This window comes from Platalea leucorodia (assembly GCF_965183815.1).
Source record: "Platalea leucorodia genome assembly, chromosome: 4".
NCBI classification, from domain to species: domain Eukaryota; kingdom Metazoa; phylum Chordata; class Aves; order Pelecaniformes; family Threskiornithidae; genus Platalea; species Platalea leucorodia.
In genome coordinates this window covers 110,985,592-111,193,567 of record NC_138826.1, presented here as the reverse complement: position 1 = coordinate 111,193,567, position 207,976 = coordinate 110,985,592, and the positions used below count along the sequence as shown (strand labels likewise).

Sequence of the window (207,976 nt, the reverse complement as noted above, 5' to 3'; positions counted from 1 at the left end):
TCTGTGTGTAATTGTGTGATATAACCATATTTCTTTCTACAGATGGTAGTGGCAAGTAGTTATTCTGTGTAGAATGACGTATTTGTGACCTTCAAAGAACAGCGTAGCGCAGAGGAGCCTCGGCGTGGTGTGACAGCAGAGGCCTTGCAAGCGGGGACGCAGGATGCAGGGTGGAGGAGCAGGAGCAGAGGCTGAAAAGAGGGGGCTCGGGATGCCACTGAGGACCCCCGTGCTGCGAAGAGCTCACCAGTGGTTGGTAAAGCAGTGCAGGCTGGAAGCTGGGCAAAACCAAAAGAGAGGAAAGAGCAAGTCTCAAGCAGATGTAACACACACTATATGCAGTAAATGTGGATGTAAAATGGAGGTGCAGACCAATGAAGCAAGAGCAAGATGTAAGAGTATGTTGGAAAAATAGCCCAGGTGGGGGTCTTCAGAGTGGGAAGGAAGACGCCATCATCATCCTCCTCCTCCTTCCAGCAAAGAAGTGGAAGAAACTCCATCATGAACATCACACTTCTGGCAAAGGGCATGGGACGCTGATGGCTTGCTGCAACCCTCATCTTCTTTAGCAATACTGATGCTGTCAAATACAGGACCAAAAATGGAAGTCTAAGGGACAGCCCAACAGCAGAGGTAGATACTAGGAAGGTTTTGTACAACACTTTTAACACTATTATTAATGTCATTCTGTATTAATCAGATACTTTGTACTGTGGCAGGTAGTATTATTGTGACTAGACTAATCTTAATAACTGTCTGTTGCATCGTAATTAGTCTTAAGATTTTCATTAGACTAACAATAAATTCTTGGTTTCCCATATAAGGTTCATTTTCTTTCCTGCCCATAACAAGTTTTTGAGCGCAACACTGGTCTCAGAATTCACTTTCATGCAATAAACATGGTAAGGAGCAGTGGCAACATAAGCAATCACCACATCATAATTTAATTCTGTTAATTTTTAACTTTATTTTTATCTGAGCAAATAATTTTTAAAATATAGAGGTTTTTTTCTGTAGTCATAGTTCCACATATTTAGCTAAAGAACTTCTGCAATCCTAAACTCGGCAGTAAAAATTATTTGTATAAAATAGCTGTCCTTTTTTATTGCAATGCCTTTTTTACATATCTGATCTATTCCTCAATATGACAAACACATCATGAAAGTATTAGTTTCAGTGTGATTGTACATAAAGTATATGCATTCCATTGACATCAAGAAAGAAAAAGGATTAAAGAAATAGGACAGAATTAGTTAAAATCTGAACAATTCTGCAGCTCTAAAATGAGATATTTATGTTTCAAAGGTCTCTTTCCTCAAAGGGGAAGGGGTATTTAGAAATGTTTTAAACATCAAAAAATGACAGTTAAAGAAAGCTGTATATCTTCTATTTGTTTAGTAGAACTACTTTTACTATTTTGCATTTGCATTGCAGATGCAATTTCCCAGAAAGCATACTGGGAAAAAAAGCCTTTGATGGATATGCGATATGTGTTAGTATTTGCATTTCTCACCCTATCTGTCTTCCTTTGCTACAAAAGAAGAATCAATTTAATTAATTAGATTTAGATAGCAAATGTCTGCAAGAAGCTTATTTTGGAAAGCAACTATAAAAAGAATAGCATATTTTAAGAGAGCTTTTCAAAGATAAACTAAAAGGGTAATATTAGAAATTCAGTTTCAGACAATATAAAGAATAGCGTAAATGTAAAGCACAAAGATTCAATGTATAGTGAAATATATATCTAATTTTTGGAGAGTAGTTCAGATAGACTCTTGTGCTGTGTTTACTTTAGAGGAAATCTGAGGGCCACGGGGCAGACATAAGGCAGTGGTGCAGAGGGTGGTTATGGCTTGGCTTCTACAACCTGAGAGACTCTTTTAGTGTATTAAGTTCACAGACTGGTTGGGAAGTTGCACCAAGGCTGATATTAAGACCAATGCTACATTCTGCCTATGGTTTGGACTTCTTCTGAATGAAATAAAAATTAATGTTTTAGTTAAAAAGAACAAATTGAGGTAATTTTTGTATCGTGACTAATGGTTATTTCTTTACCGTACTATGTTGTGCTGTGAAAAGCTACTACTGGAAACAGAAAAATATGATCAGGTTTGAGAAAATACCCAATAAATACTTCTATCACATTGATTTGCTGTGTTGAGAGAGGCTCCTGTGCCACAGGTAGGGTTAGGGTTAGGGCCTCATCATCTACGGTGCTGATCTGTTCTGCAGCCTGGAGGACCAGGCCAACAGGACCCTCATGGGTTTCAACGCAGACAAATGCAAAGCCCTGCACTTGGGACGGATAAGCCCAGGCCTGGGTACAGGATGGGGTCTGAGTGGCTGGATAGCAGCTCTGCAGCAAAGGTCTTGGCAGACAAAAAGCTGAACACGAGTAAGCAGGGCACCCTGGCAGCCGTGAAGGTTAACAACGCTCTGGGTGCATGAGCAGTAGCACAGCCAGCGGGCAATGGCAGTGATTTCCTTCCCCCAGGTCACATCTGGGTACAGCATTGGGATGCCTGCTATAAGGCAGTCAAGCTGCAGAGACGTCACTGCAAGATCATTAAGATGATTAGGGAGCCAATGATTAGAACATAATAAGCAACAAGAGCAGAGGGAGCTCTCCTTGTGTAGCTGCTCCTAACTGCTGGCTTCCATTACCTGAGTGGAGCTATCTGATATTCTGAGAGTTGCCTCTGAGGTGCACAACTAAAAGGATGAGAGGCAACAGTCACAAGCTGCAGCAAGGGAAATCCTAACTGGATACAGGGCAAAATTTTTACAAGTCGTTAAACACTGGAAAGGGTCACCCCACGAAGCTGCACAATCCCTGCCTTGGAGCCTTTCAACACCCAGCTGGACAAAGCCCTCAGCAACTTGACCTAACTTTGAAGTTGGCCATGCTCAGAGCAGGAGGACTAGGTGAAACATGGAGGTCACTTCCAACCTCAATGATCCTACCATTCTTTGATAAAAACAGCAGGTTTCCACATTTTGGACAATGTAAAATAGTGCTTTCCTTGCTAAGTTAGCTACCATGCTGCGACGGCCTCATGATGCAAAGCTGTATTTAAGGTTTGTGTTAGATTTAGAGTTGGACAGACACCTACAACAATAAGTAAAATAAAGGTTACTGAGTTTAAAAGGTTGGATTAAATTAAGCTTTAGATAATAATGAAGAACAACTAATTTGCATCATTAAGATTCTCTACCTGGAAGGACTATTAAGACAAGGCTAAATATAGATGTTAGAATGTTAGAATCATAGAATAATTAGGTAAAAGATGTTTCTAATTTGAAAAGGGATGATAAAGTAAGTTTTGAAGCATGACTCCTAAAATTTCCTTGCCATACTGAGTTTCTGCGATGTGAGTGGCTTCTCAGCCAAAGCTATGCCAAGGCAAGGGTTAGTCTTGTAAAAGGTTAATTCAAGATTACTGACAGAGCTAAGAAAACAATGCTGAGTTACAGTTCAACAAAAGCTGAGAGTGACCCTTTCTGGTGCACAGTTCATGATCCGGTTCTTGGGATCCAGGTGGTACTGAGGAGAATGCTTGTGTTAGGAGTCTGCTTCTACAAGACACCAGGTAGCAGAGCAATTTAATTCCGTATTGAATTCCTGGGCTGGTTCTTGGAATTAGGTGTGCTGCAAAGCTAAAACTGGACTGAGGGTTAGGATTAGTTTATCTTCAGCAATTGTGTATAAGGAATTTATCCTTGTGTTAGGAGCCCAAGCGTGTTCCTCATAAAGATTAATACTGAAGCACGTATAATATTCTTCCAAAAGGCTTTTAAAAAGTAGAAACTTCTTAAAAGTACAAACTTTTAAGTGCCTTGCCCTTTTGAAGGGTTATTTATGTGTCTTGGGAAACACATAAGCTGGACTAAAAATATATTTTGTAATCAAACTTCTTCTAAATTCACTATATAACTCTACATAGCTATGCTAATTATATTACTATGAAAAGATACACCAAAACTGTAAATGACTACGGACCTGAAGTTAATATTTAAAGTGTAATATTAATTTGTACTGAGTTATCTGTTAAACTCAAGAGGGTTAATTAGTTCATTGTTCATTTCTGTTCTGTTAAGCTCTTATAAGGATGAATTTGGCCTAGGTTGTTTAATTTTCTGCAATGATTTAGATATCCAATATGTTTAAGTCATTCTTATTCTAATTTTTGTCTTAGTCATGCAAAGAAAGATTAATTCACCATTTTTAAAGCTACTGAATTAGCAAATTTAATTTTTTGGTGTTTATAGTTAAATTCTAAATCAAATATGTAAATATGAAATGGGGAACCACTATTCAAATAAATGATCTTTTTCTTTTTATTTCAGGGAGCTTTGTGTTTACCTCTGAGGAAAATTCAGAATGCAATCCATGTGACTGTTTTAAAACCTGTCATTTACTTTTGCTTTACATTTGTTTCAGCATTTTTTGGTGGGTTTGTTTTGCTGGGTTTTTTTGGTTTTTTTTTTTTGTCACAAAAAAATTTGAAGTGTTCATGCAGTTACTTTCTCAGCTTTGACAAATGCTAGTTGCGCGGGCAGCTAGCCAGCATCTTTTTGCAGAATAACTTTAACACAACTGTGCTATGGTTACCTCAATAGTAGGATAATTTTCATAGAATTCTTGCTACTGTGACTCTGGAATGTATGCTGCTGGTATCTGGCAATTGCCACAAACTAATTAGTAATTTATTTTTGAGGATGAATGTTTATTCCACAGTTGGATAAATAATGTGTATGAAGTCACTTTAGGGAAAAAAAAAAAATATTTTTATAAGGATGCAAGACCTTTCTGAAAAGAAGAGAAACAAACGGTTCTCATTTATTGCAGATACAGAATTAGAAGTCCTGACAGCCATCAGCACAGTTCAGATGATGGTACTGATACAGTTTAATCTCTCATATTCTGTTAAGTAACAGACTCTAATTTACCTCCCATTTGAGAAATATTGTGCAATTCTAAGTGGTATTTTAAAACTGAAAATAAGTAATGGATCAGGTCTCATTTGAATAATTTGTGGATATGAATAAGTATATTGAGACAGCAGAATGTGACATGTGAGAAAACAGAAATATCGTACTTGTACTTTTCCCACAGGCAAAGAAATAGTACAATAAATCCTCCAAACTCAGCAAATGTTAAGTGGGGACTTACACCGCACTTAAGTCAGGAAGAGTGCTGCTGCCCAACAACACAGTTATGAATTCAAGCATTCCTGCATTAGTGCCACAGTTTTTCTGGAAGATAGTCAGACTCATTACATTATTTGGGCTACAAATTTTCAGCCTCATTAAAACCCTAATTGCTTGAATGTTGCCATGAAATGAGGGAAATCTGATGGACAGTGTTCCCGAAAGACAACCCACATGCTGTCAACTGTTTGTTTAAGGTATTTTAATGTCATGGAAAATAATATAAAATTAAAATTCATCAATGATGGAATAAATGATGAGGAAAAAGAAGTATTTTTAAAATTCACTTTGCCCATCTGAGGTCCTTTTCTGTTTCTACAAAAGAAAGAGAAACAACTCTCTGAAGTTCTCACTTATTTCTTCTCTAGATATTTTAGTGAGTTGCTAAATGCCATTACTGTAAGTCACACTGCCTTTTTGATAGTTCATTAATAATGCAAAATCAACCTATATCATAAATTAATGTTTGGTAACTGGGACTGTAACTGTCATTATAAAATGCAATCAAAATAAATGCTGTAAAGTAGGAAAATTTAGTTCATAGATATAAATGAGTCACGAGTGATTAACAGCAGCTTCTCAGAGAGCTAGTGTATTCACTTTGGAGCTTGCTTCTGGTAAATGGGCAGAAAAAGACAACTTTGCCCCGTGGTAACTGTAATTCTTCAAAACATCTTGTGTACAAGGACCTCACTTTTGCTGCAGACGCCTCCCAGCTGTGTATGCAACAGCCAGGGTTCCACCGATACCGAGGGGCAGAGCAACCCAGACCATGGCACAGCTCCTTCCCTGCCCAGAAACCTGCTGCCCGCATGCTGGGAGAAACCTATGGGCTCTGTAGAACCCAACTGTACCGAGTGGCTCAGAAAATTGCATTTACTCTAAAATAATAAACTTTCTTTAAGTATCTGAACAAAAAGACCTTACTGCTGGAGGCCTTTTCTGGAGGTGAAAGCCAGAGTGATTTAACGGATTAAAGTGCTTTGCCAGACCGAGCATCTGACCTTAAAGCTCCTATCAAGGAATAACGATTGATAATTGTGGGAGTAGAGGTTTTTAATAGTATTCCTGGTATTTCAGTTACTGTTGCTTGAGCCTTTGTAGGTTGAGACATAAAATCAACTGCAGAAGCCAAATCAACATCATAGATGGTACTGATAGGGTCTGTGATCCACTCAGAAAGTCTTTCATCTGGAAAACAGGGGATGTTTTATATCCTCTCATGATTTCACAAATCCTTCCAGACACAATTCCTTCTCTTCCCAGAATCCAGATGATAGGACTCCATCGTGTGGGAGAGGTTTGCACTTTCTGGTTCCACATCTAACTCTGGCTTATTGGATAACACAGAGAGCCTTAAGGAGCTGTGAAGCTTTTCCTCAATGAAAGTACAGTCACGGTCTCTTTATGCCCAAAGGGCATTTGTTGGTTTCTTCCACAAAGCAAGTGTAATCTGGGAGGAAAAAGAACCAAGAAGTGAATGAAGTAATTAACATAAAAATCAAACGCAGCTTTCAAAATTAATTTGGGACAGAGCTTCATTGTAAGCCTGACTGCATGAAAAATAGTACATGGGAGGGGACCTGGCAACATGCTGGGAAGGAGTGCAAATTCTTTGAAGGAATACAGGAACACCCACCACTTTTTTTTCAAAATGATGAAGCAACAGACATGGTATGGGCACATATGGTGACAGGTTTTTTTAAAATTCCACTATCTTGGCTTACACTGAGAAATTTGTGAAAGAAACTGTTAAAAAGCAATTGACAGAAAAGTTTGGGTTTGCTTCTTGCTGGCTGTTTAGAATAGACAGTGTTACCCTGACTCCACTGGGATCCTTCTGGGAAGCTGAAATGATACGTGAACCTGAGATATCATCCAGAGTATATTTATCTGAGTTCGAGTGTGTGACTATTGACAGGCAGTGGGGTCCAACACTTACCCGGATTAGTCCAGGTTAACACCCTCACCTGATGTGTATCACCACATACACATTTGTCTGAATATTTACAGGTAGGTGATAGATCAGCAATCTGTGATCCCTAATGAAATCTGTGGTGGAGTCTACCCTCAAAGATTAAATCTGTGACTATTTTGGCAGAGACAGGCATTTCTTCCATGGTCTAAAAAATGTGAGCTGAAGTCTCCTCTATGGTATTAGGAAATGAAGTCATGTGCATAAGTAATGAAAGGCACAACCTGACTGATGGAGAAGGATGGTTCAAACACAGCAGTTTGGGTATTGCTGCTCTTGGGTTCAGAATTGCTGTAATGAAATTTTTTCCTGAAAGAACTGAGTTTGACTTCAGTCGCAATGAAGAAAATAACTGGAAAACATACCTATTTGCTGTAGAGGCTGAGCGTGCTAATTTCTTCTGAATTAGGTAATTCACAAAGCAAGTTTTACATATGAAGACTTTGCCTCCAAAGATGTGTTGTTAATGGTGGCAGTGATTTTATGAACACCCTGGAAGCAGGCTGAGGGAAAAGATGTGGGTAGAGATTACGCAGAGAAAGAAACTGTGAAGTATATTATTCCTGAAAGATTTGTAATGCTCACATATTTTCTGCAAATCAGCTGATATTTCTTAGAAAAATGAAAGGCCTAGAGGTGAGTGGGCATGGCAGGGAAGGATAGAAAAAAAATAATTCCAATCTTCAAGGGTAGTTCAAGAACATGGGAATTGGCTGAAGAGGAAGAAGTAGATTTCCTCTTCTGAAACTAAGATACTTTCCTCAAGTGCTCAACTGATCTTGTGATGAACATGTTGAGGTTTCATTTTGGGGCTGTCTGATGTTATATTCATTAAAAGCATACCCCTTGATTGTTATTTAGACTTCTCAAAATAAACTGTATGCAGACAATCATTTTGTCACCATCCTTGCTGCCATACTAAACATTCTTATTTTAGCAGCACCTGAAATTGCTGCCATGAGTTGGTGTTAAGTCCCGGTCTGATTGTCAGGCTCGGAGAAGGTTTGTAATGATCCCAAGGGCGAAATTAAGACACAAACGAGGTCATATGCTGCCAATCAGACGTTTTATTGGGTAAATATAAAAGAGTAAAGCAAAAGGAAAGGCAGGAAATATTAGGAGGAAATTAAGCAAGCATCCAGAGAGAGAGAAGCAAAGGATAGTCACCACCATGGATCCAGCGGCGTCCCGTTGGTCCTGTCTTCAGTTTTTCGGTGGTGGATGGCCACACTCAGGTTTCGTTGTGCCGTCTTTTATCTGGTGTTGGAGAGGGAGTATGCCCTCTCGTTTCTGTTTGGTTACCCAGGGCAACATCACACACCCAACACATGCACATCTACTGGTGGGGCAAGCGGCCTGACCAGATACCAGTTGGTGTCCTATTCTTGGTGGTGCCCGATGAGCCAAAGAATGGCCTGCTGCTTCAGCAAGTTTGCACAGGTTTCCTTGCAAGACGGTGCTACCTGATAAGCCAAAGAATGGCCTGCTGCTTCAGCAAGTTTGCAAAAGTTTCCTTGCCAGATGGTGGTACTTGATAAGCCAAAGAGTGGTCTGCCCTCGGGTCTTGTCAGACAGAAGAGTGGTCTACTGTCCGGTCTTGTCAGATAAACACACAAGCAAGCTTTGAGACAATTGTTCTTAACACTTCAGTCTCTTACAGTTGGGTTTCTAGAAAAATGGCTTTAAATGCATCCTTACATTTTTCTGGCAAGCTGTCCAGAAATGAAATCAGTCTGGCCTATGGCACAGTTGCAGGCATATGAATAATATTTCTTCATTCAAAAAGCCCTAATCATTTTGATTCCTTGTTCTTTAAAATGAAATCTGAACTGTAATCTGACTTTGTTGACTGCTAAAAACTAGTGCTAAAAATACACCCAAATCACATGCTTAGAACTTGAGAGCCAGAAAAAGTGCTCAGTAAATCTAAAATTCCTCTGTCCATAGATGTAGAGACCTTAGTGTGCAGTACTAAGTGTAAGATGTGAGATGGATTCCATGACACCTCCTGGATGACTCTGAGAGTGCTTCGGGGGTCTTTGCCATTTTGAGGAGCTCTTGAACAAACTGAAAACTGTGACAGGAGCTGATGCTACCACTCCTTAACCTGGAATGGCTGTGCTGATCCTATGAAAGAATGCTTTCCTTTGGATGTGGAAGGAAGGAGCCTTATGGTTGCGCTGCTGCTGCTCTGTCTCTTCTGGCCTGGATCAAACTGGAAAAAAGCTTGAAATAATCCAGGAAACTTTATCTAGTGCAACAGGTGCTTTGATAGATAATATAGCCAGTTCTGCTGTAGATAATACAGTGAGATGTGAGTATTTGTTGGATAGCTATCCTTTGCATCTTTGGAGAGGGGAAGTGGTATTTATACTTTGTGATTTTATTCTGCATGGAATCAGTAGAGAGGTATACAAACAAATGCATTACTAACTTTGTCATGGTAGAGAAATGGTGAAATCATTAGCTGTCTCTGCACTGATGACTCACTAACTTCCTCATGCTTATGCCATGGTGACAAGGTGATCTTTTCTCCTGCAGACAGCACAAATACGTTTCAAAGACTTTGAAACATAGGCCTAGCTACTTTTTCCTGAAGAATGTACTCTCCTTGACACCTGTGAGACTGCAGACATAAGCCCTTGAAAAACTAGTGTTTAAAGTGAAAACCTTGAAGGAGTGGAGATTTCTTCTTTATGTCTAACCCCCGAGTCAGACACCTCCTTTAGACTTTACTGTAACAAAAAGAGCGCTTCATCAGTATTTGTGTGTTTTGAAAGTGGATTACAAAATCATGGAGTTATAGGAAATAATTCATACTAGAAGAATAAAGGCACTAAGCATATCCATCAGCATGTTGTATCACGGATGGTTTTTAAAGCCTGTGGTCTGGATTCAGCCACGGTGCTTGCTGATGGTTCCAGTAACGATGATGGTGCTGATGGTTCCACCTGCCCTAGCGAATGCTAAGTGCCTTGTCTTTGGTCAATGGATTAAAACAAGCAGCAATAGCAAATAAAGAGGAAGCTAAGTACAGTAATCAAAGGCAGGAAAGAAGGATAAAACAATTCTCAAACTGCAGTGTGTATGATGATATTGGCATTGTTTCGGTGTTATGTCCAGCTATCAGAAAGGACCAAGTTGTGGCTGAGTTCATTCTTTAGGCTCTTGAAAGAAACAGTTTGACAGCAGCCAGGATAAAAGGACGGTATTTACTGGATGCTAATTAAGATAATTACTGAACAAATACTTGAAATATGGTATGTTCATCACAAATCCAGACTTAGTAAGCAGTATTTTGGTTGTCATGAAAATGGTATTGTATTATAATCACAGTTGTTTTGTTCCAATAACGCTGAAGCTCACTTCTAAACTCACTCCCATATCCATCCATATACTCTTTCACAGAAGAATAGATGCCATTTCCAGTTCCTTAACTTTCTATTAATAATTTGTGTTGGTTTTGCATGGGGTTTTTTTTAGGAGCTCAAAGATTGAATCATAAAACTTCTTTTCTTGAGATGTCTAATTAATGATCTACAAGGCAGAGAGCTGACGAGGTGGAGGGGAGTAATCAATGTTTGCATCCTGTGGCATTTGGGTTCAATTATACTGCTGAAACCTGGAAGAAGTGATGTTTTAAAGCAATCATTCAGTGTTACACATTACAGCTATTCTGGAATCTGTAGTTTATGCTGCAATTACTGCAAGTATATCCCTCATTCCTTAAATTAGGTTGCACATATTGAAAGAAGTTATGTAGATATCTGATAATTAGCAACAGCTGACAATAATAAAGTAACAATCACAAAAGAAAGTGAGGAAAATATGTCCTGCTTTCCACTGCAGAATTTTCAGAGTCAGTGATCACATTCAAATGTCAGCATAGCATGTACAACACACAGCCCTGATGTTTCTTCCGCACTATAATTTGATAGCTATTTTGTACGTAAATTCCAGACACTGTCCTAATACTTAGGCATTGTTCCAGTCCCCACACCTCAGTGCCATTTAAGAATGAGCAAATACAAGGTGCCTCTGTGGAATGATAATAATATATATTTAGCCACATTGGTGCATATCTTTTAACTATCCCTCGTTTTAGTTTTTAGTTTCTCTCTTTCCCATATAAATCACTCTCAGTGCTTGACAACTATGTACTTACTCTAAGCCGAAACATTAGAAGACAAAATAGCTGTGCCTTTATAAACATGATGAGAGAAGATGGATATCTCCCCAGCAACACTGAAGACTTGAATTTCCTTAACTCCTCCATTATTTTCATAGGATACTCTATTTATAGAAATGCCAATAACCAACTATTTCCATTTTTCGAAGCAAAATAAAACATTAAGATCAGATGATATAAAAATTATCAAATCAAATCCCCACCTAACCCAAAGCAGTGATCTGAAGTGGATTAGTAGGGAAAAATATAAGATCATATCACACTTACATGATATACTTTTAAGTTACCCATGCCTATAGTTACTATAGTAGTTATATAACATATAGTAATATATTATAGTTATTATAAGAACTATTCATGCCTTTTAAGTTATTCATGCCATATCCTGTGGGATCCACTGATTATGTTTAGATTTTTACAGTAGATTACAAAAGAGGGAGGAACAGTATTATAATACTGAAAAAGAGTTTTAATTTTTTTTAAAAACTGTTCTTTATTTTTTAGTCATCTAGTACCCTGTTTGTACTCGGCATTAGCCTCTCAAGACACCAGTGATCCTTCACCCATCCCTTCTGTCCTGGTTTCAGCTGGGATAGAGTTAATTTTCTTCCTAGTAGCTGGTATAGTGCTGTGTTTTGGATTTAGTATGAGAATAATGTTGATAACACACTGATGTACCTTTGCGGTTTTTTTTTTTAGCAATTTCAGCTGTAGGCTTACTGGTTTGGCTGCCTGCAGACACACCTAGAATACTTGTGAAGGTACGTGGTTTCTTGGCTGTACCAAAAACTTCAAACAGGCTGGTTTAAGAGGATGGCATGTTTTAACCCCAGCTGGCAACTAAGCTCCACCCAGCCGCTTGCTCACTCCCCCCTGGTGGGATGGGGGACAGAACTGGAAGAGTAAAAGTGAGAAAACTCGTGGGTTGAGATAAAGACAGTTTAATAGGGAAAGCAAAAGCCATGCACACAAGCAGACCAAAACAAGGAATTCATTCACTACTTCCCATGGGCGGGCAGGCAAGTGTTCAGCCATCTCCAAGAAAGGAGGGCTCCATCACACGTAGCAGTTAGGAAGACAAATGCCATCACTCCAAACATCCCCCCTTCCTTCTTCTTCCCCCAGCTTTATACGCTGAGCATGACGTCATATGGTGTGGGATATCCCTTTGGTCAGTTGGGGTCAGCTGTCCCGGCTGTGTCCCCTCCCAACTCCTTGTGCACCCCCAGCCTCCTCGCTGGTGGGGTGGGGTGAGAAGCAGAAAAGGCCGTGACCCTGTGTAAGCACTGCTCAGTGGCAGCAAAAACATCCCTGTGTTATCAACACTGTTTTCAGCACAAATCCAAGACATCATAGCCACATATGAGCCACAAATTAATTCTATCCCAGCGAAAACCAGGACAGAGGAAATACTTTGGTGATACCTGATGAGAAATTGCTTTGTGTTCAATAACTGGACTAGAGAAGGAAACGAAAGAAAAGAAAATTCACGTGATACCTTCCTGAAAACAGAGGCAAAGACTGGAATTAGGGTGTGAAGTTAGAAGGTTATGAATAAAAATATCAGTGATATCTTCTTTGAGTTTCTGCCACCGAAGTTATGTTTCAGACATGTCCTGTGCACAGGGAGTATTTGTGCCGTAAATTGACCATGTTACTGTCTTCTGTATTCCCACTGCTTAATCCAGTGGCTAGAGCTAACCAGGTGTCTACATTCAAGTTCTCTGACCATCATTATTTTGGGGTACTACCTGAGATCATGCACTGAACTTGAACTACACCAACAAGAATTTAGAAATTAAATTAAAAAATGAATGTATTCTGACAAGGTTTTTGGCTTTAGAGTTACATTTGTCTTTTATAAACAAACACATCAAACTGCACTGTTTCTACGTGTAGAACCACACACAGAGTAGCAGAGGATTTTCGTGCATATCCTACGATGTTTGACTTGCCCTACATATTGTGCAACTACGGACATGGCATTTAATTTATCTGCACCTTACCTTCCCATCTGTGGCATGGGGATGGTAGCACTTCACATGTCATCAGACTACGATGAGAAATGAATACTGGGGGCTATGATGAGAAAGGAGTACTGGGGGCTCCAGAGATGCCATGATAATGGATACAAATTAAATACATGAGAAAGAAGATGATGAAACTGTTATGATTATTGTGGATTATTATGAACAGATTCAGCAGGACTGAATTAGTGGCCTTTAAAAAATATAAGGGCCTGCACAAGTACACGAGAGGGTGAAATGCACATTTTTCAATGTGTTACTGAATGCATGTAATAACCGAGGTGAAACCACGTCTTTCCCTCAAGTCCCGTGTAATAACAATTACTGTTCTCTTTCCGAAGGCAATTAACACGAACGCCTCATTTTCTAGGCTTGTTTTTCCTTTTTCCCGCTCACGACCCCCCGGCAGCGCAGCCCGCCACCCCGCCGCGGCCCCTCTGGCGCGGCCCCTCCGGCGCGCCCCCTGGCGGCGCGGAGCCGCCGCGCCCCGCCGCGCCCCGTCCCGTCCCTGCCGCACCGGGCGGCGGCCGCCGCGCCCCGAAACGTCCCTGCTGTTGGCTGCCGGGGCGCGTTTTCCTTCGTGGCCCGGGAGAATAAGGCCTGCCTCACGGCGGGGCCCGCCCGCAGGGCCTTCAAGTTTGGGACGTTACCGGACGGGGCGCGGCCCGCCCGCGCTCTCCCCCGCCGGCGGCTCCCGCGGAGGCCGGGAGCTGCTCGGGGCGTGGGGACTCGCTCACTCACGAACGGGGAAGGAGGGGTTTCCCCGGCTTGCCTGCCGGACGGGACGCGAGTTTCCGTGCGGGGGCCGAGGGGGAAGAGACCAGGGAGGCGCGGGAGCGAAAACGCCGGGGTCCGCCGCCACCGCGGCCCTTCCCCTCCCCACAGCCTTCGGGGTCGCGCCGGCCCCGCTGCCGCTGCCTCCCGGGGGCTCCGCCGCGGCCCGCCCCCCGCAGCGGCCGTCGGGCAGCCCGCGCGGCTCCCGCTCGCGGTGACGTCACCGCCCCGCTCCCTCGCCGCCTCAGCCGGCGGCGGCCCGCGGGCGGCGGTGCGGGCCGGCGCTCCGGGGCTCCGCGCCGCGGGCGGCGGCCGGCGGCGTCGCGCTGTGGAGGGCCGCCTGGCGCCGCCTCCTCCCCTCCCTCCCTCCTTCCCTGCCTCCCTCCCTGCGCTGCCCCATGTTCGGGCTGGAGCAGCCGGCGGGGCAGCAGAAGCCGGGCAGAAGTGGTGGGTTTCCGAACATGGCGTCCGTGGGGGATTTTAACGTGCTCAGCTCCAGCATCCCGGCCACCAAGGTGGAGCTCTCCGTGTCCTGCAGGTACGGCGCCGGCTCAGGGCTGCCCTGCCCGCTCGCCCCGGGGCGTCGAGGGGGGCAAACAAGCGAGCGGGGCAGGGCTCCCCTCGCCCCGGGCTTGTCGGCGGAGCGGGGCGCAGGGGGGCAGCGGCCGGGCGCGGGGTTGCCCTCCACACGCCGGGCGCTGTGCGAGGCGCCTTCCCTCTGCCCGCGGGGAGCGCGGCCAGCGCGGGAGGCTGCCAGCCCTCCGCCGGGGGCAGAGCCGGGGAGCAGCCGGAGCCCGGCCGCCCGCCCGCCGCGCACTAGGCGAGCCCGCGGCGGGGGAGCTGCCGGCCGGCCCCGGGGGAGCCGCGCCGGCTCTCGCAGCGGCCGCGGGCAGCTGCCGGCGGTGCCGAAACGGGCGGCGGCGGCGGCCGCTGCTGGTGCGGCCCCGGCCGCTGGCCGCTGGCCGGAGGGGAGCGGGCGCCCGCGCCGCGTGGCTGTGAGCGCAGAGCGCTTCTCCAGCAGGTATTTAACTTCTGGAGCTGTCCCAAGTGCCGCGGGTGGGGACGGAGAAGGCTCCCACCCGAATAATCCTTTCGTAGATTGTTTAAAAGCTGTTGTGAAACCGGGCGTGTTACCTCGTCACGTTTTATCGTAACGCTGCTGCCGATAAATTAAAAAAATGCCAACCCGTAACACAAAACCTAGTGTATGCAGTTTTGTTTGTCGATATTTATTTGGCCGTGGTTTGTTTATCGGTATTTCAAACATTCTGCCTTCTCCCTTGAAGCACAGGGAATTTCCCATTAGAGGTCTAAAAATATTTTTATTTGTGGGCTTTTATATTCGGATCTCCATTCACGTTTCGCAGCTTCTTTAAGTATTCCCTAAGTAGTTGCAGAGCAGTGGTTCCTTTCACCAGCAGAGTTGGCAGCTTCTAGCGGATAATTTGAACTGTTAGTGTTGTTTCCTGATGGGAAATGAGACAAAGTTTGTGCTACAGTATGTTGTTCCATTTTCTAACGTAGCTGCCCGGGAGTTGCTGCTGTGAACAGTACTTCTCCAAGGACAGAACAGCAGTGCTCTAAACTTAAGTTGTCAGACCACTCCCTCTCTTCCCTTAGTAAATGAAGTATGATTTCATGATTTATCACGGCTGTGTTTCAACAGAAGGCTGAGACGATGAGAAATATAGTAAGATTGAATCTGGAATACTGAGATAGTCACTAGGCTGACATGAACACACTTAATGCCTGTCTTTGCAAAGTTCACTGGCAGCAGCCACAGAAAACCTTGGTCCCATGAGGGGCGTGCTGTTATGTGTAAAAGCAACCCAGGACCTTTAGGATTACTTTTAGGTTCTTCAAATAACCTGTCACAATTACAGATGTCAGAACATTTATGCTGGATTTGACCCAGTTCACTTACAATGGGAGTTTCTTTCATTCCAGGTGTTATTTGTGTATACCTGCAATGTTTTCTTCGAACCTTAGTTTTATAGTGAGTTGAGAATCCATCAGATAGTTATGAAGAAATGTAGGTATATAACATAGTCAGTCATTCTCACTTTAGTTACCTTACTTGTAATTAATTCCAGTATATAGTTTACAATGTTAATTTCGCTGTAGGTGTCTTCAAAAGCCATGGTTGTTCTGTTAAAACGGCCTTTTTTTTTTTCTTGTTTAAAAAAATGGTCTCCCATCCTGATTATGTCTCAATGTCAAGGAAGGGATGGGAATTTCCATGCTGATTCCTTTTTTCTTTATGTGCTGGAATGACAGCTTTTGATTACAAAATCATGCTTCAAAATTGAGTGTAAAATGAATGACATTGGGGCAGAGATTAATGATTAACACATTTGTGATTCATCTGTAAACACATTCGTTGGCTAAAGCTTTCAAAAAGTAGTGTTAAATGAAATTGTGAAATACAGCAAGAGCAAACTGCAAAGTTCAGAGAATGCTGAAAATTCTTTAATAATCAGCAGTTGTGTATTCCTTAGCACCTGGAGAGAAATGGTTTTAAAACATTTTGGGTCATGACATTAGTTTTCCCTTGACACCTGAAGAGTTGTAGAACCAATTTGGTCACTAGTTTACATCAACAATTATCAGCTGATAACTATTCTTTCTTCCTAGTTTTTTTTTTTGCTTGTTTTCATTATAGGGGATATGGGAGCTTCTTCCAGTTTGTACAGGTGGTGTAACTTGGTGGTCAGTGAAGCAGTGCAAGCTGTTTGTGCTACAAAATAAATTTGTGACTCTAGACAATATTCTTTTGCCTCTTTTTTTTTTTTTCTTTCTTTCTTATTCAGTAAGAATACAGCTTCTGTTCACTTACCGCTTAATTCTGTATGGTTCGTCTGTCAGCACTTCCTGAGTTAATTTGCCCTGCATGCCCAAACTGTCAATGTTACCGAATTAGCCAGGTTCCAGTAATATGCAGATGGCATTGCACTACTTCGTATTCTGCAAGCCAGCCTGTTTTAGCTTCAGGGGCACATCAGGTAGCCTTCAGGAATAGCGCATCTCATAGGATGAGAAATTGTCTGTGAAACTTATAAAATCCAGAAATGTTTTGGGTATCAGGTGATGTTCTTTCTAGGGTTTCTTTATGACTAAAAACTTTTCATATGATTCCTATGGCTTATTGAATGTCAGCATTGGCTATAGTTTTACAAATGCTAGAAAAGCAAGAAATGAATTGAATTCTTTCTAGCTATTAGTACTCAGTGCCTATCAAACAAAAAGTTTATGATTCTTTTTTGACTCTTGTAAGATGTAGATTTCAAAACCTCTGAGTTTTGTTATCAGGAATCTGTATTCTTTGCCTCAAGACCCAGATCTAATGTGGTAGAACAACTTAAATGTGTCATCCCAGAGGATCCTCTGGTGTTGGTAAGAGTCCACTATTGTTTAGATCAATTGTATTAGTAGCCATCTCCCTCTGCACCCTGTAGCTCCCTTCATCACGTGCTCTGACGGGCATCCATGGTCTGATGAAAATGTCACTGTTGCCTGCTATGCGATCTTTATTTGTCACAGCCTGGCATAATTTTGCACGATAGTCATATGGTGAAGGATCAGGACCTTGGCCCTCCAGTTGGTGTGAAAGAGAGAATATAGGCTGCTCTTTGTCTTTTATTCCACTACTGTTTTCCAGCCCCAAGGCTTCTCTTCCTCTAAAGGGGTATTTGCACTGCATACTGATTATAGGCTTGTGCCTAGACTTGAATCTTCACTTACCAGCTGTGTGTGTAAACTTGTGGTCCCACGTGAGCTTGACGTGAGCTTCAGGCTGTGTGTCTGTCGTCCTGTATTTCCCTCTCTGGTGATGTTCTTTGCTGATTCCGATCTACTTAAATTCTGGAAAAACTTCATATTCTGTTCTCATCTTCCCTACTAGAAGTGCAGTTACTATGTTGTTGACTGAAGTAGCGTATTTAATGCTAAGAAGACAAGTAGATGATGGTTATCACATATCTTGAAGTTTGTGCTGTGTGTGAACATACAAAGTTCGACGTAGTTCGACGGGCTCTCAAGTTTTTCACTTTTTGTTGTGACCTGTATAATGGTGATTTATGTTCCTCATGGTTACTGTGTGGACTGACCTAGTTTTTTGCCTGTAGTCTCCTGATTGAGCCACAGCCTTTATGAAACCTTATCTTACAAGAAAGGCCAAGAGTTTCGTTATGCCTCATGTTAATGTTTATTTACTTACTGAATGAGGAGTTATCAATCAGAATTATCTTCCTGAGAGTAATTTTTTAATATCTATAGGAAAGTGAAGCTGTAGTTTGATCACTTTATGACTTCTAGTAGTGTATCAAAGATGACATGGATATCTGAAAGATGGTAAAAGTGTTGTAAAATATTGACGCAGCATCTGAAAGATGGTAAAAGTGTTGTAAAATATTGACACAGCAAACACAAACTTTGCTAATTCAGAAAGTTTGTTAGGATAGTATTGCTCTACTAGGCTTTATGCTCAATCAGGCAGTCTGTCCTCATCGTTCTGGGTTTATGCTGGATAGGCTCTACGCTGGCTGTGTTCCAACACCAGGCATAATGTGCATAAAGGAAGCATAAACTCCTTATCATGGTTAATTCAACAGAAATACAATTGGTTGCCCATGCCTGGTTTGGATCAGTTCTGTGTTGCTTCACAATTTGTACAGAAATCCAATATTAATGAATGGGCTGAATGGAATTAAGCAACTCTTATTCTCCGTAATGAAGATAATTTAATTTCAGGTTTCTTGCACAGAGGAACAAAACATACTGCTTCAGAATTTTTGCCTTTCCTTTTGTTTGGCAGTCTGGAAGTCTTAACCAGCCACTTTCTAGTGGTTGCGGTACCCAAAAGTATGTTTAATTATGTCTTTGATTGTCCTAGGCATTGATTTCTGGCAAGATCGCTTCTCTCCAGCCAGTGTACTTACCTCCTGCTTGTTTTAAAATATTAATCATTTGTTAGAAATCCCTGTCGCAGAAAGATGCCATGGTAAAAGAGATATCTGTAACAAATTATTTGAGCTTGTAACTCTGTATGGTAAAAATACGGAATATAAAATTCATCCTGATTGTAAGTCTGGTTTTCATTTTCCTGCTTTCTTTGTGTATGCGTGTCCAGGTTGGATTAAAAGTCTGTGGAGCGGTTATGTGTGACCGATGACAGAAAGTTGATCTTACATGTTTTTTCTTTGAAATGAAACTGCCTAGACAACCAGCTGAGACAAATGAGTGTATTGGGAGAAAAAATGTAAACGGGTGTCAGTGTCCATCAAAATAGTCATGGAGATGCATTGCTGATAGCCTACACGGTTTGGTTTTCATCTATGTGTCTATATTGTTTGAACTTCAAGCGTGCAGCCATGTGACTTCTAGAATTAAAGGCAGATCTGTTGCGCTGTAATTTCAGTCTTGTGATTGCTAGGAACAGGCCCCAGGTTTCACACTAACCGTGCAAGGGCTCAGGACTCGTCAGGTTTTGTCTAAACTTGTCTTTGCCTACATGGAGCTTTGGTTGGGTTTGCTTCACTGCAAACCCAAACCCAGTGTTTCTTCTCATGACCAGGTGGCTACTGCTTAGTTAGTTTCACTTTGGCTTGTCTGTGTGTAATTGTGTGATATAACCATATTTCTTTCTACAGATGGTAGTGGCAAGTAGTTATTCTGTGTAGAATGACGTATTTGTGACCCTCAAAGAACAGCGTAGCGCAGAGGAGCCTCGGCGTGGTGTGACAGCAGAGGCCTTGCAAGCGGGGACGCAGGATGCAGGGTGGAGGAGCAGGAGCAGAGGCTGAAAAGAGGGGGCTCGGGATGCCACTGAGGACCCCCGTGCTGCGAAGAGCTCACCAGTGGTTGGTAAAGCAGTGCAGGCTGGGAGCTGGGCAAAACCAAAAGAGAGGAAAGAGCAAGTCTCAAGCAGATGTAACACACACTATATGCAGTAAATGTGGATGTAAAATGGAGGTGCAGACCAATGAAGCAAGAGCAAGATGTAAGAGTATGTTGGAAAAATAGCCCAGGTGGGGGTCTTCAGAGTGGGAAGGAAGACGCCATCATCATCCTCCTCCCTCTGAGACCACCTCCTCCACCCCTGCCACCACTGTGAACTCCATGATTCTCTGCAGACAGGACGTGGGACACTGATGGATGGCTCCCTGTAACACCTTCCCACAGCTGAAGCCAACAATCTTAGGCCTCAGAAGGGTGGTGTAAAGGAAAGCCTGATAGCAGGAAAAGGGCTAGGTACTAAGACGTGTGTAACAACTTTAAATATATTATTATGAAGGCTTTCTGTAGTAGTAGTATTTTCCTCATTTTCTTTCTTTCTCTGCCCATCTAAGCAGTGCCTCACCCACCAACACCCCTGCAACAGCTGAGAACGGATGAGGAGTATTACACTGATGGTATACGTTTGCTTTCTAAATGACTTCTTTGATGTATACCTTTCAAAGTGTTGTTTCAGAAAAAATGTGCAAAACCAATCTGTATGTTTTATATATTGTTATACATTAATGAAACACTGTATTAACTATACATTCCTAAAGAAATCAGATCTAAAATAGGACAGCATATCCATGGATTTGGGTGGGCTGGGTGAAAGTAGCTGGAGGAAAGGACTGGTGAGTTGACACTAGATTGAATAGGTCTTTCAACCACCAGCAATCCTTAGTGCCGTCCCCCAGGATATGTCACTAGTAGCTCAGAGGCAGAGACTGTTTACCTGCCCAGCCTTAGAAACATAAACGTAGATGGTTCATTGTGTTGGTTTCAAATAATAATTGGGTTGGTATTGAAGCAGAGTTCAACTCGTTTGTGATATTCCTGAATGGGCCTTTTTTATTTAAAATGGAACAGTCCAAGGTTGTGTTCAGGTCTGCTTCAGCTGCAAGAGTATCTTTTTGTAATTCAGTACTTCCTGCCTGTTTCCACAGAACTGCTGCAAAACTATTGCGATGTGTAAGTAAATAAACTTGGCAATTCCTTTGGATTTTTTTAACCCCCCGGAGTAATCAGCAGTTTTAATAGAGTTTTCATCCTAAAACTGTTTGCGTACATCTAGCCAGAGAAGACTTTCTGTGGGTTGTCATAAAACTCATGGAAGCACTGCTGGTCTAACCCTTCTCGTTGCTTCTCTTTTTCTTTTTCCCTTAAGAGAATGGCTTCTGAACCAGTATATGTTTAAATTGACAATGAAAGTTACTGGGAGGCTGAAAATTATTTCTTCATCATCTTGTGAACAAGAAGAGTCAATTACTTCTCCAAAGGTTATGAAGAGGTATTGTGGAGGTTTTCTTAAGCTTGCATAGCAGAGATATGTTTGCTTTCTTCCCAGTCCTTCTAGTGCCCCAAAGAGTGGAGACAATCTGAAGAGAAAGAAAGAGGTCGTCCTAATTGCCTTTTAGTCAGGAAAGCCACCATTTTCTCACCTGTGAACCTTTCCTAAAAGAACCAGTTATTTTGACAAGAAGATAAAATTCTGAGAAATTGTCTAATTTGCTTTTAGGTCCAGGGCATTTGAATCTAGAGATCTGGAGGCTAATAGCTTGCTTTTTATTGTGTTCTGACGGAATACAGAAGGAGAGAGAAGCTAGCACTACAACTGAAAAGTTGTTTGTGAAATTACTCTGCAAGAAGTCAAGTGGACTCTTCACTCAAGTAGGCTTTTTAGATCATACGTCATCTTACCTAGGACTGACCGTTGCAAGTCCAGTAATACCAGTTAAGGCTGAGGGACAGTGACTACTAAGATGTAATACAGTTACGTTACAACTAATAGTAGAATGGATACTATTCTGCACAGTAAAAAGTGAGGAGATGCTTCTTTTTTCATGATCTTCCTTGAAAAAGGCACATGGGCCCAGCATTAAGTGAGGGAAACAGAAATGCATTTGTTTAATGAACTGTTTAATGAAGTAGGGACAATTCCTCTTCGCATGGAGTGATACAAGTGTACCGTGAGAGAAGTAGTGTATGCTTATATGAGAATATAACATATTGAAAATGTATGTTTTCTAAAAATTAAAAATAATTTTGCGTGGGTAACTAACTTTTGTGTTTGCAAACTGCTGAGTGCTTTATTTCACAACCAAGGAATCTCTGCATGCACTTAAGTGTAATCTAAAGATGAAGAGAAACATAAAACCTTAGCACCCAGAGAGATTCTGATAAATTAATCTGAACTAAACCACATTTTTATCATTAAGAATTTCAGCGCTGTTGAAAGCAATGTATAAATAAGTCTTTTTCCAGTCATATGAACACAGTTGTTGGTTGGTTTCTTTTTTTTTTTTTTTTGAAACTAGAGAAATCGATTTTAAACTATTCAGTTCTATAGTTACTGTGGTCTGTTCTTCAGTGCAGAATTCTGTCATTTCTGAAGGGGGAACTGGATTTACTTCTGCTGAGCAGTTGGGCTTAACAAAGGGTTAAATTTAAACTAAAAAATTACAGAGCAGGAAGTTCATTAAAATAAAATCAAATTTGAAGCAAAGTATATGTGAACAAGGTGAGTAAATGTTACTTTTTAATGTAGGTCTGTCTTTGCCAACATACATGTAATGCATAGAATACATGAGATTGTACAAAGCAACATAGACTGTAATGATTTCTGTTTAGCTACCACTGCTAACTAGATCAGTGAATCTTAAAGTATCTGATTTATACATCTGAGATGTTTTTACATTAAACATAGTACAAAAGACCTGACATTAGGAAACATTTCTTTACCGAGAGGGTGATCAAACACTGGAACAGGCTTCCTAGAGAGGTGGTCGATGCCCCAAGCCTGTCAGTCTTTAAGAGGCATTTGGACAATGCCCTTCATAACATGCTTTAACTTTTGGTCAGCCCTGAAGTGGTCAAGCAGTTGGACTAGAAGGTGGTTGTAGGTCTCTTGCAACTGAAATATTCTGTTCTATTCTAAAACAATTTTTGAAGCAAAGCACTGGGCAGAAGCTGTTATTTTGACAAATCTTTATTGAGTTCATGAAACTGTGTGAACCAAGTGATTCTGCAAGGCATAGCTAAATATCTTTTAACTTTTCTTATTTACTGATTACTTCCTCCCCCCCACCCCGGGGAAACTGCTCTCATTATACAGAAAAATAAATCTTTGTCCCAGCATTTCTGATCTGTCTTGTGCTTTCCAATTTAGACTAAGTAGGTGTTATTGCCGTGGCTCCTATTTGTTTTTTTCCCTTAGTCATCTATGCTATTGCAACCATTTTGGAAGGTCCACTCCAGAACAGGCAGGTGCAGAATGAATTCCTTCAGGATCTGTGATGGTACAATAATGCTTTCTGCACTGACGTTCCTAGACTTCTTTGCTGTAGGTATTTGATGTGCATGTTTCTCCAGGTAAAAGCATATGTCTCCTTTATTTTTTTTTTTTTTTTCCCTTCCTCATAATTGATAGCAATTCCTTCTCTTTTCTTGTTGCATTCTTTATCTGAAAAGCTTAATATGCATAGAAAAAATATACTCACCGTGTTCAGTCAAAATAGGAATCTGTTTCTCTTGATACTTTGATTAGGAGGAAGAAACAGAAGTTTCAGATATTTCTGGTTTCTGAGTTTGTGAGCTTTCCTAAGAGTGTTTCCTGAGACAAAATAGCGTACTACCAAAGAGAATGCGTTTCTCAGCAAAAAGGGAAAGAAATACACTCTGTATCACCCAGCTGTACAGAAAGTGCCATGGACTATTAAGGGGATAAAGACTACATAAAGTTCCAGAAATACATCCAGTCTTCTTTCTGCTTTCACATTTAGCATTTCTTTTGGTTGTAGATTGTCCTATGCTTATGTGCCATGCGGTTTTAATATATTTAATGGAGCATTTTGATTGTTTTTCCCCTAAAATGAAAATGCACAAATGAAAGTGAGCAGCTTCTTGAGCTGTTAGGTGATTTAGTGGGCATATCAGACTTTTTTTTGTGTGTGTGTTATTTGCACTAGTCTTTAAGTTCCTTCTGAAACTGCCTGCATTGCTTGAACAGCTTGCTAAGTTCTTATGTTATTATTTTGTGGCTTATTAATGATTTGGAAGATCAGGCATGTCTGCAAACTTTGCTGAAGACATTGTTTATTTATGGTAAAATGTATGAAGGGGCGAATTGAGGATATTACAAGCTGTATCAGTTCAAAACTGTGTGAATTAATGACATTTACTGACCTGAATTACAATGTTAAACTTTGGTATCTCAACCCTTACAATCCTTTCAGGGATACTGTCTGTGTAGAAATGTTCTTAATTCAAGAAGTCCCTGAGCAGCAAATGGTTGGCGACCAGGAACATTCTCAGGAAGTATTACTGATCATAGGTGTTATAATAGTATAATTATAAGTATTCTTGCCTTGTTCTTACGCTTTTCCCATGGTAGCTACCTTTTGCCACTGCTGGAATAATTGGGATAGACTGAGCTTTACAGTACCTGTTATGGCCAGTCTTTATGTTCTTATGTATATGGGAAAATAGAGGAAGAAAAACTGAAACTTAAAAAGGAACAAAATAAGAGTAGAAAATACTTTAAAAACTCAAAGCATCTTAGCTCAGTGTAAGAGTCATTAAAATGGTTTAATCTTAATCTGCAGTCACAAACACTAACATGCCAATTATAAGGTCATTCTATAGTATTTATGCAGAAAAATTAAAATTGCTTGGAATCCTAATGGTGAGCATGAGAAGCCTATCCCAAAACATAATGTACTATTTCTTTGATATAACCCTAATTCTAGGTTTTTATAGCAATTCATTTGGGGATAATAAAACCAATTCTAGTTACCATGAATTATTGGCATATCTATGTATGTATAATTAAAGAGGAATAGGGGGCAATTTTCATTTTGGATTGGCAATTCTGATATTGCAGAACTTACTGTACTGTCTTTTAAAGCAGTTTGCAGTGGTCATCGTCAAATACAGACTTGGAATCGCTGATTTTCCTGGGTTTGTTAGTATTTCAATTTATATTTGCACATTTTTGGTTAAGATGGAATGCAGTCTCTTTGAGTATAATTAAATGCATATATAAAAATCCCACTTCTGAATGGATTAGAGAAGTTTTGAAGAAGTAGCATGTGCAGACTTCAGGTTCATTCACAAATACTAATTTTAATCCTAGTGCCTACTTTGGATGAAGTAAATAAAACAGATGCGCCCAACATTCTTTTAAAGCCATCTTCTGTTCTTATTGCTTGTTCTGAAACGTGGACTTGGCAGTACCTAAGATGGGAATACAGTATGTTTTCCTTGTTGAAGTCTGAGTCGACCGCTTAGAACACCTGTATTGAACAACATATTAATACACTTTTCAGCACTCCTCCGTAGCACAAAAATAATGTGATTTAGATCTGAATGAAAGTAATAAATGGTGACCTTTTGAAGAGGCTGTACTAATTATTAAAAATAATAAGCTGTAAGGGATGTAAACTGGTTATTTAATCCTTCCTCTTGCTCCAGGGTAGGATCAAAGAACTCATTAGGACTTGCAGCTACCTAATGTTCTTAAAGACCTTCAGTGGTGGAGATTTCACATCATGTCTGGACACCTTTAACAATGAAAGATGGTAAAACAATGGAATAAAGTTCAACTTCTGTGCCTGCAGTGCAGAAGATTCAACTTAGGGTTAAACCTGTTCCTACTTGCTCTGTTTACATGGAGATCAGCTTCAATTTGCAGCAGTGTTTTCCTCATAGATTATATAGACTTCTGATTATTTCTGCTTGCACTGGACTCTGGTGGCTCTGTGTCTGCCTTAGATTGCAAGAAATTGGAGTGCCCAAAACGTTATTGCTTGAATTGAGTGTTTACCAGTATTATGAAGACCAGACAATTACTCTAAAGTGGCGTTTTTGTTTATGTATTACAGTATGCCTTTTTCCCAGAGGCAAAAGATTCCTGACTTGCATTCAATTTGTGGTCTACTGTGATGTCCAGAACCATTTTTAACATAACTGCTGTATATCCAGCTTATATGAAGCTATGCTGCATTTTTGCTGTTGATTAAGTTTAATACCTAACTTTACCTGCTTAAGTTTAATAGCTCTTTCTTGTCCCTGTTCAATGGCATCCTGTTTTCAGACCATTTTTCTAGTTTGTCAAGATAATTTAATTTTTTTTTTTTAATTTCTGAATGACGAAATGTTGGTAACTATTCTGAGTGGTTTTCTGGTCAGTCCTGCTTCTCTAGACTTAGTGTTAATTTGAGTCTCCTCATCTGTGTATGATTCTCCATGGCTGAAGTGTGGCTACGATACTGGGACTGCATTGTGTAACAAAGAAATTAGTTCTTCCTACTTTTTCCTAGGTATTTTGTAGATAATTAGAAAATTCCTATTTTTGGTGTATGTCCTGTGTGTGCTTTAGTTCTCTTTACCTTACTCATTCATGACAGATTCTTACAGATATTTGCTGATGGCTCGAGATCTCATAGCCATTCTTTTAAGTAAAGTCTAAAGTTTTTGGGTTCAACTAGCATGTTAATCTCTGGTAGAAGTTTGTGATTTAAAGGTATTTCTGTTCCTGATGTCCAATATATATATTTAATGTGCTTGTTGTGGATTGCTTTTCACTTCATGGTGTTGGAGTATATGAGCCACCGTTTGCTCAAATCCAAAATGTATAATAAAATGAAATATAAGAAGGCTCAAGTGTTAGTGCTGACTGACTTCAAGTAAATCTTACATATTAGGAGGACAGAAAACTAAGCTGACCCTCGATCAAAATTGTTAAAAACATTTGTGCATTTATATCTGATTTGTATCTTTCACCATTTTTTATAAATAAGATTATTTTTATCTCTTTTTTTTTTTTAACAGAAATCTTTTGGACAGAGATACATTTTCTAAATCTGATCCGAGTAAGTATATAGTGTTTTATTGTTTCTTCTCATCATGTACTCCAAATGTGTAAACACTGGATTAAAAATTAGGTGGGTCATTTTCTTCAGTGTCAGTTAGGTTTACATTGTCTTTGTGAAAATTATTTGAAGTAATTGTTACACTTAAATAAGTTACACTCATAGTTTCTGTTATATGAACTGGAATTTTAAAGACCCTGTATTCGATATTGCTTTCCTGAGCTACATGGTCCCTTATTTAGCAGTCAACTTACTTTTTCCTAAAATTAATAAATGCAGAAAAGCATTTCTTCTTTTTTTTTTTTTTTTTAGTATCTGTTGTTCTAGATCTCTTTCAACGCTAGTAAGCAAACTTATAAATAAACTAGAAGCACTTGTTGCTGCTAGTACATAGTGTCCACTAATCTTAGAGTCAAACGCTGAAAAATAAAATTAAGTTAATTCGTCTCTGGGAAACACAACCTTTCCTGATCAAAAAATAGTATGATGGTTTATGAATTAATGTTTTCAGATATGTAGGATAGTGACACCCATTTTCCCCTTAAGTTTTATTAATGCATGACTGGATCCCAAAAAACTCTCATGTCTATGAATTTATATACTATGGGACTTTTGATTTAAGATCATGACTATCTTCCTGTATCACACACTTTATAAAAACTTTATTAAAGAACTGAGGCCACAAAAGATTTCCTTTTTTTCTGACAATGTTTAATCACAGTACTTCTATAGTGTTAATTGACTAGTCCTTAGATTATGGTGTCTTGGGTCATGTTGTCTCCCCTACAACTCTCTATATCTTCTTATCTGTAAGTTTGTTTTCTTTTTTTAAGCCTGGGCTTTTCTTCCTTAGAATACCATGTATTGTGCTTACTGACATTGGAAATCACCCGAGACGCGTGTACTTCTGTCAAGTGTCTGGACATGTAACCGTGTCCTGATGGGATACACGGAGTCATGTGACAGTATGAAACATTTGAGTACTTCCGTGAGAGTATGTTTGTCTGTTCTCAAAAGTTTCTTGAGAGAGATTTCACAATAGACTTTTGATGGGAAAAGCTTCTGCTTCTGGGGAAAAGCTGCATTAAGTTAGGAGTACCTTTGACATTCCTGACTTGGAAAACTTTTTTTTTTTTTTTTAAAAAAGGCAACATAGACAATACCATGCCTCTGGTGTAGGGAGATCATGCAGAAACAGAATTGAGTGTCTTGCATATTAATAACTGTTTTTAAGTTGGTTAATGAAACCTCAGTTGTCTAGGTTAAGCAATTTTGAAGAGTGGTCAGTGACCTATTGCCCCTGATAGATTGAATTCAGAGATCTCTATTGAATCAAGGTGCCTTTTAACAAAAGTGATGATGTGTCTAGTTTTTAAGCTCAAATATTATTAGGGACAAGTGCTTCAAGTTTTTATCAGACAGGGAACTGTATTAGGCATAAATTGCAGGGTTTGAGTAGCAGGGGACTGCAGTGTGACCTGTGTGGGAGGAGGCCATGGACCACCCTGTGACTGTCACAGCTGGTTCCAGTCAGCTCCGAAAGCCATGTGAGTAACCATTGCCTGCCAGAACTTCTGCCTGTCAGGGGAGCACGCAGTGCCCCTACCCAAACGTATTTTAGAAAAAAAGCGGCAGCAACTAGGAGCTAGAGACACAGCTGCTGAAGATAACTACTGGAGCCACACTGCTGAAGATATGCTGCTGGAGATGCATTCTTGAAAGGAGACACTCCATGCAAAAGACGGGGCATCTCTAAAGGGTCTGTGGGCAACCCAAGCTGGGGCAGGTGGGCAAACCCAAGTGATTCTGGCTGGTGAGTGACCCATGCTGGGTAAGGGGCACAAGGAAACAGAGTGGCAGGAAAACCTGAAGAAATCTTAATATCTATCTTTAAAATATTTCTGAGAAGTAAACTGGTGGTATTTTTTATAGATTCAAAGTATATGGAAATATTTTTTAAAGTGTCATCACCTTGTCTATCAATTCAAAACATACTGCTTTCTTGTTTCTGGTAAATAGCTTATTTAAAGCACTCAAATTGGTGGTGTGCTTTAGAGGTCTGGTCTGAAGTTGTGAGTACTCAGTTACACCGCCAATCAGGCCTATCTGTCACAGGTTAGCAGTACAAAAACATGGAATACAGTAATACTGTCCTTGGTGAAGAGAGAAGGGGGAAACTGTTGGCTCTGGAAGTGCTCATCCTGTATTTGCACTCAAGAAATTACTTGGCAAAGCAGCTTTGATTGTGGGTACTCTCCAAACAATGTACATTTAGTTTTATTATTCTGCAGGTGTTTTTATTAGCCAATTTAATTTGTTTGCTCCTAGTGTCCTTTAGTTGAGTACAGAGATATGGCTCTGCTGTAAAAGTGAAAGGGGTAAGGGTGTAGTATAAAAAGTTCTATTCTTTTCTGTAGTTGGAAGTACAGCAGGATAACTTTCCTCAGTGTCTGTTTGCTTGGACAAAGGCCATTCTTAGGCTGGTCTGTGTACAGTAATTTTACCCTGTTAGCTAAAAAATGTGTCAAAACCAGCATAATACCACTTTCACAAGATCCACTTTTAGACCCATTGGATTTGCAACCATTAGATCTCATACAAGGTAGAACCACGTAGAGTCACTCTGTATGTTGAGGTGTCATTGGATTTGACTAGGCTAATTCTAATATGCTTTTCAAACTCCAGTGCAGTTATCTAGGGATCATACTGATAGTGAAAATCTGATTTTAGCCTCTTGGTCTTTTTCTCAGAGAGGGACACACATGAATATAGTTGACTCCCATGTCCACATAAATGGCCTTCTCCTGAAATTAAAAAGGAACTTGTGATTTCTCCAGTTCTCTTACAAGATTTTCTTAGCCTTTTTTTGATACTGTAATTGCTATTCAGTATTTATTCCAATTCCAACCACTTCCCTGCAATCTAGAATATTTGTGCCAAGAGGAAGCTGGCACTTTGCCTCCCTTGAGGCAAGTTACAGAAATAATTTAGAGATACTAGATATAGATGGGACAGACTTGGATAGCCCTTGTTCATGAAGTATTGTAAACAATATTGAAGTCTCTTACTGACAGTGCTTTCTCCTCAGTGGTGTCAAAGGAAGTCATATATATTGATTTACTGTAGCATTTGAACCATTCTGTTCTTCCAGTTTGGAGATCATTTTTTCTAGGAATACTTTTGAGAAAACTTTTTTTTTTTTTAATTTTCTTGGAGAGAATGAGCTAAAGCAGTGCTTCCCTGATGAGGCAGGGATAAGACCTGCAAAAGAGATACAGATTAACGAATTTGGCATGTTTCTTCTAATGACAGGTGCAATCTTTTTCTTCCCATGCACTGGCTAGCCAAACTGAGCCACTGTGCAGCTGTGGTAGCAGCACAATGGTCAGGATGGAATGTCCTCTTCTCGTGGCGCCCTGTGACTCCTGAGTATGATAATAGAAAGAGGGAAGAGGTAAAAACTCTTCCCCTAGAGGATCTCCCCTTGGAAGATAGTAACAACGAGAAGAATCTCATGACAGTTGGGACAGAAAGACCTTCAGGAAGCTCTGCCTAGAAGGTATAGAATCTGGTCAGTGAAGAGTAATGAGGAGCCCCTACTAGAACTGGGTGCAGGATCGTGGAAAGATTTAGGTAGCATGGGGAAAAGGCTGACTTTATTGTGGCCAAGACTTTCTTGAAAGGGAATAGATGTGTTATGTTTGGGAAAACTGAGGTGCGCAGGTTGGATGTAACAGTAGTTGCCAGGCTAAAGGATGAGCATATATGCACTGAATAGGAAAGGACCAAATTAGGGTAAGGGAGGCCCAAACTATCTGGGGAAAAAAGAAAGTGCAGACTACAATATTTTGGGAACTGAATCTACAACTGAGTGAAAACTGTTGACACTTCCACTTCGTTGCAAGCTTTCATTAAATTTACCTTGAATTTGACACTGTGGTATCAGTGTCCAGAGTTAAAAATTACTAAATGTTAATATTTCTGACTATAGGTATGGATGTATCTTCCCTTGGAAGAGCTCATATGGCAAAGCCTTCCAAAAGGGTTTCTCAGGCAACTTCCTTGTGAGAGTATGTTACTCTTCATCAATGGACTGCTCTGAACTTCTTCATTGCTCCCTCAATTTTCCAGATTACAAGAGAACTGGTTGTTCAGCTCCATCTTAGGATGTGGCTGCATGATATGTTGGCTTTTGAAACTTAAGGATTTCCTGTTTATCCCACTTTGTTCTTTCCCCTCCCACATGATAATGCTATTAACTATTTTCTGCTCAAAAAAAAAAAAAAAAAATTGGTTGCTTCATGAAGCCTTAGCCTGGTTTGGGTGGTTCAAGTGCTTTAGATCAACTTCGACATATTTATCTGCATTTCTCCAGTTGGATATGACTTTGAAGAAGTTTTTGAAGGATTATTGTAATTAGTATGATATTAGGGTCTTTATAAAACCGTGTCTCTGAGAGCCTTTAAGGGTAGTGAATCTTAGCACTGATGGAGACCAGCATCATGGATGGTTTCCTGAAAATTTCTGGGGTGAGTTTTAGAGGAAAGATAGAAGAAGTTTTTAAATTATTCTAAATTTGCAAAGTATTTATCAGAAAGTCTGGAATGTATGTCTTTTCTATAGCTTTCATTAGGACTGACTTTTTGTTTTAAATATCAGTTTGAGATGCACATGTATGTATCACTGTCAAGCTTGCACCTTGCACTAAATAAAATAAATATTACGTGAGATGATTATTAGTTTATATCTTCATTATATTTAAATTATCTTCAATATATTTAAAGTACCTGCCACATCTGCAACCTCGATAAATAGCAGAAAATTGGTAGTCATACTACAAATACTTAGCTCTTTTCTCCTCATTTAAGGTTTTATATAAATGATTCTTAAACTAGAGAGGTTGTCTCACTCCTGGGATATACACTGGGGAGCCACTGGGAGTGGAGGGGAATAGAAGTCTACTAATGCCTCAGCAATGAAAAGGTGAGAATGATAGCATTGCTTGCTGTAAGTCCTCCAAAGATAAAAATCCCAAATGATAGTAAACTTGACTACAAACAAACTGAATTTGGAAACTGGGATTCTAAGAGACAGACAGGTGTGAGCAGCCTTCCAAAAACTAGGAATAAAGTAAGAGACTGAATCAGTTTTAAGGTGGAGCTTTACACCTGTTTTTTAACCCTTCTATGTTGTGTGACTCCCATCTCATCAACCATAGTAGGAGACTAAAATTATCCTACGGTAATCTTTTCTTAGTGTTTTTGTTCATAGCCGTTCTTTTATTTGGCTTCATAAACTAGGGAGATAAGGTAGTACCAGAACGTTTCTTTTCTGAAAATTTGATGGTAGTGGATGTTTTATGGTTGTATTGTTGCTTTCTTCTCCTCAATATTAAATCTCTCATTTTTTAATATTCTTTTTGTTCCACAGCTGCGATGCACAATTGATACTTGATTTACTGTATTAACACTAATACACAAGGCAGGATGTAGTACAAAAAATAAAGCAGCAAATCAGTGGTGAAAATGATTATGTTTAAGAAAAATCTGGACAATACAAATATCTGAATAGCAAAAGTGCGCATTATCTGTAAAGAGTGTCTTTTCCTCTAAATGAATTTCAGTTCTATTCTCAACTGGGGTTACAGGTATGAGAAATTTTTAATTGAAAACTTAGATGTAAGCTCTTGGCAAAATGGACAAAATCCACAGTTGTATCTATCTGCTTTTGAAATTAGTAAGACATTTGCATTCTTGGAAACCACTACTGAAAATTGGAAAATATTCATTATTGCAGAACTGGTAACATTAGTTTAAAAAAGAGTTTCCAATGGGGAAAGTGAAAGGAATGTTTGTGAGAGCCTACCTGATTTAATGTTAGCAGGAGGGGTATTTCCAGAGAATATTTTTTTGCTTGTTTTTATCTATGGAAACTTCCTTTGACAACATTTCCTTCTTCTCCCAGGGTTACCTTGGCACAGATCTTACTAGATGCAAAGGTTAGTCAGAAGTTCAGTAACCTTCAGACACTGCTGTAGCTGATTTCATAGCTTCAATTTCACTCTGTTTTCTCACATTTTCCCATTTAACTTCATTCTTCATGTAATATAGCTCAGCAATCTACTCCAAAGAGTGCTGTAAAAATAGGCTTGTTGGTTTGGATTCATTCTACTGTAAGCAGGAACCACAGCTAGGCGCATGATTGCCCAAGTTTTCATTTAGAATAAATGGAGAAAGACAGACAACTCCGGAGAATGATTTTGAAATTTTTTGTAAAAGCTTTTTTTCTTCTACAAGACATCTTATTTGGAAAAAAAAAAAAAAAAAAAAAAAAGTTGAATTGTGTTAACTTCTGTGTCAAGCTAAAATATTGAACTTGCTTTTTTCTGTTCTTCCTCTTATTTGTTACTGCCTAATGTTTGGGGTTTTTGTGTGTGTGTGTGTGTGTGTCTAGCAAATACCTTTCAAGTAAGAAGAAAATGTAGTTTGAAGCTTGACTTCATTTCTGCTTTGGTCAGTTGAGGATTCTGACTTCATTGAGAACAAAACCAGGCTTCCAGCTTTATTGTTAAAGGCTGCAACCCAAAACAATATTATTTTTAACCTTCTGCTGAAAAATAATGATTGGCACAGGAGAAGAATTTGTCAGGAAAAAAGTGTTCAAATATCTGTATTTCTATTGTTTAGAAAAGGGTTGTAGTGGAGTTTCAGGTAAAAATTGCTTTATGGTTGTTAGCTGCAACTAGTTCAACACTGTAGAAAATAATATAGCGCTCCTTCAGTGCAAATGATTTGTACTTATAAGAGTGTTTAAAAGACCTGATTGTAATCACTGTACTTCTGTCAGCAGTCCCTGTGACAGAAGCTGCAGATTAATGTGTAATGGGTTCTGTGCTGGAAAAACAGATCTGTAAGGAGAGTGACACCTGTGGGATTACACTGCTTGGTCTCTCAAAAACAGCTTAGGTTGACAAACTTCATTGAATCCACTTATTATTAGGTTTTAGTTAAAAAAAAAAAAAAAAAAAGGATGCATATGCAAGATGCATATATATATATATGCATATATATAATGCATATGTATAAAAAATTTGAAGCAAAATTAAGGAAGAAAACCTGAGAAGTTGTTTTTTTCCTTTTCCCACTTCTGTTTATTTATATTCCCCTGTCTCTTTTTCCAGTAGAGTCCTCATTTGTTTTTATTTTAGTTCTCTCATCTCTTGAAGGAAGCATGATTTAGGGTAATTATGCATTAGATTAACTAGGATAGCCAGACCATCCACATTTAATGAAGACCTGCTTTTATCCAATTTTACTGCTGAGGGTTGTCAAGTGATTTGCTGGAGGTCAGGCATAAGTGTTGCCTCCCATTAGAACCACCCTATTTATTAACTCATTGCTGCAACAGCTAGACCATATTGTGGCTGATCTGGTTAGGGATACTGAAAACCGAGGGGAAACATTTTACTATTTGATTGTCCTAGTTACTAATCTCAACAGCACAACAGACTACAAAATTGGTTCACTTAAGTTAAGAATATGTTAAGTTCTGAAAATGACCAAACATTTTTTTCTTTTCACAGTCTGTGTTTTGTACACACAAGCCATTGGAAACAAAGAATGGAGAGAGGTAAGATACATTTTCATAGATATGTAAACTTTTTGAGTATACTTAAAGCTGGTCATTTGCCCTAGCAGTAAAGGGCATGTCATAGCCTCTTGAATGCTATGCTAAACGATGGGAGTCCTATGTTCCAGTAAACACTTAAAAGCTAGTCACGTTAATCTCAATTTCGATATCTGTATTGCGTATTTCCATTAAAAGTGAAAACAAAATTAGAGAAAATACATGAGTTTCTTGTTTTACAGTCTCCCTGAGATAAATGAAATCAAACTTAGCTATCAATCTGGACAAGGTTTGTGGATGTCAAGAGAGGAAGACAAACAGTACAAGATCTGTGGAAGGATTCAACTGTGGTGATGGTCAGTGTCAGCAAAACTAGCCTGTAGTTATGGTAGAGATCTACTTTTCCTGTGTAGTGTTTGGGAGAAGTTAGGTGCTGCTGAATAGAGTATACACCAGGCAACAACGGAGGGAGCGTATTATGCATAGGTTGGACCATGTCTTCTTAACCTATCAGCGTAAACAGTGGAGAGATATGTCTTAAGAAACTAAATCAAGTATCTCTAAATTGGGTATCTACAGCAGATCAACATTTATAGCCTGGAACTGTCTCCCTGTACTTAATCATCTAATTTTTCTCCTTTTATGTTATTCTTTGATAGAGTTGACAGTGTCGGGGGAAGGGTGGTCATCTTTCCTTTCTACTGATACAATGCGCTCTTTAGCTGCCTTACAGAGAGGATTGATGGAACTGTTTTTCACTGTAGGTGGGCCGCGGTGTGGCCATGCATTCTAAGAACAGAGCCAAGAGAAGAATGAACTATCGTACTGTTTTTCCCTGTAAAAGAGAGGAAGTCTGATGTTCTTGTTTTGAGAACTGATATTTTATGTGATTATTACTATGTAAAAATTCCAGTGGAGGGGCCAGGGGCACAGAAACCAGACCTCTTCCCTTATATTTGGTGTCCCTGCCAGTTGTCTGGAGAAACGTATTTTCTGCTTTGCTGAAACGTGGTGGATGTGAGTTTCAGTCTTGTCAGGGTGAGAGAATTGAATTTGTCTCCTGCTTGGAGAACTGAATTTGTCTCCTGCTCATATAACTGGGCAATACATGAAACATTGTACCTATTTCATTTGTAGTTTTTAGTTCAATTGCTCCTCTCTGTTCTGAACTGTGTGCTAGACATCCTCGCAGAACATCTACTGGATCACATTCCTCTGATTTGTGTGAAGAAATGTCAGTTTGAGGACCCTAATGGGAAAGCATTCAGGTGACTAGGTGGCTTGGCGCATTTTGGTAGTCAAGCCTAGATCATCACCAAAGCATTTGGGTCCTTTTCTGGTCTGGGGTTAAGAGGATTTTGTCAGAAATTCTAGCTTATTGTTTTCTAAGGTTCATATGTAATTTTGTGCATTTTTCATACTTCTGTGGTGTAACTGTTAAAATAACTATTAACCATTTTTAATATCATAATTGTCCTGATAGTAAAATTATAACATTATCAGCTTACTTAGAAAAGTTCCATGTGCTCGTTTTGAGGTGATTTAGGAGATTGTTGATGGAAAGATTCCATCCGCTGTCTATTTTAACAGATCCAAGTTTGTAGTGGTCGAAGTGTGTCACCACCTTATCGCTTTGTATTGTCTTGTGCCATTTTATCTCCTTGACCAAAGCAAAAACAGCTGAACAGGGCAGTGTGCAACGTTATTGCTTGTATTGCATCTTCACACTGATTAAAGAGTATCTTGGCTAGGTGATGCAGTTTGGCATGTGGTTATGGTATCATATGCCAGTTTAGTAACTACAGGGGTTAAAACAGACTTTTGACATGGCAGTTGCTAGAAAATCTTACGTGTTTTTTTTTCTTTTAAGACATAATTATCTCTATCTTGTCTATCAGGAGAAGGTCTAGGTATAGGTATTTACAACTCAGTTGACTGTTTAAACTATTTATAGTTAATGGGAAAAGATAACATCCTGAGGGCAGTTCATCAGACCTAATTTAGATGTCCGCATTAGATCAGATGAATCATTCTTTAGAAATGCCTCCAAGTGATGATCAAAGGCCTACCCTTTTGACTATGTCAGATGTAGAGTTCGGTGAGTAGAATCCCATTCCTCGTAGCTGTTATGACAGTCAAAATTCAGAGGTTGGCATGATAGAGGGGCTGAGTCAGGATTGCATTTTATATGTTGTGGTGTATTATATTTATACCAGTGGTAAAAAATAAGGTGGCAGGTAGAAGATTAGTTGATACGTACACTAGATGGGTGATCTCATATCTTTATTTTTGTGCTTTTTCTTCATACAGTGGTGAATGCACTGATACTGTGTTTTTCAGTAAAATTCTGTATATGTGTCCATTTTGTTGCATTTAAACACTTTTTTAATATTTTACTAGCTTGTAGAGGTGGAAGTCACCTGGAACTGTTTGGAGAAGACAAAACTGAGGCAAATAATAAGCCCCTGATGATATGCGTAAACATTAAAGAATGGTGTTCAGTCATGACAACATACTTTACCTTGTTTCTGTTCCATATCCTTTTATGCATAGTTCTCTTCCTTCTTTTGCCTAATTACTTTCTTTTCAACACTACAGAAAATGCTTGGGGATCATAAACACAGTAAATCATTTCATAATCTCCATAATTTCCCTGCAATCTATTCTAGCAGTGTGCTTTTTTCCCTCTTCAGCTAAGCTATTCAGATGGATTCAATACAATAGTTAAATCAAACCCTGCATTTAATGAAGGGTAGATGTTTTCTGGGCACAAATTCCTGGTTGCCTGTGGTAGAGATTCCAGTGTTTTTACCCAGTGGTATTCTTGCACACCAAATCCTCGGCAAAGAATTAAAATGTTTTGTTCTCAATTTAATAGGGTGTTGTTTTTCAAAACAGTTTCCCTGTTTTCACTTACAGTGTGATCATCAGGTATTTCAATTAATGTAATCAGCAACACATGCATCATCAGAATCTGAGCTTTGGTTTTAAAATAGTTACGTCCCCTTACTTTGTGAGGACACATTTGAAATACGGCTAAGTATAACTTACTGTTATCTACAGAAGCCTTAAATAATATATTGAAAGAATCTGAATTGCTTCATTTCAAAGAGGGTGTTAATTCTGAAAACAAGAGGGAGCACTTCAAAGGTGAATGTTAAATAAATAATAGACATTGTAAAATACCCAACCAACTGCGGTTTTACTGGTAATATCCACCAATGGTAAGTGTTAAGAAACTGCCTATGGAGTGAGGCTCTGAGCCTCTGGTCCATCTACTGTAATGATGCATTGGATGCAAATTAAATTTGTATACCTGTCTGGAAGTCTATTCTCTCACTGGTCCTCATCATGCTGATTTCCAGCTTCATGAGCAGCCAAATGTTACTTTATATCCTCAGTAAATTTCCATTGTGTCTTCTAAAATTGTTCATCGTTTCCCATTCTTCAGGCCTTCCTGTTAATTAATTCTGCTCACCTTTTTTTTTAATCTGGAGTAGATATGCTGGAGACAAGAAAAGGCATCTTTTTTGATTGAGTCATCAAATTGAGAGAGAAGGCAGTTAGGCAAGGTTGTAGTGGAATCCCAGGATAGCAAATGTGACCAGTTTGTAAGGAAATTAAAAAATGCTGTCATGAGCTGTACCTAGTCCCTATACTGTACAGTTTATCAACAGAAATACTTCTCCCTTTATGTGCTCACATTGCTTATTCAGCCATCCTAACTTCTGTATTAAGTTAGCTGTTACTTTTTTTCCACATGTGGATATAGTGTTTCATTCATCCATATCGAATTTCATCTGCCATTTTATTGTCCGACCACTCAGTATTGAATAATGTTGTTCTGCCAAGTCTTCATAGTTGCCTTGTGTGTGTATATATATATATATATATATATATATCTCTCCTGTTCAATTCTGTAAAAATCTATTTGTTTTGTAACTTTATCTTTTTAGTCCCTGCTCCAGATTGTTCAGGCGTGTATGGTACTGCATGAGTCTATCCATGGACATCCATGTCTATGGGAACTTGTTGAGATCTTGCAGGGAGTTTTCATCCAGCAAATTGACTGCTTATTCTTATGTTTTCTTTTCTATCTACTAATAAATCAGTAAATTATTGTAATAATAAAAATAATGAATTAGTAAATAATAATTAATAATAATTAACTTATGACATTAATTGACCTCCGAGAGGTGGATATCCTCCCCTTCTATCATGACATATTAGATAATGGTGTTCCCCAGGGCTCAGTATTGGGGCCAGTTCTGTTTAATATCTTTATCAACGATCTGGGCGAGGGGATTGAGTGCACCCTCAGTAAGTTTGCAGACGGCACCAAGTTGGGCGGGAGTGTTGATCTGCTGGAGGGTAGGAAGGGTCTACAGAGGGACCTGGCCAGGCTGGATCAACGGGCCGAGGCCAACTGTGTGAGGTTCACCAAGGCTCAGTGCTGGGTCCTGCAGTTGGGTCACAACAACCCCATGCAACACTACAGGCTGGGGGAGGAGTGGCTGGAGAGCTGTCTGGCAGAAAAGGACCTGGGGGTGTTGGTTGACAGCCAGCTGAATATGAGCTGTCAGTTTGCCCAGGTGGCCAAGAAGGCCAATAGCATCCCGGCTTGTATCAGGAGTAGTGTGGCCAGCAGGACCAGGGGAGTGATCTTCCCTTGTACTCAGCACTGGTGAGGCTGCACCTCGAACACTGTGTTTAGTTTTGGGCCCCTCACTACAAGAAGGACATTGAGGTGGTGGAGCGTGTCCAGAGAAGGGCAATGAAGCTGGTGAAGGGTCTAGAGCACAAGTGCTGTTGAGGAGAGGCTGAGGGAGCTGGGGTTGTTTAGCCTGGAGAAGAGGAGGCTGAGGGGAGACCTTATTGCTCTCTACAACTACCTGAAAGGAGGTTGTAGCAAGGTGGGGGTCGGTCTCTTCTCCCAAGTAACAAGTGAGAGAAGGAGAGGAAATGGCCTCAAGTAGCACCAGGGGAGGTTTAGGTTGGATATTAGGAAAAATTTCTTCAGTGAAAGGGCAGTCAGGCAGTGGAACAGGCTGCCCAGGGAAGTGGTTAAATACCTCCTCCCTGGAGGTATTTAAAAGACAGGTAGATGTGGTGCTTAGGGCCATGGTTTAGTGGTGGACTTGGCAGTGCTAGGTTAACGGTTAGACTCAATGATCTTAAAGTTCTTTTCCAACCTATATGATTCTATGATAATCTGGCTGATTTTGTTCAAAGTGGACACTTACTCATGTGTCTAGTAGTTAAGCATTTCACTGCAGCATCTACCAATTTGATTACCATTTGGAACATAATAAGACATGCTTTTGAGTCTCCTTTGTAGACTTCAAAGGCTGTCTTAATGACGATTACAAAGGCTAGGCGTTTTATAATTTCATTTATTGGGATTAAGATTTTGGGTTTTTTAGAGCACTGGTGAAGTTTCTTTGGAAAAATAGCTTGTATCTTCTTTAGCAGTGGGACATGGCATAAATAGGAATGTAATTTGTATCAGACTGGTAGAAAAAGTTTCAGTAGAAGGAAGCAAAGGATGGAGAGTATGGAAGAAGCGTATACTCTGCCTGTTGTGAAGAAAGAATAAATTTTGATGTTGCATGATATTTGGTTCACTGAAAAGCTTTCTCTGGCAGATTTCTCGAAAGAATCAACCTGTTTGAGGGAATTAAGACAGTTGGAATAAAAAAAACATCATCTTTTCAAGGAAGTCATGTTTCCTTTTAAAGGAAACAGTTAATGGAAAAAAGCCAAAGCACAGAAAAATGAGGGATCATTTCTGGTTTTTATATACTTATGATTGTATGACCATCAGTTAAAAAGGGTTACGTAGAAATCACCATTGTGTACACACAGTATACAGATTTCATATGAGTGCCTCTATGCATGTTAGAGGAATGTTGTAGGTGTTTTGATAATTAGTATGAGTTTATATATTAAAAATATTATTCTTCCTTTGGGACAAACACACTGCTTAACATTTTATGACTATGTTTTTTCTAGAGTGGGGTTGGCAGTTTAGAATATTTTGTTTGTTTCCTTGTAGTCTCTCTAATTCTGATTATTTGAGCCTATTAATCATTATTACAACAGGCTCATTTTATTGGTACTGCATTTCTTTCTCCACAGTTCAAATTTCTCATTTGTTCTGTTCACATGCAGTGAAGCTAGATTACAGACTCTGAGAAGATGATTATCTTTTGTTGTGTGTTCATGTACCATTTCGTGCAGTGAGCTTCCAATGGAGAATGTTACCTGAAGCTTCCTAAAGAATTTTCAAAAGCCGTTTAGATCAGAGCCAAGACCTAGTGATAGTTTAAACCATTTTTAGTTCTTTAGTTTCCTAGAATTGTAACAGAATACTAAGTTCTGACTGTTCACATTTCAAGAAAGATGTTTAAAAGACAAAAGTCTAGAGGTAAAAGTAATGAATTATTAAAACATTAACTAACATATGCTACACTGAAAAACTTAAGCTCAAATTATTTTCTTAATGAAAGAGTGAGTTAAGGATAATTGTAATCAGCTATAAATGTCAACACTAAGAACATAAATTTCATAATGGAAAACGTTTCTGCCTAACAAAGGTATAGAAAGGTCCAAAAGATGGAAAAGGAAGTGAAATAAAAATCAGGCAAGAGACAACAACTTATTTTTCAGAATGGAGGTGATTAATTATTGGAACAACTTAATTGCAATTGTGGTAATAACTGCAAATTTTCAAAAACAAGAAAAGAGGGCTTACTAGATATTATTCTTAAGTTAGTAGAAGTAGAAGCAAGAATTAATTCAGAGAATTCATATAGAAGGTGGTTAGCAGAGGGTTGGGTTAGACCCTCATAGTTACAATAGTTGCTTTGTATCTCTGATATTGGACTTACCCAACTTGCTAGTCTTTTATAACTCTGATGTTAAAATGAAGGTTATGATTTTCCATGAACCTCATAGCCCCTTAGGCTGGATCACTAAATTGAAATGCTATAAAATGACTAAATAAACCTTAAAAATTCCCTTCTACTAGGAGAGCTTATGCTCATGCATTATGAGGTGACAAAGACTGTTCATCTCAGGAAATCCAGAAAAGGGACTCTGTTCTTGATTTTCTTTGAACATTTATTTTCCTTTAAATAGTTAAATTGATTCTATTACTCTCCTGAATGACACTTCTAAAGGTATTTGCTTGTTGGCCATGTTAAGATTTTAGCTTTACACAACTGTTAGTGGGGAAACTAGGCCATGTGGAGAACTAATTAATTAGCAGCTATGTTATTAGTTGTGACTGGATTATAGAAATAACCTGTTCTGCTTAAAAAAGGCTATAGGTAACTGGGAAAACAGATTTAAAAAGATGATGCTTCATTTAGCTGAAAAGTGTAGACCGGTGATTTTTAGAGGCCAGCATTTTGATGTCATCTATGAGATAAATTTTAATAGTAATTTGTCAGTTAGGTAATTAGTTATATTAGTTTAATGTGAAGGAATCATTTGTGTAGACCTTGGAAAAAAGTAAACAGACCAAAAAACTGAAGCTTCAATTAAAAAAAAGTAATTTAAAATAACTTAAAGAAAAGTTAGCAGTGCCACTGAATTCAGTCTCTTGAGTTTTGTAACAATTTCAGTGTCACTGACGAGAGAGAGAGGTAGCAGTGTGATGGGCATTCTGTTAGGCCTTCTCTGGTCTCAGTGTGATTTAATCGTCGGCATATTGCATATTCATCATCATTTACTGATACACTTCTGTCATGCATTTTAAATCAAGTCTGAAAGATTTCCAAAGTGTAACATGATTATAGTGTAAAGTGAAATTTTTTTTTTTTACTGAACAAATGCAGATTTGAAGAGACGAAAAGTACTTAAAAACTTACAATATTTTCCTGTTCTAAGAAATTAAAACTGACATTTAGCTGCCATTTTGTAACTATTTTTTTTCCTTTTGAAGTAACTTTTCCTTTGAATTCATAGATAGTTCTATTTCTAATGGAACTATAAAACTTAAAACCACAAGGTATGAAATATGACATAATCATGGAATAACTTAAGTGAAAGCAACCTTTGTGTTATCCAGCCTTGTACTCATCTGCTGTGGCTGGTTCATCCTCCTGATCCATGCAGAGCCATCTTCAAAGTTATGCCAGGTTGCTTAGGGACTTTCCCAGCTAAGATTTGAAATTCTCTAATGGCAAAGACTGCACAACTCTCTGGTTGTGCGTAATCACTCATTCTGGAAGAGTGTTTCCCTATATCCCTTCATAATTTCCTTTGCTGCAACTTTTCACTATTGCATCTTGTCCTTTTTTTGCGCTTTCTGTGAATGGTCTGGCTCTGTCTTCTATAATGCTCTTTAGGTGGTGGAGGATGGTAGTGGAAATAGATCTTCTCTAAACCTTCTCTTCTCCAAGCTGAACAGAGCTCCATCGCCTTTTCCTCAACTTGTGTGCTCCAGCCTGCTGACTGTTGGGGTTTTTTTTTAGGGTCCATTTAACTGAACTGCCTCCAGTCTGTTGATTCAGCTGTATTTAGAGCCCCAAACTGTACCCAGTTTTGCAGGTGGGGGCCAACATGTGTTGAGTAGAGGGGGAATAATTGTTGCCTTTGATCTGCAGGCTGTGCTGACCCTAATACAACCCAATGTGTTGTTAAACCCTCATGGCTGCACTAGGACCTTTTCTGCACAGCTCATACCCCACCACTCAGTCCCCGATAGCAGTATAGGACTTCAAATTTGTCTTTGTTGAACTTCATGAGAGAGTCCACAAGGCTGTATAAATAAGCTGGGTTTTTTGTCTGAGGTGAGCATCTGTGTCCCCCTCCAGTCACAATCATTTTAGGGTATGTAGGAACAAAGGTAAACAGTGCTTTCCTTTACCTAGCTATGTGCCTCTATCTTGCTTTTTCATGCACTTGTAGAAGTTGTCACACCCCCAGTCCCTTAGTACCTTCCCTCTGAGTGAAATGGAGAGGTTTTTTGAGTGTGCAAGCCCAACGTCCTGTGCTGCATTAGGGACAGCATTGCCAACAGGTCAAGGGGGGTGATCCTTGCCCTCAGCACCAGTGAGACCATAGCTGGAGTGCTGTGTCTGGTGCTGAGCTCCCCTGCATGAGAAAGCTAGGGACATACTAGAGTGGGTCTGGCAAAGGGCCACTAAGATATTAAAGGAACGGGGAGCATCTCTCATATGAGGAGAGACTGAGTGAGTTGGGATTGTTCAGCCTGGAGAAGAGAAGGCTTAAATTTTATCCATGTTTATAAATACCCAATGTGAGGCAGTGAAGAAGGCAGAGACTGACCATTCTCAGCTGTATCCAGTGGAAGGAAAAAAGTCAATGGGTACAAATTGAAATACAGAAAATTCTATTTAAACATAAGAAAAAAAACCTTTTTACTGTGAAGGTGGTCTTATACTGGAATAGGTTGCCCAGAGGGGTTGCGGAGTCTCTATCCTTGGACATACTCAAAACCTGACTGGACAACCTACTCTAGCTGATCCTGCTTTGAGCAGGAAGGTAGAACTGAACAATATCCCAAGGTCCCTTCCAACCTCAGGTATTCTATGGTTGTTGTCTGTTTAACTTGGCCATTAATTTTCATTTCCTCTGAATGGCTTTTCCAAAGTCAAGTATATCCTCCTGAAGTGTAAACTGCCTTTACTATTTCAAGAAGGATCATACTGTCAGAAAATGATCTGTTTATGAAGGTGTCAAGGCACAGGTTTGTCAGGAGAGGTATTAGTGCCCCAAATGGACTCTTTTGACAAGTTATCCTGTAAGCTCACTTAGTTATTTTGGGTTTGTGCCTTTCAATTTAGATTATGACTTTGGCAGTGGAAAGTAAACTTTCTTAGGCTACAGCCCCCTGTGTTCTTTGTTTCTCTGTGTCTTCCATGTATATAGAACTGTAGGTCCCACACGATTGAAGCTCCTCTTATGCTCCTTCAAGCTTGTCCTAATCTAATTTAAAGAACTTCAGTAACGTTTCTTTTCCTGCCTCGTGATTAAGGAGTCTCCCAGGACAGTCTGCTACTTGAATCTGCACAGGCTGGGAGATATTTTCATGGATATGTTTGTATATGTGTGTCTGATTCTGTTGGACATAGCATGAGATACTACTACAACTTAATACGTGTTCTTTACTTACGTGCTGTGTCTCTGGTAGCTTTGCTAGTTGCAACGCAGTCATCCTTGGATCTTCTTTTTGAAGACCCAGAGTCCTTTGCTTCTGGAGTAAGTCAGTGTTTATCAGATTTCTGATAAATCTCCTTATGCAGCTGATTCCAGTCTTTGAGAGAATTTGGACAGTTTGAGTGCAAATGGAAGAAATAGGACACTTGAGGGGAAACAAATACACCGATGAGATGTATTCCTGTTCAGATATATTCCTGTTCAGAACTGCAAAATGGATGGTCCTTATGACGCCGTTGTTTTCATTTCTCATCCCTGGTCTGATGAACTGCTGTTTACTGGCTTGTGTCAGAGAGTGGCTTCTCATTTTCAGTGCATACCTTCAAACAGTGCTAAATGCTTAGCTATTGCTGCATATTTCATTTTATCAGCCATTCCAGCTTTCAGTTTTTCCTGGCTCCAGTATTGTTGAATGTTATAAAGCATGTAGCTGACAGGGGAAGATTTTATTTATAAACATTGAGATTTACTTGACCTGGAAACTGATTGGAGACTTTGAATGTACATAAAATTTGTATGCTACTATTCAGAGGGGAAAGGCAGGCCCTTTAGCCCAGGCAAGTATTCCAGCCATACTAATTCCCATCGAAATGCCACCTTTCTACCGCTGCTGTTGTTTCTCATTGATTAATGCTTGACCACAGTAGTCACTAGTGTTGGTTCAAGAGAGTGTTTTTTACAGCACTCTGACTGTCAACTTTATCCCAACGTTTCAGAGAATACCTTGAATCATTTCTCAAGAGACTGACTTTTTTCATCCAAAACAAGCAGTACGGGTCAAACTATTTGTTCATGTTCTGATCTGTTGCCAGGATCATGTGCATCCTGTACTAGTCCTCTCTTAAGAGACTCAGGAGTTTTATTTTGAATATCCAGTATCTTCATCATTCTGGAGAGCTTCTGGAAATTTCTCCTACCCATGCCTGTATAATGCTTCCCCCCTTCATAGCTGTTGCTTTGGCTTAGGAGAGCTGAAGAAATACAGTGATTGCTAATGAGTAAACTTGCTCTCTAAACAATTTGTGCCTTAGGACATATTCAGAAGCCTTCTTGCAGGGGATATCAAGGTTCCAGTGAGACCAGGGAATCATTCCACCTAGGTTTTAAGAAATTATGTAAAGTCTTGGCAAAGGAGTATGCTAATTGACACTACATGTTAAATAGTCTTTCCCTTTTTATTTGGAGATGGTATAATTCATTGGGAAGATAGTTTTGCTTCTCTGTCTTTTATAGGAAGTGCCAGAATATGGAGATCTCTGAATAAGACTGTCCCAATTGAACATGTCACAGCATAGCAAAAGTGAAGGTACCAAACAGGATTCAAACACACTTTGCAAAGACGCAAATCACCACTGTGTCACTTCTGAGGATTGTTCCTTTTCCTGAGACTTTATAGAGCTGTGTCTTGAAGATGCGTTAACTTTTGTTGAACGTTTTATTGTACCTGAGACCTTTGGGAGGATAGTTGCTTTTCACAAAGCAGTCGTCCTCTTAGATACAGGCCCACTTCTCCAGATACCTGCGTGAATGAATGATGCTTGGAGTCAGTCCCCTGCAGTCTGAATGCGTGCATGCACAGTCATTCAAAGGAGAAAAAATGAGTTGCTGACAGTAATGGAGTCTCTTTAAAGCACACAAATAACGTGGCTGGAGTTCTTCACCATTTTATTTTAATAAGAATCAAACAATGAAAGGAAATTCCTTAGTTTTGAGAGGAAGCGGCAGTGGTGCATGCCCTGTCCTTTCATATCACATACATGTTAAGTATGCAGGGGCCACGACAGGGAGGCTCCTGCGGGAAGCTGAGGGGCTCTGTGCGGGTTATAGTGGTTAGATTCACATCCGTGATGTTAAAACATTTTTAGGAAATACATCTCAAAAACCTTCAGTTACAAGAAGGTTTATTCTTTCTTTATCCATGTTTATTGATTTAGTTAAGTCCTGTCAATGAAGAGGTTGGCAGTCTTTGAGTCATTCAAAAGTCTTCTAGTCCCAAATTGCAGTTTTGAGGAGTCCTTAATGATGATCTTTCAGCAGACTGTCAAAAAGCTTTTCAGCAGGCTATATTCAAATATGTCTTGATATGTTCAATGTGTAGGACAAAATGAAATGCTCATTTCAATAATAACTCCTTCTTTTTTGCTTTGTTTTCTGAGTATCTTGAAAGAACAGCTAAAATAAGAACAAAATTATCACATTGATATTTTATGATCAATCATTTATATCTGTGATGTATATGAACTGAAGTCAAGCAAAAGTGTTGGGTTGGTTTGTTTTTTTGTTTTGTTTTTTTTTTTTTTTTTTTTTTTTTTATTTAAAACATTTTCAGCTTGACGAGAGCTGAGGCTCCTCCTGTAAACACCAAGAAAGAAAAGGCATTTTGCAGAAAGCTCAGAGAGAGGAGAGATGAAGAGAGCTGAACTGAAGTGAAACAGGAGCTGGATAATGCAAAAATGATACACTTCTAATGGAAGGACTATGCTCCCTAATATTTAAAGCTATCTGAAATAAGCAATATATGCAAGCTTTTGCTTGCTATTGTAATTTTTTTTTTGAGGAAACAGTGGATTTTTATGTTACTGAATTTCTTCCCCAAATTTTTGTGGATTCTGATTGACTTTGGGAAGTGATGTTTATAAAGTTTAGGTCATATGATACCAGGCGTGCACCACTCTTTATATTGAAATAGGAGGTCTTCTGCCAGTCTCTCTTCATCCACAGATAACTGATCTATTCATGTGAACACAGTCATTTTCTTTCATGCCATCTTTTTAAGAGACTTTTTTACAGGCTCTCTCATACCTCTCATGTTGCTGGTATTGGCAGTCTACTTAATTATACCTCATTATAGCATGTGGCTTAAACTTATACTTTTCTTTTACAGTTTGGAAGAACAGAAGTAATTGATAATACTTTAAATCCAGATTTTGTAAGAAAATTTATAATGGACTACTTCTTTGAAGAAAGAGAGAATCTGCGATTTGATTTGTAAGTTAACAACCTTTGACTCTAATATTACAGCCTCTGTAAACATATTAAGTTTTGTCCAGCATAAAATTAACTTGAAAAGAGATAGTATCTACTGACATGGAATACGTTAATAAATGTGATTGATTTAGCATTGCTTCCTCAGAAATAAATGTGTAACATAATAATGACCGAGTTTTAAGAAATTGGCAGGTGTTAACTAGTCAAAGTACAATCATACTCACAAATATTACTTTTAGAAAATAGTTAGAAAGCTAAGGATGTAAAAATGTTAAAATATTCTTGCAGCATAGCCAATAAAACAGGCATGGACATACTGTCCAGAAAGAAAACATTGTACAAGTAGTACAGAGTCAAAATTTTCTTTACTAAAATAAGTGCCAGTATGCATCTAAGCATACTAAATTTTAAGATTTAAAAATGAAAGCAGTTGTTCTAGAAGTAGATGGCTTTTGACTTTATTCCAGATGTACTAATTTCATTCCACTGGTGGAATTGGTTTGATTTTCACTTTATTCTTTGGAAAACAGAATTGAGAGTCCAGCCACCAGGACACCTTGCATGTCATCTGTTACTTCTCACCCCATTCTTATTATTTCAGTCTTTGTGATAATCAGGCTTGTCTTGTTTTTTTAATTCTCATCCTTGTTTTTTATTAGCAATTCTTCCTAACCTTGCCCTATGAGAGAGCACTTGAATAACCTTCATAGATAATTAAGGGAAAGTAATTCACTTAGTTTTGCAGTATAGTATGCATAGTAGCCACAATTTTTCTTTACATGTCCTTTTTAGTTGAAGAACCCTTTTCCTGTTTCTTTTCATTTCCTTTGCAATATGTACTTTAGATTGAGTTTTGTCCATTCTTATTTTGTGTTCCTAAGATTTCTGCCTTCATGTGTATTTCTTTTAGTTTATTTGTTCTTGAGAAAGATTTAGGAGAATCATCTATTAAGTTACTTACCGAATAAATATATCAAGAAAGATTCAGTGTTGTCTGCCTTCCTATACTTTCTAATCCTAAAGATTGAGGTCTCCTGTTATACTTTATGGAATTGCAACAAATCCTACTCAGGTGTTTATTATAGTAGTTTTAAGTTATAATATTACCGCTTCCCAATTTAAAGTTACATTGCAAGTTTGCCTTGATATAGAAACTGCATTTATTGCGTTTCTGTCTTGTAGACAGCAAAACAGATGAAGAAAGACTTAATAATTTGCCTAAAATCTCCTAGCAAGTTCATGGTAAAGCCATTTTAAAATCTTCTAGGCTTTAGTCTCAATGTGCCATTTACTAATCCAAGTAGCCGCTTCGAAGCGACTCTGACAGTCTCTTGATTTTTTTTTTTTTTTTTTTTGCCTGCCCCCCTCCCCCCACCCCGAGTTTCTAGAATGCAAATCAATCTGTACATTAAGCAGGGCATAAAATAAATAGGGCAGTTATCACATTAGTGATGATTTTTCCAATAGCAGTGGAAGAAAAAGTATGATGCCTGATAGATGTATGTTAGCGATGTTAATAAAGTTACCAGTAGTTTTGCTGATTTTATTTTAAGTTGCCAGCACGGTGTACTGAAATGCTCTTGAAAGGCAGCATTTTCTGTATCGTGGAAACAAAAAAAACCCCCATGTCTAATTTTTCTTTAGCTGTAAATGTCTTTTTATAGCATGTCAGAATGCTTCCTAAGTTAACAAGAAGTGTTGGAGGGATGAGTGAGGAAAAAAGTTCCATTGTGTTCAATACACAAATAGCAGCTGGCTGTTTCCATCTAGACTTCAACTATTTCAAGGAGTGAAAGGAAATACTCAATGCCAAGATAGGTTACAGGGTGCTTCTAGATGGCTAGGTACCAATTATTTCATCTTCAGCATGGAAGCCTGGCACAGACTTTATTGTTTTATTTTAGAAGTTGGGTTTAATGTCATTAAATCTGCTGAGTATAACTGTTGCCTGCTATTTAAAATAACTTTAAGTAAGAGCTAGTCACTTTGTGAAATAAAAGATTCTCCTCCAAGTGTAGGTAAAGCATTGCTGAAATAAAGACGCAGCTGGGGCTGTGTAGGAATCTTGATTTGGTTGCCCCTTGCTCCTCGCAGGATGCATGTATGTTACGGGGCGGAGGCAGTGCAATAGAAGAGGAGAGGAAAAGAGATGAACCAAGAAAGAGAAAGCTAGGCTCAGTCTAGGCCAAGAAAGGAAAGTCCGTAAAGAACTTCTGGATAAGTGCTATCTGAAAAGGACTCGAACCTGGAAGGGAAACTACAGTCTCCTGTTTTGTTCTTCATGTACTCAGAGAAATGGACTCCTGTTTGTTTATTTACAAAAAACTGTAAATATCAAACATACTCTGTACTTATCAGAAAGACCTGACTGCTTTCTGCTGCTGTTCTGGATTACCTGGACAGAAGTCTGTTCTGAACTCAAAGCTGAGTAGCTGTTTTTAATGTTTGCCTGCAAGTGACCATATAACCATAGTCTGTGAATTTACTTTAGAGCCCTATGACAATGACAGATGGGAAATGAAATATTGTAGAACTCGGCGTTAAAAATGTGAATCTCATATAGCTACTCATGGATTAAAACTCCAATTTAGATGAGGAAAGAACCACCTTTGGAAAGCTTCCTTTTTTGAATTTCTCAGGAAAATTGTGTGCTATTGTTGGCCAAAGTGTTATTTTTCAAAGAAAGAAACTCCTCATATGATTCATGTTTTCTGCAACAAAAGAAAGTGGCAAGTATATCTCTGATTTTTGGTGTTCTGATAAATGAGCATGAGCCCCCTCCTAAACTGCGCAGCCACCAATGTCTCAGGCTCCTTTCTGTTCATATTTGATGATTTGCTACTGATTTTGCCAGTGAAGTAGTTCTTTGTTTTGGTTGTGTAGCTAGCCCTCAGGTCAAATTACCAGTTGTGTTTTTCTGTTCAATTTCACCAGAGGGTATGCAATTACTTTGTTTTTTTTTTTTTTAAAAAAACCCCTCATGTTAGTGATTTTTGTAGTCATTCCTTTGTTTACAAATATGTTTCTAAAACTTTGACTGTGCTGCACCGCATCCAGCTACGTATGGTATTCTTGTCCTCCTGACTTGTGATCTGGTCCATAATGCATCCCAACAAGCAGGTGCGGCAGCACCACCAGAGGGATAGCGTACCACGCGGTGGGAATGGAAACGTGCAGGGGAGGCTGAGATGGGCATAGAGGATACTTTTTCAATTTAGTAACTGGTATTTGAATGTAGGATTTGATAAAAATATTACTGTGGATTATCTGATGAAGATGGAAGACTATGAAAGTATAGAGATTAGTAATCCCCCAAGAACGTCTTATATTCTTTTTTTTTTTTTTTTTAATCTATCTTGAATTCACAGAGTAATTTTTCTTTGAAATCTGACTTGATAGTGAAAGGGAAACAATGGCATTTTCTAGCTGGAGGAAGAACAAGATTATGATAAGCTGAACAGAACAAGTCAAACTCTTGCTAAAAGCAATATAGTTTATTGCCAGTTATTTCTATTTAATTAGTCAAATGACTGAAAAATTACCTAAGAAAATAATTCACAAGTTTGTTTTCCAAGATTAATTTTTAATTTTTGTTCTGGTTTTTGGCAGCTTTCATTGTTCAAACAGGAATATCAGAATAATTTCTCTTAGTAGCCTGCACTGCGTTGAAAACAATTTCATTTCAAATAGCTAGTGAACCATAATCCTGTAATCTGTGATGATTTAATTTGCCTTCTTTACTGGTGTGACTTCCATTCGCATATCTGTTTGTGTAAATTTCACACATCGAAATAGGCAAAAGAATTGTTTGATTTTTTTTTTTTTTTTATTTTTTTATTTCTTTACATTGTCCTCAGATCTGTCATTTGGCAACTCTGATGTAACTTTCTTTTTTTTTTTTTTTTTTTTAAGCTACGATGTTGACTCAAAGAGTCCTAACCTATCAAAACATGTAAGTTTTTCCTCACTATTATACTTTCTTGTGCTGAAATGCTTACGCTTTCCTAAATGTGTTAGTTTTCTTTAGACTGTAAGTAATACCAGATACATAGAGACAAATACAGTGATTGTGCTGTAGCTAATAACATATATAATGCTCGTCAGTATAATTTTAATGGGACATTGCTCCTGTAAAGGGCAAATTTAAGCACATGTGTATACCTTTTCAGATATGCGATATGCTGCATTTTATTGATACTTCTCTGGGTCCTAAAACCTGTAAACATCTTTTGATTGTGTCCCAGTTAATATTAGTAGAAACCTTTTATGCTCATGTCATCTTGAAGTGGAAGGGATTAAACAGTAACTTTAAAACTTAGAGATGTGAGAGCAGAATTCAGAGGCTTCTGAGTGAATTAAAAAAAAAAAAAATACAGGAAGGCTTTAGTAAGAGAACCTTTCAGAATCTGGAGCAAAGGAAAAGAGAATAATGGAGGGAATGTTGTGTGTGTGTGCTTCAGTGAAAAGATAAGGCTTTTAGCCATTGATCTCCAGTTAGTTCCTCCCTGTAAAGACTTAAAGCCCCTGGCAAACTGTTTTCCATCTCTGTCATCATGGAAAGGTGGTCTGAATAACTGCAATGCTAGCTAGGAGGATACAGAAAATAGAAGTCTTCCCTATACTGCCTTCAACAAGAATAAAGCCTCATCCTGGGCTTCTGCCCAAGATTGTTTGCACTTCTGTAGTAACTAGTTTATCTGAATTATCTTCTTTTTTCCATGAAACATGCTTCTTTGTACAAAAACCTCATAGTTAAGTTTTAAGAAAAAAGATAGTATACTAACATAAGTTAGTCGCTATGGAAGTGCAAAGGTATATGCAAATATATAGCCTAGATTTCATTGTTTGATTACTGGAACGGGAATTGAAGGTTTGAGTATCTTGCTGAGCCCATGGGAAAAAAAAAGGACAAAACAATGAGAAAACAAACCAATGTTCTTCTAAAGACTATTCAAGTAGAACTTGAATTACATATGGGCCTGTTACATTCTAATTAGTACAGGCTAAGTATACTCGGAGGCATTAGGTCCTGTTTTTTAAACAGTGCCAACTACCTGGAATCTTCAGTTGTGGAGGGAAACTTTATTCTTTAGACATTAACATTAATATCAGAAATATCTATTTCCCTCCATTGTCTTTAAGAGAAAATCTGTACAAGTTGGTGTAGACTTGGTGTCTGTGCTGAAGACATCCAAACTATGCCATATAATATTACGCACATGAAGAAGAAGATGGCTCTGAGAACCCTATGAAAGATAGTAACTAGAAATGCGTTTCTTAACACAGCGATTCATTTCCATGATTTCCCAAGTGCTCAGGGTTGGTTTGGGTTGATCCTTTTGCTGCCAGCTTCCTGTAGCTCTTAAGAATTTGGGCAGTGAGTAGGTAGGAAGTGAGCAGAGCTTTGCTCATATCTGTGCTCTGGGAGCTTGGTGTTTCTGAAAAATGTCAAGTCAGTACTATTTGTGTAGCTAGACTGCTCATGTGTTGTAGTCACCTTGTGTGGAATAAGATCTTCCCTGTTCCTAAAAATAGCTGTTGACCCGTTCCTTTGGAAATACTGGGCAGTGTCATTTAATAGTTGAACAGTTTGGGGGATGAAAAAAGAGTCAACCTGAAGAATTTCAATTTCAGTGACTCAATTTTGGCAAAACGAGATGCAAATGAAGCAGATTTTGTAATGAATGTATGAAGTAACCAGACTAGACAGTGCTGCCATTGTAGCTGTCTGTAATAATGTTTATAAAACTGACTACCTGAAATTAGACTTTTATGTTCATGGTAACTTCCTGCTTTAAGAAAACAACAACAGAGTAATGAACAATTGTCATTAATAACAGGCCGTGGAACTAATAGGAATTAATCAAGAAACTCCACGCCCCAAAAAAAAGGAAGAAAAATGTGGAATACATGGTTTCAGTGTAGAAAATGGTGTTAGAATATGTCATGCCCGATGTTTTTAAAAATGAATGAAAAGCTGAGTATTTTCAGGTTAATTTCAGCCATTTTAAAAGACTTAATCTTTATGGAAACAGTGTCAGATCAGTTAAAACACATTGTTCAAAAATTTATTTTTTGCAGGATTATTTCCCTCTTCAGAGGGATTAGTTCTCAGATCCAGTTTGCTATATGGACTTGTAACTAACACGGCTCAGAGATAGGAATGGGTGGCCTGGGCTGAGAGAAGAGTCAGAACTACCTGTACAGATATTCGCTGCTATACACAGCAGTTATGCTTTGCTCTATAAGAATTACAGTGTCTTGATTCTCATTACTGTTTGTGAACAAATCTCACAAGCTACTGTTGCCACTACTGCCAGTGATGCTGGGAAGAACAGAGCTAGCAAGCTCTTTTCACTTGCAAGATAAGGAGCATAAAATTTTTTTCAATCTACATACAACGGTTTGAAAATCCATTCATATTTTATACTACTTATGTTACAGGGAGATATAATATGAAAATTAGCTGATTTTTAGTGATATAGTTAAATTATAAAACACGAAAATAAAGTCTGTCATTAAAGCAGTGCTTATGTATAGTTGTCAGTCCAGGATAGTCATACAGATCCTGCACAGACCTGAATTTCTGCCAACATAATTAACTTCCAAGAAATTCATAGAATCAGTGTAGAATCTCTTTATAAAAGAGAAGTTTATTAAAATGCTCCAGTTCAAGAAGGTAAAGAAACAGTCATGTTTCTAATGCTTTTAAATTTTTTTCCATCTCAGTTTCATTTTTGTTGATGAAAAAGGCAATATAAAAACAGTAAGTGGAGTGCATTAGAATTACTTCTGTAAACGTAACCCAGTGTTATGTAAAATATGTAATAGTGAGTCTGTTTTATGATTCATTATTACATAATTATTATTAAGATGCAATGTTCACCAGAATGTGTTTGACAATAGTGAACAGCCCAGATAAATGGGAAACCAAATTTGTTTCAATGTGAAATATGAACTCTGATGTTTTATGTTACTGTTTTTCAGGATTTTTTGGGACAAATGTTTTGTACACTGGGAGAAATAGTTGGATCACAGGGGAGCAGACTGGAAAAATCAATTGTGTAAGTATGTCATTCTTGAATGGTGGATGAATACGTACTGCTTCATGAGATGAGAGTTGTGGGTTTTTTCACTGTGAGGTATCTCGATATATGGAATTGACAGAAATGGCTTCTAAGAGGGAATAAATTGTTAGGTACAAGAGAAGTCTTTCTTTATAGACTATGATAATTTAGGCTTCAATTTGGACAATTAGCAAAGGAATCGACTCATCCAAAATTTTTGTCAACTTCATTACATCTTGCATTAGAAATAGTTTGAGTATACTAATCTTAAAAATGTTTTTCTTTCTAGTTCGCAAATGAACGCATCGTAAATCTTTATTGCCTTTTGTTCAAGCATCAAGGAAGAAAACCCTCACTGTTTCAAATCTAAATATTCCTACTTGTATTTCTATTGTTACCAATAATACAATTCCCAAACAATGAGGCAATCCGCAGTAGCAAATATTTTCTATTTTTCCTACTAAATTTATCAAAAACTTTCTTATGATCAATGGATTTTTCTCCCACTGAGAGGATTTTGATGTTTGCAAACCATTGTTCATAGGGATGTACAGGTATTTAAAATATGAATTATTTGAACAATATTCATTTTCTATTCCTAAGTAATGTTTGAATAATTGAAAATATTTTACAATTTTTGTCTAAATGTATGCTACAAATTCACATATGACATTAAAAGCAAACATTTAAAGGTGTAGGTGGACATTTCATGTGATGGTAATATCTTTTGATTTGGAATTTTTGTGGGTTTTTTTTTTTCTTTTAATAGTAATGGCACTGCAGTGAATGATCATGAATTTGGTTACTCTTGTCTGATGGAGCGTTCTTGTCCCATTTTACTCGGTTCATGATGAGTAATACATGAGAGTTACTTCATTTACTTTTCTTCATCACTGGTTTCCTTATAAGGGCGGATGAAGTTTTCAGGCTTAGCAAGCCTTATATTATTCTGGGCCAAACTGGTGGAAACACCACACGGGGCACATATTCTGACTTTGTATCCAAATAACAAGAACCAGGATCAAGATGAACTGCAATTTGAAAAATTCAGAATGTACTTAGATATTATTTTAGTATAATTGCAAATACAAGAAGACTCCCTAATCAAGGTATATTAATGATGCATTATTAATCTGGTGTAAAATTCTTAAGGAATATGTTCCTAGCCGTACATTTTCTTCTATGTATATATTTGATGTAATTAACCATTTCTGTTACTCAGGTGACCCTTTTATATCTATCTTTAGTGGTTTATACGGTTTATACACTACTTATCTTTTCGTGTACGTGTCTTGTATCCTGTACCTGTCAACTTCAAACTTAAACATTAGTTTAAGCAGTAGCTTTGAAATCCTGTGAAAAATCTCAGAAGTCAGTATTTTGTTATCAGTGTCCAAAATATACCAATGGTAGCCTTTTTCCATAGATTTTATTAGAGACTTTTTTCTTGTTTATGTAAAGAACTTAAGGATAATTAAAAAAAAAAATGCGTTTCTCTGGTTTGTATCAAATAGCATGGTGATGTTCTGTGGAGGTCATCCTAAACTTTTAATCTTGTTGAAAACAGTGGCCAGCTTCAAGGAGACCCACATATGACAGCTATCATTTTCTCTTTCAAGAACTTTGAAGTGTTGAGCTGTCATGCTAAAAACTCTTCTCAGTACTTGAATCCAATTAAATTCTTAAATTTTTACAATTCCAACGCAAGCATAAGCTTGGAAAAGTATCTGCAGTTTCTTATTTCCATGCCAAAAAATAATTTCAAGTTGTCTCTAGAACTCTGGGTGAAATAACAGTTCAGAACAGACCATTTAAATTGGTAAACCAAAAGAGAATTTACATAGTTTTCCTTTAATTTAATCTAAGGGTCCTTATGAAATCATAAAAGCTTTATTTTAAAGTGAAAGAAATATTTCCATTACAAAAACTATGGTAAACTTTAATTATATTTTGTTTAGAAAATATTTTAATGGTATTTAATCTACTTGAATTTCTGAGACTTATGCATACCTGAAACAAATGCTTTTGTATCATAAATGTCAGGGGTTGGCTAGCACTGCTTTGTGGGGAGGCATTCCTGTAATTATGCCCTTCCAGTCCATTAGCCTTGACTAAATTCTGTCTGTAAATGTCTTATTTCCAATCATTTGGTTTTTGTACAAAGGCAAATTTCAGCTATTCAGCAGGACTTGTTTATCATACAGTTCATGCTGAAAAATTGAGTAATGTGAAAAAACTTGAAAAGTCTTTGCAAAACACTTCCACTTAGTGTTTTATCAAAATAAGCCTTTGATTTAGTTTCCCCAATTTACACCCAACTGGAGATGATTCAAATTGATTTGTAACAAATGTAAGCTGTTAGTTCTCTTGCTGAATTCCATGAGTGCTGCGATCATTACTGCTGCAACATCCTTTAGCAATATGATTCATATTCTCTGTAATATTCAGAATTGAGGTCGGTAATAAATGCATTTTTCCTGAATTTTGAGGGGTTCCAAATATAGTTCAGTCACCTGATCACTGTATTTACAGACTCAGTCTTTATGACAAGTCCCTAGTAATCCTCCCTGCCCCCGCTCCCCCCCCACCTCTCCTGCCCTCCTCACCCTCTCTCCTCAAGGACTACTTTTTACACTATTTATTTTTAAATCAAGGGCTTAATTGTCCTATACATTGACAGTTCTATTAATGTTACTACATGTTCCTTATTATTTCCCGGTATTGGTGAGACTGTGCACACTGGGAAATACTTCATTTTAACGGTAAATAAATTCTTCAACTCCGCAGGTGAGGAAGGTTTCAGTATCTGCAGCATAACTCAGGAAAACTCTTACAAACACACTATTTAAACTTAAAACCACACCTGTGCACACAGTAACATAATGTTCGAAGCAATACTGCTTCACTGTATCACTTCCTTAAATAATTTGGAAACCTACCCAGAAAAAGGTACCTTAAAACTGTGTCACTTTCTGTTGTTATCAAGGTTTGCAGATGAACCTTAACTTTTAAGATGTCCTTCAATTTCAGTAGCTCATCACAAGTTGTCTGCAATAAAATAAATACTGTATAAAAATTCACTAAAAAAAGAGTAAAAAAAAAAAAAGGCAAAAGAGAAACAAGCAAACAAAAAAAAAACCAAACCAAAAAAAGCCAACCCCAAAAAACTAAAATTGACTGCATCAGTATTATGAGTGTTAAATTACTGTTTAATAGATTATGGCTACTGTGGAACAGTAGGAAACTGCTAATTGTAATCTAGCTCCTGCAAGAAACCCCCGCACAAACAAACAATGAAGAATCAGCTGATCAGATTATCAGATTTCTAATACAATCATACAAAATGATTAACTTCAGCAAATATTGGGGTTATTAGACAGCAGTGTTTTGCAATTCTCCTCTTAATCCCATTCTGGATATTAAACTTTTAAAAACCTGTGCAGGAAATAGCCTTCAGGACAAGTATAATAAGTGGTATAATAGAAGAGGTGTGTTAGGTTATGTGATTAAAAAGCTTGTCTGCAGACAAAGGAGAAGAGCGGCACAATGGCAGGTGGAGGAGCCCAAATAGTACCTTGCCCTGGCTACTCCCAGGCCCATCCCAGGATACCCAGCAGCCCACTGAAGTCCCATCTCCACACCCACAAAGGACCACAGAGGTACAAGGCAGGTGGGAGAACTCCAGTAACCCAATTAGAGAAACAGCCCCTGCCCGGCTCCTGCCAGGGCTGTCCCAGGAGACCCTCAGCACCACGGGATGGGGACACACACCCTCTACTTGTTCTGGACATGTTTTTAGTTTTTGATGGTGAGCAGGTTGGTTGCATACTTTGGCTGTCTACTTGAGCACACAAACACTATCCTGTCTATCGGGAGAAGAGGTTGGCCCTATTTTGTTTACTTCTGCTAAAAAAAAAAAAGTTCACTAACTTTTCACTACCTAGGCCTAACTTATGCCAGCTGCCACAGTGAATTGCGCTGTTGCAACTTCATGGACTGTTTTGACTAGTTGTCAGTTGACTCTACTGGAAGCCTGTGGTGACTTGATCAGAGAAAGGTGCTGACTTTGAAGAACCGAAATTTAGTAAGACAAATCTTGCTGACTTCTTGAAGGTCTTTATAGTTCTTTCTGTCTTCAAAGTGGTAAATTATTCAGCACACTACGCATTTATTTTCTGAGAAAATTCCTGAAATTTATTCTAAACATGTAGATTAAAAATCATCCATTCACCAGTTTGCCATCACTTGGTACAGGTTAAGTGAAGTCTGAAGTGAGTAACAGATGAAGTTTAAAGTTTGAAATTAGCTATGAGAAAGGAAAAGATATCAGAGAAGATTCTATGGAAAAAAGGTCTTCTAATTATTTCACCGTTGTGTGGGCCTGTGTAATACATTTTCTCTTGGGTATACAAGCATTATTCAGGTCTGGCTTCTGATACTCTGTTGTATGGCAGTTACTAAGTGGACTCAAATCAGTTATCCCCCCTGAAGATTTTTGAAATACACCTTCCTTTTTGTATATGTGGTGTGGGTAGATACTTGTTAATGTTAATGAGAAAGTGTTCCTGACTTTTTATCAGCTCTTCCCAGTGTTGAGGTTTTATTTTGTCATTGGTGCTTTTGACAGTGCTGTGGCTAGACAACTGTGCCTCATTGATTGTGCACTCTGGACTCTCTGAAGTCTGGATACCTTGGTGTCTAGGAGATATTTGTTGTCTTATATTATTCATTAAACCATTGCATTACATTTCAGGATTGTTTGCTTATAGACGTGTGTTTAATGTCTCTTGATACACAAATAGCAATAATTCAATTGACAATATTGCATGTCTTCTGTTCCTAAGGATATTTACTGCTTTGAATTTACCGTTCTCTTTACAAAGTCAAGTCCACATTCACGTAACTTGAATGTTCTTTATGATGTATCACTTGAGATCAGAGAGCTTCTTCTCTTCACAGTATTTCTGAAGTTCATTAACATTTTGCCTTTTCTGTTCTGTGCCAATGGATGTACAAAGAAGAGAATGCCCAGTGCTGTTTTAGTCCCAATCAGCTACCCTACTGAAGTAGCACTTTTTGTACTTAAGCAGCTTGAGAAGCTTGAATTCCGCTCTCTGATTGGCATTCAAGTAAGCTCTGACATTTTTTTCAAAATCAGAATTAGAAACACTTGAAGGTTAAACTTCAGATCTATCTACTTTGGACATTTACAAAAGCCTCATGAGATTCCGGACTCTATGGCTGCCACGAGCTGGCCAACTCCAAGTCAGATTGTATATCACCATGGAAAGTTCCCTTAGAAAGTCTACCATGAAAGGATGCTCTTGTCCTTCATCAAAATGAAGGTAAAACATCTCAAGCCTAGAGGGTCACCATTGCAGTGGTCTGTCAGGCAGGCTGAAACATACCTTGCCACTAACCTTCACGGTGAGTGCGAAAGTGAAGATATACACGCACATTTTTCTTCTTCACCTTCACAACAGGCATGACTTGCAGTTTCATTGGTCTTACTAGCACCAGCTGATTACACCTCTGAGGCATGAACCTAATAGTATTTGGTCTTGGCAGGCATGAGGATGTCTCCTGAACCTCCCTCTCTGTCTCTGACACCATTAAGGGCTTTGATGCAGACTCTGTCGCAGAAGGCTCTTGCTCCCAGTATAGCAGTGCACTAGCCTGTTATCACTGTGACTATGAATGTGTTTGTTCAAGAACATACTTTGTGTTGCACTTTATTTTACAGACTGACCAGGTACAGAGGTGAACACTTGCTCTGGATAACTTCTCTTGGAATATAAATCTAGTCATACAAAGCAGGTGAAATGGAGAATTTGATATTTTAACAGTAATGTTTACTCTCTTTACCTATTGGGTTACTAGATCCATTAAATACCTTCTCAAGACAAGCTCTATGTGTAATATTTACTCAGACTGGCCTTGCATGTGCCAGTTGTATTAGCATGAAAGGATGAGGTGCAGATGTATCTACTTCCAGAAATGACACAGCTTTATTTTTCTCTCAAGGCAGCATCACCTTCTCAGACATTATTCAGAATTAGATATTTGCATGTTCTGTCTTCCTAGAGAGAAGATGCTAGCCACATTTATAACTCTGAGCAATGCTTCTTTCAGGATTACTAAGTGCATTCCTGTAGGGATTCCCTTTAATGAGGAGGCAGAGCCATTGCAAAGCTTAATGAGCATTCTATGCTAGTTATTCACATCTGAGTGCCATTGCCTGCTAATGAGGCTGTACTGGAGCCTGCTGGCCTATTTTGGGAAGTTCTTTCTTCTGTCATCTTGCTGTGAACATAATTGATAGAAAAACATCTGAACCCTGGAATTGGGACTTCCTATGTATTTGTCCTATCCTCTTGTCTGTGGTTGTGACTGCCAGAGGGCTAGGTTCTGTAAATTCAGGGATAAGACTGTAAATTTTTGAATGATCTGAAAAACGTTCCATCCTCTGCCTCATTGCAGTTTCAGCTTGCAAAATTGGAGGCTCTGTTTAACCTCTCAGGTTTGAATTCCCAGATAAATTGTCATCTTTCTCCGATTTTTTCACCAACTCTGGAAAGGTCCTCATTTCAGTCCTTGTTAAAGCCCAAGTGGTCTTCAGAGTGTCCTTTCAAACTTCTCTAGGTGCTGGAGATGTGGTGTCTCAATCGTGGAATCATTTGTTCTAAGGAGACAATAATTACCCCTCAAGACTGTATCTTGTCTAGAGACATGCAGGTTTTGTTGAGGACCTTTCATTTGATGATGGTTTTCTGTTCGGTTCCTCTAACAGTCAAATTATTTGCTCCCTCAAATACTGCCCAATTATTATTCCCTCAAATACTGTCCAGAAAGAGGTGATCACTGCAGAACGCCTGCAGGTTGTGGGCTCTCAAACCAGTAGGAGCCACTGAAACGTAGATCTTCCTCGCATTTTACCTTCCTTTATTCACCCTATTCACACTTAGACTGGCACATTTTCTATATATGAGTGTCAGATAACTAGCACTGAGTGTTGGAGTTGACAGTGGTTACGCAATACAAACTGCCTCATTATTACCCCACAAACAGTGATCTGTAACCCTTTCCAGAGAAACTTATCCTGAGAAATTGGTTGCCTGAACATAAATTCTGTATTGTCACTTCAGTGCTATAGAACCAATTCCAGGGCAGCTCAATACTAGCTATTCCTTAAAGCTAAAGAAGATGGGCAGTGGCACTGCATTCTGGATTTAAACAGGTGGAACTCTTACACGCTCGTCTTCAAGGTAGTATTAGTCAGTGTTTCCCTGGCAATTAGAAGGACTGGTCTGTCATGCTGAATCTCCAAGGATTGTGTTTTCATACAGTGATAAGACCAGCTTGAAATTATTTTGTTATTTTCTCACAAGGCATAATTGCTAGTTAAAGGTCTTTCCATTTGGCTGATCTGTGACCACTGAAGTTTTTGTCAGGGTGCTGACTTTACATTTAAAAGTTTGGTTTTTTTGTTTTTTGTTTTTTTGTTTTTTGTTTTTTTTTAATGAATGGTTTGTAAGGGAATTTGTAAGAGAACAAATTCTTTAATGTCTGCAAATGCTCCAATACTTTTTTCATGCTTGTAGTCTCAACACAAGCATACAAAGTTCATACTTAATAGCATCACAAACTGTAGAGGTCACTTGGTAGAGTTTTTAGTTCCTGAATAATGAGAACTTTTTGTTCTATAGAGAAATTCTGTGCTAATCTTGATTAAGCATTTCACCTCTTTGCCAGCCATCATGGTAATATTATCCTTCTTTTATAAGGCATGTGTCCTCAAGAACCTTGGTGATACGTCAAGCCAAACCTTAACCCCAAGTGCTTTCAGATGTGACTATACTGCATGTACTTTTCATGTCTACTCAACAATCAAGAATTCCTTTTTTTTTCCTGACATACCCACCCAGATGTCTTCAGGGGATTGCCTCTCCAGTTTCCCCCGTCCTTCAGAGTGATAATTCCAGACACATGTATCTCTTGGGGTTGGGCCTCCCTTGGCCTTCATGTTCATAAGATGACATGAAGCATGTCTTTGCATAAATGTCTTCATGTGCAAATCTCAGTGTGAGACAGGCAGGTGTTGACTGCCATGTGTTATAACTGCAGGCAGGGTGGCACAAGATTCTCTATCAAATGGCAACTGTTTGGTGACTCGTTTGTCAGAAATGGGGCTTGCTTATCAACAGTTTACTTCAGGCCTCCAGCTCTTCAGGAGGTGACGGGAGTTGTACTTTTCACAATCTAGCTTCTGACACAATAGTCTTTTGGAAGTGTGATAAATCTATTTGCCTTTTCATACCAAAGGAAATGTTTGATGCTTTTTCTTCAAAGTACTATCACTGCCCAGACTGAGTCTCAAATGTGTCCCTAATGGCACAGTTAACTTGTCTTAAATACTTCAGTAGGAAGAATTTTGGTTCAGGTAATGGTATTTCTGATACCGATGCCTTCTATTTGAGTTGGTATAACCTACAGAATTGTGGTGCTGGGAACTTCTGTTTTCTTTAATTTCTATTTCTTTCTTACCTGTCAAAGCCAGGGTCACGGTTGTTTGTTCTTGAAACATTTTACCATGTAAGGTCAATATCACCCTGATAACAAAATCATTTCTACTACTGCTCTTACTATCAAATTTCAAAAGTTTTTGAAGCTTCAAGAAGTACTGTTCAAAAGAAAAAATGCAGCTTTTTCATCTTTTGAAAATCTGAGATTTCAATTTCAATATCCCATTGCTACAGAGGCTAAAATGGGTAATTTTCAGTCGTGAGCTGTTGAAGGGTGACAGCTTTAAAACCAGATGATTTGAAGATGCTGATAAAACTATGAATCATGCTGTGTAACATTTGGAACGATGAGATTTTTTTTTTCTGTTATTTGAAGAAAATTCTCGTGTTTGGTCTTAAAGTATTGTACTTTAAAAGTTACACCATAATAAATGGAAGAGTGCCATAAGTTTTGTATGTATTTAAATCGTCATTTAAAATTTCACAGCAAGAATAGTTTCCCTATCCACTGTTTTCCTAGTGAAATACAGACTTGCCATGTAGCACTGAGGAGGTCCAGGAGAGTAGTCATATATCTTTCTGATTACTGGCAAATGACTGCAGCAGTATAGGAGCAGCATTCTCTGATGTATTCCTTACAGACTTAAACATCAACTTCTAAACAAGAGTTTCAGTGAGCTTGCATAAATTGCATCAGTATTTGCTCCTCTATTCATAATTTCTAAACTTTTAGCTGCTTTTAAGAACTATTTTCCCACCAGTTCTTCGTTACACCACAGTCTTGCTAAACTTATTTAAAGTTGTAGAGCATTGTAAAAAAATTCAAAATGATTAAGGAAACTAATAAGTGAAATAAGAACAACAGTAAATTTTTACATTAATGTTTTCTCATAACAGAAGAACAGGAGTGCCCTCTAGTTCTCTTAGAAAAGCCTAAAAAATACTATCAATTTGAAAATACAATTTTACCTTAATGTCTCCTTGGAAAGTAATTTTATTCAAATGATTAATTATTTTCAAGAAAGACGTAAAGAAATAAAGAACTAGAAATGAAATGAGCATAAGCAATAGCATTTGTTTTGAAAAAAATCTAGAAGTAATTGCCAAGGGGTGTGCTAAGGACATACTAATAGACATTAGGGTATTGCAGAACTTCTCGTTTATAGTATAGCATCATACAAAAAGTTGCATCTAAATATTTGTACTTCCCCCTCCAGCGCCACCCTCCCACTCCCCAAAAGGCTGCTGCCACTGAATACTATCAGACTATGTGTGCCTTTTCTGTTCCTATATTGGCCTTTATGCTAAGGATCCGTTTTGTGCTTTCTGGTGTTGCAGCAGCATGTTTTTAATTGCTGTCTGGGTGAATTATAATTTATTTTGCAAATACTGTATCTGATATGATGGTGACATTATTATGTGTTTTCATAAACATTTCAGAATAAATACTGTAAAATAAGGCTGGTGTATATTTTTAAATATATTTTAGGTATTTTGTTTAAGGAAAACTTGCAAAAGGATGCTTTTCACAAATCAGTAAGTTGTTGAGTCATCTCTAAACAAAACATCAATGGGAGGGTGGAAAATAGAATTCTGATATTGTCATTTCGCTCCATTTAAACTTCTTATGCTATTTCCTTTAAAATTGAAACTGATTTGTTTCTTGCTAGTTAGAGTAAATATGCAACTCATTTACCGATTCACTTAGGATAAACCAAGTTTTTTTACATAGGACAAGTGACAGAAAAGGGCAACTGTTGGTTTTGTGACTTGAAAGCTTACGTTGTGCTTATCTGTGTCAGTTGTAACTTTCATAAATGATATTAAAGAAATGAGGTGATGTAGTTGTATTTTCTTGCAGAGGAATTCCTGGGAAGAAATGTGGAACAGTCATAGTAACAGCTGAGGAACTGGGCTGTTGCCGAGTAAGTGTGTGTTCATTGCTTTTTGAAAAATAAAATGAAAATTATTTTGTGATTTACACTGCAACAGGTTATCAAAGGTACAATGTATAAATTTGCATTTTGTGATATATGTAAGAAGTTGGGATACTTTTTTCCTGTCAGTTACTCTTAGTTTTAGATAGCAGAAGCAGAAGGAAGCAGAAAACAATACAAAGTTTAAAGTTTTAGCTTCTTACATGAGTTTTAAATCTAGTCTTTGTTTCCTCAAGTAATTAATCACATTTTAATCTCTTAATGTCCAATTTTTAACAAAGATCCATTTGTTTCAGCCATGGAATTATGTTTCCATTATGGAATATTGACGTTACATGAGCATCAAAGTAAAATTTTTGATTTTTAACCTTATAATTAAAAGTATGCTAATAGTGAGTCATATTATTTAAAAAAACGTGAAATTGATGTTTATTGGAAAAAGTAGTAAAGTATTTCAAAGAATCGCCATAAAAGAAGAGTTTAAACAGTTTTCTTTAAAGAAAGTGAAGACAGATGCGTACTTATTAAACAGAAATACGTATTAATGACAGATGCGTACTTATTAAATAGAAAACAGAAGAATATCGGGGCGAGGGGACAGTGGGGAACTTGGCTCGTTACGGGGAGAAACGTGGTTTGGTCGTGACCTTCTCCAAGAGTGTCACCGCTCCTCCCCCTTCCAGGGTTCATGGAGAAGTGGACTGGACGGAGCGATTTCATAGGGAAACAGAGACTGGAAGGAAGAATAAGGAAGGATTATAGATATGGGGTGATAAAGACCAGTTGGAATCTGAGGAAGGGGGCAGTTTGTCAAAGCATGGTGTATATTGGATGGGGCTGTAGGGTGTATCTTTGAAGAGTTTGCAATGACAAGGTAGCAAATCTTAAATGAAGAAAGCAATAGTATCAGACATTTGATGACAATGTACAGGGGATCTGGAGAGTACAAGATTAGATACATAAACTTACAAGAATACCTTGAAGCTTGAAGAGATTTGTTTCTGGGGTTTAGGTTTTGTAATTTGGTGGTGTTGAGGGGGTATGCTTCACCTTTTGTGTAACTTCTAACTTTTGTACCACGTCGTCAGGGGTTAATTTTTTTCTGTTTATGCAATAGTCATGTTTCTCTTTTTACTAATATATCCAACAGCTAATCTGTTTAGGCCTTATTTTCTTAATTTCATTAGATATTTAAAGTAAAAGGAAATCCTTAATTTTGTGGCCTATTTCCAGCTTACTCAAGTTTGTATTATTTCTCTGCAGAAGTGGTATAGTGGTATATTTGAATAGCACATGGGCTCAAATCTTATTTGCTTTTTCCAGTGTCCTGGTTTCAGCTGGGATAGAGTTAGTTTTCTTCTTAGCAGCTGGTAGAGCGCTGTGTTTTGGATTTAGGATGAGAATAATGTTGATAACGCACTGATGTTTTGGTTCTTGCTGAGCAGAGTTTACACTGGTCAAGGACTTTTCAGCTTCTTGTGCTCTGCCAGGTGCATAAGAAGCTGGGAAGGAGCATAGCTAGGACAGCTGACCCAGGCTGGCCCAAGGGCTATGCCATACCATATGACGTCATGCTCAGTATATAAGCTGGGGGAAGAAGAAGGAAGGGGGGGACATTGGGCATGATGGCGTTTGTCTCCCCAAGTAACTGTTAGGCGTGATGGAGCCCTGCTTTCCTGAGGATGGCTGAACACCTGCCTGCCGATGGGAAGCAGCGAATGAATTCCTTGCTTTGCTTTGCTTGTGCACGCAGCTTTTGCTTTACCTATTAAACTGTCTTTATCTCAACCCACGAGTTTTCTCACTTTTACTCTTCCGATTCTCTCCCCCATCCCACCGGGGGGGAGTGAGCGAGCGGCTGCGTGGTGCTGAGTTGCTGGCTGGGGTTAAACCACGACATCCAGGCAGCCTGCCAGTTCTGCACAGATATGTTAAAAGGGTGCAGCAACTCAGTCTCATTTAACTCCCATTTAGCAGTAGGAAATTCCTGTGTTACTAGTATGAATGAATAAGTATGGTCATGGAAAATGCCTGTCATTCCCCTCTGTTTTACGTTGGCTCAAACTTTTGTATGTAGTACATGATCAAAATGTTCACACTTTTATCAGATGACAAAATGTGTACATCATTTAATTGCTTTCTTGCAGAAATTGTGCTTCTATATTTCTTAAGTTAAGCTTCTACCATTCTTGAGACACGTGCCATCACCCCAAGCATTTATTAGTAACCTTAAAAGAGACTAAAGGCAATTTTTTTCCTGATATACTGTGTTTATCCTCCAAGACCAGCATTTGTATCCCAGTTATAACAAACTATTTAAAAGTCATAAATACGTCATTAAGTCCATAATCAGGAATCTTTTTTTTTCTTTCCCTTTTAATGAAGACAAATACTAGGTGCCTTCCAAAGCCTTCACGTTCTTCCAGATTCGCCCCACTCAAATTTTACATATATTTGTTTTTACAAATTTTACATACTAGTTCAAAATCACCGAAGGGAGCTTGCAAAGAATTTGGGACTCGGTGTCTCTCTGTTGCACTCTCTTTTGCATTCTCTGTCATGCTCTTTCATGTGCACACTCTCACACAATTTCTTGCGCTGTCTTACTAGCTGTCACATACTTTCTCTGTGATATTTTCCTACCTAAGAATTAATCCAAATACTGAAAAACCTTATCTGATCTTCTGAGATTTTTTTGCCAAACTTTTATAGCTCATATTCAGAATAGGAAAGATTTTTAGAATCACTGAATTGCTGAGGTTGGGAGAGACCTTGGGAGATCATCTAGTCCAACCCTTCTGCTCTTCTTAGAGCAGGTTACTCAGGGCTCCGTGCAGTCAGGTTTTGAGTGTGTCCAAGGAGACTCCACAGTCCCTCTGTTTCAGTGTTTCACCACACTCACAGTAAAAGGTGTTTTCTTGTATTTAAATGGAATTTCCTGTATTTCAACTTGTACCTATTATCACTTGTTCTTCTACCGGATACGACTAAGCTGAGTCTGTTTACTCCCTCCCATCAGGTATTTATACAAATTGATAAAATCCCCCTGAGCCTTCTCTTCCCTGGGCTAAATAATTCCAGCTCTCTCAGCCTCTCCTCATATGAGAGATGGTCCAATCCCTTATCATTTTAGTGACCCTTTTACTGGAATCACTCCAGTATGTCCATGTCTTTCTTGTACTGGGGAGCCCAGAACTGAACACAGGACTCCAGGAGTGGCCTTACCAGTGCTGAGTCACTTCCTTCACCTTTCTGTCAGCACTCTTCCTAATGCAGCCCAGGAGGCTATTGGCCGCCTTGGTGTCCACCAAGGCCCCCCAGTCCTTTTCTGCAAAGCTGCTTTCCAGCTGTTCGGCCTACAGCCTGTACTGGTGCGTGGGGTTATTCTACTCCAAGTGCAGTACTTGGAATTTCCCTCTGTTGAACTCCATGAGGTTCATGTCGATTTGTTTTTGCAGCCTGTACAGGTGCCTCTGAATGGCAGCACAACCATCTGGTGTATAAGCTGCTACTTCTAGTTTTGTATTGTTTACAAACTTGCTGAGGGTCTACTCTGTCCCGTCATCCAGGTCATTAATGAAGATGTTAAATATTATTGGCCCCATTTTTGACACCTGGGGTACACCACTAGTGGCTGGTCTCCAGCTGGACTTTGTGCTGCTGATCATGACTCTTTGAAGCCCAACAGTTCAGCCAGTTTTCAGTCCACCTCACTGCCCAGTTATCTAGTCTGTAATTCATCAGTTTGTGAACAAGGATATTGTGGGAGACAGTGTCTAAGGCCATACTAAGGTCAAGATAAACAACCTCCACTAGTCTTCAATTCATGAGGGAAAGCTTCAGGTTGATCAGGCATGAATTTCCCCTTTGTAAATCCATGCTGACGACTCTCAGCAACCTTCTTGTTGTTCATGTGTTTGGAAATATTTTCCAGGATTATTTGCTCTATCATCTTTTCAGGGATTGAGGAAAGACTGGCCTGGATCCTCTTCCTTGCACTTTCTCGAAGATAGGAGTGACATTTGCTTTCTCCCAGTCCTCAAGAACTTCTTCTGAACATCATGATTTTCCAAAGATAATCAAAAGTGGCCTCACAGTGACATTAGCCAACTCCATCAGCACTCGCAGGTGCATCCTACCAGGTCCCATGGAATTATGTATGTCTAGTCTGTTTAAATGTTCCCTTACCTGGTCCTCCTCTACCAAGGGCAAGTCAGGCACCCAGGATTCTTGAAGGCAGATCTTACCAGTAAAGACCAAGGCATAGAAGGCTATGAGAAACGCGGACTTTTCCATGTCCTTTGTCACCTGGTCCCCTGCCCCACTCAGTGGTGAGCCCACATTTTCCCTAGTCTTCCTCTTGCTGCAGTTATACCTGTAGACCTGTTCATGGAACACAGTCTTCCAGCAGGCCTTGCCCCAGTTGGCTGGTGAGTCTGCAGGTTTATCTTTGCATTTATCATCCTTCTCGCATTCTTGACTCTGCCCAAAGAGGTGACCATGTGTGACTACCAGTTTGCCTGACCACAGCAACAAACCTTTTCTCCTTATTTGTCATCAGAATGGGTGTATTTGGTATCTTCCACTCTCATTTTCTGGAAGCTTCTAGACTCTTAATAGCAAGCTGCTAAGCCGTTTGCTTTACAGACAGCAGGAGCAGACAACTGCAGGTTTAAGTCACTGAAGGAATGAGGCTTAGTTGTGTCTCACTGGAGTTTTTAAAATTAATTCTAATATGCATTCCTTGCCTGTGAATCTACTTCCTTCAGAATGCAACTTTGGATGTCAGAAAATACTGGAAAAATCCCAAGGCATTTAGTGTAGAAATTTACCCTTCCTCTGCACCCCCTTATGAAGGAATTATTGGTTCCAGCAGTTCAAACTGCCCTATAAGGACATTAGAGGAATGCGAATATGTAGAGGGCATCTAGAAAGCAGATACCCTCATTTATTTTGTTTTCTATTTGTATGGTTATTAGTCAATGATTTTTTGTTTAGTTTAGTGTAGTAAACTGCATGTTGTATGTAATTTTCCTGTATTACCCATTTCAGGATTCAGTTTTAATGCAATTTTGTGCGAACAAACTAGACAAGAAGGACTTCTTTGGGAAATCTGATCCTTTCCTTGTATTTCATCGAAGCAATGAAGATGGCAGGTAGATGCTTGTTAAGTATTTCTGCTGCTAAAGAGTAGGCAACTTACTTATTTGCAGATGGTAATATAGTTTCATTTTTTTATATTTGTCAAATTAAGTTGTGTTTCTTTTATAATGTTTGTTGGATTCATTTGTTGGAAGTATATCATGTTATGCAGTATAGGAATAAAACTGTTGTAACAAATAGATCAAATATTGCAACTCAGGGTTTTAAGAGTTGAATGTATGATAAATATAGAGCACTATGAAAATTAATTGTAATAAAAAATAGTTAAATAGAATTTTAAATTAAATAGAATTCTCAAAGAAAATTATAGCTGCAGAATATGCTAATGCTTAGGAATTGTTTTAGGTAAAAACATTTTATACTGCAAATTTGGAAATATCTTTTATCTTTTTGACAGAGTTCTAGGAAATAGAATTCAAAAATACCTTAAATAGAATTTTTTTTTTTTTTTTTTTTTTTTTTTTACAAGTGGGTGTTTGCTACATTCATGCTTTAATTTGTTAAAGGAGGTTAATCTCTCCTGTTCTGCTGCTAAGACTTGACATGCTAACTTCTGGTCAACATACTGCTTACATGGGGGTCTACTGGCAGGTTAAGTTTTGGAAACTGACAGTCCTCACATATAACATATCAAACCAAAGGCTAGACATGTATGTTATTACTTGTTTCAGTAGCTTAACTGGAGCAGTTGTTAACATAAACCCATGTGTGGGTATATGTGTGTCTGTTCCCTGCTCTTTCCCTCTTGGAGGCAGATTATAGGAACAGCTTCCTGAATAAATGCTGAATATCTTAAATTGCAAGCCTGGAGGAGTTATGGCTCCTTTGTGAGTGGCATTAAGGTCATTAGTGGAATTTCTCTGGGCATTACTGGGAATGCTGGTATATGCAGTTTCTCTTGGCCTTGAGTGCAATGCTTCTCCTCTTCCTTCCAAGAGGTGAGTGGTGAGCCACTGATTCTTTATTGCTCTCCTGAATCCAACAGGAGTTCGGGGCAGAATTTCTGCACCCATGGGCAGAAGGATGCTCTCTTTTCTGTCTCTTAGCTTCAGGCATGCCTTCTGAATCATAGCCAGGATAAAAACATAGGCCTTTGGAATGTAAGGAAGATACTCCCTCAAAGGATGCCTTTAGTTACATCTGTATGGAGAATTTCAGTAGCAATTTCACCAGTGACCTGGCCTCCTATTTTCTTTTGAACAATTCAGTCTCAAAGATGAGGATTCAAAAGAAATATTTTAATTTTGCATCATTTAGAGAAAGCAGAACACATTAAAACAACTCATTGTATTTCCCCTGAGACAAGGTGATTGTGGGATCTCACAGAAGCTTATATGTTTTACCTGACACAGCCGTGGTTAAAAAAGTCATAGACATAAAATGGGCAACAAGCATCAGAAAGCCATGACTCCCTTGGCTCAGTTTCTTAATCGCTAAGCAAGACCGTTTTCTTTCTGGATCTGTGACTGATTCCTGGCTGTACAAGGCCTGTTTAAACAAGTGGGATGGAGACTGCTCTTGACTGAAATAACTCACTGAATGGTTGTAATTCTTGTCAAAGTTTTGGGTAAAAACATTTTGGGTTTAGAGTTGTTTAGCACCTTAGTCTGTAATCTCTCTCAAACAGGTCTGTCCTCTTCAGTCCTCTCTTCTCTCTGATTTTACTGCATTTCTTTTTTTCTTATCCTAAATTTTATGTGGATATTGTATGAGTGAGTACAGATTACAGCTCTTTTGATTCCATGTTTGATGACACAAAAGTACATAAATACAAAATGTATCTTTTTTTATTACAGTTTTACTATCTGCCACAAAACAGAAGTAATAAAAAATACATTAAATCCAGTGTGGCAGGCATTCAAGATTTCTGTCCGAGCACTGTGTAATGGAGACTATGACCGGTAAGCTATAGGTTAAGCTTTCTCAGCATATATGGTATTTTTCCCCCTAACTCATGTATTCTTTTATATGTAAGTTTTTCTATGCAATTCCATTCCTGATGTTATTTAGGTTATTTAATCAGCATTTTGAAAGGATAATATGTGTTCAAAGCCATTCATCACATTAAAGAATTTAGAAAAATAAAGCCAATATGCTAAATCTGTAGGAAATGTTAGTGGTGATTTCTGGAAAAAAATTCTTCGCTCTCTATGGTGTGATTAAGAAACAGTTAGAAAGAAAAGACTAGTTTGAAGAATGGACACTGTTACTAGCATGCACAAGTATTTTCTAATAACGTTTCGATGAAAAACAATTATGATCTGTCTTCCTTGGGTGACATTGTAATGTGAGAGGATGCTGATAAATGAAAGCCTTTAAAATATATAGGTAAGTACATGAGAAACGCAGAAGGTAATCATCTTGTGCAGGTTTGAAGTTTTCAGTGAGCCCATGCAAAAGGATCCATCTTTGAAAAACATGGTGGTAATACCATGTTTTTAACCAATGTTTTACCAATAATAACAAGCAAATTTAGTTAAGTTGAGGAACAATGGATATTTTAGACTCCTTAAAAAATGGACATGTTACCTTCTAACAATATCAACAAGAACAATGTTTAACTCGCTGTTGATGACTTCTTGTTCTGATGTCACCATTCATATTTTTGAAATGCATTTAGATATCCGTGTTTTTATTAAGTACCCAGTTAAATGTTTGGTAGTTTTATCTGTTTCTGCTACCTGAAATCTGGAGTACTGGAATTATTTTAGTAAGACTGTGAGGAAGTATAGACTTATCAATTAGTCATAATACTTTTGGCAGTGTATAATGTAATATTTAGTTTAAAATCATGAAGGAAATATATCAAGACTAGAATAAAAATATGCATAATACGTAAGCTGAATGTAGTAGATAGATGGATAGATGTGCTACGGTTCAATTCAGCTTTACATAGACTGTGTAAAAAATACAAGAGACACAAAGTGTACTTGTCTGGGTATTTCAAAGGTTAAAGGTCAAAAATCTGGTTTGAATGCCTTGTAACCCCTAAACATCTGTTTTATTTTATTAAGTTGAGATTGGTATGATCATATCTTATTATCATATATAAGTTAAGGTATTTTATCTTATTGATGAAAATAAAAAGAGGTTTAGTATTGCGTTCTTTTAACCATGAACTAATGTTTCCATCAGCAGAAGCCAAATCCTTTGTTGAAACATATTGCTGCATGTAGAGAAATTAAATCAGACTTTGCTCAACTTGGTAATTTTCCTATGAGTGTGTCTTTGAAACAATCTTTAATTTGGAATTTAAATAGTTACTTTTCTTTTCTACCTCAATTTTTATTTTCAGCTTCCACATATGTGATTACCATCCATTCATATACATTTTATGTTACTATAGTACATGATTTTGCCATGTCATAACTCTGTTGCATTACTTTATCAAGCTAATTATTCAGTGAAATGTGTGTACTAAACTTATTTTAATCTGTTACCATGAAAGCCTAGTCTTCCAGGGAGGCATTCCTTGAACTTGTAATTTACTAGCTAATGCCAGGGGATAAACAAACCAAGTCTTGAATCAACTAACTGAATCTCAGTAGTCGATATGAAGAAACAGGAGAGTAAGAAGTGCTTGTATTCACTAAGCTAAGCAGAACACTTTCACAGTAATAAACTTAAAGGTCTGTCTTTATAAGCTGCTTATTAAAAAGTCGAATCTTATTGACTTGTGGGGTTTTTTTTTCCTAGGAAAGTGGTATTTTTTTATCATTTGTTGGGGAAATGGCCATTTTTAGTCTTTCCTACCAGATCTTAGCTGCTTTTTGATCTGTGATATGCTCTTCCGGTACTTGATGTCATGTTCCTTCAAACTGAAGGAAAAAGCGTTCTACGTTGCTAACACTCTCCTTGTGAAGTATTTGATACAGTCATTGTCAGCCATGTTGGTTGCCTCTTTCAATTAGATGCAATAAAAATGCAGCAATTTCATAATAAGTACATTCTAATCAAATAGAAAAAAGACTTTTTAACTTCTATGTGGGTTCATGTGCATAATGCGTAAGCAAAACTGTGCACATGAAGCTAGTCTCTGGATGCTGCACTGTTTATCATATTAAAGAAAAAAAGGTTTTCATAATAATTTAAAAAGATATTGTGGTAGAAGCATATTGAGATAACTCCAACATTCCAAAAGAGAATTAAAAAGTATAATAGCATGCCTCAAATTATTGTGTAACTACTGTTTTCTCATGTTGATTCTACTTTGAATGCTTTCAACATAATGTGCTCAGTGAATGCCTTATGAATAAAAGGCTCCATGGAACTTCATAATCCTGCCTGCAACAATCGTGTTTCAAATCAAGAAACACTTGTTAGCTGTCAGATTAATTCAAATTAATGTCTGCTGATAGCTCAGAAAAAGCATCCAAAGTTTGAGGTTTTTTTTTTTTTTATTTGAAAACTTTCTTTCTAAAGGTAAGGATTAGACTCCTAGGCTCAGCATGGTAATACATAAAACCACAAACCCCCAAAGTCTCATTCAGATAATGATAATTTCACAGATCAAATTTTGGTGCTCTAGGTTCTGTGATAGGTGTGACAGGTGGGAATAATGTCATTAGTAAGAATATATCACAGTAAACATTAATTCTAGTTTTGGGGGGAGTAAATCTTCCGTTAACGTATGTTTCTGAGTGAGTTCTGTCCACTTTTTCATTGTGAAAAGACCAGGATTTGCTTAATTTTTCTCAAACTATGTAGTCATACAATATGTTTTCAGCCATCACAGGGATGGATTTCAGTACTACAGTAGTACTTAGCATCCCCAATATTTTTGTTCTCTTCTTTCTTTCTCTTAATATAAGCTCTCAAATAGCACTTACACAGTCATTTTCTGCATAAAAGTTTTCAGACAGAGATATATGTTTAAATACAAACCCCAACATTCTTCAACCTTGATTTTTTTTTTAAATTAAAGATTTTTTTAAAATTAAAGTAGAGAACCCAACCTCTAAACTGTGTCCTTTAAGATAAAATAGCAGTGTAGAGAGGATAAAATGTCAGTATTTGAAGATTTGAGAGGCCTTTTATTATCTTGCATGTCATGCAAAATAGGTAAACTCAAGATCTGTGATCAATCCTTTCAATATGAAATAAATTTCAGGAGGGAGGAGCTTTATTCAAGGAAGAATTGCTCTTATTAAATTTGCATGTCTGAAGATCCTTCTCCAAAATTTATCTTAATTCAGGTTTTCTCTCCGAGATGATTTGGCTATTTGAACACAGATTTGTAAGACAATTCAAAACTTAAGTCCCACTAAACCTTCTGTAAATCTTAACTTACTAGTGTGTCCTGTCTATCTTAACAGTAACAGTTTTTGAAACCTGGAAGTAAAATAATGGTTCTCTAGGGAAAAAACTCTCTGATATTGCCTTTCTTACTAAATTAAATATGATTTCCTTTCAAGGGTCAAATACTTGGTGGGATAAAGTAGGTTTGGAGCTGTTCTTGATTTCATTCCACTGAACAACTTTCACTTTCATCAGTTTTCATTCTAAGGTAACTTAATCCCAAACTGAAATTCCACAGGAGGGATAAAATGTAACAAATGGTGCAGTCAGAGCCATTAAATTTGAGTGGAAAAGAAGAACATCCAGACAAAGTAACTCCTCCTTTGCCTGTTTTGGAATATCATAAAAAATGTGAAGCACATCCAGGCATGAATTTGTTGGTGTACCTAATATCAGCTGTTGATCAGCCTTATCCCCAAAGAGTCCCTTCCTAGTAAAGAAAATTATTCAACATGTATTCAACTGTATCTCACAGGAAGAATGCGGAGCAGCTTCCGTGGAAGCAAATTATAAAGTAATTGCTTGGATTCCTGTCCCCTCTATTAATACCACAGACCTGATGACTTCACTTCATGTGAAACTGTTCTGAAGAATAAAAGTAAGCACATTGTTGCTTAAAATATAGGAAGTCTGGAGGTGTTATTTTTCTATCCCATGTTCAGTTCATTTTAGGCCGGATAGGATTCAGTATTACTGATCATTGAATTTACTTATATATAGACTCTTTCTGTAGTAAAAGGATATATAAAACTATATACTATCTCCATCCTGATATGTTTCCTGTTTCATTCATGAAGCTGATGATAATATGCTCTACAGTGTTTGCATTTTAAGAAATCCAGTCTTCTAGTAATTATGTAAAATAAGATTAATCCTTTACATGGGAAATTTTTGTTTTCTACATTTTGTCTGTTTCCCAGTCATCCCTGAAGCGAGAATAGTTAGAGCTGTCCTCAGAGGTTCACTTTACTCATAAGGAAACAGTTCGTCTCCACATTCATCTTCCATTTGCAGCTTTTACATGTGTATAGAGTCATAGAATGGTTTGGGTTGGAAGGGACCTTTAAAGATCATCTAGTTCAACCCCCCTGCCACGGGCAGGGACATCTTTCACTAGAGCAGGTTGCTCAGAGCCCTGTCCAACTTGGCCTTGAACACTTCCAGGGATGAGGCATCCACAGCTTCTCTGGGCAACCTGTGCCAGTGCCTCACCACCCTCATAGTGAAGAATTTCTTCCTTGTGTCCAGCCTAAATCTACCCTCCTTTGGTTTAAAACCATTTCCCCTTGTCCTGTCACTACCAGCCCTACTCAAAAATCTGTCCCCATCTTTCTTGTAGGCCCCCTTTAAGTATTGAAAGGCCACAATAAGGTCTCCCCGGAGCCTTCTCTTCTTCAGGCTGAACAACCCCAACTCTCTCAGCCTTTCTTCATAAGAGACGTATAATCTCGTAAATATGAAGTAATGCATAGGAGGTACATGAGCTTGCTTATTGGATCATACTTTTAGTTAAACTGTTCCAATATCCTGTCTCAGTATCCTGATTCATGCAGTAGCCAGTTGCAGATTCATCAGAGGGATGCTCAAGAAACTATGAAACCATTACATACCTAACATTTTTCATGAGGCGTTTCTCTGAAAATTTGCCAATTAGTCACTCTTTTATACTGTGAAAAAATATTTTAGATCGATGTATTATTTTGTGTGTATAATAATCTACTAGTTTGGCTTTCAATTCTGATTTAAATGAAATAAATTCTAATTAGTTCTCCTATTGAAAAAGTGTTTGCACCGAGTGTGTTGGCAGACTTTAACACTTTATTACTCAACTTGCCCACCAGCTCCTGACTCACTAAGAGGAGGGTGAGTATTCCCACAGTGTCCAGGACAATCTGTCAGTTTGGGAAAAACTGGTACCCAGAGTCTGCTGCTGTCGTGTTCCCCTCCATACCCCCAAATCTGCTCGTCCCATTCCGTTCTAGGAAGCCAGAGTCATGGTTATGCTGTATAATCTGATAGTTATCTGGTGTAGTCTGATGAAAGAACTAAACAACTGTCCTGTTGGCTTTATAGGAATTAACAAAAAATTATGTTGCACTTTTCTGTCCTCTTTGGTCAGATAGCCAAGTAGCCTCCCTCTCTATTAAGAGGTAGGGGGCAGTTTAAGAGGGGAAAAGTGCCGTCCTTAAGGAACTACAAATTTCTTTCATCTACAGCCACAGACAGGGCCTTCACAAAATCTTGGGTCGATCTCGCAGAGTTTTCATTTTTCACCACTGCACAATATTTAGAAGAGGTTAATACTGTCTACCAGATTGAAGTTTTATTGTAATCTGGAGTAGTTATTTTCATTTAAGAACAAAAATGCATGGACTAGAATTCCTTATTGCTTTAAATGTGCTTTACTTTATATTGTGAACACTGCTTTTAATCTGTGCTTTGCTGCTTAATAATTTTATTTCATAAGGGCCCTCTCAATCTCTGCACACTTCTTCTCAAATATGGATATATTACTTTTTTCTGTAAGATGTTATTACCCCACAATAGATACCCGTTTTCCAAATAATAGCATATACCAAAGAAACCTTCACTGTAAGTTCCAGTTTGTTAATGTTTTTAAAAATGTTGGTAATACTTTAAGATTTAAAGAATAATTTATAAAAAAAGCACAGAAAATTCAGAGCAACAGCAAGTAAAAGTAACTCAGTTAAACTTCCAATATGTTTAATTGTTTCCTCAGCTTCTGCTATATTTTAATATTAATTTATGAAGATATATTGGGTAACCTGAGGGACTTGCTATTTTCTGCCCCATGAGAATTGACTGGAAAATTCTGTCTTCTGGATTTGGCACAATTGATGCACCCATATGCTATTAAAATACAAGTATTAAAGGCAATCCTGGTACATTTTAATATATATTTTAACAGGGTTGTGTTTTTTATTTTTTTAGGACAATTAAAGTAGAAGTGTATGATTGGGATAGAGATGGAAGGTAAGACATTAATACTACTGTTAAACTTTAGGGTTATCCATGCATATTTATACACGTCTTAAAATGTATAAATATATAGTGGCCAGAACAGGACTAGAGAATGGTATTTATCAATATTTAGAGGTACAGGAAAACGAGTTTTGCTGTGCCACAGTTCTGTTTTGTTTTGCAATTGTGGTAAATGCTGATGTATTAGCCCAATTCAGACGTGATGTGTATATATTCGTACAAGGAACAAGCAAGATGGAATGCTTTGTGATCTGTAAAATCAGTTTTGTGAATCTCATTATATTATCAGAAGAAAGGGATAATCCGTTTTATAATCTGCTTTCTTTTGCTTAAAACACTGCTTCGTAAACTGTTGCTTTTCAAGTATGATAAAATGCCTGAGCCTGCAATTGCTACTGCTTGTTTGCCTAGGTATTGCAATGTAGAAACTACCTATTAATTATCATTATTTCAGATTGGGTTTGAACATTCGTTTCCATGCCTGTCTTCATCAAAACATTGTTGTCAGCTCTAGAGTTGGAAGACCTGCGTTTTAAATAGCTCCATTGCTAGAAAGTGGATGGCAGAATATATGTGGAATTCCTGTTGCTAAATTTAAGAGGGGCAATCTGTTATTATTCAAGCTTGCTGTCTGTACCGAGTGTACCTTTTTTCTGAAGAAATTAGCCTTTCAAATCGCTTTTTATTTTGACAAAATAGAAAGAATTTTTTTATCAGACTGGATTGATACCTCTTGTTCTTTCAAAAATGTTTGAGCTTGTATCTTAATAGTTTGATTAGAAACTGTATTCATAAATCATGGTACTAGAATTTGTATGTTATACAAGAATATGTTGATTTCTATTTATCTTTAATTTGGTCTGTCTTAATTATTTCGTATTAATCTTAATTTATATTTTTAAATATATGGGTATGCACTTACATTTGGATTTTTGAGTATATTATTTATTATACAGTAATGTCTTTAATATTGCTAATGCAGTTTGCTTTTAGGATTATAGCTAATGATATTGTGCTTCTGTGCCCCAATAGATCTTGTAATCATTATAGGCAAATTTATCCTGTGCTGCCATTTATTTCCTTGCTGACAAGGTCCAAAACTAGTTTCAGCTTTCTCATCTTATGCTTTCTCATCTTATACTTTTGTCTTTTTGGTTCCATCATGAAGCCTGTTGATTTATAAGCATTCTTATCACATGTTTACCCTCTATAAATACCTGCTCGTGCAAATTCATCCTTCTTGATTAGATATTCCCTGAAGTGACGAAGTAACATAGTCTGGCAATTAAAAATACAAGGATTTAAATTAACAAAGCCATATTAGCAAAAAATCACTGCATCACTGTAATGATGAATTTCTATTAACATCCTCTGTTCCTCACTTAGATGTGCCAAATCCTTAAAAACATGATATATTTACACTTTTGTGTATAAACTACAATATTTTTTGAAAATAATCTAACAATGAAAAATTAACTTATATTGCCAAGTTAATAAAAAATAAAGATTATATTTTATTAAGGTATCAAACCCCGTGTGCTGTCCCATTTCACCCGAAATCTGAAACTGAGGTATGATTAAAAAGAAGAAGAAATTTGATAAATAATATTGTGTAGCTGCAATTCTGAGTGAAATCTTCAACACGCTGTGGAATTCAGGCAATCGTTACCCTCTACATTCTCCAAACAGTTTGAAAGATTATCTGCTTTTGCTCACATCCCACTCTGAATACCTATAAAATTAATATAAAATAAATATAAAATTAATATAAAATATAAAAAACAAAAAGTGAAGGATACTATTTACATGTGTTCCTTTTTATTCTAATTGTATGATTATTTTTTTTTGGCCTTTTGCTTTCTACCTTTTTTGAATTTAGAAGCAGGCAGAACACGTCTTACACGTTAAATTCCTCAGAAAGATGAGACGGCACTCGTCTCATGTAACTTCAGACAATGTAAAAATCAGTCAACTAGATTGAACTAATCATTTAAGCTACTTCAGTAACTTACAGGGGAAAATGGTCTGATTGAATCCTAACTGGAATAAATTGCCATTTGGTGGTGCCTATGAATTACTAGTGATCATAGCAAGAACCTAAGTGTCTAATTTAACTTTGACATTGCCAAATGTATCTGAAGTGAATCCCACTTGAGAATTAGTCTATCAATTTTTATGTACAATGCTGCTGTTACTCAGATTATATTAATTTCCATTTTTGATGGACTCTCTTTATGAGCAGTTGTTACACCAGCTGATGACCTCACTAGGCTGAATCTGTTTGCTCCAGAGATGTGCAGGCTGGGCAGGAACAACCTCTGAAAGATCATCAGAGAGCCTGCTAGATAGCAAAGCAAGTTACACTGAATATTGCAGGTTATTCTGCAATCAGTAAGGTGACATTACTGTGCATATACTTGATTTCTGAATCTTGACTTAACTCTGATTTCTTGAGTCTTGACTTAGAGGTTTTTTTTCTTTTTCCCCATTCTTTGTTATCTGTGCTTCGGGAAAACGGCACCGGGGTGCTTTGGGTTGAGCTTCTTACTGTCACTTTCATGAATTACATTGTTAAGATTAATTGTATTTTTTTAGCTCTCATTTATTTTCAAACATCACTTAAAATTTCTTGACTAAAAGGTAACTTAGGACCTTTGTAATATTAACACTATTAATTATTAAACATTTCTTTGTCTCAAACCAGGTTTTGCACAAAAATTGTCAAAATGTGAACCACTTGTTATAACTGATACCTTTTATTGCTTCTAAGAGCAATGACAAACTCCAAAATATTTGGTGCTATAAGAAGTCACAAAAGTTGGTTTAGTTACTTTGGACAAGCCCACTTGTGTGAAGCAAAGTGACTTTTCTTTTTGTTCAGTGTCCATATCAATTAAGTACTTGCAGAGAGGTCTTACAGAAGGAAAAAATAAGATGATATGCACCTTCATGTCAGCACATCAGCAATAGTCTGGTTTTTTTATTTCTCTCTGAAGGCTTTTTCACTAATTTCAGAGAAAATGTTACTTAGCGTACATGGTGCAAAAGCCTTGACATTTATGATCTGTTATGCAGAAGAAATGTTTTCTTGAATTTTAAAACTGTAAATATTACCATGCTAACCTAGGGCCACCTAAACATTCATCTGAGAATCTAAATGCTGCAGGAGAGTTTGTAAATCTCAGATTCTAGGCTCTCTCACCTTATTTCTTGTCCTCCATCTTCATCCTCCTTCTCCAGTTAGATAGTTGATTTTTAGATTATGGCACTTTTCCCCTTACTCATTGACATATTTCTGGTGATGATTGTCCTTTCCTCCTTTGTTTTTTTTCCGTTAGATTATTTAAAAAAATCAAAGTTAATACACTTCTGAAAGTGATTTTCAGCACTTCAAAGCATAGTACCAAAAGTGGCAGATTTAGGGAGATGTGGTTCAAGTGATGCATTTTATGGGCTAAGAGTCTCTGATTCAGAGTTCTGATATGCCACTCATGGACAAAAGTCTTTAAGTCTAGGAATATTGGGTGTTCAGAAGGCAAAGAGAATAACTTCTTTGGATTCTCAATCCAGAGACTAATATGAAGACCCATTTGGTGAAGTGTGATCATGAATATTGGGAGGGGATTGGTACCTTGTTTTTCTTAACGAGTTATACTTCCGGGAAAGGCAAATGTTGTCCGACAGGCACTCATCTTTCGGAGCCAACTTAGTGGAGGGAGCGTACATCCATCTGAATGCTGAGCGTTAAGATCCAGGTTGATGAACTGCAGAGAACTCTGAGACTGGTTACATATGCTCATACCTTTTTAACATGATTAGTCAGAGGAATTATATCATTCTAGCTCAGTTCTTATTAGTCTCTGTGTATTGCCACAAGGAAAGGAGGCTTTCCAATGTCTCTTAGAATTAAGAAAACAATTAACTTTTGAGCAGTACGGATATTTTTTTTCCCCAGAGACAACCCTGTCTGGAATTGCTTACGTTTCCTCTGTTTGCTACAGCATGTTTGTATGTAGTCATTGAGCTATTGTTTGAATTTCTGCCTTTGAAATATACAAGCTAACTTGAAAATTTAAGGTAAGAACTGTTATGAAAGGGAAAGATTCCTCTTCAACCAAGGTGCGTTTTTCTCCAGTGCCGTGGTTACCTAAGGTTTAATACACCTTATGTGCTACAGCCCATATAGAACTCAAGTTCCATAGCCTGTATGGATGGCTTCCTCTCCTCCCCTGGTTAAATAGTCATTGCAATCTGGAGAGCATTTAATCAAAGGAGATGATGCCTCCAAAATGTGTTTTTTAAGAAAACTCTTTGTCTGCCTCAGAAGCAATTTCCTGATCTCCTAACTGGGAGTGTTTCATGAGACGTGTCCTCTTCTGAATCTGAGTAATCAGGAATATCTTCACCATATAGTATTTCTCAAGCTTTCTTACAGGATGCTTTGCTTATTTCATGTGCATTAGCATGATGACTGGACCTTTTAATGGTTTGTTTTACATATTTTGTGAATTCATGCTGGTTTCAGAAAGTGAGATGTATATTTGGGAGTTGTTTTTTTCAGTTCATTTCATTATGAATAACTCAAGAAAGAAATTTCATGTCGCTATAGATTGTTTCCATTTTTCCCCTTCTTGCAACATTCAGATTTATTTAAATTTGCTTTTAATATTTATAGCTTAATTAGAAGTGTGCTGTATTTCTTAAAAACAAATTTTACAAGTACCAAAGTCATAAAACTTTGACTTTCTGTTCTAGTTTACCATTGGAGGGAAGGCAAAAAAGTTAATTTCTTAGCTCAGGAGATGTGGAGGCAGAGTGTAGAGGAGTTACAACACCTTGTTAGGGAACAGTTGTGAAAACAGAGGGAGACGGGGGCAGGGGGGAGTGGGAGTTGGAGCAGCAGTGAGGGAAGTTCAGCTGGGAAGAGTGGAGAATGGGAACAGGTCTTGGGACTGCTGGGAGTTGTGTAGCCAGCTGTTGGGCACACACCCCTGCGGTCGCTTCCATTCCAGGCACCTGTCTGAGATACGAACCTGCAGTTCAGTCACTGCTGGCAGCCCTGTGGTTTCTGTGCCCCGGCTTCCTGACCCCAGATGCCGTTCTCAGCGATGCTTCATCCGCTGCACTCCCTCTGGCCACCCTGCTCACAGTGGCTCCTCGGCAGCATGCCATCCCCTGGTTAAGAGCTGACAAAGCAGTTTTCAAAGCGTGGGTGACAGCACAGGAGTGTTGAATGTATTCTTGGAGCAGGAATGGAATTTAGAAAGGAGAAGCTTGATAACCACTGCTTTAGTTTTAGGTTAAGATATACTTTGCAATGGTGTCTAATACCATACGCTGAGTAGCCTCAGTGGATTGCTTTTCTCTTCCCAGGTGGGAAGACATAGCAGCTGAAATAAGCTTTACGTCTTCCCCTTAAAAGTGCCATTCAGTGTCACATTACACAAATTGGTAGGGCTGGTCTTTTCTGGTTTAAGTTACTCCTTTCACACTCTTAATACCTCCCTTTCTCTCACATAGTCTTGCACACAGTTCAGAGTCTGCAATGCCAGTGGTCACCCAGTGAGAAAATGATGATAGTCTTTGATAACCCACTGTTTTTTCAGATTCTGTAAGCTTACATTGAGGTCAGATCACTACTTTGCAACCTAGTCCTCATTGTGCAGCTAAGTTAAGCAGACGCCATCAGAAAGATTTACGCTAGTACTTTTAATCTCTAAATTTTTTTACTAATGGAGTGAACACACAACACACACAGATTTTTAAGCAAATTATATCTTCTGCCATTGCTCCTTTCTTGGGTGTCAGTTCATATTGTCTGTGCTTCTCTTTTTCATAAATAGATGTAATACATGTTTGAATTAGTAAATGCTGTACATTTGATCTAAAAACTTTTTTATTATACAGCCATGATTTCATCGGAGAATTCACAACAAGTTACAGAGAGTTGTCGAGAGGGCAATCTCAGTTCAACGTGTATGAGGTAAGTATTGTATTTACTCACTTTCAGGAAATAAATGAGAACACTTCCAATGTTTTCATGGCAAACTGATCAAATCTGCACAGTTCTTGTCAAAATCAAACTTTGGAATTATTTCACATTTCTCCTTTTATAAAGAACAGAGAATCTTAAAGTGTTGCTTCATAAGAGCACAAGTCTAAGGGGAGACCTTATTGCTCTCTACAGCCACCTGAAAGGAGATTGTAGCAAGGTGGGGGTCGGTCTCTTCTCCCTAGTAACGAGTGATAGGATGAGAGGAAATGGCCTCAAGTTGCGCCAGGGGAAGTTTAGGTTGGATATTAGGAAAAAACTTCTTCACCGAAAGGGTAGTCAGGCATTGGAACAAGCTGCCCAGGGAAGTGGTTGAGTCTCCATCCCTGGAGGTATTTAAAAGACAGGTAGACGTGGTACTTGAGGACATGGTTTAGTGGTGGACTTGACAGTGATAGGTTAACGGTTGGACTCGATGATCTTAAAGGTTTTTTCCAACCTAAATGATTCTATGAATCTATAAAAAGATTCAAAGACAAGTTGGTATGTGTGCATGCGTATGCATGCTGGGCTGTGATAGGGCAAGAAGAGCATTTCTAGCAGCTGGGTTGGTATGACATAACTTGGAGCAAATACTGGGTTACCTCCATTCGTGTATGAACAGCTTATTTATTTCTCCTTTTGCCAACTGTTACATGTGTTGTATGCTATTTTCTCCTATCCAAAGAATATCTGGTGATTCCTACATCAGATACAGTCACATGCCTTTGATCTTAAGTGCAGACTTTAGAATCTTCAGAATTTTGATGAAGGGCTTACAAGTGACAGAGAATTTAGCTTATTGGTAGGGTTTTTCATGTGGCCAGTTACCATCTTTGCTTAAAAATTTGCATCTCATTTCTGGTTTAAATGTCATACATCTACTAGCTACTGGGATTGACAGGCAGTTGTCAATTCAATTATAGAGTTTTGTATTGTTAGATGCCTTCTAAATGTGGTAAGACTTTATTGTATATTGTAGGTGAATGCATCCACACTCCCTCTTAGTCTAGTCTTGTCGTGCCTTCTCTTCTCAGGGCCCTGTGGCCAAGATTGTGCAGGCTTGTTTATTTCAGATCTAATAAATCCCTAGTTTAAGACTTCTTTCTTAATTTAGTCTGAGATTATTGGGATTTGCAAAAAAGTAAACTTTCTTTTTCCAAGATCAGACTTTACTGAATCTACGAAATCATAGAATCGTTTAGGTTGGAAAAGAGCTTTAAGATCATCGAGTCCAACCATTAAATATGCTGTAAGTTATTCTCAGAAGCAATCAATGAGTTTATGCAAACAAAAATTGAGATGCACAAACTTGAATTGTCATAAAGGCACTAATTTTTGGCATTTTTTTCTTTTTTTTGAAAGGTCCCTTTAAAAATTATCCCAGATTTGGGCACAAAAAATTGACTGCAAAAAAAAAAGTCTAAGCATTAAGACTCCTGCATTAAAACTTCATTTTTAAATTAATATCCCAGAAGAATCTTAGTCTGGAATGAGAAACGTATCATGAAATCTCAAAATGTGTTAAATAAGGAGAGGCAATAGGAAGAAAAGATTTAAAATGTATTTTGTCACTCAGGAGAGGTGTCAACTTACAGACTCTTCCTACGGAAATACGTTACATTTTGCAGTGTTAAACTCCAGCTTATGTTTTTATAGATCCAAGAAATTTCATTTTCAATTTTGAGTCCCCATTATTTTTATGCATAATTTAGTTCACTTCAGCTTTATCTTCAGTAGGTAACAGTGTGTAGTACTGTAACTTTGCATACTGTGAATGTGCTCCCCAGCTAGAAGCAGTACAGGTGAGTTAGAGTTACGCTGCATCTGATCGAGTAAGTTCTGCCTAGATTGCCTTAGTCTAATGACCAGTTCTGGTGCTGATATAATATGGTTATCCTACTTTTAGGACCAGAGGTAGGAAGTCCACCTACACTATGCTGTGTACATGTACTGGCTTGTCTAGGTCTGTGTCAAGTGTCTGCACGGTGTTTCATCATGTAATTGGGGTTGTCTTCCAGAATTCCTGTAAAAGGAATTGGTTTCTTTCCCATGGTAAAACAATGTGGAGTGTTTCAAGTTCCACCTCCTTTTTGTGTGTGTGTGTGTGTGTGTGTGCGCGTATGTGCACGCACACGCCAGGAAGTATTATCCCCTAATTTAGGCGATACGGCTAATAGGCCACTTAGCCTAGTTGCCTGATTGCCCTGTGTTTCCTTTTACCATTCCTTTTTCACCCAGCAGTAGCCTAGTGCTTAGGTACACAACAGTCCCTAAGCATCTAATTAACCATTCTGATGACAGGCATTCTTGATGCATTTCCCCAAAACCCCACAGCTGTCTCGTGATACCGATGTGGTGGTGGTGTTTGGGAACAGGCAGTCTGCTTAATTAGAGCAGTGTTACCATAAAGAGATACTCCCTGCAAGGGCTCAAGAGTAGCAATTTTCATATGGAACTAATGCATGTATTCCAGGCACCTGCATATTCCCCTGTGTGAAAATACATGCTATTGCATTTTCACATATATATGCATATGTCCAGCCAGTTGTGTTAAAGCTTTTTAGCACCCTCCATCTCACACATGCTCATAGACAGTGTATGGATTGTGCGAGAGACTTTCAGTTTCTCTAAGGTGAAGTGCTGAATCTGTAGGTTTTACTCTGTAGGTCTTTCATAGCCTCACCTAGTGAGATTTGCCAAGAGCCGCCTTTGTTTTATTTTTAACTTCACTATTTTGTCTTTCTCGGTCAATTCTGTTCTCATTTTTGCTGTCTTTCATTTCTGGATACGAGCATTCATACATCACAAGAAAACGACTGTTTAGGCAAGGTACAGTCTGTGCTGTATTTATTGTCCTAGAGATGTTTATATACTGGGAACAGAGGAACCTTAGAAGAGTCTGAGTATGAAGTTCATATTCAGTGCTTCAGATCAGAGAGTCATGAACCCAAAGAACTGTGTGTTATGGGTAGACTTTTTTTGTGTGCATTTTTTTTTACCATTTCTAGGCGGTATATCTGTCTGATAACTGTTCGCCAGATCCTTTATAAAAATAAATCGCTTATAAAATATGAGATCTTTTGTCCCTTTCAGAGTTTATAAATAGTATTAAATACAGGGGCGGACCAGTTTTGATTTTAGTTGTGTTTTCCTTTCTTTCACATTGAAGAGGCTATAGCCTCCTCTCTAATGAACTTAAAAGATGTTTGTATCAGTTGAGCAATGAACGTAACCCAGGAAAATACCGCATCTGCCAAAGTGCCTAAAGGAAAGATAAGAAAGGTGACAGTGCATCCTACTAGAAGTTGCCTTCATTTTGCCTTGGTTCTTGGAGCCTTGCTCTTTTGGGTTAGACCTTGACTCTTATCTTCATGCAACAGATTGCTGTCATCGCACCACAGTACAAATGCCCAGTCCTAGGTCTGATTACTGGCAGGATTATTGCAGTTAAAAGCAGCCCTCTCTTGGAAAATGTCATCATGTATGATGTATGTACACAGCTCTCTGTGTACAGAGCTCTCATGCTCTCTGGAAGTTCTGGTAGCATAAAATGGGTGCTCTTACTGCATCAGCAGTTTCAACTCCTGTCTTATGTAATGCAGACCAAGTATAGGAACTGAACAAAAAATAAGGCACTTAGCATTTCCCCCCCCCACCCCTGTTGTTTTGGAAGTCCCTGAAAGTATTTCTTCTTTCTTGTGTTCTGGAGCTCCTTCCCAGCTTCTGCCTGGGACATCGTGTGTGATGTTTTTCCTGGTATTTCTTTAGTGGCTCTATCCCTGATCTCCAGTGTTACCAGAAGTCAAGATTTTGATCTTAATCCCTCCCTCCCCACCTTCCCCAGGGGAAAGTGATATCTAAGGCTCCCCAACATCAACAATGGTCATACATGCCATCCGAAAAAAACAGGAATAGCTTTTGCCACCAAATCTCCCTTTAATGTAGTCTTGTTAGTATGAGCATCTCCTCTTTCAAATTAGTAGCTAATTTGCCTTCAAATGATACTGCAGGTAATACAGGCACTTCTGCTATGTGATGCCACCTGGTGACTGGTGGATTCATATGGGCTGCAGTTGCTTCTGGGACGGTTCCATGACTAGCTGTCTTGAGGACTGGGGTTTGATCCCCTCTTGGTCCATTTTGGTAGGAGAAGCCTATTCCTCAATTTAGATTTGTGTATGTGTCCAGATTGGTGAAACTCGTGACCAGCCTGTCTGCAAGATCTTCATTGATGCAATCTTAATCCCATGATGGGAACTTCTTTCAGTTCTGCTTCTCCCAAGGGTGGTTCAGATGTAAGACAAATCCAGCTAATTAGTCGCAGTTTTCCGGGTAGACAGTTTAATTTCAAGACCTCTTATGTCCCTCAGAATAAATACTTCAGACCTTCTTCTGGGTTTTAGGTATGCTTTTGGAAGGACTTAGGTCAGCTTCTGTATCTGCACCATGAGTTCCAGCATCGTGCAGTTTGCATGCACGGTGTGTCTCAGAACTGAAATGTGTTTTTTCTTTCTCGTGGAAGGATATTCTTGCTAATAATGAGAAGACAAGCCTGTGTGGCTATAGCCTGTTTGGTTTTTTTTTGTTTGTTTGTTTGTTTTCTTTTTTTTTTTTTTCTTTTCTGTATGGTGTGCAGATCTTTGTTATTCTTTAAGCTATCCTTTAACTGGTCTCAGACTGCTGCCATTAAACTTCAGTATTTTGTAAAATTTCATATTCCTAATATAGGTGATCACAAATATGATGGTTTAGGCAAGCACTAATACCAGGTAGGGAAGGAGACTGCCCCAATTACATGCTGCACTTTTATTTTGAAGATGAGCAAAGGTGCTGCTGTGCAAAGCAGGACAAAGATAACTGAAACCCATGGGGTTTTTTCTTCTTTAGATCCAAGATCAACCACAGAGTTACTGTAATTTACAGCAGTGTCCTATGGATAGTGTCACAGCACAGATTACTGTGTGCAGTGAAAACGTCCTCTCCTGTTGTGTCACTGACATGACTCCTACCCTACCAGGAATATTCTGTCATAACATCTTCAGTCATTTTGCAGTTTCTTAAATATAGTATCGATACCTTACTCCCAGCAATAGCATACATTTCCTGAGCATCTCATGTTTGCCTCCCCACATTGCAATCCTTCATACTTTGGTATTGCTTCTACTTGATCAGTCTGTGCAATATCAGAACAAAAGAAACTGGAGAAATTCTTTTTTAATTGTTTTGCATTTACAAACTGACCCAAGGCAGGTAGAGAAATTTGTGTTTGAGTGAGTGTCACGTATTTTCAGGTTAGAAACATTGCTGTAACAAGCTCTTTTCAATTGACCTTTTTTTAGTAGGTAAGAGTTCATGTAGCTTCCTAGGTTACTGCAAGGGTGTAAGACTTGCAGAGGCTAAAAAATGTTGTTTTATTTATAAAGTTATCTGAAATTTAAGAAAAAAAACACATAAATATTATAATAATTATAGTACCTGGAATTATAGGGGAGAGAGAGAGAAGCTGTGATTTAATTAATCTTTAATCCCAAGTAGATGCCTTGTTTCCCATGATATTTCACTCCAAGCTCTACTGCATTTCCTAGCAATTCCTAAGAAGCCAATTGTCAAGTTACCTGAAGCAGAAGGTTCAGATGAATCTCCTTTTTGGCATTTAATGACTTCTGGCAAGAAATATGTTGCTAACTCAGGCCTGACCACTGGATTCTGGAGAGTTGTGAATGAAGGGCCACAAGTCAGGCAGGCAGTCTGTTACCTTCATCTTCCTCTTCTGGGCAATTGTCAGCAGGAGTCACTTTCTGGCTAAGATTCTGTTTCAGCAAGAATTACTGCATTGCTTATAAACCACCACTACACAGATTTAATCCATTGCTCACCAGGCAAGACAAAGTTAATAGGAGGGAGAGGGGTTATTTGGGGGTTTTTTAAGTGTTAAAGGGCTTATGTATGTGTAAGGCAGTAAAAGCTTTGAAGAATACTTACTGGATATCTGTGTGGCATACTGGAGGGAAAGAAAGAGTCACTCTCATTTACCCTGTTTGGGAAAACCTCAAATGATAGTTATCTCTTTCTGCCTTACATTTCATAGCTGTTCTATGTTGTGCAAGGAATATGATCTTTAAATGTAATTTCATTTTACTTGTGGGGAGAGAATTTTTGGAAGACGTGTATTACTATTTTTCCAATTTTCAGGCAAAATTGTTTAAATATTTTATAGCAGTTAAGTGACTAAGATTTCAATTGGGAATGTTTTCATTCCTTGTCATTCACAGAACATCTGTGAGTAGTTTGCAGTAAAACTTGGCAGTAAGCCACAAAGATTTGAGTTTCCTAGTCATATAGGAGATAGTTGATTGACCTAATTAACAAAATAATGTTTTGCTTCCAATTCCATGTGCAATTTTGAAAAAAGCAGGACTACATTTTAATGTCTATGTAATGAAACTGACTGAGACTTGCCTTTGAATGGGTAGGTATTCAGAAGGGAAACAATTTGTATTGGTGGCTACAGTGAGAAATTTTATAAGAGTGGGTTCAAGACATTCAAGAAAACTGTTTATTGCTTTGTAGTCCAATTCTGTGAAGATTCTTGTGTATGAGGAGTGCATTGAGGCCCCACAACTCCTGTACGCCAGTCAGGTGGTGGTCTGTGCCATTTTCATGAAATTACTGACTAGTTTATGTTCTGGCAGAGTGTGATCTGTCCCCCAATTTCTCTTCCTCTCAGCCAGATCCTGTCATTGCACCAAATACAGAAACTAGGAGTAGAACAAATCTCATGTTTCTCAGATGATACTGAGGAGAAATGGAAACAGATTAGCTGGCATGTGAAGAGGTGCATTGTGAGATGAAGAAGTGGTGACACAGTACACTGAAACGCTGGAATCAGGAATGCAGAAAAATGCAGAATCTTGCGTCTTGCAATCTCAGAAAATTCAAAGTAGTGTTTCACTGAGCACTCAGATTTAATGAACACTCTCACCTCTATTGCCCCAGTCCCCTACTTGTCAAATGCGAGTAACGGCACTGGCTTACCTAGCAGGTACCATGAAGATAAATTCACTGTTTTCAAATATGCATATATCTCAGCATTGAGGTGCATAAATAAACAATATGCTGAATAAATTTAGAATCCACTGAAAACAGACTACTTTCTGCATTGAAAGTATCTTAACACTTATCTTTATGTTAAAGCCTAAATCATACTGCTTTAATATTTGTATCTGTGTTTCTAGGTAATAAATCCAAAGAAAAAAGGAAAAAAGAAAAAGTATGTTAATTCTGGAACAGTAAGTAAATATATTTTATGTTACTGGATGCTTTTCTCTTGAAACAGAGTGTAGTTGACTTGTAATTTAACAGAATTAGAATAGGCCCTTCTGTGAAGGCCACAACAATAAACTATTTACTGTTATACAGCATTTATATTCAGATTTTTTTAATTTGAAGAGTCTGCTGAAAGCTGTGTTCAAGTATGCTGTTAAGGTGCCAATAATTTCCAAAATGAGTTATACCAAAATTTCAGTCAAATTCTTGAAATTATTGGACTGAACACTTAATTTTTATCTGAAGCATATCTGAACTTTTAAAAGTCAATTTTGTTTTTAAAGTTAACTGCTGAGCTAGCATCAGTAAAAGCTAGCATGCTTATCATGGCTAAACCAAAAAGAGTCAACATTTTTTATTACCAGCAGGTTTTTGTAACTTTGTGTCAAAGGATCTGTTGCTATGGTTTGGGATGAGAGTTTAATGTCCTTTTGTTCATATTCTATATTCTGTTTTATGAACCATTTGCTAGCAATGCAAATAATTCCCTTCAGCACTTTCTCAGCTTCCGTGTTCTGGCATCCGTGATGTTCAAAACATCATTTACAAAAAAATTAAGATAAATGTTGAAGAATTGTATATTGGAAAACCTAATCAGATATAAGACATGTTTTTTGAAAACACATCCAGCATGTGGGTTTTTTTTCCACGTGAACAGTTCCACTGAAGTCAGTAGGGCTACTTTCACTCTGAACTGTAGCCTTGAAGGAATGTTTTGTCATTCTCACATTCTTGTATAAGTCTGTTCATCAGTAGGAGAATAAACACTTACTTTGTACCTCTGCTTTAAATTGTAAAAAATGGGCAGAAGCAGCTTGTCCATGAAAATTTACCATACAAGATCTGATTAGTTAGATACTTTATTTTTTGCTAACATATTCCTTTTACTACAATTTAGCATGTTAAAATAAAGTTTGTTATGCTAAATTAGCAAGTCAGAAACTTAGGAAAAGTGATTATTTTAAATCAATACTAAAAGTAAGTGTACTCAAAATTGTAGGTATGAAATCTGGCTTAGGGTACAGAAGAGCAAAAAATGCATTTACATGTTCAATCTTCCCGTTGATTTTGGTTTTAAATATTTTAACACCTTCACATGTATCTGTCTGCATTTGAAAGAACATATTTTACTCATGTTTGGACAGACAAAATCAGCTGTGTCTTCCTATCCTTTGTCTCAACTTACATGGAAATTTCCAAAAACCAATTGTTAGTAATTGTCTGTCTTCTTTCCTTCTCTACCAGTGTTCTCTACTGTTGGTTTTGTAATTTCTTTATCAAGTTATCTTTGCTCCCATTTGCCCTTACTTCTATTAGTCCTTCAGGCTTCCCTTACGCTTCTCCAACTTGTCATTCCTATGTGTTTGCCTGCAGATTTGTTTTTCTTCTCCCTGTTATTCGCCCAAGATATTCTTTATCCCACAGTTTTCTACATTTTCAAACGAGGCACCAAGACCATCATTCTCACTGATAGGAAGTTGGCTTCTGGAAGACTTTAAGTGAAGTGGATATAGATCATTGACTGCTATCTCACTGCTGCTTTTAAGGATTATGTACATACAGTAGCCATCTCAATTCATTATTACTTAAGGGGTCATTTTAAGTTCAGACAGACAAACTACATACTAAGCAGAAATGTTACAGAATACATGGTTAGTTTCAAAGAAAGCAAAGCAGTGAAATCTAAAATTCACTGTATAAAACTTGGAACACTGGTAATCATTGTCTGTAAGGAAGTAAACACTTTGGCCACTTTGGAAGTCTTCTCTGTTTCCGCTTTTTACCTTTTTAAATCAGATTCACTGAAAACATTTGCTTAAACTAATTAGGAACAAGATGACCAGCTGTAATAACAGATGAACCATTAAAATGACTGTGTCCAGTGGAAAAATGCATAGAAATTTCAGCCTTATATGCAAGACTATGATACTGATAGTCTGGTAGAACTTTGTTATGGTCTTCTTTTCTCAGCTAGAAAGGTAATTTGATGGTTTTGAACTTTGCAAGTCACTAAGAATCACAGAGAACCTGTGACAAAGGAAGTAGGACAGAAGACAGAATTACTACCTGTAATCTCATTCTGAGTCCAAGTTTACAACATAAGAATATTTTCAGTTTTTATATTTTGCTGCAGTTGGAGGCAAATCAAATTTTGTGACAAACTTCCATCCCCTTTTTATTCCTCGTATCATCATCAGTGAATTTGCTTTGAGTAGTTATTTAAGCAGTTTTCACTGACTGCCTGATGCACTTGTGGGAGAGTTGCGTGTCACTTTGTAAATAAAATGAAAATAATTTGGATTGAATTCTTTGCTTCATAATGTTGTGCAGTATATGAATATCTTAAATGCTGGATCTTTTCCACGTGAGTTTATACTTCTGTGACTCAAGTGCTGGAAATGCCAGTAACACCTTTAGACCACTGTCTGTGTTTTGGACCTATATAATTTCTGAATGATAAAAGCTAGGACTGAAGAAATTTCTTATCTTTGCATTTTTTATATATTCCACTTTATATTTTTTTATATAGTTCAGATATACGTATAATTTACTAGATTTTTGCATTCTTGGCTTGCATCAATACTCAATACCACTTTTAATGTGAGATGAGAAATGACTTATAATTGAGTTCTTTAAATGGTGTTGAAGTACTCATAAAATAGATGCATTATCATCTAGCCTCTAATATTCATGTGTAGATGTAATGCACAGTGATCAGAAGACATGCATGTGGTAACCTGCCCTGGAATACAATCTTCCATCCCTTTTTTTTTTTTTTTTTTTTTTTTAAAAAAGCACAGTTGTAGTAGACTTCCAAATTTGTCTCTTCCCTTTCAAGAACTGCCTATTGAAATGGTTTCTTTTTTTTTTTTTTTTTAATCTTCTTTTGTGCTAGGTTAATGGTTGGACTTGATGATCTTCAAGGTCTTTCCCAACCTAAACGATTCTATGGTTCTTTTTTCCCTAATCCTGTAGGAAATTACGTCTTAAGGATAGAGCTCCAAAAACATTGTGCTTATGTCTCTACTTGTTCAACTGGGAAATGACAATTCATGTCTGACTCTCTTTTATTTGCTTTCAGGTAACATTGCTTTCCTTCCTAATTGAAACAGAAGTTTCATTCCTTGACTATATTAAAGGCGGGTATGTGATTGGCAACAAACCTTTCTTGTTTTCACAATCTCATTGTAATTCACTAATAATTTGTATGTGTACTTTGCATATGATGAGTCTAAGTAGTATCTGTAAAGATCTGTATTGTTTCCTCATTTTAGAGGCTGTACTTTACTACATAAAACCTGCAGATAGTTCTTGACATAAGTTAAGTTATGGAACTTCGTTGATAATGTTGGGATCGGTGTTGGTACTAAAACACTGAGATTGAGTAATGACCTCTGATCAGCTGGTGAAAATTGGATTAACTGAAAGGGAATTATCTATGTACTATAAAATTAGTAAAATGCTGTTTTATTTCTTCTGATTACACTGACCTTTGGTGTATTTAATATTGGCATTTATTTAGAGCCTTTCCCCTTCAAAGGTATTTTTTCAATACTAATTCTGTAAAATTTATAACACATTCAATTTCTCATTTATTGTCATTTTCTCAAAAGGGAAGTAGAGACAGAAGCATCAAATGGCTTACCCTAGAACATGTCTGGAAATGGGACTGAATCTCAGAAATTCCTGGCTCTTAACCTCTGTGCCAGAATACAATTCTTCTCTAAGATAAATGGAAATAATTTGTTATACATTCCTAGGCACTTAATATGGATTTTTGAGGCATACAGTCTGAACATACATTCCACATTTATTTTAGAGCATTGATTACCTGTGAAGAAACAAGTTACTTTTTTTGTGCCAGTCTTCAACCAGGCTTCAGCTGAAATAAAGAAGTCTGTGTGTGTTTTGGCAGTAGCAGTATAGGGCTTTGCGTTTGTTCCCTACAGTGGTAATCCTACAGATGAGAATGTGCTTAATGTTTATTCTGAATGCATTCATCACTGAAGTTCATTAAGTTAAAGTGACGCCCCCAATCATAATTGTTATCTACAGAGAAACTGTCAGTAAGCTATATCAACTGCCATTGCGTTCAAGGTTGTACTCCATACTGAACTGATAACTTGTAGAGGGAATGGATCATTGTTAAGATGTACTCCAAACTGTTGACCCTAACCCATGGGCTGCTGCAGACTGTAATTTTTTTTTTCTCTCAAGCACTAACAGCCTCTTTGATGTTTCAGTTCTCCCAGACAGTTAAATTTTAAAGTTAGAAAATCCAAATTCACTGCTGTTCGATGTCCATCCAAGAAAATAAATATTTTCACTAAGGATGAATTCAGTCTGTTACGTATCTCAAAACACTGTGTATTTTGGCTCATTAAGATTAAACCTGACAAGAGTATTTTATGCATAGTACTTAAAAATGGGAACGCTTAATTAGGGTTTTTAACATGGATGTGGACATATTCTCTTTAAAATTCAATATCTTTGGAGAAATTTGTGGATTGACTTGCTCATTTGCTCTCTCTTTGGTGGCTGAACATATTTTCTCATTTGGATAGGATGCAGAGCCTCTGCAACATTTCAGATTTGATTGTTTAATATTACGGTGTTGTACGGTATACATAACAGGTTATGTATGGGTGACCTTCAGAGGGAGATGTATAGGCTCATCATTGAGGCATGTAAGTAGTGGGACACATTAGTGGAAGGAAGGGGCTGTGTTGGGGAGCAGCCGTCCCTCCCCAGAACAGCTGGGGAGCTGGGAGCAGAGCTGGGTAGCATGGCTGGCAGGGCAGGGTCTCATCAGGGCCCAGTTGTACAGTACATGGGCAAGGCAAGCAGGGCAGGCCCAGAGATGGTGGCCAGGCTCAATTAATAACCCAGATGATCGGTTTGTGGTGATGAGGCAGACGGAGGTCAGGCTGGGAAGACAAACCACAGATCCGGTGATTGGCAGGCAGGCCTATGGTGGACAAGGCAGGGAGGTCAAGCCGGGAAGTCAGTCCATGGGTCAGGATCTGGATTAATGGAGTCCATGGCCAGGCATGGGCTTGGCTGAGCTGGAGACTCATACTCCTCTGATGTAGCTCAGGCAGGGACTGAAGGCTGAGCTGAAATGGGGCTTCTGAGCCACCCCCCGATGGGGGGGAATGTGCTGGCAGGCCGAGGTGAGTCTGTTTAGGGCCATTAAAAGGCTTTTTAGTACACTCAGGACCCCTACACTTTGTTCCAGGATGCTTCTGGACTGCAAACTATCAAGCTCTTCTAGAATTGCTATCCTTACCTCCAGTTCAGTTCAGTTAACTAGAAACACTGCTGCTGGAATACTTCTTATGTATATTTGCACTCTTTGGATCCTACAGTTTCTTCTCAGAGAGGATTTAATTCAGTTGTTGACTGCATTAGAATCTGTTACAGTTTAGCAAAGGTAAAACTTTCTAATATAGGTCAGGCATGCTGTCAAGGTACTACTGCATCTTTAACATTTGAAGAATATGTTGACTTTATATGCTATAAAGAATTCTATCAGCACATTTGCTTGACAAGCTGTTCCTGAGTCACCTTGATTGCCATGGTTAGGAAACCAGTTATTTCTATGTTTCTGAGTCCATTTCCAGTGATCAATATGGCTGGCTTGTTGTGCCTGCTTTGAATCACTGTGAGTAACAGATAGACAGCTACTTGAGATAACAGAAGAGTACCTGGAGCATCAAGGTTCTGGATGTGATTTTTGTATGAACAGTCATGGTTAATCTGTTGTGGAGCCTTTCTGATTTGTGCGTGTTCTTTTTTTAGCAGAGAATCCTAGAGTTTGAGAGAAACAGGTTACTTTTAGTAGGACTGCTGTTGCCTTTCTCAGGAACGTTCCTGTTGTGGACTTTAACAGAAGTAGAAAATGGCCATCCATCCATGTTTACCAAAAGTTTGTATTGAATGAAGTATATGTATACACAAATGCATGAAGAAACAGTTTTACCTCTAGTGTAGCTGTTTGTTCTTTGAAGTGTGTTGCACATATATGCTACAACCATCTTATTCCCCGTTCATTCAAAATTCATCTCTACAAGAAGAGTGTGTATAAGGAACTCAGGAATTAAGTGTTATATCTAAATTTGCAAAGGAAAGAATATAGTGGGTGCATATGTAATCTTTTTAGGGTGGTTTATCACATTTCTTGCAGAGATGTTACAATACAACTTAATAAACCTAATTATCTACATTCTATACACAAATAATAGAAATTTTGAATACAAATAATACTTTGTTGTTCTTATTGATATTTTGTATACATCTCTGTAACTGCGAGTCAAAGACGACTTGTGGTATTAATAGTTACCACTTAAGCTTTTTTTCTCTCTTATATGTAAAAAGAGTATAATTCAGTAGAATGCTCTCTGCTTAAAAGTATGAGCAGTAATACTTATCGTTTAATGATTTTAGATAGAATCTTGTTTAGTGATTCATACAGTTATTTCTATGTACATGCCCGTGAGAACTGTAAAAGTACTTGTATAAAATCTTACCTTTCTTTCTGCAACCTGTACAGTTTTGTAAACATGACTAGGAAGCTGAGACTCAGAGTCATTTTCTTGGCTCCTCTCTTCCTTAGTTCGTCTCATTTAATACTACTATGTATCAGTTGCAGTCCAGTTGACAGATTTTGAAGGAAGGAGAAAAAGAAGATTTTGTCATTAATCAGTCTGTTTTCCCGTCAAGTATGTCCTCCAAAATTGGGGTTTTTTTTTTTAGTTCCCTGTTTTTCTTCCGTTTAGTTAGGCAAAGGGAAGAGAATACCGATTCTGCAATAGGCACAATATTGGCTTATCCATAAATGGATGCTTATGAAATACTTCATGTTCAGAACTTTCATTGTAATTGATTTGAGGTGTCTAGAACTAATACTGATTTAATGGAAATCTTGACAGCTTTAACTGCGACAAATTGGGATTACAGTATTGATTTCATTTATGTTTTGAGTCTGCATCTGTTTAATTGGGATATTCCGTTATAAGTATCATCAATATGACTTGTTTTTTTAAAGAGCTTTGAAGAATGACATAGAAGTTTGTCCGTAAATTCTAATTTCATTTTACTACATAGCATTGCATTTTATAGCAGTATGGCAGGAAAGAGGTGGATGTTTCTTTTGCATCTGAATATTACATCACGTGATGCCATCTTAGTAGCTGGCTTTTCCTTGCATCTTGATACTTAATCACATACTGTGCCACACTGACCTTCCTGCATTTAAAATAGGTACATTGTGCTAAAAATTGACGTATATTTCAAAATCGGATTTCTCCTGCCACTTACCAATTAATAACATATTCTTATCAAAACATCTCCAAATATATGAATAAGCTCAGGAATGTAAGGGATACAGCCTTGAAGAGGAATGCAGTTGAAATTATCCTGGTTTATAGGAATTACTGTCAAACAGTTAGTTTATAGGCTGCTCTGTTTTTGTCTGGAAGAGAGACCAGGAGCCGAAAAGCTGCAAGACTTAGTGGTCTTAGAAAGGATATTTCTGTGCAGAAGTTTCTAGCTTGTTTGACTTATTAGAGTAAGGAGTGAGCTAACAAGTTACTCCAGGCATTTGTAAATCAATAAAATTAATGAGCTGAATTCTTTTGCAACTCAGAAATATTAAGTCATCTCTTCTTTCCCAGATTAGTGGAAGATAAGAGGAAATGTTTTCCTCCCATCATGTTAAAAGCCTTGCTTTCATCCAGGTTTTTGGAAATGAACACCCACACGTTGATTGGATTCTAAGGGCTTTGGACATACATTTTTAACTGAACTGTATTGAATCATTGATGGTCAAAATGGAAATTTAGAACTCCTTTCATCACAGCTATTTTCATCCAACCAGTACACCATATAATGTAATGGCATGCATATTTGATGTTTGGAGGAGACCTAGTGTGAAATACAGTTATGAAGCAAGGACTGCCATAGCTACATATTTTGGAGGCTTTACCATGTATTTCTTGTATCCTTGGAGAATAATAATGAGTAATAAGACTATATAGAGGAAGATCTTATAGAGCCTTTATCAGAAAAATCTTCTTTATGTTGGTACAGCATTTGGCCAAACAAGCATCTGCAAAGGGGAAATTACAAAATAACTGTCACTGGGGACTTAAATGCCATGGAGAGCATACAGCCTCTTGGTAGCTTATTCCATTAGCTCCATTGTAGTTCTGCACAGTAAGTGGTCCTCAAACCTTCAACAGCTCCCCCCCACTAACAGACCAGCTGGTTGTCACTCCAAAGCACGGGAGGAATATCATGTTTCCTTCCAATGTACTGTTTAAAAAAACCTAATAATTACAAATGTTATCAAGCCTAGTCAAATGCTACATCCAGGCTTAGTTTGTTCCCTTATGTATATCAGTGCTCAACTCTTATTAAAAGACGATAGGTTTCACCGTGCTCTCCCAAAGAAACAAACAAAATGGCTGCTCTGGGGTCGTGAGGTGAAGATTACTGTTCCTTTTAAGATATTTTCTTCATTTCTCGTGGTAGTACAGGGTAAAATCACCTGTCCAGGTATCAAATAGATCATGTCTTTCTATACCAACTAAATTCTGGCAGAGCAGTAGTGATTTATCCAGCTCTGAATCCGTAAGGCACATTGCTGTGCTTGGATATTCTACCTGAGTTCTCCCGTGGGACAGGACATTCAGCAGCTTGGCCTGCCTAGCCAGGTGTCAATGTTTTAGCGGCTTTTGTGCAAATCCTTCTGACCTCGCAACATCACTGATGCAGCAGGTGTCATGAGCTTTTAATGTAGCTCCTTGGAGAACTATACAGCTGGAAAAGCAGGGGGACAGCCTTAGCCAAAGAATTTTCTTATCAGAACCAATGTCGTCTTGTCTTGATGTGTTTAAAATTTGCATCATTTAATTAGGCACCTAAATTTGTCTCAAAGACTTCAATTTTATATGCTTTTTTAAATTTTGAGCATCCTTATTTTGAATTAATGATTTTTCAGGTAATGTCCCTTACACAAAATACAGTAATCAATAATCTTATTAAAAAAATACGTTATTGTTGATGAAGGTTAATATGTTAATAATAACAGTAACCTAATAACGTGTACTTGATAGAACCTAAGAATTAGTCTATTAAAAAGAAATAAAACGTAGTAGAAATAAAAACAGGACAGTGGACTTTCAGATATATTCATTACATTTAATTTGGTTCTAGAATAACATGTGTTACTATGAAAACGCTTCTTACAATGTCATCCAGATAAATTTCCCAGTCATCCCATGTGGCTTCCAAAGTAGTTGTATCTGATGTTTCCATGACACACAGCTTTTAAATTAGCCTTCCTGGATTAATTTTTTAGTTATGCCTGGTTAATTTTTTTTAAGTCCTGGTGAAACAGCAGAGAAATTAATACCTTTTCTTAATAATCTTTTACACAAAATACACATGTTCACAATATTAACAGCTGCTTTTGAAAATATTTTCTCCAGTGGTACTAATTTGAAGTTGAATTGTTTGTTTGAAAGACCCACTTTTGTGTTCAAAAAAGGTTTAATTACATTTTGATAATTTTGACTACAAGGGTTGACCTTTATTTTGTACCTTTTTGCAATTTATTATTCCTTTCCTCAGAGGACACTGGTGCTTTGTGTAACTTAGGCTTCTATGTCTCTTTTCCATGAGCTCATATTCAGAGGGATGTTTCAGATATAGAATCATAGAATCATTTAGGTTGGAAAAGACCTTTAAGATCATCAAGTCCAACCGTTAACCTAGCACTGCCAAGTCCACCACTAAACCACTAAACCATGGCCACATCTACCCATCTTTTAAATACCTCCAGGGATGGGGACTCCACCACTTCCCTGGGCAGCCTGTTCCAGTGCCTGACTGCCCTTTCGGTGAAGAAATTTTTCCTAATATCCAACCTAAACCTCCCCTGGCGCAGCTTGAGGCCGTTTCCTCTCGTCCTGTCACTTGTTACTTGGGAGAAGGGACTGACACCTGCCTTGCTATCTGCCTTTCAGATGGTTGTAGAGAGCAATATGGTCTCCCCTGAGTCTCCTTTTCTCCATGCATGTGTTGTATGATATATGAAACAAAATGGTCATTGAAAACACAGGGCGATCACAGTGCAGGTTTGCCCTAACAGAGTTTGTTTCAGCTTTCCTGGCTCTCTGTAAGACATAAATGACATTCTCTGTGGTCATGAGTCCATAATGCAAAGTGACAGTTACATTAACAGTAGGATCCAGTTTCCTGAACTATATAGGCACTTAATGCCATTTTAAACTCTCCTAGATTTCTATGGTGTAGTAAGTACGCTGGGGGCTCTAAAATAACATTGGGCACCTATATTTAGGAAACTGAAATCTAATCTATGTACAGTCATCTGTAAATTGTTAAAATCAAGTAATTGGTTTAAGTTCTTGCATGTTTTTCTATAGTGGTATCATCAAAATGTACACACAGATGGAAACAAATTCTAGAGATGTAGACATCTGTTTTGATCTTATTTTATATCATGATTTTTCTAGTTGTCAAATTGACAGATACTGTAATATGCATACTCTTCTGCTTGGACAAAAATCATAGTCCAGATTACAGTGGATTGTAAATGGGAGAGGGAGTTTTTCTAGTTTACCAGATGGGCTTCTGCTGTCTGGAGCAGTATATATTTAATGCAGATACATCGCTTCGAGGCATACTCCAGAAACTGATGCTGTCAGTCATTACTTGTGGTCACATGCAAATTGACTTTGTTCTTTTTGCTGTTAGATACGGTTTTAATGTTTTTTGTTTTACTTTTGTTAGCCGTTTTCCTTTTTAGTCTTCTTTTACTGTGCTTTCTCTTGTTTGTCTTGAATTCAGAATCTGTGAAACTGTATTTTTTGTTACCAGTTGGGTCAGAATAGCTGATCCAGGAAATGAGTTTACAAATAAGTTTTGTTGTTCTTATGCAGAGGAAAAGCTGTTTGAGGTTTTGTTTTGTTTGTTTTTTTTTTTTTTTTCCTCAGTGACACATTCTTCACGCTGAAGGATTTCTGTACTTGATGTACCTGACATGTAATGCTTGGAGGAGTGTTGTTTTACTCTTCAAATATTGCACCACACCAAAGCCCTTAAAATTTAAGTACAGGGATACTATAGCGCAAAAGAAGTTTTGCTTAGCAGTGCCAATAAGGACTCTAAGCGTAAATCTAGAAATGGTACTGTATTAGACTTTGTTGTTGTTATTTTTCCTAATCTGTTCTTATCTGAGGAAGACAATTTATCTGCACACTATAGTGGTAACTATTAATAGTTGACATGCACCTCTTAGGATCTTTATTCTTAGAACTAACTGGCACTGCAGAAGGACGCTGTGATTAAGAAGCCAAGGGCTTGACATTTGAGTACAGATCTGACTTGTCATACCATTAAAAATTTTTTGGTGAAACTGCATAAAGCAGAATGGGGAAGTATTAGCAGAAAACTTCTCTCATAAAGCTTAGGTCTCTCAACTTTTCAGAGATTGAAGCAGCTTTCACTATGGTGTTTGATTTTTTTTGTTGTTGTTGTTGTTTTTGAAGTCCACATTGAGGCCACAGCACTTTTAGATGTATTCTGGGCTGACCATGTTCCAAGGACTCTTCTTGATACTGTGGGCATTGGTAGGCTTTTACCACTTTTTGGAGGCAGAGTCCACCCATAATCTGGCTTAGTTTGTGGTAGCCATGATCAGTATGATAAAATGATTCCATGTGAATTTTTTTCATACCCAGCTTTTTATGAAATAAGTAGTATTTTCTCTGGGCATATCAGGTTATTTGAGTGGTAAAACCACTACTGCAAGGCCAGGTGTCAGATTGTTGATATTTAATCTAAATGTGCATGAGTTAAGTCTGTTCAGTAACTTTCAAAGAGCTTTAATCTTTGCTAATTTGGTTGTTAAATTTCTAGTTACACACAGAGAGGCAGAAATTTGAAGGAAGATGTAAAACACTCAATCTGAGCAAAAAGTCAATTTTCAAATTCAAACTCTTTTTCGTGATAGAGTCTTACTAGCTAAGAGATTATCTCCAGAACGACAGTATTTTGTCCTGAAGGAAGCTGCGGAACAGAACTGCGTTTAATTGGATTGTCACTCTGTAAAAGTCTATTAATGATTAATTTTTCTGACAGTAAGTCTATGCTAACAACTGATCCATGCACGATAATGGCGTTATTTAGCTACTGCTCCAAATACCAATCTTTATATTTCTGCTTCCAAATTTTACTTTTGTCTTCCAAGAATTACCTCAATATGCTCACTCAAAGTATTGACTATGTTCACATGAAAGAAATCCACTGCCAAAAACTATGATATCCTGTCCAAAGATTTTATGCATGTTATGATTTCAAACATGTTCTGATTGAAGACACGGTTTTAGTGTTAAGAAAAGGAGCAGATTAGTAAAAACCTACTTCCCTTGTCAAAGTCTTCCATGACTAGGGCTAAAATATGTCCAAGGAAAAATCAGTATTACTGTTGAAAATGAATTAATAATGTTTATGGATGTTAATAGCCTTATTAATGATTTAGGTTTTTTCATGGATGGAGTAAAGTAACTGTTTTCAGTGTGTTAATGAAATAGTGTTGTGTAACTCTTGTCCGGAACCTTATAAAAGAGTATTTTCAGTGTTTATTTCCTGTATTAGAAAGTCAGTGTTCTACAGTTTGTTCACAAACAATATTATCATCTCTTGTTTATTTTTCCATATAACAGTACAACTATTAATAAGATTTGTATTTGCTTTTTCTACAGAACCCAAATCAATTTCACAGTAGCTATTGATTTCACAGCCTCAAATGGTAAGAACAAAAATAAGCATCTTGTGTATGTATGGTGCTGTGTTTGGTTTTAAGTGTACATATATGTGTGTGTGTTTGTATCTATATCAGTATTCTGCTTAACTTCATTGTATTATTGATTATCTGTGTGCCTGGCACCACCTGGAATCAGGATTCCATTTTGCTGAATAACAGACTAGAGGCCAATTCCTGTCCAGAAAAGCAGAGCAAATAGAACAGATAAAAATTGAAAAAGCTACATATAAAATCGAATTGGTAGGAGCAGTTTGCAAATATTTGTGTACTTTCTGATGGTGGTTTTTTGTTTCTTTATTATTGCTGGGAGAAAACTGGCTAACTTAGAAGACCCCATTGAGAGGGGCAAAAGAAAGGAGTTTCAGGTGGAGTGAGGCTGAAGTGGGGTGAAGCAGAGATAAGTTGTGATCCCTCCTTCAAAGCTGCTTTCAGAATGTCATAATACTTTTGCAAATTTCATCTTAAAAGTGTATATCATATTATAAAATGACACAAATTTACAATTCTAATCACAGTTTCTTGCTGCCCTTTCAGTGCTGAAAAAGTCTACAGCTACTACTGTTAACCTATTAAAAATGTATTCAGAACATTGTATTTTTACCTGATACATCCACAGTTATGTATATAGGAAATAAGTTCATTTTCTTTTCATGATCTTTTCTTTTCAATTTCTGCTTTTTTAGATTTCTATAATTTTTAAGAGAGAAAATTTTGAAGTGATTCAGTTTTAAAGGAAATCTGATCCTTGCTTCAACAGGTAACCCTTCACAGCCTACTTCACTGCACTACATGAATCCCTATCAGCTGAATGCTTATGGCATGGCACTGAAAGCAGTAGGTGAAATAATTCAGGACTATGATAGTGATAAAATGTTCCCAGCTCTAGGTTTTGGAGCTAGACTGCCTCCAGATGGAAGAGTATCACATGAATTTGCACTGGTAAGTAAACAAATATTTATATGTTGTTTGGATTTCTTTACTACAACAAAATTTTGGGAGTTAAGGTTGCAGTCTTAAGAAATTACTGGACAAGAACAGAGAATGTGCTAATTCTTCTGTCTAAAAGACTGTTTCAAAATTTCATAGTGAAGTTACTGAGAGAAATCCAGAGTCAAGAAGTCCCTGTAGGCCAAAAATGAAGAAAAGTAATCATCTTTAACCTCAGCTGTAGCAGCATGAGAAACAGATGTTTGAAAGACTTCAGATTGAAGCTAATCTATCTTAAGAAGCAAGTGAATCATGATCCAAGATAATCTTTCATTATTATTGTTATTGTTCTCTCTCATTTTCTGGGATGGCTTTATCTTTTATAGGCAGCTAGTTTAGAGACATAGAGATAACTAAGTGAACTATAAGCTGAGGTGACAAGAACAAATCTGAGACTGGTACATATGCCAGTTAAATTACAAACCTAAAATCTAACAGGATTTGCCGGAAAGGTTGATGTGTTATAACTGATGCTTGTGATTACTGTTGATGTTTACCTACTTGCTTATTTTGAGTTTTTTGTTCTTCTCTGAGTAGAATAAAGTTGTTAGAATTACAACAAGTGTAGGTAGATCAGGTGAGTTTTAATTAGATAGCAGCAAAGACATGGCAGAAGACTGGTAATTGTAGATGTGTATTTCTTCTGTCAGCCTGCGCTAGAAAACAATGCCACATGTCTTATCTCAAGGAAAGGTTTTCCATATGGATAGTAATTTAAAACAGGTGCAATTACAGATACTCATTTGAATCACAGACTTTCTTTGGACTTTTGTGTAGCGAGTTCAAATATATTGACACATATAATCTTAAGGCTATTAAAACTGCAGACTTATTCCTGGCTACTTTCAGTTTTAAAAATTGTTTCTAAAATTAATTCAGTTAATTCATGCAGCATTGTGATGCTTTTACAGAGGAAAAACCAGTCTTTTTTCCTTCTTCCATATATAAACATATATAGATGTCTCCCATTTAATGCTAAGCAGTGTTTTCAGCACTCTCTTTTAATGTTCTAGATCAATTCCCTGAAAAATCCCTTTTGCTGCTCTAGATTATCAGGGAGGTATACTCTATCTCAGAATGAGATTAAGCACATTAAGCCAATGAGGTGTTGGCACATGAAGGAGAGTAAGGTGATTTGGAAGGTTTTGAAGCCTTACATGGATCATTTGTATGGCCTGACATGGATCATTAATCTAGGATTTAGTTTATATGTTTGTATTGCCATCTGTATAATAGGTATCCTCATTATAGAGTCATTATGGAGATAGGTAGTAAAATGCCTGCCCAAAGAATTTGCGGTCTCAGCCTTTTCAGCGAGTTCCCAAAGAATAAGTTCCTTTCTTCATCTGTGTATACCAGGTCAAAAATCAGTTTTCCAATGCAGAAACATTGTACCAAAACAATGAAGAGTTTATAGTTTAACTTATACTCACATAGCGTATGAACATCAGAATCTGGCTACCATTTCTTTTTTTAACATTTTTAAAAGAAGAGATAATTGAGCCAGAACTATGTTCCTAAACATGATTCCAGTTTTACATCTGCCCTGTAATTCACACCTTAAATCCACACAGGGAAATGCCTGTTCCTGTTGCATGTAAGAAAGACTGTTTAATTCCACTTAAGATGGTATGTATGTCTAGGCACCAGTTCCAGTAATTCAGACTGCATATAACATGAGGCTTGCTAGAACCTCCTTCCCTAGGCAGTTAACGCTCACAACGAGCCATGGCACTTACATTGGGCATTTGTAGTAAACTCTTTGAGTAGATCCTAGAATGCTTAGGTCTTTGCCATTTAAAAATGTACTCCGGGTAGTGTTCAGTAACCTGCAGCATTTTTGCTTCATAATTACTTTTAGTGATTAATCATCTCTTATTTTCATTAGAATGGAAACCCTCAAAATCCATACTGCCATGGAATTGATGGTGTAATGGAGGCATATTACAGGAGTCTAAAATCTGTACAGCTTTATGGACCAACAAACTTTGCCCCTGTAATTAATCATGTAGCCAGGTAAGCATCACAACAGGTACTTTGCAGAAACTTCTTATTGTCAGTACAACTATCACATATAAAAGGCTAACAGTTACATGATGGTAAACATTGAAGAAGGTTGTTTTGGTTATTCAGTCTAACATGATTAACTTGTACTTTTGAGTAGATTTGAAGACAATGTGCTAGTATTATGCAGAATTTCATCGCTGATTAAAAATAAATACAAGTGATCCAGTTGATCCACCCTGCGTTAAAATCTTAGGAGAAATCATAATGAAGGAAAACTTCTGTGAGATCACTCTGCCATGTTCCTTTTTTGTCCTTTGGAGCACAGAATTTTTGCTTCACAGAAAAGACATAAATCTCTCAAAAGATTTATAAAATGCAATTTTTTTAGGCACATATACTTCCTCTAATCTCAAAATGTCCAAAACGTCAACAAAATTTTCCAGGGCTCTCTGTGGCAACAGTTCCCAGCTGGTATAGTACAGCAGCCACCGTTGGGGAGCCATGGTGCTGTGTTATGCAACACCTCATCTAACTTCTCAAAGTAAAACCATTCTTGTGTTTGTAGAAGTTTCTTAAGAACGATAAAGTTGCCTTATTTTGGCAGACAAGATCTTGACTTACAGTATACCTCCATGTGTTGGTATAGGAAAAGTGATATGGCTCAGATAATTTAGCTGAGTAACTACCTGAACAGATTTTATTTTATTTATAGATGCAGAGAAAGAACTAATGTTTATAAAATAAAGCAGTAGGGATGTGTAAATCATTGTACTGTTAATGTTTTATTTATGAGCTTGCAAAATAGTTAATTGTTGTAGCAAGAAATATTTATTTACTATCTGTTCTTGCTGTTGTTAATTCTACAGTCCAATGAAAAATAATTTGCAAATTCTATGGTGCAAAGAATTTTCTGTGCACCCCAGCATGGCTAGATAGCTGATTTTAGTTATTTATCATTAGGATTAGTTGTTCCATCTTCAAATCATAGCATTCAAATTATGTACGTGTATATTTCATTGCTTGTCTTTAGCAACTAGCTGTCTCCTTTTAATCTTTCCTTTGACAGGATCTCTCCAGTAGCAGTTTTCAGACTGTGAGGAAATATGCCAATCCTTATGACAGCTGAATTCCATATCTGTGGCATTGAGTGTCTGCATGAGCCATGTTAACTGGAAATCTAACCCATTGACTTGTCTGGCTCTTTCTTCTTCTTTGGAACCGGTCGTATCAGCTGAGCTGGCTGGTTCAGAATTTGGCAATTAACCTCAAGCCTCCTGTTCATTGCGAAAATTGAAATTCTTGATCTAGTACAATCAAAACATTGGCATAAATTGAGTTCCTTTTCTCACCAGTTGTTTCTCAGGAGTATTTGTCAACTTTTGCAGAATTATAGAAGCCTGTCACCAGCTTTTGTAGTTCTTCCACTGAACTTTTGTCTAGATATCAAGTTGTTGCAAACTTTGGGAATTCCTTCTGGTAGCAAATCACGCTACATTATAGTGGAAAAGCTAAGTATCTTCATGAGGATTTCTACAGCATGATCATCCTTAATACAATCCATATACCAGTCCAGCTCTCAGTAGCATCATTTTCCTTCAAGGTTCAGTTTCTTGGCTATTCTGTTGGCTCTCATAGACGTGATACTAGAAATTATGATCTAGCCTGCAGTTACTCTTTGAACCTACCTTCAGTCTGAAAGAAATTTCTTCTTCCCACATCCCTCCTACTTAAAAATATGTCTCTGATGAGATCTCTGGAAACAATGTCAGATATTACAATTCTGTTGTGATCTTGGAACTCTTTGGAAGCTCTTTAAGCAGATAATGAGTTTATTATCCTTCCCCCAGCTAGGGAGTTATCTAAACAGCATCAGATTCAACATAGTGTCTTCTGTCATCTCCCCTCCTCATATAAGATCTTTCTTGCAAAAGACTTCAGAATGTTTTATTGCATGGAAAATTTGCAATAACCAAATTTCTGTTCCATTTCTTCAGTGTAGGTATGTAGACAGTATTAAGTGCTCAGAAAGGATAATGAATTTTTATTTTACTCTCTCACCATCCCTTGTCACTGCAGTCATCCTTGAAAATATTATAAGCCTTGTGGAAAAATGAGATGAAAGAAGTGTCCGTGTGGTAGTGAAAATGTATTCCACAGTAGGTCTTGCTATCTAGATATTTAACTATCAGTCCCTCCTGCCAGCATGCAAATAGATGATGTTCAACAGGTTCACTCTGTGTGGCTTTTCTACCCATCTGTATCTTGGGGAGGGAGAGGGAGGAATGTGATGGCTTTCTGTGAGTTATAGATTCCATTTCACACACATTCCTCCAAACTCTTGTAAATGTTGTGGTTACAGCATCTTATTTATTGGCAGTACTCACTTGCAAAAGCACTGTGTAACATCAGAGTTAGAATTTTCTAAGTGCACGCAATCATCATGAGCATCATTAGAACATACCCTGTTCAGTGACCCAAGGCCTTTCATGTTCAGTGACCAACAAGACAGTGAGTTCTTTGACAGTCATATTCTGTACTTGGCCGTATATTGCACCGTATTTATATGGAGACTGATTTTTTTTTTTTTTAAGTACTTTCCATACTACTCATTGCTATTTTTATTACAAGATTCTGCTGTCTAACTCCTTCACAGCATCAAGAGCCTTTATGAAAATAGGAACTATACTGGCTGCTGTCAAGTGAAACAGCAAGCAGGCTGCTCCACACAAAAAAAGGCCTTCACTAACTATATAGGACACTTTGACCCTTGGGAATTGAAAATAAATGAACTGAAGTCTTAATTTCTGGTATGCAGGCCATAGAGTTCAGTGGGGCTGCTACAGAGTCACTATCTTTCAGGACTTTCCAAATCTTCAAAAGCTGCTCATTTTCAAAGAGCAGTTGCTTCTTGGCTCCTTTGGCTGAGGTGGGACTGGAATGGCACTGGATGAGTTTTGTCTTGTATTCACGTACAGCACAGGGAGAGGTTTGAGTCTTGAAAGGACATCTATGTGTGGTGCAAAGAGATGAATATCTAAGCCAGGGTTGCAGGGTGCATGTTCAGCCATTTTACAAATGTGCACTATAAACTATAAATCTGCAAGCATGGTGTTAATGGTTGGGCTTGATGATCTTAAAGGTCTTTTCCAACCTAAACGATTCTATGATTCTAACCCGGTTTTGTAAGACAAAAAAAAAAAAAAAAAAAAAATTATGCAATGTGGTCATTCCTGATAAATTTTAGTTGTGCTATAAAACCAACCATTCAATATTAATGTATGCCCTTCATGCCAAAATATGTTCCCCAGATGTAATAACTATTAAATTAAATAGTTAAATACAGTTGGCAGCCGGGGCTCAGTACTGGGGCCAGTTCTGTTCAATATCTTTATCAACGATCTGGGCGAGGGGATCGAGTGCACCCTCAGTAAGTTTGCAGACGACACCAAGTTGGGCAGGAGTGTTGATCTGCTGGAGGGTAGGAAGGGTCTACAGAGGGACCTGGCCAGGCTGGATCAACGGGCCGAGGCCAACTGTGTGAGGTTCACCAAGGCTCAGTGCTGGGTTCTGCACTTGGGTCACAACGATCCCATGCAACGCTACAGGCTGGGGGAGGAGTGGCTGGAGAGCTGCCTTGCGGAAAAGGACCTGGGGGTGTTGGTTGACAGCCAGCTGACTATGAGCTGTCAGTTTGCCCAGGTGGCCAAGAAGGCCAATAGCATCCCGGCTTGTATCAGGAATAGTGTGGCCAGCAGGACCAGGGAAGTGATCGTCCCCTTGTACTCAGCACTGGTGAGGCTGCACCTCGAACACTGTGTTTAGTTTTGGGCCCCTCACTACAAGAAGGACATTGAGGTGGTGGAGCGTGTCCAGAGAAGGGCAATGAAGCTGGTGAAGGGTCTAGAGCACAAGTGCTGTTGAGGAGAGGCTGAGGGAGCTGGGGTTGTTTAGCCTGGAGAAGAGGAGGCTGAGGGGAGACCTTATTGCTCTCTACAACTACCTGAAAGGAGGTTGTAGCGAGGTGGGGGTTGGTCTCTTCTCCCAAGTAACAAGTGAGAGAAGGAGAGGAAATGGCCTCAAGTAGCACCAGGGGAGGTTTAGGTTGGATATTAGGAAAAATTTCTTCAGTGAAAGGGCAGTCAGGCAGTGGAACAGGCTGCCCAGGGAAGTGGGGTCCCCATCCCTGGAAGTATTTAAAAGACAGGTAGATGTGGTGCTTAGGGCCATGGTTTAGTGGTGGACTTGGCAGTGCTGGGTTTACAGTTGGAGTTGATGATCTTAAAGGTCTTTTCCAACATAAATGATTCTATGATTCTAAATAACTTAGACTTTCTAATGATTCATGATTCTGTAAGGAACATTTTGTCCATGCCCTTCTTGGTAGTGATACAGTTCCCGGTTTTCACTGATTCAACACATGCAGATTATCAATATCAGTATTGTATTAGTTATGTTTTTCTAATGTTCTCGTTTAAAAGTAGAATGTCCATCTTAATGATGAATGTCTTTACTTTCAAAATTCACTGCATCATCGGTTTTTATTTTTATTAGTCCTTAGTAGTCAAATTTTTTAAGTACAGCTTCTTTTCATATTAATTCCTTTGTATAAAGGGTTTTTTTACTATTATAATGTTGTTTTTTCTTCCCTTAGATATGCTGCTTCAGTAAAAGATGGCTCCCAGTATTTTGTTCTTCTCATTATTACAGATGGAGTTATTTCCGATATGGCTCAGACAAAAGAATCCATAGTGAATGTAAGTTTTGCTGAAAGTGTTGAAATTTAAAAGAATTATGTTTCTAGCAACTAATATTTTAGGCAATAAACTAAATCAGTTATATTTCAGGCACTAAATTTTTTCCATAAATTAACCATTTTTTCCAAACAGCAAAAGTTTGTTACGCGTAAAGACAGAAAGAAAGCAAAAGTTGAATCTAGCTTAATTAGCTAGTGTTTTGTGAGAAATTATGCTCTTCTCTCTAACACTGTATGTTCATATGATTTTCCTCATCTGTTTCTTGCCTTCTCCTTCCTCATGCACATCCCACCATGCAGTTTTCCATAGTGAACTGTTCTTTATCTTTCTAATAAACAGCTTTAATCCCCCCACCTCCTTTTGAAAAACTGTCCCAAACTTTCTGATCCCAAATGGCAAGCATACCAGTCATCTTAATTGTTTCTCAGTTTCTGCATTATTTTCAATGTTTTTCTCTTCAAAACTGCTATGCATATAAGTAATATTCTGTATTATGAACAAGTTCCATTTTGCTTTTGCCCCTGGGAAATGTCAGATGAAAGTACACACAGAAACAACTTCCAGACAGGGTTTGAAAAGATCTACACCAATAGTTTTGAACATACCACAGTGGACCTAGTTAATAGCGAAGCGGTGGGTGAAAAGCCTACATTAAAATAATTAAGCATCATGTCAAAATGAGTAGTGTAGAATTAGGTGGCATATTTTTGAAGGCCCACTTTCACTACCTCCTGTAGAGATTCAATACTGTTCCAGTTTGTAGGGTGCATGTGAAAATATTACTGAAATGTTCTGTATTTCACTGGAGAGCAAGATGCCCTCAAGTTCTAGCCAGCAGCATGTAGGCACAGTCTGTGTGTTAATAAGGACTTATTAAGTCCAGTTGGCTGATATCTTGTAAGAGAAAGTAATTTGCCACTAAGACATACAGAAAAAACATGTTTCCAGTAATAGTTCATTTCCAGGAATAATAGCTGTTAGTCTGCAACTGTCCGGAAATACAGCAGGTATGTTGTTAGCTTGGAATGAGTGGAAGTTTGGGAATATTTGCTGTCTTTTCTTTTTATGACGATGCATTCATTTTTGTGTATGCTTCTTGAAGCGTGAGCACAGTATAGCATGACAGAACTAATTAAATGCTATTCAATAGCAGTTTTTTTCAGTCTTAATAATATCAAAATAATAAAAAGGGCAGTGATGTTCAATGAAACTTGATATGTATAACACTCAGGAAGAGTATATTTCATTTTTTAACACCAATTGTGCTTTTAGGCATCTTTCTCATTACAGCATATATGTCAGACACATTCTGTTTTACCAAACTGTTTAAAGGTTATGCTGTCATTAAGGAAATGCCAACACTTAAGTTTTATGCGAAAGTTCAACTCTGCATCCTTATGCTGTCCTTGCCACTTACTTTTTCACATACATTGTATCACATTATACTGTGTCTGTGTGAGTAGGAATCTCTTTAAAGGATATTTTCTTTACAATCAAGCAATAAGATTCTAGAAAACACCTGAAAAACAGATGTTCTATTCTAAGAAATACTTTCATGTCTCGAAAATATTCTGTACTCACTATTGACTTAAGCAGTGCACTGTAATTCAGTTACAGTTACACTGTATTTATGGCCCTTAATCACAGAATCACATTGTGGTCAATGTTGGAAGGGACCTCTGGATGTCATCTTGTCCAACCCCGCCGCTCAAGCAGGGCCACCTAGAGCTGTTTACCCAGGACCATGGCCAGAAAGCTTTTACTGTTATCTTCAGTAGCATATTAGTATTTAACTAACAAGCAATTATTAATTTTTTTTTTTTACTCTGCTACGAAATTTTAGCTGGAAGATTGACTATGTAGTAACACTTTGTGATTAATTTGTATAATATATAATGTATAATATATAGTGTCTATCTTGTATATATCAATGTATAATATATAGTGTATAATGTACAGTGATGTAGAACATTAAATAGTGATTTATAGAATGGTGTATTTTTATTGTTTTAAATAGCATGTTTACAGTAATTAACTGTAAATCTTCTGCTTAAAGAAAGTTGGTTTTATATGTAGTATTATGACAGATGAAGAATGGGAAATGGTGATGATGTCTCTAAAATGAGAATATCTTGTAAATGAGGGAGAAAAACACTTTTTATATTCCAAAAGAAAAATATAACGGTATGTTCTAAAACCACTTGACTTCAGACTTCAGTGAAGCAGAGTTTAATTTAGCAGAAAGCGTACATCTATGATTTTTGGCCAGTGTATACTGTTTAGAAGGACTGTAGACATTTTGCAGTTCATCAGAATATCTCAAGGAGGAACAGTTGTCAACCTTGACATTTGGTAGATGGTTTTTTTAGTTGTTACCCTCCTCAACAGGGGCAGTTTCAGATTATTTCTGTAAACTAGCAGATAGCTGGTGCTACTATCAGGGCAGGAGAATCCAATACTTAGGATACTGTCTTCATAATTTTAAAGGGTTTACAGAGAGTTTATTCAGGGAAAGCCAGATATCGTCTTTGCCTTGTTTCATTGAATGAAAAAGATTAAGTAAAATTAAAAATCTTACCATAAGCCAGTTTAATATCTTGTTTACTTTGACTGACTTGAATAAAATTTCATTCATGGAAGAAATATAAGATATATATTGCTCAAATAGGTGATTTATTCTCTTGAGAAAAATTGACATAAGATCTATGTAAAAAATAGTGTCACATAGTTCCAAGCAACTATGTAATATCAAGAAACAGCAAAGTACGTTTAAATAAATGTCAAACTGTCATTAGATACGTGTTTGCAATTATTGTCCATTTACAAAAGTTTCTAAGAGAAATTTGTCATCTTAGTTGTCATATTAGTATTAAATCCTAACATGGTTTGTTGTGTTTAATTACGATCCTATGTGATTCAAAGACTTTATAAGGAAAAAATAAATTAAAATAATCATCTGCCTTTCTGTCTTCATCCAAGATGTTTTGTACCACTTAAGCAGACAGTTTACACCACTCAACATTTTAGGTGGAAAAAAAAATTGTTCTTTAAAACATAACTTCTGCGTGTTTCTTATTCAGATTGTCCTCAGATCTCATGTATTATTGGCAGAGGTTATTTAATGCATCAAACCTCTTTTTTCTTCTTCTTTTGAAGGCTTCAAAGCTTCCAATGTCAATAATTATAGTGGGGGTAGGACCAGCAGAGTTTGATGGTAAGTGTTCTACTGTTCTTCCTGAATTTTTTATATTTGTTTACATTTTAGTAATATGTGGCTTTTCAAACAAATACTGTTCTTTGAAAGAGCATAATATGGAACAAGCAGTAAGCACTGTTGACATTTCCAGCTGAATTGATTGATAACTCAGTATGATTACAAGCTACCATGTGGAGCTGTGTAGCCCCTCTGGCTCTCTGTTCAAGTCACAGAACCATATGGGGACTCAGCATTTACAGAGCTCCAGAATATGAATGGGGGAAAAAAATGCCACAGTAAAGTAAGTATACTCAAGTAATGTTGAATTTCTTCAACACAGATATTTAGTTGCCTTGTGAAGTATCAGTTGAGTGGAAATATTGATCATCTGTTCTTACTGCAGTAATAAAATAGTGAGAAAAATAAATACATTTGAGGAGGTGAAATGGGCTAAACTGGGTTTCACTAGATAACAGGAGTGAGCCTTACTGTGTAGCAGCATTGAGAGTATATTACAGCAGGAGAGAAATTACCAGGATTATTTACATATTATTTCATGTGATGTTCTGGAACATCATTCTCTATTGCAATAACTAAGCTGCTTCTGCTATTTGGACTAATTTATTAAGTGCCTTCGTGTGTGTCACTGCACTATGAAGTGTAGACATTCGCTCTATATCTATTCCTCAAAGTCCTACGTCCTTTCTTTTTAATGCTAGTACTTATGGTTAGACAGTATGCCTTCTTTTGTACATGAAATATACTTAGTACTACCACAGATGTATAATGTAAATAGTCACTAATGACTGTACATGTTAATTCTTGTACAAATATTGTAAGAGTATGAAAACAAGAGGAAAAAATAATGCAAAAAAATAATTATTGGGCATTGACTTTCTTATGCTTTTTGGCAAGTGGTATATTTGCGATAATTTTAAGTATCTTATTCCTTGAAGAGATTGTCCAGATGGACGCTTACAGTTCAGATGATTGTATGCCACAAGCAATGAGAAAAGTCAGTTTATCTTCATAAATGCATATGAGGGGAATTTGCAAACCTCATTTTTACCCCTGAGAATTCCAACTTTAATCGTACGCTACTTACTTTTCTCTCACCCCTCTTTTGCCTTTTCCCTTTCTCCCTGTTTGTCCAGTCCTTGGGTTGGCCCAGGCTCCCCTTAACTCAGTCAGGACATGCAGATTCTCTCTTCTTTTTACTTCTGGAGGTTGTCTTTGCAGAGTTCTTGGGGCATCATCCCTATCACTTTTCCTAAGGCAGGATTCTGTTTGTACTGCAGGATACCGTTTCCATCTTTGGACCCACAGTCCTTGAGCATACTGCCTCAGTGAAATTCACCGATTACATGTGTGCCAGATCTGTAGTCCCTCAATGCCCAAGAAGGCAGAGAGATTACTTTTCCATCTGAAGAAATTCCTTCTGGGAAAAACAAGTGTCCATGTCTGACATGGACACTGAAGAAGTGTGTGTGTAGGAGGGTGTATGTTCCAGGCACACTGTCTTACAATTCAAATGCCAGTCAAGCCTCAGTTCTGCTGTAGAGTGACTAAGTTCCTCCTCTCCAGATATCACTGCCCCCTAGATCTCCCAGCCCCTGGGGGTTACCAGAGGGGTTCTTAAAAGTCTGGAGCTCAAATAGATGGCACATACATTTAGCAGAGCTTTACCTAAGGATGTGAGGATGACTATAACAGATCAGATCAGGGGTCTGTTTTGCCCAGCATTCTGTATCTGACATGGTCATGGGTAGTTATCTAGAGAACACTAAGAACAGAATAAGCAAATATGATACTTGCCTGAATACTGGTTTTAGATTTTAATTTCCTGAGCAGGATGTGCTTTATGTCTATTTTGGAAATTTTCAGTAGATCTCTCCTTCAAATACTTGTTCAGTCTCCTGGTTTGAACACATGTACGTTTTTTGCATCAACAGCATCATCTGGCAACATGTTCTACAGACCTACTGATTTTTTCTTTGAACAAACATGCTCTTTTGTTTGGGTTGAACTTGGCTCCTGATAGCATAATTTATGCTTTCTGGTTCTTGCATTGGAAGAACTAGGTTTTGAAATGCTGGTTTCAGTGAGCTCAGCCCAGTTTGTAAACCCCTGAGAAGCTCAGTGATGCAGGGCTTTGCTTTTCATAGTGTATGCTGAAAGAAGGATCGGAGGATTGCAGATACAATGGCTGAGTAATAATCTGTGACCCCAAGTCCATCCATTTCAACACTGACCAGAGAGCAGGTATGCCTTTCTACCTAGAATGGCTTCTGGGTATCTGGACAATTTTAGAGTTTTCCTGGATCCTGCTCAGAAAGATACAAGAAGAGTTACCCAATAAATTTAATAATTTTTTTAAGAACTCCTCATTCCTATGCATTAACAGTCATTACTTTTTCAGTATGAATGTGAGTTAGTACCTCTTTGTGCTGTATCCTATGATATCTTTTGTAAGAATAATTGCTGAAGATGAATTCTTCTCCACTTATGAAAGTATAAATGTAGCCTTACCAAAACAGATATACTTGCTGGTTTGAGAGCTGGAAGGATAAGGACCTTATCATTGTCTGTTTTGTTCTGAAGATGGCAATAAAAGCAAAAAGTGTGTATTGTCAACATGAAAAAGTGCAAAATAACTACAAAGCATGATGTATTTTATGGTGCAAATGATCTTAAAGAGTTACCTGAATAACAATTGTTGGTTTTGTTGCCCTAAAGTGTAAATTGACTAAAGTTTTTCTCACTAAGATTTTTTTCATCGTGTAGCCAAACTCATAGATGGATTCATTTTCCTTTTTTTTTTTTTTTTTTTTTTTTTTTTTTTTTTTTTAAGCTATGGAAGAACTGGATGGTGATGTAGTGAGGATTTCTTCAAGAGGAAAGTTTGCAGAAAGAGACATTGTGCAGGTGGGAGAGAAAATTTACTCTAATAGTTAGATTTTACTGATCCTATTTGTTTTGAATTCTTGTTTCAATCTATATTATTGCCTTTCATTTTACCTTAGCACTAACATACTTTATCTTGGGGCGTTCATAACAAGCTCAGAAACCCTCTGTGATACCTATACGCCTTTATATAACATGCAGTAGTGGATCTGCATACATTAGGAAATGACCCCTAACTGGCAACACACTGATATAAGGTCTGAGGGTTATACAGCCATGGGATGAGAGTTAGTTGCCTCTGTACTGCAATCTCACTATGACTCCTTAAAGAAAAACTCAGCTTTTGTGGAAGTTGGCAATACCTAGATTTCTAACAAGTACATTTGAGATGCCTAGGGTATCTTTCCTTGGCTCTAACTGCCAGTCCAGAAGACCGTGAGTGTCTCCCAGTTCCTATATTGCGTCTGCCACATACGACCATGCAGATGTCTCATGCTTTAAGGAACTTCAGATGATAGCTGGAACAGGGTGCCCAGAGAGGTGGTTGATGTCCCATCCCTGGAAACATTCAAGGTCAGGTTGGACGGGGCTCTGAGCAACCTGATCTGATTGAAGATGTCCCTGCTTACTGCAGGGGTGTTGGACTAGGTGACCTTTAAAGGTCCCTTCCAACCCAAACCATTCTATGATTCTATGATCTGTGTTTATGTGACTGAATCAAGCCCTAAGAGTGCTACTCTCATCTGCATTCCCCGGACGCCTCCATTTCTCTGCCAAAGTCCTCTGGTTCTGTTCCTGCTCTCTACAGTCGTTCAGTCAGCCCAGTAGTTGTCCTTCAAACCTATGCAACCACTGGCAGGGTGGTATAGCAGTTTTGAATGCACATACACACCCACCACAAATCCCCCTTCCCCTCAGACCTGCAGATTTCTAGAACTCCACATGTTGTCCAAACTGTGCTTTATCCATGCTCCAGGCACCCCATCTTGCCTCCTGATTACCTGCCCCCCCTGGACAGACTTTATTTCATAATTACTTTCTCGATCAAATAAAATTAACTACTTATGCATTTTTATTTTCATGGGATACTAAAGTGGAACCAAACAAAGAGAAAGACATTTGATGGCTCAACACACTAATCCCTGCTTGCTAAAGTAAAATATTAAAGAAGTTGACATTTGAAAAGCAGCAAAATACTGAAAAATTGGATCAACCTGATGACTGTAGAAAGAATGATATCTGTGTAAAACTAAATCTTTTATGGAAGGCATATTTTCCTGGAAGCGTCTGAATACATTTATGAAATAGAATATTTCAGTTGGAAGGGACCTACAACAGGCATCTAGTCCAACTGCCTGACCACTTCAGGGCTGACCAAAAGTTAAAGCATGTTATTAAGGGCATTGTCCGAATGCCTCTTAAACATTTCTCCCTGTATTCCTCCGATTTGACAAAATTCATACTCTTCACTTATTTTTCCTCTTGCTTGTTTTCACTTATTTCTCTCCAAGCCAGGTTGGATTTTTATATTATTGTTGGTTAGTAGAATATATATATATAGAGAGAGAATAACTGAGCTATATTAATAGCTCATATTGCAGGTGATAATGTTCTAATCATAATTGAGGACAGACTGCAGCTGATGAACTTTGGAATGTGTATTTTTGTTTTCATTTATATATGCAAGAACTGAAACTTTTCAAAATGTTTAATGTTGCAAATACTGGTATGTGAATGTTTAAGGATTTGATAACTGCTGGTGGATACAATATCTCAATCCAAGGAAGTGTTCAAAACGTGTATAACATCTGATTTTATAGTTCTTTTTGTTTGGAATACAAAATAAACAAGTCTACATAAATATATGGAAATAAACATAATCAGATTTTTTTTCTGGTCTTAAGGCTTCTCAGTGCAATAAATATTACATTAAAATTCCCTCTATTTTTTTCCTAAATGGGGATCAGAAATAAGATTTAACAGCAGTTAAATTACCCTCATAATCTGTATGGATATACATTAAAGTAAGTCATAGATTCCTGAATTACTTTTTCTAATAGTTGAAAAAGAGACTTTTTTCATTTCTGCAACATACAGAGAAAAGAACTGATGGCAGAGTGTACATATCAAAACTCTTAGAAGAGTAAGACATGCTGGCTGCTTTAGTCAGTGTTGTCAAAAAGTTAATTATAAAAGTAGGGATGAGGAGAAGCTGGACAGCTGAACAGGAGGCAAGAAATAATGTTTCGCATTTTGTCAAAGCCTTTATAATGTTCCTTGGTAGTCCGTATTGGACTAGAGAGGGGCTGTCTGTAATCTCTTATGCTGTATATGTCAGTGCTGTTCAACAGAGCAATATGTAGAGATCCACCTCCAGAGCTGAAGTGTTTCTGGACCCCAGACTAGTATTTCTGCAAAGCCTTGTGCCATGTCAGATTTTTTAAAGCTTATTCAGATATCTCTAGCATGCGTTGCACTGCAAAAGTTGCTGGTTTTACATTCAAAGAGCATAAATGGATAGAGTTCTTCAAATGTTATAAATAAGATTTGTGAAAATGCTTTGCATCAGAAATATTCTAATTTCTGCAGAGAAATAAAAAATAATATGCAACGAATACCCTTTTGTATTTCTTTAGAATTCATTGCATATCAGAAACGTAATAAAACATTTATTTACTATTAACATATTTCAATCAGAACTTTGCCCCAAGCCATATTGAATTACCTGAAGGCAGTATTATTTTGTGCTCTTTTTCTGTCTAAATACTAACAAATACATTATGGGCTAGCTAAATAAATAAAGAGGGATAATGTCAAACCCTTTAGGTTTGGTATGACCTTTATTTTATATCTGGCAGGATAAAACTGATTTGCTTTTATAAAATTAACTACTCAAATACAAAAAGTTTATCTTTTTTATGTATTAGGTTAGTTCAAATTAGCTAGTGAAATTAACTGTTAATTTTAACAGTCAGTATTGTGAAATATTTTAATTAAATTAGTAAAGGAGAAATTTGCCTGCTAACAGTGAGTCACTGTATCTATTATATGTACTACTGACTGCAATTCATGTAAAGGCATGACCTTCATTATTCCCTCCTTGATAGTATTCATACTTATTGTAGGGACTCTTTATCACATGTGTACCAATTTTTCCTCAGTGTATTTCACTTCTGCTCCTTTGTTATCCTTTTTCTATTTAAGAAGTTTTAGGAAAGTGCTTACTCGTAGTAATGTACCTATTGTTTCTCTTGAAAATTTCGTGTATTAGCCTTTTATATTAAACTCTCAAGCTACAGAAAAAGCACTTTACATTCCATCAGTTTCCATTTGGTTTCCCTTACATCTTTCATCCTATTCCTCTGCCACCTCTGCTTCTTCTACATGTTAGCTCTAGGCCTTGCTGTCATTGCCAGCTGTCCTTGTGTACCCATATGTATGCTTATCTGTCCATAATTACTCCAGCTCCTCCAACATCTATATACTGTAAGGAGAGGGGAGGGAGAACTAATTCAGGCCATCTATATTGTATAATTGCATTTCAACAATTACACTCTTGAAATAGCCTCCCTTTGCTGCAGAACAGTGGTCTGAGTTTTCATGTCTGCAGACTGATGGGTAAGGTGATCTCCCGGGATGGGACACATTTTGTTCTTTAACTCAGACTGCATGTGCTTTTTACATAAGACTGACATTGCATTAGAAAATGAATAACCACATGAGGGGGAAATGAACACTAAGCTTATCCCTTCCCAGCTGAATGTGTAAACCAGCAGGCTGCAGAGATGCTTGTTTTGTTTTGTTATTCTTCTGACTTCATGCTTCTGGGGTCAGTCAGATGTATTCTTACAGAAAAGTTGATGGAGTTTAAGAAGGAAGAACCACTTGAAACAGGGCTGTGCTGGGCTGGCTGCTGAAAACTGCTAGAGCTTTTGTTATGAAATGGAGGAGTCAGTACTAGTAAATGTCACAGTATGTGCTTGTCTCTTGCATTGAAGAGTTACTGAATAAACATGGAAATAGTTAAGACAGCTGATTATGGAACTGCAGATACCTTGCTTCCTGGCTTAATACCCTAAAATCAGGTTCCTTTTTGCCTGTTGTTCTCCTGCCATTATGCCTGATACGTTCTTGGACACAACACAATGAAGAGGAAAGGGATGCTCCTATCTGGAAGAAAGGCTACTCTCACTGAATAGTCTTGCTGACTACTCTTGTAGTCTTGTTGACTATGGCAACCTGCGCTAGCTGGCTCTGCTTGAGCAGCAAGGTTGGACTAAAGGATCTCTAGAGATCACTTCTAGCTTCAACAGTTCTGTGATTAAGTCATCATCTTCTAAGAAACTGCAGATCTACTGCTTCCTGGGGAAATGCCCGAATCAGTAGCTGTTTACGCTTGATTTGGTGACAGGTTTCAGTTTAATTCAACATAGTTCGAATACCTAGGCCTGAAGCCTTTTTTCTGGCAATTTGAGATCCTTTTCAGCAGTTATGCCAAGAGTCATCTCTTACTTGAATTCTAAAAACCTTTTAGTAGGAGACGGATGCCTGGTTATGTTTTGTAAGTCCAGGGTGATAAATGCTTTCCAAAGTTGTTGTAAAAATGATTTAATTAATTTCAATTTCTTTCTTGCTGAACTGTTGTCTTTGGTTTTGGTTGGGTTTTGGTTTTGTTCCCCCCCCCGAGTTTTTTTATTTGTTTAATATATTTACTAGATTTATTTTGTTTATCTCTGTCTTTTCTGGAAAACTCTAAGGATCTCAGAAATACAGTGTAGGCTAAACTCTCACTGTAATTCAGTGTTCCCCTAAATCCTGAAAACTTCAATGCTTTTTAAAAAAATGGAACTTAATCTGTAGCCTTGGTTGCTGTGCATCCAAGAAAGCAAAATTTGTCTGGTTGGTAATAATGGGCAAAAGAGTCTTCAGATTTTAGAGTTCAGCCAGGAGATGAGAGATCTGTAGGTCTGACTTCTCAGTCAGTTCTAGTTTTATCCCGGAGTACAACAGTTAACAGTTAAATCTTGCCTGTTTTGTGAGGGGGGGAAAAAGGCACCATTAGGCTTTGAATTCCAGCATAGCGTAGCCTAGCATCAGTACCAGAAGTAGCTTTGGACGTTGAATCCCAATTTTGAAAAGTCACCCGTCTGTTGCCCTGAGATAGGCTCCAAAATCTGAGCAAGAAGCAAAATTTCAAATCAGCTTTCCCTTTGGCATAACCTATTAGCTAGCTTAACCCACTACATCGTTGCATGCTGTCTGTTGTGAATAAAAATCAAGGATTTTAGATTGTTTCTTTTTTTTCTATACCAGTAGCATAAGCATCTCATTAATTATTATGAAAATCAAGCCAGAGCTGGGCAGATAACTTTTTAGGTGTTGCAAATCTGTGTATCACATAACAAGTTCTTTTTTGAATCCAATCCTTTTTGCTTAGATTCTTTATGCATTTGTTAGTATCATATAAAACGTGTTCAGGTGGTTCATAGTTCTACTAGGTATAATGCAAAATGGTCAAGGATATAAAGTCATCCTTTCTGTTTTGTTCACTTCAGATGGCAAAAATTCTATTCCCAAACTGCCAGAGCAGAGGCAGTCTGGTAGGAGAGCCCGACGAACAGGAAACGTAAGCTAGGAAGAGCTTTCTGAGGCAGAATTACCTTCTTGTGTGAAAAGGTTGAGATATAAACCAAATATATCAATGAAATATGTAATTAGCAATCTGCACTAGCCATGGCTTATGTGAAGAACTTCACCCAAGTGAAAGCATGGCACTGTTTCTATTAGAAGATGGAATTTTAAAAATTGAGATACAACGTGACTATATAAAATATCTAATATATAATATAAAATACAAAATATATATATTTAAAGTGTGTGAGGTAGCATATTCATGTACTCTAACTCCCTAGGTAAAACTTTCTTATTTTTATGTTGTAAGATGTACTCTGTGTCTGCATAATGACCTGTGTGAATGTCTCTTTTGTTTTGCAGTTTGTTCCATTCCGAGATTACATTGACAGAAGTGGAAACCACGTGTTAAGCATGGCAAGACTTGCTAAAGATGTTTTAGCTGAGATCCCAGAGCAGTTTCTGTCCTACATGAGAGTCAGAGGAATAAAGCCATCCCCTGCACCACCACCCTATACACCCCCGATTCATGTGTTGCAGACTCAGATATGACTGCTCCAAAGTGCTTAGCATTTATCACAAGTCAAGAGTCTCTGGATGCAGCAGCAGTAGCTTCTGATAACTTTTTGGAGCTAGAAAAATTCTCTTCACATACCAAAATTCTCCTATGGTTGCATGAGCAACTGGAAAGCTTTTAAATGCTAGGAGCAAAATGTGGATGTTCTCTCTGAGTCTTTTTTTTTTTTTTTTTTTTTTTGACAAAAAACCCTACTTTTTTGATGTATTTATTGGAGGGGAAAGCACAAGTCAGGATTTCAACTCAGAAGATATTGTCCTCTCTGAATACTGTGTGTATATAAATGTATAGGAATGCTATTACTCTGTATCAATGTTTACATGTTACTATTTTTAAATTTCAGTACTTTTATAACTATTCTTAAGAATAAAAGTTTGGAATATTGACTCACATGTCTTCTAGCTTGCAATAGTTTGTCACAAGATAATAAGAGAAGCAATATCTCTTTGAATGTTTGTCCAGACAAACACAAATGAAAGCTAAGAAAAGGACAAATACCTATGTGTTTTCCAATACCTGAATTGCTTCAATCAGTGCTCAGTAATCCATTCATCTCACAGTTTGAGAATAAACTCCTAAAATGTAAATAACATAATTGCATATGACTTATGACTAACTCCAAACTTTGAGGGGGAGGTATGTGTATTTTTTCAGAGACTCTCCAATTTCTAAGTTTATCTAAGTTTACAGCTTTTTAAACTAGTTACTGAAGCAAATTAGAAGAGTTACTTGCTATAAGTAATTAAAGGAAATTACCTCAAATCAGAACTATCAGAGTATTATAGTTGACTCACTGAGCTCATTAAATCTTATCATGCATTCCTTAAAGCACTGGAAATTTTGCATCAGAAAAGTCTTTTGAAGTGATTACAGCAGATGTTTTATAATGGACCATTTTAGACTTAATTTAAAATTTTAACTTTTTTTGTCTAGATTGCCCATTCAAAGGGATGCTGGCTCTTAATATTTGGGTTTTAATATTGTCGTTAAATCACATTTCCATTCAGGGTGCATGAATGATAATGTTAATTAACTGGTTTAAAACTTGCACAACCATGTTGCTTTGTGCACAATTTTGTGTACGGAACTACCCAAAAATTTTATTATATGCCTGTTCATATATTATTATAAAATGGTTTTGCATGTACAGTTTTTACAAAATACACGGTTTTGTGAGTTTGTGTCAGATACATTTTATTTAGAACTAATGGCCTTAAATTTCACAAAACTCCTGAAACGATTGTGAATTGCCTTCAGATACTGTTAAAACGGAACATTTTATTTTTTTGTGTCACAGTTGTAACTGTCTTGTAATGTAACTTTTTTCTTTGCATATAACCTGTTTACTACTTCTATTTCTTACTACTATATGTTGTAATGTACAGTATAAAACTGCGGTGCGTTTTTTAAGCATGAGAAGTTTTTTGCTAGAAAGCATATCTTCAATATTAATGGCATATAACTATGTAAATGCAGAATCTTCCATTTTTAAATATATTTAACTTCCTTTAACTATCTCATGTGGGAAATTACTTTTTCCAGATAATTATTCTGTTAGTAAAAAAAAAAATTTTTTTTGTAAAAATAAATCTTGTTTTATTTTTATTTCAAAACAGTTTTTACATAAATATGGACTTTAATTTTGTCACCAAAATATGTATTTCTTAGTGGATTGATGTTGCATGAATGAAATTTGATACCTGGCAACTACAAATTTTGATGAAAGTGCATCATAAAGAATACGTTTAAATCGACTGAATGGTGGTGGTGTTCTTCTCCTTCCAGCTTCTGCATTCATTTTTCGTACTTACAGTGTTGGCACTTTAGAAATAACTGAATTAATATTATATTTCTGTTGTTTCATTTGGTTAGACAAGTCTTTATGCTGACATTTGTATTGGTTCCCAGTGGCCCATTTATTTAACAGGTTTTCATTCTAAGGCCAAAACAACAAACTTCTTTTATTCAGCTTAGAGTAATTTATTAGCTCTGATTTAACCAGCACCTTTTATTAATCCAAAGATTAGTCTCAAAACTGATTTAAGAACTCATTTAACAAGTGAAGGAACTTTTAAAGATAGGTATTACTTAATCAAAACTATTTTTTCTATCCAGCCTAAGTATGAGCTTATTCTCTTCGGCCCTGCTCTTTTTCCTTCTGTTTGGTATTGGACTCTAAATCTAACATATTTAATGGAAAGAAATAGATGTGATCAGTGGACTAAGTGTTCTAGTGGGAAAAGGAGACTTCTTCCAGACTTGCGACATTCCCTGTGTGTTTGACATCTTGGTTCTGTAATGCGTATGAGAATCATTATGTAGACTCACACAGGAGCCTCAGTCATTCCAGTGTTAGAGATGAGAGTTAATGGTCAGAACTTGAATTTCTCCAAAATATCATATGCAGCCATTTTTACTTCTGGCTTTATTCTTACGAATGATGGAGCACAAAACTTGTATTCCTTCCCGAGAAATGCTAGCTGCTACCAAAACCTGATAATTTTCTATGACTGAAGAGTAGCAGAGAGTGTTTATGTTTAAGAAAGTAAACCGTGACACATCAGGTGACAGATCAGTTGCCCTGAAAGGGAAACTGTTGGCCTTGACGAAAGCTCTCTTCCTTTGGTATCCATCTTGGAACAGATGTTTTCTTTGTCATAGGTGCAGAAAATGCCGTGGCAGGGTGCAAACTGTACAAATGTTCCTACAAATGAGGAAGGATGCAATTTGAGAGTGACTATTTTAGGTTTGATTCTGACTAGTGAGGAATTGTTTGCTGATCTGGAGGAAGAAACCAGTTTGATCATAGTTACAAAATAGAATTTTGTAATTTTAGGCAAAGATGGCAACCTATACAATAGAATTTACTGCAAATCAGCTCACTTCTATAGACGAGAAGCTTTAAGTGTGGTCCCCCAGGGAGGTGTCTGAAGGAGAGGAACAGAGTTCGGGAGAGCAGGTATTCTCTGAAAAGACACATTTTGAAAAGCTGGAAATTCTCACCTAAGTAGGGACAGATGAAATTCACTCCAGAATACTTTAGAAGATGGCTGAAACAATCAGAATGATAAATGATTATCATCTTTGAGAACTAATAAAAGGACACATAATGACAAATTATGCCAATGCAGTGGGAAACCAGGGAGCGGAGTAAGAGGCTATTATGACTGTATCAGGAGTTCTTTAAACAGAAAAATCAAGAAGAACAGAAAGGGAGAATATGTTGCTATGGATAAATGTAAAAGCACAGGTATGTGTGAAAAAGGACAGAAAAACACAAAATAAATTATCACTGCTAAAGCCTAGTAAAACCCATATTAGAAGGGGAAGGAAAGCTGAGTCCATTCTTTAACAAAAGAATGAGCAAATAGTAAATCTAGGGAAAACTGAAATGCTCAATGCCTTTTTCCTCCAGGCTTCACAGAAGAGGGATAATCATTGAATCATTAAATAGTCAATTAAAAAAAGTCTAGACCTAGGTTTACATCTACCAATAAAAATTTGTTTATAATACACACTTTTGAAACAATTTTCTTGAAAAGCAGTGCAATGAGCTTCAGAATAAAAGAGAGAAATGGCTGCTTTAACGTGACATTTCAAAAGCGAAGCAGGAGATAACGGCCTCATTTGAGGTGTTACGAAATACTACAAAACTGGTTAGACTGTTGAGAAAAATGCTGTCACTCTTTCATCACCAAGCTGGAAAAATACGGCAATTGATGTTCCTATGTATATATAGGACCCATCTTGCTTTTGGTATTATTCAGTCATTTCCATTGATGATGCAATATATAAAAGATGATTATTAAATTAGCAGATTATATCAACTGGAGATAGTTTAATTGCTTCCAAAGATGGGATTAAAACTTGAAATTATTTTTATGAATTAGAAAAAATACCTGAAAGAGGAGCAAATTCAATCAGGGCAAGTAGGTAAGAGTGCTTAAGTAACAAAATCCTACTACACAGTTGCAGTAGTTTCTGGCTGTGCAGCAATTCTGCAAAACGGTGCCTGAGGTTATAGACCATAAAATGGACGTTGAGGGGAAGGTGTCTAAGTAGAAGTTTGGAATATCGGCCACCTGAGAGAATCCTTTCATTGCTCTCAAAATAATAAGGCCTCAGCTAGTGTACCAGGTCCAGTTTTGAGACTTCAGATAACACGTGGGTCAACTGGAGAAAGTGGCAGAGGGCTGTTAGGTCACCGAGGACTGTTGGGACAAATGGGCAAATGGTCAGGGAAGGTTTCCGTGGGGGTGGCCCCCCTGCCAGAGGTTGTCTCTGCCTCTTTTTGATGACCACGGTGAACTACCACAGCACAGGTCGCTGCATGAGATTCACGCATGTGAACGCGTGTGCGGGAGCAGGTTGATGCCATCACGGCAGAAATATTTTCAGAAGGACTGACCGTGTCCGTTCACATTGTTAGGTTGTTGTTTCGTACTGCTCGTGTTTTTCGTATGAAATGTGTTCTTTTACTTTCTTTCAGAATGCTTTATGGCAATAGTACAAATTTTCTTCAGCACTCCATGACAGATTATTGCTTCTTTGACACTGAATGGATGTGGTATGATTTCAGGTTTTATTTCAAGACAGCATTATGCATTTATGTTCATTGCCATTGAAGTGCGAGTGACTGTAGATCATCATTGGTATTTTCAAGTTGGCCACCTAAACAAAGGGTATAGAGTACTACATTTCTGAGCGTGTGCCTACAGCCACACATTTGACAATAATAAATTTCATCATTGGGATTCTTATTTGATGATTTTATTTTGCAAACAATCGAAGGCATTGAAGCGGCTGAGCGTTCTTGTAGATATTCCGTGCTACAGAAGGCGTACGACTCCTGTGAGGTACCTGCCCCGCAAGCATGCAGCGTGGTTCCTAGTGCTGCGTGGGCCGCGGGTGGTGGGGCAGCCTTCCCAAGCCACGGTGGGCTGTGCACTGAGCAATTCCATCACTTCTGCGTCGGTCTGTTCCCCAGGGAGCCAAAATTCTGCCCAGCCTCAGGAGGAACATGATTGTCACAATAACAGCGTGGCCTGCGCATCCCCGTGCTGCAGGCTGATATGTAGTTTGGTTTGCTTCAGGCTGATCATGAAATCAAAGCAATTATTGACTGCATGTGCAAAGTGATTAGCACTGAACGCTGCCTCTTCAACTGAGTGGGCCATCAGGGCGCAATCACCAGCCAAAGGGAATGCAGGGGGAAGCGAACTGGCCAGTTTCCCTGAGCGCGGGAGTACTGCAGACTGGGGAACTTTGCTGTGGAGAAGGGGGAAGGGAATAATCCCCTCACAATGTCATTAAATACTTCCAATGGCACTGGCAGAAAGCCCCCAAAAGTACAGGAGCGAGCACACAGCCTTGATTGATTGCTTTCTGTGAGCAGGAGAACACAGAAAATATCAAACCTGGAGGAAAGGAGGGGAGCCCAGCAGGAGTCTCTCATGGCTGTCTCTGGCAAATATTGTCATTAATGCAATTAACAAAGGGATTAAGGGCTACGTGTATACAACCAGTGAATGTATTGGCTTGCCAGGGTTGCAGGCTGGGAGGCCTGATTAGAATTCAAAAATGGTTTTGATTAATTGGAGGGAAGGTCAGGAATCAGTGAGATAAACTGCTGTGAAAAAAAAGTGGAAAATACTGCATTCAGGAGGGAAATAAATAAGCACAAATGAAATGAAAATGAAAAATACCTGGATAAGCAGCAGTTCTGGACTTAATAATCCACAGATTACAGCTGGGCTCCAAACACAATATGAATCAAATTGTGATATTGCTGCATAAAAAGCGAAGATCACTCTGGAAGATGTTAACAGCGGTCCTGTTCGTATGGGGAGGGAGATAACCATTGCTCCAGGCTAAGCCGTGCAGAAGCCTTAGCTTGGCACTGTGTCTGGACCACGGGGCCACACTTTAAGGACAATGCAGACAATTTTGAAAGAGTCCAGGAGAGAAAAAAAGCAGATGGTTTTTAACTTGTGAGGAAAAAATTAAAGCACTTGGGTATGTTTCATACGCAAAAGACCAGAGGGAGCGTGCTAACTGTGTGGCTGTGCAAAGGGGTGCTATAATGAGCTGTTCTCAAAGGTCAGCAATGACGGGTGATGTTATCATCTTTGGCAGCAAGGAAGGCTTATACGGGCTGATAGACAAACCTCCCTAACTAACTGGAGGCCCCTTCTAGTGCATCTCGGGGAAATTACGTCATCTTTGTCTCAGAAATTGTTCAGAACAGGCCGGACCGCTGCTAGGGATGGCCTAGTTGCGTGGCCTCCCTCCAAGCAGGGAAGTAATACATTAAATAGTTAAATATCCTCCCAAAGCCCTGTTTGTCAGTCCTGCAAATGTAGGTGGCCTAATTAAGATAGAGGCAAGGATAATACATTGGGAGAGGAGGACTGGAGTGTGTGGGTGGGTAGGAAGGCACCGTGAGGGCTGAGGAGGGCTCTGGTGAGATCTCGTCTGAAATACGTGTATGCTTCCAGTCACCCGTTTTCAAAATGATGGACTCAATGTGCTTGTGAAGAGAGACGCTCTTAGGAGGTTTCCATCTGGTGGACGGGTGAGATGGCAGCCCCCGTGTGTGACCAAAGGCTGTGAGGATGGAAAAGTCTCATGGTGATCGCACCAGGATGGTGAACGTCAGGTGAGGAGCAAGACATGCCAAGCAAGCCGGTACCTGAGGACAGCAAGACGGGAGTCCCTGTCTGCACATCTGAGGTTTCTAAGCATAACTGCAATGAGGTGTTGGAACAGCAGTAAATCTGGTTTGTTTCCAACAGAAAATGAGTTTATGAAAGAGCTGACATCACGTTATTGCCTGCAATATCTGGGAATTTAATTCCCCAATGCTCCATTTTTCTCACTCACCTGCGGCATGAGACATCTGCCCTCCACCAGACTGCTTACGGGCGCTCACGGAGCATGGGCACTGGTGAAGGCGAGCAGCATGGCCAGCTCGCTGCTGCCGTCAGTGCTTCCAGCTGGATGCGAAAGCACGTGTTCAGGGAAGACCAGACAGTTCAAGGAGTCTCAGAAATTAGCTTGAAGCAATGGAGCCAGAAGGATCTCTGTGTCCAGTGTGGCCTGCAACAGGGTGCTGGGTGCTCGGGGAAGCCAGGTCACTGGGGTTGCAAACTGGGCACCAAAATCTCTGCGTACTTTAGCTCTTGATGTCACTGGCCCTCAGTTCCCTTTGATGATTAAGTACAGTCAACTCTACAGGCATGACACCTTGGCTCAATGTGCTCAGTCAGCTATCGTTACCTGTCATTTAATAAATTAACATCACATGTGTTACTATGACTGATGCATAATAGCTTAAGAGCTAGAACTCACATTTTAAGCATGTGGGATGGTAAACAAACAAAAAAAATCAACAGAAATATTGCCTACAATTCCTTTACAGGGAGGGACACAGAATGTGCTGTTGGATCCTTGGGATTCATAGCACCGGGCTATACTGAAACACTCAGTTTCTTCAGTAACAAGAACTGGTATTTTCCTCATATCTCTGATTCACTCACTCATAATAGAGAATTAAGTCTCCTGATAAAAGAACTGAAGAAGCATTTAAGGGATGTTGGACTAGAACTATAATTGGATTAACATTATCAGATGCCCTTAAATCTGTGCTTTGCGTGTTCATCATGTAAAAATTCAGAGATAAATGCCTCCTTGGTGTGGAGGGAAAATCATTTTACAATGCAAGCTGCCGGTTAATAATGCTCTCCACCACTGACCTTCTGTTGCGCTAATGGTTTGCTCCTCCAGTTGCAGTTGCAGACACTCTTTTGTTGCAACCATGGCAAGTATTTGATAAAAGAAACCCCACTGGTTTTAAACCTCATTTTCTCCTATCTAGACCTCCTCAAAACTTGCCACCTTTCTCTAACTCAGACCTATACAAATCTCCTCTGCAAATGCCACTTTGGTAGCCCTTCAAAAAGCTTAGAATAAAACTCCTTTTTAGCATTTTACTCTGTGATTCAGTCAGTAGAACTCACACTATGGAGAAATTACATCTGCTAATGCAATTAGCTATTTACCCCTCGCTAAATTCTCTCTAACATAAGAAGAGGTGTTACAGCAGATAAAGCCTTTAAAAAAAGCCCCAAACCCACAAGTCAATTGCAGACACGCTGCAATTGCTTCTGAAGTAGCTTTTCTCATCTTGCTAAGCCTCTTGGAGGAATACAAATGGGAAGAAGGTGATGCCATTGTGAGTGTGGAAAACCATTGAATCGCAGCATTTCATTACTTGAGAGATGCTGTCAGCTGCACTGCAACATTTCCCACTGCCCTGGAAGAATTAGCAAGAAAAGAAATACACGTTTTAGCACACACCCACAGTATTAGAGAGGGTTTTTTCTGGCACTGTTAGGTATTTCATAGTACAGAGAGATTTTAAATACTCGTTCATGCATGCACTGTGTCATTATCAATAGATCTATTACCTGTCATTGCAAGGAAGCACCAGACTTCCGAAAACTCTTTTTAACAATGGCAAAACCATGAAACGTTGCTTTATTTAAAACCTGTTAGACTGAAATAGGAGAAAGAAGGTATTTAAAGTATTGCTGTACTTTGTGGGCAGGTGCTCCCTTCCTCTCCCTCCCTTTCCTCCCTTCTCTCCCATCCCCAAGCCCGTTCCGCCGAGGCGAGCTCCTTCCCCCAGCTCTGCGTGGGCATTTACCCTCACCCACGCCAGGCCGGGGGTCCCACGCAGACACCCCCTCGCACCAGCTGTCTGGGACTGATAGAAAGAAACCGCATGAAATGAATGTTGAACTCTTGGTGCCGCAGAGGGGCTGTACGGGATCAAGGGCACGGGGCGGGAGCCGCTCTCCCGCGCTCGCCCAGCGGCTCCCCGCAGCGATGGCAGTGTTTGCAGAGCCGGACGCAGCCCAGGCAGGGATGGTCAACGAGGTGCTAAATGAGCTCGGACACCCAGCCAGCACAACGCTGTGTCCGGCAGAGCCCCCAGGCCGTGTCCCAGAAGCTGGATGGCAATTTAAGAACAGCATTTCCCTCCCAGTACACGCACCCTGGGCACCCCACGCCAGCGGGCCTCTGCGGCCAGTGCCCTGGGTAGCACACATGCCCCTAGCTCTGCTTTGGGGAGGGCAGGACAGCGCTCAGGTCTGAGGATACTCACATGAGCATCACAGCAAATAAGGTAAAAGCCAACTATTTAGGACCATTTTCTCATGGAAAAGTGCCCTGTAAGGCCATCCTGGAGCAGCGGTGACATCAGTGAATCAAGAAAGCTTTGGGAAGCAAGGGGAAAGTATCCACCATCACCAGTGAGCACACCCTGGTGCCAAATACGGCACTTAGGGCTTGCTTTTGTATTGTGGGTGGAAGCTACATGAGAGTGACTAGCTGTGATTACTGGAGAATGAGGTAGTAGTCTAGGTTTGTAAAGGGAGAAAATGGAGTGATGGAAAATGTAATGGGAAGTTTACTCTTCCAGGAGTGCGGGGGGATAAGGGCTGGAAACCCAGCGCTTCGCAGTGGCTGGCGGCGGGTGGCCCTGCCGCTGCCCCGGCCTGAGCAGGGCTGGTGAGGGCTGCTGAGGGGCCGTACCCCACCCGCCTCGCCGAGAGGGGCAGCCCTGGTTTTAAGTCCAGTTTTACAATGAAGAATCATAGCAGCAGGTCTAATTAGTATAAGACTACAGGTGTAATACATATTTTTTAAAATAAATTCATTAGTAACCACCGTGGACACAGGAAAGGACCCCAGTACAAGGTGTTAACTTGCAATCCTCCGCCGCGGTGACATGCAAAACCCGTGCCATCTTCATTGCATCCAAGACATCAGAGCTGGGGCCCTGTGGCACCATTTGCCCCAGGCCTAGGGAGAGCAATGGGGACCACAGGCCATGAGCCTGGCCCTCCTCCGTGGCAGCGCTGGGCTATGGGCAGTGCAGGAGGGATTGAGGGATGGAAAGAGATGGCTGCCAGGAGCCTGGCAGGCAGCTTAAATATGTCTGGCAGCTGAGAGACAGTGGAGAGATGATGGGATGATATGGCAGAGGGATATGAATAATTGAAAAAGCTGCTGAAGAAAACAGTAAAAAACAATTTGTGATTTTTGTATCACCAGAGAGCAGATTATCTCTTTGCAATGCCGCTGGCGGAGCTGACACGCCAGCCAAGAGCCCCACAGCCGCCTGCCACAGAGCTATTGGGGCCATGGCCACTCCTGCCCGGGCTGGGGCCTCTTCACCTGCCGTCCTCCCCCCAGGAGATCTCCTAGCACGGGATGTCCTCCTCGATGGACACGCTTCTTCCTTCACGCATGCACACTGATAGATCTAAGCAGCCTGGCTCCTGCTGTGCTTCACAGCTGGCTGAGGTTCCCAGACAATGCCACAAAATGATAAACCGGATTTTTAGGAGATGGCTGAGACCGGCAGGGTGGGATGATATGAGAGGCACAGGCTTCATTGGGAAGGAGGCAGAGCTGCTCCTCAGCCCTGCACAGCTCCTGAGCAGCTCATGTGGTGATGGATGCTGCTGAATTTACACTGAGGACACTTGGAGCCCCCGGAGACAGCAGGTGGTCGCGGGTGTGAATTTAGGATATCCTTGGAGACGGTCCTTTAGTTTTCCGTCATCTACTGAAATAGAAGTTACTGCTGGAGAAACCAAAGGCAGAAGCAAATGGTACTGAACCCACATTTTTGATGAAGCTGTAAATGTGTGAGGGTTAGGGGAAGGTGAAACCAGTTGAATGCCAGTCCTGGCCAGGAGCAGTTGGCAGCGGTGTTGGTGCTGGAGCTCATTTACTTCTTGCGAGGCTGGAGGCAACAAGCCCCAGAGCCCATGCGCATCCCCGGAGCAGCCAGTGCTCTGTGCGGGGGAGAGGGGCGGTGGACACCAAGCCTCCCCGCGCTGGTGGCCCCTGAGAGCCTGCACGTGGCCTTCAGCCGCCCTCCCCGAGCCCTGCTCCTCCCTGCAAAGCCCCGGGAAACCACCTGGCGAGAGGCGGCGGTGGGTTGCTGGTTTCTCCTCACTTCTCTTGCTGTTTTTTCCTGCAGGTTCAGGAAACTGTTGTCCTGTGCTAGCAGTGCCAGAAGCTGCTGAGGGAGAGGAAGGGCCAGGCCCTTTTCTGCCCTTTTAATCAGTAAAAGGGACTCTTTGCTTTTCAGAGCAGGAGTAGGTAGGGATGCAGCTTGGCTGAGCTCTGCGCTGCACGTTATACACGTTAGCTGGAGCTCCTGCCCAGATGACCAACATCAGCCCTCCCAGATGTAAAGGGAGCCGAATGAGTGCTCACAGGTCGGCACAGCACGGGAGGGGGTTTATTTGTTTCGCAGAGATAGCGGCAGGTAAGTCTGCATATAAGGTATATAAGCAGCTGTACCAAGCTTATATGGTTTGTAGGTAAAATATCCCAGCTCGAAGGCAGCACTCTGCAATGCAAGCTGGGACTTTCCAAGGGCAGACATGCCTCTGCACTCTGGCTTCACTGCTGCGGGATGCTCCAGCCATGCTGGGCACACACTCAGGTGACCATGGGCCCCCGGAGAGGCCTGGCTGAGTTGGTAGGAGCTGAAATATGTGCTTTTGCCTCTGGCAGCTGCTGGTTCCGCTGTGTGCTGGCCTGCCCTGTGCCATGAGAGGTGCTGCAGGGCGGCTGGGGCACCAAGGTGTGCGGGGCGGTTGTGCCTCCGGCTGGCGTGCTCAGCCGGTGCGGACAGCAACAGACAGTTTCATTGCAAGGTAGGACTGCAAAGCAGTATTCCCGACATGGCAGGACAGGGCCTGCCTGGCTGCTGTGTTGCAGGTCATCAGGCCTGACAAGCCGGCGAGCTGTTCCAGTTGCCGTTCCCTTCTTCCTCTTATTATATTATGGCGCATCTAAATTGTGATTACTGTATAGAAAACTAAATGATCCTGTCCTCCCGGCGCCTCATTACCGCTTCCATTAGAAATAAGCTGGGGACAGGTGGAGGAAGCTCCAGACATCTCAATCGCTTTCTAAAGTTTACATGAATTTCATTAGGAGCTGGAGTGCAGGGGCTGGGGAAATGCGCTGCTTTGCCTTCCCCGCCAGCTCATGCCCATGCCCGCTCTCCCCAGGCAGGTGTCACAGTAGTGGAGGAGGAGGGAAAAGTCCCTGCATGCTTTGAAAACTCCCCCACCTGCTTGTTTTAAGTTTGTGTGCTGTGTTTAACCTCAAATCAGAGCTTCAGTGGAGACTCAGAGCAGTGGCACCTTCCTCTGCTCCCTTTCCTCCTTCTGCCATGGTTTCCATCCCTCCACCCTCACGGCTTGTCCAGCAGCTTCTCCCGTGCCCAGGGCTGGAGCATGGGGACATCACTGTGACGGCCACCCCTCGGTGCATTGCAGTCACTGCCCGAGGGAGCGAGCCCCAGCCGAGGCTGGGCGGGCTCCAGGCGAGGGGAACAGAGCATCTGGCTGGTGCAGTCTCATGCTACCGCTGCCCTGACCCGGCAAGTTGGTTCAATAGCTCCTCTCCTAGTTTTGTTTTTTTTTATAGAGATTGAGTCATTATGTACAAAGTCTGTCCATCATATGGACAATCTGTTCTGGGAAGAAGTAATAGCCCTCCTTAGCCGGAGCAGCCAGCTGTACCTAAAGCCAGACTCAGCAGGAGCGTGGGTGACACACGGCTGTTCAAAGCCACAAAGGGAGGCACTATTTTTGGGAAAACATTTGTTTCCTCCATTATTTCCATCTGGCAGAGTTCAGGAAAGCTGACATCTGAAGACCTGTGGGCCAGGCAGCTGGGAGAGCCCCGCCATCCAGGGGGATGGGCAGGTCTTGCTCAATCAATGGGTGCAGACAGCCCAGGAAATGGGGGGACACGAGCAGGGACCTCCCAGATTTTGGTTTTAAAGCCCCTTCGGAGAGCAGTGTCTGACGTCCCAGCCCTCCTGGTCCCCAATTCTGCTTCCCAGGAGCAGGGTCTGTGCCGAAGCAGCCGAACGGGAGCTCTCACCAGATGGGATGAGATGCGGTGGAGTATTCAACGAGTCAGGCATGAAGCTATTTCAGATTTACACCTGCGTAGCTGCTGACAAACCTTCAGTTAAACCCAAGCAAAACCTGAATAAAATGAAGGCAGAATCAGAGCCTCAATGGTCATTGGAAACCCACTTTTTTTCGCAAGGAAATCACCATTTTCCTAGTTTCTGGTGGGAGGCGACAAGAAAAGCAAGAATAACCCACCATCCTGCCATGTCAAAGGGTGGAAGGCAAATTTCACAAGGATAAAAGAGGAAAGAGAGGTGAGAAAGGTGAGATTCGACAAGGTAAGTCTTACCTGCTGTCAGAAACCACCGGGGCTGGCATTTGCCCTCACAGAGAAACTGAGACAAAAACCAAACCAACACAAAACGAAGGGATTAGCCAAATAGGTGCTTCCAATTAGGAGGCTTCATATAGTAACGATAACTGTGGGAAACTGTCTTGTGCTGAGCCACCTTCGGTGAGATCGCGCCTGGAAGTCTCTCCTCGGTACAGGCTGTCCTAGGACACGGCTCTCTGCAGAGTTGGGTTTTGGTGGCTCTGAGGGCAGGAGCATCCGCAGTGGCCCCAGGCAGGCAGGGACAGGGCTGACTTGCATTTCTGCCTTTAAAAGGGGTTGGAGCAGAAGGCCCCAACGTCAGTGCCACCACCGCTGTGCAGCTAATTGACAGCCCCAGCGCCACTTGTCAATGCTCCTGGGAGAAGACCAAATCCTAGATTAAAAAAAAATACCATAACATTTTCTCTTCTCCTCTCCACCATTAATTTTCACATTGCTGTAGGATCACTGCTTTAATATTTGCTCTTTTCTTATTAAAATAGGTGGGCTCGGCCAACTTTGTAACAAAGGTCTGTGCAAAAAGGCAGTGAGTTCAAGGTGTTACATGTACGTTTGAGGAAACCTTTCCTTCTGGCTTGTACCCTCATGGAGCTGCTCCGTGCCCGGACTCCTCCAGGTATGTGGTGAGGCCTTTGGGATCCTGACATTCAGCCAAAGCTGCCTCTGCCCTGATCCCATCCACACGGGCATGCTCTCTGAGGTAATGAGACAAATATACATGGGTGACTCAGGTTCCCCACGAACCTCAGCTCATGCCTGAGTGCCACCTAGCACAGCATCCCTGAGTGACACCTAGCATAGCCTCATTTAAATGCCTGGTATTAAATATTTAACAGCGGACCCTCTGAGCAGAGGAGTCCCACCAGTGTGCTTTGCCCCGGTGGTGTATCATCTCCCTGCATGATGTCCAGGACAAGCAAGGCTCAGCACAGGCTGTCTTCCTGGAGGACTGAAGCTGAGAGCTTCTGGACATGCCTGAGGTAGGCAGACAATATCAATTTTACTAGTAGCCATTTACAGGGAGGAAGATAAACTGGTTTGCATCTGTCTGGATGGGATTTATGGTGCTCTGGACCTGCACTGCACTGTGCCGTGGGAAACACTGGCAAGCTCTGGGGCTGCCAGAGCAGGGTGTGGGGCCAGTGATGGCACCGAGGCAGGTCAAACCCATCTCTTGAGAGGACTTTTGGCCAGTGGGATTTTTCTCAGTTCTTCTCCAAAGCGTGACAGCCATGCTAGGCTGAAGGGATACCGATGCTCAGTCTGGTCTATGCAGCATTTTGGGGGGGACCAGCAGGCTCTCTGGATCATTCATAGACCCAGGGGCAGCCCTGGGCTTGAACAGTGCAGGAATGTTGAGTCATGGTGCCCCAAATCTCTGCCCCAAAGCTGAACCAATTGGACATGTCAAACTGCCATTGAAGGCTGCATCTGCACCAGCATCTTCAGGAAGGCTCTCAGAGGGCACTGCTGTGTGTTGTCCCATGAAAAATGAGAGCCAACAGTGTACGTTGTAGACTGGCTTTTCCACATGAAAGAGAAACTGCACCCATTCACCTGGAAGTGGGTGCAGGTACGGAGTCACACTGCCACCTCCAGTGACACCAAGGGTTGGCTGCCACCAGTGTTGTATTTATATTGTCTCCGCCACCCAAGGGCCTTTTTGCATCCATGCCAGAATGGTGCCAAACCTCTCCTTTCCTTCAGTCTTCCAGTTTCATTCCTCCTCCCTCCCTGCCCGTGCTCCCTGGGAGCACATAGCACACAGAAACCCTCACCCCCGCCTCACCACGATAAGGGCAGGTGTTCCCTGTTAGCATTTTACTGGCCCAGCTTCACCCCCCTTGAGCACTGGGACGAGGAGCCCCATGCCCACTGAAGCTGCTCCCCCCCTTAACCAGACCCCGCCTATCTCCCCTGGCTAAGAAGGGAGCCAGAAGATGCTATGAGCTGAGGAACCTGTCCAGGCAGGGCTGGCAGCCAGGAGCCCCGCCGGTCCTCCTCCTGCAGAGGACCTCAGCAGAGCCGGGAGAGCCTCAGGTCCATCTGCAGCAGCACCACTTGCATTCTCAATGAGCAGCTGGATGCTCAAACGCCTTGTAGTGAAGAGCGGTGGCTCTTCCTGCAAGGCATGAATAGTGATTCCTGTGATCCTGGAGCAAGAGATGGGGTGGGAAGAGTGAAGGTAGCCTACGCCAAGTGACAGGACCTCAAAGCTGCACACCCCAGGTGAGGTGCTCCGAGGCATTTCAGAAGCAGCAGCAGTGTTGTTCACTGCCTGTGATGGGAGTCTCTGCCTGGAGCCTTGACTGACATCTGATTGTCACTGGAGGATCTGGGAGTGATTGCACAGAGGGCCCTGGCCTGCAAGGAGCCTCTCCAAAGAAGTCTCCAGGGTTTAAATTCAATAGAAACACTTGGCACTTGAAGTAATGGTGTCATAGTCCTCTGTGAAGCTGATGAAAATCCCTTCTCAAGTCAAGTGTTGGCTCTGATGCAAGAAAAGGTTGTCTCGGAAGGTTTCAGCTGTTGTCATGGGCTCTGGTGGAAGAAGAGGGACAGAGAAGAGGTGCTAGCGTTTCTGTGCACATGAGCATTCATCCTGGGCTTAGAGGAGGGCAAGGGGACTTGCAAACACAGTCACACCTCCAAAAGGACCCAAATACTCCCGTCACTTCTTTCCCAGATCTGTAGGCAACCCCGTAACCAGCGGACAGGCGTTGGGTGGGACCGGCTGCCAGAGGAGCGGTGGGCTGGCAGCTGGGTGGGTGTGTGGTCAGAGGGTGGTGGTGGTGGGCACTGCGGCAGGGACGTGCGAGATAGACAGATAGAGGAACAAGCATAGCACAAGGAGAGTGGTGCAGCCCCGCCACTCTGGTCGCCGGTGGGCACTATGGTGCTGGTGACGCTGGATGAGGCAGGGGTCAACGCTGGCGATGCCATCGCCCAGCGACCCCAGCCTGCAGGAGAGCAAGTGGCTACGGGGGGCTCCCTTAGGGGAGAGGGGGAACCTGTGGAGGTATTAGCGTCTAATTCTTTGTAACGACAGGGAAAGGAATTGAGCACAGCTCCAGTTCCCAAAAGGAATAGCAATGCCATGGAAAGCTGTGAAGAGAGTATTAAAGGGAGAAAACTGATGAATTGTTGCTGACCTAAAACCAGTGGTGGGGAAGCTGCTGTAAAATTGGGTCCTTCTCCTGGCGCCTGGTGTCCGGCCAGGGCAGTGTTCCTGCTGCAAGGGCAGGAGGCACCCAGCTGAGAAGTAGATGGCTTGGGAAGAGCAGAGAACTGTTCAAGGGGATTTTAAATTTCAATTAACCATATACTTTATATTTTGTTTTTTTCTCTCTTTCAGCATATTCATGCTTTGCTGAAATCAATACTAGACTCAAAGTAAAGAAGCCTCCATGTATTAATTGCATGTATTAGTTTATATATTTGTCTATAAAAATAAATGCAGATAAGCTGTTCTAATAAGTGCATTTTCAGTTGTCCAAGGTTGGTGGAGGGTTCAGTAAGTCAGCAGCTGGCGTTTATCACACCGATCATGTCAGTGCCACTTATCTTTTATAACCAGATCTGAAAGGAAGATTGCGTACAAGACATTTCCTCTGGCAGCATTGCTTGCTCCTGCCTAGGAGGTACAAGGCTGCGCTCCTCTTGTGCAACATGTCTAGGCATTTTCTTAATTAAGAATAAATAAAAAAAAAAAAAGAGAAAAGAGCCTTCTTTCGTCTGATTAAGTAGATAATAAAAATACAGACTACCCTTAAGCACAATCACTGATTAAACACTTGGACACCGAACAAACAGGCTGAAGAAAATTTTAATATATAAACAAAGGACTCATCTACTAAGTTGCCAAAAAACTGTCATTAATTGGGAAGACTCTGCACAAGGAAAAACAGAGACCAAAGGGGAAAGCACATCGTTTCTGTAAACAGCAGTTTGCATGAGGGTGAGGGGGCTGGGGGCAGGTGGCGCGGGCTGAGGAAGGGTCTCCAGCGCCGCAGAGCAGGAGCAACCCCACGCACCCAGGAGGGAGCCTGGAGGAGCCACGCGCTGCCAGGGCAGCTGGTGCTGGCAGGGGTCTGGGGGCTCCCCGGGCCGGTAGCCCAGCGGTTTGGGCAGCAGGAGAGGGGAAAGGAGCACTCAGCATCTTCGTAGCCCTGTGGTGGGACTGCCGGCAGCAACATCCTTCTGCTCCTTACCCATAGGGATGATTTGCCAGGGCCGAGTCTGGTTTTGCAATATTTGGAGGAGTTCAGGTGGCAGCATTAAAACTCATTTGGATTTCAGTCAGAAAAGAGACCTCCACCTCTAATTTGTCCCTTAGTGTAGCGTTTGTTTGTGGCAAGTGCGGTGAGATTTCCAGCAAGCTGGAGAGAAGCACTAAACCTTATGAAGCGAAGATCTCTGTAGTATTTATCTGCTCGCAGCACACTGCATTGCCGTTCACCCAGAAGTGTTAAATAGGCTTGGATGCAGCAGCAAGATCTTTGCCCTGTTCCTGATAGTGCTGTTTCGTTTCTGAGCTCTGGTTCCCATCCCTGCCCCGCTTTCGGGTACTGCTGTTCCATTTTTAAGAAGCACAAGCGGCGGCAGAGGTTGCTGGCACCAGCAGTTGCCGTCCTGATACAGCTGTCAGCAATTGCAACACCAAGAGGCTCGGGACTGAGGGGCTGAATCCCGGTCTGTGCCAGCGATGCCATGAATCGCGTTGGACAGTGATGAATTTGAAGGCAGCCACGGCAGCCTCCTGGCCAGAGGGGTGCAGAACAAAACCTCCTACAACTACAGTTACACAACAAGGCTTAGCTTTCGCCTAGCTGAATGCAAGACAGCATCCCATGTCTCCAAGTGCTGGGAAAACAGCATTAGTTTTCCTTTCAATTACTAAGTGTATTTTTTGTTCGTTCTTCTAATGACTGAGCTTAAATAGGAAAAGCCTTGGAGGGTGTGGGATAACTGAGCAGATACAAACCCAAGCCAATGACTTTGCTTAATTTATTCCAAAGCATATCTGCAAGGACATTAGCCACGACAAATCAGTTGGGAAAACTTTATTTTTCACCTGGGCAACAGCTAATGTCCCCCAAAGAAAATACTGTCTTGTTCTTCTCAGGATATTGCATCTCTTAATTAATGTAATCTATTTAGTCTGCTCTGTTTGATTTTTCACTCATAGAGGCTGCAAAGCATCTGCCCTTAAACTTGGACTTGCAATTGTCGGCCCCTGTGCCACACGGGCTCCTCTTCAGAGGAGATGGGAGCAGTAAGGGGAGCACCGTAGCTCCCTGCCTGCCTCCTGCTGCCCTCCCTGTTTGGGAGTAAAGGGCAACTTTACTCCCAAACTTTTAAAAGCATACTCCCATACTTTTAAAAGCAATCCCTGCTGTGAGCAGGTCGATGCTAAGGCAGAGCAGGGCTCAGACATGCGACACGGCTGTGAAGACATTACTGATAACAACTACGTCCCTTACATATCTGTGGCTGCTCTTTGTGTCTTGAAGATTCCACTTCTCCCTCAGTGAAGCACTGGAGGAAGCACCGCTGCCATTTCCACTTGGGTCTACGCCTTCGTGGCATGTCTCCCCCTGATGCAGGGAGGCAGAGCCCTTTCCCTTTGGAGGACAAAGGACTGGTTCAGGTGACTCTGCTAGAGGTTTCTCTATGGAAGAAGCCTGTCTTGTCCATATGACTCCCATCACTACTAAAATAATTGTTAAAAGAAAATACATGTCCTTTGAGTGTCCTCTTACTTCACTGTTTGTGTTGCCTTCACTTCTTGTACATGTCCCTCTTGTGCTTCATCTTGCTGTCATGTCCTATTTCAGCTCACAGCTCTGCCATCTCTTGATTCCTCCCTCCTTTATCTGTTCATCCACAGTAAAAAAACCTTGTTGTGAGGGAGGATCTCCCTTTCTAGGGCTGGTCAGGTGGGTTAAAAGTATTTCAACCAGAGGAAACAACCTGGATGGCTTCAGAGGCTCCCAGGCTGTGTGTGGAAGTGAGTTGGCAGTTCAGGGCAGTACAGGTACTGCTGACATGACTCAGAGCTCAGCTCTTGATCAGCGCTACCCTGACCACAAACATCTAAATCAGCGTTCATCCTCCAGACCAACTCAGACCCTACAGGTTTTGCCTAGAGAAGAGAAGATCTTCTCCTTTGAACAGTGAACCTATCTCTTGGAAACATTCACAAATCAACTGGTTATGACCCTGAGAAACCTGATGTAACTTGAGCAGGAGACTGGACCAGCTGTCATCCAGGGGACCCTTCCAACATAAAGCCCTCTGTGAAAACATGATCTTGAGGCAATGGAGCCGGTGAAAGTGAGTACCAGGATAGGAGTGGCCTGATGTACATCCTCAGAAGGAATCTCCTGGTGCATTCAACTCTCTTCCCTGCTGGATACACAGGGCCATGCTGTTTTAGAAAAAGCAGAGCAAGTATGGCAGGAGAGTATTTGCTTCAGCACAATGATGTAGTCCCACTGAGAGCGGCCCCTGGATTGCCATCCAAGAAATAACTGGGATGTTTCACAGCTTCAGTGCCTCCTTCTTCCCAGCAGTCATCAATGCTTGTGGAGATGGATATCTATATGGGCACCATGGCTGCTCACACACGTTTGTCCCCTGTGTGGCCTGCGTGACAGCCAGAGCAACTGAGGTCCCGTCTCTGCCACAGCACTTCTGGTGCCTTGCCCTCCTGCTGCAGGAGGCAGGTTTTGGGTGGAGCAGTGGGGTCTGGTTCAACACAACCACATCCCCTGCACATGCCATAGCAGCAGCATCCCCCTTTTCCAGACTGGGGAATGGATCTGCTCCCAGACTCTCTTCTGTGCTCTTGAGAAAATCTGTTTGCTCAACAGTGACCGAGGAAGCACGGAGGAGCATTGAACAGGGTAATACATGCAGATTGCTCTATGTATATCAGCCAAATATAAGAAACCTTAATGGGGTACGTTCATGGGAGCTCCCTCCCTTAGCCAGCACTTCAGGGGGGAGCTGAGCCCACCGAATGCAGCTCTGACACCACCGTGTTATGCACAAGGCCTGGGCTGGGGATGGCTTTGAGATAACGTCATGGCTTTCCAGAGCAAGCTCCAGTGGTGAGCGCCCCTTTTCCTGCAGCTGGGAAAGCCGAGTGGTTTCAGTGTGCCCTGTATCTGTATGTCACACCTGGAGATCGTGGACCTCTGGTGACTCTCAGGTTCTTGCTGTCCCTGTCATAGGGCATACGCTAAGCACTGGGTAGCTAGTGGGACCAGCTTGCTGGCTTCAAAGACCAAGTTCAAATCTCATGCCTGTCTTCTCTGCTATGCTAAACCCGTGCATTTCATCCAGTGAATGCCAGAGTTAGCAATTTGGGATTACTTTTTCCATCATGTATGGCAAAATTCACATATGGTACCATGTATGCTTTGGCTTTTTAATTGGGATGAAAAACATGCTGAGACAGCAAGTCTGGGGTGCACAGATGTTGAAAAGTGTAAGTCCTTGTACACCCAGGCGATGGAGATGAGATGCAGCAGATATGTTGGGGCCAGTTGCACCTTACGGCCTTGTTCATCGAGTTTCACTGGGAATCCTGAATACCTAGAGTGAGCTAGGTTATTTTTAACTGTTTTGAGACTGAATTTCAGATACACTGCTCCTCTTTTCTTGTAAATCCTGAATACTTGAAAACAAGCAGCCAAGTGTTTTTGATATGGTTACAGAGGTGATAGTTGCATTCGTTATTTAGAAAGTGACTTTGGAAAAAAACTAAGAGAGGGAACTGCTCTAGCAGCAGCACTTCAAATATTTCAGCTGCTGTACTTCAGCTTTGTTGTTTCTTTTTTTTTACAATGTTATAGAAATGGCCTTTTGTTCTTTTGCCTTTCTGTTCCCTCCTTGTCAGGTTTATTCAGATTACAAGTCAAAATAAGCTATTTCTTCTGTTCTGTGGCATAGATTTACTGTCAGAGAAGAATAGGCCTTCCCCTTGGTTATAAATACCGTAATAGAAAACAGACGGATGGTAATAAACCATGTTGAATTTCCAATGACTTGCTAGAGGTGCGAGAGCTCACGGCTCTGTCTGGAAAGACAGGAGTTGGCCAGAAGTGGAAAGGTTTCAGGTGAGACACTGCACTTCGTTGCGCTGGTTTTGGCCATCACCATATATTTTGGGTGACAGTTGGTTCTTGGCTCATTTGCTGAGCCTTGTGGGCCGAGCCAGGTTTAATCTCACTGACAGCTAGGAAGGACTTGGAAGTTATCTTTTCTTCACCGGTGATATTAGACACTGAAAGGACACATTTCTCTGCTTGGCTGCCTTGGGGAGCGGTGTCTGTGCGGCAGCGTGAGCCCTTCCCCAGCTCCCAGCTGCAGAGATGACCGTACCGACGGTGGCTCCTGGCAGATGTTTACCAGCGCCCCAGCTGGAGCAGGGTGCCTTTTCTTGTCATATTTCCACCCTTAGAATCGTCTGCCAGGAGCTGCTGTAAGAGATGTTAATGCAGTTTTTAAAAGAAAAAGATACTTTATGATCTGCATTTCTCTTTAACATAGGTCAGCAAACTTCTCATAACGGTGCCTAAGACAACCTCAACAGGTGAAGGCTGATGTGTGCGCTGTATTTTTCAGAGGACTGATTAAAAATCTTTGCATGATGAAGAGGTGCTCCATCACTCTTCCCAAGTACAGCCATGACCTCCTGAAATCCTGACACCCGATGTTACACCTGTTTTCAGCTCAGGGCCAGAGCTTTCCAAACGCTCATTCAGCTCCCTCTGACAGTGAGTGGAGCCGTCCGCTGTTCCGCTTTCCTGTCTGTGCCTTGCACAGAGCAGGTTCTTTGGCTTGAGGAGTCCTTTGGTGGAGCACATGAGAAACATCCATTGGCCGGACCTGCTACAGGTTCACGTCTTCTCCTCCAAACACCTTCCCTGCCAGAGACACTGCCAAGAAAACAGAGCACAGAAGAGAGTTTGGAAGCAGATCCTTTCCCCAATTTCGAAAAGGGCAATGCTGCTGCTCTGGCACATGCAGGCGTTGTGGTAGAGTGCGGTACCAGACCCCACTGTTCCACCCTAAATCTGCCTTCTGCAGACATGGGGTCTGTCAGCAGCTTGTCCCTGCTTGCAGGGGTACGGTGGTGGCAGCCTGTGCCTGTGCCAGAGTGGGACCAGTGGGACCAGGAGCTGACAGCAAATCTAAGCTCACCTGCATTGGTTTGTGGCTGAACTGGGGTGCTTGCAGTCAGGAGGGTAAAAATCTGCACAAACTGGGGAGCAGGACAGAGGGATGCTGGCAATGTGAGCTTGATCCAGTCCCTGTATGAGCAGCCCAGGTCTTGGTCTGGGGAACTTGAGAATGGGGGAGGGAAACCTGTGCAACTGCAGCCAGAGAGAGGAGTGAGAATATGTGAGAGGCACAACCCTGCAGACACCAAGGCCAGGGAAGAAGGAGGGGGAGGAGGTGCTCCAGGCGCCAGAGCAGAGATTCCCCTGCAGCCCGTGGTGAAGACCCTGGTGAGGCAGGCTGTGCCCCTGCAGCCCATGGAGGTTAACGCTGGAGCAGACATCCACCTGCAGCCCAGGGAGGACCCCACGCCGGAGCAGGTGGATGCCCAAAGGAGGCTGTGACCCCGTTGGGGACCCACGCTGGAGCAGTCTGTTCCTGAAGGACTGCACCCCGTGGAAGGGACCCAGGCTGGAGCAGTTGGTCAAGAACTGCAGCCTGTGGGAAGGACCCACGTTGGAGCAGTTCATGGAGGACTGTCTTCTGTGTGAAGGACCCCAGGCTGGAGCAGGGCAAGAGTGTGAGGAGTCCTCCCCCTGCAGAGGAAGGAGCCCAGGTGTGATGAACTGACCGCAGCCCCCATTCCCTTCCCCCTGTGCTGCCTGGGGGGAGGAGGTAGAGAAATCGGGAGTGAAGTTAAGCTTGGGAAGAAGGGAGGGGTGGGGGGAAGGTGTTTTAAGATTTAGTTTTTATTTTCTCATTACCTTACTCTGCTTTGATTTGTAATCAATTAAGCTAATGTCCCAAAGTCAAGTCTGTTTTGCCTATGATGGTAATCGGTGAGTGATCTCTCCCTGTCCTTATCTCGCCCCATGAGCCTTTCATTATATTTTCTCTCCCCCATCCAGCTGAGGAAGGGGAGTGATAGAGTGGCTTTGGTGGGCACCTGGCATCCAGACAGGGTCAACCCACCACAAGACACCACACACTCCCTAAAGCCCTTGCTATTGCTGAAATGCAAGGTAGCAGCTCTAGCTTACCCAGGCCATAAAGCAGTGATGTTACTTAGGACACTCGGAGGTTAAAATGCAAACAGAGCAGTAGGGTGGTTGCAGAAAAGAGCATAGACTCAAAATCAGGCCTACAAGTCTGGGAGGGAGATAGCAACCATCTGGTCTTCCCCTTAGCATGGCCCACATCATAGTACTTCCCTGTGGACTTCCCTGTGCTAATTGCTGTTTCAAGTAGAAGAAATCATTTCCAAAGTATGCAAACCTGAAAAAAAAAAAAATGCCAGTAAACGAGAATTCCTGCGTAGACTTAAAGACCAGAAAAGAAATTCAAGCATTTCACCCCTCCAGAAGGGGACACCTGATCTTCAATAGACACAGAATATTCCATCATCCCAACCCAGCCATTTTACTGATGAATTACTCTGCTGAAAGTCCTTATTTTCCTGCTAGCTTAAATTTATCCAGGATCAGCTTCCAGTCACGAGAGCCCCATTTTAATGTCATTGCACAAATTGATAGTACACATCTTCTAGATTATTGTACCTTAGGCCTTCCCCTAGATCTCAAAAACTTCAACGCCAAAATAGAATTTGTTCTCATTGGCAATATCTTGGGACTGCTGTGTGAAGGGACCGAGAAGGTTGGACCTATTAGGCTTTAGCTAAGACAAAGAAGGGGATGCAGCAGCAGGCACAAAGCAGTAAGTGCTAGAGGGAAGATAAATCAGGTGCTTCTGTGAGCCTTCTCCCCAAAGAACAGGACGATACAGTAAAAAAGCGCAATGCAACCCCTGTCCAAATTAAAACTGATAACAGAAAGTAGGCCTTACAGGCTAGGTAATAAATCTTGGCAGCTCACTGTTCCCAAAGTGCTATCGAGACTTTGCCTGCAGGCCAGGAGCCCCGCTGTCCTCAGCAGGGTGATGCCTGCTTGACTCCTCCCCATGGCACATGGCCCCACTGCCAGAGGAGGCAATGGTCCCTTGAGCCCCACCAGCTGCCACTGGCACCAAGCACGGGGTCTTTTGGTGAGAGGACTCCGTTAACCTCCGGCTTTTTTTCAGGCTGTAATTTTTGGCTCTGGATCCTGCCAGGCTCCAAGTATTGCGCTAAATGATCTATTCCCATCCTACCTTTGTGCCACCAGTCAACTGTGAACACAATTTTCACGCTTGTGGTCAGCCACGGACAGCATGGCTTTTCCTTCATCTCTCAAGCCTGTCTTTAAATTACTGATTGAATCTGTTTTGATTCTCTCTTCTGTGATCCCAAAGCCCTCTTAAGTTTCCTTCTGACTGTAATGGACCAAGAAGCACAGACTCCTCTCAGTAATAACTGCTAAGCTGTTTTCTAAAGAGCTTGGATCACATACTGCGTATTTTGTTCTCTCTCTCAGCTTCCAGTCCCATTGCGTCAAACTAGTCTCACCAACAGCCCAGCATCTGGGGAGAAAAGAGCTCAGATCTGCTGGAGAACACCAGAGCCCTTAACCAACGTCCTTCTGGGCAAAGACAAAAGCCAACAAACAGTGGAGGAAAGTTAAAATGTAAAAGGGCATTTGTATGAATAGAATATTCTGCTGTATTGGGTTACTGCCTCTTTAAATAGAAGTTGTTGACTGGGATATTCAGAGCATGAATACTTTTAAAAGATCATTAATACCAGCCTGAGTGTTTATTGGGCTCAAACCTCCAGAGGAATGGAGCTGCCAGGAGAGCTCTGAACACCATGACTGGGAGCCTGCTTCAACTCTGACTTGAGCGGCCTCAGTTTTCAGGGCAGTTGTCCTGGTTGCAGCTGGGATAGAGTTAATTTTCTTCCTAGCAGCTGGTATAGTGCTGTGTTTTGGATTTAGGATGAGAATAATGTTGATAACACACTGATGTTTTAGTTGTTGCTGAGTAGTGCTTACACCCGTCAAGGACTTTTCAGCTTCCCCTGCTCTGCCCGGTGCACAAGAAGCTGGGAGGGGGCACAGCCAGGATGGCTGATCCAGGCTGGCCAAAGGGCTATGCCATACCGTATGGCGTCATGCTCAGTATAGAAACTGGGAGCAGTTGGCCAGGGGGGCAGCGATTGCTCCTCAGGGCGGGACTGGGCATCGTTTGGTGGGTGGTGAGCTGATGCATCACTTGTTTTTTTCCTGGGTTTTGTTCCTCTTTTTTTGTTGTTGTTGTTTTCATTTTCACTATAATTTTCTATTATTAGTAGTATCATCATCATCATCATCATTATTTATTTTATTTTATTTTATTTCAATTGTTAAACTGTTCTTATTTCAACCCACGAGTTTTCTTACTTTTGCCCTTCTGATTCTCTCCCTCATCCTACTGGGGGTAGAGGTGAGTGAACAGCTGTATGGTGCTTCTTTGCCGGCTGCGGTTAAACCATGACAGCAGTCAACAAGTTTTCTGGACCCTGCACCCCTCCAAAGATCAATTTCTTTGATTGCAAAGCAATTTGCATGTCTGCAGCATGGTAGCAATCAATGGCTGTTAATAACAGGAGCAAGAGGCCACTTCTGGACTCTACAGCAGCAGACAGGCTGCAAATTAGCACAACTGTGCCAAAATTATCCATTTACAAGGCCTTTAAATATTGTCAGTTTTCATCTCACCTCATTTCATCTGAGTCTATTTACTATATCAAGAGGGTATGGATCATTTTTGTTCAATTTTATTTGTTCTTTTCCCGAGGAAGCCTATCTTATAAGTCATACAATACTTCTGAAGACAGGAAAAAATACACATAGAGGTGGGAGGTGTTGGAACTGAAGCCAGCTATGGAGGAATCAAAGGATTCATCTGCCTTAATGTTAGATGTCTGTGGTGCAAATATCTATAGATGAGCCCATCACCCTGAGCTCCCTTTCTAGTGAAGAGCGAGAAATGGGCTTACAGGGTGCGACTTAGCTGGACTATTTCAGGCAGCTTCATTGGGATGAAGTGAGTTTTCACACAGGCTGTGCCTGTTTCTCTCCGGTGACTATAGGAAGACTAGCTCAGATGTGGGTATTTACACATGCAGGCTGCAGCTGCCCTCTGACATCTCCGTGTCTTTCATCCCTGTTTTCACTCTCTTTCATCCCCAACTTTAGTTTAGAAATAGCGACTCCTAAACTCGCCATCCCGATAATGCAGGACGTAGGAGGCTCGAACCTTCCCTGCGGGGGTATGAGGATGTGGGCTGCATTGCAGGGTGAAGGGCCCAGGACGAAGCAAGACGCTGCCTTTGCCTGCAATGCTGGACCTTATAATAGTGCAACTCACTGGGCTCTACCTCTGCCTGCAGGCAGCCGTATTCCCAGAGCACTGTGGGAAGCTGGAGGTAGTAAGCACTGAAAACAAAGTTAAACCTTTTTAAATAGTTTAACTAAAAACTTCTGCCTCTCCCAGTTGTTCAAATGTCATTCTCTTTGTATTACCAACCCATTTGCTCTCCAGTCTTGCAGAAAAATTACTTGCATGATCTGATTATACATGCATACACCTAACAGTACACAAACGCCTTGTGAAAATCAATTTGCAATCTCCAAAGGACAATGAAGAACTAAAAATAACAAAACCAACGGGAAGTCTTATACCCTTGTGTGTGATGTTGAAAAAAGATGCTTACTTGGTAATGAGGCAGAAGTGGTATGGCTTCTTTCCCTTTCAGGCCATCTTTAAAGATGTCCTAAATTGATTTAGTTGTGTTTAATCAATTGAAATTGAATGAGATCACAAATTTAAGCAAGAAAATATGCTGTGTTGAAGATCTTAATGGGAGATAATTGTTTAATACAGGAGGCAGAAGTTTGCAATATTCCTCCAATATATTTCCTTTTAGTCCTCGCTGCCTGAGAATGCATCTAGAATGTTTCCTCTTTTTCTTACAAGCTCTGTTTTCCTCATATGATACTTTAACTTACCCATTCTTTCATGCAACTTCCTTGCATCTATACTTTCCTATTTTTCTATATTTTGGTGTTATTTTTCAGCCCCCAAAAGCTCTGCTTTTTGATTGGCACATCTCTGTAGAAAATACCACGTCTTCCTCTGCAGCGGATGGGCCCTAGGGATTTAGCGTTGCTCGGGGGCATTCACATTTCTGGGGCAGGAGAATGTTACTCCTCCTTTCTCTTCTATATCCACCAAGCAAAAACACTGATCTCCAGCCCTGATCATGTAAGCACAGGACTCATGTCATTACAAAATACAAAGCCCCAAATCTGTAGTTCGACTACAATATAGCTGTAAGAAAGGGGCCTATGAAAATGTTAATAGACTTGAAAGCATTGGGAGGCAATTTGACATACTTCCAGTAGAAAATAGCAACGTTACCACATAAGCATCAGAGAAGGTAAGGCAAGATATTTTGCCATGGTTACAAATACAAGGACAATAAATATGTCTGATCCTTTTCCAAGAAAACAGGAGAAAAATAACTGGCAAGGTGCCTGCTTGTAAAACCAATTTCAATGTATAAAGGAGCCTGCAAAAAGGATTCTGACTACTACACTGCCAGGCAGAGAGAAGGAAAAAACATTTCTGGACACAAGAGGCATTGAAAGTGTAACCAGAAATAAAATAATAGTTCCTTTTCAGCTTTTCAGGAGTGAGACCAACCCAATGAAACTGATAATGCTCTCTCCGGCTCTGGCATCCAGCATGCCAGGCAGCCTCTGTCCTTCTTGCTGATAGCCAGAAGAGGCACCGAGGATAAAAGAAATGGATTAAGTAGATGAAGCAAGTGAGGGAATTTTTTATTCTGATCTCAAATCTGCATTTCATATCACTGGCAAACTCCCTTGACACCATCCAGGAGTGGCTTCACTGCCAATGTGACCCAGGAACTGTAACTTTTGTCACCTCATTCCCTCCTGCCCGGGAGCAGGAGATTCACCCGGAGGCAGCGTGGGCATTGCTGGGAGTTCGTTTCTCCCGCTGAGGAGGAGCCAGCAGGAGTTTTCCTCTGAAGAGGCTAGACAATTCCTGTCAAGAGATGCTTACAACAAGGTTATCTGTGGAGGCAGATCATCTCCTTTGCAGTTTCTCTTGGCTACATGGAGAGGAGATTGCTGTAACTGTGTCTTTTCAAGCTAACATGCTTACTAGCATAGAGCTACTCGCAGGTAGCTGTCGTACCTGTAGATAAACCCTGTCGCGCGTGCTGTTTTCAATCATCTGCTGTCAGTTTAAGTCAAAAATAGAGACCAAGAGTGCCTCTTTCCCTGCCTGTTCCCTGATTTCTCATGCGTGATGGGCTGTAATTCTCCCCAGGATGTTCAGTCTTGTCTGTCCCAGCACATTAGGAACAGTTTAATACTCTTACTTCCAAGAAAGGATCAGGACAACCTCTCCAGCCCTCTCAGCTCAGCTCTTTGCCACACGGTCAGACCTAACACTTAGTGTCCCATCCAGGTGAATGTGGTAGACACCACCCCAGGCTGCTGGACACCCCCCTGGGCTGATGGACACTGCCCAGGCTGGTGCTTCTGGCTGTCTGTAGACTCAAGGGGACAATGGTATGTTTTTCAGAGTACTCCATATTTGTCCTGAAGACAAAAAGGTCTAGAAACACCATTTGTCTTATGCAAAAGATGTGGGAAGAAATTCATCAAGCCACTTATGGCAGCTGAGTGCCTGACACCCATTTTTATCATGGGAAAAAAAAATGGCTTTTCATCCCCAGAATCTCCAGTTGAGCACCATGGGACAGGTACAGCTAACATGTACTTTAGGGCCTCTTGTTGAATTAGTTGCAATGGTTAAAGTTATTAAAAATAGCAGCTGTGATGGGGATAGCTCATGGTAACCTCTAGGTCTGAGCATCTGAGCAGCCACATCCTTCCAACAGCCACGTGGTTCTGGACTCTCCTCATCTACTGCCAGCCCCTTGACACTCGTGTCAGGCATGACAGTGCTGCTGCTGCCATGACAGCTCCAGCTGAGTGGGCCAAACCAGAGCCACGTCTGCCTTGACACACTCAGGGGTGCACAAGCACCGGCTCTACCCCACCTTGCTGCAGCTGGCAGGCGGCAGGCAGGCAGCCAGCAACGCTGCGGACAGGGTGACCAAGCATCCGTGAGAGCCATCCTGCCAGAGGGCTTGAAATAAAATAAATGTGGTGATAATTCCCCAATTTCCAGTGCAAAGGCAGAGAAAGAATAGGTTTCTAAGAAGTCCTGATAGTGGCCTTCATTTTAACTCAACCGGCTGATTTCCATCAGGGGTACTGGGGATCCCTTCCACAACAGCACAGGGCAGTTTAAAGAATGAATCCTGAATCCTAATTCAGCAGCCAATTACCACAACTATTAATCTAGTCATACTTAAAAGGTGGGATGAAACTTTTTTTTTAATATGTCTCTTATTGAAAATCTGCAGCTTGCACAACAAATCTGGGATAAGGTTCATCATCTGTCTCGTGACACGAAGGCCGTTGCCAGGATTTTTTGACTAAGCGCCAGGTGCCGTCGTAGGTGGGAACGTGAGCCTCGGTTGCTTGTGTGCACTCATTTGCAGTTGTAAATAATGCAGTGTTTGGAAGCAGTTCAGAATACTGCTGCAATCAGATAGCCTCAATATTGGCTGTTCAGTGCCAGAGACACGGTGATTGTGCGAGAGTGCTTAGAGCAGCAGGGGTGAGAAATGCTGCGAGCTCAGCCTCCGCACAATTCCTCTGAGAGGAAAAACGCACGTTGTCTCTGATCGCTCTACTTTCCTGTTATCCACTGATCTTAAATGTCTCACATATTTGACCCCATTTACATAGGCATCTATCCCAGGAATAATTCTGTAACGGTGAGTGCAGGATTGTGTTTTCTGAGGTCAAGAGAAGCAAGATAGTAATTACAGAGATAATTGCTTTTAATGCATTTTTCACCTACAGAGTCCCATTAAAATGTACTTTGCAGAAGAACAGAAAGGAACAATGTTTTAATGTTAGGCAAAGAAAGGTTTACAAGAAACACTTTCTTCCTCCTTTATTATATCCAAGTTCCTTGACAGTGATCATGAATTAATTTTCACATTGCGCAGTCTGATTTTTTGTGGAGCAGGCTTTGCTAGCTGCATCTGAGTAATGAAACTTGGAAAACACTGACAGTACTTATGATAATTAAAATCAATTGAAGGACACTGTTCAGTACTCCCTAGCTAGGGTTAAAATTACTCATGTGTCTCTTGAAAATCAGCCAGAAAGAAAAAGCCAAAATGTTAAGACCTGATAAAGCAGCATGCATGTAAACCATTTTTTCCTCCATCATTTTATCCATGGTGTTTGACGATTATCTGAATTAATTCCTATATGTCCTGCAACAGCTTTTGACTCAGTGTCACCTACTTCCACACTGAACTGCTCGTATTTCGCTTGTCTAATTTTTTAGTGTCTCCAGGAACAAAACTGCTCAGGTCACTTGCAACCATGATCCCGCTCATCCCCGCACCAGAGAGGGGAAGCGGCTCCTCCCGTGCCCGCTGGAGCAGGGGGTGGGAGAGCTGGTGGGTGCCTGCCGCGGCCGAGACCGGTGCAGGGGGATCCCCCCGGGGCACCCGTGGGTGCACATGCAGAGGGAGTACAGGCGGGGAACCAGCCCTGACCCCTTTGAAGTCGCTCCCGCATCAGCTGGCGAAGAGATCAAAGAGCTGCCACCAGCCCTTGCTGATACCTTGGTAATACCCACTCCGCAGGGCAGGAGAGGTGCCTGGAGCTGAATTCGGGTTATCACAGGCTCACTAGCAGGGAAGCACTCTGGCAGGGCCCAAGCCCTTTCCCACGCTCACTTGGGGCAGGCTGAGGCATGCAGCAGGGCGGGATGTTCGTCCGACCCATTCCCACTGCCCTCCTCTCCTGGCAGTGGCCCCACTTCGCCACAGCCTTCCCGGGCAGCACGCTATGGCTGGCCCCTGCTCCACTTGGTGCTCTGAAACCCTACAGCCTGTTCTGCAGGACTGCCACACACCCGGGATCATGCCCTGTCGATTTGTGCAGTTGACTGCACCTGGATATAGGACTTCCCTTTTGTTGAACTGAATTCAAAATTTCAGGTCCTTTTCACAATCTGCCCAGATAACACTAAGTCCAGCTCCCTTCCTTCAGTAGCTGCTCCACCTCTGTGAAATTTTGAAAACCTAACACACAAACCCTTTGTTCATCCAAGTTGTAGGTGAAAATGCTGAGGGGTCCCCGATCCCAGCAAGACTCCTCTGAAACTGCAACTGATCCATACGCTCCTTTGGGCAGTGACTCACTGTCAGCTGCTGATCTCCACACCAGACCTGTGCTCACCCTCAGCTTTTTCTAAGTATTTTCCACCCAGCTTACTAATGAAAATGTCATGTAAGATGGTATTAAAACACATTATTAGTGTATGACAAATCTACAGTGGCTATTGTATATTTGTTATCTTTGAAGCATTTACAAATAGGACGTTTGTTTGTTCCAGTACTTCTTCTAGGAATCAGAATTAAGCTGAATGATGTGCATTTACCAGAGCCTCCTTCTGCCTCTCAGCAAGAGATACAATTTTCTTTTATGGAGTTACTTGGTTCCTCTCTTCTACTATGAAATTGCACAGTCAGTTCTCGAAGTATCCTTGGAGAGCACCCAACTTTCAAATTTCATCAGGCTCCAACAATTCCAAAGTATTTTATGTATTGCTGTACTTTCTAACATCTTTCACTTTCCTGTTCTTTCCTCTTAGCCTGAATTTGTACCATTTCCCCTCTGTTACGTTAGCTGTTTGGTCACTACTGATGCCTCCAGTGAAAATTGAGTCAAAAAAGGCATTCTGCAGTTCAGCCTCCTCAGTATTGCTTGCCATTAGCTTTCCTTCTGCAGTGAGTAGTGGACCAATGTGTCCTCTGATATTTCTCTTTCCACTAATGTCTCCATAGACTGTGGGTTTTGCTATTCTTTATTTCTTTTTCACTTGAATTTGATTTTCTCCCCTCCAGCACATGCTGTCCTTCGATATTCATCCTTACTCACTTGACCTCATGCCCATTTTCTCTGTACTTCTTTCTTGTATGAGTTCACCGAAGACCTGGCATTTATCCAAACTGGTCTCCTGCTGCAATTTCCAGCCTGCCAACATGCTGGTAGAGTTTCCAGTTGTACCATAATATCATTCTCTGCAAGAAACTGACAATTCTCCTGAACTATTTCTTCTTTTAAACTATGTTTCCACAAACTATTATGTATTATCTTTCTTTGGTTACTGAAATCTGTTTCTTGAAGCCAATTGACTTAATTCTGTTTTGCTTGGTTCTCCCACTTTCTTTGTCTAAGAGCTGTTACACTTAATAATCTGTCCCTTAGTAGTTCACATCAGCCTACGAGCTGCACACTGACGATCCTTTAAGAGCTCTAGGAGGAAAGCAACAATATAATAAAAGCAGCCATGAAAACATCCATGTTAATTTGAATTATGAAAAGGAAACCTAAAAGATTTCAAAAGTACCTGAACTATTAACTGACCTCCCACATCTACCTTGGCTTTATGTGGTGCTTCATAAAGCACTTTCTCTTCTTGACATTTCACTGACACAGCAGGAGGTAAATTAAAACTTAACCTACCTGCACAACAGATATAGCCAGGTAATTAATAGTAACAACCGCAGCTTTAGCTTCTGCTGACATTAAGGGAAAAACAGGCAGTATCTCTAGACCATCTCCAAGAGCTGTGCCTCCCAACAGCGGTGCAGAACGGCTTTAGCAATCAAACCCAACTGTGGTTCGCTATTCAAAGCAGTGGAGCGCAATCCCCCTGTGGAGTAATTCCCCCCTCCACCCTGGCAGCGGCGCAAGCTGCTTGCGGGTGGCAGAGGACACACTAACCCCCGCTGCCCGGCACGGCACCTCTGGTAAGGCTGCGCTCTCTTCATCAGAACAGTGATGGAGAGGCTGCCCAGAGAGGCTGTGGGAGCACCGTCCATGGAGGTCCTCAAGATTGATGTAGACATGAATCGCCTGACTGTGTATTGTCCCACTTGTTCTTGAGGCTGGGCTGGATGCCTCCAGAAGTCCTTTCCAACCAGCATGGCTGCGAAGCTCCTAAGCCAGTTTCCCACCCTCCCTGAGCCAGCACAAGACTGGGATTCAAGCAGAGAGAGGGGCTAGTGGCTGCCTCCCTCCAGAAATACTAGCAGCTACCAGTGATATGTTTGCCCTTGGGGATAATTCATGCTTCCAAAATTGGTGTGAGGCTGTAGTTCTTTCTCCTCCTCCCTGCACAGTCTTGCTTGTTTAAACCCCTCTTTGAAATTTATTGTTCACCAATTTGGTGCGATTTTGTGGCTGAGGTTTCTAGAGGTCAAGTCAGCACTGAAGGGAGCTTTTTTGAGAAGCTGCCCCAGAAATGGGGCATGGTTCGAGCTGCCGTAGATATGGACTTAGCAGAAAGGTGATATATGCAGGTAAGGTGTTCCCAGAAGGTGCAGGATTGCACCTGGTCACTGAGAAACATCTTTGGGAGGTCACATACAGCTAAAGCAAAGACAAGCTCTGGGCTCCTCCCTTGCTGTTGCAGGGCTGGATTATTACAGGGCAAGCTTGAGCCCCCGAGACAACCTCACAGGCTGGCATAGCACTCTCAGCCCCTTCCTTCTTCACGTCTTTCCTCTCCTGCCACTGTCCCTCTCCCCTGGAGATGCTCTGTCTCTGGCAGGCTGCAAGGGTGAGTGCGTGTCCCAGGCTCTCTGAAAGCAAGGCAAAGCCTGGCGCTTCTCCTTTCCTTACCTTTATAATCACTGTCCAAAGACATTCCTCAACTACCGCGGACAGCCCTTTCCCAGCGAAACCAATTCCTATTTCAAATGGCATCACAACAATGCAGACACAGAAATGCTGCTAGGAAGAGCTCTGTCATTAACTCACCAAATATTAAATGGCATCAAAGCACCGCAGATAAAATTATTTCAAGGACTAATTACTATACCAGCCCTTCTGGCTTTAATTCTAGACCTGAAATATTGCAGCATTAATAAAATAGGATTCATAGTACATGAGACACGTGAGAGAAGATTCAATTTGTAATGATAATTTGAAACATTTTAATAGGATTTCACCAGCAATATGAAGATTGGCAGTTTAATAATTTGTGGAAATGAAGAAGTAAAGCTCGGGCAACATATACAAAGCCTTCCTAAAATACCCAGAAGACAGTGCAGGATAAGCTAAATATCTGGCAAATTCCTGATCTCCCTTTTCAGAGCAAGACCTACTCCAACTCCAGCACTGTGGCACTCACTGCAAGAACTCAGTGCCTGAAGTTGACAGGGGAGAGGAATTTTAGGCTTAAACTCTCCAAAGGCTGCCTACCAAAACACTCGGTGTTCTGCCATCTTTGAGGCAGACATTTTAAGCTCGTGTTTGAAGGAGCTGCTTGGTTGCTGGACCGAAAGCCTTACAGGAGATGGGAAGTAATTCTCCATCGGGACATCCTCAGTTCAACAGAAGAGCAGCAGAAATTATCACATCAACAACCTGAACTTGCACGAGCAGTGTCTCGAAAAGACTTTAGTTTAGGGAGAAACTTAAAAATTGCATGCGAGGAATAAGCTGGGCCTGGCCATTATTTCCTATCCTCTACAAGAGTCCTGCGTGCCACCGAGCTTGTGCTGGTCCTGCAGTCTGCTCGCAGGGTGCCCTTCCTCTCAAGAGGGATCCATCTCTGCCCCCTGCCACTTTGTAGACGCAAAGAGGGACGAGGATTTCTCCTTCTCCTTTTAGCCAAGTCAGGACACCTGACTGCTGCCTAGCAAAGAGGTGCGAGTGCCAGCTTTGCCCTGGCAAGCCAGTTGCTCGGGCTAGGCAGCTGGGGACAGCGGTACCCCAGGGATCAACAGCGGTGGGAACAACATAAACACGGTCGTAGACACTGGCAGTCACTCAGTTCTACGTAAATTGTATTTTCTGATCTCAACCTACACAACTGTTCATGGACTAATGAGAGGCAGCAAGAAAGAGCGCAACCTTATTTTGTGTCATACTTACCAATAAAAGAGCATTGTAGCTTTTTGTCTGTATTGTATTAAAAGATGCCAATGAAAAAGACAGGCTAGATCTATCACAGGTGCTGCAAAAGTACATGGCATGTCTTTGCTGCTGTAAAAGGACAATATTTTGTCAGAGTGTGCTGGTTTTGGCTGGGGTAGAGTTAACTTTCTTCATAGTAGCTGGTATGGGGCTACGTTTGGGATTTGTACTGAAAAAAGTGTTGATAACGCACAAGAAGTTGGGAGGAGACGCAGCCAAGACAGCTGACCCCAGCTGACCAGAGGGATATCCCACACCATATGATGTTGTGATCAGCAATAAAAGCTGGGGGAAGAAAAAGGAAGGGGGGATGTTCAGGGTGATGGCATTTTTCTTCCCAAGTAACAGTTATGCGTGATGGAGCCCTGCTTTCCTGGAGATGGCTGAACACCTGCCTGCCCATGGGAAGGAGTGAACGAATTCCTTGTTATGCCTTGCTTGCGTGTGTGGCTTTTGCTTTACCTATTAAACTGTCTTTATCTCAACCCATGAGTTTTCTCACCTTTACTCTTCTGATTCTCTCCCCCATCCCACCAGGGGGGAGTGAGCAAGTGGCTGTGGGGGGCTTAGTTGCCAGCTGCAGTTAAACCATGACACAGAGGAAAACCAGGCATTTGAAGAAATCCCCTGACTCGATGTACTTTGCCAACCTACGGGAAAACTATTGTGTGAGAGAGACTCTAGTTCAGTTGGTGATATGTTACAGGCTTTTAGGAAAGAAAAGGAAAGAAACCTCTGAAAATACAATTGTTAAGAAGTTCCGCAAGAAGGGTGATAAGCTATGCTACGTGCCGCGCATCTGGTACCAGCGGGTTTGGTAAATTTGCTGGGGGGGGAGAAGGTTTCATATCTCTGTTTTGACGTATTCTAAAAGTGACTGTAACAAAATTATAGCCTTGCTGAAATGCATCCACCACCTTTCAGATCTGGCTTTTCAAACTACACAACATGAGAGACACCCAGCTTAATTTATGCAAAACGCCCTATGTGAAGCTATGTTTTGGTTCACAGAAGTTAGAAAATAACCTGACCTAAGAAACCATATTTTCTGACTAGTTTTTCAGATATTGTTGACACTAATGAAGAGCCTATTCCATGCAGCTGGAAGACAAGGAACACCAAAAAGCCTGCTCCATTTGTGAGAAGCAGGAGGAAAGAGGGGATCAGGCTGAGCTGGGGTTTGCTGGGGTTGCTCATGCTCAGTACACATTTGCAGCCCATCAGCTATGCGATCACATTAGGAGCTTTGTGTCTCGCAGCCAGCAATAGCTCGGCAGTGGTGCATGACAGGCCACCACCTCCCACAGATGCCCAAACACATCCCTTGTGCTGGAGAATGGATGGGAAGCCCACAGGTACCCCACAGCGGGCTGCTGGGACTTGGCATTCATACCAAAGCTCTTGCGAAGGATGGGACTGTGATTTCATTTGTAAGCCTAATCAGATAGTAAAATAAAACCAGAGAATCAGCATAATTAATTCAAATCTATGTCTGGCATACAGGTTCTCTGTATGAGCCATCTTTCAAGTCAGCATAAATTGAAGGTTAAGCTGGCCTGCCTTGTTGTAATCAAAGCAACCCATGGGCGGCTTAATTTTAATTACGGCTCCTGGGGACCATTTAGGTGCTACTCTGGATGCCGCCTAGGCTTCATAAAGAAGATTATTAAAGTTGTCAGTCACAGATCATGAAAGTTCATAAGCGCAGAAAGAATTGATTGATACCGGTTTGTCCCCAACCAGAGCATAAGGAAGATTAAATAAAAAGCAATGTAAATAGCCATCTTGGATCTGTAAAGCATTTTAGACTTCTTCTGCCTGAAAGTTGCTACATAAATGCAAGTGATTATTCCTGATTTGGCTGAATGAAGACGAAGAATGCTTGAAAATGAGGCACTAAAAATATTGCGTTTCAGATGTGGAGGTTAAATGACAAGAGCAATCTTCCTTCCCTCGCCTTGCCCTGATTTTCAGGCTCAGGGACAGCAAGTGGCCTTCTGCGTAACTGCAGAGGCTACCCTGGAGGTATGAGGACCACCCTCCTCCTCACAGCCTAGGCTTCATGCTGGATCACTTAGACACCTAAAAAAAAGTTAGACATCTCTCATGAGCTAGTCAGTGAAATTCTCCCTGTTACCACTGAGAGAGAAAGAGCAGCTCAGCCCATCTATTTATTTATTGACTGTTCAGCCACCTCTGTGGGGGCAGCCGGCACCCAAGTGAGACGAAGGAGGGACCTAGGCAATCAGATTAAGATGCTTAAACTCTAGGTGTCTAAACTTGCTGACATGAGCCCTGCCCTATGTCCCAAGCTACCCACAAGCCAGCACAGAAGTCCTGTGTTGGGGATGAGAGTGGGCCTGGCCCCGCAGCAGTGGGGCAAGGGAGCCATTGCAGCCCTTCCCCATCCCCATGCCCAGCCGCGTGTAGCTGAATAGGGACTTTTTTTTTTCCCCAGACCCCTCAAAGCCTCTTCAAACAAAAACCCAAGACTGCTGTATTGTTGCTGGAGGGAAATATTTCCATAGGAGCAAGGGCTGTAACACACAATGTAGGGCTGCAGGATCTCCCCCTCTGTGCAGTCTAAAATCAATTATTAATGGCAAACAGGATCCGATAATATACATGATATGCAATATACATTAAGAGCTGTACACACATGAGATGGGAAAAGGATAGTGTTTGTGATTCTTTAAAAAGACAATTGCCTGGCGCTCTCGTTTGACATTTCCGTGGTTTTGCACAGCCCTCCAAAGGGAGGAGGTTGTTTATTCTCTGTGCTTCAAGGGAAGGAGGGGAACATTTTTCTGATACTTTCTGCTCACTGGGTTTCCTCACGAATTTCAGACACTCAATAATTTCAGGTTAATAGGAAGCGATAACTCAGAGCCCAAGTCATTCCTCTTGCAAATGCTAATGTTAATCTATAAATAAAACATACATTGTAAAGAAACAACTCCTGCGTGGTGGGGGGTAGCAGCCTGCCTGCTCTTAAATCTTCAAAGCTGGAATTTGGTGCAGCATGAAACCCTTTGGGGTGATCAGCATGGGAAGCGTGCCACATCCCAGCTGTCCCCATGTCAGCATGGGGAGAGGGCTCCACTGCCCCATGTCCACGTGCCATCGAGGGACAGGGAGAAATGCCATCCTTCCTCGCTGGCTTTCTGGGTGTCCACCACCCCCATGGTACCTGGAAGCAGACGGTTAACCATAGGGGGTGGAGGAGGGTGGCTGAGGGGCTTCTTGTGGCTAGGGATCAGCCAGGCTTTTGCAGACCATCCCAGGCTCCGAGCCCAGAGCCAGAAGAGCAGATGGCAGTGTTTGCTGAATGGCCTGATGCCCTGTCCAGGCAGGAGGTACCACTGCTGCAGTTGTTCGCCACAGCCCTGCAGCTGGGCACTGGCTGGCTCCAGCCCCCATGGGCACAACCGTGTGCCCTCAGCCAATTCTGCCCACTGCCTGGCTGCCAAGGTGGGCAGAGGAGGCAGAGGGAGAAACCCAAAGCTGTTTTCCTTCACCTCCCTGGGGTCTTATTTCAGTGCCTGGTCTGTGGCTGGCTGTCCTGGTGGAGAGGGAGGGTGCTGGCAGTGGGCGAAGACAGGGATGCTGCCATCAGAAGAGAGGAATTGGGGCTCTCAGACACATTTTTCCCAGTGCTGAACAGCAGAGGCGTTCAGACACCCAGACACCAACTTGCAAAGTGTCTCGCAGTTGGTATTTTACCTTTTCAGGTTGCCTTTAAAAGATTTACCAAAAGTAAGAAAATGTAGGTGGCAAAATGTAAGGCACATGATAAATTGATGAGAACTAGTTCTGAGAAAGAGCAAAGTGATAAATGTTTAAACAATACATGGGCATTACTAAACAAAGCTTTCTTCTTTTTTTACCACAAAACAGAAATTTGCATTAGTGCCTTTTCCCTACTGGCCACAGAAATGCTAGGGGATGAAATAAGCATTTTCAGCTTCAAAACTAGACCCTAGCTTACATGTACTGCTATCGAGGAGAAAATAGCATCCAAGAGCTTTAACTACTCAGGGCATGAGTCACCCTTATATAAGCGTTGTCACTGGTACAGAGAGGCTAAGAGCTGGCTTTGGACCTGAGCATTACACTGCAGGTGGGCATTGTCCCATTAATAAAGTATTTGGAGCAATTCTGACACACGGCCTTGCAGAAACCATGGGAAAGTTATTTTCGTTGAGTATTGAAACAGCCCCTTGGGAGCAGTTTCCCTGCGGGAGGTGGATGAGGTTGCAGAGTACGTGCAGGGTTGAAGAGGTGTGTTGTGGAGGTTTCCCACTCAAAAGGTTTTCTTGTCCCAAGGCTTTCCCACGTTGGCTTCAAGAAATTGCTCACAGAGAGGAATGGCTGCCAGTCAGGGGGATGGAGAGGGACATGGAAAACTTCCTGGTGAAGCAGCAATCAAGCATCCAAAGGGAAATTATTGTCTTCATGCAAGACTGCTTTCCTCCGTGCTCGTTTTATTGCTTTATGGAAACATCTGTCATGCAATAATCTTTGAATTTCATGTTTTCACTGTTGCAGAAGGAAAGTAGAGCTTTATGACACTGAGACCTAGTCTCTGCTCTCGTAATCTTTTTGCTTAATGTTTAAGCTGCTTGGGGCAGGGATTGCCTTTCCGTTGTGTCTGCACAGTGCCTTCCCCAGCGGGGACCCGTTCTGTGCCTCAGCTGCTAGGAGCTATCATAATGAAAATAATTAATAATAATAATAAAATGACATTTCTTTCCCTCCATGGTTTGCTCTGTAGGTTCACTATTAACCTGTCTGAAAGTGCAGCAAGAGAACAGCAGCCAGAGACAAGGTAAGCCAAACAGGGTGGACACCTGACAGCTGTCGTGCTCCCACTTCAAGCAGTGATTGAGGGGGTTTCTCTTAGGAGTCCTATCGTATCCTTTGTGGGACATTATTAAGATTTCACTTTGAAAAGAGAATCATCACCTCTTGCCTCAGCGGCTAGCAAGAGGGACCTTCAGTACTAAGACCCGTTACTTAAATGAACAGAATTTAATAAAAACGCAAGTGCAATCTTAGCCCCTAATGTGGATTAATTAAGGTGGGACACATTTGGACACCTTAATTCCAAAATCATTTGGGCAACACCTCTATGACACAAGCATCACATGTGGGCCAAGCTCTAGAGCTTAGGGCCAGCAATGATGTTTCTAAAGCAATTTATACTGCTTGTCTGCTCATGCTGTGGAAATGTTTCCCTTCATGACACAGCTCCTCCTTGCCCACCGGTGCCCCAGCGGTGCTGTCAGTCACCTGTGGTAAGTCACAGGAGGGCATCAGAGAACCAGCAATAAAGCAAATGGCTCTCTGGTGCCCACAGAGTCTGGGAATGGGGATGAACGTCTGGAGGAACCATAGCGAGGTACATCTAAATTAAGAAACATGCTCTGACACAGGACGCTGACTCATTTGTGTGACTCTGAAGCAGCCTCCAGCCCATATCCCCAGCTGGGGATACGTGTCGTGCGGTGATTTCATCACCTCTTGCTGAGGTCTGGAGGGATTGGCCAGGTGAGCGCTGGGGTCAGAAAGCCCCAGGCAGAAGCAGAGAGTTGCCGGCGGTGTCAGAGCTGGCAACCACCCAGGGTCTTGGTGCACACTTGGCTGAGCCACGTTACTGGTCAATCCCATACTGAATTTTACAGCAAGGAAAGGGCTACCCAGGCCAATCTCTGCTATAGGGCACTTTCACAGTCACCTGTACATTTTGCTCTATAATTTGAAGAGCCCATTTTTCTTTCAATTTCTTTCATTTCTTTCAGCTTTGCAATGTTGGAGCGTGCATGTCCTGCAACAGCTGCTGTTCTCCACCAAGGCAGCAGCATCCTTCTGAAATGGGCACAGCAACTTTCCCAGCATAAAGAGAGATGTGCAAGTGTAAGGACAGCACCTGGCCTGTCACTAATTCTCACTTGCTAATCTAAACATAAACCTGACCATAGAGACCCTCAAAACGCACCAGGTCCTCTCCACAGCCTGGGAGATGTGCACTCACAACAGCTTCGACCACACGTGTCTCGTGGACTCCCACAAGAATCCTGCCTATGCTAGCGCTATTCAATATCTTTATCAATAACCTGGAAAACGGAAAAAAATACCCAAACATTAGATGTGTTCATGGGAAAGTCTTTAGTTAGCCCCAGTCTGGTGAGCAGACATGAGCTGTACAGAGCTCACTACACCTTCTGACAGCCCAAATTCACTTGGTAGACTACCACCATTTATGTTTAGCTGAATCCTGGGTTCAGTGCTTTTAAAAAGCTACCGGAAAATAACAAACATGTTTCCAAGAATAGCTAAAAAAATGGTGTATTAATGAGAGCTTAAAGAAGTTCAGTTTTAAAAATTATGTGATGTAAGGTTAAGGGAGAACATACTCTTCATCTACATAGACTTGAAGACTTTTCCTCCTTGGCTCCTTTATATTTCCCTTAAGCAAAACCTATCAGAGCAGCTGCTGAAAGTGATGGGAGGAAAAACACAGAGCCCCTGCCCGTGGTTGTCATCTCCAGAGTGGGGTAAGATTGGATTTGGTCAAATTCCTGGAGGAACCAAGGTCCCTCTGAGGCAATGGCATGGGCATCTGCTCCCAGGGGGAAGCCTTCAAACAGAGGGTGCTGGGACACAAGAGGAATTTTCCCCAGCTCAACAAAAACAAAGCACAGAGTGAAAGGGACAAGGACCAGTGACATCCCTGGAGCAAAGCGATCAGTTGCCTCTCTGTCAGTACCTTGTTCTTGGCCTCAGCATCAGAAATTTCCTCTGAAAGCATTGCCATGGCCTCAGGCAAGACACCACGTGTAAATCTTTAGGCGAAAATAATTAGCCACTGGAAACACGTTCCTAGGAATACAGCAACATCCCTGTCAGCAAAGATCTTTAAATCAAAAGTGAGAATCTGTCTAGATGATATTTTCTAGTACAATGAAGGACACAGAGCGGGTGCAGGAACACTGGTGAAACCCTGTGGCCGTGTGTGAAGAGCATTGTATATGATAAAGATGGTCCCTTGTGGTCTTGAAGGATGTGATTTCCCCAGACCAAGTGCTAAAAATGGAGCAGAGCAACATGGATAGTGCTTGAGGGAAGGAACGGACTTCGGTCGTTGTGTGTCACTTTTCCTATGTGTTACTCCAGAGTCAGGTCAGCCTTCGGATAAAAAGGGAGCAATGAGGACCTCTGAACTGCTCAGTCCAAAGCCACAGGTGACAGAGCAGCTGAGAAGATGACTGGGAGATTTCAAGGCTTCCAATAGGCACAGGAGAGAAACTTCACAGATTAAAATCCTTGTGTGTGCAATAACTGCGTTCTAAAAACCATTTCAATGAGAAGAACTAATGTCAGAGGACAGATTTCAAAAGCTATTTAATCATCTGAAGGGGCAGTGAGGCTCTTCATGTTACTCTTTCAAAAAACCGTTTAGGTCCCTGAACTCCCACAGGTTCCCCAGTACACCTGCTCACGGAGAGCCAAAGCAAGCAAGCCACCAGACGTGGCCAAGCCTGATGCTAAGGGACACACGCAGTTTGAGCCATGTTACCATATGGACTAACTAGAACTGAAAGCATTTTGGATATTACTAATCAGCGGGACATAGCAAGGTACTGTCAGAAAGGGACTTGACTTGAATCATTGCAGAAGTAAAGCTAGAATGTGATTCCAAACACAAGGGATAGCAGGTAGCGGCAGCGCTGGTGTGCATCTAAGGAAAAACAAAGACAGAACCCAGGGTGAACACACAGCCAGGTCCAGAAGCCGTAAACAAGACAGCAGTCACAGTAAGACCCAAATGTATTCAGCACAAGGGGCAAATTCTTCTATTTGCAATCAAAGCAATTCACTTTATGAAAGGGTGACACTTCTACCATTAAAAAAAAAAAAGCACAAAGATAACTGCAGGACAAAGCTCTCATGAGAAACATCATCTCAATAAACTTGCAAAGCAATGTTCACCATGAGATTGCTTTGTGACACAGGAAATAAATAAACTAATATTGTGTTTCAAAACAGATATTGGAAATGAGGACAATGTAATCATAGCAAACACATATAAAAACAATTAGTGACAGCCTGATGCTAAGGCAGAGAATTCAGCTTGCTTTGTACAGTGGGTACCTCATAAGCTGATCTAGCAGAAAGATATTAGCATGTAGGTATAAGAGCCATTACTTTTGAGTGGGATTTTAAAGAGCAGGAGAATTCTTCTGTGCTCTGGAGTCGAGAACAGCCTACAAATGATGATACACAAATGGGTACATTTTCTGAGTAGAAGGCAAAAGACATTCTTACAAAATGAATTAAGGTACTTAATGAGCTGAGATACATTAGGGATATGGTACATCACATTGATATTAATCCCATGAAAATACACATCATGTGAAATCCCATAGCATAGCGAAATAGAATAAAAAGCATAGCTGGATGGGAAAGTTAGTTGCTACTGAACAACTTTTGCTAAACAATATGCTCACCAAAATAAAACCAAATACATTCCTAAGTGGGAGGTTTAAGTGGGAGCAGTGCCCCAGAAGGACAACAACATCTGGCTTCAAAAGAAAAAAAAAAAAAAGGAATTTTGACCCTAAGGCAAAGGTTATGCAAAGTGGAGCATCTTCTATTCCCTGCTCATAAGGCAGATGTCTGGGATTGCCCCAGCACTCAGCCCGGCTGCCGCAGCCTCCGTCTGTGAGGTCCTAGAGGGAAAGTGGGAGGCAGGAGGTGATCTGTTGACTTAAGTACTGCAAAAAATGTTGACACATTTCAGGAAAGCATTTTCAGTCTGAAAGAATAATTCTAGATAGATGACTAAAGGAGAAAATATACAGATACACATAAATATAATTTTTTAGAAATTACAACAATGTTTCACAGGATGTAATTCTGGGCTAGGCACCTTATGCTATATTACAGAGCACAGAAATTCAAGTGTATTTCACAGGCTTGCCTTGGTTTCGAGGTTTGTGAGAAGAAATCACAGTTCTAAGCAAGACTGAGAATTAAGGTCTCAAAAATCAAAAGTTCATTAAGTGCTGGAAACAGAACAGCATGGCATCTGTGAGCGCAGCACCAAGCAGCCTTACTCCAAAAGCTGCTCTTTGGTTCAGCTGCAAGTTAGTGGACTGATGGTGATCAGTTGTGGTGTAAGAAAGAGGGGTATTTTTATGCATTGCTGATACTGAGCAAAATTGTGTCAACAATTAGGTCAGCTAACATCACAGTGGTCCCTCCTGTCCCTAAATTTACACTATTATTGCATCCAGTTCTCAAATTCATTAAATCCCCTCTTCCCCTGACAACGGCTGGAACTGGTGGGACGCGTTGGTGTTTCGCCATTTAAAGCCCAGTGATCATACAGGTGACTGAGCAGCACACAATAAATCACTGCAGATAGTACTCCAGGACAAGGAATGTGGAGCCCACAGCTTGAGTGTGGTTTCACAACACATTGCCGAACAGGTTTGCAGAAAAATTAATGCACCGCATAGCTTGATTTAAGGAAAAAGTCCATATGATAAATCATTGGGTTTCGTCATTCTGGCTCATGTCTTGTGTTGGGGTCCAGAGAGAAAAGCCGCTCTGCACTTCATGTCATGTCATAAAAGGAAAGGACCTAGTCTTGTAAAAGGTACGTTCAACCATGCCTGAAGAGTCTGAGCTCTGCTCTTGGCTCACAGGGTGAGCAAAAGAGAGTCACTCACCACGCTTCGCTTCACCTCCCTTGCCTGTAACACTGATATCAGCCTCCCTTTGTAAAGCTTTTTGCAATGCATTAACGAGCAAACTCTGTACAAGTTCATCACAGATCATCTCGACTGCATTATCTGTGATTCTTCTTCAGCAGCTTTTTGGTGCCTTTTTTTTCACCATAACCTCACCATCTTGTTCAGCCTTTGAATCTTATTTTTCTCTCTTTTCATCAGAACAGTGCATTTAGGCTTTTCTCACTTCTGCATGATGAAATGCTTTGCTAGGCAAACTGTATAATAAAGTGATTCTGAATGGTGCTCTGCAGTAGAAGATTAGTACTATAAAATCTCTTATTAAAATTAATATCTATATAAACATTTTTCTATCAGGATGTTTGAATTAAAATGTGTGAATTACTGCTCAGAAAAAGAAAATGTTAGTCTTTTGAAGAAATTACAAAAAAATCATCCTAATATTTTTGTATTGTAAGAAGTCCTCTCATTTCAGCACTTTGCATTCCAAATTAGAACTGAGGAATTAATGCATCAAACATTCCTGAACTTAATTTTTTATGTCAGCCAGGACAAAATGTTTTCACTTCATTGGGCATTAATCTCTGGATTTCCCAGTGGGCATCATACTAGATAAATCATATTTTGGGATCTCATACTCTTTTTACTCCCTTTTGGCACTAGCATGCCATGGGTTTACCTCTCTCATGTCCCATTTCAAGCTCTTCCCAGTTGCTGGCACACTGCAGTGGAAGGGAAATGAATCAGGAATATTTCAGGTTACCTGACCAAGGGATTTTGTTTTCCAGTGGAATATTGCAGGGGAAAAAAATCATGTGGAAAATGTCGGTTTCTGTGAAACACTTTTGTAACCCTTTCTGTATTATACCACATGATTTCTACATTTTCTCATTGCTTAAGATTTCTTTATCTATTAACTGTAACTCTTGATAGAAACTCATCACAGAAAGCGAGAGCTGTGCAGTACTTCTCAGCATCTCACCCGTGCCGCGAAGAGCAGGCTGGTGGAGGCTCCTGCCGCGGCTGCGGTGGGCGAGGACAGCCAGAGCTCCGCGGAGGAGCCCCTCTCCTCTGGCATCTGTGCCAGCCTGCCCCTGCCTCTCACCTCTTGCAGCATTTTTCATACTCGGGTTATCTCCACTGTTTGACATTTTAGTCCCTTCCTCAACTGCTTTGCTATCATGTTAATTAACAGTTAAGGCATTAGCACTGCCTACATTTTCGTGACAGCCCCCAGGGCTGGAAGCAATTAGTTCAATGCAGAACTACTACAAATACCGCAAAGTGAAGGCAAAGGCAGACCAGCTCCAAGACAGGACATAATAATAATAATAATGCCAAGCAAGTTCCATCCTTCCTCCTTTTCTACGGTATTTACAAATTTGTCTCTATGTTCACTTTTTCTTTTCTTCCAAATAACCGTCTTCCTGAGGGAACACTACTGATTTAAGTTTCATATTCTGCTTCAATTCATATTCAGTTCATATTTTTATATCCTGCTTCATATTCATATTTGCAAGAACAAGAACTTCAAGTCAGCCTTCTCAGCTTTTCCTTCTGAGGCTTGGCAAACAAATGATTTTATTTCCAGAAGTGCTGAGCACCCAGTGCTCCAGCTGAAGTCAGCAGAAGATATGAGATGCTTTACAGTTCTGAAAACCACATCATTTATTTACTGACATCTTAAAGATTTAAGAGACAATGTTAGTTTCCTGGTTTTATTTGACCTTAAACGATAGAGCTGCAAAACTCTTTGGAGCCAGTTCTCTGCGTAATTTTCCTCCATAGTTCTTAAAAGTTCCCCAAATGTGTATGCACAAAGGGGACCTCGCTGAACTCACTGCTTAGTGCCCTTTCTTAAAATGCTCTTGCCACCTCTTCACCTGCTGCATTTGCCTGAGGCCTGCTGTGATGCTCTAGCCTGCTTCCCCTGAGTGTACTCGTACCTTGGAGGCCTGGAGGATTTCTTTAAGTTGTGGGTAGCCTCCCTGTGTTTAAAAATCCATAGGGAAACACCTTGATTTCCTGCAAGTTTTAGATTCCCAAAGGGTCGTTTCCATCATTCACCCTTCCATGGTAGGCAGCTAACATCTTAGCTCCCTAAGCTGCACATTGATATGAAAAATACTTTTTTTCCACAGGAAAAAATATGTGTTGTGAGTTTTTGGCCCTGGTTTGCATTTACATGGCACACACAGAACTCTTGGCAAGGTCTGTCTCTTGGTGCCTCACCCTCCCTCTGTGGCCGAGGGTCTTTGCTTCTGCCTCTGCTTTCCTGCTCCATCACCAGCTTTATCCCCGGCTCCCCTCCCGTCTGCTTTCCAGAGGCCGGGACGGCAGCAGTGGCATGGTGTGGGCGAAGGGGATGGAGCCTGTCATGGGTGGACCAGGGCCCCATAACCCCATCCATCTGTCCTCTCGTACAAGCCAGCTGCAGCAGCAGCACAGGTCAGCATCTCAGCTCAGGCCTCATTAATTAATGAGTTTCTCTTCCCTCAGGTTCACATCCTAGATAGGAGGAGAGACACAGGGAGAAAAAAAAAGTCTGGAAAAGGTACATGCTGGAAGATGGCCTTTGGGATGCTGATACTGCCTCTGTGGCTATGGGGCTTGCCTCACACCTGGGGGCTCAGGCACCAGGAATCCTGCGCTGGGCATTTTTCACTAGAATAAGAAAATGTCTTATTTCAGTCTGCCACCGAAGACATTTTCTCTCACTGGGAACATGAAAACTGAGAGGGGGGAGAGCCGCTCTTCCTGACAGAGAAGCAGAGAGTGCTGCGTGGCTGACTCACCCCAGCAGTGCCTCCTCCTAAATGAGACGCAGCAGCAGAGGCGCGGAGAGGAGACTGCCGTGAAAGGGAGGCGTACTGTGCATGATCCTAAAATTGTGAAAACTATTTTCTTGTCAATGATGATTAAAAATTGGATTCCAGCAAAAGCTCGGTTGTACTGCGTAATGCTTATCTTGGGAAATAAAAGATAGGGATGGACCAAACTTCTAAATTTAATTTAAAGCATGAATAAATTTTCTAGACTTCTGTTACACTGGAGATGCCTTATGCATGCACTTCATTCCTCCATTGTTCCTTAAGTCTAGATGTATGTCCAGCTACAAGGGATAAAATGCAGTTAGAGCCATGCTAGTGAATTGTGGTAGTGCTTAAGGCAGCAAGATAAGACAAAACTGGAGTGCTTTTGTCTTCACCACTGCTGCAATCCCCAACCCTTTCCATTACCACAAATTTCTTTTTCTTAGCGCCGTCATTACCACCTTGTCCAGAGAGCAGTGGGAGAACAGCGAACCTGAAGAGCCTGAGTGACAGAAAAGAAAAGAAGGCTCGAGTACCCACAGCATCCTGCAGTTTCCCTCCAAAGCCCTCCGCTATCTCAGCAGCAACACAAATTTATTCAACAGAGCGGGAGATGAGATAGAAATCTGAGTGCTCCAGCACGGTGGAAGTGAGAAAATGGAGGAAAAGCATCCACAGCAGCTCTTCAAGTCTCCCCAGAGCTCATATAAACCATGACCAAGGTGCTCCATGCCCAAATTCAGTAAGTGAGAAGCAGTGTCACACCATCAGCTGTTCTACAGACTAACGAACAATGTCACATCAGCACCTCCTGTGATAGCAGCCACCAGTAACAAAGAAATATGTATAGCCTCTGAGCCATCACTGGGTTTAAAGGCAGATCATGAATCAGATGTGCCTAACTGTTGCTAAAGCACAAAATGGGATAGAGGAGCTTACCAGGAAGGGGTTTGTGGTTTGTATCTTTCCATACTGATTGTTGGAACTATGCCTGTCAGGATTTCCTAGCTCCCACCGAGACCACCGTCTGCATTTACTCTTTACAGAAGGTCTTTTTCAAACACAGTTTGTTATTTTAATCCCAAATGCCACTTGCTAATCCTTCCTTCAAGCCCAGAGCGTGCTAGTTTAAGGGAAGTACTGAACCTCCTTGGTGCGAGTGCTGACATTTGGGTGATGATGATGCCTCCCCCATCTCGCAGCAGTCAGCTGCTCCCTGGGCAGCACTCCCAGCACACTGCCAAAATGCCTCTGTCCTACAGATCCCGTGGTCATCTGCTGATTAAATGAGAGCCCGTGTTGGCCACAATGTCTTTCCCATCATGGGAGATTAACGGGGTGTAGGTGGTTAATGGGGCTATACACACATCCTTGGGGAAACGCATGCATGAGGAGCAGCTGGGGAGGTCAGGCACCCGGTCACAGTCACGCAGCTGGGCTGGAGCGGTGAGACTTTCCCCAAGGGAACTGCGGGGACAGAAGAAATACAGGACCCTGGAAGTGGCCAAGCGAGCCCTCAGAGCTATCAGCAGAGCATCAGTGCTTTGGGCAACACCCACCCCTGCTCACCTGGCTTTTACAGCACCCAAAACCGGTTTGGATCTGATTCCCCAGCCCTTGCTCTCTTGCCTTCAGTCCCTCCTGTTCCTAGTTTGTAGAAACAACAGCATCAGCTTATTTTTCCTCATGGCTAAGTTTTCTGCAAGCCCGATGGGCATAATGAGCATGAGAAAATATTTATCTGATGCTGGAATCACAGCTTATGTGCTGGTGGCTGTTCTCATACATTGCAAATTGCTTTATTTGGTACAACTGTTAGAGGTCTGGTGTTATTGCAGGCACACTGAAGATTTATATCCAGATTTTTGAAGGCCTGGAATGCTTACGGGTTTATTTATTTTAATAGGATTTGTTAATATTAAAAATGTCAGTGCATAACCTAGAGGGAAAAGGATCTGACAGCGAAGAAATGATGGTCCTTTTCTGGCTCTGGTCCTGGATCTACCTCCAATTACTCCCCAGCACATTATTAAAATACTGATCGTTGTTATTCTCACCATTACTATTAGTGGTCAAGATTGCTCTGCATAGTGTGGAATTTAACCACTGTAGGAGCTACAGAGGGAAGAAAAAAAAAAAAAAGGAGGATATTATTTCTGATGCTGCAGGAAGGCAGAGGGAAGGCCAGAGTTACCTCCCCCCTGCAATCCTGCAGGCTGGCTTCGGACTTTCACGGGTACCACAAGGATTCAGCATCCCATGGGATACACCTTCAACTGGGCACTACGTATCTACAACAGCCTTTGCCTTGTGACTGTGGGTCACAAGCCCTAAGGGAGATGGAGAGAAGTCACAGACAGAGCCAAAGGAGGATCCCAGGATATTATATTGCAGGTCAGTGAGAAAAAGAGTAGTAATAGTGTAGGAAAAAATGTACTAACTCACTGATTTGCATTAGGCAGTCCTTAATTGCTGGCAAGAGCTCAGCTGCAAGAAAGTGGAGTAACATGCAAGCAGCCGTGACTGCCTGTTCTTACCCTGCCTTCCCAGAGGGGCTGCGCTGCTGCCGACCCCGGGAGGTACCCGAAGGCACAGAATAATTGCACCCTGCAAAGCACTGAGTTTACGTTACAGATTAGCTGGCCAGAGCACTAGATTGTAATGCTTTAGTTGACTGAGAAAAATTAAACAAAGTAATACAGCCCATCTTTACTAATGTTTAATAATATAAATACTTCCTCAATGCAGTAAACCTCTGCTTTATTAAAGCATTCATTCTTTTCCATTAGGCTATTTGTATATTTTTATGTGTTTTTCATTTTACCAGCAATTTTACTGTCCATAAAGATGTATAGGATTTGTTCAGCAAATGAATTATTCTGTATTTGTTGCTGATTATTATTTTGCTTACAATAAATCCTGGGCCTCCCCTAGCAATACTTTCTAAGCAAATTTCTCACTGACAGAACTAGAAAATCTGGAGGGTCTGATTCTGCCTTGAAACAAAAAGAAAATATAAAATTAATTTCAACAAAATTATAGCTGTTTCATCACACACCTTAAGCGGGTGTTTCCCAGTGATGGCACTGGGCAGCTTGGTACAATCCAGGCCACTGCCTTGACAGGCACAACGTGCCCAGTGACTTCGTTATGGGGCCTGGGGACCAGAAATGCAAGCAGATCTCGCCATTTCCAAATGCAATTGTTTTTCACCAATCAATAATACTTCCTTTAGTGCCAAAACCTTTTCCCTGCAAAGGAAACTGAGGAGCTGAATGCAGTTTAATGTACTTAAATGTTGGTGAGGGTTATTGTGCTCCTCCTCCCCATGTCCTGTACCTTTGTCACCATAAGGGGGACAGACTATTTTGTGTGTTGTTATTATTATGGATTCTGCACTTTAAAACTTATTCAAAAGCCTCTGTGACAATGTCCTCCAATTTTTCAGAGAGCAAAGAAAACCCCTTGGGAGCAGAAGCCTGAAAAGCCTGACCCCAAGGGGTCTTCAAAGCATTTCACACCCATCTGACAAATGAACTGAAGTTAAATTGCTGGTTATGGCAGAGATTGTGTCCTGTTTGGAAACCTCCAACTCAGCCTCAGTGTTTGTGGCTTCAGACATGCATTTGGCGAGGCATGTCCCATGCATTTGGCGAGGCATATCCTGAGCTGCCGTCTGTTGTCTCTGAGGGGGAGCCTCTGTGCGATCTCTTGAGAAGGGGCTGTTTCACCATGTTATAAAACACCTCTTCACGACAGGATTTGAGATCTTGTATATGCACATTAGTTACCGACACTTGTAGGCTGTGATATATTCCAACAAGACATACTGCTTCTTCAGTCTGATGAGTCTGCCACATAACTAAGATAGTGCTTACTACCAGGAGCAGATGTTATACCAAGGAGAAGGTTCAACACTGAGCTATGATGGCAGGAGAGGTAGATGAAAAATACATTGCGCCCTTTGGGTTTGACTCCTGGGTGTCTACCACAAACTTGGGCTTATCTCCTTGTTTTGCCTCAAAGTAGCATTTAGAAAAAGTGCTCAGATGGTATAAAGGTCCTCCCTGTGTGAATCTGCATGAATGGGCTCTGTAGGTACCTGTGAACATTCATGAAGAAACAGAAACCAAAAAACAAGGGGCTGAAGAGAGGACAAAGAGGAAAAGTCTGTGGAGGTTTCCCAGGGACCAATGGGCTCCAGAGACTGGCAGACCCGCTAAATCCACAAAACCGATGAACTCGGGACTTTCAGCGTCCACCAGGTCCGCACAAGGCCACCAGCACATGCTGGCATCACCGGTGGGCTGTGTCCCTTGGTCTGCACCCAGGAGGCTGGTGAAAGCTTAATGATGTGGACAAAAACCACAGGGTCATTTATACACTGATGAGGAAAAGGGCCCACCAAGAGGATCCACCACGAGCAGCCCAGAAGCTGGCGGTGCCTCTGTGCGACCCTCCGCTCCCGAGGACACGGCTGGGTTGGGCTCCTGACCGCATCTTGCACCGCTGCCTGTGAGGCTGTGTACGTGCTGGGTGAAAGCCATCAGCTGCTAACGGCAGCACCCCCATGGCTGAAGAGGACTCTAAGGTGGTGGTCTACATCTCCCCCACCATGTAAGGGGAAAGGGGATACGCAATAATTTTTATCTTGTTTAAATGTAAAATTCTGAAAATATTTTATTGTTAATGATGTGGCCTACTTGCCCACATAAAGGTAATCACACTGTGCAAAAGGCATATGCTGCCTCAGCAAACACATCGGCTGCAGAAAAAATAAATGGATCCACTTTGGTGGGGAAGAGGAAAAGCATATGTTACTCTTCAAATTAAGAAAACATTGTATTATTTATTAAGGTCAAGCTCAAGAATCCTGAGACAGCTGCAGAACAGCTGCTTGTCGTCTGTCAGTGCAAAAATGAATCTTTTAAAATTAATTACAGGGAATGCAAGCCATTTGTTTAAGAAGTCAACATGTTTCTAGTAGGCAAAATGTCCTGAAGTGGTTTGAAATCTGTTAGCATTTTCATTTTTGTAATTACATTTTAAAATGACTGGAAGAAAAAAAGAATTTCAAGAGCTTGAATGGGGACAGAGGCAAGTTTCTGAGAAAACTGGAAATCCCTGTTCAGAAAAACCCATAGCAATAGTCTCTCTCGACTCAGTAGAAGCTGACGGCAAGCTGTGCATTCCTGTTTTAACATATCTTGATTAAGTGTTTAGTACAGAGTCACGGGTCAGATACTGCAGGCCGCTCTCTGTTGTTGAATATCAGACTTCCATTTCAAATGCATCTTGACAAGTTTCCTTCAGCTTGTGGGATATATTTAGCACACAGATTTATTTTTGGGAATGGACATTTATGCCTCTGCAGAAATAGGCACTGGCCCTTTGGTATTAAATTCCAACCTTGGGGGTTTGGGATGAAAAAGTTATGTATATAACTCTGAGGTTTTAGGAAGCCTCTTGCTAGCATTTTTGCATAAAGGGAAATATGTTTTTCACAGGACGATGTACAAGAGGCCCTCGAGGCACGCAGCTCTGGTAATGCACACTAATGTGCAGTGTTTTCACTAAGGATGGGTATTGCTAGTGGCCATTTGAATGATGTATTTCCCCTAATACAGATTAAGCACAGGCATCGATTTTTAACTGTGTTCAAAATTACCTTTAACAAAACTGTGGTTTGTAGATAGAAGGATGAAGGTAATAAATCTTATTCTGAACAGAAACAGCAATGAGCTACTGGAGGATATTTTCTGCACATGTGGCATGTCCACCCTGAGACCATGTCCAATGCTGGGCACTGCACACACAAGGGTGCTGCAGCCCTGCCCTGGCACTTGTGGGCCTGCAAGATGGTGCCGGGCTCTCTGGGTTCACAGTAAAGCAGACAGAGATGAGCCGGTCTTCTCCTCGCCCGTGTCCCCAGAGAGGACGTGGCTGCGCTGGTGCCGCTGTGCTTTGTGACCAGGGGACGGCCATGGGGTGCCACCTCAGGGAGGACCACTGCTAATGGCGGGGGACAGAAAAGGTGCTGTTACTGGTCCTGCGCAGCGGGAGCTGGTCCCGTACGGCTGTGTCCCACCAGCTCTTGCTCCAGGATTTAACCGTGCCATATCCTTCACAGAGCAAGGTGAGGTGACCAACACGCTGTCAGTCACTTGTTCTTTTATCTTGTTCCCACAAGAGAGGGATGTTTCAGCTTAAGTTTTTAGTTTAGCTAGTCAAGTTGTTTATTTTCGATTTGCTTGCTGATGGTATTTATTACTGTTATTTGCATATGCGCTACGCTTATCCTAGAAGGAAGACAGGTCAAAGAAGCATGCTCTGAATTTAAAATGGCAAGCAGTGCGATCAGCATGGTCTTTTCCACTTTCCAGCAGCCCCTGAAAAATTGTGTTTAGTTCTGTGATAAGCTTTATCCTCCCTGCACAGAGCAGGGTTGTCTAAATGACTGATTTTTTAGGTCAATAGTGGAAACTTAACATTAAAAAAAAAAAAATCACTGCAAGACAACTCAAGATCGAAATCTTTCAAAGCTTGCATCACATTTAGAAAGTTTATTCCAGGGCAGCTTGGAAATTTTTGATTGGTTTCGTTTTTCTAAGGAATTCGTGAAAGCACAAAGCAGCTTGGCAGGCGGAGCAGAGCCCAGGTTTCCTCCTGTCAGCTCACGATGGTGGCAGCTTCACAGCGGTGTACCGGGTCTGGGAGTGCACCCCTCTGCTGCAGACCTGGGCAGCTGCCCGTCCACGCACAAAGCTGTCCTCGGCAGAGGAGACAACAATAAATGCCCCTGTAAAACATAAAGATCACGCACAACTCCAAGCGCAAGTAAAACGCATTAGTAAATATATTTAAATGTGCATTTTAAGAGGCCTTGCAGCTCCATTGAGTCCCACCCTGGGACTGTCCCTGTGGCAGCAGGCTGGCTGGGGGACATGTGGGGCTGACAGCCCCTCCTGGGGGGGGTCCCACAGCAGGGGCTGCCTGGACATGCCCCATCCACAGGACCACTGTGCAGCAAAGCGAGCTCACAGGAGACCATGCTTGGTCTTGGCCATGCTCATTCCTTGGTCCATGCTGACCATGTTGCAGGAGGAGATTTTGGTGAAAATCCTTATGCCCCCAGGTCAGCTGGAGAGGGGACTCAGGTGGTCACAGGAGAGGACACTCCTCCTGCATGCCCAGGTTTCCTCACCAAGGGCACTAGCCAGATCATTGCAGGTGGAGGTTAGTCAGAAAAGTGACATGTATGCTGAGGTCCTGGTGTAAACAGGCTGGCAGTGTAGGTACCCCTGGGCAGGAGTGGGGGAGGCAAGGTGCTGAGCCCACCTTGCCTGTGGGCCATGTGCTGAGGCCACGAGGAGTTCAGCAGGACCCGGCAAGGAGACCTTTGCCTTCAGCACAAGCTTGGTACTTGGGCTTTTGGCACAGCAAGGCCACCCCAGTCAGCTATAAGGCATTACAGAAAACGCATCTCAGTTTGGCAGGACGATTTGCTCTGTTGGGACCATTATCAGATCTCACCCCATCCCCCAGTCCACTCACAACCCTTCCTAGCTTTCTGCCATTTGAAAATTGAATAAACCTGGTTCTTAGTTTATCATCCGAGTCATCGGCAAAAATATTGAGTCATATGGGGCCCAGAGGAGGCGCCTGTGGAAATCATGGCTGGTGTGTCCTCCCTGGCCGTGGAGCACAGACCACGGTCCTGCAGCCAGCTCCTGAAACTGCAGAAACTGGTGCTCAGTGTCACAGCCTTTCTGAAACACAGCACCTACCTCCTTCCCGCGGTCTGCATGGCCTGTCGTGTTGGTGTGAATGGAAATGACCTTTGTTAAAAGACCATGTGTTCCCAACAAATCCCTGCTAGCTGTTACTTATCCTTTGTTATCTTCTAGGTGTTTACTGATGGTTGGATTATTTCTTCCCATTCTGGGAGGAGAAGGTAAACTGGCAAGTCTGCAATTCCCCTGTTCACCCTGTTCCCCACTGTAAAGATAAGCAGGCTCCTAACCTTACCCATCCTCCCCAGTTTTCAGTGATAAGCCTCTAATTGCTCTCAGATTTGCTTCACCTGGTTTTCAAAATTCCCTGTGGAATTTCATTAGCTCCAGAGAATTTGGGGGGAAAAATTAACTTACCGATTTGTGCTATCAGCTGATTTTCTCTTCTAACCTGAATTTGTACCCTTTCTCACTGGCCTTCCAGGGAATGCTGAAGCAAAAAGAAACAAAACACTTCGGTCTTCTCAATATCATTTATAAATAGCCTTTTCTCCCTCTGAGTAGAAGACCAACTCTTCCTTTTATAATCCTCTCACTATTAATCTAAATTTAGAGTATTTTCTTGTTACCTTTCATGTCCCTTGCTAGCTGTATGACATTTTATGCATGGGCTTTCTAATTTTCTCCTTATATGCTTGTGCTATTCTTGTATGCAGCTCCCTAGACATGTGACCTAATATCTAGCTCTGTATACTTTCAATATGCCATCTATATGAGAACACTCAAAAGCTCGCTATTTAATCGCATTGTCTTTATGATGCTTTCTATTTCTCATCCTTTTTTTTTTAATATGCAGATTTCTCTGGTGTACTGTAGGCACATACTCACACTAAGTCTTTGCTAAAATATTGGCCAAAATAGACTTCATAGTCTGAGCAGAGTACAAACTGTTTACACAATGGTAAATGGGCTAACAAGGTCAACAGAGTGGTAAATATGAATGTCTGCTGAAAAAGCGAGCAATGGAGAAAAGCTTTTCAAGGCTTGCACAGTGCTTGTATGATAAGGGTGGAACGTGAACATATAGATATGAGGGCGAATCAGGTACAAAGTACAGGATAATTTGAGAGAGAAATGTAATATGTTACTTGTTTTGGTCAATGTGTAAAAAGGAAGTGAAAAACTTCGTAAATTTTTATTGACCATGAAGACGCTGGTTTTTTGGAAACAATGATATCCAAATGACACCGCGTGGCATCTCCTTGGTTCTTGGTCATATTGAAGGCTCTGTGGCATAGCAGTAAGATTTGGGGGTACAGAGACAGCATCACATCCACTCATGTGAATTATCCCCCTCCAGATTTGCAATTAACATTCAGCCTGGTTGCAAATTAAGCCCTCAGTGCTTCCTGTCCATTCCTCACAAGTCCTGCCTCAGTCGTTCAACAGCTCCAGTGCCAGCACCAAGCCTCCTACTGCTCTCTCCTCCCATGAGCTTAGTGAGAGAAAGCCCCTGTATCCCAGTTTATAAACCCTTCCTTGGCCCACGCTTGTTCACACCTGCAGCAGAACATCTCCCTGCCCAGCTGAAGGCACAGAAGAAAATGTGAAGGAGCAATAAAGTAATCTTCTTTAGCCTTTACCCTTTAGTTCTAGCTACTAGCTATAGTTGTTAGTTGTAACTGTTATATCCATACATAAGTTTTATGTATATATATATATATTAAAATACATATAGACCTCTTTTGTCTGGCTGTACATTGCCATCGTGACACTGCGTGTCTCCTTGTGAAGTGTGCTTGTTGATTTGCTCTGCAAAAACTCATTCCCCAGGTACAGTACAGGGAAACAAGGTGCCCAGCCCAGGGCAGGGCTCCACGCCAGGGTCTAGATATATGGAAATTCCCATTGGTTATATTCAGTAATAAGCCATGATCACTCAGTTAATGGAGGAATAACTGGATCGTTTGATTCATCTTCATTCATCAGTGGGATAAACCCATTAAGGAAAAAATGGTAGTCTATACTTCTGATTTGAGCCATTCGCCGCACGACCTAAAATTGACAAAGTGATTATTTCATTGTCGTTTGCCCCAGGTAACTGAAATGCATTCTTCTCTTACTTCGCTGTAACCAAAATAAAACTTTAAAATATCTCACTTCTCCTTATCCATTATTATGCCTTGTCACCATTAAATTGTACTCAATAAAAGGGTCTAAAAAGGATAACCTTGGTGTTTTCTACTATGCTGAAGTTATTTGACCTTCAGTTCAGCTCAACAGAAAAAAAATCTTGGAAGGAAAGCTCCTTGAGACTGTATTAACTGTATTCATTATTCAGCTTACTTCCATTACTCTCTAAGTGAAGACCTAAAGTAACAAAAAGAAATGCAGAATAAGAGTATTGAGAAGTTTTCTGTCTGGCTTTTTAATGGTGTCCTGTCATTATGAATCTGCTCATTTAATTAGATGGTGGCTTACACTGGCTTAGTGGGTTTTATGTTATGTTTCATTATATTTCTAAGGATTTCCCATGCCATCTAGCAGTAGACACAGATAAAAGCTCTGCTTTTTTGAAGAATACTTAAAATTATCTTCAGGTGTTCTTAGAACCTCTCAGAAGTGTAGGAACAAGAACATGGGTTAAAATTCAAATTTATTTTCATGTCTTCCTCTTAAGTAGATATAGTTTTTGTTTATTTCAAGAGTCACAATGGAAGTAATACGATTCAGAGATTATAAAGAAAGTGAAAAGGGTTGTAAAGATGTTTGCCTCAAAACCTACAGAATATAGAAGAAAACAAGACACCATCTTTGTAAACATTTTTGAAACTGTCCAAAATGGTTGAAAAAAAAATTATAGAAAGTATATCATCTACTACATCATATAGCACTTTTCCGTCAGGTCAATAGATTAAACTCTCATCCCTCTGACTCCATTGCTGGTTGGATGTAAAGCAATTGATGGCCGTGCTTCACTGCATTCACCTGTTAAATTGGCATATATCCCCCCATCTCCTGGCACTGGTTTTTAGGCTTTTGCCTCCTACTAGGGCAAAGTCTTTTGTCTCTCAGACCCAAAACTCAAATGGCTGGAACCCGGTCCGGCGTTGTCCCACATGACTAGAACACAAGGGTATGTCATCTCCTTAGTCTCATCCTCTAGGAGTTCAGCTTCTTCAGCTTGGTCCACTAATGCCTTAGGCAGAACCATGTTTATCCCTGAAAACTACAGTGTTTGCTTACCTTAGAATAAGGGATCCAAAGGAAGCAGTTCTGCACTTAGTATTAGTCCAATAGTTATTGCAATTTATAAAACCCTCAAGAAGACAAGCAGGCAGATTTTAAGAGAAAATGATACCAGATAATTAAATCAAAAGTCAATTAAATTCAATGGAAACAGCACAGCTGTAAGATGTCCTTTGGAAAATCACTTCTACTCCAGCAGCTCACCATCTATTTAATCTATTTTGTTGCATCCAGTCCTGCCCCTCCACTGATCTCTTTTGCGAGAGTCAAGCAGACTGTGTTGTAAAGCTACAGAGAGACAAGATGTTGTGAGGTAGAGAGCACAAAAAATACTCACATTGGTCAGCCTAAACTGAGAACTGGGCAATCCAAGTAACGCATGCAGCGCAAGCTGGCCACAGGACCACTTTTCCAGTCTTTCCAAGGTTGGCTCAACCACAGACATTTGAGCATTTTCAGATTCCTTCTCTTCTTCATGCCCAAGATACGTGTTTTTCCTACCACCCCAACAGCCAAACCTGTCATTTTTATTGCATGCCTTGCTACTAGTACCAAAATGTCTCCTCCCGAGGGTCACAAGAACAATTTGTTCCTATATCCTCGAGCACTGACAAAGAGTCGGAGCACAGTTTTACACTTGTTGATAGAGAGGACATGCATTTTTCTACCCTTTCATTTAAAAATATTCCAGCTGAAATGAAGATTAAGTTTGGCATTAACCTTAATCGCCTAATTGATTTTCCCTATTTTTTTGTACTAGTCTTGGGAGTCAGCATTATGGCTTCAATATTTGAATCCAGGAGATCTACTAATTCAGACCTCAAAGTTCAGGGGATTTGCAGTGTCCACAACTGGTGTGAGAAAAACTGGATTTGCAAGGTGGGGTCAAATAAAAAATGCAAAATAGTAAACTGTAAAAACAAAAGAAGGAACAAATTCCAAAACAATAAACAAAGCCTGTATTGCATGCTGGGAAACTTGCTATAACAAGTTTTGAATTTGGGGAACACACTTGTTTTATCTTTCCACATCCTCTCTCTATCTACGCTTCCCACCCAGCAGAGTCGCCCTGGATTGTATCAGGCTGTTGAGAGTTCAGGCAGATTTGCACCAGTTGCACCCATATGCATCCTTATACAGACACATTTCCCTTCACTTCTGTGGGAATAACCAGCTGCACAGATGGGGATGGACAACAAGTGTCTGGGTAACAGCTCTGCAGAGAAGAGTCCAGGGTGAATCAGAGAGCAGCATGAGTCAGTTGTGCTGACCCACTGCGGAGAAGGACAAACACCCTGTGGGGGTGGACAGATGACTTAGCCTGCAAGACATAAGGATTAACCCCTCCGTGGTCCCCAGTGCTGCTGGTGACTCCGCTGCAGCCCTGTGTTCAGCTGTGAGTAACGTGCCCCCAGGAAGACGTGGTGCAGATGAGGGGTGGTTCAGAGGATGGAGATGAGAGGTCTGTGGACCTGTCCTGAGAAGGAAAATTGAAAAAATTGTAATTGTGTAGCCTGGAGGAGAGGAGCATTACTAACACTCCTCAAGGCCAGAAAAGGCAGTTGTGAAGAAGAATGCAATAAACTGGATTTTGTGTCCTAAAAATATCTGTACTGCATGAGACCAAAAGCCTGCCTCTTAGGATCACATCTCTGACAGCACCAAAGTGGATGGCTGGCAAGTAAGGAAACAGGGCAAGCATACGAAAAATACTTTCCCCAAACACTCCAGCCCCCAGTTGTCTTCAGCTCGGAGACTTTGCAACCAGGACCTTCATGTTCGCTGCAAGTAGAACAAACAGACACGGACCTGCCCCGAGGAAGGGGCATTTTGGGTTGATATCAGGAAATCTTTCCAACACAAGGACAGCAAAGCACTGGAACAGGCTGTCTGGGGAAATGATATTCTCTTCATCAAAGCAAAGCAGAGCTGGATCACATTTTGAAAAGCCAACAAGCCTGCATTTAAAAATAAATGCCACCAAATTCAAAATAACTGACAGCAGAGTGACATGGCACCTTCTTCTCCCCTAATAATCTGATTTTTGGCCAGAATGTGATCTGGCCTCTGAATTTACAGAGCTGGCACCCCTCTTCTGGAAAGAAGGAGCACAGTCATAAATGTAGAGCAGGCTGTTGGGTGTTTACACACTGCCAGCTGTGCCACAATTTGGGGCAGAAACAAAATTAAACTTGCTGCTATTTTGGCAAGAGACAGAAGGAACGAGGCTTAGACAATCTGTTATTAAAGAAGAGACTGTGAAAATAACCACTGAAAAAATATGTGTAAGGTGGGTCTGAGTGATATGTGTAAAATTTAACAATTTAACACACATTCTTATATAATATGTATATTATTATAACATGTTTATGCTTCGCATTAAATGTTATAACATGCCAGCTGGACCTTAACATAAAAAGTATTAGATACATATACTTTTAAAAGATGTAATAAGTGACAGTATCAGTCACTGAGATTATGTTTCTTGTACAGCTTTGGGAAGCTTTTTAAGTTGCACAGATGAAAAACAATAGTCAAAAATGCATATATACTGTATATATGCTATATATGCCATATAGACAGAGAGAGTTAAATATCAAAGGGAGCTGCCTGTCCCTTTGATAAATCAGAATTTACAGAGAAACTCAAAAGAAAACATTAAAGCAAGGCTTGAATTCTCAGCTCACCTCTCCCCATTATTTCCACCAGCAGCGTGTGAGCTGGGCTATCGCTTTTCTATACAGTCCCAGCGTTACATAGTCATTACTGGAGCTGACATTTGCTCTCACTCCATCCATTTCCTTAAGATTATTAACGTCAAACAAAAAGTCAGTTTTACACAGTTGATCTTTGACCTTCGCTCATGTTCCCATGGAGCAGGCTCCTTTTTCAGCTGCTCCAGCCCCTGCTTCCTTCTGTGAGTCATCCAGCAAAGAAACACTTACGTTACTAAAGTTATCCTTCAGATCACACTGCGATGATCATTTCTGTGGCATATTGTTTGCTCCTCTGTGCTTCTAATTATCTCCTGGAATAGCAGTGTCTGAGGTACAGCAATTGATTGCTTGACACTCAAATAATTAAAACACTCTTGGTTTGGGGAAAAACTGGTGAGAAATGACTGAGACCAATTTATTCTCACGGATCTGTAAAACTCACCTAACAGCTTCCCATTGCCAGGGATCAGACCTGCTCCTGCTCGAGCGGACAGGGACGTGGGGTGGTTCAGCCCACGCATTGCTGAGATTGCTTTGACAGGACCGTGTGTCTGAAATGCACCTGGGAATGAATTATGTGCGTGCTTTTTTGTTCTAATGATTCATAGAGATGCCTGAGCAAATAAACACATCTTGATAAGGAGCCTTGTTTTGATGGTTCATTTGGTCTGTGGTTCAGTAGCCTCAGGAGCTCAGAGGCAGTATAGTGAGGCTACGGGTCCAGCCGAGCAGCTAAAAGCATCAACATTTCCCGACCCCACCCTGAAACACTTCTTGAGTTTTATTTTTTCTGTGCTCAGTCACATGGTCTGAACAGCACTGAAGAGGGACAGCATCAGCCCAGTCTTCAGCATACTCGGACTGGGCTTTGCTTAGCCACCTACACGCAGATTTATTGTGGAAAACATCTTAAGGTTTTTGAAATAATTCACAAAGGACACAGGGTGTTTCACTGTATACCACAGTAAAGAAGCAGTTTTTAAAGCTGGTGATGGAATCAGTGGTAACAGAGTTGAATAACTGCGATGCCTGAATTTCCCCCTTATCATCTGGTGGCACGACATGCTGGAAGAGGCGTGTGCCCAGTTCCCACATGCTGAGACCACCCTGGGTCTTGCTTTTTTCTAAGCTTCATAACAAAAACAAAGCATTCAAACAAGAAATATATGGATTCTTGGTTAGGAAGACAGCAGAGAGGACTAAATCAAAATGAGGCATAAGTACCATGGCATCGTAAGATCTAATCCTCTCAAAGGAGATTTGACCCAATGCTGAACCCAGCCACCCTCTTCAGATATTGGACTATGAATTATAGGGGACCTGTGATCTGCAAAAATGCACCTGGAGAGTCTTTATGTAACTTGTTTGTGTGTCACACCAGTATCAAGGTCAACAGGGCTTGTGTATAAAGCAGAACAAAAAGAAAGGCATGTGGCAGCAAATGCCTGACACGCTGCTAATGGAATCGAGTGGCCCAGGGGAGAGCAGAAGGGCTGTTGAGTGATGGAGAGCTACCGATGGCAGCACCGAGGCACCAGGATATGCCAACACCACCACCTTGTCTTTCATATCCAGCACCCTGGCAGTCTCTCAGGAGGAGCTTTCTGTGAAACAACGGGGTACGCAGTGCCAACTGTGCAGACCGTTCCCTCGTAGATAACCACACAGCTCCCGGGCACCGCTGACCTCCCCACTGGGGTCTATTCTTTTTGTTGTGCTTATGCAGTCCCAGGGCAGGATCACATACCTGCGCTCTTTTTCCAGTAGCCAGTGTGGATGTGGAAACAGTATTTTTACATTTCCTTTCAGCTTGGGGTGAGACCCTGGGAGGTGCTTTTTTCACTTCAACATTCTCTATAGGTACTAAAGTGCTTTCTCCTTATAATCACATCTTCCAAGGGCCAGCTGCTGCCTGCAGGACTCAGAGCTAAGGAAGAGAGATCAAATTAAAAAATATACCAAAAAGTAGATTTGTGTGCAGCTGAGTGAGTAGAACATATTTTCCTGCAAATACAAATCCTTTGTCTCCTAACACCTCCTTCCTTCCATAACATCCACTCCTCGCTTTGTCTCCTATGGCATTCCCAGTTGGTGGGACACAACAGGTCTGAAATGAAGCATGTGCTGCGGCCTCACACTTACTGCTTGGTTGGCTAGGAGCTGCCAAACAATGGGTAATACCGGTGTTTTCTGTGCTTTTTTCTAGGTGGGAGTGCTAAAAGGCTTTCGCTATCCTTTACCTCCCCACCAGCTCTCACAGAATCCATAGGGTTGGCTGACCTTTGAGACTTCTAGCCCTCTGTCTCGTGGGCTCAGGAGTTGTGAGAAAAGAGGAGGGGGAAAGAAAGAGGACCTGCTCAGATGGTTTTGTTTCCTTCGGAAACCAGGGTAAAGTCACAGTGGAAGTAAAGAAATGCCTTCAGGTGAGATAATACACTGTGTTGTGTTTGTCTAGGAGATCTAGGATGTCATGGACTGGGGAACCTTGGCACTTTCCATGGATGGAGACCACACTCATGGTTGCTGGTAACAAAACCATGGACCTAAATAACTTGGTATTACATGCAGGTATTTTTAAGGTCTGTTTTTTCTGGATTTCCATGAAATGTATAATCTCATGGCACCAAAATCAATTATTAAATACAAAAATAAAAAAACACTTAAATAAAAAAATTATAATTAAGAAGACAACTAGCTGCAGTAATATGCAGGGTCCTTCTCCCTTCTGGCTATTCATCAGTGCAGAGCCCTTTCAAATCATTTGTACAGTAGGTCAGCTTCTCTCCCCACAAAAAAGCAAAACCAAAACCCCCAAAAATCCTTCTTGCAGTATGAAGTGAAGGGCAAAGTGACTCATGTTGCACCACAGGAGGACAGAAAGCAAATTCCAGAGTCGTGAGCCTTTCATGAAAAGCTGGGACCTTCCAGGTAAACAAGGTAGCATCATTTCAGATGCAGCAGCTCTTCTTCATTTGCTGCTTGTTGAGAGAAAACATTCCATTTTCCTGATCATTTACTAGGCCAACTCCACGTCAGGCAATGCCTGTGCGTGTTTTTTCATATGAGGGCAGTGGGGCATGGCAAGTAATGGTTTACAGGTGGTTCTATTTACCTCTGCAACTCAAGCTCCAAGATCAGAAATAAACCTTTCTCCAGTGAACATAAGCGGCTATTTCAGAGTTATTTTCTGCTGTATGTCTCAAAGTGTAGCAGGCGGGTCATTTTTCAATTTGTTTAGATTCAGTTGACAGGGCTAAATGAAATGTGGCTGATGATTTCAGCCTCCCTTTTGGGTGGCATTCCAAGCCCCTGCAATGGGATGCAGCAGGTAGTCCTCGTGCAGAGAAACTGCAGTGATTAAGGCAGCATATTGACTGAATTTCCTATTACCCTTTAGGCAGGTAAAACTGAACATGTACATGGCACAGAGTGTAGAAAAGCTCAGGCTTTGGCACTTACACTGTGTTTGTCTGGCTGTCTGCTGTAATAGTCTCTTGGCTTTTGTGAAAACAAATATTTTCTCAATTTGTCATTTTCAGCTATGAGCTGTGAACACATGCAAAATTAAGATAAACATCAGAGGGCAAAGCAAACTCTTTTTGCATGTTGCAGCACAAAGTAAACTAAAAAATGTAGCTGCCAGACTCAGAGGCACGTCTGTCAGTGCAACTCACTTGCTGCACCACCGACTGTCTCATGGTTCACTTCATCGTACACCAAAAAACTGCAAGCTCAGGTCAACACCCCAGCTGCCTTATGGCATTAGATCGCATGTGCTGCAAGATCAACTTTCGGCATGAAGGTTTCCAGTGCATCTGTTTTACTCTTCACTTCCCTGTGCAGAAATGTGTAAGAAGTCAGCCAATCTATCAAAGCTCCGCTCAGCAGAAAACCAAAGCATTTTACTAGTTCCATACTTGCTTCGGGACACCATAGCACATGCCACAGTGTGAGCAGGAGCTCAGCTGGCTCTGCGGCAGGATGGGATGGTGGTTCAGTCTCCCGTGTCCCCAGGATGGCCACAGCCCTTATCTCTCTGTCCCCAGCTTCTCCCCAGGATACACTACTTGGATTACAGCTATCTTTCAAAGCCTTTTTCTTTCTCTACCTTTTTATTTTTTTAAATTTTCCTGGGCTCCTCAGTTGGGCTGGCTCCTTGGAACTACTCACTCTGATCCATTTTTCAGCCGATAACCCAGTACTCCTTCGGTCCTAGATTTTTACCCATTTTCCCAACTAAAGCTTCCCTTATTCAGGAGAGCAACTCATTGCTGATCTTGGATCCTCAGAATGGAAACACCCCGTGTTTTGCATACTGAGAAAAGGGGAAGGTGGTTGCCTGTCTCTCATCCCAGATCTCTCCCTTCGTTGCTCCCTCACCCCATCTCCCAGGAAGGCAGAAAACATAAGTATTTCGTTCAAGTTCTTACTTTGTTCTTCTCATTGCAGTATTTAAATCTCCTTCAAGAAACACACGAAGCAAAGTGACTGGCACCTGTCACATCTCCACACTTTCCTCCTCTTCCCTGGGGAAGAAGTGTGCGCAAAGGAGTATCTTGGCTTTGAGCCCATTTATTTTAAGCTCAATTTTCTTAACACAGGGCTTATGCATGTCATTTCCCCGCCCCAGACACTACCAGACCATCTGCTCACTTTCAATCTAACTTGTCAGAGGGACAATGGTCTTGAAGACAAGGTGCTATGGCGAGGGCCAGGCAGAAGAGAGAGATATGAGTGTCTCTCATCTTTCATCTCAGGGAGAATCCGCAGCAGGATTTCATCCCTGTTCAGAAGGTGGGACCTTGGCTCCAGGGCACCAACTGTTGGTAAAGAAGACCTCATAGATCACTTTACTGAGGTCTGTGATGGCTCTTATTCCTAGGCAAACCCTGTCTACAGTTTGCCACACAGGTGAGTTCTTTTATTGCTGCCATGGACTGCCTCATTTGAGCAGTGTCACCATCTGTGGTCTTCATCCTGGTCCTCTAGCTCATCTGGTGGCTACATGGGCCTCCTCATGGAGTAGCCTGAGGCACAGAGACTGGGAAGCTGATGAGCTTATTCCACAGGAAGGCATTTCAGGGATGATGGTGGCAAGCCATGCCATAGCCTTCTGTGCCAGATGGTGTGCAGGGATTGCTTTAGGCTTCACACCAGGGACGGCTTATTGCTATAGGAAAGCCAAGAGGCCCGAGTTACAGAGGCCAGGTCACTGCTATGTGGATTTGTTTGCTAATGAAAGAGGAAGGTGTTTCTCCTAAGCACTGCTACAGAGCTGGACATGGACAGCAAACATGAGAGAAGTGCTACAGTTGAGGCTCATGCCATGAGATGTATGTTCAGGCAAAGGCACTGCGTGTGGACGGATTTCTTTCAAAACACTGCCCTATGCCTGTCACCTCCATCCTGCTTAGATCTCAGAGAAGATGAATCCTACTGCTTTGGCAACCCACGTCTCAAGACCTAAGCAACTCACTTGGGAGACTCAAGACCTAATTCCAAGGTTTTCTTCCCAACCCTGAGAAACAGAAACATATTGTTTTAAGGTACGCAGCTAATCACAGAGCTCTGAGTGCTCCGTCAGAAATGCACCCAATGCTGGATGGCTCACTTGAAGTAAGGGGATTTGCCACCACCATGTGCTTTGTTTCTGGGTAGCCCTCAAAGCAAAAGTGCCGCAGTGGTAAGTGGGTGTCTTACTGTCAGTGTAGGACACAGCATGGGGGCAACTCTCACACCAGATTTTTGGCAGCTGAACCACAGTTGGTGCACAGCACACAGGGACAAGGATCATCTCTAAGCAGGCCACCGATCAAGGCAATCCATACAACTGATAGCTCCTCCAATGGCTCTGTTATCAGCCCCAAACATTTTGGCAGCAGGCAGAGGTTGCAGGATTGGGAGCAGCGGGGGCCTGCCTCCATAACACCCCTTCTTGCCCAGCCGCAGCGGGAGCGGTGGCGGCTCCTCCCCGGGCTGCCGGGGAAGACCCGCAGGATGTGGCTTAGCTAAATGTTTTCCCTTAGATCTGTTCTCCATTCCAAGCATTACTTCTGTCAGGAAGGATTAATGAAGCATTTCATTTATTAAATGGGAGCATTTGGCTTCAGCGAACTCATCTAGTTGTTTACTATTTGCTTTTATGCACATTTGTTTTTGACAAATGTTTCTGTTTTAATCTGTACATTTGCTATAATCTCTTCCTTTACCTCAACATTTTTCAAAGTTAACAGCATTAATAAACATTTATATACCATATGCTGAACAAAAACACCTGCCCACAAACACTATTTACTTAATTTGCTTAAGCCAGTGAGTTATTTATTTACCTGGCATCCAGCTAAAAGGGATAGCAGAGAGCTTTCTAGCTTAACACAGTGTTGGCAAAAAGTATTGACTAAAACTTATACATAATGCATTTGATAGGAGTGAAAAGCAACTCTCTCAAATAATTCTGAGCTCCCGAATACACTTATTGCCTTATCTCACATTTTTGGTCATTTATTTTCTGATTCTTTTGTGTCTTGGTTGTTTGTGTACAGAGAATGTAGAAAAAGAGAGAGGAAGTGTTTTTAAAACTCTAGCTGATTTTAAAGAGCACTTAATATGTGGGGTTTTTTTTCTCCTTATGGTGTTCCTAAGAGCTATTGAGAAGATGGGCAAGTGAATTTATTGGATACACCGGACTGTGAATACTTGCCCATGTTTTATGTAAACAGATACAGCTTGTACTGCTGATGTGAGCAGACTAAGAGGGGGGTTGAGAGGATAACTGATTAGCTACCTTTGCACCCACCATTTGGTACTTGCTTTGATTTAGGCTTTTCTTTTTCTGTCACTGTCTTTCAAAATAGATGAGTTTTATGAGGCCCAGGAACTTCAGATGTTTGGGATATCTGCCTGTTATCCAGGCCAAAAAATAATGCTCCCTGAGCATAACTTCTCAGGGAAGCAAAGTGTGGTCAGCATATGGATGTGCTGATTCTGAATCCTATGTTAAATATTTAAGAAAAAATATTAAAAATATGTAGGAGATATCAAAAAATGTAAAGAAAGGTGACTGCTGTACAGCCGAGGTGCTGGGGACAGGGGAGGTCCTAGAGGTGAGCTGCAGTAAAAAGCTACCTGTGTTATTCAATAAGTGGCAACATTTTGCTCATCTGCAAAGTACCATTTATCTCTGAAGTTCTGATTGTTTCTGGCCCCAGCCATCAAGACTGCTCATGTATTTTATATTTCACCTTTAAAAAAACATCAGAAACTAATTGAGGAATCAAGAGCAAAGCTCAGGTCTGCTCTCTCCCAGCAAGAGCCCTGTCAATGAGGTTAAAGTTTTACCCCTAATCTTTTCCCACTGCACATCCTATCGCTGGATGTATAGGTTGGTCAAGCTCTTCTGAATCCTCCCAGTCACCACAGTTTTCCCTTTGGAGCTGCATCTTTCTATAAGGAAGGCATAGGGAGCCCAACGTCAGCTCTCTGAATTACCCTGCTGTGCATCGTTTCTCCATGGAGAGCCCAAAACTATTGCAATTCATATGCAGTGAAAAAGGTCTCTGCATTAAAATGTCTTTTAACTATGTGTCTCATGCAATTTGCCTCTCAGCAACAAGGTAGAAAACACTTAGTCTTCTTTCTTTTCTGTGATATGAAGGTGGTAGAGGTTTCCCATGAAAATCAGAGCGGCAGTCATGGCAGAATAGGTCAAAAGACAGCTCTTACCTGAAGAGCTGGGCAGCAGAAGGATGGAGAGAGGGAGACCAGACAGGGGAAATGGCAGAAAGAAATAAAAAAAGATGGGGCAAGAGAGAGTTTCTTACCTTTTATATGAGAACAGAGGGAGGACAGGTCAGAGGCAAACTTTGCACACACTGTAAGCCAAAAGATCGGAGCTGAACAGAAGTGACACACACCAGCAAGCCCTGGCCAACAGCATCACAACCACCTTCTGCTCCCTTTCTGGAAGAAAAGACACAGTTTCTGGCATCTTCTCTGTTTCTCTGTTGGAGAACCACCTGGAAAGGCTGTGGGAGATGCTGCAGGAATGGGGTTTCAGCCCCCAGCTGAGCAGGTGCTATTACTCTCAAGGAGCCCTGTGCAGGCAGCGCAGGCAGCCGTGCCTCCCGGCAGAGGTACGGAGAGCCTCGGAGCGTGATGCCGGGGCCTGCCCATCCTCCCTAAGTCTTACAGTGACAAAGGTTTAGGCACTCACGTCACTTTAATCTGGTCTCAGATTAGTAAAAGAAAGAAAAAACCCCAAGGAACTGGATTTAACACCGCAGGTGTGAATCAGATGAACAGCCTATGTCCACCTTTGAATTTGTCACCTACTTCCACGACATCCAGAGATCCAGGAACCTTTTTTACATCAAATATCAAATTCATCAAGACATGCTAATTCTTTTTTTCAGACAGAAATTGGTCTAATCAGACTAAAACTTTAAAAAAATAACAATTTTGCTTCTTGTCAATTTTTTTGTTCCAGCATATTTTGAATTTCATTACAGAACAAAATTTCCATTCCAAGCGTGACCTAATGTTTCAAAAAACCCTTAAAGGATTCAGTCCTCCAAAATGAAACGTTTGGATTCCCATCAGATTAACTGTTATTTACACAACTCTGTACCTGAGCTTTGCTGATGACTCTTGAACACAGGCTGTACTGGCTGTCACCTGCCAGAGGAAAGCTTTCCATCATGATCTGATTCCCTCACACCAACAATGTTACACTTGAAATTCTGGCATTGAGAATTATTTTAATTAGCTTATGTTTTCCCACCATCTATTGCCTTAAACCAGAGCTGCCCTTGTCTAACAGTGAACTTCTGAAATATTTGTTCTCTGAACTCTTTTTATGCAAATGTCCCTCCATTTAAAATTATAATTTGTTTCAAGTGGAAATTAGAACACTCTCTTAGAAATGCGTTGGTTTGTTTTAACAAACCGTGCCATCTGGCGAGGTAATATGTCCCTGTCACTGTGCTTTTAGCTTTATTACATCAGAAACTTTCCCAGTACCTAAGACCAAGTCTGGGTTGTATATTAATCCGTGCATATTAATTAACTGCAAAGCTTTAAACATACATCTTAATATCATGGTAATAATTTCTGAAGATCCTAAATATGCGTTTGGGTGAATGGATTGATAATGAGCTACTTTATGCTGACATCAAGTGGTGTCTCTTCGGTCAAAATACACCAGCAGAGCTGCCCTATGCTGTAACCGATTCGGCGCTGGCACAACAGCAAAATATTTGTGTTCCCAGTGCAACTGAGGCAGGGCTGAAAACTCACCACGTGTAAAAGGGCCACCACTCATCTGCTCAGCAAAACCGTGACTCCAAAGCTGATGCAGTCCATTTTCCCCTTCCCTTTCCAGCACCGTACTGGTGTTTCATGCCCTTTCCCAGGGTAACTGGGCCCACTGGTCAGCACTGGTGGTCTGAGCAGGATGTCCCCCATGCTTGTAGGATGCTCTCCTGCACAGCCCTCGGGGAGCGACCCCGCTTCACACCCCACACCATGGTGGCTGACCCTGAGCCAGGCAGGGTGGGAGGGAGGCCAGCTTCAACGTGCCCTGAGCAATGCTGATGCCTGCTTGCATCTCCTGGTTAACACTTCTGCTGCCAAAAATGTGCTCCACCTGGTGAAGGGGATCAGAGGAAAGGGGAGGATGCAGCTTTGCTACCTCTGTGCCCACACTGCCATGTACCTGTGCAGCACAGGGAGCCCTGGGGCTCGGGGCCGGGGGAACGGGCTCATGTTGAGGTCCAGCCACTCCAGATCACGATGAAGTTGTCATTGTTCGTTGGGTGGAGAAATATGACATGCTTGAATTTTCCATGTAGGCTTCATTTGATTAGAAGAAATTGAGTCCACTGTACCATCTTCTAAATGGCTCACTATGCACATCACCCCACATCACTCTGTCTCTCTTGCAATTTAAAAAGACAATTTCTTCTGCTTTCCTGAACTTTTAGACCAGGCTGGAGAAGCCGATCTTTTGCTGTACAGCGATGAAAGCGTAGGAGCAGCATGGGGCGTCAGCATCGGCTGTGCTGCTCCTGCACCTCGGACTGTCCCTGCAAACTCCCACCACCGCAGTTCCCGCCGCGGCTGAGGTGGTTCAGGTGGGTGTGAGGACAACCTGGCAACACAAAAGGGACAACCGGTGCCTCACAGAAACACACTCCCTGCTTCTTTTTTTTTCCCCTCAACATGATTTGTCTGTGTCTGGAGAGACTGTGCCAGGGGCAGGTAGAGGTGATTAATGAGGGTTTAACCACCGGTTGTGAGGTCCTCTCAGCACTGGCAGGCTTCCCTGTGTTCGGTTTCATCTGCGCAGCGGGCGTGAGGGCTGAGAGCCCCGTAAGGGTGACACGACGTGCTCGGCTGGAGGGAAACAGCTCTCTGAAAGCCGTGACTCAGGTGGCCCTTGGCACGCACAGACTTGCTGAGCCACCCCGCATTCATCCAGCCTTGTTAAAGCCCAACATAAAAATAAAATCATTCATCATCCGTGATTAAATTAGTGCCCCTATAAAACTTTAATATGCCTTCTGAAAATTAGCCACATTCAGAAAGCGCTCTCCTAAATATTTCATCAAAAGCTTCCCACGGCAGTGGCCACACAGCAAATCTTTTTTATTTACAAGGACAAAGTTTTAGTTTAATTGCAGTGTTTAGACACAATGCAAGTTCTCCGCTGAATTGCCGCTCGCGCAGAGGCTCGCGCCCGCATCCCACCCCTGCTTCCCGGCCAACGTTTGTGCAGAATGTGCCTCATTGTGTTTTGAAACACACATCATTTCTTATGCAAAGATTCATAATTTGGGGAAGTTATTTTAAGTAGTCTGAACAAGACACTGCGGGAGCAGCGCAGGGGTGATTAAAGGCAGTTGTGCGTTGCACAATGCCGTTACTGAGGCACCTTGGGCAGTCACTCTGTTTGCAGCATAGACTATGTAGGAGGATATAATTCCTCTCTGTGTGTTGTAATGATCGGGATTCATGGTTTAAAACCAGGGTAAGGTCTATGGTGCAACTCAATGTAAAGAAAGCATAAAGTTATTAGTGCAGGAGTACAATTGTTATCATTAGTGCTATTTGTTAAGCGTTAATTATAGTCTAGGCTTAATGCAAGTCATGAAACAGCAGTTCCTGCTCTGAACTGTTTACAGACTTGGCTAATACGTGGTCTCCACTGGGTCGGCCGGTGGGTCTCCTTCACCTTCCTGTGGTGGGGTTTGCTCCGCTTGGTGCTAGCCACCGAACGCCGACCGAGCCACACGTGCGCTATGGCTCTCGCTAGGGAGGAGTCGCTTCTTCAGCAAGTGTTTGGTAAGAGAAAGCAGGGATTTGGAGCTGGGGCTTTCACCTACTGGCAAATACCATCAGAAGCAAATGACAGGGCAATTTTAAAACAGGGATGTCAGTTTTCTTATCAAATTGTAAAGAATCTTAAATTCACCCTCACGTGGAAAGGAAATTGTGGTATTATTAATTTGTAGTGACTAGTGAGGACTCTGAATTGGAGAGTAAAACTTCATGTGCCTTTACACAGGGCACAGGAACAACATTTTAGGGCTCTTGGTAATGCTGGTAACAGCAACCAACACCAGCTTTTCTGAAACCAGGATATTCCCCAGGGTGCTGCCTTGCGTTCCAGCCCTCTGAAGAGCTAGTTATTCCTCCAGGAATGACTTTGAAATCTCAAACACTTTCATGCTTTTTCTTGCCTAAAATTTTTTAAAATATGGCTCTTTTCCTGAAAAAAAAGCTATCTCCTGAAAGCTTTGTTATTTGTTTTGCTCAGGAAAATACAAGTGCTCTCTGATTCACTTTTTCTCTAGGGAACTCAGTTACAGAGCTCTGATAATGAGAGGAACTTCTCAATCTTTTAATATAAATAGATGGGTTTCTTAGTCTCAAGACACCAACCAATCCTTCAACAGACATCCCTACTGCCAGCTTTACAGGAAAGAAGGCCTCTCAGTTAAAAGGCAAAACCATATTAGTATACATGACACACGCAGCACTTGCATTTTTAAATGAGGTTAATATGTGCTCGGCAGTAGGATGAAAAAGCCATTCTGCAGTCTCCTGTTTTCTTATGCTTCTAAAAATGCTCTCAGGCTGCCACAGTTTCTCCTTCTCAACTTCAGAAGGGGCTTCAGGCAAGATGTGCCATAGCTAAGGAGAGAGAAACCACATGCTGCTTTATTGATGACTTGACTGCCCCATTAGATGCGGGTTTACCCAGGGAACTTGGATTTACCCAGAGACATACCCCACCACCAGCCATGGCAACCGTCCACGTGCACGTGCAATGAGCCCAGTGCCCCGTCTCATTTGGGCAGTTCACACAGCTGCTGCCAGGCCAGGTACCATACAGCTTTCCAAAAGCAATGCTACACTGATGGATGTTGGTGAAACCATGGAGGAGGGTGATGAGCCACAGGTTCAGAGGAACTAGAAACACCACTATGTGCTCATGCAGAAAAAAAAATCACTTTTGGGTGGTGTTATATAAAAAGAGCACAGCAGCAATAACTCTGAGAAATGAGAAAGCTTTCGGGAGCTACTGAGACAGGCTCTGTGGGGATTCATAACCCAGGAAACAGAACACACCTTTCATCAGAAGAAAAAACAAAGTGCAAAGGCTTTGTGAAGTGCTGATAGCACTGCTTAGAGTGTGCTGTAGAGCAGCTGTGGCTGCAGAATCTCCTCACCACTCAAGCTGTTACCATTTGTGCACAAGAAATGAAGAGGAGAAAATTGATAGTGTAAAATACTGCAAAACGGGTCATTCAGTTTCTGAATATGCTGAAATAGAAAACGCCAAATGAAGAGTGGTTCCTAGTCATCAGAAAGCTTACTAACCCAGAGGTAGAAGGAATGATTCATCTCATAACAAGAATAGTTGCATCTTTGAAGTTACATGAACACAGTGGGATTCAGCCACAAAGGATATCTGTCATAAGACAGACACTCATTTTGGAGGTCTGCTCCCCATCATGCATGGATGATGCCAGGAAAAACGTTTCAGGTTACCCAACCACTTGGTGTTTCCCTGGCTAACTGACCAGCCTGCTGTAGATCACCAGGCGCTGACAGCTGAACTGAGAGCAGCAAACAGCCCAGGCTCCGGGCAGACCCCACGGCGGGTGAGAAAACCTCCACGTACGAGATCGGAGTGAGTTAGCTCCCCGGTGCTCAGAGCCAAAGCAAGATTTGATCAATATGCCTCCTTCAGGCAGACACTTCTGTATAATTTCAGCAGTACAGCAAGAAGACTAAGCTCATTAGCTAGGCTGAAACAACTGATAAACTCTTCTGCCAGTGTGTAGTCTTTTCAGTTACCCACAGAAGAAAAATCATCTGTCAAAGTATGTTTAGATGCCGTGTGCAGGCTGGGAGACTGCATACTTTGCTCAGTTGCTGAAGAAACTGATAAGGCCCTTTTCCTCCAGAAGTTCAAATGAGCCTCAAACCAAGATGTTTTCCTGCCAATAAAGATTCACCCCTACATACACCCCATATTTGGGGAAACATTAACGACAAGTGAAAAAAGATTTTTTGTATCATGTGAGTGGAATTACCCACCAGTCTGCTTTCCCTGAATCACAGGAAGATGGCTGGGCATCTACCACGTGTGACATGAAGAAGAGTCTGGTGTGGACCTGTCATATTTAAACACCAAAACGAACTCACACAAGATAGGGTTCAGTCAAAGTCACAGCAATGTCTTGGAGACCCTGTAGACCTGGCTATGATCAAGTCCTCTTAACAAAAATGTCCGCACCCAGAGAGACAATGCAAACCAGCCATTGCAAAACATGCAAATACAACACTTCCCAAAGCCCTTTTCGGGTTGACCCAGCTCTTCAGCAGGAATAACACAGAAATCATGTATTTCAAAGCCTTATTTTCAGGGCATTGGCCAGCTTAAACCAACCCAGTGCCTGACTGCTGTTGTCCAGGATTACCTCCTTCTCTGCCCCACTCAGATTTGTGTGGCTAAAATTTAACCCCACCAAACCCCTGCTAGATCAGAGAGGCAGGTGAGCCCCATGCACCAGCTCAGCCGGGCGAGCGGGGAGGGCTACCCACAGAGCCCTGGGGAAGGAGCACAGCTCAGCCCAGACCGGCGTCAGCTGCTGGCAGCGCAGCCTCCAAGCGGCACCTCTGCATCCTTGTGCCTGCAACTTCCAGTGTTTCCAGGGCCGAGGTGTGGGACCACTATGGGTAGGATGCTGTAGGCTTGCCCAAGAGCTATCTAACAGATGAGGAAGGAGCATCACTGTATCTGTGCAGTAGAGCTCCACAAGGTTTCTTATGAAGCCCTTCTTGCATTAGCATGAAAAGCATTACTTCTCTGGCTATGGGATAATTATGCTGCCCAGCATCCTATCGTCGCTTGCTGGAAGAAGTGTTTAAGTATTTCAGTGATGTTTGTGACAACATCTGCCGGGCACAATTCAACTCAATCCCGTTTAATGATTCATTTTCATGAATTGTACATCTATTTTAAGTGCACTGCAGTTACTTCAGAGGCAGTAGTAATGAAAACTTAACATTTTGGATTTCTTATGCTGGCATGGTAAGCTTGCGATGCGGACCATTGCAGGCACCCAGAGTAAGTGCCTTACCAGAGCTCTAATATGCTTTCTTGGGAAATGATCCAAATTATTTATGGTAGAGTTAAAGGTGTGGTATAATTATTTTGTAATTTGTCCCTTGCAATAAGAATCTCTTTTTGATTAGTAAATATGTAACGCTTAAGTGCTATTATGTAAAAACATATTTATGATCAGGCAGAGGGGGTGTCATCATTAAGTACATAATTACAAACCTATAATTATAGGAAAAGCTATGTAGGCAATGTCTAGAGACACAGACATCTTCAAAAAACATCATTATAATTTGTGCTCTCAGGGGGCACAAACAGCTGAAATGTGCACCTTTGAGTGCCTGGCAAAGCGCCGCATGCCCATCAGGACGTCCCATGGGGACGGCCTGTGGCACACGAACATGGTTCAGCTCCCTGTGATGCCCATCTTCTCCACTGGTCCTGCCCCTGATTTAACTTGGAGATGCTACCTGGCCCCAAGCCAGCACAGCATGGAGAAGTGCCTACGAGCCACCTCCCCTTCTGCGCTTCTCAGTGGCACTAGCTGTAAATGAAACTGTGAAATGGGTTTAAAACAGAACAGCAGAAAGTGCGGACATGTCTTCTAGGAGAGCTTGCCTTGCAGATCATGCAGTGATTTAAGTTTTACACCAGGAAAACTGAATTGGTGAAAATAGCTTCTTCTCGAGGCAGGTTTTCTTCTCGAGGCAGTTTCAGAGCAACTTTGCCCTCCTTCTAGAGAGCCATAAATCATCGCAAGGTATACAAAACAGTAGAAAATCAAGCTCTGGCTGTTTTGTTTAAATTCTCAGGGTCACTTCATTTCCCTCTGTAAGGTGGGTGTTGAAGGTGAGCCGTAGAGCATGGGATAGCTGAGATAAAAATGTCAGGTGCCAGACAGTCCTTCACCGTATGACACTGAAATGCTTCTCTACTCCCTTCTGCTGCACACGCGTTGGTGCTTGTTTAGCGTGTGCTATTAGTATAGCTGTATAGTAACCTACTTCAGCCATTTAGACCTGAAAATTGGACTTCAGACACTTTTAAAAAAGTAACATTCAAATGCTGAAACATAGGCATGAGAAGATTTCCAGATAAAATCACTAGCTGCTCTCCTAAGCCTTCCAGAGATTTCTGATACTTCTTTTTAACATTTTGTCCATCCAGCCCTGCTGTTTGCGAGGAAGTGAGGATAAAGGCCATAAATAAAGTCCATGGTGCGTGATCTGCATTTTCAGCTGGAAGCTATTGCTCTGGCACAAAGAGTCATTCCAACTTCTCTAGATAATATTGCGAAGCGTCATTTGTGTGACTAATGGTAACAAATGTGCTCGCTCCCCTGATTTTGTAGAGCACAGAATTTATGTGAGTGTTCATGTAGAATGGGAAATGATTGATTTCTATGCAAACTTTCTAACTGGGCTTCTCCAATTAGTCCTGAAGGAGGTATCGAATATTTGTTCTCGTGTCACAAGTGTTCAGTCCAGATATAAAATTTTCAAATGTTTATCGAGAATAAATTCTCATTTAGTGTCTACTTTTCAAGGCTAATCCAGCAGAGCTGCTCTGCAGGTTCTGAAGAATAAACCTCACTCACAGTAAAGAGAAGCACTGCAGAAATGTCACTCCGAGGGGAACGTCTGAAGTACAGCCAGAGATGTGTGTTCCCAGCAACGAACAGTCAGAGATTGCTTTTTTGTAGGCCAGCCTCTTGCAAAAAACTTGGCCTTTGCTTTTATACCCATCATATAAGACACTTCACAAGTAATGGGCACGAGACCAAATGTCCAATAAATATTTAAAATTAAGTCAAGTGACCCTGACAAAGCATGGGTAGGAGAAGCAGCTACTTCAGGAGCAGAAGCAGCATCTCTACCCCAGCAGAGATGCGAGAACAGAGGATGACGGGGGGAGTCAAGGCTTTCATCTGCAGCAGGCCTCCCCCAGCGGAGGCTGCAAAGGCGCCGCAATGAATTTCTGTCACCTGCCCGCATCTCTCCCCAAGGAGAAATCTGTAGCGCTGCAGCTCTCCGCATGTCGGTGCCAGGAAGGCTTTCACCCGCATCACCTGGTCCTCTGCCAGACAAAACAGGCATCGTCCACCGCGCTCGAGCACGTGATGAAGTGACCCCAACAGCTCCGGGGAGGGACTGCGCGGTCTGATCTTCCCAGCTACCAACTGCAACTCCCTGGTGTCTTGCTGGAGTTGGGGAAGAGCCTTACTTCGTCATCTGAAACGCCAAGCAAATATGCTGTAATTTGATTCAGTGTTGATCATAATATTGATTAAAGTTGGAAGGTAGCCTGTGCTTCTCTGTGCATACAGGCAAGACATATTTGGATGAAGAGGAGTCATTTGTAGCTACCCAGGGGAGAATAATTCTAGCTATAAATGATGCCTGCCAACATACATTACCTGGCATTATAGACAAAGGGGATAAATTAATAACATGATTACCTTTTTTTAAAACTAATAAGTTATCCAGGGCTTGCCGTGAGGATTCCTTTATGCGCAGTCAGTGCAAATGAACTCAGAGATATACAGTCCTTGGCAAAGTCCTTATAGCCAAGGAATGTCCCTAGTCATAGGATATGCCTAAACAGTTTTTTTTCCCCTTATTTTTCTTTCTAGGGCTATATTTAGGAGTATGTAAGAAGCAGAACTGAATTCTCTTGCTCTCATTTTAAGGGAGAACAAATTTGGTGCAGTTACTGCTGATATATGTTAATACAAGGCTCTGGAAATGATGGGTCAATAAGAAGAGACAGGTTTCTCCCACATAATATTAACAAGCAAAACGAGTACATACCTAGTACTGATCTTATGGGAATACAAATTAACTCCGACACTGAAGCTATACATTCTAAAGTGGTTTTCACCACACATTTTCACAACTTTTTTAAGGCGGTTTAAGGAAACAGAGAGAAGTTTAAGGGCTATTATACCATACAAGATGGTTAAAGACTCATGATATTTGTCTGGCTGCAGGAATAGCAGCGTATCCTAGAGGTTATCCATTCTTCCAAGGGAGGATTAAGGTGAAAGTTAAAGTTATTGGTCATTGCCTACATGTTTTACCAACTAGCAGCCACATTTGGACCTCATCAGTACTGGGGCTGATCCTGATGAATTTAACTTGATTTTAGGTAAGTTAAAATGATGAGTGCTCATCAGTCTCAGCATGCAGATTCTTCTGGGTGAGTTCAGCCTGGCTGGCAAATGTCTGGGGCTGGGAAGAGAGAGGGTTGTCAATAACATTGAGAGGCATGAGGTGGGATTCATCCCACCCCATCCAAGCTTCAGAAGCTGCAACGGCATGTCTGTATTGCTAAATGAAAGCAGGTCTGATTCCTGGCTCTGAAGCCAGGTGACGCAGATTATCTCCATTCATTTGCTTCGGGCCAGGTCCTTCCAGGGCCACATCAGCTCCATGTCACTCCAAGCCCCGAGTCTCTGCTGGACTCAGTGTCATGCATCTGTGGACCTAAAACATCATTATTCTTTTGTGTTTGTGTTTTTTTCAGTCCAAAGGCTCTGAAATAACGAGGGTTGTGCTGCTGCCTGACACACTCACGTTGCTATATCCCAGCACCATCAATACGTATTGCATGCTCTGAGGATGCCCTAAGACCTGCAGGGCATTTGAGGTTGCAAATTCCACACAGATAGCACTGGAGAAAAGAGGAGGGTAGTGGGAGTCAGACCTGCTGCAGTCTCATTCGCTTTGCCACCAGGAAGCTGTTCCCGCAGGGAATTATCCAGCAACTATGTCCAGGTTGTCCAGGAAAGAGCTGGGAGAGTGGCCCAAAGCAGAGCCAGGGAGTGAGCCAGCAGGTAAGGAACGTGGCTGATGGAGAGTCAGTGCTCGTCTCTTGATGCCGATCAGTTGGCATCGAAGGCAGAGGATGATTCCGAGAACATTTTGTTTGCTACCACAATTCACTCTCAAGTGAATCAGTCCCTACCAAGTAAGTACCTAAGTCTTTGCTAGCCTCCAAAGGAAGACATTCTCCATCTAAGTTCAGGCACCTAAATGGCACAGACCTGGTCCTACAGTTATAAATAATATGAATTCTAAACAATTGTGTTTAAAGTCTAACATATTTAAGTTATTAAGTTTAAAATGTTACATTTTTTAATAGTTTTTAAGTTTGCAATTCCTTTTAAAGTTGTAAAATTATTAACTAAATATGTATGCATATATAGAGAGGTACATAATTACAAATAGTGTATATATATATATGTATATATATGCACACATACGCAATGTTGTTGTTATTGTGGGTAGGTAAATATCTGAGTAAGCACTGATAAAGCAGACTGTAGGACACCCAACTGGCAAGCACGCGATCTACCAAAATGCCTGAATGTCTTCCAGGTTCTGTTAGATCGTACACAAAGGAAAAGACAAAGCAGCTCTGTGCACTGAAAGAAACAACAGATTTTGTTACTTACTATATATTGAGTACTGACAGTGTGCTCATCTCTGAAAACCACCCTGAATGTGCCTTTTTTTTTAATATGAGGAACACTAGGCATCGTTATTTCTTGTTTTCTGTGTTTCTTGGTTAGTATTCACCTGTTCTTCACAGCTTGTTTCTCTGATGCAATTTTTTGAACAGTAACTAAGACTTCAAAATGAGTGCACGCTTTAGAAACAAAGTAAGCAAATGGCATATTCATGCAGATTTTATTTTCCTTTAAATATGCAGAATCGTTCAATATGGTCTTTTTACAGGTCAGCATGGGGTACATCTCCTGTTTATTTGGGGTTATTAATTAGTTTCATATGTTCTTCTGGAAATGAAGATACACAATCATCTGATATTTGATGTCAGACAAAGCCTGAAAAAATCCTCAGATATTTCCTTAGTTCAATCTCTTCATTTAAATGAAATGTAATTTAAATAGCATCTGAAATAAAGGTATGCAATTGGCTGGGTGTAGGTCATGATTCATAAGCCTTTCATAAACAGCAGGGAAATAACAGCTATTCTGACTGCTATTGCATATATTTTTGGCTTTAAAAACCCATCTACCATGTCAGTTAATAGTAACTATTTGAGCCAAAAATAACCGTCACTTTTTCATTTTTAATTACTGCATCTGTTATCCCATTTAATCTTGGCATAATAAGACAATGGGACATTACCAAAAATAACCCCACAAATTATTTCCAGGCTCGTGAAGGAACTGCCAGTGCATAGCAAGAACGCAGACCCACAGAACGGTTTGCAGCGGTAAACAATGCTTTTTTGTGTGCATTAATGTTGCTAGTGAATTACCAGATGCTTCTCGTAACTAAATACGCCTTTCTGGCATCCCTAATTTGACGCAGTCACCAGCGCTGCTCTGGTCCACAAGGGGAGGTGGGATAGGAGCTGGCAAGGTGCCTGGGCAGCTCATGGCGGCAGACCCATGGCGCTGGTGTCCTTCGCTAACTAGAGGCACTAACAGCACCGATGGGATTGCCCAGCCCTTGCCCGGCTCTCCAGCGGGAGATGGTTGGGAAGGGGTCATATCCTGAAGTACAAAAGGCCCATTCAGATGATGCTACGTTGCATATACGTCGAGGTGGGCTGGAAAGGCTGATGGGACAGCAGACACCGCCAAGAGTCCAACCTGCCCTGAGGTCCAACCAGCCACTGACCACGAAGGGCTGCAGGCAGTGGTCTCCCTTCTCCAATCTGCTGTGGGAGAGCCCCAGGAGAACTGGCAGAGACAGAGGGAGAAATGCAAACCCTTGGGATGGCATCACAGCCACACCTAGCAGCCCGTGGTAAGGCAGTGCTGAAATGCTATATGTGAAAGCACAGCACAACCACGCCCTGTTGCAGACAGACAGACTGTGTATATGGCATCCTGTCCGTGGTTGAGTTGGTGGTGAAAACAAATGGCATAATTTTAGCATAAGGCTAGGCTGGAGAGAGAAGAATTCATAATGAAAAGCATCAGTTCAGTGGGCTCCTCTGGTTTCTCTACAGTGCTGCTATTGAAGCTCTTTCTATTCAAGGAAAATTTAGGAAACCTTTTCCTTTGGTTTTCAGCACATGAAGTCACAGCAGAGTACGTGGGAAGGGTAACGGCTGTCTTTCCTGACAACTTGAAATGTGTTTTGACAGAGCAAGTAGCAGGAGTATTGTAAAATTTTCTAAGTACAGTTTAGTTTATCAGTAGTTTCTGGGTCCTCCTTGGGTTTTTATGTCATTTTAAATGAAAAAAATCCTAGAATAATTTATAGCACTTACTTTTTGTTTTCATCTGCCTTGGGGTTTTTGGAAGTTAATAAAATCAACCTGCATATCTCAGTAATTGTGTTTACGGAAAGCTGGACTGTAAATTCAGATTTCTA

The 207,976-nt window shown here is 40.9% G+C and overlaps 1 protein-coding gene across 1 annotated transcript; it reads left to right on the top strand.

The window, feature by feature from the left end:
- Positions 1-14,574: 14,574 nt before the first annotated feature.
- CPNE8 (copine 8) lies at positions 14,575-125,229 on the top strand (the record flags this gene model as incomplete). The annotated part of the gene is made up of 20 exons (XM_082311147.1): positions 14,575-14,714; positions 26,999-27,039; positions 34,622-34,668; positions 47,738-47,841; positions 51,754-51,793; positions 54,829-54,905; positions 65,292-65,355; positions 70,420-70,523; positions 72,327-72,431; positions 78,781-78,822; positions 84,739-84,814; positions 92,101-92,154; positions 95,274-95,335; positions 104,983-105,029; positions 105,802-105,983; positions 107,920-108,047; positions 112,690-112,792; positions 115,949-116,006; positions 118,840-118,913; positions 124,887-125,229. The coding sequence occupies 20 exons, from the start codon at positions 14,575-14,577 to the stop codon at positions 125,073-125,075; spliced, it is 1,737 nt and encodes a 578-aa protein (XP_082167273.1). The 3' UTR covers positions 125,076-125,229.
- Positions 125,230-207,976: the final 82,747 nt, after the last annotated feature.